We start from the raw sequence: 288,358 nt of genomic DNA, 5'->3' as shown, positions 1-288,358 counted from the left end.
ATTGTTAATAAGACTCAAGATATTAGTTTGAGAATACTGGCTTGTGGCTAAGGATTTGTATTTCTTACAAGCTACAGTCTCTGGACTTCACTGCAGGTACCAAGATCCTCTTTACTCCAGAGAATTTGATGAAGAAAAATAAAGAAAATTAACTTGAGGTGACAAACAAAAATGAAAACACCTACAATATACATTTTATTTCAGAGCATTTTATTAATACTTAAAGAAATCCATCCAAAAATAACATTATAATGGTTTTTGATAACAAACTGCAAAAAGTTAAGAAAATAATCGCCCTTAACCAAGTGAAGAGAACTTCCACTGAAATTCTTCAGACATTTTCCAAAATCATAAAGAGGCCTTTTGCCCAGTTACCCATATTTTAGTCATTCACTCATCCACACGGATGAATTTCATAGCTTTCTACTGACATTATAACACAGTTTCTTTGTATTCCACTTCTTACATAGCTAACTTACAAAGGACTACCTATGATAATTTCGTAAGGTCCATTTTAAATACAACATAAATTTACAAAACGTCAAGGCAGTGTTTGTCCCCCAGTCCCCAGTCATGTCTGGAGTTCCAGAATCTGCACAGGCAAGTGCAGATTCACCAGACTCAGGGATGCCTACATCTTCCCAACTCTCCGCCACTCAGTCTCATCCCAATCTCGCGAGACTTGAAGATGAGCCTCCCTCCACGGGAGCGAGGGGGAGGGTCACACGGTCACTCAGGGGAGAAAGAGACGAGGACACACCTGTCCTTCAGATTCCTCGCTGCTGTGAGGGTTCTGACCAACGAGTGTAGACTTCTTGAGAGGAGGAAGCACCTGAGATTGGAGCATGGCCTGCCCTCAACCCATCTTATACAGACAGTTCTGTATGGCTGACCAGAAACACTCATGGTGGGACTGGAGACACTCCAGATCTTTTTTTTTTTTTTTAATTTAGTTTTAACTGGAGGATAATTCCTTTACAAGGCTGTGTTGATTTCTGCCACACAACAGTCAGCCATAAGTCTACATATGTACCTTGCCTCTAGAAACTCCCTCCCACCTCCCCACCCCACCCCACCCCTCTAGGGTATGACAGAGCACTGGGTTGAGCTCCCTGTGTTCTACACCAACTTCCCACTAGCTATCTATTTTATACATGGTAATATACATGTTTCAGTGCTACTACTCAGTTCGTCCTCCTGTCTCCTTCCCTCCACTGGGGATACTGCAGATCTTGACAGGGCTCAGCCAAACTGAGTTGGGTGGAGCCTGCAGGTATAAAGGGGCTTTCCTGGGGGCATCCAGTGGTTAAGACTCCACTCTCCTAATGCAGGGGGTGAGGGTTCGTTCCCAGTTAGGGAACTAAGATCTCACATGCCGCAGAGTACAGCCAGGAAAAAGTTGGGCGTCACGGCTGGTGTCTTCCTGGTCATGTGGGTCCTTGTTAGGATCCAAGTCCAGGTGTACTGAGGGGACATGGGAGAGCTTGGCAGCCCCAGAGCAGGTGCTGAGAATGGGGCTGGAAGCTGTAAGATAGGCCAAGTCTTGCTTTTTTGGTGAGAGATTCTGGCAAGTCTGCACAGGGATCTAGGAAGCCCTCTCAAGTCATGCCTGGAAGCTGCACTGAGTTCTGGGCACGCTGTTGTGCAGCACGTTGGGGGCTGGGCTTTGAGCCCACATCAGGACATTAGCTTTGTGCCCAGAGGTCACAGACACAACCCAGGGCAAGCCGGGTGGAATGGAATATCCCACGGGTACCATCAGGCCCACTGGCTGTCGACTCGGCCATGAGAGGGGCCTCCAGGCAGAAGGTCTGCACAGCTGGGTGAGGCATTAGCGTCCATCTCGTGTCTTGTGTCCACAAGCACTCAGTTCAAGGGCAAAGTCATCTCTTCTTGGGGATCTGGGCCAGTGGCTGACCCATGAGGACAGGGCCTAGGACAGGTCTCCTCTTGGACGTTTGGACAGGCATCGGCCGGGTGGGTTGCTGTGGGAGAGGGAACCTCATTAGATACCTCGGGAGTCAGAATTATCTAACTGAATGCAATACGGCACTGATCGTTTCAACAATATAGTAATAGAAAACAGGAACATCATAAGCAATTTGGGACAAATGATGTATTAGCTGGCAGACTAATACAATATAATTATATATATGTAATATACATATAATAAAATAAAATGAAATACAATAGACAGAAAATAAATATATGCTAGGAGTTTTTTCTACAACAGGAAGAGAAACAACCCAATTAGACACAGACAACACATGCAAAATTAAATTTCACAGAAAAGACATGCAAATAAATGGTCATTACACATTTGCAGAGAAATCCATCTCAGAGATGGTCAAGGGGAAAAATTACTATACCAATCTGAGACTTATGCCCATCAGTTATGGCCATGAAAACTTCCCTATATTGTCTATTGTTAAGGTCAATGGTAGAAACATTTTCCTATGCAATGTGGAGAATGTCAATAGCAACTATCTTTTTGAGGACAACTGGGAGTAATTGCAAGTTAAAAGATGCCTCATCTGGACTTGAAGTCAGAGAAGGCATCTGATAAAACACTTTGTATGCTAAAATCATCCCTGAATATTCATTGGAAGGACTGATCCTGAAGCTGAAGCTCCAATAAGTTGGCCACCTGATGTGAAGAGCCAACTCATTGGGAAAGACCCTGATGCTGGGAAAGATTAAGGGCAGGAGGAGAAGGAGCAACAGAAGATGAGATGGTTGGATAGAATTACCAACTCAATGGACCTGAATATGAGCAAACTTCAGGAGATGGTGAAGGACAGGGAAGCCTGGCATGCTACAGTCCATGGGGTGGCAAAGAATCAGACACGACTGAGCCACTGAACAATAAAAATGCTGAAATGCCTTCACTAGCTTTTGCTGGCCTACTTGCACAAAAAATTAAAATAGTGGGACCAGAATTTTGGATTCCCCAACCCATAGTGTAAAAAAAAAAAAAAAATGGAACCTGAAAAATATAGAAAATGAAAACAAGAAACAGGACACCTAGCGGCCAGCCTGGGTTTAACATGACCTTGCACACATGAGAGGCGTGAAGTGAAGTCGCTCAGTCGTGTCTGATTCTTGGCGACCCTGTGGACTGTTGCCTACCAGGCTCCTCCATCCATGGGATTTTCCAAGCAAGAGTACTATATCACACAGAAGCACAAAGGGGATGGAAGGGAGGGACGGAGCAGGGGGGCTTGGGCAAGACTCACCCTCATGAAGGCATGCAAATCCTCAGGCTCCTGTCTCTGCCTCTTCCCTTGCCAACTCACGGGGTGGGTCTGGGGAACAGCATTTCTCTGCTGCACCTCTTGCCTGCAGAACAGTTCATGTTAAGTGTCTGGATGCCCCCACCTTTCTGTCTTCACCACTGACCAGGAGCCAAGAGCAGCCCTGGAGCCTGGTCCTAGCCCCTGTTTGGGGTGAGGAAGGCGGCCAAGGTTCTGAGACTTTTGCAAAGGCAAGTCCTTCCACCATTTCAGAGGCAGCTTCCTCTCCCGGGAAGTGCCTCTTCCTCTCCTGAGGTCTCATCCTTGAACACTCTCAGGTGGTTCTCTCCATCTTTTCAAGAGAGCTGCTGGCCCTTCTCCCATCATGATTCTCAGGACTAGAATAAGCTCTGAGGGTGTTCCCCGCCCCACCACAAATCATTCTGAATTCCAGGATTCCTCACCTTGGTTCTGGTTCCTGCTCTCTGACAGCCTCATTAAAGAACGTTGGAGTCTGGATCTCCTGGGGTCTCCTCGGTTCCAGATTCTCCTTCTTCTTGGAGCCCAAAGGCTGTGGAGCAACGGCCCCAGCCCAGGACTTCATGGGGCACCACTTGCTGGTGGCCAGGTGTCCAAAAGCACCACAGTTTCTGCACTTCACCTGGGGGTGGGGGAGGAGTGTGAAGTTAACAGGTATCACAGGCAATCTTTTATCAAAGATTAATTTATTTTATAGTTTTTTTCAACTTCTTTAAACCCATACCATGTAGCATGTGGGATCTTCGTTCCCTGACCAGGGATCAAACCCATGCCCCCCGCATTGGAAGCATGGAGTCTTAACCACTGGACTGCCAGGGAAGTCCCCACAGGCAAATTTCAAAGGTTAATACAGTTGACTCTTCGAGACATGGGTTGAACGGGGCAGATCCATTTACACTCAGGTATTTTTCATACATACGTACGTACTGTAGGATGACCACATCCAAAGTTGGTTGAATTCTCAGATGGGAAACCACTTGCAAGTATAATGGACTACAGGGCTGGCTCTAAAGTCATAGTTGGATTTTCCACTGACTAAGGTTTGCTGCTCCTAACTCTTGCATTGTTTCAGGATCAGCTGCATAAGGACAGATTTTTGAAGTTGCATATTGATTTGGGATAGAAGACATGGACCAGAGCTGCCAGGAAATTTGAGATACTATGATGCAAGGAGATCCAATGAGTCCATCCTAAAGGAAATCAGTCCTGATTTTTCATTGGAAGGACTGATGCTGAAGCCGAAACTCCCAATACTTTGGCCACTTGATGAGAAAAACTGACTCATTGGAAAAGACCCTGATGCTGGGAAAGATTGAAGGTGAGAGAAGGGGACAACAGAGGATGATATGGTTGGATGGCATCACCGACTCAATGGACATGAGTTTGAGTAAATTCTGGGAGTTGGTGATAGACAGGGAGGCCAGGCGTGCTGCAGTCCATGGGGTCGGAGAGAGTCAGACACGACTGAGTGACTGAACTGAACTGAACTGAACTGATGGTGCTGTCCACAGAGCATTTTAGAGAGAGAGATCAAGGAGAAAAGAATCTAGTGTCTAAAGGTAATAAATATGAACCAGGTTTGTGCATTGGAAAAACACCCAGCTTGACATGACACTAAACATTGAATAAAGTTTCTCCTCAGAGGAGCTGATGGGTCAATTGCCCTGGTGAAGATACTACAAACCAAGCCAGCCTTAGATAAGTAAGAACATCTGAGTCATAAGACACAGATGTTTCTGAGTTCTTTGGTGGTCCAGTGGTTAGGACTCAGCACATTCATTGCCCCAAGCAGGGGTTCAATGCTTACTTGGAGAACTAAGACCCTGCAAATATTTCCACAGTAAAATCCACTCTCTGGGATGCATGCATACACCCTGGTTCTTGAAACATCCAAGTTCCACCTACCTTGTTATTCTCGTCTGAGAAAGTAGTCCTCCGCTCCACAGGTCCCCTCAGTAGCTTCTTCACATTCTGAGCCATAGTGGGTCTCTGGGGCAGTTGGTGAATGTAGTGACTTTTTATCTGCCTCACCTCCTGGGGCTTCTGGGCATTCTTCCTTGGGAGTTGACTACTGGATTTTCTAGTCACAAGAAAAAAAATAAAGGTAAACACAGAGACCCTGATGGAAAAGACACTGATGCTGGAAAAGACTGAGGGAAGGAGGAGAAGGGGATGACAGGATGAGACGGTTGATGGCATCATCGACTCAATGGACATGAGTTTGAGCACACTCTGGGAGCTGGTGAAGGACAGGGAAGCCTGGTGTGCTGCAGTCCATGGGGTCGCAAAGAGTCGGACACGACTGAGTGACTGAACAACAATGAACATAAAGACAGAAGCCCATCATACCCCTACTTCTGAATGAATGAGGGGCTCAGTGATCACTAGGGCACACCCTCTGTGAGTTGGTCTACTCATGAACTCATGTCCCATTCTGTGAAATGTGTCATCTTTTTCCGTCATTACTTAGTTCCAGAGTGGGACATTGCCTGAGATGAATCCTCTTATTAACAAACAGGGAAATTAGATTTGCAACCTTGAATGCCTGGTTTTGATGACTTGGCTATGATCAGGGCTACTTCTAATATTTCTCCCTGAGAATTTCAACATAAACTTGGGCCTGAATTTTGGATTTTTAGCCAGGTACTCCATCCAACATTTAAGCATCTACCAATATTTATTAAAGCTAAAACGGAGGCAGCCAACAAGTATGGAATTTTCCCCACATACTTTCAGAAAACTCACAATTTTCACATAACAACTTCTTACTGAGAAAACCTGCCAGTTCTTCTGACAAAGCATTGCAAAGATGTGACATGTAAATTAATGAACACCTGTGAAATTTCAGACATGACCCCAACCCCATAGGTCAATGTTCAATAGAGGCTTTTGCACAAAGCCGCAGATGAACAAGCAGTCTGAGGGTCCTTGTACAAGCTCACATATATGTACAAACTCACACCAGGCTGAGGCTGTGCTGTGTTGAGGGACACATAAGTCAAAAGTCTATGGTTGGGGGAGGGTCTTCCTGGTGGCTCAGTGGTGAAAAATTCACCTCTCAAGGCAGGAGACACGGGTTCAGTCCCTGTTCCTGGATGATCCCACATGCTGTGGAGCAGCAAAGCCTGTGTACCACAACTATTGTGCCTAAAGCCCTTGTGCCTAAACTAAAGCTATTGTGCCTAAACAACTATTGTGCCTAGAGCCCGAGAGCTGCAACTGTTGAAGCCGGAGTGCCCTAGAACCTGTGCTCTGCCATAGAGAAGCCCACACACCACAACTAGAAAGACTACCCCCCCACACACAATGCTCACTACACCTACAGAAAAGCCTGTGCAGCATCAAAGACCCAGTATAGTCAATAACTAAATAAATAATTGTTTTAAAGTCTATTGGAGGGAGGAATTGGGATTGACACATATACACTATTGATACTATGTATAAAATAAATAACTAATGAGAACCTACTGTATAACATCGGAGACTCTACTCAAAGCTCTGTGGTGACCTAAATGGGAAGGAAACCCAAGGAATAGGGGATATATGTATACATGTGCCTGATTCACTTTGCTGTACAGCAGAAACTGACTTATTGTAAAGCAACTATACTCCAGAAAAAAAAAAAAAAACTTTTTTTAATCTATGCAAGCAGAAATCTACAGCTACATCTGTGCCTTTGGGGATCCCTCCAGGCTCTACCCACATCACTGTCTGACGTCTGACCTACCTCTCCTCTTGGACTCCAGGTCTCTGTGGAGCTCCATGAGGCTTGTGCACTAGAGGCTGACATTTCTTATCGGGGACACAGCGGGCAGTTGGGTCCTCTCCTGGCAACAGAGGGAACCGTAGCAGAACCTCCACAGAAGCATCAACTACCCATTTCTCTGTCATCAAGTCGAGCTGATGGAGACAAAAGAGAACCAACATACAATCTGAGTTTTGCACCCAGGAAGAAGCCTTGGGATTACAGAAGATGAAAAAGACTCCCAGTTTCATAAGGTCTTTAATGTAACGATAGTCTGAGTGTAAAGGTTCTTTCCTCCAACCCCATAATGAGTTTTCTCGTTATCTTCAAGGAGCAGGCAGCAGGGGGTGAACGTGGGGTGTTAAGGGAATAATGGGAATCCCTAAGTGAAAACTGAAGAGCCAGAGCCGTAGCATGTTGGTTCTCTTTTGTCTCCATTAGATTGAAACTCGATTTTTGATTGAGTTCGATTGATTGAATTATTGGTCATATGATTGAACTCAATCTCCAAGCACCCTTTCCTATGTACACCCACATTGTTCATCATTGAATTTCACCCCTGTGCACAGGAAAGCCTGCCTTAGCACTGACACCAGAGCGGAAGTCCACCTTATTCCTCAACATCTTACTTGCCCGACCGAAAACCTCGAGTACTTACATCTCTTTGTGGGATCCCGATCTCCTGTAAGAATGCTTTACCCTGTTCCATAGAAAGTTTGCTGGGGTCCATCGCTGGGGTTTTACCCCAGAGATTCTCTTTCTCTGTGGAGGAAAGAAAATGAAATTTTATTTTAGACATTGAATTTTAGGCCATTGAATTTTAGACATTCTTAGAACCTCCCACCTACAGAACAGTCAAGTCCCATCCCTCTTCTCTGCCTACCATCTCACCTGCTACTTTTTATTCAAAGTATATGTACATATTCTTCTACTAGGAACAGAGTACCAATTAATGAAAAATAAGGTGATACTATTTACAATAGCCAAGACATGGAAACAACCTAAATGCTCATCCACAGATGAATGGATACAGAAGATGTGGTAAATATGAGTATTGCTGCTGCTGCTGCTAAGTCGCTTCAGTGGTGTCCAACTCTGTGCGACCCCAGAGATGGCAGCCCACCAGGCTCCCCCATCCCTGGGATTCTCCAGGCAAGAACACTGGAATGGGTTGCCATTTCCTTCTCCAATGCATGAAAGTGAAAAGTGAAAGTGAAGTCGCTCAGTCGTGTCCGACTCCCAGTGACTCCATGGACTGCAGCCTACCAGGCTCCTCCGTCTGTGGGATTTTCCAGGCAAGAGTACTGGAGTGGGGTGCCATTGCCTTCTCCAAATATGAGTATTACTCAGGCATAAAAAAGAATGAAATAATGCCATTTGCAGCAATATGGATGGACCTAGAGGTACTATACAAGTGAAGTAAGTCAGAAAGACAAATATCTTATGATTTCACTTATACGTGGAATCTAAAATATGACATAAGTGAACTTATCTATGAAACAGACTCACAGACATAGAGAACAGATTGTGGTTGCCAAGGGTGACGAGGGGTGAGGGAGGGATGAAGTGAGAGATTGGGATTAGCAGATGCAAACTATTATATATAAAATGGATAAACAAGAAGGTCCTACTGTATGGTACAGGAAACTATATTCAATATCCTATTACAAATCATAATGGAAAGGAATATGAAAAAAGAATACATATAAATTTATATAAATGAAACATTGTACTGTATACAAGACATTAACCTTCATGTAAAAATTAACACTTCGGAAGTACTTTGTGAATCAGCGCTGTGCTAGAAATTCTAGCAAAGAATTAACTAATCCTTACCTCAATGCCTGAAAATGGACCGCTGCAGAGTTTTCCCAATCTCCTAGTTTGCTGAGGACAAACTGAGGCCCCTAAAGAGAAAAGAATTCAACCGTGCTTTTGCCGTCTGTCCAGAGCCACTCAGATATGTGGACACTGGGCAAAACCGCTGGAGACAGAGCAGTTACCTGGATGAAGAGAGAAGAGACCACTGACCAGAATGCCTTCTGCTGGCCTTTATACTGTCTTAGGACCCCCTTGGCCACGCCCTTCCAATATCCCCATCTCCTTTACCTAATCACGGGACAAAGCCCCGCCAACCTAACCTGATGGGATAGAATGTTGTATTGAGTTTTCACCATTCTTTTACACTCCCACTTTATTTCGAAGTATAAACCTGAAAAAATAGTCTAATTTGGTCTTTGCCATTCCCTAAGACTTTAGAAAAATACATGTATAACTACTTCATTTAAAGGATACAGTGAAAGCATTAGTCCCTCAGTGCTCACGGACACTTCTGACCCATGGACTGTAGCCAGTGAGGCTCCTCTGTCCATGGGTTTCTCCAGGGGCGAATACTGGAGAGGGTTGCCAATTCCTCCTTCAGGGGATCTTCCCAACCCAGGGATCAAACCCATGTCTCCTGCATTGCAGGTGTATTCTTTACCCTTGAATCTCCTGGGAAGCCCCTCACTCAGGGAACTTCTTTGAAAAGATGGAATGGGTTGACTAAACAATTAATAGGATCTAATGGAAATACAAATAGATTGCAGTGGGAAAATATCCTATTCCACAAGCTGTCATAAGAAGTAAATAAAATTTACCATAATGGATTATATTAAGAAAAAGAAAAGACAGTTCTGCCAGGGACAGGAAAGAAAGGGTCAGCACATGGTATATCTGATCATGGGACTGGCATATTTGATGGTCTACAATAAAGTGTGTTTTCCTCTTCATATTTTCAATGACCAATTTCAAGTACTGAGGAAGCACTTCCCAAACACAAATTAAGTTAGAATAACTCATCTCTGGGACTTCCTAGCAGTCCAGTGGTTAAAACTCTGCACTTCCATGGGAGGAGGCCAAAAAATAAAAATATAAAATAAAATTTCTAAAAAGAAAATGTAATTCTGGTTTCCACATAGCTCTTACAGGTTTATGGTCAGGGTCCTAAATTCCAACCAGCTCCAAATATGTTCTGCTAAACACACTGGGATAAAAATAAATGAGTAACTCGTTATTTTATATTTTTATTTTTTTGCCTTCTCCCATGGAAGTGCAGAGTCTTAACCATTGGACCTGCTGGCCACACCCTCAGGTAACTCCATCATCCTAATCTAATCACATGGTAACAGAGCCCCGCCCACATCCCCTGATTGGATGGAATGTTCTAGTGGTTGTTAACCATTCTGTCACACTCCAAATTATATCCAGTGTGTAGAAATAAAGAAATATAATATAATTTGGTCTTTGGCATTCCATATGATCTTAGAAAGATATGACCGTACAACTTTGCAATTATATACTATGTTTAAAATATACTTAAGCCTATGCTGCCAGTGGGAGAGGATCTGCATGAGTTGGGGAGGGGGTACATGGAAATATTTGAGCTTTCTGCTCATTTTTGCTGTGAGCTAAAAACTGCTATAAAAATAGACCCTATTTAGAAAAAAAAAAAACCCTCATGCATTAAAAATATTCAGGGTCCTGAATTTAAATCAGCTACAAACTAATTTTCCTGAGTACACCAGGATAAAGAGAAGTTAATAACTCACAACTTTTAAATGCCCTTGCTCAAAGACAACAGGGCTCCATAACTGATAATCCAACCCCTCACCCCACACACACATAACTCAGTCTCCGAGTAACCATTATTTAAAAAGTCGACTTTCATCTAAAAATTGACATTTTAGAAGTGTTTTGTGAATCAGGCACGGTGCCAAGAAATGCTATTTAACAATTAACTAATCCTCACCTCAACACTCAAATTGGTCCTCAATAGATTTGTCCCACTCAGCAATTTCTCTGAGGGATTCCTTGAGTTCTCAAGGAGAAATCAGAACTAAGCTGTGTCCTTGCCCTCTGTCCTGAGCCGATCAAATACGTGGACACTGCACAAAACCACTGGAGACATAATGTTCACCAAGATGACTGCAGAAGCAACTGCAGACTAGAATTCCTTCTTCTGCTTGGCTTTATACTGTCTCAGGACCCGCTGGCTATGCCCTCCAGATAATCCCATCATCCTAACCTAATCACCGATCTCGTCCCCCTGATTGGATGGAATGTTTTATAGGTGTTTACCATTACTTTATACGTTCCACTTTTTTCTCAAATGTATACATCTGAAACAACGTGCTACAATTAGGTTTTGCCAATTTCTATAGTATTTTAAACCATAGCTTCCCTGGTGGCACTAGTGGTACAGAACCTGACTGCCAATGCCGGAGACCTAAGAGCCGAGGGTTCGATCCCTGGGTCGGGAAGATTCCAGGGAGTAGGAAATGGCTGCCGCCGCCGCTGCTAAGTCGCTTCAGTCGTGTCTGACAGTACAACCACAAATAAGGCTCCTAATCTCACGAGAAGACGGCATAATCCAATCAGCCAATAGGAACAAGCCACGCCCCCTGAGGTTCTAATAAAAGGCCGGTTCACCTCTCCAGTGAACACGTCTCACTCCGAACCTCTCTGAGAGCCCGCTCTTCGTTTGGAGCTCCAGATGGAATCCGGCACAGAAGACCGTCACCCCCACAGCCCTTCCATGGAACAACCCACTGACCAGACCCCATCTCAACAAGACTCCTTTGAAGAAAAGAGCTCTGATGTGGAGGAGAAACTCTCTGAAGGGAAAGGCGAAATAGTCTCTTCCCAACTCCAACAGAACTCCGTGGAAGAAAGGGGCTCAGATGGGGAGGAGAAACGATCCAAAGAAAAAGGCAAGACCTTCTCTTGCCACTTAGATAGCCACGTCCAGAGGCCAGATAGGAACCTGAGCTGTTGGTCTGGGGTGGAAAGGAGGAATGGAATCAGGGACATCTAATTTGTGGGTATTTTATTTGGAGATTGGTGATAGGAGCCGAACCCCAGTCCTAGAGGGCTCTGAGTACTGTGGTGATGATCCCCAAGAACCGTATGGCTCTAGTTCACATAGGATGCATCTGCAGGGCCTCAATTGAGAGATTTGCCCAAAAATACGGGCGAGGGATGGACTAAACACTTCAGTGTCCCTCAAGGAGGGCAGTCATTTAATTCCCCCTTTTTTCCAGGGTCGGAGCCCGAGATGGATGAGAAAGATAATTCGAAGGAAAACGAGACCCAAGACAGAAACAGACACACTGCTCCTTCAGGTAAGACTTCATTTTTCTGGAGAAGAGGGACAGGACAGGGGGTACCCCAGTCTCCCTGAGCAGGGAACTAGGTGAGCTTTGGCTGCCAGGCCTTGCCCATCCTGAACTCTAGGATGCGGGCAAACCAAAAGCGGGCAAACCAGCTTTTGTTGCGCTCTTGGCTTCTTGTGCGTCGGGGATCAGCTAGGTTGCCAAGGCAGAGGTTGCAAGCAGTCACTCAAAACTCTCACCTGATCCACAGATTCAGAACGTGGTTCCAGTTCCGAGAGTTCCAGAAAGCGGAAGATGGATTCCAGGAACCAAACCTGCGATGGAACAGGTAGGATCTTGCTTTTGGGTCTCGAGGTGTGTGAAGAGAAAGCAGGTGACCTGTCCAGTACGTGGGCACAAAGGGGGTTGTCCAATGGCTGAAGGCATTTAGAAACTCTGGGATCCCTGGAACATTTGAACGCCCAAGATGGGTGTAGCATCACCTCGTTCTAGAGCTGAGGGTGTGGCGCAGGAGAGGTGGGGTGTACCTGAAGGTGCGTGGTGAGATCCCTGGAATGGGGGGTCCTTGGGAATTGATGTGGCAGGTCTCTCACCCGCATGCTTTGTCCGTAGGGGCCTCTCCCGATGAACCCAGTGTGACTTCGGAAAACAAGAAACGGAAGGTGCTTGAGTCTGGCCGCAGCAGCTCCAGCGAAAAGACCCGGGCTCCTCGCTCCAGAAGACCCCACCCGACGCGCCCTGGGCGCAGTCGGCGGCCCAGATCCAGGTCCCCGGAAGACCAGTTGCCTCCACTCCGAAAAAGCCTCGTGACCTCCCTGCGCTATATGTCCGAGGCCATTTATCAGAGCATAGTCCACATGCACAAGCAGCCGGGATATTCCCCGCAGTGCTGGCAGCAGCTGGCCCAGCTCCGGGGGCCTCTGTGGGCCGCAGCGCAGACCGTGTACACCATGGCCAACCAGGCGGCCTATGCCTTCCCGGCTGAGGGCTGGCTCTCTCCGGCTCCAGCGCAGGGTACCCTGGGGCCAACCAAGGACGGAGTAGAAGGGCCGAGCTCCGAGGCCAGTCCACCTCTTCTCTAGACGTCAGAGCATCAGAAGAAGCTTGATTTGAGCCAGGGGGACCCAAGCCTACTCAGCAGAGACCACAGCTCTGACAGTGAGAGCCAAACCTTGAAACCCCCTAGATTCTCCAAAATGACCAGCAGGGCCGATGTTCGTCACAAACCTGGGGTGCTGATAGGAGAGGAACTTGAGAAATGGACTCAGAATGTGAAATCTGGGTTTCCTTGAGGACTCAGATTACAGAGTTTAAAATTCATGCTAGACAATGCATGCACTTTGAGTATCTTGGAAACCAAGTTGGTGTATTAATAACCACCACCTTTCCCGCCTAACTACCCGCCCCTCTCCCCCTGCCCCCCCACCCCACCCTGACAACTCCCAGGCCCCTTGCCTCTCTGGATGGCTAAAGTTGATGTGCATGTACCACACTGGCATTATTTTATAATGAGAGCAAGTATCAGGATGTAATTCACATGTATTTGCACACTTTGAAGTGTAGAACTGAAAACATATTCATATCCTTTTTTTTTTTTTTTTTTTCTGAAAAAGCACTAGATCTTTCCTCATTCATCTCCAGGCCATGGAGGCAGATATTCACAAAGCTTTAATAAGAATCTGTCTTGGGAAATGTTTACAGTTTTCAGTTTGATGAAAGATGGTGATGCCACCATGTGGCATATTTTTGTTTAATTTAGATATTAAACATATTTTTGTTTAGATAAAACCTAAGTCAAGATATATGAAAAGGTTTCTTGACCTTGTGTATTTATTCTTATGTACCTACTTTTATTTTTTTTATTTTTTTTTTAAATTTTATTTTATTTTTAAACTTTACATAACTGTATTAGTTTTGCCAAATATCAAAATGAATCCGCCACAGGTATACATGTGTTCCCCATCCTGAACCCTCCTCCCTCCTCCCTCCCCATTCCATCCCTCGTCCCAGTGCACCAGCCCCAAGCATCCAGTATCTTGCATCGAACCTGGACTGGCAACTCGTTTCATACATGATATTTTACATGTTTCAATGCCATTCTCCCAAATCTTCCCACCCTCTCCCTCTCCCACAGAGTCCATAAGACTGTTCTATACATCAGTGTCTCTTTTGCTGTCTCGTACACAGGGTTATTGTTACCATCTTTCTAAATTCCATATATATGCGTTAGTATACTGTATTGGTGTTTTTCTTTCTGGCTTACTTCACTCTGTATAATAGCCTCCAGTTTCATCCACCTCATTAGAACTGATTCAAATGTATTCTTTTTTTTTTTTTAATTTTATTTTATTTTTAAACTTTACATAACTGTATTAGTTTTGCCAAATATCAAAATGAATCCACCACAGGTATACATGTGTTCCCCATCCTGAACCCTCCTCCCTCCTCCCTCCCCATTCCTTCCCTCTGGGTCATCCCAGTGCACCAGCCCCAAGCATCCAGTATCGTGCATCGAACCTGGACTGGCAACTCATTTCATACATGATATTTCACATGTTTCAATGCCATTCTCCCAAATCTTCCCACCCTCTCCCTCTCCCACAGAGTCCATAAGACTGTTCTACTCCATTGTGTATATGTACCACAGCTTTCTGATCCATTCATCTGCTGATGGACATCTAGGTTGCTTCCATGTCCTGGCTATTATAAACAGTGCTGCGATGAACATTGGGGTACACATGTCTCTTTCCCTTCTGGTTTCCTCAGTGTGTATGCCCAGCAGTGGGATTGCTGGGTCATTATGTACCTACTTTTAGATTTCTCCTGCTTCATAGATTTCAATTTGCCATGGTTTCATAGAGGATATTAAATCTCATATATATATTGTTGTTGGCTTTATATATTATTGTATTTAATTCCATATAGTTTTGATTTGCATTTTACACTGGGATCATATAGTCTCAGCATATAAATGTATATAATTTTTATGTAACAAAAATGAAATTAAAGTTTCAGAAATCTATTTTAGCCTTTGTCGTCTTATTTCCGTATCACTTAGTAACAAAGTAAACAGTAATGTTTTGGGGGAAGGAAATGGCAACCTACTCAAGTACTCTTGCCTGGGAAATCCCATGGACAGAGGAGCCTGAGGACTGCAAGAGTCAGACACAACTTAGCGACTAAACCATCGGAAGTTAACTATAAGTATAATGGTAATAAAAAAAATAGTGATAACACAGAGACACGCACACACATTCACAGAGCTCAAATATATCCACATTGTTAGGCAACAGAGCTCTAGAACTTTCTTCACCTTGAAAAATTGAAACTCTGTACCCATTAAATTACTCTCTGGGTCTCCCTCCCCTCAGTCCCCAGTAACTACCATCCTACTATTTCTGTAACTATGAATTTGACTACTCTAGATATTTCAGTAAGTGAAATCATATGATACTTGTGTTATTGTGACTGGCATAGTTTGCTATGGTTTATGTCCTCAAGGTGCATCCATTCTGTAGCATGTGACAAGATTTCCTTTCTTTCTAAGGCTGAATACTATCCGTTTGTATGTTTCTGTCACTCAGCGTAATGCCTTTGGTATTCAGTCATGTTTTTGCACAGAGTAAGAGTTTATTATTTTTCATTGCTGACTGCCATTCAGTTTTACAGATTGACTAGTGGTTGTTTATCTATCCACCATTTGTTGGACATTTGGGTTCCTTCCAGTTTTGGGGCATGCATGTGCGATAAGTTGCTTCAGCCGACTCTGACTCTCTGTGACCCTGTGGTCTGTAGCCTGCCAGGCTCCTCTGTCCATGGGCTTCTGCAGGCAAGAAACCTGGAATGGTTTGCCCTGCTCTCTTCCAGGGGATCTTCCTAACCCAGGGATCAAACCCGCGTCTCTTGCATCTCCTGCATTGGCAAGCAGGTTCTTTACCACCAGGGAAGCCCTCTCTTTTAGAGACAACATAATTCTATAAACATGCCATGTAGGTCTGTTTTTGGTGATGTAAAGTTTTTTATTTTCATGGGTAATATTTGAGATATTCTGCAAACTGTACCATTTATAGCATTCATTCTTTAGATTAAAATTTTAGATTCCATCTGAAATGAGGTCACAGTTTCACAAGCCATGGAGTGCTCACAAAACTTTTGAGCACTACCAATATACCATGAAACCCAAAATTTTCATGAAAGTTGCATCAGTAAACATCTGTCAAAACAGGAGAACAGAGATGCTACTGAATTAGTTCCATTGTGAACAAATGGATGCTTTATCTGTTCCCTCTCCTATGTGATGATCCTAGAAGAGACAGAACCCATTCATAAATTTTAGGAAAATTTATTCTGCTTCCAAGCATTTACCCAGATAGCCTAGGTTAACTGTAGAGTTGTCAGAATGGCTCTGGGGTAGTGTGGAGGGCAGCTGTGAAATTTCATCTTATCACTGTCGCCCTGATCTAGATCAGGCTCTTGGAGTCAGTCACCCCACAATAAACTGATTCATTGATTACCTAAAGATCCTTGCCTCCCTGCTTTGGTTTCAAGATGCCTTCTTGTTTCATTGGGCTTTTCATTCCCTCTGATATCCAATATAATGCAATCACATGAGATCTAATCATGGGTGTCCATGGGAATTGACCTGGCAGGTCTCATCCACAAGACCGGAAGAGAAATTTATTTCCTGTTTACTTTGCATTTTCATTTGATCACATATGTATCTGATACACAACTATAACTTGATCTTTGTCTTTCCCAAGCGTTTTTAGAAATTCTAACACATACATACTTTTAACTCTAAATATTATTTTCTGTGAGTGCAAAATGTTTATATACATGTCTTTATGCTATCTAATTTTGTATCATGACTTTTCTCCCAATTGTTTTCAAGAAGATTTTCTTCTTACATATATACCTCTAGTTCATTGAGCTTCACCACTGTGTAATATTACAATTCTCTCATAACCTGGTTGGTTTTTCTGGGGTCCAAGCTCCTATTCCAAAATTTTGTATGGAATCCCCACTCAAAGTTGCCTTATTAACATAATAACAAAAACACGTCTGTCATTCAGGAAACTCCAATCGTGTTTTTTATTTTTAATTGAAGGGTAGTTGATTTACAATGTTGTATCAGTTTCTGCTGTAGAGCACAGTGTTCAGTTAGTGGAAATTCCAAAGGTTTTTGGAGTTTTCCACCAGAGCCTTGGACAAAGGAGGTATGTTTATTCTCAACTGATAAATCATTCAGAAATATGCCAAAGTGCATAAGAAAAGTTAATAAGCAGCAAAACTACAGTGAAGATAACATTAACAGTTGATATTTGGGAAGTGGAAATTTCTATCGAAATGGTCTTATTCTTTAAATCCACTAGCCTGATACAAGTCAAAGAAAAAAAATTTATACTGCATATATATATATATATATATATATATAGTTGAATTCCTTCCTAAAGCTTCTTTCTCAAGTGCCTGACTGTAGCCTACTCCTTGTGCACAATCTCCAAAGGCGTCCTTTGGACAATGACATATTTAGGGTTGAAATTTTTCCTCACTTAGTTTCTGATGCCTCCAAGTGAATGGGAAACAGAAGTTTAAATTATACTCTGGAGGGAAAGTGAAGTGAAAGTCGTTCAGTTGTGTTGGACTCTTTTCGACCCCATGGACTATAAAGTCCATGGAATTCTCCAGGCCAGAATACTGGAGTGGGTAGCCTTTCCCTTCTCCAGGGGATCTTCCCAACCCAGGGATCGAACCCAGGTCTCCTACATTGCAGGCGGATTCTTTACCAGCTGAGCCACAAGGGAAGCCCAGGAGGGAAGTGAGTATAAAATTGCACATTTTCCACATGCACAATTCTGCATTTCCTGTCACACTACCAGTGTCCATCACCTGCTCTAAAATCCAAGCTTTTGGTTAAGTAAATAAAAAGCTGTGGGACTTCCTTGGTGGTCCAGTGGTTAAGAATCTGCCTTCCCATGCAGGGGAGAAGGGTTCAATCCCTGACCAGGGAGGATTCCACATGCCACAGGGCACCTAAGCCCCTGCACCACCACTACTAAAGCCAGAAAGGTTTAGATTTCAGGCTTGGCAACAACAGAAGCCACTGCAAGGAGAAGCCCACACAAGGAAACTACAGAAAAGCCCAAGGAGCCAGGAAGACCTAGCACAGTCAAAAATAAATACATAAATTTAAAATAAATAATCCTGGTGGCTCAGAGGGTAAAGAGTCTGCCTGCAATGCAGGGCACCCTGGTTCGATCCCCGGGTCCGGAAGATCCCCTGGAGAAGGAAATGGCAATCCCCTCCAGTATCCTTGCCTGGAGAATCCCCATGGGCAGCGGAACCTGGCCGGCTACAGTCCTTGGCATCGCAGAGTCGGAGACGACTGAGCAACTTCACTTTCACTTTCGAAAACGTGTAACTGCCTGAGGTCTCAAGTTCCGGGATCCAACTCCGCCCACAGCGCCAAGCCCCGCCCTAGGTCCAGGGCTCCTGCATCCTCGCTGCTCAGAGGATCCAGTTTCTTCATCTGCTGGCTCTTTCCACGTAAGTGGGTGCGGGGGTGGGGGAGACTGAAAGTGTTAGTCGCTCAGTAGTGTCCGACTCTGCGACCCCATGGACTGCAGCCCACCACGTTTTTCTGTTTCTCAACTTTCAGCTTCTAATAGAAGTGGACTGTGCATCTCTAATTCTGCACCGAGGCCTGGCTTCAAAGGACAGCAGACAAGTGCAGAGGATCCAAAGTACAGAAACCTGTCCAGAAGAAAGAGGAGCAGACCAGAAACTCCCAGGGGCCGGTCCGAGGACCAGACCGAGGACCACAGGCGGAGGCCCCCTCCATCCACCCGAAAGCCACAGCCCCGCCCCGCCCCGCCCCAGTGAGCACGCGCAGTTCCCTGAAGAGCCGGAAGTGATTTCCGCGGAACAACGGGTACACTCGGAAGAGAAAGTCTTGGTTTCGTTGGTGACCGCGCTATGCGTTCTTCGGGCATCGCGGCCCCAGACCGGGGTTTCGGAGCGGCTCCCAGTAAGTTAAAACCCCTGAACGCGGCCGTCGCTCTCGCTCTGAGTCCTTTCATTTCGCCTGTTGCGGCGTCACCTGAAAACTCTTTCGGTCCCGGCAGTCTGGGCCCGGTTCCTGTTAAAATCGCTCTAAGGCAGGCACCGGCCCCAACTTTCTGCCTTCGGTCCGTATAGACGCTGACCTCCTGCAGCGCTGTTTTCCTGCTCTGACTCCCTTTCTAATTTCTATCCGATTCCCGGCTCCCCTGCCCGACCTCACCCTCCTCGGCCCGATTTCGTTCTGACAAGTCCTCACTCCTGGAGGATGGATCATCCTTGACCTCCCTCTAAGGAGAGCGGAAAGGGAATACTGAGGCAGAAGTTTCTGCAACTAGTGAGGCATCAGAAATACTGTGCAGGAAGAACGTCAGGTATTGCAACAGGGCGAGGCCAATCTGTGGGAGGAGGAATAGAAAAAGAAGGAAACAAAATGATGCACAGAAAAGAGAGAAAGAAACGCAGAAATGGGCAAAGGAGAAGAGAAACAGAAGGATCCAGGGAGATATACAGAGGGAAAAAAGCACATAGTATTAGAGAAAGCGGGGGTACCCAAACCTAGGTGAGTATTGAGTAGATTGGGTATGGAGTGTTAAGTTCTGAAGTAGTGAATTTGTGGCTCTACAACCTAATTTTTATAAAATGTGTTGACTTGTCTAAATTATGCAGAAGAGATGAGAGTTGCAAAACCAGGTGTTGGAATCAGATAATAATTCTATTTGCAGTCCGTATTCAACCAGAAGGCAGAGGCTTAACTCAGTCACTTCTAGGTCCTCCTCCGAGAAATGGAAGACGAATTTCTTTCAACACATGGTGCTTTTGTTTAAATGACTATTTTAAAAATTAACTTATTTATTTTTGTTTTTGGCTGTGCTGGGTCTTCCTTGGTTGCAAGGGCTTTCTCTAGTTTTGGCAAGCAGGGGCTACTCTTACTCATGGTGCACTGGACTTCTCATTGCAGTGGCTTTTCTTGTTGCAGAGCACAGGCTTTAGAGCTTGCGGGCTTCAGTAGTTGTGTGCACCAGCTTAGGTGCCCTGAGACATGTGGGATCCTCCTGGACCATAGATTAAACCCATATCCCCAGCACTGGCAGGCAGACTCCCAAACACTAGACCACCAAGGAAGCCTGCTAAAATGGCCATTGTTAACGGTACTGCTTTCCTCTCCTTTAAATTTACAGATTATTTTCCCTCTTAATTTGATTGCTCACATTATGATGTTTATGTGCTTTATATCCTAACTTGGAGCTCTTCTTTGATGTCTGGTAAATAACTTTACAGTATTTCACTAGGCCTGTGATTATGAATGTTGATAATCTTTTAAAACTCAAAACCTAGATTCACCAGTTACTTTGGTATTTAACAACTTTATTCTTCCCTTAAAAGATCTGCTAAGTTAGTGAGCTCTGAGCTGAAGTCTCCAGCTAAGAATTGAATAGATGTTCCTTGCTCATCCCCTTCATCCTTTTTCTGCAGATGTTGAAGGATGGGCTGGATTGATGTGGCTTGCATTTTTTATTCTGTTTTTTTCTACAGTAGAGGAATAAAATGTTTGTCTTTCATTAAACCCTGAAAAAGAAGCCTCTCTCGCTCAGAAATAAATAAGGTAATCTGCAAATAGGATAAACTCTTCCTACTTAAACCTATAAAAGTGTAAGGCTACCACTTACACTCAGTTCTGCTCACTCAACTCAGACTTCTTCAAAGTAACTTGGTAAATCCCTTCCCCTGTGAGACGCATGCACCACCTGTAACATGGAGAAGTAAAGTAGACCCGGTTTTCTGAGTCTGAGCAAATGAGATCCTCTGAGAGAAATAATTTACAAAGTTGGTCTTGTTTTTGCATCTGGTGGTTTTCTGGGATGAGTGGCCAGTTACAATGAGAATTTGAAATGTGCTGCAGTCCTCCAACAATTATGAAAAACTTAAGGGCAGAGGGCATAGGCCCAGAGATAAAGACGTAACTTTTCTCTTAGCTTGTGTCTATCTCTGTATCATAACATGAAGTCTTTTTCTTAAGACTTATTGTGATCATTTAATAATGTTCGAAAATGTCAAATCACTCTGTAGTATACTCAAAACTAACATAGTATTGTACATCAATTATATTTCAACAAAATAGAAAAAAAAAAGTTAAAGTGACTTTGTTGTTGTTCTTCAGTTGCTCAGTCATGTCTGACTCTTTGCGACCCCAAGGACGGTAGCCCAGCAGGCTCCTCTGTCCATGGGATTCTCCAGGCAAGAATGCTGGACTGGGATGCCATTTCCTTCTCCAGAGGATCTTCTGACCGAGGGATGGAACCCACTTCTCCTGCACTGGCAGGCAGATTCTTTACCACTGAGCCATCAGGGAAGCCCTAGTGTGGCTTTAGAATAATTGTTGAATTACAGTCTTCACATAAACATTGGAGCACAGTAACTAAGTGCAAAAAACAGTATTTATTGGTTTATGACATTTGTCGTAAAAAAATATAAAGTATATTTTACTGAAGGCAGAGATTATGAACAAAAAATTAAGCAGGCAAGAATACTGGAGTGGGTTGCCATGCCCTCCTCCAGGGGGTCTTCCTGACCCAGGGATCGAACCTGGGTCTCCTGTATTGCAGGCAGATTCTTTAATGTCTGAGTCACCAAGGAAACCCAGATTGTTGGATGGATAAGCATCTTATCCTGCATCAGCCAGTCCTTGGATGCTGGCTGCCCAGGGAGGAGCCAGGAACCGGGAGGAGACAGTTTCCTTTGGCTGAATGTCATATGGACAAAGGACGGTGCAGTTGCAGCAGAGTGAGGGTTCCAGCAGGAGAAAGGGTTGAAGAAAGGGGTGAAAACTCACATATTGGTCTCCTGATAGGAGTTCATTGTCTCCGATCCCTCCAGTCACTGGGGACCTTCTTTCCCCCAGAGGAAGTTTCTTTCTGTGTGGATACTTGTGGCAGGGGAGGGAGGTTTGTTGATCCTAAACATTAAAAGATGTGTTTGTTTGTTTTTTTTGTCACACAGAATAATCTTACCTGAGAAAGAAGCTCAGAGGAAGAGGAAAGAAAGGAGAAGGGATGGCCCTTTCCCAGGTAAAAGTCATATTCTTTGTTGATGTTAACTCTTTCCTAAAATGACATGAATTGGACTTGTTAAACTTCTCTATGAAGTTTCCTGCCTCAAATATTTAATCACACACAGGGCATTCCCTGAATCTCCTCTCATCTCCCTGCAGATTTCCTCCTCAGTGTGACTTAGTGACCTTGCATTTGGGAAGAGGGTCCTTTTAGGCGATCCTCCTGTGAAAGGTTTTGTACTCAGACGTGGATTGGAGGTAGGAGTAGGCTCTGTGGTGTCAGTGAGGTAGGCCAGTAAGGATTGTTCAGAGAACCCTTCTGCAAGCCCTTTCAGCTCCATGTAAACCAGGGTCAAAGAGACTACATATGATAAGTGATGTTCCAATGCTCACAATACCTGAAGTCTGAAAGGAAGACTTATATGGGGAAACATGCTTTTGAAGGCATTTGAAGTTGAGTGAATCATTGTGTTTCTGACTCTAAAATATCAGTACTTTAAAATGGGAAGTTCCAAAATGGAAACAGGATGTAGAAGAGGGTGTTTTAGTACATGTGCTGTGCTAAGTTGCTTCAGTTGTGTCCGACTCTTTGCGATCCCATGGACTGTAGCTGCCAGGCTCCTCTGTCCATGTCCTCCAGGCAAAAATACCAGAGTGGGTTGCCATTTCCTTCTCCAGGGGATCTTCCCAATCCAGGGATTGAACCCGAGTCTCTTATGTCTCCTGCATTGGCAGGTGGATTCTTTACCACTAGTGCCACCTGGGAAGTCATGTTTTAGTACATAATTAGTTGTAAAAAATGGAATTAACTTAATTGCCTAACAGGAAAAGCTCTCTATATAATTCATACCACATTCATGGCTGAAAGACCCAGGTATTCCAGTAGGGACTCTCATGTAGCAGGTGTTTTCGATTAAAATGGTTATAATTCAGCCAAGACATAGGAGCAGAACTTTCTGCCATCAGAAAGCCTGGAGCCATGATCTGATTCTACCATTATAGTTGTTCAGTGTTGTATATTGCTAAAAAAAGAATGCTAACCATCATCTGAGCCTTCAGCAAGTTATAGTCATAACATCAGACATCACAGATCACCATAACAAATAGTGTTATTTTTTTTTGTATTAAACATCTCATGTATATACACTTATGATTCAACTCCACATAGTGATGCAGATTAGAGGCTTAAGTAAAATATCCCTTTCTCTGTCACATCTTCCAGCATCACTTAATGTCTCCATCAGGAACAACTCTTTGTTCTCAACCCAAATCTTAATAAAAATGCATCTTATATTGTAATGTGATTTTAGAAAATATTTTTCGGTAAATGTTTTCTTATGGTATTTATTGTGCAAGTTTAAATTTTCACAAGCCATACATGTTGGAGTTATTTTCACTTTAGTAAACATAGAGGTGATTTTCCTTTTTACATCCTCATTGGATCATTCTCTTCATGAAGACACAAGGGTTTCACATTTGTGACTGTTACAAAAGATTTCACAGTGGCTGCTTTTGAGCAGGCCAGCTTCAGTACAGATGCCTAAGGATTTCTCCAGATTGAGCAGCTTAAGCATGTTATTGTTGTTGTAGTTGTTTAGTCACTAAGTTGTGTTCAACTCTTTTGCGATTCTGTGGACTGTAGCCTGCCAGGCTTCTCTGTCCATGGGATTCTCCAGGCAAGAATACTGGAGCAGGTTGCCATTTCTTTCACCAGAGCTTAAGCATGATTACTGCGTTAATGATGGTGTTTGTAAAGAGGAACAGAATTTGCAAGTTCTAAGTAAAGATTTTAAATCAAGCATCTTAAACATCCTTAGAGAGCTACGGGAAGCCACAAAGAACTAAAGGAAAGTGGGAGAACTGTGTTTAAACAAATAAAAAATATTAAAGGGTCTTCCTTGGTGGTCCAGTGGTTAAGACTCTGCACTTCCCTGTAGGGGGCACAGGTTCAATCTCTGGTTGGGGAACTAAAATTTAAGATCCCACATGCCACAAGGTGCAGGCAAAAAAAAAAAGGTTGAAAATAGGTATTTGCACATATACTTGTACATGAAAGTTCCAGCAGAACTGTTAAAATTAGGAAAGAAGTGGTAACAAACTAAATGGCCATCGGGATGAGTGGATATATAAAATGTGTTGTAGTCATAGAATTAAATTATTATTCAGCCCTGAAAAAGGAATACTTTAGGAATGTAGTACTGATGCCATATCATGGATAAATTGAAAAAACCATTGTAAGTGGAAGAAGCCACACAGAAAAGCTCACATTTCGTACCATTGCATTTATATGAAAATATCACAAGTAGGTAAATGCATAATGACAGTAAGCATTATGGTATACAGGGTTGGGGGGCAAAGAGGAACGGGAAGAGATTGTTAAATGGGTAAATTTCCTTTAACAATGATAAGATGTTTTTGAACTAAATAGGCAAGTGTTTGTTCAACATTGTGAGGGTACTAAATGCCACTCACTGAATGGTACCTTACAATAGCTACCTTTATGTTACATGAATTTCACCTCAGTTTAAAAAAATTTGAGAAAAGTAACTTGCTCAAAATTATCTTACAAATCGGTCAGGACATTCGCTCCAGCCAAGTCAATCCTTACACCTGTTTGTTTCTGTAATTTTGTCAGACTCAGAGCTTGCTCCTTGTCCACTTGGTCAAATGTGCTTTCCTTTCAGGGACTATTTACATTCAAGGATGTGGCCATTGAATTTTCTCAGGAGGAGTGGAAATGCCTGGCCCCTTCTCAGAGGGCCCTCTACAGGGACGTGATGCTGGAGACCTACAGGAACCTGGTCTCCCTGGGTGATGATAACTTCTCTCCGGAAGTTGGTAACTAGTTCTATGTATCTTTTGAGTTTTCCCTTCTGAGTCTCAAACTTGGAATCCCCTGGCATGCTTGTTAAAGTTTCAAATCCCTGTTCTTAAGAGAGTGATTGAAGCTGTTTGGATTCAGAATGAAAAGGCTTCATGACATGGCTTATCACTCTATAACTTCTCATTTTGTCAGAAGTTGGGCATTCATGCTTGATCAATGGTGGTTGCAGAATATTAGTAGTCAGAAAGCGTTACAGCACATTTTTTAAAAAATCTCATTCTGTGCTTCCACCCTTGTGTTTTTGATTCAGTAGTTCTTAAAAGTTAATTAGATAATTTGCACAGCATGCTGTGGTGTGCTTAGTGGCTCAGTTGTGTCTGACTCTTTGCGACCCCATGGGATTTTCCAGGCAAGAATACTGAAGTGGGTTGCTATCCCTTTCAGGGGATCTCCCCAACCCAGGGATCAAATCCAGGTCTCCCACATTGCAGGCAGATTCTTTACTGTCTGAGCCACCAGGGAAGCCCATGAATACCGGAGTTGGTAGCCTATCCCTTCTGCAGTGGATTTTCCTGACCCTACTTAATCTAAAACTTCAGGAGGCAGTCAGTTGACTAATTTTTATGATGCATTTCTAGACCCATCTATAATTTTCTTTCTTAGCTGAACAAAGAGCTGGGCATGTGTTCTGTAATAGCCTAGCATGTCATGTCCCATTTTACTTTATGAATTGAAATCTCTTATAAGCTGAAAGTTATCTTCATCTTAGAGCAAGGGAAAGAGCCCTGGACTTTGGAAGGCAAAGTGAAAATCGGGGAAAATCAGACAAGTATGAATAGATTGAGATGTGAATACAGATAGGAGCTCAAGTGGGCACAGAGTAAACTGCTGCATTAAATATTGCTTGGGAAATTCTCCTTAAGTGGGAATTATCTGTAGAAAAATAACAGTTTGTTTCTTAGCGGATCTCAAAGGAGATCCATCCCATACACTCAAACTTGTCACTCTTTTGTTCAAATATATAAAAGTTTAAACTCCATTCCACCGTGATGCTGTGGCTCATTCAGAGCTGAGGAAGGGCTTTGTTGTGACCTACAACATTCTGTTTTCTATTTTATAATGGGACACTGCTGACCATTTTGATGCTTTAGTTGGAGAGGGACTGAGATGGCTCTCTCAAGAGTCATCTTTCCCCTTGATCTCTCTTGGTTTTCAATTAATACATATCAAGTTCTCTGTTGTCCTGACCTTAGGACTGTTTTGTTTGTTCCCTTTCACATTTTATATCCTTGAGAGAACTTCTCAGAAGATAGACAAACTTCAGTAATTCTCAAAATATATTTCACTTTTCCTATAATATATTCCTTCTGGAATATATATTCTTTCTTCTGTTTTTATGGAAGACCCTTTAGAATGCCAGAAACTGTTATTTGGCATAATTGTGGTTATTTATTAACTTAACCTGCTAGATTTATCATGGGTTGCATGCATGCATGCCTGCTAAGTTGCATCAGTTGTGTCTGACTCTTTGCAACTTTATGAACTGTAGCCCACCGGGCTCCTCTGCCCATGGGGTTCTCCAGGCACGCATACTGGAGTGAGTTGCCAAGCCCTTCTCCAGGGGATCTTCCTGACCCAGTAATCAAACCCACATCACTTATGTCTCCTGCATTGGCGTGTGGGTTCTTTACCACTAGCGCCACCTGGGAAACCCATTGTGATATATAGACTTTTTAAAATATTTTTTTTCTTATATCGCCACATGCTATTAAACACATTTTTTGTATAATTATGTAATTCAATATATTTATTTTCCAGATTATCTTATAGGAATCCTTTCTGCTGGATTTGCAATTAACAAATTATCACCAAGAGAGAACATTAATTTAGTAGAATTATATGGAAATGAAAACCATGGCATCAAGGATTTTGACCTCAAGGAAGTCTGTGAAAATATGCAGAAGAGTGAGAGTGAGTGGGGATATGATGCAAGAAATGACAAAAAAGTGCTTTTGACCCATAACAAAAATCTCAGTCAGAGAGATCAGGATAATAAATCCTTAATTAATTTTCCTCAGAGTGTTTCTGTAAGAAGTAATACATATGAATATTTCATGCATGACAAGCCATTCATAAGAAGTTGGTTAACAGTGAAAAATAACATGAGCATTGATGGAAGCAAAGATATAAAGTATTTGGACAGTAGAACTGGAGCAAGGCTGCAGGCGCAGGTGGCTGAACTGCAGAGATTTCCAACTGAGGAGAAAATGTATAGAGGCCCTCAAGTTGAGAAGTCAGTTAACAGTGGTTCCTCAGTTTCCCCACTTCATAGAATTCCTCCTACTGTGGAACCTACTGTGTTACCCACACAACACAGGAGAACACACACTGAAGAAAAATCTTACAACTGTAATGACTGTGGGAAGGCTTTTAGCAAAAGCTCAAACCTCAGAAATCACAAGAGAATCCATTCTGGACAGAAACCTTACAAATGTAATGTGTGTGGCAAAGCCTTTAACCAGGGTTCTAATCTCACTACACATCAGAGAGTGCACACAGGAGAGAAACCATATAAATGTGATGTCTGTGGCAAGGTCTTTAGTAGAAACTCACACCTTGAAAATCATCAGAGGATGCACACTGGAGAGAAACCTTACACATGTAGTGAATGTGGTAAGGCCTTTATCCAGCATTCACTCCTTTGGAGTCATGAGAAAATGCACAGTGGTGAGAAACCTTACAAATGTAATGAATGTGGCAAAGCATTTGCCGAGCGGTCAAGCCTTAACAAACACAAGAAAATCCATACCGGAGAGAAACCATACAAGTGTACTGTGTGTGGCAAAGCCTTTACCATGAGATCAAATCTTACTCAGCACGAGACAATCCATACTGGAGAGAAACCTTACAAATGTAGTGAGTGTGGCAGAGCTTTTACCCAATTGTCACGCCTTACTCGACATCAGAAAATGCACACTGGAGAGAAACCACACAAGTGTAATGTGTGTGGTAAGGCCTTTATTGAACTTTCACAACTTTGGGGTCATGAGAGAATTCATACTGGAGAGAAACCACACAAATGTAATGTGTGTGGCAAAAGGTTTACCCAGCGTTCAAGCCTTATGGCACATCAGAGAATTCATACAGGAGAAAAATCTTATAAATGTAAAGACTGTGATAAGGCCTTTATCCAACGTTCCCAACTTTGGGGTCATGAGAGAACTCACACTGGAGAGAAACCTTACAAATGTAATGAGTGTGGCAAAGCTTTCACAATGCGTTCATACCTTACTCAACATAAAACCATCCATACTGGAGAGAAACCTTACAAATGTCATGAATGTGGCAAAGCTTATACCCAATTTGCAAGCCTTACTAGGCATCAAAAAAGGCATACTGAAAACAGACATAAATCCAACACATGTGGCACTGCTTTTATTCAGAACTTGAGCTTTGGGGATCATCCAACAATTCATAGTAGAAAGAAACCTTAAAATGTAATGCCTGACACAAAACTTGTGCAAGTATTCAAGCCCTACTCAGGTTGAGAGACTCCATCATGGAGGAGGAGACTTACAGATGGCCAAAAGGTACATGATACAGTGCACAGCATCACTAATCATCGGGGAAATTCAAGTCAAAACCACAATGAGATACCACCTCACACCTGTCAGAATGGGCTGGCATCGAAAGGACAAGTCACAGTGTTGGTGAAGATGAGGAGAAAAGGGAACCCTCAAGCACTTTTGGTAGGATTGTAAATTGGTAGCTACTATGGCAAACTATGGCCACTCCTCAAAAAATTAAAAATAGAGCTGCCATATAATCTGGCAATTGCACATCTGGGCATTTACCTAGAGAAAACAAAAATGCTCATTCAAAATATATATGCACTTTGTCATTCATTGTACCATTATTTATAATAGCCAAGGTAAGGGACTTACCTGGTAGTCTAGTGGCTTAGAATCCGCAATTCCATTGCAGGAGGTATGGGTTCAATTCCTGGTCAGGGAGGTAATCCCACATGCCTTGAGGCCAAAAGAACAAAACATAAAACAGAACATTGTGACAAATTCAATAAAGACTTTAAAAATGTTCCACATTAAAAAAAAATGTTTTTTAAAGTAGCCAAGGTAAGAAACCTACCAAAAGTCCACCAGTAGATGAATCAATAAAGAAAATAGATAAAGGGAAAAAAATATATATACATATACACACACATCCACATATATACACATATATAGTGGAATATTAGTTGTGAAGAAAAACCAAAATCTTAACATTTCCAGTAACATACACAATTCTAGAGGGTATTTGACTGGGTGCAATAAGTCAGAGAATGACACAGCACGTAATTTCACTTATATGTGGAATTTAGAAAACAAAAGGAAAATAGTCTCATACATAGAACAAATAGACAGTTGCCAGAAGGGCAGGTGTGTGTGAAGTGAAATAAAGTGAAAAAGTGAAAGTAAAAGTCGCTCAGGCGTGTCCAACTTTTTGCAACTCCATGGACTGTAGCACACCAGGCTCCTCCATCTGTGGAGGAGCAAGGATACTGGAATGGGTTGCCATTTCCTTTTTCAGGGGATCTTCCCAACCCAGGGTTGGAACCCCGGCCTCCTGCACTTCAGGCCGACTCTACTGTCTGAGCCACCAGGGAGGCCCTTGTGTGTGAAGTAGGAAAGGTTTAAGAGGTACAGGTCTACAGTTACATAATGAAGTGTAGGGTGTAATATACAAAATAAGGAGTATAGTCAGTGATAATAACTTTGTACTGGGACAGATGGCTACTAGATTTACTGGGGTGATTAGTTCATCCTGTATGCAGTTGATAAAATAGTTATGTGGTACACCTGGAACATAATATTGCATTGTCTACTGCATGTGTGCATGCTAAGTAACTTCAGGGATGGCATATGTGGGAGAAAAAAAATGGAGATGGAACAATGGTCTCCCTGTGTTGAAGGGGAATAGCTACTGTATATATAAAATATTCAAAATTAGTCTCATTTTTGGAAACTGAAGGGACAGTGTTACAGAGGACAGTCATCAAAAGAATCAGTAGTGTATCTGTGAAGGCTGCGGATTTGGCCTCTAGAATTGCATTTTGATACCATTTTGTTTATTAGAATGTATCATACTTCTCATATCCAAATGAATAAAGTAATTTTTTTTTTTACAGTGTTAGTTTCTCAGTCGTGTCTGATTCTTTGTGACCCCATGGACTATAGCCCACCAGGCTCCTCTGTCCATGGGATTTTCCAGGCAAGGCTATTGGAGGGGGTAGCCATTCCCTTCTCCAGGGGACCTTTCCAACCCAGGGATTGAACCCAGGTCTCCTGCAGTGTGAGGCAGATTCTTTACCACCTGAGCCAGTAAGGAAACCCAATCTTCTTTGTAATCCTTAGTGAATCATGTGCCTTCTATTAATGCAAGCATATCCCACTGCATTGGGGGCTTCATAATAATGACCCTTAAGTATACATCATCATGTTCTCTAGGTTGAATGGCATCTGTGACAATTTCTTTTCAAATTAGATTTAAACAACTTAAAGTATTTGAAATAGATATATATTCACAATTTACACTGGAGTTAAAAACTCCATAGTGTAACCCAGATTATTTCTGTAGCTATAATGAAAATACTGTAGCAGTACAATTTCAGACTCAGTCCCCTGAAATCTGCCTCCTTGGTTGTAAATCTACACCGTATGATTATATTCCTACATACATTTGTGTATGTGTGTGCACTTGAAGCTTTACATGAAGTGATGACATATGGTGAACATACAAAAAATACTAGGAGATAAAATTTCAGAAATAAGATAAAATAATCTTGTGTGTGTGTGCTTGGAGTTCATATTTTAATAAAATTTATATTTCAAGGCAAGACAAGAAAGAAACACATTTCTGTTTGCTTGGGCTTCCTCCCTCCCTCCCTAATGTGCAGTGTACCTGTGCGTTACACATAAACCACAGCTCCTCAAAGGTGGGAGTGCCTCCTCGACCATAAAGGTCAACTTTCTTTTTTATTTCTGACACTAGTGATCTAACTTATTAAAAGTGTTCTGGGATCTTCCCTAGTGGTCCAGTGGCTAAGACTTAGAACTCCCAATGCAGGGGGTCTGGGTTTGATCCCTGGTCAGGGAACTAGATCCCCCATGCTGCAACTAAGACCTGGCCAAATAAATATTAGATATTTTTTAAGAGTAGTGTTCTTTCTCAACTCGGTGAAAGGTCATGGTGACTTACTGCTTACTTTGTACATGGTTACCTGGACTGTATGTCCTTGGTGAAGTTTATGAAAAATGATCAACATGTCATATTGATGAACTATCCCTTATCTTGAAAATGTGTATACAACTGTGCCTTCAACTTCTAACAGGCAGAACAGTTCTCAGAGCTTTATGAGAGCCTTCCAAGTTATAATCCTCAGCTTGGCTCAAATAAAATTCCCTTTTTCCTTCTTGATTGTTAATGGAATTTTGTTGACATTTTCTTGTAGTCAGTAGGCTATCAGGGACACCTACTGGAGGACCCTGGAGTCCGTCCTAAACCCATGCTTGGTACCAGCGTGGGTCCTTTGAGCCCTGCCCACTTCTTCAGTGTTTCTTGGGTACTTTAGTGATTTCTCCTGATATTCAGGCATCATTGCTTTAAATGATGTCCTGAGTTTTATTCGAGCTGTTTTTTCTCAGGACTTGGAGTCCTCAGAGGGAGTATGGTTTAACATTCCCTAGGCAGGGGACTTCCCTGGTGGCCCAGTGGTTAATAATCTGCCTTGCAATTCAGGGGATGCAGGTCAGGGAACTAAAATCCCACATGCCATGGAGCAACTAAGCCTGAACACTGCAGCTACTGAGCACGCACGCTCTGGAGCCCATGTGCCACGATGAAAGATCCTGCACGATGCAATGAAAATCCCACATGCCACAACTAAGACCCAATGCAGCCAAATAAATGTTTAAAAAAAAAAAATTCCCTAGGCAGGGAACTTGAGGGAACTTTGTAATGAACTGGGTTGGCTGGTCTTTTTTTTTTTTTAATTTGGCTTAAATTGAAAAGATTATATATGACCTGAACAAACTTTGATAGTAAAATGAGACTGATCCTGGGTTTACTGAAATAAAAGTAGTATATCTCTTTGAGATGTTCATGTTATCTCTGTCACAATGTTTGTCCACAAGAAAATTAATGGTACAAACAAAATAGCATGACAATTTTATCAGAAATGTTCAGAATGTTAGGTTGTATGGTATGGGAGTAAAGAATCGGATGCTGTTACCAAAATGTATGTATAGGGGGTCTGGCTGCTCACCTCTCAAAAGCCAGTAAATGGGCCAGGTTGGGGAAAAGGAAAGTTTCTTTCAGTTGCTGGCAACTGTGGGGGAGGGGTGGTGGACATCTGTTCAAAGGCTAACTCCCCACCCTGGCCCCGACAAGCAGGGCGTGAGAGCTTTTATAGACAGTGTGTGTGGGGCTGGGGGGTGGGGAGCAGATTACATGCAGAAATAGCACAGTCATCAGTCATCTTCATATTGGTTATCAGTGGTGTGACTAGCAGTAGCATCTTGGTTGTTTTAGGTACAGTTAATCTTTAGTTCTGGGGTGCACTTGTTCCCATTTCTTTGTGGTAAATTCTTGGAATTGTGGCAGCTCAAGTCCTGGGTACAGTCTGGCCATCTTGTAGTTAACTTCTCCACCTGGGGTTTTGGTATCTATAGGACAGCTCACAGGATATGGTTCAGAATATTATTTACATCCCTTAAGAAAGAACTAAAGGTCCTTGATTATGCTTAATGGCTACATTATTATTATTTAGTCTCCCTCCTTTGTTTAAGCATTTCTCACTTTTCTGATTAAAATTATTCTTTGACATTCAACAGGCAAAAGGCAGGCAGAAGACATGGTGGGGCGCGGGGCAAGGATCATAGAGTCCAGCTCCGTTTCAATGCCACAAATATAATTTGAGGTTTACCAGATGATAACCCACTGATCTGTAAACCTATGCATTGCAGCAGCTTTCTTCTTTGTAATGATAAAATGCATTCACTCATTCTATCAATGAGGAACAATTCTAATCACTCATGATACAGCAGGGAATCAATGACCATCTTCAAATAGCTTATATTCTGTAAGGGAAGTCAGCAATAATAAAACAGGATGCTGATAAATACAATGAAGGTTTGCATGTATAATGATAGAGTGAGAGTCCTGATTTAAACAGTGTGTTCAGAGAATGCTGTATGATAAGGTGATATTTGAGAAGAATCACTCGTTAATTGAAGAGTGTCATGCAAATGGAGAAAGGCCATTGGGTGGACAAACTAGGAGAAAATTGCCAGGACAGGAACATTTACAATGACTGAGGACTAGTTACAACTGATGTGTGGCTTGGTGGGGTGTGATACTAAGTTTCCACTGGAGACATTTAAAATTTGGGACTTCCAGTTAGATTTTTTTTTTTTCCCCAGGACTTAGAAGCAGCACTATATAAACCAGCTGTGTGTATACTTTTGTATGAACCAAAAAAGGGTTTGGAAACTCTAATCTAAAGTCAGCTGGTCAGAAGCAGAGGTGACAACCTGGACTTTTTACTGGCATCTGAAGTGTATTGTGGGGGGAGTGGAGTGGGGACAGGGGAGTGGCAGATTTGTGGGATGTGTGGGATCTGATGCTATATCGGATAAATGCCGAGGTTGAGTTGAATTGTAGGACACCCAGCTGGTGTCACATGCAATTGCTTGTGGAAAAAACACCCATATATTTGCTGATCAGAAGTGTCAGAAAGTGGAGTGTTCTCTGTCAGTGTGGTAGTAGTTTAAGGGTAAAGGAGACAGAGGGAAGAAACACACAGGTAGGAGGAACTGGACTTTTCCCTCCACAGGAAAAAGGACACAAACAGGCTATCAGCATAAAATTCAGGTTAACTGAAGTCAGAATGACTTGCCTACTTATCAATATGTGAAAAATTCTTTGATCAGTCCTGTCGCTATAAGTCTCTGGAACAGAGCACAATGCCAAGTTGGCCTCCTGCGAGAACGGGGAATAGAAGCCAAAATGCTGTTCTGTAGAATGTCAGTGTAAAATAGCTACTTCTACGCATGCAGAGCTTGTATTTCACATTCTAGTTTGTATGGAACAACTGCAGACTGCTTAAATTAAATCCAACCGCAGGAAATGTTTCCGGATCTAACCACCACCACATACAGATCCTTCTTCGAGATCCCAGACCGCTGAATTGCTTCAGTCTCACAGGAGTGGGTGCAACCTACTGACTGGCACAAACAAGCTTTTGACTTAAGCCATTTTCATTGTAAGAGGAAAACATCTTCAGTTCAGTTCAGTGGCTTAGTCATGTCCGACTCTTGGCGACCCCATGGACTGCAGCACGCCAGACCTCCCTGTCCATTACCAACTCCCTGAGTTTACTCAAACTCATGTCCATTGAGTTGGTGATGCCATCCACCATCTCACCCTCTGTCGCCTCCTTCTCCTTCCGCCTTCAATTTTTCCCAGCATCAGGGTCTTTTCCAATGAGTCAGGTCTTCACATTAGGTGGTCTAAGTATTGGAGTTGCAGCTTCAGCCTCAGTCCTTCCAATGAATATTCAGGAGTGATTTCCTTTAGATGGAGAGACAGTAACTTAATCTCTTAGCAGGGAGCAACGATGCATCAAGAGACGCAAAAGATTCTCAAACATTTCTAACCCAGAGAGCTACGCCTTCGCAGCGACGCGGAGGAACGCGCAGGCCCCGCCCCTTCCCCGCCTTCTCGCCCGCCCCGCGCGGACCTGAGTCCCACGCCCCGCCCCTCTCCGGCCGCGCTCCGCCCTGGCTCCGCCCCCGCCGCCGTGCCTCCGAGTCCGCGCGTGCGCAGCTGGCAACGGACCCGGAAGCGAAGATCGCGGAGCGGAGGTCATATTGCGGCACATTGTTTCTTGTTTTTCGTGCAAATTTGCGCTTCATAGCCGCGCGCCCAACCCTTCTTCAGGGTGTGGGAGTCACTAGGGACCTGAAAATCACCGCACCTACTCCTCCGTGCTCCGTAAGTCCAGACGTCGCCGTCACAGGGGGCGTTTCCCTCTGCGTTTCAAATCTCTCAGGCTAGTTCGGTGCCTTGGCTTTTTTTTTCCCCCCTTTGGTTTTCTTCTTCGCTCTATGTTCCTGCTTAAAATCCGTTACTGATCGCCGCCCCCGATGACCCGCGTAAAGCCCTCTTCCCCGACATGAATTCGCTCTCACCTCCTCCTCCCCTTCCTCGTCCCCCATAACCTCGCCCTAGAGGCCGCGCCGGCCCCCGCTCCCGGAGAGGCCGCGCCCGTCCTCTCCCCGGTCCTGGGGTTCTGGGGAGCCCTCGCGGCTCCTGAGACCCCCTCCCTCCCAGCCCCTCTGTCCTCGCGTCCGGCCGGTCCTTCTGCCGCACAGGCCTCTTCATAGTGACGTTTCCCCGTCCGCGTGTGGGGGGAGATGACATGGTCACCCCCGTGACACCCAGCTTTCTCGCTGGAAAATGCTGTCTTCCGCTAGGCGAGCATCTTATTCGGTCGACATCCCTGTAAATATGTGGGCGAGGGGGATCAGGAGAAGCCAAGACAGAGCGGTTCACAAAGTAGGAAAACTAAGGTGGAAATAAGAATGAGTGAGGACAGATGGCCTTGTAGAGGACGGGTGAGGGCCTGTTTCAATGAGTACTTGGTAAGGATGTCAGTGATTTTTTTTAGCAGTTGAAGCCTAGTTTAACTGCTAGGTTTAATATAGTCTAATATTCCGTTGTCTTCCATTTTATGCGATCTGTTAAAATAGTGAGGTACTAAGTGGATGTTCCCCTCAGGTCTTTCTTCTGTGTTCTCTGCCGGTGATACAGAATGGGCTGATTGACCTCAAACCTGCCAACAGAGCCCCTCTATTCTTGATGAGCACATTCTCGCAGAGCTTATTTCCAAGCTAACCCCTTCATTATTTTCCCAGAAGGGTCAGCTTCTTGGTCTCCATTCCTGGACACCCAGAGTCCTTGGATTTGCAGCTTCTGTGCGTTTCTCTTACAGTGCCGGTGCCCCGAGGTCTCTGTGCCTTTCAGCTCTGTTTGTTCATGCCTGCATGGAGGAGAGGAGGAAAAATGGAGAAAATGGAGGGGAGCCTGTCGGGGTCTGCAGGAGAGTTGTGGGAGCAAGTGTGGGCCTCTGGATGAGCCCAGTGAATTTTGTGTGTGTGTGTGTGTGTGTGTGTGTGTGTCCCAGGCATAGTTGTAGGATCATGGGGTGTACGGAACTGTTGGCAAAGGATGTTGCTGTTCTGGCTGGAGCATCTGCAAGTGGGTTTATGGATGGTATGGGCTGCGTGAAATGGTGTGGGTACCATAGCATCTTAGCTCAGGTTTCCTGGGACACACAGATGCTGAGGCTGAGATGTGCATGCATGGGTTGAATTGAGTAACATGATCTCACCTGTGGAAGAATGAAGGCAGTGGATTTGGCAGAGGGAAATGTATTCCTGTGACGTTGTTAAAACAGGTTCTGGGCTTAGCCCGTGGGAGCGCTGTGTGCAGGAAGATGGGTGTGTTAGTCCTGGCGGGTGCCTACACGCACCTCTTGTGACAGTGGGCAGCAGAGGACTGTCTCTTCCATATGGTGAGGTCTTCCCTGTGTGTGTGGTTGTGGCACAGGAAAGGGGATGTTGATTCTAAGCCTTAAACAGCCTGTTTTCAACTTTCAGGATTGACCTCGAAAGATTCACCTCTGAGGAAGAAATCCAGAGGAGGCAGAAGAGGAAAGAAAAGAGGTCAAGAATGGCTCTTTCTCAGGTGAAGTCAGATTTTCAGTTAATTGTTTTGTCGGTCCTTCCAAAATGCCCTGCTTCAGAATTACTAGTCTTCTCTGATGGTTAAGTATGTTCTTGCTCAATAAAAGTTTTTTTTTTTTTTTTTTCAATTTTTATTTCAAAAACTTTTCAACCCTGGTGGCTCAGACGGTAAAGCAACTGTCTACAATATAGGAGACCTGGGTTTGAGCCCTGGGTCGGGAAGATCCCCTGGAGAAGGAAATGGCAATCCACTCCAGTACTATTGCCTGGAAAATCCCATGGACAGAGGAGCCTGGTAGGCTACAGTCTATGGGGTTGCAAAGAGTCAGACAGGACTGAGCAACTTCACTTTCACAATGGTGGTTTAGTCGCCAAGTCATGTCTGACTCTTGCACTCTTGCAACCCCATTGACTAGCCTGCCAGGCTCCTCTGTCTATGGGATTCTCTAGGCAAAACTACTGGAGTGGGTAGCCATTTCCTTCTCCAGGGGATCTTCCCAACCCAGGGATCGAACCCGGGTCTCCTGCATTGCAGGCAGATTCTTTACCAACTAAGCTATGAGGGAAGGCCCTGTATACCACTAATATCCTTTCCAGTTTTGAATCAATATTTTATTAGTGGAATAAACAAAATCTGGCTTTTGTTAATAGTTACTTATCTGGATTTAAATGGATAAAATTATATTTGCATTTTGAGTTATATGTATTTTACAGAGATTGAAGTATTATATATTTGTTCATGCTTGTACTGGTTCTTTGCTAACCTACTGAAGAATAATGTTGACAAACTAAATTATGTAAGATTAGAACATTTTCCTTGTCCCAGAGATGCTGAACTACATTAAGTAAAAATGATAATTTAAAAACTTACCCAAAATACGTTGAAACAGCTACTCTTATTTAGTGAATTGGATATTTACATGTGTGTGTACATGCATGCATGTGCAAGTTCTTGGCTTATATAAAAGACATCATTTTATAGTAAGTTTTTTATTTTTTAGCAATTGAGATTATATCTTAATTTTTTTACACTGTCACATTAATAATTTAAATAGGAGTAAAAATGTAAACATATGTGGATGTGTACACACATTATGCATTTGCACATGTTCACTTGTACTCGTTTCAGCTTTCTCAGGGAACCCTCTATGTTACTACATGTAGTAACTGTCAATACACTTAAAGCATTAAGAGTAATGCTTAGCACATAGGAAGTATCGAAACGTTTTTCATCATTTCTCTTGTTATCCTCATCTCAATGTTAAGATCCTGATCTTTTTGTAAAGCTACTGTGGACTTGTTCGTCTCTCAGGACACCACTCACTAGCTCATCTGCATATTGAATCCCACTCAGTGTGTACAACAGAATATCTGACTCTCCTGTGTAGCCAACCTGTGTTTCATTTTTGCTTGTATATTTCATGTATCATCCACAGAAATCAGTCATCCACACTGATTTGGAGGATATCATATTCTCTTACAGAAGCAAAGAAATTAAAATTCAAGGCACATAACTTGCTCAAAATGCCTGTACTGGAATCTGTCAAAACCCATTCTCCAACCCAATTGATCCTCTCTCTTCTTCTCATTTTGTGTGAAGATAAGAACTCTCCTCGTAGTCCCTCAGTGAGATATATTTTTTATTTCAGGGACATTTGACCTTTAAGGATGTGGCCATCGAATTCTCTCAGGAGGAGTGGGAATGCCTGCACCCTGCTCAGAGGGCCCTGTATAGGGACGTGATGCTGGAGACCTACAGGAACCTGCTCTCTGTGGGTGAGGATCACTTTCCTCTAGAAGTTGGGATCTGCCCTGGGGTATCTCTGCATTTTCCCTCTGTGCCTCTTGGGAGCCCCTCTTTTGCTTGACTGAGCTCGAAGCCTTGTTGACTCAGACATGCAAAGCTTCGTGATTGGCATCAGGAGTTGAACCGTTTCTTCAGAAATATGCACATTTCATGATACACTAGGAGTTGTTCCAGAGCTTAAGTATTTAAAAAGTGTAATGGCAAACTTGTAAAATACCGAATTCCCTGTTTTCTCTCCCTCTGCTTTTGATTCAGTAGTTCTAGGAAGAGAGCTTGAGACCTGCATATTAGGCTGTTCCCTCCGCATTCAGAAGGAGGCAGTAGATGAATGTGTGAAGTATTTTCCCAGACCTCCCCCTTGTAATGTCCTCACTGCTCGTGAGGAGCTGGGAGTTCTTTTCTTTTCTTCTAAATTATTTATTTATTTTTGGCTGCACTAGGTCTTCACTGCTTTGCTCCGGCTTTCTCTAGTTGTCACGAGCAGGGGCTACTCTTCTTGTGCTGTGCAGGTTTCTCATTGAAATGGCTTCTCTCCCTCTCTTTTTTCCCCTCTTAAGGGGAAGTTTATTTCCCAGTCAGAAAAGAAGAATCAGGGACAGGACCCTGTGCATTCTAGGCCCGGGCCTGACCGACGAAGGGTGGGGTAGGGTGGGGTGCGGGCAGAGGGGACGGCTCCAGCTGTGCAAGCTTGGTCCCATGGTTGTCCTGGGTGGTCCAGGGAGGGCCTGCTGGGGATTGGTGGCACCAAGCATGGGGGCAGAGGCGGCAGGCCAGCGGGCCCAGAGGACAGCACATATGGAGGCAATAAATACTGACAGGCCAGGGCACACGACCCCAGGCCGGCAGGCCAGGAGGGACAGGTAAGGCTCGGCCACTGGCTTTGTCTGCCAAGAGCTCTCTTGGGGGCCGTGGGCTCTAGGCACTGCCCACTGGGACAGAGAAGCCAGAGGCGTGAGGACACCCAGCCTCCCAGATGGGAAGGAGGCTGCTTTGAGTCTTGACAGTTTGGCTTTCCCAAGCCCCGAAGCCATCCCTGCGGGCCTGGGCAGACTGGGGACCAGCACATCCCCAGAAAGAAATGGCTTCTCTTATTGCAAAGCACAAGCTCTAGGGCAAGTGGGCTTCAGTAGTGGCGGCTCATGGGCTCTAGATCTCGGGTTCGATAGTTGTGGCGCAAGGGCGCAGTTGCTCCAAGGAATGTAGGATCTTCCTGGACCAGGGATTCAACCTGTGTCCCCTGCATCGGCAGGCAGATTCTTATTCACTGCACCACCCAGGGAAGGCTGTTCTTATCTTTTTGTTAAGTATGAATTTCTGTTTCTGAACGTTATCTCCATCTTAGAGCAAGGGAAAGAACTCTAGATTCTAGAGAATGAAGTGAAAATAGAAAAAAAAAAAAGTAAACAAATGGGAATGTATCAAAGTTGCCAACACAGGTCAGAGCTCAGAAGGGCAGTGAGGAAACCGCACCATTAATAGTGTTTGGGAAACTCTCCCTAAGTGGGAGATGTCTATGGGAAAACAGAAGTTTATTTCTTGTGAATTTTCAGAGAAAATTTTTCTTCTCCCTGACTTGTTCTGTCCTGCAATATGTAAAGTTTATCTTTTCACACTTAGTGGTGCTACAACAGCTCCCACACAGACCAAGGCAAAGTGTTCATCGCCATCTACACTCCGTCACCTGGCTCCTGAGAATTCTTTGCTTCCTTGACTTTGAGGAGAATAGGATAGTCTTTTTCCATTGGTCTCCCTTTCTTGATTCCATCAGATGCATTGCCAGGTGGGTTCTCTTACCACTAGTGCCACCTTAGAAGCCCAGAATTGCCCACAGTATTCTCTCATAATCCTTTTGATTTCTGTAGAATCAGTTGTGATCAGTTGTAATGTTCCCTCTTTCATTTCCAACTTCAGCTATTTGAGTCTTCTGATTTTTTTTCTTTATCTTGCTGAGTGTAAATTTTGTCTTTCTTTTCAAAGAACCAACTTTGAGTTTTGTGGTTGTAGTTTTTTTATTCTCTAATTCCTTTAATCTTTTTCTTCCTTCCTTCTCTAGCTTTGGCTCTATTTTGTTCTTCTGAGATATTTTTTTTTTCCCAATCTTTTCTTCCTTTCTCTCTCTCTCTCTTTTTTTTTTAAATTCTTATTCATGGTCAGCCAGGATTTCTTTTGTGCACTTCTTTGTATTTTCTTTTTTCCCAGATTTATTGACATGTAATCCACATAACATATGTGTTATGTGGACACAGACCATAGCATGAGTTCTGATAGCTCAGCTGGTAAAGAATCCACCTGCAATGCAGGAGACCCCGGTTCGATTCCTGGGTTGGAAAGATCCGCCGGAGAAGGGATAGGCTATCCACTCCAGTATTTTGGGGCTTCCCTTGTGGCTCAGCTGCTAAACACTGTTCCTGTAATGCAGGAGACCTGGGTTTGATCCCTAGGTTGGGAAGATCCCCTGGAGAAGGGAAAAGCTACCCACTCCAGTATTCTGGCCTGGAGATTCCATGGACTATAGTTCATGGTTTTGCAAAGAGTCGGACATGACTGAGTAACTTTCACTTCACTTCAATCCACATAACATGGTATAAATGTAAACTGTACAGTGATGATATGATATATATATATTACTAAATAATTACCAGAGCACACTTAACACATCCATCAAGTCACATAATTACAATTTGTGTTTGTGTGTGTGTGTGTGGTGAGAACATTTAATGTCTACTGTCTAGTCAAGTTTGATTATATAAGACAGTTTTGTTAACAGTAGTCACCATGCTGTATATTAGATCTCCTGAACATATTCACCTTATAACTGAAACTGCCAATATAACTGAAACTGTAATAATATTTCCCTGTATGTAATAATATTCCCCTGTATGTATAATATTCCATTGTGTGTAATAATATTCCATTGTATGTAATGATATTCCCCTGCCCCTGCAATCACTCTTCTACTCTCTTTTTCTAATCATTTGGCTTTTGTTTTTAAGATTCCATATATATGTGATATAAGTGAGGTCATAACTGTATTTGTATTTCTCTCCTGACTTACTTCACTTAGCATAATGCCCTGAAGGTCTGTATCGGTACAGATAGCAGGATTTACTTTTTTTTTTTGGCTGAATAATATTCCATTGTATATGTAACATTTTAAAATTTCTTTACACACTGTTGGACACTTAGCTTTTTTTTATGTCTTCGCTATTGTAAATAATGCTGCAACAACAGAGCAGTGCAAATATCTCTGTAAGAGAGTGCTTTCATTTCCTTTCAGTGTATTCCCAGAAGTGAGACTGCTATATCTTATGGTCGTCCTTCTTTTTTTTTTTTTTTTTTAATATTTTGAGGAATTCTACATACTCTTTTTCTATGGTGGCTGCACCAATTTACATTTCCACCAGTATTGCAGTGAGTTGCCTTTTCTCCATATCTTCACCTCCACTTTCTATCTCTTGACTTTTTTATGATGGCCATTCTACTAGGTGTGAGGTGGTATGTCACTGTAGTTTTGCTTTGCATTTCCTCCTAAGGGCAGCTCTGGGTATTGGGAGGGTTTGAGTTCAGTCTCAGAGCCTGCCAGTTCTTTTCTTCCAAGGTCAGTATTCTAGTCACCCTTGTGCAGTTCTGTGGAAGCCCAGGTGGCACAGTGATAAAAAAATCCACCTGCCAATGCAGGAGAGATGTGGGTTTGAACCCTGGGTTGGGAAGATCCCCTGGAAAAGGAAAATGGTAACCCACTTCAGTTTTTTTCTGGGAAGTCCCATGGACAGAGGAGACTGCCGGGCTATAGTCCATGGCGGCAGTCACAAAGAGTTGGACATGACTGAGCACATATGTACGCATGTTCATACACTGAACAACTTTCTCCCGACAGAAGCTAAATCAGTATGTACAGGGCTGATGACTCAAAAGCCAATTCCAGGAGGGATAGCCAAGTCTGACTGTTAGAGCTCTTATTATCTCCCATGAATTATTTCTTTCTCAGATCCTGGTATTCATTGTAGTATTTTATAATGTGGGCTGCCTGAATAACCAGTTGTGCTCAAGAACATGTTTTCTGATTCTGTAGGTACAGGTTCAGATTGTCTTTCTCTCACTTGCTGTGTACATTGGTGTCAGGTACATAAATCCTGTGAGTCTGCTGTCCTTATTTTTAAAATAGTGGTTGTAGGGTGCTTGGGCTTCAGAAGTTGTAGCTTTTGGACTCTAGAGCTAGGGTTCAGTATTTGTGGTGCATGGGCTTAGTTGCTCCATGGCATGTAGGATTTTCCCAGGGATCAAACTGGTGTCCCTTGAATTGCAGGTGGATTCTTAACCACTGGACCGCCAGGGAAGCTCCTGTGTATGTTTCATTTTCCAATATGTTCTCAACAGTATTGTCTCTGACCTTCGTTAATAAATTCTCAAAGCATATGCAATGTATCACATATGATTTGGGGCCAGTGACCAGGATTACTAAAGGGCAGTGCATAGACAGGGAATTTCTCTATTAGTTGACTGTGATGTAGCTGCAGTCATGAAATTGTAATAGTGACTTCTGACTTCTTTTTCCAGCTTTTTTTAATAATGTTATGTATTTTCCTGACATGATAGTTCATAAGTCAGTGATTTCTATATAACTCCCAGCTCTCATATTGTGTGCTCCTTCTAGAATATAAGTTCTTTATTCTTAAGGGGGAATGTCTAGAGTTCTACAGAGTAAAAATTTTCTGTAATATGGTGACTTATTATCTATGCTGACTTTATCATGGTTTACTGGAATAATTTTCAATTTATATTGTGATTTATAGATGATCTTTCAGCATGCATTATGCAATATATCTGACACACAGCATCTCTTAATATTGTAAAATGCTTTCTCTCAGTGGGTACATGTGGATATATAATGTGTATTAAGATAAATATTTTGTTTTCTTATAAATTGTTTTATTTTCTCAGTTCTACAATGGTTTTGCAATTCTAAACTATAAGTTATTTAGATTATTTATTAGATAAGCTTGTTTTGGATTATTTAGCATTACAATCAGAGAAGGCAACGGCACCCCACTCCAGTCCTCTTGCCTGGAAAATTCCATGGACGGAGGAGCCTGGTAGGCTGCAGTCCATGGGGGAGCTAAGAGTCGGACACGACTGACCGAATTCACTCTGATTTTTCACTTTCATGCATTGGAGAAGGAAATGGCAACTCACTCCAGTATTCTTGCCTGGAGAATCCCAGGGACAGAGGAGCCTAGTGGGCTGCCGTCTATGAGGTCGCACAGAGTCGGACACGACTAAAGCGACTTAGCAGCAGCAGCAGCATTACAATACATTGACTATTCTTTAGTACTTATATATGTATAGTAATTATACATAAAATATGTATAATAGTTTTTTCTCCTCAGTTATGAGACAGCAATATGTTTACTGCCAAAAGGTATGTGATCTTTGAGGTCAAGGTGGAAAATACCCTTTCTTTGAGAGCTAGCGTAAGTTTGCACAATGTGAGTGATTTTGTCATTGAGTGACTAGGCTACCCTAAAATTAACTTGAATTACATGTGATTATTCTTTCTTTAATAAAAGATCCCATTTCTGTAGTTGTGTCTACCTTGAAGGTCATGGTTGGGAAGTTTAGTAACTGTTCAGGATTGGTAATGCCTTTTGTGTAATATCACCTTTTCAACATGAAACATTTATTTACCATCTGTAATTAATAGGATACCTATGGTTCTTTATATCTTGTAGCTGTCTCTCATATACATGTGATCAAGAAATTGAAACCAAAAGCAAACAGTGATACAGGAGTATTCCAGAGAGTGATGTTGGGAAGATATGAAAGTCAGGAAGTCCGAGATTTTTACTTCACGGAAATCCAGGAAAATATGCATGTCTTTGAGTGTCAGTGGACAGATGATGAAGGAAATGACAAAGGAATGCCTGTTAACAATAATGAAAATCTCACTGATGGAAAAAATCAACATGGTAGAAGGGATCCAGGAATCAAACCTATTGAAAATAAGCTTGCATTAAGCTTTCAGGATGAATGGTGTATATTTAAAAGTGAAGAGAAAATTGATGAATTTAATGAAGCTGACAAGAGTAGCAACAGTAGCACCTCATTTTTACCATTGCAGACAATTTCTCCTATTGTCCAAACCAACATTTCTAATCCGTATGGGAATGATTTTATTCACCCTTCAATACTGACACAAGACCAGAAAGCATACAAGGAAAAACCTTATAAATGTAATGAGTGTGACAAAACCTTTCCTTACAGCTCAAACCTCAGCAGACATCAGTTAATCCATACAGGAGAGAAACGTTATAATTGTGATGTATGTGGTAAGGTGTTTAGTCGAAATTCACACCTCGCGTGTCATCAGAGAATTCATACAGGAGAGAAACCTTACAAATGTAAAGAGTGTGGCAAAACCTTTAATCAGTGCTCAAACCTCACTAGACATCAGTTGATCCATACAACAAAGAAAGCCTATGAATGTGATGTCTGTGGCAAGGTCTTCAGTCGAAAATCAGTTCTTGTAAGTCATCAGACAGCGCACTTTGGAGAGAAATCTTACAAATGTAATGAATGTGGCAAAGCCTTTAGGAAGCGCTCAAGCCTTACTCAGCATAAGAGAATCCATACAGGAGAGAAACCTTACAGATGTAATGAGTGTGGGAAGGCCTTTAGGAAGCATTCAAACCTTACTCAACATAAGGTAGTCCATACTGGAGAGAAACCTTACAGATGTAATGAGTGTGGCAAAGCATTTAGTGTTCACTCAGCCCTAAGGAACCATCAGATAATCCATACAGGAGAAAAACCATACAAATGTGATGTCTGTGGCAAGGTCTTCAGTCGAAATTCAATCCTTGCAAGTCATCAGAGGCTGCACACTGGGGAGAAACCTTATAAGTGTAAAGAATGTGGTAAGTCATTTATGCAACGTTCACTCCTTTGGATTCATGAGAAAATCCATACTGGTGAGAAACCTTACAAATGTAATGAATGCGGCAAAGCCTTTCCCGTGCGGTCAATCCTTACTCAACATATGAGAATCCATACTGGGGAGAAACCTTATATATGTACTGAGTGTGGCAAAGCCTTTACGAAACATTCAAATCTTACTCAACATAAGACCACCCACACTGGAGAGAAACCTTACAAATGTGATGAGTGTGACAAAGCTTTTACCCAAGTTTCAAGTCTTAGTAGGCATCAGAGAATGCACAGTGGAAAGAAACCGAGTAAATGCAATGTGTGTGTTAAGCCTTTGATCCAACATTCGCAGCTTTGGGATCTTGAGAGAACTCATACTGGAGAGAAACCTTACAAATATGATGTGTGCTGTAAGGCGTTGGTCCAGCATTCACAACTTTGCAGTCATGGGAAAACTCTCACTGGAGAACTCAAATGCAGTTTATGTGGCAAGGCTTTTATCCAGCATTCAAGCCTTGTGGCACATCAGAGAATTCATACAGGAGAAAGACCTTATAAATGTAATAAATGTGATAAGGCTTTTACCCAAAATTCACAACTTTGGCGTCACGAGAGAACTCATATTGGAGAGAAGCCTTATCAATGTAACGAGTGTGGCAAAGCCTTTACAGATGGTTCACATCTCAATCGACATAAGATCATTCATACTGGCGAGAAACCTTACAAATGTCATGAGTGTGGCAGAGCTTTTACTCAGTTTACAAACCTGGGTAGGCATCAGAAAATACATACTGAAAAGAAACATAAACCTAGTCTATGTGGCAGTGCTTTTATTAAAAGCTGAAGCTTTGGGCATCATTGAAAAATTAATAATAGAAATCTTACAAATATAATGATTGAGATAAAATGTATGTAGGTAGTCAGACCTTAAAATCAGAGACCCCCTCAAGGAGAGAAATCATTTAAAACATACGTATGTGGCAAAGCCTGTAACTGTGCCTAACATTTATTTGGTGGCAGAATGTACATCTTTAAGAAAAACCACACAAAATTTTGGCAAAGTTTAAGCCTTCTGGAATGTAACAAAATTCTTACTAGAGAGAAACTATATAAATATGATGCCTGTGATTAGTGTCAAAAATGTATACTTTTGTGGTTGTGCTCAGTCGCTCAGTTGTGTCCAACTATTTGCAGCCCCGTGGACTGTAGACCGCCAGGCTCTTTTGGATTCCCCAGGCAAGAATACTGGAGTGGGTTGCCATACACTCCTCTAGGGGATCTTCCCAACCTAGGGGTTGAATCCAGGTCTCCTGCATTGCAGGCCCATTCTTTACCATCGGAGACACCAGGGAAGCCCTTTTAAAGATGGTAGAGTGCATAAAAAGGTTTAGAAGGTCTGTGTGTGTGTGTGTGTGTGTGTGTAGCAGAGGAGGAAGAATGCCATGCTGTCCTGACACAGAGTGGAGTTGGCATAAAGGCACGATTGCAGGATCACCAACAGCCAGAGGTGGGTTCAGGCTATTCACAGTCAATACTGAGGGGTCTTTGAAAAAAAAAAAAAGATGGGAGAGGTAGAGGTGGACTTTTGAGGAGCTCCACAGGAAAGGTATGGAGCAGACACAGGGAATGTGAGGGAACAGCCAGGAATCTGAATCAAGAACAGTCAATTCGGGGCTGTTTTTCTCTCCAGCTGTGATGAGCCACACGGGGACAAGGTAGAGCTGGTGTGATGGGGGCGTCCACATACCAGGCCTTTGCTTTGGGGCATTTGACTTGCATGTAAGTGACAGAGGACGGTGTTTGTCTCCATGATTTAAAAATAACCTGGATGAGGTGGTAGAGTGTATTCCATTGGCTTACCATTTTATTCTTGATGCAGACAAGCCTAGACTGTAGTTACATACTCCGCACATGGTCAGCAAATTAATGAGAAGAACACAAAATGAAACTAGTACACCCTCTGGTATGGCCTTCACTTTAGGGGGTGATGTGTGCAGGGGTCCTTTGACCTCGAAGAGTGGGAAGGGATCTATCTGGCCAGGAACAGCAGAGGAGGGCAGAGGCAGGGCCCTCCACCCGGACAGTCCTCCTCACCCTCACCAAGCACAAAGGGCGAGTGTAAATTCAACTGGGACCGCAGTAAGCTCATCCAAGGGGTAGCTACTTGAGGCTGAGTAGACCCACTTCGGAAATTAAAAGAGCCTAAAATCAGGAGAGAAAAGGACGAAGCCTCCTGGCTGCCTAGACCCTTCCATGGAGAAAAATTCTGAAACAAAACGCTGTTCTGTAGCGTTTAATATTATATCGTCCGTTCTACCCATTGGGAATTTTGTATTTCATATTCTAACTTGTAATCCCTACACAGATAAGTCCTGTTCTTTTTAATTTAAATTGCTTAAATTAATTGATTGCAGGCAATGTTTCTGGATCCAACTACCGCCCCACAGCTACTCCTCACTGAGATCGCAGTTTTCTCAGTTCAGGACCAACGGTCGGTCAACCGCTGGCAAAAATAGCTTTTGACTTAAACTGTTTTCAACTTGTTAAAAAGAAATTTACAAAATAAGTGGCCCACACAACTGTAAGCATTTAATTTAAAACTTGTTAAGAGAGTAACTTAAAGCTAAGCAGGAAGCCATCCTATCATAAGATACAAAGACCCTCAAGCATGTCTAAACCTAGAAAAGGTAAACTTGGGAGGGAATCCAAGGGACGCACACACCACACCTCTACCGGCTCTCGTCCCTCCCTCTCAGTCGTAGCGCAAGCCCGGGTTCTTTACGCCCCGCTTCTTGCTGGTCGTGCTCTGCTCAGGCCCCGCCCACAGTCCTTAAGCGCACGCGCAGTTTCTTCAAGACCGGGAAGCTGATAGTGCAGAGCACAAGTCACAATGAGCAGCAAGAGTTAACACTTTTCTAGCTTGGACCTGCGCCTCACAGTCCTCTTTCCAGACAGACGGTTAAAATTAGCAATTTCAAGGTACGGGAAAGCACCTCCCGTTCCCAGCCGCCCGGGGCTCCCTCCTCGCCCCGCCCCTCGCCGGTAGCACTCCGCTCAGGCCCCGCCCTGGAGGCCACACCACAACGCCGCCCACGCAGCTCCTTGCGGAACCGGAGAATGCGAAGTCGGGTACGCTGTACCAAGCCTCTCGTTTCTTGTGTAAATCGGTGCTGCGCGGTACCCCTGACTTCACTTTCAGGACCTTAAATCCTAGCATCCGGCCCTCTGCCCCCAGTAAATCCAGACGTCGGCCTTTCAAGTCGACTGTTTTCCTTTCGGTTAAAATCACCCTGAGGCGGGTCCCTGAGCCCTTGGCTTTTTTGCCCTTGACCCACGTAAACACCGCCTTTCGAGACATTTTCCTGCTTTAAATCCTTTACCACCTGCGCCTCCAACGTCCTCTGCTAAGAGAACAAAGTGAATTCGATGACGGCATCACTCGTCTCGCCCTGTCAGGCCCTGGAGGTAGAGCCGGGGCGCCCCGTTCCTGGAGAGGCAGTGTCCTCTCCGGGGGCCTGGGATCCTGGAGGGGCGACCTCAGTCCTGAGACCCCCCCCCCCTCCCTCCCAGCCCCTCTGTCCTTGCCGGTCCTTCGGCTCCACAGGCCTCCCCTTCCTGTCAGCCCGTCCCATCACCCTACGGCAGGGTGCTACCATGACCTGCCCGTGTGACACCAGTGTTCCGTGTCAAATTCAACTCAGTTGGAAAACGGTCCCTTTGGGTCCCAGGGCATCTTATTCAGTCGCCACCCCTGAAAATTTGGGGGCAAAGGAAATCAAGAGAAGCAGTACAGAGCGACTGAGAAAGAGAAAAGCATGAGGGAGAACCTATGAGAACATAGAAGATGGCTCAGGGACTTGTAAAGAAAGAGAAGATAAAGTGAAAGCAGTTAAGTCCTGATTGAATGTAGCAGGTAAATGAAACAGAAATAAAGAGCCCGATCTCCAGAGGTTAGAGAGCAGCAGTGACGAGGAACTTCACACAGGGAGTCGGGAGAGAAGATAAGAGTCGGAACCGTGGCCTTCAGAATCTCCTGGTGCTGGGAGAGAAAGAGGAAGTGGCAAGAAGCGCTGAGGAAGAGCAGGAAAGACGTATCACCCTGGGGTGCCAGAGTGAGGAGGGAGTGTTAGGGAGAAAAGCGAAACCCCACTCCTCCAGTTCGGACTGGAATCCAGGGTCTTAATATTTCACACCTGGTCTCAGGACTTAATGATGCTCAGGTTCTTTACATCGCAGTGCGGACGGAATTCAGCAAGAGGCAAAGTGATAGGTAAGTAGTAGATTTATTGAGAGAGAAACACATTCCACAGGGCCTCCCAGGAGGCACTTCCTTAGGAGACGTGGATTCAGTCCCTGGGTCGGAAAGATCCCCTAGAGGAAGGCATGGCAACCCACTCCAGTATTCTTGCCCGGATAGTCCCATGGAGCCTGGCTGCCTACAAGTCCATGGGGGTCGCAAAAGAGTCGGACAGTACTGAGCCAATGCGCGTGCCCGCACACATTCCATAGCTAGAAAGTAGGTCATCTCAGAAGATGAGAGGCCCTGTGATAATGCAAGTTCCATAGGCAGACTGCAGTCAGTCTCAGAAGGTGAAAGCGACCCTGAAATACAAGGTGGTTAGTTTTTAGGGGCTGAGTAATTTCACAGTCTAGAGAGTGGAGTAATTATTTAAGCTATTTCAGGGAGAGATGGAGACTTCTGGGAATTGGGCCACCCCGCACTTTCTGGCCTTTGACAGTTGGCGTCAGAACTGTCATAGCACCTATGAGCATGTCATTTAACTAATATATCACGACGAGCATAGAATGAGGTTCAAGGTTTGTTGGCAGTCAAATCTTCCGCCATCTTGGGTCTAACTAGTTATAACTGGATTTTGTCATAGGTTTAATGACTAGGTCATTCTTTTAAGGGTTGTGCCCTGTTCCCTTCCCTCCTGTGTCAGGTGTAGGAGAGTTAGGGGAAGAAATGACCAGAAATAATGGAGATTGAGGGCAGTCAGGTTGGGGAAAAAGAGTGCAAGAGGGGAGGGGAGTAAGTTGAAGAGTGGGGCAGGACAGGTGTGAGGGAAGAAAATAGGAGGGGAGAAACAGCAGGAGGGTAGACAGGAGCAAAAAGAGACACAGGGATAGAATAGGGAGACAGATATGGTGAATGAAATGGAATAACCTGGTAGTGCAGGTAGAGGGAGTGGGTAGCTGGCTCCAGCTGTTTGGATATGGATAATTGTGATGTAGGAGTTGTGTTTTTAGAATCTAGTACATTTAAAATTTGTTTAAATCATACAGATGAGGGTGAGAATTGTAAAACACGTGTCTATAGGTCTTGTGCATCTTGTAATTATTTGAGAAGATAACTTCCATTTGCAGTTTTTATTCAGTGGGGGGCAGTGACTTGTTTCACTCAGTTGCAGGTCGCCCCTTCCTTTCCTTTTACTGGCATGGAGTAGAGGTCAGAGAAGAGGGCACCTGGAACAAGAAATGACTGAGCTTATTTCTAAGTTGACCCCTTTACAGTGTTTTCCACATCAGCAGCTATGTTTGTGCAACTCTGGATTTTTAAAATATTTCACTGAGATTCTCTCTCCACTTGTGCACTGCAGCTAGCGAGTAGCTCCCGCCACCCACTGCAACTAGAGAAAAGCCAAGCAGTAAAGAAGACCCAGGATGCAGCCAAAAATAACTAAATAAAATATATTTAAAAGTTTTTTTAAAGTACCAAGAAACCATAAGCTATTAAAAATAACTGCTTATGTGCACAGCTGTGACAAATTATGAATAACATACAAAAAGACCAAAACCCAACTGCAACTGCCACTTCTGAGGTGAGGAGAACAAAAGCAGGGTACTGAACATGGTCCCCCGCCCACAGCACCACCAAGGGGTTGGGCAGACCAGCTAGGGGGACCCACCCAATCTGCTCCTACTCTGCCCCCACCTTCACCCAGTTTAAGAGACCAGCTCACCCAGCCTCAGGGAGCGAGTAAGTCACCTGTTTCTTGTTCTCACCTGTGCTCCAGTTCAGTTCAGTTGCTCAGTCGTGTCCAACTCTGCGACCCCATGGACTGCAGCACGCCAGGCTTCCCTGTCCATCACCAACTCCCAGAATTTACTCAGACTCGTGTCCATCAAGTTGGTGATGCCATCCAAACATCTCATCCTCTGTCATCCCCTTCCCCTCCTGCCTTCAATCTTTCCCAACATCAGGGTCTTTTCCAATGAGTCAGTTCTTTGCATTAGGTAGCCAAAGTATTGGAGCTTTGGCCTCAGCATCAGTCCTTCCAGTGAATATTCAGGACTGATTTCCTTTAGGATTGACTGGTTGAATCTCCTTGCAGTCCAAGGGAGTTCCAATAAAGCTCTGCCTGAATTCTTTGCCTGGCCTGTTACCAATTTCTACTGATTAAACAGTCCAAGAACCCAGGTCGGTAACAAATACAGTCTATCCTTTAACAACTGTGCAGAGACAACCTGAGGGGACGGTCAACTTATAGGGTTTAATATATATACACAGGTCAAATGAGATCACTGTATTGTCACATTTTTGATTACTAGTAATTTACATTTGTTTCTTAATATTACAGGAGACGTTTTAAAATCTATTGCCATTGAGGAAATATCCTTTTCTTGTGAATATGCCCATTTTGCTGCCTTTAAATTATTAAAACAAAACTCATCAGGAACAAAATGGACTCATGTATGCCTATAGTCAGTTTCTCCTATTGATCTGTGTTTGCTGAAAAGTTCCACTATCAACTCCATGCTGAAATATCTTTCTTGTCACCATGACTAGCTACCAATATTGCATAATACAGAGTAAACTACCTTATAAAGATCTCAAAATCTATCCTACTCATTAGATCTTTTACAAATGTAAGGATGTATCTTCTATTCATGTGTGCCATGCTAAGACATTTTGCTTATTTGTATGTGAAAATATTTGAATATGCTAATTACCCTATCCAAACATTACCATATTTCAAATGATTACCAATTCCTGCATATGATATCTTTCACACGTAAGGATGTTAGAACATATACTTTGCAATAGATGTTAAGAAACAGATATTGCCACAAAAGTTAGTGAGTGTAGGAATGACATTATTTGATAGTTGATAATCTAGCTTTACTTAATATACAATTCATATTAAAGAGAATATACATCCTACAAAATGCCCTAAGAAATACTGCAAACATGGTAATACTTCAGGTAAAAGTTAAATCCCAATGTCTTCATGTCTTACAGGCTTTGTTACCCACATTTGACAAAACATTCCAAGATAAAGAACACAGAAAAGAGCTAAGCTATAATTTTAAAATTAAACTGTCTACCCTCAAAATGAATGTATAGATAATCTGAAATTACATTTAGACATTACTGATTTGAGTTTATGATATAAACAAGTTTTTCTCAAAGGTATTTGAAGGTAATTCATCAAGAGTGTGGAATAAAGTATTTTAAACAATACAGTTCTCATTAAAAGGAAAAAAATTATTTTTCTCATTTTATTGTACCTATATGAGATGATGGATGCTAAGTAAACCTAATGATTTCATAATACATGTAAATCAGACCATTCTGCTGTACAGTTTAAAGTTGATATATGTCAATTATAAAACTGGGATGAGGGAATGATAGTTTTAAAAAGGTAAATAAACACCTTAGCAAAAAATAAAGAATGATGTCATCTATTAAAAAAATTTTTTTAAACACTGCTCTTTTTAGAGCAATGGTTAGTGACCTAAAGCATCATATACAGTAGTCCTCCAATCCTCAAACCCCAAATCTTGTCCTTAAGAGTCTCTGAAACTGATGATGAACAGAATGAACAGAAACAGAAAGGCTGTTCTGACGGGTATCCGAATGACATTGCTCATTATAATCAAGGAGAGTCTTGTATTTCATACTGTAGTATGTAATCCCTCCACAGATAAAAATTACACATTAATTCTGTAATTCAAAGTATTCATTTAAATTATCTGTTTCACATGTGTGATTTAGGGTAGGTTCTTCCCTGGTGGCTCAGATGGTAAAGCACCTGCCTACAATGTGGGAAGATCCCCTGGAGAAGGAAATGGCAGCCCATTCCAGTACTCTTGCCTGGAAAATCCCATGGATGGAGAAGCTGGTAGGCTACAGTCCATGGGGTCGCAGAGAGTTGGACACGACTGAGTGACTTCACTTTCACTTTTCATCTTTACCATTTCACATATGTTTTCAAGTATATATGTGTAGAGTATTTGTAACAGTCCCTTATTGTCCTTTTGATGTCTGCAGATTTAGTATAAATAACAAAAATTCAATCAAGTAAATATTAAAAATCATATACATTAGTTTTGTATGGTTTCTAAGGTTGAATCTCTTTTATTGAAATATAATTGATTATAACTGTTCATTTTGCTTGTACTACACACATGAGGCAACATTTGCTTTATAAAAACAATTACAATGATGTGTGTAGCCATCTATCCTCTATGTCATCACAATATTTTTAAACATCTTCCTTACACAGGATGTAACAGTCCCATGGCATATATAAATACCTAAGAGTTCGTATGGCTTGGTCCTCTTCATATCTTTTACCTGGAACCACACCACCCTTCCTTCTGGCAACAACCAGGCATTTGTTCTTCATTATCTATAAAGCTGTTTTCACTGTGTTTTGTTTCTTATATTCCACATATAAGGAGATCATGCAGTATTTGTCTTTCTACATCTGACTTCTTCCACTTAGTATAATCCTCTAGATCCATCCATGTTGTTGCAAATGGCTAGACTTCTTTATTTATGGCTAATATTCCTGCGTGTGTGTGTGCGCCTTGCACACATATCCTCTAATTTTTCATCTATTAATGGATATTTAGGTTGCTTCCATATCTTGGCTATTGGAAATAATGCTACAGTGAATATTAAGAATGCCTATATCTTCTCAAATTAGTGTTTTTCTGTTCTGCCAGTAAATGGCCAGAAGTGCGAAACCTGGCTCACATAACAGGTGTTTTGTTTTTTAATTTCTGAGACTCTTTCATACTGTTTTGCATAAATGATGCACCAATTTACAATACCAGCACCAAGGCCCAAGAGTACCCTTTTCTCTACAGCACTGCTAATGCTTGTTATTTATTGTCTTTCTGATAATAACTATAATGTGGTATCTCATTGTGTTTTGCATTTCCCTGATGATTAATGATGCTGAGCATCTTTTCATGTGTCTGCTGGGCATCTGTATGTGTTCTTCCACCCTGATAGAGTCCCATTAGCTGAGTAAGGCTGGAATACATGCAGAAATTTTGTCTGAATTGTTTTAACTTTGAGCTTTGAATAAAAGCGTTTCCATATGTGTGAAGCATATGTTTGTTTTCAGTGTGTATTTTCAGATGCCTCGTGAGGCTTGCAAACTGGGTATAAGCTTTGCCACACTCATTACATTTGTAAGGTTTTTCTCCAGTGTGGATGGTTTTATGTTGCATAAGATATGAATGTCTTGTAAGGGCTTTTCCACACTCATCACATTTGTAAAGTTTCTCTCCAGTATGAGTTCTCTCGTGACCCCAAAGCTGTGACCGTTCAATAAAAGCCTTATCACATTTATTACATTTAAAAGGTTTTTCTCCTGTATGAATTCTCTGGTGTGCCATAAGGTTTGAACGCTGGGTAAAATGCTTGCCACACTCATTACATTTGTGTGGTTTCTCTCCAGCATGCATCTTCTGATGTCTGCTAAGGTGTGAAAATTGGGTAAAAGCTTTGCCACATTCTTCACATTTGTAGGGTTTCTCTCCAGTGTGCATCCTCTGATGATTTGCAAGATGTGAATTTCGACTAAAGACCTTGCCACAGACACCACATGTATATGCTTTCTCTTCTGCATGCACTCTCTGATGTGCTATAAGGTGGGACTGGCGGTTAAAGGCTTTGCCACAGTCACTACATCTGTAAGGTTTCTGTCCAGAGTGAATTCTCTTGTGATTTGTGAGGTTTGATTTTTTGCTAAAGGCCTTCCCACAGTCATTACAGTTGTAAGATTTTTCTCGAGTGTGTGTTTTCCTGTGTTGTGCAGATAACACAGTGGTTTCCACACTAGGAGGAATTTGGTGAAGTGGGGAAACTGAGGAACCATTGCTGACTGACTTCTCAAGTTGAGTGCCTCCATACATTTTCTCCGCAGTTGTAAATCTCTGCAGTTCAGCCACCTGTGCCTGCAGTCTTGCTCCAGTTCTACTGTCCAAACACTTTATATTGTTTCCGGCGATGATTATGTTATCTTTCATTGTTAACAAATTTCTTATGAATGGCCTGTTGTGCGTGAAATATTCATATGTATTACTTCTTACAGAAACACTCTGAGGAAAATTAATTAAGGATTTATTATCCTGATCTTCCCTCTGACTGAGATTTTTGTTGTGGGTCAAAAGCACTTCTTTGTCGTTTCTTGCATCATATCCCCACTCACTCTCACTCTCCTGCATATTTTCACAGATTTCCTTGAGGTCAAAATCCTTGATGCCATAAGTTTCATTTTTCTCTAATGTCATTAGGTGGCATAATTCTCCTTTACTGATGTCCTCTTTTGGGGATGATAATTCCTTGACTGCAAATGTGGCAGAATAGCTTCCTATTACACAGAGTTGGAAAATATTTCATGTTGAATTAGACACTTACACAAAAATAATACAACAATCACAAAAGTTCTTCAATCATGGTCTTCAAACACTATGATAGTTCTTTTAGTTTTCTTTTTATACTTTTTCCAACATTAATGTTTTCTCTTATCTCAGATAATAAAATTTCAAGTACATACAATGTACAACACACACTTTTTTGCCATATAACTTGGATAATTAAATGATACTCCATAAGTAGAAAGTCTATCTACGTACTGGCTTACAGAACTGGAGGCATGAAATCATAATTGAGATTCGAGACTGTCTTCCCTAATCCCTAATCTTTATAATACTGTTTAATCACATGTGAACATGATGCAAGAAAAAATATTTTTACAAATCTATACATCACAATAAGTGATACATTTTCATAAATCATGATAAATCTAGCAAGTAAGTTAATAAATAACCACAATTATACAAAATAATAGTCTCTGGAATTCTAAAAGACTCTTGAGTAAGTACAAAAAAATTTTTTTTCATTCCAGAAGGAACACTTGATAGGCAAAGTAAAAAGTATCTTGAGAAGCACTGACTTTTGAAATATCAGGCTCAGATCAACACACACATGTATAAAGTTTAAGAATTAAGGAAAACCGTCTGAAATCTCAACTATGGGATTTCATGGAGTACAATTATATGGCAAAAATATACATATATAGTGTACAGTAAATGTTCTGGAAATTTGTTACCTAAGGTTGGAGAGAACATTCGTATGGGAAAAAATTACAAACAGAGACGTTTTCCTCACCCAGGGAGAGCAGGTTCCTGTAGGTCTCCAGCATCACATCCCTGTACAAGGCCCTCTGAATAGGATCCAGGCATTCCCACTCTTCCTGAGTGAATTCTACAGCCACATCCTTGAATGTAAACAGTCCCTGAAAGGAAACATTTCACCAAATGAATAGGGAGAGAGTTCTGAAAATCAGTCTTATAGAATCAGATGTGTAAGGATTGGCTTGGCTGGAATGAATGTTCTGAGTGATCTATGTAAGATAATTCTGAGCAAGTTACAATCCTCCAATTTTTTTTTAACTGAGGTGAAATTCATATTAACAAAGTTAGCCACTTTTAAAGGAGAGTGAAAAAGTTGGCTTAAAGCTCAATATTCAGAAAACGAAGATCATGGCATCTGGTCCCATCATTTCATGGGAAATAGATGGGGAAACAGTGGAAACAGTATCAGACTTTATTTTTTTGGGCTCCAAAATCACTGCAGATGGTGACTGTAGCCATGAAATTAAAAAACGCTTACTCCTTGGAAGGAAAGTTATGACCAACTTAGATAGCATATTCAAAAGCAGAGACATTACTTTGCCAACAAAGGTCCGTCTAGTCAAGGCTATGGTTTTTCCAGTAGTCATGTATGGATATGAGAGTTGGACTGTGAAGAAAGCTGAGCGCAGAAGAATTGATGCTTTTGAACTGTGGTGTTGGAGAAGACTCTTGAGAGTCCCTTGGACTGCAAGGAGATCCAACCAGTCCATTCTGAAGGATATCAGCCCTGGGTGTTCTTTGGAAGGAATGATGCTAAAGCTGAAACTCCAGTACTTTGGCCACTTCATGTGAGGAGTTGACTCACTGGAAAAGACTCTGATGCTGGGAGGGATTGGGGGCAGGAGGAGAAGGGGACGACAGAGGATGAGATGGCTAGATGGCATTACTGACTGGATGGACGTGAGTTTGAGTGAACTCCGGGAGTTGGTGATGGACAGGGAGGCCTGGCGTGCTGCGATTCATGGGGTCGCAAAGAGTCGGACACAACTGAGCAACTGAACTGAAAGGACCATTCAGTGACATTTAGTACATTTACAATGTTGAACATCACCTCTTTCTCATTCAAAAATATTTCAATCATCCCCAAAGGAAATCTTTTACCCATTCAGCAGTTGTTTCTTTCTTCCCCATTTGCTATCAGTCCCTGGACACCACTAATGCTTTATCTCAATAGATGTACCTCTTTGGGATATTTGCATATAAGTAGAATAGTATAAAATATAACCTTTTGTCTGATTTCTCTTGTGAATATGCACATACATTTTAGGATTATTTGTTCTACTTTTGTGAAAAATATCATGGGTAATGTGATATGGATCACATTAAATGTGTAGATGTATTTGAGTAGTTTGGCCATTTAAACCATATTCATTCTTCCAATCCAGGAGAAAATGTAGATTTGTTAATTTTTTTTAACAAAAAGAGTGTTTAAGCCTATATGACTATCAGCCTAAAGAAAGTAGATAGAGGAAGAGGTTAACATACTTGAAAAACAGGATAACCATAAATCAAAAACTATTTCATAAAAACCAAAAGGAACAGAACACAAGCATAATATAATAGGAAATCATCAAACTGCAAAAGGAGAAACAGGAAAAAAAAAAAAAAAGAAATACAGAATCAACTGGAAAACAAGGTTTAAATTGGCAGTATATACCTATCTATTAATAATTACCTGTAATGTCAATGGACTTGAATGCTCCAATAAAAGACACAGAGTGACAGACTGGATTGAAAAACTTGAGCATACCATATGCTGCCTACAAGAGACCCACTTTAGATGTGAAAAGGAATGCAATATTGATACATACTATAACATGGCTGAACCAAAAAAATTATTTTTCTTAGGTCTGCCTCCCAAAGCGATAGAAATAAAAATGAACATAAACAGATGGGACCAATCAAACTTATGAGGTTTTGTATAACAAAAGGAACCATCAATGAAAGAGAAAAGACAACCTACACACCAAGAGAAAATACCTGCAAATGATGCAACCAACAAGTACTTAATTTCCAAAATATACAGATATCTCACACAATTCAAAAACAAAAAAAACAACCCAATCGAAAAATGGGCAGAAGATCTAAACAGACATTTCATGAAAGAAGACATACAGATGGGCAAAAGGCACTTGAAAAGACACTGCTAAGTCACTTCAGTCGTGTCCGACTCTGTGTGACCCCATAGACGGCAGCCCACCAGGCTCCCCCGTCCCTGGGATTCTCCAGGCAAGAACACTGGAGTAGGTTGCCATTTCCTTCTCCAATGCATGAAAGTGAAAGGTGAAAGTGAAGTCGCTCAGTCATGTCCGATTCTTAGCGACCCCATGGACTACAGCCAACCAGGCTCCTCCGTCCATGGGATCTTCCAGGCAAGAGTGCTGGAGTGGGGTGCCATTGCCTTCTCCAGAAAAGACACTCAACATCATTAATTATCAAAAAAATACAAACCAAAACTAAAAATGAGGTACCTCACTTCACACTGATCAGAATGGTCATTGTTAAAAAATCTACAAATGACAAATGTTGGAGAGAGTGTGGAGAAAAGGGAACCCTCCTACACTGTTGGTAGGAATGTAAGCTGACAAAGCCACTATGGAAAAACAGTATGAAGGTTCTTCAAAAAATTAAAAATAGAGTTGCCATATGATCCAGCAATCCCACTCCCTGGAAATATATGTGGACAAAACTATAATTCAAAAAGATACATGTACCCCTATGTTCAAAGCAGCACTATTCACAATAGCCACGACATGCAAACAACATAAATGTCCACTGATAGATGAATAGCTAAACAAGATGTCATGCATACATACAATGGAATACTATGCAGCCATAAAAAGAATGAAGCCATTTTAGTTGTAAGACCATGGATGCATCTAGAGATTATCATACTAAATAAATCAGAGAAAGACAAATACCATATGATATCACTTATATGTGGATTCTAAAATATAATACAAATGAACCTATCTATCAAACTGATACAAATTCGCCAACGGAGAACAGACTTGTGGTCGCCAGGGGGGAGGTGAGATGGGGAGAATGGATTGAAAGTTTGGAATTAGCAGATGCAAACCATTCTATAGAGAATGGATAAATAACAAGGTCATGCTGTACAGCACAGAGAACTATCATCAATATCTTATAATAAACCATAATGGAAAAGAATATAAAAAATAATGTGTGTGTGTTATCTATGTGTGTGTGTGTATATAATATATATATATATAAATGAATCACTTTAATGTACACCAGACATTGACAAATCATTGTGAATCTACACTTGTGAAGTCTACTACGCTTCAATTTTTTTAAAGAGACTACTCTTTTAAGAAAAAAAAAAAAAAAAGATACTCTTTTTCTGTGAATGTTTCTGGCATTCTTTCAAAAAGAGGAATAGACTGGGACTTCCCTGGGAGTCCAGTGGTTAAGAATCCACCTTCCAATGCAGGGGACTGGGGTTCAATCCCTGGTAAGGGAAGTAAGTATGGTTTGATGCTGTCCTCCAACTCTGTTCTTTTTCACATTTATTTTGGCTATCTGGGATCCACACTTATTCAAAATGAATTTTAGGACCAGGGTCACATTTGTACAAAACTGACTGGTGGGATTCTGACAGGGATTGTTCTGAATCTTTCTAACACTCTGGCAAGTACTGCCATCTTAACTACTCTAAGTCTTTGAATCAGCAATCACAGAATATCTTGACATTTATTTTTCTTTCAACTCTTTCATCAATACTTGTAGTTTTCATTGTATGAATATTCCAGTTCCTTAAATAAATTCTTACTCTTTCTGATGGTCTTGTGAATGCAATTGTTTTACTTACTTTCAAGTTGTTTATTGCTAGTGTACAGAAATATTTTAGAGCCAGAAACATACTGATTCACTTTTGTAACTTTTAAAATCTCGAAAAACATGTTTCCCCATCAGTCTTTCATTCTACACCTCCTCGGGTATTTACCCACATTAGTATTCCGTTGGCCAAAAAGTTCATTTGAGTTTTTCTAATCTGAACGAACTTTTTGGCCAACCAATACATTGCTTATATGTAGCCTCTTTGGTTTACATGGAGCTGAAAGGGCATGCAGAAGGGTTTTCTGAACAATCCTTACTACCGTACCTCACTGACACCACAGAGCCTACTCTCACCTCCAATCCACGCCTGAGAACAAAACCTTTCACAGGAGGATCACCTAAAAGGACCCTCTTCCCAAGTTCTAGGTCACTGGGTCACAGTGAAGATCAATCTGCAGGGAGATGAGAGGAGATTCAGGGAAGGCCCTGTGTGTGATTAAATATTTTAGGCAGGAAACTTCATGGACAGAGAAGTTTAACAAGTCCAAATCTTGTCTTTTTAGGAAAGAGTTAACAGATCAACAAAGACTATGATTTTTACCTGGGAAAGCTCCATTCTTCCTTCTTTCCTCTTTTTCTTCTTAGATTCTTCAGGTAAGATTATTCTGTATGAGGAAAATATGTTGTTTAATGCTTACAATCAACATACCCCCCTGCTCTGCCACAAAGATACCAGAAGGAGAACCTTAATGTGGGGAAAGATGGTCCTTTGCTGCTAATTGTAACAGGAAGGATCCAGAGGCAATAAATTTCTACAGGAAGACCAATTAGTAAGTTGTTCACCCACTTCAGGAAGCCCCTCCCTGCTGCGGAAACCCACACTCTGCTGCAATTACATCACCCTTCATCCATTTGGCACTCAGCCCAAAGAAACTGCCTCCTCTAAGTTCTCTCTTGCAGGTGGCCAGCATCCAATGACTGGTTGATGCAGGATATGGAAGCTGCCCCTTATGTTAATTGGAAGCAACTCTGGAGGGTCACCCCAGTTCTAGAGCTCCCTGTGAGCTATAATGAACAACTGAGATTTTTGTCCTGATGGTTATGGGAAACCGTAAAAGGATTTAATGCCAAGGATGACACAATCAAATTTATGATTTACCCCTGATTCAGAGATAGAGAAAGACAAGCTGAGAAAAAGATATGCCTCTATCTCTGGGCCTATGCCTCTGTTTCTTTCTTAAGTGTTTTTTGTAACTGTTGCAGGACTGGAACACATTTGAAGTTTTAACTATACAGGCAAATTGGTCTACTGTGGGTTACAGGTGAGTATACTGAGGCTCAGAGCAGGAGTAATTTTACAAAGTTACCCTGAAAAAGTCTGAGTTGAGTAAGCAGAACTGGGTTGAAGTGGCAGTCTGGACAGACTTAAGTAGAAAGGGTTTGTCCTAATTCCAGATTAACTTTCATGTTCCTGAGCAAGAGAAACTTCTTTTTCATGGGTTTGAGTGGGTGAAGTCGCTCAGTCGTGTCTGACTCTTTGAGACCCCATGGACTGTAGCCTACCAGGCTCCTTGGTCCATGGATTTCTCCAGGCAAGAATACTGAAGTGGGTTGCCATTTCCTTCGCCAGGGCATCTTCCCAACCCAGGGATCGAACTCGGGTCTCCAGCATTGTAGGCAGACGCTTTACCATCTGAGCTATTTCAAACATTTAATTCCTCTTTTCAAAAAAACATTATAATCAAAAAATATAAAATGAAAAATAGTTATTACTCCAGAAACACAAGAAAGAAGGTCACCCACAGAGATGTGCTCTGAACAATTTCTTCATCATGAACTGGGCTCTATTGGAACAAAGTTTCACATCAATCTGAGAAAGGCTGGAACATGGGACCCCCCTATAGCACTGCTCTGTACCTGAACAAATGCATACTGAGCACAGAATACAAAAAAAAAAAAATAAAGAATTAAAAATAACTGCATACATGCACAGCTGGGGCAAATTATGAAGAGTAAGATACTGCTCCCCCAAAAAAGGTGACAAATAGATTCAAGGGATTAGATCTGATAAACAGAGTGCCTGAAGAACTATGGATGGAGGTTCATGACACTATACAGGAAGCAGTGATCAAGATCATCCCCAAGAAAAAGAAATGCAAAAACAAAATGGTTGTCTGAGGAGCCCTTACAAATAGCTGAGAAAAGAAGAGAAGTGAAAGGCAAAGGAAAACAGGAAAGACATACCCATTTAAATGCAGAGTTTTAAAGACTAGAAAGAGAAATAAGAAAGCTTTCCTCAGTGATCAATGCAAAGAAATAGAGGAAAACAATAGAACAAGAAAGACTAGAGATCTCTTCAAGAAAATTAGAGATATCAATGGAAATTTTCATGCAAAGATGGGCACAATAAAGGACAGAAATGGTATGGACCTAACAGAAGCAGAAGATATTAAGAAGTGGTGGCAAGAATACACATAAGAACTGTACAAAAGAATATCTTCATGACCCAGATAACCACCATGGTGTGATCACTCACCTAGAGCCAGACATCCTGGAATGTGAAGTGAAGTGAGACTTAGGAAGCATCACTAGGAACAAAGCTAGTGGAGGTGATGGTATTCCAGTTGAGCTATTTCAAATCCTAAAAGATGATGCTGTGAAAGTGCTTCACTCAATATGCCAGCAAATTTGGAAAACTCAGCAGTGGCCACAGGACTGCAAAAAATCAGTTTTCACTCCAATCCCAAAGAAAGGCAGTGCCAAAGAATGTTCAAACTACTCCACAACTGCATTCATCTCACACGCTAGCAGAATGATGCTCAAAATTCTTCAAGCTGGGCTTCACAGTACATGAGCTGCGAACTTCCAGATGTTCAATCTGCATTGTGAAAAGGCAGAGAAATGAGAGATCAAATTGCCAACATCTGCTGGATCACAGAAAAAGCAAGAGAGTTCCAGAAAAACATCTACTTCTGCTTTATTGACTACACCAAAGCCTTTGACTATGTGGATCACAACAAACTGTGAGAAATCCTTAAAGAGATGGGAATACCAGACCACCTGACCTATCTCCTGAGAAATCTGTATGCAGGTCAAAAAGCAACAGTTAGAACTGGACATGGAACAACAGACTGGTTCCAAATCAGGAAAGGAGTACGTCAAGGCTGTATATTGTCACCCTGCTTATTTAACTTAAATGCAGAGTACATTATGCAAAATGCCAGGCTGGATGAAACACAAGCTGGAATCAAGATTGCCAAGAGAAATACCAATAGCCTCAGATACACAGATGATACCACCCTTATGGCAGAAAGCGAAGAAGAACTAAAGAGTCTCTTGATAAAAGTTAAAGAGGAGAGTGAAAAAGTTGGCTTAAAACTCAACATTCAAAAAACTAAGATCATGGCATCTGGCCCCATCACTTCATGGCAAATAGATGGGGAAACGGTGGAACAGTGAAGGGGGCTCCAAAATCAGTGTAGATGGTAACTGCAGCCATGAAATTAAAAGACACTTGTTCCTTGGAAGAAAAACTATGACCAACCTAGACTGCATATTAAAAAGCAGAGACACTATTTTGCCAACAAAGGTCCATCTAATCAAAACAATGTTTTTTCCAGTAGTCATGTATGGATGTGAGATTTGGACTATAAAGAAAGCTGAGTGCCAAGGAATTGACGTTTTTGAACTGTGGTGCTGGAGAAGACTCTTGAGAGTCCCTTGGACTGCAAGGCGATCCAGTGAGTCAATCCTAAAGGAAATCAGTCCTAAACACTCATTGGAAGGACTGATGCTGAAGCTGAAACACCAATATTTTGGCCACCTGATGCAAAGAACTGACTCATTTGAAAAGACCTTGATGCTGGGAAAGATTGAGGGCAGGAGAAGAAGGGGATGACAGAGAACGAGATGGTTGGATGGCATCACTGACTTGATGGACATGGGTTTGGGCAAGCTCCGGGAGTTGGTGATGGACAGGGAAGCCTGGCGTGCTGCAGTCCTTGGGTTGCAAAGAGTCAACTGAGCGACTGAACTGAAGACACAAAAAGGCCAAAACCCAAATGCCACTTCTGAGGTGCTCAGAACAAAAGCAGTATACTGCACGGGATCTCTGTACACAGCATCACCAAACAGGTGGGCAGACCATCTAAGCCACACCTCCAGTCAGATCTACTTATCCTCCCCCACTCCCACCCCATTTAAGGAACCAGCCCCGCCTCCCATCAGGGAACAAGCAAGGGCAAATGTTTCTTATTCTTGTTCACTTGTCTTGCAGGACAAGTCCCAGTAAAGCTTTGCCTGAATTCCTCACCTGGCCTGTTATCAGTTCCTATTGAGTAGAGCCCAAGAACTCAGATCGGTAACAAATCCAGCCCATCCTTTAACATCTGCGTAGAGGAAACAATCGTTTTATTTGGACAATTCAGTTCAGAGCTCACCAATTGAGCTGATCAGTTAAGCCAAGAAAGAAGCTACTGAATATTAAACTGGTTAAACTAGGTTTTGAGTGTTAAAAGGTGATCAACATCCTTTCCACATGCACAGTAAAGTTATCTACCAGACAACAAATAGAGTTGATGTCTATTCAGAATAGTTCCAATACAGTATACAGTAGAAAGCATATTAACCTGGTAATCTGAGCAATAAAATTTACAGTAAAAATATTATAACATATCCAATGGTTCCTGAGATTAAAGCTAAAACAAGTGTGAGGATACATCAAACTTAGAAAAGATTGACATGAGCCATAGAACAAAGGGGGTGATTGCAACAGTACTGGTAATAATGGCCATTTTCAAAAGAACTCTGTGGTAACACAGATTCTGTCCCCATTTCTTAGAAGGGAAGAGAACAACCTGGAACTAAGTCTCTTCTGTCCCCATTTCTTAGAAGGGAAGAGAACAACCTGGAACTAAGTCTCTGCCCTCTGGAAGGCCTGGGATTGCAAATGGAGTCATCTGAAGCAAAAATTAGAAAATGCAGATGCCTCAAACACCTGCTTTTGCAACTATCACTCTCCTCTGCATAATTTAAACATGTCAACAAACTTTAAACAAATATAGCTTATTAGAGACACTACTTAGTACTTCATAACTTAATATTCCACATTTAATCAACTCAATATTCAGCTGGGTTTGGGTTTTCCGCTTTCGCCACCACTGTTTGCTTTGTTCTCTATGTGTCTCCCTGGGTCCTTCTACTTCTCTCCTTTTGTGTCCTTTTCTGTGTTTCCTCCTCTGATTATAGGCATCATTTTGTTTCCCACCCTCTCTGTTCCTCCTCCCACAGACTGTTAGGCCTCACTCTGTTGCAATCTCTGTTCAATCCCTGTAATTCTTTCTCCTCAAACGTTATGTATGATGCCTCGCTAACTGCATATACTTCTGCTTCACTATTCCCTCTCCACTCTCCAAGGAGGGAGGTCAAAGGCGCTCAACCTCCAGAGTGAGGACTTGCTATAACGGAATAGGGCGGAAGAGGGCGGGGGTAGAGGGGAAGGAGTCGGGTGTCCGCCAAAGGGTTGAAAGAGGTAAAGAGCTGCAGGCGTTTAGCGTCTATATGGACCGAACGCAGAAAGCTTGGGCCGGTACCTGAGTCGGAGCGATTTTAACCGGAACCGGGCCCGGACTCCCGGGACCGAACCGAGGCTTGTGGCGACGCCACCACAGGCGGTAGGGCTGGTCTCAGAGGGAGAGCAACAACCGGGTTCAGAGGTTTACTTTACTGGGAGACGCCCGAAACCCAGCTGTGGAGGAGGGGGCCTGAACTCCACAGAGCGCAGTAACGATCTAAGCAATCAAGTCACTCACCCGAGCGCGTCAGTCTTTCCTCGGGATCCGCTTCCGTGTCTGGAGGAAATTGCGCATGCGCACCGTTGGGCCGGGGACGGGACCGCTGAGAGGCGTCAGAATGGAAGGAGGCTGTGTCCCTGGAGGGGCGGAGCCTGCAGACGTGGTCTCGTCTTGGCAGATAATCTTCTCTCCTCTCCGAACGGGTTCTGCGTTTCTACTTTGGATCCTTTGAACGTGTCCGGTGTCTTTTGGAGCCAGGCTCTGTGCGGAATTAGAGAGCCGGGACACCTTCTGTTGACAAGGGTTTATGTGAAAACACGAGCGGATGGACACAGAGACTCTGAACACCCAAGCGCCCGAACGCCGAGACGTGGGGGCGGGGCTTGGAACTGTGGGCGGAGCTTGGATTTTGGCCCTTCTGAGACTCCAGGCAGTTATAGCTTCTTTACTTAGTAAGCATCGGCATGAGTTTTAGAGCGGGTGATGGAAACTAGGAGTAACTGGAAATGCAAAATTGTGCCTATGTGGAATGTGAAATTTTATACTCACTTCCCTTCGGAGCGTTACTTTTTCGTTTCCCATTCACTTGGAGCCATCAAAAATAATAAGAATTTGAGGCGGGAGGGTGCAGTTCCTGGTGATCTATAGGTTAGGGTTCCAGGTTTTCAATGCCTTCCGTGAACAGATCCCACAATCCAGGCGACAAAAAAAAAAAAGGAAAAATTTCCACCCCAAACATGTCTGGCTGAGGGACTCCTTTGGAGACTGTGAGCAAGTAATTGGCTACAGTCAGGTACTTGAGAACAAAGCCTTAGTAAATAATTCAACCATATTTTAATTATCTTTTCAAGAATGCACAAACTACTGCACAATTGCACGCATCTCACACGCTAGCAAAGTAATGCTCAAAATTCTGCAAGCCAGGCTTCAGCAATTCGTGAACCATGAACTTCCAGATGCTCAAGCTGGTTTTAGAAACGGCAGAGGAACCAGAGATCAAACTGCCAACATCTGTTGGATCACTGAAAAAGCAAGAGAATTCCAGAGAAACATCTACTTCTGCTTTATTGACTATGCCAAAACCTTTGACTGTGTGGATCACAACAAACTGGAAAATTCTTCAAGAGATGGGAATACCAGACTATCTGACCTGCCTCCTGAGAAATCTGTATGGAGGTCAAGAAGCAACAGTTAGAACTGGACACGAACAACAGACTGGTTAGAAATTGGGAAAGGAGTACGTCAAGGCTGTATACTGTTGTCAAGGCTGTATACTGTCACCCTGCTTATTTAACTTAAATGCAGAGTACATCATGTGAAATGCCAGGCTGGATGAAACACAAGCTGGAATCAAGATTGCCAGGAGAAATATCAATAACCTCAGATATGCAGATGACCACCCTTTTCTGCCACCCTTATGGGAGAAAGCAAAGAAGAACTAAAGAGCCTCTTGATGAAAGCAAAAGTGAGTGAAAAAGTTGGCTTAAAACTCCACATTCAGAAAACTAAGAACATGGCATTCAGTCCCATCACTTCATGGCAAACAGATGGGGAAATAGTGGAAACAGTGTGAGACTATTTTGGGGGGGCTCCAAAATCACTGCAGATGGTGACTGCAGCCATGAAATTAGAAGACACTTGTTCCTTGGAAGAAAAGCTATGACCAACCTCAGTTCAGTTCAGTTCAATTCAGTCCCTCAGTCATGTCCGACTCTTTGCGATCCCATGAACCACAGCACGCCAGGCCTCCCTGTCCACTTACCAACGTCCAGAGTCTACCCAAACCCATGTCCATCGAGTCGGTGATGCCATCCAACTATCTCATCCTCTGTCGCCCCCTTCTCCTCCTGCCCTCAATCTTTGCCAGCATCAGGGTCTTTTCAAATGAGTCAGCTCTTCGCATCAGGTGGCCAAAGTATTGCTGAGTTTCAGCTTCAACATCAGTCCTTCCAATGAACACGCAGGACTGATCTCCTTCAGGATGGACTGGTTGGATCTCCTTGCAGTCCAAGGGACTCTCAAGAGTCTTCTTCTCCAACACCACAGTTCAAAAGCATCAATTCTTCGATGCTCAGCCTTCTTCACAGTCCAAGTCTCACATCGATACATGACTATTGGAAAAACCATAGCCTTGGCTAGATGGACCTTTGTTGGCAAAGTAATGTCTCTGCTTTTAAAAACATGCTGTCTAGGTCAGTCATAACTTTCTTTCCAAGGAGTAAGCGTCTTTTAATTTCATGGCTGCAATCACCATCTGCAGTGATTTTGGAGCCCCCCAAAATAAAGTCTGACACTGTTTCCACTGTTTCCCCATCTATTTCCCATGAAGTGATGGGATCAGATGTCATGATCTTAGTTTTCTGAATGTTGAGCTTTAAGCCAATGTTTTCACCTCCTCTTTCACTTTCACCAAGAGGCTTTTTAGTTCCTCTTCACTTTCTGTCATAAGGGTGCTGTCATCTACATATCTGAAGTTATTGATATTTCTCCTGGCAATCTTGATTCCAGCTTGTGCTTCTTCCAGCCCAGCGTTTCTCATGATGTACTCTGCACATAAGTTAAATAAGCAGGGTGACAATATACAGCCTTGACGTACTCCTTTTCTTATTTGGGACCAGTCTGTTGTTCCATGTCCAGTTCGAACTGTTGCTTCCTGACCTGCATACAGTTTTCTCAAGAGCAGGTCAGGTGGTCTGGTATTCCCATCTCTTTCAGAATTTTCCACAGTTTATTGTGATCCACACAGTCAAAGGCTTTGGCATAGTCAATAAAGCAGAAATAGATGTTTTTCTGGAACTCTCTTTTTTTTTTTTGATGATTTGCAGATGTTGGCAATTTGATCTCTGGTTCCTCTGCCTTTTCTAAAACCAGCTTGAACATCTGGAAGTTCATGGTTCACGTATTGCTGAAGCCTGGTTTGGACAGCATATTAGAAAGCAGAGACACTACTTTGCCAACAAAGGTCCATCTAGTCAAGGCTATGGTTTTTCCAGTAGTCATGTATGGATATGAGAGTTGGATTATAAAGAAAGCTGAGCACCGAAGAATTGATGCTTTTGAATTGTGGTGTTGGAGAAAACTCTTGAGAGTTCTTTGGACTGCAAGGAGATCCACCAGTCAATCCTAAAGGAAATCAGTCCTAAACACTCATTGGAAGGACTAATGCTGACGTTGAAACTCCAATACTTTGGCCACCTGATTCAAGGAACTGACTCATTGGAAAAGATTCTGATGCTGGGAAAGATTGAAGGCAGGAGGAGAAGGGGATGACAAAGGATGAGATGGTTGGATGGCATCACTGACTCTATGGACATAAGTTTGAGTAAGCTCCCGGAGTTGGTGATGGACAGGGAGGCTTGGTGTGCTGCAGTACATGGCGTCGCAAAGAGTCAGACATGACTGAGTGACTGAACTGAACTATCTTTTACCCTTTGACCTTTATCTGGCTGTGTGTGTGCACATGCTCAGTCATGTCTGATTCTTTGTGACCTCACTGACTGTAGCCTGCCATGCTCCTCTATCCATGGGATTCTCCAGGCAAGTGTACCGGTATGCATTGCCATCTCCTTCTCCAGGGGATCTTCCCAACCCAGGGATCCAACACCAGTCTCCTGCATTGTCAGGTGGATTCTTTACCATTGAGCTACCTGGGAAGCCCTTATCTGGCTATTGAAGTGAAAGTGTTAGTTGCTCAATCGCATCTACTCTTTGAGCCTGGAGTGTCCTCCAGGCTCCTTTATCCATGGAATTCTTCAGGCCAAGAATACTGGAGTGGCTTACCATTCCCTTCTCGAGAGGATTTTCCAGACCCAGGGATTGAAGCCGGGTCTCTTGCACTGCAGGTAGATTCTTTACCATCTGAGCCAGGTGTGACAAATAAGACTATTTCTTGTCATACCAACCATATAAAGGGAAATCTCTGGTGAGAGAGTACAAAACACGTATATGCAAAATGCCTCAACACCTTAATGTGAAGCCTGGGTTGAGCCCCACTCAGAGAAGACAAACCCAGCACACCTCCCACTTTTCTTTTCTAGCTTCACTGACATATATTTGATAAGTAGCAATGATGTACATATGAGGCATAGAATATGATTATCTGACAGATGTATACACTTTGTACTAATTATCACAATAATTTACACTTCCATCAACTCACAATTACCAGTGTGTGTCTGTGTTGTGAGAACATTTAAGTTTTACTTTCTCAGCAAATCCCAAATATACAGTATTAAGTACAGTCAGCATACTGTACCTTAGATGTACATGTTGTACTTATTCATTTAACAACTGAACAGTTTGTAACTGAACAGTTTGTAACTTTTGGCCAGTATCTCTCCAACTACTTCACCACCCACGTCCTCAAAAACCTTTATATTCTGTGGCTCTATGAGTTTGACATTTCAACCTTCCATATAGGTGTGTCTTTTTCAACCACAGTTATGTCAGAAATAGTAACAGTGTTATAGCCACTTAGGAAGCAAACTCACTCAAAAGGACAGTGGGAATAGTGGAGTGCAGTTTTACACCAGTGGGTCCGAGGCAGAGTTTCCTCCTTAGCCAAGGACCCCGACCGCTTTTTGGGGCAATCCTTTATACCCAAAGTGTACATGTCCAAGACCACATGCCCAAATTCTCTAAAGTCCACTCTGAACAATGTTAGTAAGAGATGCAATCAGGTTATAGCCATAAATTTACATTCTAAAGCTATCTGAACATACGATTTAGTGTACATCAGCTAGCATTATTAAGATTACATTGTGGATACTGCATTCCTTCTGGCTCTGGGAGGTCTTGTGACGGGGTCTGCCCGGTCTGGTTTTTATCCGCCCGGGAGGCCTGCTCAGCTGTTGCTATTTTTTCTCTATGGCCTTCCAGGTATGCAGTCCAAAGTTCACCAGGAGTGTAACATGGAGTTCTTTTTCCTTTAAAAATGGAGTCAGTTCAGTCAGGGCAACCTGCTCCTTTCCTTGAACAGCAATGTCAGAATGCTATAATAATAATTTATGGCTGGCACAAATCTCTATATACATTCATTTGTCAACAGACATTCTGGTTGTTTCTACATCTGGGTTGTTGAAAACAATGCAATAATGTGCTGCTGCTGCTGCTGCTAAGTCGCTTCAGTCGTGTCCGACTCTGTGCGACCCAACAGACGGAAGCCCACCAGGCTCCCCTGTCCCTGGGATTCTCCAGGCAAGAACACTGGAGTGGGTTGCCATTTCCTTCTCCAATGCATCAAAGTGAAAAGTGAAAGGGAAGTCGCTCAGTCAAGTCGGACTCTTAGCGACCCCATGGACTACAGCCTACCAGGCTCCTCCATCCATGGGATTTTCCAGGCAAGAGTACTGGAGTGGGGTGCCATTGCCTTCTCCGCAATAATGTTCACTGGAGTGCAAATATTTCCCTCACTAGAATGACTGTTTCCTTTGGGTATCTAGTCTCAGATGGGTTTCATAGATTGTGGGCCCGTTCTTTATTTAATTTATAGAGTAGACTCCATATCATTTTGCTAAGAGCTGAATCAATTACATTCCCACCAACAGAGCCTGGTGGCGATTCGAGGGAAGTCGAAATTGAATGCACCAAGATTTATTCCAAGCCTCAAAAAGAATTAAATGCAAAAAAAAAAAAAAAAGAGAGAGAGCAAAGTGAATCCATTAGGGGGAAAAAAAAAAAAAACACTTTTAATGTTCCTTCAAAGAGGCACCATGCAGTGACAGAGTCAATCATTTCTTGCCCCACTTCTCTTCCCTGTCCTGTGTCTCAAGCCAGAAAAGGAAAGGGAGTGACCCACAGCTGGGAGGAAGAGGCGGCCTCTCCAGGGGGCCGAGAGGGCAATGCTGCGGAGGCGGGAAACCACCTCGCAGAAGAGGACTTTACAGGGGGTTGGGGGGGGCGGGTAGGGGACGGAGAGAGTAAAGGGAGTGAAGGGGATTTTAAAAGTGAAGCAAAAGAGGCAAAGGCGGTGTCTACGTGGACCAAAGGCAGAAAAGCCAAGGGCTCCGGAACCCACCTCACGGCGATTTCAACCCCAAAGGACAACACCACACCTTTGAAAGCAACCTCTGGATATACTCGGGGTGTTTTAGGTCCGTCGATATTCTCAAGAAGCCGAAGGTAGTGTAAGGTGGACAAAGAAGTTTAAATTTACAGCACAAAGGAAAAACACGCCCCAGGCACCTCAAACTCCACACCGAGTTCTCCAATTTAGATTCTTGCATAAACTGCGCAGGCGCGAAGTTAGAGATCTTGCTTCCGGGGGCGGGACCAGGGCGGAGCGCTATCGGGGATGGGCGGGGCGAGTGAGCTCTCTTCCTCGCAGAGTTCGCCGGGATGAGGTGTATGGATTGGGGAGGAGATAAGTGAACTCCCGGCGCTTTGAAACTGCTGATATTAAGTTACTATCTAGAACAGTTTTGTGGTAAAAGCTTGGAGATGTGTGGGCCCCTAACGTCGGAAACGATCTTTTCTGCTAACAAGTTGAAAACGGTTTCAGTAAAAAGCTATTTTTTTACAGCAGTTTTCCCCCGTGCCACTCCTGCGTGTGTGCTACTGCGTTTCAGTCGTTGTGGGACTCTTTGCGACCCCGTGGACTGTAGCCCTCCAGGCTCCTCTGTCCATGGGATTCTCCACCAAGTACTAGAGTGAGTTGCCATGCCCTTCTCCAGGGTTCCTCCTGAGGCTCAAGCAATTAAGAGGTTGAAACGTGAGTTTCCAAGCATTTGCTGCGTGGCAGTGGTTGGATCGGGAACATTAACTGCAGTTAGAATCAATTTAAACAGTTTGAGGAAACAAGATCTGGTCTTCCCTAGTACAAACTAGAATGGGAAATACAAAATTCTCCCTAGGCATTTCGTACTGACATCCTGCAGAACAGCTCTTTCGTTTCTATTCCCCAGTTAGCCAGCAGACCAAACTCAACACTCTGCTCAGTTCCAGAGACTCAGGGACAAAACCTGGTGTCTGAGACTGGAGAACTACGGCATGTTATAATGTCCCTCATTAACAACATTTTGTTGTTGTTATAAATTGCGTTGTTCTTTCTTTGGGCTAGAGTGTTTTGTCTGTTAAAACCAACTTGCTCCTACCCAGTTTTATATACTTTACATCTATGTATAAGTAAGTTGTTCAGCATAATGTGCTAATTTATGTATATTGAAATAATTACCACAACTTTAGTATCCATCATCTCATACATACATTTCTTTTTAGGAGAATTACATTATTCATTAAAATGTCTGCTCTACTCTACTTTTTAAAAATTTTGGCTGCATCCTGCGACTTACGCGATGTTAGTTCCCCAACAAGGGACCTGCATCCCTTGCACTAGAAGGCAGATTTTAAACTTATTTTTTTAAGTGAAGGATAATTGCTTTACAGAATTTTGTTGTTTTCTGCCAAATATCAACATGAATCAGGCACAGTTGTACATGTCCCCACCCTCTTGAATCTCCCTCCTATCTCTCCCCTCTGGGTTGATACAGAGCCTGTTTGAGTTCCCTGAGACACACAGCAAATTCCCATTGTCCCTTACATATGGTAATGTAAGTTTCCATGTTACGCTCTCCATCTCACCCTCTGCTCACCTCTCCCTGTGTCCCTAAGTTTGTTCTCTATGTCTGTTTCCCCATTGCTACCTTGCAAATAAATTTATCAATACCATCTTCCTAGATCCCATATATATGCATTCAGTTCAGTTGCTCAGTCGTGTCCAACTGTTTGCAACCCCATGAACCACAGCACGTCAGGCCTCCCTGTCGATCACCAACTCCCGGAGTTTACCCAAACTTATGTCCATTGAGTCGGTGATGCCATCCAACTATCTCATCCTCTGTCGTCCCCTTCTCCTGCTCCCAATCCCTCCCAGCATCAGGGTATTTTCAAATGAGTCAGTTCTTCGCATCAAGTGGCCAAAGTATTGGAGTTTCAGCTTCAACATCAGTCCTTCCAATGAACACGCAGGACTGATCTCCTTTAGGATGGACTGGTTGGATTTCTCTGCAGTCCAAGGAACTCTCAAGAGTCTTCTCCAACACCACAGTTCAAAAGCATCAATTCTTTGGTGCTCAGCTTTCTTCACAGTCCAATTCTCACATCCATACATGACTACCAGAAAAACCATAGCCTTGACTAGATGGACCTTTGCTGACAAAGTAATGTCTCTGCTTTTTAATATGCTGTCTAGGTTGGTCATAACTGTCCTCCCAAGGAGTAAGTGTCTTTTAATTTCATGGCTGCAATCACCATCTGCAGTGATCTTGGAGCCTCCAAAAATAAAGTCAGCCACTGTTTCCCATCTATTTGCCATAAAGTGATGGAACCGGATGCCATGATCTTAGTTTTCTGAATGTTGAACTTTAAGCCAACTTTTTCACTCTCCTCTTTCACTTTCATCAAGAGGCTCTTTAGTTCTTCATTTTCTGCCATTAGGGTGGTCATCTGCATATCTGAGGTTATTGGTATTTCTCCCGGCAATCTTGATTCCAGCTTGTGCTTCTTCCAACCCAGCGTTTCTCATGATGTACTCTGCATATAAGTTAAATAAGCAGGGTGACAATTTACAGCCTTGATGGACTCCTTTCCCAATATGGAACCAGTCTGTTGTTCCATGTTCAGTTCTAACTGTTGATTCCTGATCTGCATACAGGTTTCTCAAGAGGCAGGTCAGGTGGTCTGGTATTCCCATCTCTCAGAATTTTCCAGTTTATTGTGATCCACACAGTCAAAGGCTTTGTCATAAAGCAGAAATAGATGTTTTTCTGGAACTCTCTTGGTTTTTTGATGATCCAGTAGATGTTGGCAATTTGATCTCTGGTTCCTCTGCCTTTTCTAAAACCAGCTTGAACATCTGGAAGTTCACGGTTCACATATTGCTGAAGCCTGGCTTGGAGAATTTTGAGAATTACTTTACTAGCATGTGAGATGAGTGCAATTGTGTGGTAGTTTGAGCATATATGCATTAGTATATGCTATTTATCTTTCTCTTTCTGACTTACATCACTGTATAATAGGCTCTAGGTTCATCCACCTCATTAGAACTGACTCAAATTGCATTCCTTTTTATGGCTGGAATTCTCTGGTGGCTCAGATGGTAAAGTCTGCCTGCAATGTGGGAGGCCCGAGTTCGATTCCTGGCTCAGGAAGATCTCCTGAAGAAGAAAATGGCAACCCACTCCAGTATTCTTGCCTGGAAAACTCCATGGACAGAGGAGCCTGGTGGGCTCCAGTCCATAGCATTGCAAAGAGTTGGACACGACTGAATGACTTTAGTTTCTTTATGGTTGAGTAATATTCCAATTTGTGTATGTACAACTTCTTTATCCATTCATCCATTGATGGACATCTAGGTTGCTTCCATGTTCTAGCTATTGTAAATAGTGCTGCAATGAATATTGGGGTATATCTTTTCAATTTTGGTTTCCTCAGGGTATATGCCTAACAGTGGGATTGCTGGGTCATATGGTGGTGGAAGGCAAATTCTTAACCACTGGTCCACCAGGAAGTCCCTCTTTCTCTTTTTGTTCCCCTCTACTGGTGTTCCTGCCCTATTTCAAACCTCACATGGGTCCTACTTACTCTACTCATTTCCCCTCTTACTGCATTTTCCCCTCAACCTTTGACTGCCCTATCTTGTTTTTGCCTTTCTTTCCCAACTCTGCTCCCTCTCTGCTTTTGGGGGTACACCTCACCTATCCATGTTATGCTCACTTCCACCTCATTCTCTGGCACCCCCAGGTGACTATGCATCAAATTTCCTGCTTTCTTTCTTCCTCTGCTCCTCCAATTGCTAGTTTTCTCTCCTGGGGTCCCAATGCTCTGAATGCCAAGTTTCCAACTCCTTAATCCTCACCACTGTTGCTCTCCCTCCTATCACTGACTCAGGACTCCTCTCCCTCTCCCTACATTGTTCTCCTACCCCTGCAGATCCTGTTTTCATTACTACTTTTATAAAACTGACTTTCAAGGCTCAATTTCTTTTATGTTACTGTCTCTTTGCAAGATCCCCAGCCATCACCATCTGTATTATCATTGGTTCCCTTCATTCTTTTCAGCTGTTTTTCTGTGTCCTTTTGTCTCTGCTTCTTCTACACCCTCTTGCCCACATATTTCCAGAGATGTGACTGAATAACATGCCTGCCTACAAGAACATTTTCCTATTGAGTTGAATTGGACACAGGAAAACAATGACTGTCACATGGCTGGCCTGGGACACCTCCACAGGGAGATGAAAGGAAGGGCTGACCATACAGAGAGGCCTGAGAGGAAGGACTGCTCTGAGGAGACGCAAGGAAGAGGGGCTGGGAAGGAGGGGGGCCTTAGGGGCAGGCTCTCCAGGATCCCAGGACCAGGGAGAGAACGTGGCCATCTCCTGCCACCCTCCAAGGGTGGATAGGGTGAGGCTGGGGGATTGTTCCCAAAAGTTCTCCAATGCTGAATAGAAATACGATGACAGAGTTTTGGAGTAGAAAAAAGTAGCTTTATTACTTTGCCAGGTAAAGGGAGAACACAGTAGGCCAGTGTGTCAAAAACTGTGCCCCTGCTTCCTGGGAAGTTGGAAGAGGTCTTAAGGTTTTCAGGTTTTGTTTTTTTTTTTTCCCCAGGTGGAAAATGGGGCTGAAAAAAAGAATGAGGGCTGGTGTGGTCTCGCATTCTTCTCCCCTTCCTGGGTGAATTGAGATCATCACAGCTGGCATCAGGCGATTCAAGAACAGGTTCTGGTGGTCTCTGAGGTCATCGTCCCATGACATTCTTTCTGGAATGAAGAATGCTCCGAGAGGAAAGGAATGTTTTCTTGGAAGGATAAACGCCAAGTGTAGCTAGAGGGCAATCATTTTCAGATTGCAAATAAGCAAGAAAGAGAGGGAGAACAAACATCTCCCTCTCTTAAGGGATGAAGAGAAAAAGGACTGTATATGGGCTAACATAATGGGGTGCCTCATTTAGTTTCTGCTACAGCAGGAGCAGAGGTAGTACACAGTTTGAAGAAGCAAAATGTTTGAAAGGCACCTATGTGGAAGAAAAGCCAAGGGCAGGGACCAGCCCCAGAATGAATTTAAATCCAAAGGAAAACAAGTCTTCTTTTCTCTGTAACATGCTCTGCCTTTGTATGTCAGTACATCACTGGGAAATGGCAGGATGACTCCCAGGCATTTGTCAATGGAGATTGTCTCCTTACAAATTCACCATTATGAATTATCCGAAGACTTAAAAGAGTGGAACTTTGACTAAAGATGTTGCCACACTCACTTATCAGGTTTCTCTCTAGTATGAATTCAGTTGATGCTTTGCAAGGGCTGGCAACTCATGAAAGATTTTGCATAACTCAATACATTTGTAAAGTTTTTCTCCAGCATGAATTCTCTGGTAAACTGTAAGGTTTCCCTTGTGATTAAAGACCTTGCCACACTCACTGCATTTGGAAGGCTTTTCTGTCATATGAATTTGTTGATAGTAAAACTAGTAAAAAAGGGTTATCTTCTCAAGAAAGACCCTGTCACACTCATATTACGTTTTTAAGGTTTCTATTATGAATTCTTGGGTGACTCACAAGGTTTGTTTTGACAAAAGATACTTATTACATTTGTAAGGTTTCTCTCTAGTATGAATTTCCTGATGAAGTCCAAGGGCTTCAGTGAAAGACTCTGCCACATACATGATATTTATATGGCTCTGCCTCCTGCATGGATTATCTCATGTCTGCTGATACCTGAGGAAGAATGAAAGGCTTTCCCACAGACACTACATTTTTAAGGGTTCTCTCCAGTATGAATGCTCCCATGAATTACAAGGTCTGGATTTCAGGTAAACATCTTAGCATACATACCACATTTCTGTAATTTCTCTCCTGTATGGATTATTTGATGTCGACTGAGGGTTGAGCTCTGACTAAATGTTTTGCCACAGTCATTACATCTGTAAGGTTTCTCTCCAGTATGAATTCTATGATGAATTGAAAGCTTTCTTTTTTGACTAAAGACCTTGTCACACTCATTGCATTTGTAAGGTTTCTCTCCAGTATGAATTCTTTGATGAATTACAAGGTCAGAATTTTGGCTAAAGACCTTGCCACATACATCACATTGATGTAATTTCTTTCCTGTATGGATTATCCTATGTCGACTGAGGATTGAGCTCTGATTAAAGGTTTTACCACACTCATTACATTTGTAAGGTTTCTCTCCAGTGTGAATTCTTTGATGAACTGAAAGCTTTCCTTTTGTACTAAAGAACTTGCCACACTCATTACATTTGTAAGGTTTCTCTCCAGTATGAATTCTTTGATGAATGACAAGATCTGAATTTCGGCTAAAGACCTTGCCACATACATCACATATATGTAATTTCTCTCCTGTATGGATTCTCAGATGACTCCTGAAATTTGAGCCCTGATGAAGCTTTTTGCCACATTCATAAAATTTGTAAGGTCTTACCCTGTGTGGGATCTGGTTTTGCATCAGTATGGAAGGATACATAAAGTCACTCCCATATATATTATAAATATTGGTTTGGAGAGTAGGAGAAACTATTTGAAGAGGTGAAAATGAGGAGCTACTGTTGACATACTTATCAGCTTGATTAAATGCAATTTTCTGTTGATGTTTAAACATATGTAGTTCATCTTGAAGGCTTAACACAAGTCTATTTCCAGTATGGTTGTTTACTGCATCCCTTTTACCATGTTGACTTCTACTATCAATGACATCTTGGTTAAGGGATGTACGGATATTTTTGTAATTTCTTTCATCATCTCTCCACTGAAACCTGAAGTCATTCATGTTCTCCTGAATTTCTGGGAGGTTAAAATGTTTGATTTCCGGGATTTCATTTCTTCCCCAAATCACTGTTCGGCATACTCCTCCTCTATCAGTGTGTGATTTTAGTTGTAATTTCCAGATGTGTATATGAGAAATATCTATAAGATATAAAGAACCATAGATATCCTATTCATTACACTGCATGAATATAAGTTTCAGGTTGAATATAAGATATTAAATAAAAGTAATACTTCAAACAGTTATGAAACTTCTCAACCATGTTAAATTTTTGAGGAACAATAAATAGGATTCTCCACTACACTTCTGGTGTATTATGAAGTGGCCAGGCCAAATCATCTGAAGAAAGGGCATGTTTAAATTCCTGAGGCTACATCATGAAGCTTTTCATGCCTGAGTCAACATGGCTTTGAGCTCCGTTAAGCAAGGTAGGGGATTTCAAAAGGCAAACAAGGGTAAATCCAAAGATACCTTCCCAACTTTTAGAGGGAAGTTATCCTCACCCACAGAGAGCAGGTTCCTGAAGGTCTCCAACATCACATCCACGTATAAGGCCCTCTGGGCAGGGTCTAGGCATTCCCACTCTTCTGGAGAGAATTGGATGGCCACATCATTCAATGTCAACTGTGACTTAAAGTTAAAAAAAAAAAATTTCACCAAGGCCATGAGGAGAGTTCCTATTTCCATACAAAATGAATAGAGGTAAAAGATCAATTAAGTTGAAGAATATATTCTGACAGAGCCATGGAAAGGCATTTAGAGCTACCTGTATGTCTAATTTTAATTTCCTGTGCTTTGTCATTGAGATTAAGATAGCTTCCAAATAGAAGTAGATTTCTCATTTTTGTGGGCAATACATGAAATACATACAAATAATAATTCAACACCAGGTTGTCTATGTGGAAGGGCTAGATATGTTGGACACACTGAGAATGATCAAACTTGGATATAAAGGAATATGAGTGGTGTTTTCAGTGATGACAAAGTCCACAGTAGTTTTAAAGAAAGCTCAAAACCTCCAAAGATGATGCTGATGAGGACAGCAGCAAAGACAAACAACATTTGAATACTTCCTGTATACTCTGCGTTACTCTAAATGTTTAACATTTCTAACTTGTTAGCAACATCACAGCTCACTAAAGAGTTTTTTACCATCTTACAGAGGAGAAAACTGTCAGAGACACTGAAAAACTCGACTCAGGTCAAGAACCTAATGAATCATCTAGTAAGCACCTGAACTACCATGTTTGGGTTCTAGAACTGAAGCTGAAAAATCAAAAGTAATGAGCATTAAAAGTTCATTGACAGATGACTCCCTGAGAAAATTTGAAAGAAGTTCAAGCTGAACAACATGGATTAGCCTAAGAGGTCATTATACAAGTGTGCACACACGCACACATACACAAAATGTTAGCGATCCTATTATTATTTAAACTGTGAACATGGTAGTATAGGAAAAAAAATCAAGGCCAGAGAACATGTTAAAAATACACTGTCAACTGCAAAACAATGAACATGTTAAAAATACACTGTTGACTGCAAAACGAACATGTTAAAAATACACTGTCGACTGCAAAACGATGAACATGTTAAAAATACACTGTCGACTGCAAAACGACGAACATGTTAAAAACACACTGTTGACTGCAAAACGATGAACATACTAAGAACATACTAAAAATACACTGTCGACTGCAAAACGATGAACATACTAAAAATACACTGTCGACTGCAAAACGAACATACTAAAAATACACTATTGACTGCAAAACGATGAACATATTAAAAATACACTATCAACTGCAAAACGATATGATAGTTTTAAAATCATGATCTCTTTTTTTTTTAAATCATGAAAAGTGAAAGTCACTCAGTCATGTCCTACTCTTTGTGACCCCATGGACTGTAGCCTGCCAGGCTCCTCTGTCCATGGAATTCTCCAGGTCAGAATACTGGAGTGGGTAGCTGTTCCCTTCTCCAGGGGATCTTCCGAACCTAGGGATTGAGCCCAGGTATCCCACATTGCAGGTGGATTCTTCACCATCTGAGCCACCAGGGAAGCCCCAAATCATGACATCGTTTATCTAAACCATGGACATGCACATCCATACACCTATGCATACAGGTCAACACTAAAATAACTGAGTAGTCTCCTGACAGTTTTTCAGTCTATTTTTTCAGTATTGGTTTTATTCACATGCATTCTAAGATCCTTCAGACAATGAAAATGTACAAATTGTACTCAATTGAGTTTCCCAAAAAGATTCTACACTAGGATACTAAAAAAAACTAGTACATACATAACACTGATTCAAAATTTTAAAAGTTATTACTGTTATACATTATTTTAAGATAACAAATAAAATCACAATAATAAACTTAAGAGATTCTTGAAGCATTAAAAAAAAGACAGAAATAATATTGAAAAATACATTATTATTAAAAAAGAACATTTTACCAAATGTCACGATTAAAAGGAAACTCCAAATGCACTCCTTTGAAGTTCCAGTGGAGAGAAGTGGGTTGGCCAGAGCTCCTGCCTTTCACCACTGTACAGGGTGCCTGAGCGGAGACCATGAGAGGAAGTGACCAGAAGAAAACAGACAGCTAGAGCGACAGAGTAATCTAAAGACAAGAAAGGCAAAAAGTGAAAAGAAGGAAAAAGATATTCTATCCTATAGAGAGCAGGAGTGACTGCACAGTATCAGAAAAATAAACAGAAAAACCGACACAAGAGACAAAGGACATCACATAATCATAAAAGGGTAGATTCCACAAGAAGATGCAACAATTAATAAATATGTACTGAGGGAAGGCACTAGGTAAGGATGAACGTACAGGTGTCAAGAAAGAACACCTCAGAATCAGAAAGAAATCCAAAGAGAGGCATTTCAAGAAGGACAGACTGAAGAATCAACTGAGACTAGGACTTCACCTGAGAAACAGCCATCCTTTACTGTCCTCTTCCTCCTCTTCTTATGGGCTTCTTACTCAGACACCTTGCATCTTTAGAGGTCAAGCTTCAAAGCTGAAAACAGGCTGTTTAATGGTTAGAATAAACATACTCCCTCTTCCTCCGCTGCAACCACACACACAGGGAAGATCTCACCATGTGGATTAAGAGTCCTGTGCTCCCCACTGTCACAGGAGGGACTCAGGACAGTAAACTCCCCCACAGAGACCAACCAGTCACTTTTCCCACACTTTTCATCAGATCTCCCCACCCTCCTATGAGGCTGCTATGCCACACAGTAGCAGTGGGCACCTGAGCTGACCTGACAACCCCCTTCAGGTCACAGACCAGGCCCTGGTCCATCCCCACGCAGAACAGAACACCTCCTCCTCAGGCTAGATCTCAGTCCTCAGAAACAGGAGGACTCACAGTCCTGATGTTCAGTGACAAGTCCGGACTGGAATCACAGGGGCAATTAAATATTATTGAAATCTCGCCACATACCCAAGATCTTAAGAATTTGTGGTCAAAGTATATAAAATATGTCTATACAAATGACTCATTGATCTACTATGAAGCCTGGATTGAGTACCACTAACAGAAGATTAAGCCCAACACATCTCCCACTTTTTCTTTTTCTTCTCCAGCTTTATTGAGATATAAAAGATGAATGAAAATGGAACAAGTGATTCTCTGACAAACATATACACTGTGAATAATTATCACAATCAAGTAATCCATACTTCCATCAACCCAAAATTACCATTCTGTGAGACTATGTAGTGAGAACATGTAATTCTTTCTAAGAAAATTTCAAGTATATAGAAACGCACTGTTGATGAGAATTCAAGTTGGTGCAGCCACTGTACAAAGTTCCTCAGAAAACTGAAAACAGAATTACCATACAATTTAGCAATCCCGCTCCAAGGCATATAAACCGCACCAAATTATACCTCAAAAAGATTCACGCACCCCTATGTTTATAGCAGCAATATTTATAATACCCAAGACAAGGAAAAACTAAATGTCCAACAGATGTGTAAATAAAGAAGATATGGTACATATATACAATGAAATATTACTCAGCCATATAAAGAATGAAAGAATGCCATCTGCCACAATATAGATGGACCTAGAGATTATACATATATATGTACAACTAAATCACTTTGCTGTACACCTAAAACTAACAAAACCTTGTAAATCAACTATACTCAAATAGGAAAAGAAAGAAAGAAAGAAATCAGTTGTGAGCAAATTTCTTCATTATGGATGGGCTCTGTTGCAAAAACTCTCCAAGTTAATCCAGCCCATGTTTCAGAGAACTTGCAGAAAATAGCCAAGAGGGACCTGAGGGAAACACCTTCATATCACCTCAGAGTTCACAATTTTACTAGCTCACAGGAAGAGGAAGAAAACAATACAAGGCTAACCCGTAAAACTAGATTTTGACTGTTAGTACAGAAGATCATTGACATTTCTGCCAACTACCCATCAACATATTTTAAAATTAGGTGCCTGCCTGCATCCTAAATAGCTCCGGTTGTGTCCAACTCTTTGAGACCCTATAGACCGTAGCCTCCCAAGGCTCTTTTGTGCATGGGATTTCTCCAGGCAAGAATACTGGAGTGGGTTGCCAGGCCCTTCTCCTAAAATTATGTACTACTTACCAAAGAAACTTTACATATATAAGAAGAGAAGAAGCCATTCATGCCAGGAAAAAAATTTGAAACAAATTTTAAAAGCCATAATTGGACACATATCAATGTTACAACTCAATGATCCATATCAAAACAACCCATCACCCATTTGGATCCAGTTTTCCCCCCACCTGCACTACTAGGTGTTTCCATTTTACTCTGTTTACCTGCCTCCCTGTTTCATTGGTCGCGTGTATTTTTTGCTCTCCTCTGCTCTCCTGCTGTTTCTGGCCTCCTCTTTGTTTCTTCCCTCACACCTGTCCTGCCCCTCTGTGCAAGCTGTTCTGCCTCTTGAGGCTTTCTCCCACCCTTTCTGACTGTCATAAAATTTCTGTGTTTCTGCCTCTTTCTTCCCCCATCTCCGCTCCTTCTCAGCCCTCCGGATACACTCCCTTCCTCCTCAGAGACCCCAGGTGGCGATGCTTCCTTCCAGCTCCTTCTTTCCCTCTGCTCTTCTTGTCACCCTCTGTCCACTTTTTCTCCCAGCACCACATGGCTCTGAAGGCCAAGGTTCCAACTCTTCTAACATTTCCTATTACTCTCTTCATGAAATGACCGTCCTCTGGGATCCCGCCTTCTCACGCTGATCCGGGTTGCCTTCCTTATGCTGCCCTGCAATCTTGCAGATGCGACGTCCCACTTTCAGGTTACTGCTTCTTCGCCTGTCTCTCAGCGACCCTCTACGTTCCCACTCGTTTTCCCTCACTCTTTTTCCCTTCAGGTTTTCTACTTCTCCCTCGGTCTCTCCTTTTCCAGATACTCCCTCACCCAAGTACAAAATGCCCGCCTTCCGGAAAGGACCACTTTCTAACGAGGGGTGGAGAGATCCTGGGGACCGAAGAGCAAGGGTATCACACGACCCGCCCAGCTCACCTTCCCCCAGGCGAAGGCGGAAGACGCGGCCTCTGCGGCAGCAGAGCGGCCGGCGCTGCCTCCAGCGACCGAGAGTTCAAGGTTGGGGGGCGCAAATCCACCCCTCGGATGAGTATTTTACATGGGGTGAGGGTGGGGCGCGGGGGTCAGTAGAGGATTTTATGAGGAAAGAGTCTTGAAAGGCAGTGTCTACGTGGGACGAAAGCAGAAAAGTCAAGGGCAAGGACCGGCCCAGAGCGACTTCAAACCAAAAAGAAGATACCGGACCCGAAACGGCGAAGTCCAGATTTTCTGGGGCGGAGGGCCGGGTCCTGGCATGTTAGATCCCTAGCGACTCCCACACCTTGAGGACTAGGGGTACCGCAAGTTCACGGTAGAAAGAAACTTACCTCAGGACCGTGACCTTGGCTGCGAGCTCTCCACCTTCCGGGTCATTAGGCTGGGCTCCTCGGGTTAGAGGCCGGGTTTTCGAGGCGGGGCCTACCGGCAAGGGGCGGAGCGAGGAAAAAGCTTAGCCTTGCGCCCTGTAAACTGGAGGGACTGGGAGAAGGGAGGGGTTGGCTGTCTCAAGTTGTATACAGAGCTACTGCGAATCTGCATTAAAAATCTTTTTTCCTACTTCCGTGACGCCCCCCCCGCCCCGTTCTTGTTTCTATGGAACATGTGAATAATAAAAATTGTTGACAAAAACAAACATTTTTAAAGCACCCACACACATGCGTGCACACGTACACTCCTTGGTCTCATCATTCAGGTCCGAGTCAGGATTGCCCTGGGGTGCCCCCTCCCTGAACTCCGCAGGTGAGCCTTTACAGCTCGACTTTGCTTCCCATAACAGGCCCGTGGCCGGTGCCTCCCGCAGCAGAGGCTTCCAAGATCCTACTCCCCATAGGTGCTGAAGAGATGGAGTCTGGTTTCCAAAAGCGTAGGCACGAACACCTGTTTATCCTTTATGTCCATCTTCTAGTCTTTTTATTCTCTCTTGATTTCTATAACAGAATTTCCATATGACAATACTGGCTCTAATTAACACGTGTGGTCAATTCTCAGTATGAGTCCAGCTTACCCTTGGTACCCTTTATAGGTAGTGGAAAACTTTGCTTCAGTACTTCATTGAAACTAAGCAATAAATAATACTATGATAAAAATAGTTCCTGAGTAGACTGTACATACTTTGTTACATAATCAGCATGGAGCCCTATACCAAGGTCACAGGACAAAAATCTCTGGAACTAAGTCCCATAGCAAGTGTCATGAATCTCCAGGTCTAATCCAGCCAGTTCTGTGACCCCCATATTAAGTAAAACACTTACCCTATTACTCATCCTATAGAATCCTAATCAATCACCTAATGCCACCCCTTCCAGTAAGAATTTTGTCTGGAGGCTATAAAAATTGGCCACTAGCCCAACAAAGAGGTCAGCTCTCCCTTGAACCATCCTGCTATTCTAACAGTCTCCCACTCTATTCTCCTTTCATTCCACCTCATGTCTGGAAATGCTTTTCCAACCTGCTCACAGACCAGGACAATCTGGAAGTTCACAAAAGATTAAATTAACTGTGAACCCAAATGTAAAGATAAGCCGATTCTGTCTATGTATTGTCTGCATAATAAAGATATGAACACAGCTCTTGCTAGCTTCTTCATATGTCATCTACAAAGTAAAAGTTACATTTGCTACCTAATCTAAAATGGCTGTATGGTAAAAATCTAAAAAATATGTAAGGTCCATTCTTTAAACATGTTTGCAAGCAAATGTAAAATGAGGAAGAGGAAAAAGGAGGTCCTTATTAGAGTTGCACATTATTGTCAGGACTTCCTGTCTTCATCTTCCACATGTGTGAGTGTCTCTGCAGGGGGTGCCATGCTCAGTGATTGTTCCTATGAGTTGGTGCCCTTGACCTTGCTTCAGGAAGAGGGTGGGAAAGATGGGGGCGAGGCAGGCTGTGGGTGCATAGGTCCCATCCAACTGAGTTTCTCTTCCCCAGCTCCTGGCTTGTCTCTCACCCAAGAGGTATCTGGGTCCACAGAGACTAGGCTATGCAAGAGTTGACCAGGTCCAAGAGATTTTCATAGACTTTTAATAATCCTTTCAGTCCAAATTTGATTAGAAGCTGATATTTAACACTTGGTATTTCTAATCTCTTCATGCTGCAAAGTAAAGCATTTCTTGCTAGTAAAAGTATATAGTTAAGGTCAGTCATTAAAATACAACAACTGCTTGAACTTAGGTATCCTTCTTTCAAAATGGTATCTGGAGAGCTAGGTTGCAATCTGTAATGCATCCTGTCATGATGATTTTAGACACACAGTAAAATCCTTTTCTCTGTTATGGTTCATCATTAAAATATTACACAAGGATAATTACAATAAAGGTATGAAAGGCTCCAGGCTCCACTCCACTCTCTCCCTGTCTGTCTCAGAGGGAGTTCTGAGGAAAGCGAACCCATGAAGAGGGCCAGAGGGCAAGGACCTAGGCCCTCGCCACCAGCTAGGAGAGGGAGTTTAAAAGCCTGCCAATCCAGCCCTGAAGGAGCCTTCCTGTGGCTTCAACCTCAAGAGGCCCTGAGCCACACCTACGCCACTAAGATGCTCCCACATGCACAGAAACTGTGGACTATCATCAAATGCTCACTGTGAAGCCTCTAAGCTTCATACTGATTGGCTACATAGCAGTAGATAACCAATGTACTCCTGCATGCTCAGTCACTCAATCCTGACTGACTCTTTGCAACCCCATGGACTGTAGCCATCCAGGTTCCACTGTTCATGGGATTTTCCAGGCAACAATGTTGGAGTGGGTTACCATTTCCTTCTCCAGGGGGTCTTCCTGAATCAGGGACCCAACCTGCATTGGAAGACTTTTTTTTTTTAACCACTTAACTACCTGGGAAGCCTGATTCAAGCCTGATTCTGGCCAGCTACAGAAATGGATATAAAATATATATGCCATGAAAAAGATGAAAATATGAAGGCACTTAAAATTCAAAATGAAATTCTCACAGTAAGATGAATATGCACATTCACCTAATCTTAATGACTTCAAAACCGTGCTACTTAGGGAATTTTCCAGTGGTCCAGTGGTTAGGACTCCATAGTTCCACTCTAGGGGCCCAAGTTCGATTCCTGGTTGGGGAATTAAGATCCATAAGCCCTGTGGCAGTGAAAAGAAGGAAAGATTTATTTCCTACAATGACATGGTAAATTAAGTAAGACACCTGGGCATGAGTGAGTGGAGACAGGTACACTGGCAGTGAAAGATCGGCAACTTAGCCATTGGATGGAGTCTAAGGTGCTCTGTGAAGGGTCAATGGAGGTGTTGACTACCCCCAGAACTGGCCATTTAGTTAAGCAAAGACAGGACTGTCTTTGTAGGCAATGGAAATTAACAAGTAAAATGCAAAATTCTGTTCATGCTGATTGTGCATTTTCATTCCAATGGTATCAAGAACTTCATTTCCATTTAGAGTACACTAAAATCTGGGAGACAGAGATCAACTGTAGTCCAGCAAGTGTAGGGCAAAAGCAATCTGAGGAATCTCATATGAATTACAAAGCTCCAAAGTGGTCCAAGAATGAACATACTTGGGAGAGGAGAAAATCTTTTTTTTAATTGGAGGCTAATTACAATACTGTAGTGGTTTTTGCCATACATTGACGTGAATCAGCCATGGGTGTCCATGTGTTCCCCATCCTGAACCCTCCTCCTACATCCCTCCCCATCCCATCCCTCAGGGTCATCCCAGTGCACCAGCCCTGAGCACCCTGTTTAATGCATCGAACCTGGACTGGTGATCTATTTCACATATGATAATATATATGCTTCAATGCTATTCTCTCAAATCATCCCACCCTCACCTTAAATCATGTCAACAAGCAGGGTCCCCCTGCAGGGTCCTTTGATACCATTAAACGCTGAGGTTCTTGGGCATATTTGTTATCATTATTACATTTTTGATTACTCCATTATTCATATATATGTGTACATTTTAGTCTTTGAATTTCACTTGATGTCACATTACATCCTGACAATGTGAGACTTTACTCCAACCCCGTAACTCTGGAAAATAGCCAACATAAAAGAACTCCTTTTCTTTTCTCTGGAAGGAGACCCCTTACTTGCTAAGAACTACGCTTCCTCTTTAACTTCAGTAAGACTCAGGATAGCCCATTTGTTTACTTCAGAAACAGCAAGAAAGAAATCTTCCAACTCCCCCTCCATTACCTTATAAATGATTACTGTTCCTCTTTTAGGTCTGTGGATGAAAGGCTTGTTCACATGATTTCATCAAAATTTTACTTAAGCTTTTCTCCTCTCCCAAGTATGTTAACTCTTGGACCACTCTGGAGCTTTGTAATTCATATGGGACTTTGCCTAACTTGTTATACCTAACTTGTTTATATCCCTGGGTACAAAAGCTAAGTTTTCAATTTGACTTTTGAGGTTTTACAACTTTGGTTGCCACCATTCCATTTGAAGAATATTTCTTTTTTTTTGACTACCCACCAGGCAGCATGGCTCGTGGGATCTTAGTTCCCCTTCCCAGCCCAGGGACTGAACCTGCACTGTCTGCACTGGACATGCAGAGTCTTAACCACTAGATTGCCAGGGAAGTCCTGCTAGTCACAGTATTGTGCAGTAATTTCAGAAACTGGTATTGCTCTACATTTCTTCCTGCCTAAAGGGAAATGTTTTTTATCTATCATAATCGTGACCTATTTTTTTCAGTAAACACAACTTCATCTTGGATAATCTTTCTTGTAGAATTATGTGGTCATCAGTGAACCTGCATCTAATGAATTTAAATATTCATTCTTTGGTAATATTGACCTATGAGATAAAGGTACAAGCATACTTTGGAAATACTGCAAATGCAGTTCCAGAGAATGACAATAAAGTGAATCACACAATAAAGTAGGTCACTCAAATTTTTTATATTCACACTACATATAAAAGTTCTTCTTTGGACTATAAAGTATGCAATAGAAATGTCTAAAACAACTTTTCAAATTTATCAACCAATTCATTTCCCGCACTGGGTCCAAACCACTGATGGTGTAGCAAGAAATAAAATACCCTGCCTTCAGGAGATTATATTCTATTAGGGAATGTCAGCAATCATTAAGTAAGATATGACCCTAGTAATGAATTAATACAATGACAGAAAGAGAGGCTGACCTAATTTAAACAATGTGTTGAGGAAGTGCTCATATGATAAGAGGACGTCTGAACAAAATCATTGATTAAAGGGCCTGTGATGCAAAACCACATGAAGACCATGAGAAAAAGGATGAAAATGATGTTGGAAATTCATAAAAGCAAGAAAACAAACTGACCTGGAGTACCCAAAAGAGCACAGAGCTTTGGATCCATTTACAATTCTTGAATGGAAACAGAAGAGAATAAATCTATTTATTTAAGGCACTCAGTTTGTAGTAATTGGCACAGCAGAAATGAAAAATTTAGTATGGGGTATGTAGAAAAGCAAAACAGTTTTCCATGAAACATTCTCATCTCAAGTGTCTATGGTCCTTGCACTACAGTTGATGTGATGCTGCAGTTCTACAAAGTACACTAATAAAGCTGACGATGGACACCTGTAAAAGCCTTGACACTTCACCACACTGTTCAATGTTCAAGATCATGGAACACCTGTAGGGACGTTTTAGGCTTAAAGGCACACCGAAGAAATTGCCACTCATTACGTTTGAAAGGTTTCTCTCCAGTATGAATTATCTGGCATACTATATATAAGGTACGAATTTTGACTAAACATAGAGACGGTCATTAAACTTGTAAGGTTTCTTCCCATTACAGATTATCTGGTGGTGAGTGCAAAAAAACTTTACAACACTCATGATATTTGTACAGTTTCTTCCCGCTATGAATTCTCCAACAAATTGTAAGCTGTGAATTTTCAGATCTGAATTTTTTCTGAAGTTTGAATTTTGAAGACCTTCCCACATATAGCACAACTTTATTGTGTTTCTTTTTTCCTTTTTTTTTTTTTTTTTTTTAATATGGTGTTTCTCAAGCTGGATTTTCTGATGTGTGGTAGGGTTGAGATCTGAGTAAAGGCTTTTCCACACAACAAATCTGCAATGTTTCTATTCATTATGTGGACTTCCCTGGTGGCTCATTAGGTAAAGTGAGATCCCCTAGAGATGGAAAAGTCTACCCATTCCAGTATTCTTGCCTGGAGATCCCATGGACAAAGGAGCCTGACAGGCTACATTAATGTAGCGACTATCACTTTCACTTCCACTTATTCATTATGCAATCTGTGATGAATTCGAAGACATTGTTTGTAACCAAAGCCTTTACCACACTGATCACATTTGTAAGGTTTCTCTCCAGTATGAATGAACTGATGACTGATGAGGGTTGGTCTACTGCTGAACATCTTACCACACTCATTACATTTGTAAGGTTTCTCTCCAGTATGAATTCTCTGATGAACTACGAGGTTTGAATTTCTATTAAAGACTTTGCCACACTCACTACATTTGTAAGGTTTCTCTCCAGTATGAATCCTCTGATGAGCTGCAAGGCTTCCTTTCAGACTAAACAGCTGGCCACAATGATTACATTTGTAAGGTCTGTCACCATTATGAATCGTTTGATGACGCACCAGATTGGATTTCTGATTAAAGAACTTGCCACACTCATTACATTTGTATGGTTTGTCTCCAGTATGGACATATTGATGCCGTATAAGGGTTACCTTCTGACGAAAGAATTTGCCACATTCATTACACTTGTAAGGTTTCTGTCCAGTATGGACATGTTGATGCCGTATAAGGGTAGTCTGGTGATGAAAGTACTTGCCACATGCATTACATTTGTATGCTGTTACTGCAGTTTGAATTTGTTGATGCCTTTTAACAGTTTCCTTATCACAAAAGACCTTGACACATTCAATAAATTTGTGAGGTTTCACTCCAGTATGAGTACTCAGATGAGTTTTAAGATGTGCTTTTTGACCAAAGACTTTGCCACATTCATTACATTTGTAAGGTTTCTCTCCAGTATGAATTCTGTGATGAACTGCAAGGTCTTTATTTTGATTAAAGACTCTGCCACATACATCACATTTAAATGGTTTTCTTCCAGTATGTTTTATCACATGTCTCCAGAGGCCAGAGGGATACCGAAAGGTTTTCCCACAGACATTGCATTTGTAAGGTGTCTCTCCAGTATGAATTCTCTTATGACATGTGAGATATGAATTACGATTAAAACTCTTGCCACACACATTACATTTATAAGGTTTCTCTCCAGTATGAGTTCTCCGATGAACTTCAAGGTGTGAATTTCGACTAAAGATCTTTCCACAAAAGTCACATTTGCGCAATTCTTTTCCTGCATGGATTATCTGATGTCTACTGAAGTCTGAGCACTTAGGAAAGATTTTGCCACCCTCATTACATTTGTAAGGTCTTTCCCCGTGTGCTTTCTGGTCTTGTGTCAATATTGAAGGATGCATAAAATCACCCCCATATATATTAGAAATTTTGGATTGGCCAGAAGGAGAAACTTCCTGAGATGGTGAAAATGACATACTCCTGTTCATGTTGTCATCAGCTTGATGAAATGTATCAATTGTCTGTCTACTCTGAAGCATGCACAGTGCATCCCAAGAGCTTAATGCAACTATATTTGCAATCAGCTTCTTTTCTGTATCCTTTCCACTGGGTTGAATTCTTCCATAAGTGACACCTTCCTTATGGGATGTAGGGATATTTTTATAATTTCTTTCATCATCTCTCCACTGACACCCGAGGTCACACATATTTTCCTGTAATTCTTGATGGTAAAAATGCTTGATTTCATGGCTTTCATGGTTTCCCAACATCACTGTTTGGAATCTTTCTCCTGTATCAATGTTTGATTTTAGTTGTGATTTCTTGATCATGTGTATATGAGAGAGAGCTACAAAATATAAAGAATCACAGATATATTACTACAGTGTATGAATAAATATTTTTTCAACCACGATGTTAAAAATTTTTAGGAAAACTAGAGAATAAGATTCTTCACTATAGAAACAGTGGTTACCCATAATTCAAATCAAGCTTAGGATAGTCTATTTTCAAACACACAATGACATAACATTCAAATTGGAAAAACTTATATTAGCTCTCAAAAATAAAGGTACTTTTCCACCATAACCACAAAACCCAAAGAAATTAAAGACTAAACATACAAACACTAGGGAGTTTAGAAAGGAAATCATAGGTGATGCAAGAAGCAGTGAGCTGGTAACTAACATTGTTATTCAGGGATCCCTCTTCAAAATGGTTTCTGAGTCATCACAGCTGCACATAGTAAGTTGTATGCTGAGAAAGTTGTGCAAGGGAGGAAACGAAATCATTTTTACAGTGTGAGTAATAAGAAAGGTGGAGTGATGGGTGAAGGAATACTTGGAAACTGGGGAGATCAGGAGAACCATTAAAATATATGAGTAAAGGTTAGTGTTTCTATCTGCATCAAGGGAACATGAAAAACAGAGTAAGACAGATAAAGGGTCTGAGTAGATTTCAGGGAATAATAAACAGAGGATATCATGGCTTATGACTGTATATATGTGTGAAAAAAACTAAGTACAGGCAACTAAAAATACTGAGGTTAAAAGGAAAAAAGAATTGGTTTAGCTATTCCATTTTTAACTATGGAAATTATACTATGGGTATGTAGCCAAAATGAAAGAGATTTCAAAAGAGAAGAGAATGGGATATTTCAGATATAAAGCAGGTGTACATCTGTTACATTATTTGCTAGGTAGGTTATCAAATTCAATATTTCACAAGCCCCATTTCCATGCATATTTTCACTAAGAACAGATATTATGTTGTGCGAGATGTGTAAGAATGATCTTTGTTGAAACCTGAAGGAAACACTAGAAAAAGACCATCAAAAGGAAATGGATGTGTTTTTTTCTGTACACAAAGATACAGATAGAAAGAAGTCAAAAAGTATAAAAGTTCCCCAAAATCTTGCAAAAAGAACAAAACTATCATATAATGGAGCATGTTAAGATTTTGGGACTATATCAAACAAAATTAAATCACTATGTTAAAAGATATCTGCACTGCCATGCTCATTAAAGCAAGAACCACAAATGCCACAACATCAGAACAACTGTATAATCCAACAAATGAATGGGGAAAAAATCTGGGAGAGATACACAGTATGTACCCATAAAGAATAAAAATATCCTGGGTGTTTTCAACAACACAGATGGACCATGAAGGTGTATGCTCCGTAAAAATAATTCAGAGGAAGAAAAGTACAGAGTTATTCCATGTATGTATAAAATAAAGTTAATTTAGGAAAAACACACAAAAAAACAAGAGGCAAACTAAGAGCGACATAGAATAGTTGTTAACAAACTCAGAGGGTTAGTAGAACGGGGGATATTACTAAAAGGAATAAATTTACAGTTCTTAGTTAAAGACTTCTACAAATCTAATGTACAGCATGATAACGATAGCTATCACTACTACATTACATGCTTAAAAGTTAATAAGACACTAGGCCTTAAACAGCTCACCACTATTCAGAAAAAAAGGGGAATTATGTCACAGATGAATACATTAAGTAACCTACTAAGGTAATTACAACAGAACTATCAAATCATTACACTATAGATCTTAAACTAACACAATGATAAACATTAATTAAATTTCAATAAACCAGAGAAAGAGAAAAAATGAGCACATAGACAAAACAGTCCTGGTTTATCAGCTGAACAGAAATAAATTGAAGGAAAAAATGATAATAAAAATTCAACCCAAATAAAAACTGTTAGGCATACACAATACACCTAAGCTAACAGAAGGTAGAAGAAAAAACTGGATTAGAGATCAATGAAATAGCGAATAGTAACTACATAAAATTGTAACACCACAAGTTGGTTCTTTGAAAAGAATAACAAAACTGACAAACCCTTATGTAAAATAACTTACAAAAGGAACGAAGACTCAAATTACTGAAATTAGACATGAGAAAGACATTACAAATGATTCAACCGAAATCAAGAAAATTAGAAGGAAACACTAAGAAAATTCTATGTGTAGGTAATGGATAAAGTAGAACAAACAAATGAATAAATTTCTAGAGAATAACAACCTACCAATATATTTTATTAGAACCAGGAAGAAATTAATATCGGTACAAACTAGTCATGGAAAGGAGATGGAACTGTTAATCAAAAACCATTGTGAGGCAAGTCACATACATTCACTGCACAATTGCAGACAACACTTCAAAACAGTTAAGGTCAATCTTCCTTCAACTTTTTTGGAAAACACAGAAGAAAAAGGAAAAGTTCCAAACTCTATGAAGCGGGAATTCCTCTAATACCGATGCCAGTCAAAGAAAACCACAGATCAAAATTTCTAAAATGAAGCAAAATCACAATAAATGTAAACTAAAATTAACACCACTCTAAAAGGATTATATGCAACCATAAGGTGATATAGTCTTGAAATCTAAGAATGGTTCAAAATATGCAAACTAAAGTATATTAATGGAGTGAAACAAAAAATAAAATGATTATCTGAACTAATGCAGTAAAAAGCATTTGACACAAGTCAACAGCTTTTCATAATAAAACACTTGATAAACAAGGAATTTAAAAAGCTATGGCAACACGTTATACGAGAACAGAAAGATGTGTACACTGCAAACTAAAAACATGGCTAAAAAACATTAGAAAAGACACAGTTGACACAAAGACATCCTAAACTCAAGGATTTGAAGTCAATATTGTCAAGATGTCAGTATTAACCAAAGCAATCAACAGATTCAACCCACTGCTTAGTAAAATCAATAGTACTTCTTGAAGAAATGATAAACACATCTTACAAATTCATTTGGAATCTCAAAAGATGCTGAAGAGCAAAGCACACTTAAAAAGAACAAAGCCAGAGGTCTCGCAGGTCTTTATTTCAAAAGTTACTCCAAACCTGTACTAATAAAACGATGTGGTACAAAGATAAAGACAGAGCAACTGGTGGAATAGTACAGGGACATTAAAAAAAAAAATCTTTCATATATGGTCCAATGTTCTAGAAGGGGGTCAAGACAACTCAATGGAGGAAGGGCAGTCTATTAAAAAAAAGAAAATGTGGAGAAAACCAGTTCTCCAAATACACAACAATTTAGCTGGACCATTAACTGACATAATATACAAAACCAATAAAAGACCTAACCAAGCCCCAAATGCATAAAACTGCTAGAAATAAGCATGCAGGAAAAGCTTTATGACACAGCAGTCACCAATGATTTATTATGCATAACATGAAAAGCACCAGAGACAAACCTAAAACAGAAATATGAACTACCTGGAAATTATAAACTACTGTGCATTAGATCACACCTAGTAGAGAGAAAAATAATCTATGCTATGGCAGAAAATATTTGCAAATGATTTATGTCATAATAAAATATCAAGAATATGTAAACAACTCTAAAAACAACTAATCACTGGAATTTCCTGGTGATCCAATGGTTAAGATTCCACACTTCCAGTGTGGTGGGCATGGGTTCAATCCCTGGTCAGGGAACTACCATCCCGCATGCCACATGGTGAGGCCAAAAAATAAACCAATAAGACAAAAATTTTAAAAATAAATAAAAATTTAAAAAGAACTAATCACCAATTCTACCTGGACGGGGCTGGCTCGCCTCCCATCAACCAACCCACATACTGAAAACAGAAAACAAGCACTATAAGTAACATGAAATACATAAACCTGATGGTTAAAGAAATAAAATCGAGACCATTATTATGCATAGAAATGTACAAAATGAAAGCAGCAGTGCCAAAAACAAATGATGGTCATCACTGAAGGTATCACTCCACCTCATACACTGTCTCAGTGTTTGGAGAAGAGGAGGGTTCCACACCATGGTTTGTGGGATCTTAGTTCGCTGACCAGGGATGGAACCTGCACCTAACCACTGGACCGAGAGGGAATTCTCAAGCTCTCTCATTAAGATGCTTCAAGCTTAAGTGTGGACGTAGAATGGTGCATCCAGGCATCAAAAATATGGCATCAACAGTTTAGTCAATACCCTTGCATGAGGATGTGGACTTGGACGATGTTATCTCTAGAAAAAATTCTCAAACCATTTCTTGAGGATCAAAGCAGGTGGTCACTAGGGGCTTCCCTGGTGGCTCAGTGGCAAAGAATCCATGTGCCAAAGCAGGAGATACAGGTTCAAACTCTGATCCAAGAAGATCTCACATGACAGGGAGAAAATAAGGCCCTGAGCCACAACTATGGAGCCTGTGCTCTCAAGTCCAGGAGCCAAAACCATGAAGCCCTGACAGTTTAGAGCCCATGCTCCGTAAAAAGAGAAGATTGCACATCACAACTAGAGTAGGCCCCACTTGCTGCATCCAGAGAAAAGCCCACACAGCAATGAAGATCCAACAAAATAAAAAATAAATAAATTAATTAATTTTTAAAAGACAAAAATGAGGCACAGAAAGTCAACTGCTGTGTTTTTTCCAGAATTTCAACTCTGTGTTCACATGAGAGTGAGGACATTACAGGTGGCTCTGGAAAAATGTTTCACAAAATCAACTGCCTGCCGTGTTTTTGATTCAGAGGGGAACAACGTAATATGCAGGTATCATCCAACACTCTTTAAATAAGTACTGAGTCAAAAGCACAGAAGTAGAATATAGAGAATTAAAATATTTTAAAAGTTTCCAGATGGGGGTTAGACATTGAGCGCTGGAAAAACTCCTAACGTGAAGTGGCCAGATCATCTGAAGGAAGGACATGTTTAAACCCCTGAACCTACATCATGAAGGTTTTCATGCCTGAGTCAACATGGCTTTGAGCTCCATTAAGCAAGATAGGGAGTTCCAGAAGGCCAAGAGCAGTAAATGCAAAAATACCCTCCCAACTTTTGGAAGGAAATTATCCTCACCCACAGAGAGCAGGTTCCTGAGGGTCTCCACCATCACGTCCCTGTACAAGGTCCTCTGAGCAGGGTCCAGACATTCCCACTCTTCTGGAGAGAATTCAATGGCCACATCCTTGAGGGTCAATTGTGCCTTAAGTTTGAAACAAAAAACACTTAACCAGGGGAACATGAGTAGAGTTCTTACTTGCATATAAAATGAGTAGAGGTGAAAAGATCAAGTTGAAGTAGGTATTGTGACAGAGCCATGTAAAGGTATTTGATGCTGCCTCTGTCTAATTTAATTTCTTATGCTTTATCATAAAGATTACAATATCCTCCAAATAGATACAGGTTTTTCATTTTCTTATGAAATACATGGAATAGATACAAATAAAAATTCAAAGCTGGACTGTCTATATGAAAGTCTTAGTATGTTCCATCACTGAGGGATGATCAAAGCTGGATGTGGAGGAGCTGACTGATCTTCAGTGATGACAAAGTCTATAGTGTGTTTAAGGAAAACTCAAAATTTTTAATCGTGATGATGACAGGAGCAGCAAAGATGAACACTGTTTGAACTTCCTGTCTGAAATGCATTACTCTGTTTTACATGTATTAACTTGTTGTCAGCACCACAACTCATTAGAGAAAGACCTATTCTGATCTTGCAGATGAGACCTGTGTCAAAGACACAAGGAGAAACTCCAATCAGGTCTAGAAGTTAAGGAATCACAGAGCAAGCAACTGAACTCCTAAGGCTGGACTTTAGAACTGAAGTTTAAAATGAAAGAGTTAAGTAACACAGAGAACATTAAAAGTACACTGCCAGAATGTTTCATGGAGAAAACATGAAAGAAGTTCAAAGTGCACAACATAGATTGGCCTAAAAGGTCTTTATACATGTGTGTGCATACACATGCACAAGAAATGTTAGTAATTAGAATATGTTAGAAATATAATTGCTATAACAAAAAGATATATAGTTTAAAATCATGACTTTTACATAAAGCATGGAACTGCATAGCCATGAATTCATGTACTAAAATGAATGTACTTAAAATACTTAAAATTCAACATTCAAAAAACTAGGATCATGGTATCTGGACCCATTCAGTTCAGTTCAGTTCAGTCGCTCAGTCCTGTCCAACTCTTTGTGACCCCATGAATCGCAGCACACCAGGCCTCCCTGTCCATCACCAACACCCGGAGTTCACTCAGACTCATGTCCATCCAGTCAGTGATGCCATCCAGCCATCTCCTCCTCTGTCGTCCCCTTCCCCTCCTGTCCCCAATCCCTTCCAGCATCAGAGTCTTTTCCAATGAGTCAACTCTTTGCATGAGGTGGCCAGAGTACTGGAGTTTCAGCTTTAGCATCATCCCTTTCAAAGAAATCCCAGGGCTGATCTCCTTCAGAATGGACTGGTTGGATCTCCTTGCAGTCCAAGAGACTCTCAAGAGTCTTCTCCAACACCACAGTTCAAAAGCATCGCTCGGCTTTCTTCACAGTCCAACTCTCACATCCATACATGACCACTGGGAAAATCCATAGCCTTGACTATGTTGACCATCTTGGACTTTTGTTGGCAAAGTAATGTCTCTGCTTTTCAATATGCTATCTAGGTTGGTCATAACTTTCCTTACAAGGAGTAAGCCTCTTTTAATTTCATGGCTGCAGTCACCATCTGCAGTGATTTTGGAGCCCCCAAAAATATAGTCTGACACTGTTTCCAGTTTCCCCATCTATTTCCCATGAAGTGATGGGACCAGATGCCATCGTTTTCCAAATGTTGAGCGTTAAGCCAACTTTTTCACTCTCCACTTTCACTTTCATCAAGAGGCTTTTTAGTTCCTCTTGGAAACAATGGAAACAGTGAGAGACTTTATTTTCTTGCGATTCAAAATCACTGCAGATGGTGACTGCAGCCATGAAATTAAAAAACGCTTGCTCCTTGGAAGGAAAACTATGACAACCCTAGACAACATATTAAAAAGCAGAGACATTACTTTGCCAACAAAAGTCTGTCTAGTCAAAGCTATGGTTTTTCCAGTAGTCATGTATGGATGTGAGATTTGGACTATAAAGAAAGCTGAGCAGAATTGATGCTTTTGAACTGTGGTGTTGGAGAAGACTCTTGAGAGTCCCCTGGACTGCAAGGAGATCCAACCAGTCAATCTTAAAAGAAATCAGTGCTGAATATTCACTGGAAGGACTGATGCTGAAGCTCCAATACTTTGGCCACCTGATGCAAAGAACTGACTCATTGGAAAAGACTCTGATGCTGGGAAAGAGTGAAGGCAGGAGAAGAGGATGACAGAGGAGATGGTTGGATGGCATCACTGACTCAATGGACATGAGTGTGAGCAAGCTCGGGAAGTTGGTGATGGACAGGGAGGCCTGGCGTGCTGTAGTCCCTGGGGCCACAAAGAGTCTGAGAGACTGAGCGACTGAACTGAACTGAATATATGTATACACATCAACACTAAATTAACAAAAATGAGAGGAATATATTCTAGACAGATTTTTCATATGTTTTCCTCATCACTTTTATTCATGTGCATTCAGGATCTTCCAGACAATGAAAATGACTGAAAGATCAACTGTACTGAAATGCATTTGTCAACATGATTTTATAATAGGCTACTGAAAAACAGTGCAGACATTTAAAAAAGTAGAGTATTTTAATTCCAACCTCAACAAAATAACTGTATTAAAAATATAATTTTGTCCATTTAAACTTACACAGGAAGGCATTGTTGTTGTCTTTCAGTCGCTAAGTCCTCTCCCACTCTTTGTACCCACATGAACTGCAGCACTCCAGCCTTCTCTGCCCATCACAATCACCCTGAGTTTGCTCACTCATGTCCATTGAGTCAATGCTGCCACCAACCATCTCGTCTTCTGTCCCCCTTTCTCCTCCTGCCCTCAGTTTTTCCCAGCTCAGGGTCTTTTCCATGAGTCAGTTCTTTGATTCAGGTGGCCAAAGTATTGGAGTTTCAGCTTCAGCATCAGTCCTTCCAATGAATATTCAGGGTTGATTTCCTTTAGGATTGACTGGTTTGATTGTCTTGCTGTCCAAGGGACTCTCTAGAGTCTTCTCCAGCACCACAGTTCAAAAGCATCAATTTTTCGGATGCTCAGCCTTCTTCATGGTCCAACTCTTACATCCATACATAACTACTAGAAAAAACACACCTTTGACTATATGGACCTTTGCTGGCAAAGTGTTGTCTCTGATTTTTAAAACACTGTCTAGGTTTGACACAGCTATTCTCTTCCAAGGAGCAAGCATGTTTTAATTTTGTGGCCACAGTCACTGTCTGCAGTGATTTTGAAGCCCAAGAAAATGAAATCTGACATTTCCCCCATCTATTTGTCATGAAGGGATAGGATTGGATACCATGATTTTCGTTTTTGAATGCTGACTTTTAAGCCAGCTTTTTCACTCTTTGCTTTCACCTTCAACAAGAGGCTCTTTGGTTCCTCTTCACTTTCTGCCATTAAAGTGGTACTATTTGCATATCTGAGGTTGTTGATATTTTTCCTAGTAATCTTGATTCCAGTTTGTAATTCATCTAGCCTGGCATTTCTCATGATGTACACTGCATATAAGTTAAATAAGCAGGGTGACAATATACAGTCGTGACATACTTCTTTCCCAGTTTGAACCAGTCCATTGTTCCATGTCTCATTCGAAGTGCTGCTTCTTGTCCTGCATACAGGTTTCTCAGGAGGCAGGTAAGGTGGTCTGGTACTCCTATCTCTTTAGGAATATTCCAGTTTGTTATGATCCACACAAAGGCTTTAGTATAGTCAGTGAAGCAGAAGTAGATGTTTTCTGGGAATGTCCATGCTTTTCTGTGACCCAGCATACATTGGCAATTTGATCTCTAGGTCCACTGCCTTTTCTCAATCCAGCTTATATGAAATGTTCCCTTGGTAACTCCAATTTTCTTAAAAAAATCACTAGTCTTTCCATTCTATTATTTTCCTTTATTTTTTTGCATTTGTCACTGAAGAAGGCTTTCTTTATTCTCCTTGCTATTCTCTAGAACTCTGCATTCAAGTGAGTATATCTTTCCCTTTCTCGCTTCTCTTCTTTTCTCAGCTCTTTGTAAGGCCTCCTCAGGCAACCAATTTGCCTTCTTGCATTTCTTTTTCTTGGGGATGGTTTTGGTCATCACCTCCCGTACAATATTATGTACCTCCACCCACAGTTCTTCAGGCAATCTGTCTACCAAATCTAATCACTTGAATCTATTCATCACCTCCACTGTATAATATGGGATTTGACTTAGGTCATACTTGAATGGCCTACAGGTTTTCCCTACTCTCTTCAATATAAGTCTGAACTTTGCAATAAGGAGCTCACGATCTGACCACAGTCAGCTTCAGGTCTTTTTACTGCTGACTGTATAGAGCTTCTCCATCTTTGGCTGCAAAGAATATAATCAATCTGATTTTAGTATTGGCCATCTGGTGATGTTCATGTGTAGAATCGTCTCTTGTGGTGTTGTTCAGCTCAGCCTCTTCTTTCTTTTGCTATTTCTCTACTTTACCCCAGTAGAATATGGGCACCTACCAACCTGGAGGGTTCATCTTTCAGTGTCGTATCTTATCGCCTTTTTATACTATTCATGAAGTTCTCAAGGCAAGAATACTGAAGTGGTTTGCCATTCCTTTCTCCAGTGGATGTTTTGTCAGGCCCTAACTAGCAAGGACATGCCCTTCAGCCGCTCAGTGTAGCTGGATGACATGCCTGGTGCTCTGACAGTCCCAATGCTGGTCCCCGTTGAGCATTTAAACATTCATTGGCTGTGGAGTCTCTCAACGTGCGACCAGGGGTTGAGGCAAAGGCCCTGCTGGAGTGGCGGGGAAGGTGGTCTAGGAAGGGCTGCAGCTGACATTGGATGATGCCCAGAAGTGCAGGGAACCCTGGCCTCACTGCTGCCATTGGCTATCCCGCAGCCATCCACTGCCCAGGAGTGGCTGGCCTACCTGGGGTCCATCCACAGACTGGGAGTCACTGTCCACTGTAGAGATGATCTGCTGCCCTCCACTGTCTGCCAGTGGAGCTGATCAGCTGCATGCGTGTCGACCATACCCAGGCTTTTCTGCTGCCACTGGTGGACCTAGGGCCAATCTGCTGCCACTGCAGGTTCCATGCTTGGAAATGGGAGCGCTGGTCACTATCCTGCTCCAGCCTCTGTCTCTGGGGTGATCTTTGTGAAGCCCATGGCCGTGGCCATGTTATCCCACAGTCGTCTTAACCAAAAGACATTAATAAAGGCCAACGAGTTTGTTTTTGGCAGTAATTAACTTTGATTCAAATTTGGAAAAGTTATTATTATTACACATTATTTGTAGATTAATAACAAAATTAGCACCATAGTAAAATAAAAAACTTGTTGGACAATTTAAAATCATGACAAAAAGAAAAAAAAAACAACATGGAAAAAAATATATTGTTATCAACCAAGAATATTTCACCAAACATCATGATCAGAAGGAAATACTTGATGAATTCTCGCTGAAGTGACACCGGAGTGAAGGGGGCTGGCCAGAGGTCCTGCCTGCCTTTCACCATGGTACAGTGTGCCCCAGCAGGGACCACTGGAGAAAGTGACAGGAGGAAAACAGAGTGGGAGCAAGACACACAGAGAGCATGTCAGGGCTGGAACGGTGAACATTCACAAGTCTAAGGTGAAAAGTGAAAGGATGGAAAAAGATATTCAGTCTTTAAGAGAGCAGGGGTTACTGCACAATATCAGACAAAAGACAAAACAGTCTAAGGAAAAACCTAACAAAAGACACAAAATATATTATGAAATGGGAAAAGGTATATTTACGAAGAAAATATAACAATTACAAATATGTATATATCTAACATCAGAGTTCCCCTGAAAATGAAGAAGATCTTAACAGAAGTAAAAACGGAAATAGATAACAGCACAACATTAGTATCAGACTTCACTACCTGAGTTTTACCAGCGCATGGAAACCAAAAGATCAACAAGGAAACTGAGCACTTGTACAACACTGTAGAATCACTGTACCTAACAAACATGTAGGAGAAGCCAATGGCAACCCACTCCAGTACTCTTGCCTGGCAAATCCCACGGACAGAGGAGCCTGGTGGGCTGCCGTCTATGGGGTCGCACAAAGTTGGACACGACTGAAGTGACTTGGCAGCAGCAGCAGCAGCAACAAATGTGTACAGAACATTCCACTCAACAACAGAAAGAATCACATCCTTCTCCAGCACATGTCTTGAAACCTTCTCCATTTCACAGACCCACATGCTAGACCATAAAACAAAGCTCAATATATGAAGGCTGAGAACATAAAAAGTATCTTCTAAAAAAGAGAAGAGTATCTCCTTTAACCACAGTAAAATGATACTAGAAATAAACAGCAGAAGAAAAACAGGAAAAGCTTCCAAAAGTGGAAAGTAAGCAGTTTATTGTTTAAGAAGGGATGAGTCAAAGAAGAAATCACAGGGAAAATTGTAAAGCATGTGAATGAAAATAAAAACACAGCATATCAAATTAATTAACAGGTAGTCAAAGATGCAGTAGTAGGGAAGTCCACACTGCTAAATCCTTACAACCACAAAGAGAAAGATGCACACTCTGTATTACTCTTCAAGAAACTACTGAACAACCTAGCCAGAGCAATTGGAAAAGGGAAAAAAAAAAAAAAAATCCAAGTTATCTAAACTGAAAAGAAAGCAAAATTACCTTTTATTTTGTAGGTGACAAGATTTTATATATAGAACCCAGAAGAGATTGTAGAAGAAAACTGACTACTCTTAAAAACACTAAGGACTTTCCCAGTGGTCCAGTGGTAAAGAATCCACCTGCTAGTCCCTGGTCCAGCAAGATCCCATATGCAGTGGGGCAACTAACTAGTGAAACCTGCCCACCTAGAGCCTGTGCTCTGCAACAAGAGAAGCAACTGTAATGAAAAGCGCATGTACCAAAACTAGCAAGTAGCCTCCAACTGACACAACCGGACAAAGCCCACTCGCAGCAACAAAGAACTAACACAGCCCAAAATAAATAAACAAAAATTTAGAAAAACCTTAGAAGAGTTGCAGCATAAAATATCTGCACACCAAAATCAGTTGCACTTCGATACACAATGAACAATGTCAACAGAAAATCAGAGACCAATCCCATAGAATCCTTAGGGAAAATATCAGCCAACTAGGTGCAAGACCTCTAAACTGAAGAGTAGGAAACTCTTTAAGAAGTCCCTGGAGATATATATGAAAGAAACACACCCTCTAATCATGCAGTGGGAACTTTATGTTTTTAAAATGACCAAATTTGGGTGGAAGAGAAGCTCAAGAAGTAGTGGATATATGTATATCCATGGCTGATTCATGTTGTTGTATGGCAGAAACCAACACAACATTGTAAAGCAACTATCCTCCAATTAAAAATAAAATTTAAAGAATAGGAAAAAAAAAAAAAAGAAATTCCTTCACTTGCAACCCAGCAGATAAGACCTAGCATACACCCCCAAATTTTTCAATGGAAATTAAGAGGCCAGTCAAACTGATTAAAAATAGTTAACACTTCCTTTGCTTAAAAGTAGCAAACTATAAAAATCAAGTCAATAAAGTTTCATTGCAAAATTTTCTTTACAAAAAATCACCAAATTAGGGACTTCGCAAATTAGGGTCCAGTGGTTAGGACTCCACGCTTCCCCTGTAGGGGGTGTGGTCTACAGATATAAAGAATCCTTATCAAAATTTCAAAGGCAATTTTTGCACCTATAGAAAAACAATCATTCATAAATTCATAGGGAATCTCAAGAGCCAGCAAACAGCCAAAAAACGAAGGTCATTTCAAGAAGGACAGACTGAAAAACAACTAAGAATATGACTTACCTGAGAAAAAGCCATTTCTGACTTCTCTTCCTTTTGTTTCCTCCTCTTCCTCCTAGCAGGACACACAAGAAGGGAGAAAACAAAATATTAGACTAACTGGTAAAACTAGGATTTGTCTGTTAATATAAAAGACCACTGATAACTTGACCAAGTACCCAGCAAAACTGTCTAAAATTATTTATTACATACCAAAGAGCTTTTCCAATACAAAAGAGAAAGAGGAGAAAGCAGGCAGGCCTCCAAGGTATCTGAAACACATTTTAAAAAGAAACAATTTGTGAATTTTTATCACCTAGTAATTGTGGGTCAACACTTTACAAATTTCACAGTGTATTAACGTTTAGAAAAGAATTACTTGATTATATAAGACCACCAAAGCTTGTTACAGAAGTTAATGTTCCTCTTCTAGGGAAGTAGAAAGTGAACGAACTAAATTGTTTTTCCATGCTACAAAACAAATAATATGTAAAGATATAAAAAGAAAAAAGTAAGCCCATCACAGAAAAGAACTCTCAATGTTCCTTTCAAGACACGATGCAATGACAGATTCAATCACTTCTTGCCCCCTTTATCCTCTCCCTGCTCTTCTGCCCCATGTCAGGAAAAGGGAAGGGGACGACTCACAACTGAGTGAGTCAAATCACTGTCCTGGAGAAATAGCATTTGCAAATGGAAGTTATCGTCTGATACAAAGAATTACAGAATGCACAAGACACAAGTTCTGCTATTCTCATCCTCATCTGTACAGAGACATTTTATTACATTCTTAAAATAAGAAATCATGTATCACAACTTATCCACAACCAAACAACTCACCATCCATCTGCATCCAGTTCCCACTACCCACCTGCTCTACTGTTTCCATTTTAGTCGGTTTATCTGTCTCTTTTCTTCCCCTTGGCACTCTGTGCCATTCCTGTTTCTTCCCTCACACCTGTCCTGCCCACTCTGTAAACTGTTCCCCTCAAAATGCTTGGTCTCTGCATCCTTTCTGATGGTCCTCCCTCTGTGTTTCTGCCTCTTTCTTGCCCCTCCCTGCTCCCTCTGCCCTCCAGTTACACCCCTTCTCTCCCTCTTCCACTCCCCTTCTCCCCCTTCTCTGACACCCCAGGTGGTCATGCATCCTTCCTGCTCTCGCTTCCTCTTGTGGTCACACTTGATCCTCCTTCTCTCCCAGCGCCATGCAGCTCTGCAGCCCAAGTGTCCAGCTCTTTCATCCTCTCACCCCACTCTGTGTGAAGTGCCTCTCCTTTAGTGGCCCTGCCCTACTGCTGATCCAAGGCCCCTCTATGTTACTCTCTGTCAGCTACAAACTGGCACTTGCCATCTACCTACATGCCAGTAGTCATGTACAGAAGTGTGAGCTGGATCATAAAGAAGGCTGAGGGCCAAAGAATTGATGCTTTTGAACTGTGATGTTGGAGAAGACTCTTGAGAGTCCCCTGGATTGCAAGGAGATCAAATCAGTCAATCCAAAGGGAAATCAACCCTGAATATTCACTGGTAGGACTGATACTGAAGCTCCAGTACTTTGGCCAGCTAATGCGAAAGCCAACTCACTGGAAAAGACTGTGATGCTGGGAAAGATTGAAGGTAAGAGGATAAGGAGGTGGCAGAGGATGAGACAATTAGACAGCGTCACTGACTCAATGGACATGAGTTTGGCAAGATGGTGGACAACCGGGAGCCTGATGTACTGCAGTCCATGGACTCAAAAAGTCATACACAACTTAGGGACTGAAGAACAATCTACCTATCTACTTCTACAAGGATTAAATCATGTGCTTTTGCAGGTGTTGATCTTCAATACCCTCTGAAAGGACTTTAGGGTGGAGAACAGAAATGAGGTACTCTGTGCTCAGGAAAAACTGAAAGCCCAGGTCTTCAGACAGATATTTTTAGGAGCCAATTTTATGAGCCCAATTCTTATATCTCCCCATATCTAGAAAAGCACTAAAATCCTTCATGGTGATGACTGTTCCTTGTGATTAGCAAAGCTTCACAAAAGTAGAAATCTTCTGGAAAAAATATGTGCTTGATTACATGTATTCCCCCTTCACCAAAATCACATATATACTGACCTTTCCCCCTGCTTCTTTGTAGCAGTTTCTCAGAGCTGTGTGAAGTGCTGTCTCCTGGACTGCAGTCCTCATTTTGCCCCAAATAAAAGTTTACTTGCAAACCTCACATTGTGCTTTTTTTTTTTTTTTATTGACAGATCCTATCAGTGGAGAATCATCTTTTTAAAATTTTACTTATTTTATTCACCTGGTATTTTCAATGCTTAACCGCTTTCATTTTACTCTTTTAACAAGTCCCTCAGCCACCCTTTCTATTCCTAGCTATTTTCCCTCATTCTTTTCTTGTTCCCAGTTTTTCTAGTTACCTCAGTTGCTCATTTCTCTGCTTTTCCTGGTCCCCTACATATTTACAGGGATGGCAATTGAATAGGATGCCTGCCTACAGGAAAAGGCTTTCCACCGGGTGGAATTTGTAACACATAGAAGAACACTATGTGTCACATGGCTGCCCCAGGTCACCTCTGCCTGGGTGGGGAAAGGCTCCCAATGAAGGGGAGGCCTGAGTGGCTGACAGACCAACCTGAGAAGGGAGGACAGTGGGGCTGGGAGGGAGGGAGCTCTCAGGAGAGGGGTGGGGTCTCCAGAAGACCAGAGATAGAGACAGAGTAAAGGGATAAAGCAGGTTAATCCTGGGACTTCCCTGGTGGTCCAGTGGCTAGCGCTCTGCACTCCCAATGTAGGGAACCTGGATTTGATTCCTGGTCACAGAGAAGGCAATGGCACCCCACTCCAGTACTCTTGCCTGGAAAATCCTATGGACAGAGGAGCCTGGTAGGCTGCAGTCGATGGGGTCACTAAGAGTCGGACACCACTGAGTGACTTCACTTTCACTTTTCACTTTCGTGCACTGGAGAAGGAAATGGCAACCCACTCCATTGTTCTTGCCTGGAGAATCCCAGGGACGGGGGAGCCTGGTGGGCTGCCATCTGTGGGGTCGCACAGAGTCAGACACAACTGAAGCGACTTAGCAGCAGCAGCAGCAGCAGGGAGCTAGATACCACATGCCACAAATAAGACCCACCACAGCCAAATAAATAAACTTAGAAAAGAAAAGTTTATCCTACTAAGGGCATTGCCAGTAGAAAAAATAAGGGAGATGCCTGTAAGTCAATGATTACACAAGACATCAGATTTGCTTAACCACAAAACCTAGCAGGGTTACATAGCAATAAACCCATACAACAGAGCATAAGATGAGCCACAAAACAATAAAACAATGGTGGCATGAAACCCACATTGTGCCCAGTGAGCTCATTACGTTAGGACACTCTCTTCGCACACATAAAAAGCAGTAATTTGTGGATCTAACTTGATCTTGCAGGAACAAGAAAACTCCATTGCCTAACCTGGAGGAGGGGCTGAAGACGGAAGCAAAAGGTCTACTCAAGAAAGACAAGAAAGGTCTTCTCGTCCCCACTTTTCCCTTTTCAAACTGTAGCCCAGTAAGTCCTCAGGCCATGGCACCCTCTTGCCCGCCCACTTGTTAGCCTCACAAGGGGTCCTATTCTAGTATCACTTATCTACCACTTTGCCTGTCGAAAAAGATGAGATATAAAGGACTCTGGCACGGAGCTCTTCAGCACCCCTTCGCGGGAAAAGACACAAACGGTTTCACCAAGTCCAGGTTGAGGTTGACAAGCTAGCTGGCCTCTCCCCGGGTGGGGTGGCCAGCGCTGCCGTCCAGGGGCGAAAGGGCTAAGCTAGGAGGTGAGGGGCGTAAAAGGACCTCGCAAAAGAGGACTTTACATGAGATCCAACCAGTCCATTCTGAAGGAGATCAGCCCTGGGATTTCTTTGGAAGGAATGATGCTAAAGCTGAAACTCCAGTACTTTGGCCACCTCATTCGAAGAGTTGACTCATTGGAAAAGACTCTGATGCTGGAAGGGATTGGGGGCAGGAGGAGAAGGGGACGACAGAGGATGAGATGGCTGGATGGCATCACTGACTCGATGGACTTGAGTCTCAGTGAACTCGGGGAGTTGGTGATGGACAGGGAGGCCTGGCGTGCTGCGATTCAAGGGGTCGCAAAGAGTCGGACACGACTGAGCGACTGATCTGATCTGATCTGAGATAGTAAAGAGATTTAAGCAGGATAATGTAGCGAAGGGAGGCATTCACGTGCACCGAAGGCAGAAAGGCAAGATTAGGGACAAACCTCGAAACTAATTTAAACCCAAAGTACCCGATCAGTAAGGGGACTACTCGTTTTACTTAGGGCGGAGGACCGGGTGCTGAAATTTCAGATCCCTAGTCATTCCGAAGACACTGAGGTTTGACTAAAGTCGGGGAGCCTCGCAGCCCAAATCTACACAAGAAAGGAAACGCTTACCAGCACCGCCCGACATTCACGCTGGGCTCCGCACTTCCGTTTCCGTAAGAAACTGCGCAAGCGCAAATTTAGAAGCCCGGCTTCCGGAGGCGGGACCTTGGCAGTGCGTTACCGGCGAGGGGCGTGACGAAAATGGCGGCAGTTCTATGCAGCCCCCAAAGAGGCGGTGGAGAGATGATTCCTCCTCATATCCTCAAAGTGCTCTGTTAACTTATTGTCTTGAACCTTTTGGAGTAAGAGCTTACTGTTGTGTGGATTACTTAGGTGGGAAGCTAATATATATCTCCCTAACAAGTTGAAAATGGCTTCAATAAAACATACTGGCAATAGGTTTGTTCCCAAGGCTCAAGGAATTTAGTGGTTGGAAAAGTGGGTCTCCAGTCGGGCAGTTAGAAATCATTTCAGTAGTTTAAGGAAACAAGAGCCGGACATGCTCTGTTTTACACACTAGAATGATTAATGAAAAATTTCCCTAGTATAAAGTGGGTCATTTCTCACTGATACCTTACAGAATAGCTTTTCTTTTCCATTCTTATTTCAGCCAGGAGGACAAATTCAACACTCTCCTGGTTCTAGAGCCTCAGGACAGAACCTAGCATCTGAGACTGGAGCACTAAATCATGTGATAATTTCTGTCACTAACCATTGCTTTTAAAAATGCAAATCATTAAAAATAAGTTCTTATAAATTGCATTCTTCCTAAGTGTTTTGCCTTTTAAAAGCACATTACACTTCCCACCTCTCACCCCTGGTTTTATTGATATATATCCGACTTACATGACTGTGAGTTTAAGTTGTACAGCATGGTATTCTTACATAGACTGAAATAATTACTGCAGTTAAGTTTATTAAGCATGTATCTTTTAAAATTATACTCTCAGGATAAAGAACAAACTATTGACATACTCCAGCCCTAACATATTTTCCCTTTATTTTTCATGTTCTTTAGGTGGAAATATGAAATTCAAAAATTCACATTTATTAAAACTATGATGGCCACTTAATTAGTAGCTAATATTTGGAAAAAACATAAGACTAATGTTTTGCTGAAAATCAAAAATCTAGAAATGAAGAGGGTTTTGGTCTCAACCTTCACCTTTCTTAGTTATTCACCAGTCATGCTACTACAAAGTAAAGACTAAGTGCTCATAGATTTCAGAAGGAGCAGAGGAACCATCAAATCACATACTTCACCCTCTGGACATTCTCTTTCTGTATCTGTCTTTATTCACCTGTTTCTAAAATCCTATCCTGTCATTCAGCATAAAATTTCAGTCTATCGAAGACCATTCTTGCAGTGTAGAGAAGACAGGGTTACAAGAATCAAAAGCTTTGAAAGCTTCCATTTAAACTTGAAACATGCCTCTCCACTCATACTAGATTGGCCCAGGAACTCAAAAAGACAAGCTTGCATGAAATGGGCAAAGAAGTGCAATTCTCTCAAGTGAAAGGGAGGGTTGCCTTAGTCTAGTAGCCAAGCTTGGTATCAGAGGGCAGACATGATCTCACAGAAGGTTGATAAATGGCTGTATGTAATATTATTACTTTGGACTGCAAGGAGATCCAACCAGTCCATCCTAAAAGAGATCAGTCCTGAGTATTCATTGGAAGGACTAATGCTGAAACTGAAACTCCAATACTTGGGCCACCTAATGCAAAAAAAATGACTCATTTGAAAAGACCCTGATGCAGGGAAAGATTGAAGGCAGGAGGAGAAGGGGACGACAGAGGATGAGATGGTTGGATGGCATCACCGACCCAATGGACTCCGGGAGTTGGTGATGGACAGGGAGGCCTGGCATGCTGCAGTCCACGCATGAGGTCGCAAAGAGTCAGACACAACTGAGCAACTGAACTGAATATTACTATATATGATAACTTCAGCTTCTATTAGGACTTCTCCCTCCTTTGTTTACACTAAATAAAATCACTGATACTAGATAAAATAGGGGCTATTACTACAGAACACACAGAAATGAAAAGGATAGAAAGGAACTCTTACAAAAAGTTTACATGATTTAAGATGAAATGCACCAATTCCATGAAACCCATAACCTACAACAAATCACCTATGTGAAACATATTTGGGTAATTGCTTTGAATTGCAATATAAATTTGTAATTTCAAAATGCCCACCGTCTAAGAAACCTAAAAGCAGAGACAGTGCTTGTGAAAGCTTAAACTCCTCCATCATATGAGTGCTGATGTATTTGGTGTAGCCTACTGTTCTGCCAGCTTCCCTGGGAGCTTAGACAGTAAAGAATCCACTTGCAATGCAGGAGACCTGGGTTCAATCCCTGGGTTGGAATGATTCCCTGAAAGAGGGCATGGCAACCCGCTCCAGTATTCTCGCCTGAAGAATTCCCATGGACAGAGCAGCCTGGGGGCTACAGTCCCTGGGGTCACAAAGAGTCGACCCGACTGAGTGACTAACCACAAGTGCCCTGCAGGGGTCTTGAACTGACATTGCCCTTTCCCTGGACAGTACATCCTAAGTAACAGCAGACACAGGATATGACTCCCCATCACCATCTGCCTGCCCCTTCTTGTTCTTTGGATATGACTCTCCTCCCCTGACTGAAGCTTAGCAATTCCTACTCTTTTGAGTTTGAATTGATCAATCCAACTCAAACAACCCATCTATGGATCCTAATAAAGGTATATGTCCCATGCTCTGCAAGACCCTGCAGGACTTCTTACATGTTCCCTCTAACAATACCATGAATCTCCACCAGAATCTGAGTAATAAATGTCTCCACTTCACTTTCCCTCGCAGTCTCAGGGGCTTTCCTTTACAAACAGTAATTTTAAAAAGTTGCAACAATGGCATTTGACAATTCTATCAAATTTTTAAAAAAGAATTACCAGTAATTCTATGATTTATTTTTAAGAAAAGGAGAAAGCACTTGTCAACTCGATTTATAAGGCCAGAATTAGTGGGAAACAAAACTAGAAAAATAGAAAAAAGTAAAATGATCAATCCGTGTGAAGATTAAAAAATTCATCATAAAATATTAGTAATAGAAATGAATCAAGAATTCTTATCAAAGGTAATATAAATCAGGGAATTCCCTGGTGGTCCAGTGGTTATGACTCATCTCTTTTATTGGCAGGGCCCAGGTTCAATCCCTCGTTGGGGAACTAAGATCCTGCAAGCAATGAAGCTCAACTAAAAATACAAATCAAAATCAAGATTATTATTCTTGGTTACAAACAAATTCTATGTGGAGGATACTGGATGGCCCACAAAAAGATTTCATGTCACTCTTTTGCCATGTCAGTTCTTTCACTGAACTATAGCCCCAAAGTAACTGTTTTTCATGTTCACACTGCATTTACTTTGTACCTGTCATGGCCTTATAGGCATTATCATGTCACAGGAGTCCCAAAACAACCCAGTAATCCCTTGTGATAAAATAGGACAAATACACGTGGTAGAAAAAATATTGCTAAGGAAAACTGAAAACACTCTTTATTACGCTAGAAAAGTAAACAATGTAACACATTGCATATTAGCCTAATTTGAAACTGAAATTTTAAAAACACTTGGAAAATTGCTGGAATAAACTACTTCATTATACTAGCTAATAAACATTTCCAAAGATTTTACTAAACTAGGGTAAAAATATCTCCAACAGATTAGTTTTACAAGCATCTTCAAGAATCATATTAAACAACAGAATATATGTGTGCTGTGGAAAAGAAATGTTAATAAATTATTAGCATGAACATAAATGTGCTTTTCCAAGTCAGAAAGCCAGGAATTTCAGAAATAAGCATTCAGTTGTGTGTGTGTGTTTTTTTTCCCCTTCTTTTTGAATGAAGTAGAAAGGAATAGCTTTATTGCTTTGCCAAGCAAAGGCGCCACAGTAGGCTAATGCCTTCAAAACTGTGTGTCTCAAACAAGAAGGGGTAGAGAGGAGTTATATAGTAATGGCTCAAAGTGGGTGTGGTCAGCTCATGAACTCTTCTTTGATTGGCTGATGGTGAGGTAAGTGGCAGTCAGCATCATAAACCTTCTGGCTCCAACTGCTCTGGGTTCTACATGCTGGTGGGCAGCAGGCTTAGTGTCCCCCACTTGGTGGGGGTTTCAGTCTCTGGAGCCTGGACTTACTAAGGCTCAGGTTCTTTGTGTCTCAGCACAGAAGGAATTCAGCAAGAAGCAAAGTGACCGGCAAGAAGTAGACTTATTAATATAGGACACTTGTGAGGGACATAAGTTGGTAGGCAAGAGGGCTCTGCCTCAGTGTTTTATGAAGTCTGACTCCATTAAAATTTTTTTTCTGGGATTACGGGATCTTAGATTCCTGACCACGGACTGAACCTGTGAGCTTGGCAGTGAAAGTACTGTCCTAACAACTGAACCGCCAAGGAATTCCCAACTCCTTTTTTTTTTTTTTTTTTTTGCTATTTGATTATTGAAACCTTTTAATGCTCAGGAAAAACCTCTTCCTCTTCAGCCTATCTGGACAAACTTTTTTCTTTAAAGCCTGAGGGCGCCTTCCTTTGAGACAAACTGGAAGTTCAAACTGTAAGCTTCACCCAATAATTAAATTTTTCCTCTCAGGTAAATTGCTCTCCCTTCAATTCCTAAGAATAAGACTAATATCTTATTAAACACAGATGCAGGAACTTCCTTGCCAGTCCAGTAGCTAAGATTCTGTGTGCCCACTCTAGGCGGCACTGGCTTGATTCCTGGGCAGGGAACTGAGATCATGCATGCCACATGGTGTGGCCAAAACAAAACACATAGATGCAAATAACACTTATTTCCCATGCAATGGAGAAAACAACCAACTTGTTCTGGGCACTGTTCCTACCACATAATCCATCCCTAGTAACCTGTCCCTCTCCTCTCATGAATAGTCAAGCCCCTTAATGTCCTTACTGCTTTGCTCACAGTCACCTAGTAGAGGATTCTGTCCACTGTGGTCAATCCATGGACCATGAACATAACAAGCACAAGAGCAACAGCAATTTTACACTATTCTCTAGAGCCCCTTCCTGATGCTAACTGACACACTACTGATTTTGGTAATTCAGGGTCCTTGTTTTTCCAGGGAACATGGATTGTGAATGAACCACACCTAATGAAGCCGCCTCCTTTCACCTTACTGACTCCTTTCCAGAGACCATCATCAAAGGCCTATAATGAAGGTGTAAGATCAACAGACTTCAAAATTAAGGTTGGTCTTCAAGAAAGCTCAATAGAACATTTACACAGATACTTGGCCATTTACACATATGTTTTTCTGTATGTCATATACATGTCATTTCCTAAGTTTTAACATTCTGTGACTTCTAATGACTCTGAAGTGCATAATAATCTCATATTACTCTTGGGAGAACTAAAGCCTTAACTTATTCCTATTATGGATTCTCTGATATGTAGGCTAATTTAAGAATTGTGTGAAAAAGTCACCAAATTCATTACATTTGTAAGGATTATCCCCAATAGCATGAGCTTGGTGATGAAACCTCAGGATGCATCATTTCATCAAATTCTTTCCACATTTAGTAAATTGCTATAGTTTCTAACCTGTATGAATTCTATCATTACATCAAAAGTGGAGCTACTTGACAAAAACTTTTCACAACACTTATTACATGTGAAATGTTGCTTTCCAAACTAAATCCTGTTTCAGAGGTTTCATCTTCAGGTACAAGCCTTGGCACACATATTAGTTTGTGTGGTTTCTCTCAGAAGACATATATGAGAAGTCTGGTGAATTGTGCAGTTAGGATAAAGCTTCTGCTCATATGTCTGTAGGGTTTCTCTTCAATGGACTCTCCATTGTTGCCTCATACTTGAACTCAAGGTAAAGATTTTGCCACACTTGTTGCATTTAAGGGACTCCAGTATCTTCCCCATCTTATCTTTGGATAAAATCCTTGCCACATATATTATATTTGTGTGGTTTCTCTCTAGGATAAATATTCTAATATAGGTCATGAGTGAGCACTAATTTGGAACTTTGCCCTATTCATTACATATGTAATGTTCTATCCAGCACAGATTATTTGATGATGGGTAGAATGTGAGCCCCAAGTAAAGGTTTTGCCCATTCCTGGCATTTGTGAGGTAATAATCTCCAGAAAGAAATCTTTGGTGAATGAATTCCTTGTCTAAGGGCTGGTCAACTAAACATACTTATCTGATTTCTCTCTCCAAGATGATATTTTCAATGAAGTCTAAGATGGCAACATCAGATAAATTAAAACACATCCTTAATGTTCATCATCAATGTGGATTACCTGATGGAAAGGTAGGTTTCAAAGTACACTGATGGATTTCTGAAATTCATCATAATATTTGTCAGGTTTCTCTCCAACATGAAACTTCAGTTCATGTTAAGGTTGGAGACTTTGTGGACTGGAGACTTTGAGACATTCAACATATTTCTGGAGTTTCGGCCTAGTACAGATTATGTAATGGCAAGGCTTTGCCTCTATCATGACGTGCAAATTTCAATCCACTATGAATTTCCCAAGAATATACAGTGTCAATTTTGAATGAATGAAGACAGTCCCACATATATCACGTTAAATGATTTCCCCATTGTATTTATTACCTGGTGTGGAGCAATAGTTGAGATCTAATAAAAGGTTTTCAACAGTCTTTGTTTTTGAAAGGTTTCCCTTTTGTATGAACACTCTGATGCTTTGCCAGGTACGCCTTTCGACTAAAGCAGCTGCCACACTCATTACATTTGTAAGGTTTAACTCCAGTATGAATTCTCTGATGAATTGCAAGACTTGAATTCCGATTGAAGACCTTGCCACACTCATTACATTTGTAAGGTTTCTCTCCAGTATGAGTCCTTCGGTGCCTTGCAAGATATGAATTAAAACTGAAGACTCTGCCACATATATCACATTTACATAATTTCTGTCCTGTATGGATTATTTGATGTCTCTTGAAGTTCGAGCTGTGATTAAAGATTTTGCCACAGTCTTTACACTTGTAAGGTTTTTCCCCAGTATGAATTCTCCGATGAACTGCAAGGTATGAATTTTGACCAAAAACTTTCCCACAGACATCACATTTATATGGTTTATCTCCTGAATGGATGATTTGATGTTGTTTGAGGTGTGAGCCAAAATAAAAGGTTTTGCTGCACTCATTACATTTGTAATGTTTCTCTCCAGTATGAATGACTTGATGACTGACGAGGGTTGATCTACTACTGAACATCTTACCACACTCATTACATTGGTAAGGTTTCTCTCCAGTATGAATTCTCTGATGACTTGCAAGGTTTCCTTTCTGACTAAAAGCTCTGCCACATTCATTACACTTGTAAGGTTTCTCTCCAGTATGAAGTCTCTGATGACTTGCAAGGTTGGCCTTGTGATGAAAGACCTTGCCACACTCATTACATTTATAAGGTTTCTCTCCAGTATGAATTCTGCGATGTTTTGCAAGGTATGAATTCTGACTAAACACCTTGCCACATTCATTACATTTGTATGGTTTCTCTCCAGTATGTATTCTCTGATGAACTGTAAGGTATGAACTTTGAGTAAACACTTTTTCACATATATCACATTTATATAAGTTCTCTTTTGTATGGATTATCTTATGTCCAGTGAGGTGCAAGCCATGGTAAAGGGTTTTGCCACACTTGTTATACTTGTAAGATTTCTCTGCAGTATGAATTGTTTGATGAATAGCAAGGTCTGAATGTCGACTAAAGACTTTGCAACACACATCACAATTAAACATGTTCTCTTCTGTATGGATAAACTGATGTTGGGTAAGGTTCAAGCCCTGATGAAAGGTTTCGCCACTCTGATTACATTTGTAAGGGCATTCCATGTGTGTGCTCTGGTCTTGTGTAAGTATTGAAGGATGCATAAAATCATTCCCATATGAATTAGAAATGTTGGTTTGGACAAGGAGAGAAATTCCTTGAAGTAGTGAAAATGAAGCACTAATACTGATACTCTTGTCAGCTTGATTAAATTCATCAATCTTGTCTTCACTTTTGTAAACATGCAGGTCATCCCAAAAGCTTAATGCAAGCCTGTTTTCAATAGGCTTGATTCCTGCAATACTTCTACCGTGTCCCTCTCTCTCATTGGTGAGATTTTTGTCATGTGTTATAGGCTTTACTTTGTAATTTCTTGCCTCATCTCTTGGCTGAGACTCAAAGTCATATATATTTTCCTGGATTTCCCTGAGGTAAAAATCTTTGATTTTATTCCTTTCGTGTCTTCCCAATATCACTGTTTGGAATTCTTCTCTTCTATCAGTTTTTTCATTTAGTTGTAATTTCTCGATCACAAGTATATGAGAGATATCTACAAGATACAAAAAACTGTAAGTATCTCACTTATTATAACTCATAAATAAATATTTCATGTTAAACATGATATTACACCAAACTAGTACTTACACAGAAAGGAGTTATGAAAATTGCCAACCATGATATAAAAACCTTTCAAACACAAATGGAATGATTCTTTACTAAAGGTAAACTGATCTGTGATAATAGTACTTAATTTTAGGGCACCTAAATTTCCAAGTTTGGCCACTTGATGGGAAGAGCCAACTCATTGGAGAAGACCCTGATGCTGGGTAAGACTGAAGGGAAAAGGAGAAAACGGTGGCAGAGGATGAGATGGTTAGCTAGTATCACTGACTCAATGGACATGAATTTGAGCAAACTCCGGGAAACAGTGAAGGACAAGGAAGCCTGGTGTGCTGCATTCCCAGGGTCTCACAGAGACAGAACCGACTTAGCTACTCAACAACAACAAATTTTCAAACAACCTATAATAAGAACACTCACATTGGAAAAACTTTTGTTACCAATCCAAGAAAGTGTAATTTTCAACCATGACACCAAAGCACATACCAATTAGCAGTAAACATACCTACTGGTGGCTCAAAACTGAGAGGAAAAGAATTATTATACATATATTGGGCATACTTGTTTAATACAAATGAATGCTAAAAACCAGACAAAATCTACTGTAACAGTAAATAATACAAAAATAACTTATTCAATGAATAATTTCAATGAGTGATAGTTTCAACTTGGGAAACAAAGAATAGAGAAAATGGTGCATACGATAAAAAAGTTTTTTTAAAAACAAATGTTCTTCTAAGTACCTCCTGTAAAACTATGTACCCATGAAGCAGCATAAACATTCAGAAAGGCCACCTTCTGTAAATCAAAATTAAAGATTAGTAAATGAAATATTCTCCATTTATATTGACAGCCATTAAATAGAGCAATTCCCTAATTCTGCAGTGCCCTAAAATATCCAGTTCTTTGGCTCCAAAATGTATGTAATATAGAGTGAGCAATCTGTGAATTTACTTTAACTAGGTTGATACACCATATTGCTGAGAACAAATTGAAAAAAAAAAAAAGCATACAATTTATAATGCAAAAAAGGGATAGCATAATAAACATGCTAGACTATTCATCCATCTTTTTACACAAAAGACATTTTGACTTAATATAAAAACTGCACTATTTCTGGGAATTTAAGAGTAGTCCAGTGGTTAGAACTCAGTCCTTTCATTGCCATGGACCAAAGTTACATTCCTTGAAGGAAGATCCCACAAGCAGCATGGTGGGGCCAAAAAAACAAACACAAAAACCTAAAGACAAAAAAAATACTATTTCTTTTTAAAGGCTTGAGGATAATTATCACAATTTTTCAAATAAGGAAAGTGGAATTACAGATTTATATACCTGACCCCAACTGACACAGAAAGTAGTGAGAACCATGATGAAAACTGGGACCTAGAGACCTAGAGACAATATATTCTTAAACATGACCCTCACCCAAGCAGTATATTACAAAATACTGCAACAAATACTGGGAGCTTAGAAGAAAACTTCAAGGGAGCTGCAAGCAGTGGGCTGTGTAACTACTAAGGGGATTCAGCCGCCCCTCCTGGAAATGGTTTCCGAGTTGTCACAGCTGCACACAGTGATTCAGGCTGGGTCATGAGAAAGTTGGTCAATATACAGAGGTGGTATTTTTACAGTGTGAGTAATGTGGAAGGTGGAGGGGTGGGTGAAAGAGTGCAGTGGAAACTGGGAAGTTCAGGAGAATAACTTAAACATGCTAGGAAATAACAACCTTTTCATCCACTCCAAGGGACCATATAAAGAAAGGTCAGAACTGAGAAAGGGACTGAGTGGAGCTCAGGGTATATGCATATGTAGGAGCACATCTGTGTGATTATAACTGTGTGAGGACAATTAAAATATTGACCTTAAAAGAACTGGCTTAGCAATAGTATACTACTGGTCCATTTTTAACTAGGGGAATTATAGTATGAGTATGGGAAAGAACCACATGAGATTTAAACACTGCAGAAGGAAATTAACTTTCAATCTACTATACTATTTGCTATGCATACTGAATATTCCAATGACTGTATTTCCATGCATATGTTCAATAAACACATACAAAATATTTCAGGAGACTGTGCAATAATGATCTTAGCAGAAAGCAGAAGTGAAAACCAGGAGAAGACTATCAGAAGGAGATGAATCAGTTCATTCTGTGCACACAAAAACAGGGCAAAGTAAAGGAGGGAGATCATGATTTTGGAATGAAGATCTCTTGGCTAGGCAAGAACACTTTGTATGGGGAAAAAAAGATAGCAGAAAGTGTTTGCCGAAGCCTGAGCAATTTCAGGATATGATCACAATAGTTAAGTAAGTAAAGAAAAAAAAATGTTACTAACTAAAATATTAATTACATAACATACTTTGGTTATATAAAATATTTACATCAACATCCCTTGTTATTAAACACGACAGTAGTTCTTTTAGCTAGCCCATCTAAATACTGGAAGTTGTAACATTAAATTTCTTAACACAAACTCTGCAAAGAAAAACAAAACCATGAGGGAGTGATGTCAGCAGGACAGTAAACCATAGGCACCCATTACCCATGAGGGAACCAAGTTAAAAACAATAAACGAAAAGCAATTGGGGAAAATTCAACAAACCAATCAAGAAGAGGCAGCACCCAAGCAAATGCTTGTCCTAAAACACTAGACGGAAAAACATAGGAAAGTTCATGACAATTTCCTGGCCTTCAACTTCCCTCCTCCTTCTTACACTGCATTGAGAGTTAACTGGCACAAGTCTCCCCATTCCCAGAGGTTCCCTCAGGCAGAAATGCTAAAAACATGATAGAAACACTCAGTAAACACTAGAAATAGAAAAAAGTGACCTAAACACAATAAAGGACATGTAATAAAAGCCCACAGCTAACATCATAATCAATGGGGAAAGACTTAAACCTTTTCCTCTAAGACCAGGAATGTAACAAAGATGTTTGCACTACTTCTAAAAGAAAAACTACAGAAATTCCTACCAAGAACATGGAGATAGAAGAAAAACACATATAACCAATCCCAACAGCAAATGAAGCAAATCCATCTCTTCTGAAAAATGAAATGTTCAAATACGTAAAACACCCCAGGAAATTCCTGTAGTGCAGTGGTTAGGACTCCACACTTCTACTGTCAGGGGCCCAAGTTCAATCCCTGTTGGGAGAACAAGGATCCCACAAGCCACATGGTAAGGCAAAAACACACACACACACACACACACACACACACACCTTGAATAGTTGGCAAAAAAAAAAAAAAGAAATAATGAACTCAGAAAAACAATATACAAAACCAACAAACAAAAGTCAATACTGTTTCTATATATTAACAATAAAAAAATCATGAAGGAAATTCAGAAAACTCCATTTAAAATATTATTAAAAAACTAAAGTACTTGGCAAAACTTTACAGAACAAAGCAAAGATATATGCTCTATGAACTAAAAACAGCTGAAAAATAACCCAAAGGACACAAATTAATGCAGACATCTCACGTTTATGGACTAGAAGTAAACATGGTCAGGGTGTAAATACTACTACTCTAAGTAATCAACAGTCTAAGGCCATACCACCCTGAACAACCCCGATCTCCTCTAAGTAATCAACAGATTTAACCCAATCCCTAATAAAACTCCGATAGTGTGTCTTAAATAGATAAATCCATCGTTTAGATTCAAATGCAACCTCAAAAGACTTTCCTGGTGGTCCAGTGGCTAAGACTCCATACTCCCAATGCAAGAGACCTAGGTTCCATCCCTGGTCTGGGAACTAGATCCCACATGCTGCAACTAACACTTGGTGCAGCCAAATAAAATTTTTTTTTAGAGAGACACTCAACAAAAAAACCAAGGTTAAAAAGAACAAAGTTGGAGGTTTCACAATTACTTTTAAAAGTCTCAGAAACCTAAACTAATCCAAGCAGTGTGGTATTAGCACAAAGACCAGTGACATACAACAGTGGCACGAGAAATAAATTCTTGTGTATGTGGTCCAAGGGGATCCCAATGTTCCACAAGAGGATGTGGACCACCCAGTGGGGGAAGGACAGGCTACTGAACAAAAAATGAATTATGGTTCCTATTGAAAGTATCATTCCACTTCATAAGTTCTCTTTAGAGAACATTTAGATGTTTTAAACTTAGCTGTTGATGTAAAAGAACAATGGCACACAGGTGACCAAAAGATGGCATCAGTAACTGTTTACAAAACAGCTTCACAAACAAGAATGGGAACTTGGACAGCGTTATCCTGAAGAGAAATCCCTATACTGCTTGCTGAGAATGTAAGGGGATGGTTATTGCACATGGGAACATCACTGTCACGATGCCATTGAGACAGGCTTTTGTGACATTGCTCAAAACCACAAAAACACCCAGAAAGATTTATCAGCCAGGCTCTGGAGATATTTCTTATTTCGTATCATAGAATATGCAGACCATATCAATATAGAATGAAGTGGTTATTTTCTATATAGCGGAAAAAGATTACAATATATGATGAATAGTTCAGTTCAGTCGCTCAGTCATGTCTGATTCTTTGCGACCCCATGAACCTCAGCACACCAGGCTCCCTGTCCATCACCAACTCCCGGAGTCCACCCAAACAAACCCATGTCCATTGAGTCGGTGATGCCACCCAACCATCCCATCCTCCGTCGTCCCCTTCTCCTCCTGCCCTCAATCTTTCCCAGCATCAGGGTCTTTTCCAATGAGTCAGCTCTTCGCATCAGGTGGCCAAAGTATTGGAGTTTCAGCTTCAACATCAGTCCTTCCAACCAACACCCAGGACTGATCTCTTTTAGGATGGACTGGTTGGATCTTCTTGAAGTCCAAGGGACTCTCAAGAGTCTTTCCAAACACCACAGTTCAAAAGCATCAATTCTTCGGTGCTCAGCTTTCTTTATAGTCCAACTCTCACATCCATACATGACCATTGGAAAAACCATAGCCTTGACTAAACAGATCTTTGTTGACAAAGTAATGTCTCTGCTTTTTTTTTCAAAATAATCTGTCAACCAGTACCCACTCCATAGATAAGTTACACAGAAGAAAAATTTCCTCTGAGAGTTCAAATAAGAAGTAAATGTTAAAAAAAAAAAAAAGAAGTAAATGTTTGTACTTTCCATAGAATTCTCTGACGAGGGGAAAGTCTGCACACACTATCAATAATGAAGCTTCCCCTCGGCCCTTCCAAGATATGACCTGTTATACCCTCAAAGGCATGTACCTTACTCCACAGACCAGGACTCTTTTTTGTCTCGTTACAAGGGTAAAATATTCAGATAAGAAACAAATACCTCCACATAAGAGGAAAAACACATGACTTGCTGTGGCTTTGCCAGAATCCTAGTCCCTTGCTCAACTGAGGATTGATGGGAATACAGAGAGGAACAGAAAAATATTTCCAAAATTTACGGGCTGTTATCTCCTTCTGAATACAAAGGGAACAGTATAATGCACAGAAACATAGCTCTTTTCCTAAGACTTCTAAATCAAAAGCACATAGGTAGGAAACAGGAAAAGGTGTGTGTTAAAAGTTTTCCATTGAACTTTATCACTACAAAAGCTCTGGAACAACTCCTGATGTATCATGAAGTGGGCAGATCGTCAGAGGAAAAGGTAGATTTAAACTCCTGAGGCTGCGTCCTGAAGCTTTTCATGTCTGAATCAACAGGGATTTCAGATCAGCCAAGTAAAACCGGGGCTCCCAAGAGGCACACAGTGGGAAATGCAGATACCCCAGGGTAGATCCCAACTTCAAAGGGAAGTGATCCTCACCCAAGGAGACTAGGTTCCTGAGGGTCTCCACCATCACGTCCCTGTACAAGGCCCTCTGAGCAGGGTCTAGGCATTCCCACTCCTCCTGAGTGAACTCTATGGCCACATCCTTGAAGGTCAGCTGTGCCTGAAACGAAAACACATTTCACCAAGGGGCCATGAGGAGAGCTCTTATTTTCACACAAAAGGAGAAGAGGAGAGAGGGCTAAGGATGAACTCAGTTGAAGTAATATTCTGACAGATCCATGGAAAGCTATTTGGAGGAAATTATGGGCCTTTAATTTTAATTCCTTATGCTTTTTCCCAGAGATTATGATAACCTCTAACCAATGTGGAGGATGATTAATGTCCAATGTGGAGGTAAATCAATGTCCATTTTTGTGGACACTACATGAAATACATGTAAATAAGATTTAATAATGAGTAGTTTCTCCAGAAGTGTTAGAGTATGTGTTTGTTACACACTGCTATTCAACATCTATATGAGCTACACTATGAGTGATGGCATCAGAAATGACAGTCAACAGTGCTTTAAAAAAAAGGTCAAAATCTTAAACCATGATTACACTGACTAAAGGTGTTTGAATACTTCAAAGATGCTAAGCAATACTCTAAATGCTTTATGGCTATCAACTTTTTTTTAATCAACATCATAGCTCAGTAGAAAAAGAAGTATGCCATCCTACAGAGACAAAAGTGTCAGAGACATTTGGAGAAACTCTACTTAGTTCAAGAAGCTAAGTAATCATACAGCAATAATCTCAATTAAGGAGCATGAGGTCTTGAACTCAAGATAAAGAAGCAAAAACTCAAGTAAGAGAAGAGCATTAGAAAAAAAAATAAAGAAGAGCACTAGAAGCATACTGATAGAGGGTTCCCTGAGAAAACTTGAAATAAGGTCAAAGCGAACAACACAGAAGGCAATAAAAGATCATTACAGATGTGGGTGCACAAACACATACATATAACATGTTAGTAATCTTACTGTTATCTGAACCTTGAACAGGAGAGTGTAGGAAAAAATTCAAGGCCACAGAATATATTTATGATATAATTTCAGCTACAAAAAAATGCAGTACATAGTTTTAAAATTATGATGTCTTATCAAAACCGTGGACTTGCAGATCCATGAACTAACTTATGGACACACATGAATTACAAATGCAGAACTAACTGAAATGAGAGATGTTGTCTAGGGACATTTTTTTTTTCAAGTGCAAATAATTTGAGAGATCATTCCAGAAATATCCAGCAGCATCATTCCAAAAAGGAACATTCCAGAAAGTTCCAGTGAGGAAGAGAAAGTTGCAGCCATGGGCAACTGGAGCTCCATGTGAATGGACATGCTCTGAGAGTCTGTGAAACAACCTCAGAACTGCCCCCACAGAGGAGTAAGGGAGCTTGGGTGTTTATCTACTTACTCCCACCCAGCCCTCATTTTTCTTTTTTTGGCCTCACGGCATGGCATGCAGGATCTTAGCTCCCCCAACCAGGGATGAAACTCTTGCCCCCCTGCAGCAGAAGTGCAGAGTCTTAACCACTGGACCATCAGGGAAGCCCCCATCCCTCATTTTTGGGGGTTGTTCCTGGCCCACACAGGAGAGTTCAGTGTTTGCAGTCAGTTGCCATCAAGAAGGTACTGGAATGGTAAGACCCAAATGAACAAGGAGGGACAGGACACCCTTATGTATTCCCTAACTAGCCTGAAATTCCTTAAGAGAAAGGAGTGAGTTCATAGAATTCACTATTCTACTCCCAACAGTCTGTGCAGGATTTGGTATGCAATAAGTAAACAATAAGGATAGAGAGGATAAATCAATCAACATAAAGAAAATTTGAGACAACAGTTAAGGAGACTTCCAGGAGGTTGGGAATAAATATACACGCTTGCTGCTATATATAAAATAGAGGGAACTACCTGGCCATCCCCTCTGGACATATTTTTGCATGATTTTTCATCATCAGTTTTATATATGTGAATTTCAGCATTTTTTGGAACAACAAAAGAGTTACCTGTGCTAAATGGTACCAACAGGAAAAAAGCAGGAAACGTTAACTACAGCTTCTACGGAATACCTATATATAAATACAATTTAAAAACACAGTATTTATTTCTGTAAACACTGACTCCTAAAACATTGACTCAAACTTAGAAAAGTTACGGAAAAAATATATTGTAATTAAGAAAGAGTATTTCTCCAAATATCATGATCAGAAGGAAACACTTGATGAATTCGTACCGAATTGACAGTGGAGTTAAGGGGGCTGGCTAGGGGTCCTGCCTTTCACCTCAGTACAGCGTGCCTGAGCAGGGACCAACAGAGGAAGTAACGAGAGGAAAACAGAGTGGGAGCAAGACACACAGCATGTCAGAGCTGGAACTGTGAACATTCACAAATCTAAATCAAAAAGTAGAAGGATGGAAAAAGACATCAGGAATTACTGCACAATATCAGACAAAATAATCTAAGGAAAAAAACTAACACAAGACACAAAATACATCGTGAAATGAGAAAAGGGTAAATTTGCCAAGAAGCTATAATAATTATAAATATGTACACATCTAACATCAACCCAGGAGGATCTGATGAAGGGTTTTATAACAGTGATTCAAATGTGGAGTCTCTGATAAAACTAGGGTGTGAGGAGGGCTTGTGTTCCCTAAATCTTGTTTCCCCCAGGTTGGAAGGTGTTCAATATGCTACTGGGGAAGAGTGGATGACAACTACTAATAAATATAGAAAAAACGAAACAGCTGGGACAAAAGAGAAATGATGCTCAGTTGTGGATGTGTCTAGTGGTGAAAGTATGTCCGAGGCTAATAAGGAATGATACTGCATGGGAACCTAGAATGTTAGGTCCATGAATCAAGGTAAATTGGACATGGTCAAGCAGGAGATGGCAAAGTGAACTAAAATGGACAGAACAGGTGAATTTAAATCAGATGACCATTATATCTACTATCATGGGCAAGAATCCCTTAGAAGAAATGGAGCAGCCCACATAGCCAACAGAAGAATCTGAAACGCAGCACTTGGGTGCAATCTCAAAAAGGACAGAATGATCTCTGTTCACTTCCAACACAAACCATTCAATATCACAGTAATCCAAGTCTATGCCCCAACCACTAATGCTGAAGAAGCTGAAGTAAAACCGGTCTCATGAAGACCTACAAGGCATCCTAGAACCAAAAAAAGATGTCCTTTCCTCACAGAGGACTAGAATGCAAAAAGTAGGAAGTCAAGAGATACCTGGAGTACCAGGCAAGTTTGGCCTTGGAGTACAAAATGAAGCAGGGCAAAGGCTAACAGTTTTGTCAAGAGAATGCACTGGTCATAGCAAACACTCGCTTCCAACAAGACAAGAGACAACTCTACACATGGACATCACCAGATAGACGATTCTGAAATCAGACTGATTATATTCTTTGCAGCCAAAGATGGAGAAACTCTATACAGTCAGCAAAAACAAGACAGGGAGCTGATTGTCACTCAGATCAAGAGCTACTTATTGCAAAATTCAGACTTAAATTGAAGAAAGTAGGGAAAACCACTCGCCATTCAGGTATGACCTAAAGCAAATCCCTTAATGATTATATAATGGAGGTGATGAATAGATTCAATGGATCAGATCTGGTAAATAAGAGTGCCTGAAGAACTATGGACAGAGGTTTGTAACTGTATAGGAAGCAGTGACCAAAAACATCCCAAAGAAAAAGAAATGCAAGAAGGCAAAGTGGTTGTCCGAGAAGGCCTTACAAAGAGCTCAGAAAAGAAGAGAACCAAAAAGCAAAGGAGAAAGGGGAAGATACATCCAACTGAATGCAGAGTTCCAGAGAACAGCAAGCAGAGATATGAAAGCCTTCTTAAGTGAACAATGCAAAGAAATAGAGGAAAAGAAGAGAATGGGAAAGACTAGAGATTTCTTCAAGAAAATTGGAGATAGAATATTTCATGTAAGGATGAACACAACAAAAGGATAGAAATGGCAATGACTAAGAGAAACAGAAGAGATTAAGGTGGCAAGCATACACAGAAGAACTATACAAAAAAGGTCTTAACAACCTGGATAACCACAATGGTGTGGTCAGTCACCTAGAGCCAGACATTCTGGAATGTGAAGTCAAGTGGGCCTCAGAAAGCATCACTACAAACAAAGCTAATGGAAGTGATGGAATTCCAGCTGAGTTATTTCAAACCCTAAAAGATGATGCTGTGAAAGTGTTGCACTCAATATGCCAGCAAATTTGGAACACTCGACAGTGGCCAAAGGACCGGAAAAGGTCAGCTTTAATTCCAATCCCAAAGGACAGTGCCAAAGAATGTACAAACTACCGTACGACTGCACTCATTTCACATGCTAACAAGGTAATGCTCAAATGTGCTCCATAATAAGAGAAGCCACCGCCTTGTGAAGCCTGAGAACTGCAACTAAAGAACAGGCTCTGCACCACCCGAACTAGAGAAAGCCTGGTTGCAGCAACAAAAACACAGTGTAGACAAGGAAACCCAGCACAGTCCAAAATAAATAAATAACAAAATAAAATTTTTGAAAAAATTTAGAAAGTTGCAGCATAAAATATCCGCACATGAAAATCAACTGCATTTCTATCTACACACAATGAACCATTTCTACAGAAAATGAGAGAACAATCCTATAGAAAACTTAGGAAAAAGATCAGACAAGTAGGTGTAAGACCTCTACACTGAAAAGTACTAAACTTTAACACAAAAGTCCCTGGAGATATATATAAATAGAAACACACCCTGGAGTGGGAACTTTATGCTTTTAAAATGACCAAATTAGGGTGGGAGGGAGGCTCCCAAGGGAGGGGATATATGTATACCCATGGCTGATTCACATTCTTGTATGGCAGAAGCCAACCTAACATTGCAAAGCAACTATCCTCCAATTAAAAATAAATTTAAAAAAATGTACGGGACTTCCCTGATGGTCCACTGGCTAAGACCCCATGTTCCCAATGCAGGTGGTCCAGGTTCCATCCCTGATCAGGGAACTAGATCCCACACGCTGCAACGAAGAGTTCGCATGTTGCAACTAAAGAACCTGAATGCTGCAACAAAAACTGAAGATCCTGCAATGCCGAAACTAAGACCCAGTGCAGCCAAATAAATAAATATTTTAAAATGCAAATAATAATATATGATTAAAAAAATTCCTTCATTTGCAACCTAGCAAGACCTGGTATACCCCTATAATTTTTCAATGGAAATTAAGAGGCAGTTGAGCTGATTAAAAACAGATAACATTTTCTTTCCTTAGAAATAGCAAACTACAAAAATCAAGCCAATAAGATTTCACTGTAAAATTTTCTTAAAAAAAAAAAAAAAAAAAAGACCCAAAGAGAGACTTCCCTGGTGGTCCAGTGGTTAGGACTCCAGGCTTCCACTGCAGGAGGCACAGTATACAGATTTAAGGAATTCCTATGCCATTTTTTGCAGTTAAAGAAAAAAGAAAATCATTCCTAAATTCATAGGGAATCTCAAGAACCAGCAAACAGCTAAAATATTCTTGAAAAAGAGGATGAATGTACAAGTGTCAGGCAGGATACTTTGGAGCCAGGGAAGAATAGAGAATCCAAAAAAGGACATTTGAAGGACAGGCTGAGAATATGACTTTACCTGAGAAATAGGCATTCCTGACTCCTGTTCTGTTTCCTCCTCTTCCTCTTAGCAGGACACACAAAAAGGGAGAAAACAAAATATTAGACTAACTGGTAAAACTAGGATTTGTCTGTTAATATAAAAGATCATTGACAACTTTACCAAGTACCAACCAAAAAGGTCTAAAATTATTTATTACATACCAAAGAGCTTTTCCAGTACAAAGGGAAAAGAGGACAAAGCAAGCAGGCCTCCAAGAAACCTGAAACACATTTTCAAAAGAATGAATTTTTATCATCTAATATTTGTGGTGTCAGTGTTTTAAAAATTTCACAATGTATTATATTACTATTTAAAGAATGATTTGATTATAGAAAAGCACCAAAGCTTATTAACAAAAGTTAATGATCATTTCCAGGGAACAGAAACTGAATAAACTAAAATTTTTTCCAAGCTACAAAAACAATTATATGTAAAGGTATAAGAAAGAAAAGTAGGTTCATCACAAAAAGGAGCATTCTCAATGTTCTTTTTTTTTTAATTGACTTTTTATTTACTTATTTTTTGGCCACGCTGGGTCTTTGTTGCTGTGATCGGGCTTTCTCTAGTTGTGGTGTGCGGGCTTCTCATCGTGGTGGCTTCTCTTGTTTCAGCACACGGGCTTAGTTGCCCCAAGGCATGTGGGATCTTCCCAGACCAGGGATCGAACCTGTGTCCCCTGCCTTGGCAGGCAGATCTTTTACCACTGGACCACCAGCAAAGTCCTCAATGTTCCTTTTAAAAGGCACCATGCAGTGACAGATTCAATCATTTCTTGCCCCACTTGTTGTCTCCTACTCCTGTGCCCCATGTCAAGCAAAGGGAAGGGGGCGACTCACAACTGAGTAAATCAAATCACTGGGTGCGCTAGTGGTAAAGAACCTGCCTGCCAATGCTGAAGACATAAGAGATGCAGGTTCCATCCCTGGGTCGGAAGACCCCCTGGAGGAGGGCCTGGCAACTCACTCTGGTATTCTTGAGAATCCCATGGATAGAGGAGCCTGGCGGGCTACAGTCCATGGAGTCGAGAAGGGCTGGACACAACTGAAGTGACTTAGCAGCAGCAGCCCCCTGGCTAAACAGGGCTTGCAAATACAAGTTATCCTCTGATATGAAGAATTACAGAATGCACAAGACACAAGTTCTGCTATTCTCATCCTCATCTGTACAATTAGAGACATCTTATTACATTCTAAAATAAGAAATCATATATCACAACTTATCCCCAACCAAACAACTCACCATCCATCTGCATCCAGTTCCCACTACCCACCTGCTCTACTGTTTTCATTTTAGTTGGTTAATCTGTCTCTTTTCTTCCCCTCTGCTCTCCTGCTCTTCCTGTTTCTTCCCTCACACCTGTCCTGCCCACTCTGTAAACTGTTCCCCTCGAGATGCTTGGTCTCTGCATCCTTTCTGATGGTCCTCCATCTGTGTTTCTGCCTCTTTCTTGCCCCTCCCTGCTCCCTCTCTGCCCTCCAGTTACACCCCTTCTCTCCCTCTTCCACTCCCCTTCTCCCCCTTCTCTGACACCCCAGGTGGTCATGCATCCTTCCTGCTCTCGCTTCCTCTTGTGGTCACACTTGATCCTCCTTCTCTCCCAGCGCCATGCAGCTCTGCAGCCCAAGTGTCCAGCTCTTTCATCCTCTCACCCCACTCTGTGTGAAGTGCCTCTCCTTTGGTGGCCCTGCCCCACCGCTGATCCAAGACCCCTCTATGTTACTCTCTGTCAGCTACAAACTGGCACTTGCCATCTACCCACATGCCAGTAGTCATGTTTGGATGTGAGAGCTGGACCATTAAGAAGATTGAGCACCGAAGAATTGATGCTTTTGTACTGTGGTCTTGGAGATGGCTCTTGAGAGTCCCTTGGACTGCAAGGAGATCACACCAGTCAATCTTAAAGGAAGTCAACCAAGAATATTCACTGGAAGGACAGATGCTGAAGCTGAAGTTCCAATACTTTGGCCACCTGATGGCAAGAGCCAACTCATCAGCAAAGACCCTGATGCAGCAGAAAATGAGAAGGTTGCATACCGTCACCGACTCAATGAGTTTGAGCAAACTTCGGGAGATAGTGGAGGACAGAAGAGCCTGGTATGCTGCAGTCCTGGGGGCGACACAGAATCAAACAGAACTTAGCAACTAAACAATAATAATCTACCTGTCTACCTCTACAAGGGTTAATTCATGTGCTGCTGCAGCTGCTGACCTTCAATACCTTCTGAAAGGAGTTCACAGTGGAGAGCAGAAATGAAGCATCTGTGATTGGGGGAGAAACTGGCAGATCAGGTCTTCAGATGGATATTTTCAGGAGCCAATTTTATGAGCCCAATTCTTATTATCTCCCCATATCTAGAAAAGCACTAAAGTCCTCCATGGTAATGACTGTTCCTTGTGATTAGCAAAACTTCACAAAAGTAGTAGAAAACGTCTGGAAAAAAATATGTGCTTGATTGCATGTAATCCCCCTTCACCAAACTCTATATACTGACCTTTCCCCCTGCCTCTTTGCAGCAGCTTCTCAGAGCTATGTGAAGTGCTGTTTCCTGGACTGCAGTCCTCATTTTGCCCCAAACAAAACTTTACTTGCAAACCTCACATTGTGCATTTTTTTAAACTTGACATCTCCCATCCCCAGAGATCCAACTTTGTAAAAAATCTGTATCTTTATTCACCTGCTATTTTCAATGCTTAATCTTTCATTTCACTCTGTTTACAAGTCCCTCAGCCACAGTCTCTATCCCTATGGATTCTCCCTCATCCTCTTCTCATTCTCAGTTTTTCTCTCAGTTGCTCATCATCTGCTTCTCCTGAGCTCTCTGACCCACGTATTTACAGGGCTGAGTAAGACATCTGCCTACAGGGAAAAAAAAAAAAAAAAATTTTTTTTCCATCATGTGGAATTTGGAACAGAAGACCACTGTTTCACAAGGCTAGCTCAGGTCACCTTCCATTACAAGGGGAGGTTTGCTGGGCAGAAGGACTGGCCTCAGGAGATGGGAGGACCGATGTGATGGCAGGGAGGAGGGGGTCTTAGGAGAGGGGAAGGCTGTCCTGAATCCCAGAGTTAGGAACGGGAGTGAGGGGACAAACTAGGTGATTAAATAGTTAATCCAACTAGGGGATTGTCAGTAGAATAACAGACTTGTCAGACTCCTGCAAGTTAATGATTACTCAAGAAAGCAGGCTTGCTTAGCAACAAAGCTATTCAACAGATGCTCAAGAGGACCCTGAAACAACCCCGCTCAGTGAGCTCAGTAAATTACCACACGCTCTGTGCACACATAAAAAGCACTAATTTGTGAAGCTAGCTTGACCAGGTAGGAAAAACAACAAAAAACTCCCCTGCCCAACCTGTTGGTGGGACTGATGCAGGAAGGCTGACACCTACTCAAGAAAGACGAGGAAAGTCTTCCCACCTCACCCCCCACGCCACTTTCCCTCTGATGATAAAGCTGTAGCCCAGCAAGTTCTCTGGGCTTTGCATCCTCTCGGCTGCCCACTTCTAAGACTCACAAACTTCCTATTCTAATAAATCACTTATCTATCACTTTGCCTCTCACTGATTTTTTTTTTTTTTTTTTTGCACTGAGACTGAAAGGACTGTGGTGTGGAAGCTCGGCGGCGACCCCTTCCACCGCCACCAACGACACAAAAGAGCTTCACTAGGTCCCGCCAGGAGGACGGGGCCTCTCCCTGGGCGGGAAGGCCAGCGCTGCCCTCCAGGGCTCCAGAAAGCGGGCTGGGAGGAGAGGGGCGCGAATCCGCCTGGCAGAAGAGGGCTTAACTGGGGAGCGGAGGGACTAACGGGTTTTTCAGCCAGAAAATGTAGCGAAAGGCGGCGTCTACGTTGACTGAAGGTAGAAGAGCCGAGGCACCGACCTCCGGATGAATCTAAACCCCAAACACCCGACCTGCACGAGGACTTCTGGATTTACCTGGGGGTGGAAGGGCCAGGTGCTGAGATGTCAGGTATCTAGTCACTCCAAAGCTCCCGAGGTTTGAGTGACGGAGGAGGCGCAGCAGGAATTTACACAGAAAGCTGACGCTTAACCCGCGGCGGTTCAACGTTCTTTCCGCGCTCCGCGCTTCCCTTTCCGTAACCAACTGCGCACGCGCGGACTTGGACGCAGGGCCTCCGGGGGCGCTGGGCGGGGCGTCGGGCCCAGGGCGGGTGCGGGCCGCGAGTGAACCCAGACCTGGGAGAGCAGGCGGGACCCGGCGCCTCCCAGGATCCCCGAATGTGCTGTTACCTTACTGTCTTGAATAATTTGGGAGTAAAAGCGTACAGCCGTGTGGGCTACCTTGGTGGGAAGCTAATCTGTTTCCTCCTAACAAGTGGAGAATGGTTACGAGAAAACCTGCTTTTGCCAGCAGGTTGCTCGCACTCTGGCTGGTCTCGAGAAGCAAACGCTTCGGTGGTTGGGAAAGTGCGACCAAGAGTGGTTGCTGTGCCAGTGAAGTTGCTCAGTCGTGTCCGACTCTGTGCGGCAATTACAATTCACTTGAGCAATTGGGACGACAGGGGATGAGATGGTTGGACGGCATCACCGACTCAATGGACGTGAGTTTGAGTAAACGCCCGGAGTTGGTGATGGACAGGGAGGCCTGGTGTGCTGCAGGCTATGGGATCACAAAGAGTCGGGCACGACTGAGCGACTGAACTGAACTGAACAGTTTAGGGAAACAAGAACTTGACATGCCCTTCTGTATTACCAAACTAGAATGAGTGATGAAAGTCTCCCATTGAAGAATGGGCCATTTCACACCGACATCTTACAGAATACTTTTCCCTTTCTATAATCCTCATTCTGGTAGGACTAACTCAACGCCTTCGTTCCAGAGCCTCAGGGACATAACCTAGCATCTGAGACTGGAGCACCATGGCATGTAGTAATTTCTGTCACTAATCACTGCAATACATTTTAAAAATGCAATATTAAAAAAAAATTCTTATAAATTGCATTCTTTTTGTTCATGTGTTTTACTTGCCTTTTAAAATCACATCCGCTCCCACCTCCAGTTTGAGATATACCTGACTTACATGACTGTGAGTTTAATTTGCACAGCATGATATTCTTACAGAGACTGAAATAATTATCGCAGTAAATTTAATAAGCATTTCTCATCGCATGTTATACTCAGGATAAATAACAAACTGCAGACATGTTCTCTCCCTCATATCTTTTCACCTTTTCTCTGTTCTTTAGGTGGAAATGGGATATTGCAGAAATTAATTTTTCTTATTAAAACTATGATGGCCATTTAACTAGTAGCTAATATTAGGGAAAATATGAGACAGACATTTGCTGAAAATCAGACAAAATCTAAAAATGAAAAGGGTTTTACTTGAAACCTTCACCATCCTTGGCCACTCAGCAGTCATACTGCTACAAGGACAGTAAAGACTAAGTGGTCATAGATTTAGAAGGGGCAGAGGATGCATCAAATCACACAGCTCACCCTCCAGACTTCCTCTTACCATATCTATCATTATTCACTTCTTGTATCTAAAATTCTGTCATTCGGCATAAAATTTCAGTCTATCCAAGGCCATTCTTGAAGTAGAAGACAGGGTTCAGTCATTCATGTCTGACTCTTTGTAACCCCATGGACTGCAGCACACCAGGCTTCCCTGTCCATCACCAACTCCCGGAGCTTGCTCAAGCTCATGTCCATTGAGTCAAGTGATGCCATCCAACCATCCCATCCTCTGTTGTCCCCTTTTCCTTTTGCCTTCCATCTTTCCAGCACCAGGGTCTTTTCCAATGATAGTTCTTTGCATCAGGTGGCCAAAATATTGGAGTTTCAGTTTCAGCATCAGTCCTTCCAATGAATATTCAGGACTGATTTCCTTTAGGATTGACTGGTTTGATGTTACAGTCCAAGGGACTCTCAAGAGTCTTCTCCAACACCACAGTTCAAAAGCACCAATTCTTCTGCACTCAGCCTTCTTTATGGTACAACTCTCACATCCACACATGACTACTGGAAAAACCTTAGCTCTGACTAGATGAACCTTTGTCCGAAAAGTAATGTCTATGCTTTTTAATATGTTATCTAGGTTTGTCATAGCTTTTCTTCCAAGGAGCTAGAGCCATTTAATTTCATGGCTGCAGTCACCATCTGCAGTGATTTTAGAGCCCAAGAAAATAAAGACAGGGTTACATGAAGCAAATAAAAGCTTTGAAAGCTTCCGTTTAAACTTGAAACATGCCTCTCCACGCATACCAAATTGGCCCAGGAACTCAAAAAGACAAGCTTACATGAAATGGGCAAAAAAAGTGCAAATCCTCTCAAGTGAAAGGGAGGGTTGCCTTAGTCTAGTGACCAAACTTGATATCAAAGGGCAGACACACATGATCTCACAGAAGGTTGATAAATGGCTGTACATAATATTTCTATATATATGAATAACTGCAGCATCTATCAGAAGTGACTTTTCCCTTTGTTTACACTAAATAAAATTACTGATATTAGATAAAACAGGGAATATCACTATAGACCATGCAGGCATGAAAAGGATAGAAAGGAACTCTTACAAAAACTCTACAAGATTATAAGATGAAATGTACTAATTCCATGAAACCCATAACCTACAACAAATCACCAATATTAAACATTATTTGAATAACTGCCTTGAACTGCAATACAGATTTATAATTTCAAAATGCCCACCACCTAAGAAAGAAACTCAAAAGCAGAGACAGTGACTGTGAGAGCTTAAACTCCTCCATCATGCTCTGCATAGACCCTGCCTGGACTTGCTACATGTTCCCTCCAGATGTACCTTGTAGCTCCTCAAGATTCTGTGTAATAAACGTCTCCACTTCACTCTCCCTTGCAGTCTTTGGCAGGACTGTTGCCTAACATTCAACACTCAGGGGCTCTACTTTACAAAAGGTAATTTAACAAAGTTGCAACAATGGCATTTTACAATTCTATCAAATTTAAAAAGAATTACCCGCAATTCTATGTGATTTATTTTCAAGAAAAGAAACAGAGGAAGCACCTGTCAACTCAATTTATGAGGCCAGAACTACTAGGAAACAAAACTAGACAAATAGAAAAAGAGAAAGTAAATAATTAAATCCCCCATGAAGATTCAAAAATCCATCATAAAATACTAGTAACAGAAATGTAACATAAAGATTTCATATTAAAGATAACATAAATCAAGGAATTCCCTCGTGGTCCAGGGTTAGCACTCATTGCTTTTACTTGTGGGGCCCAGGTTCAATCCCTGGTCAAGGAGCTAAGATCCTGCAAGCTATGCAGCTCACCAAATATGATAATATAAATACAAATCAAGATCACTTAGCAAAGATAAATACATTATTCTTGGTTGTGAACAAATTCTATGTGGAGGATATTCAGTGTCCCACAAAAAAGATTTCCTGTCACCCTTTTGCCATCTCAGTTCTTTCACTGAATTAAACCCCCAAACTAATTGGTTTTATGTTTATACTGCATCTACTTTGTACCCATCATTGCCTTTTGAGCATCATTGCATCCTACGAGTCCCAAAACAACCCAGTAACCCCCTGCTATAAAACAGAACAAACACATCTGTCAGGAAAAAAAAATTCTGCTAAAGAAATGATTGAAAGTATTTTTTATTACAGCATAAAAGCAAACAACAAAACATATTAGGTAATAGCCTAATCTGAAACTGAAATTTAACAGCATTTGGAAAATCGAGTAAATTGTTTCATTATATTATCTAGTCAACATTTCCAAAAATTAATTAAAACTAGAGTAAAAATATCCCCATAAGTTTATTTAAATAGTATCTTACAAGTATTTTCCAGAACCATATTGAACGTGTGCTGTGGAAAACAAATGTAATAAATTATTAGCAAGACAAAAAGTGTAATTTTCCAAGCCAATTAAGTCAGGAGGTTCAGGAGTAAGCAAATCGGTGTTTTCCTTTTTTTTTTTCCCCCAAAGTAGATAAGTTTAGCTTTATTGCTTTACCAAGCAAAGGGGCCACAGTGGGCTAATGCCTTCAACACTGTGTCTTTCAAACAAGAGGGGGTAGGGAGGAGTTTTATAATAATAGCTAAAAGTGGGTGTGGTCAGCTCGTGGACACTTCTTTGATTGGCTGGTGCTGAGGTAAACGGAAGTGAGCATCATTAACCTTCTGGCTCCAACTGCTCTGGGTTCTACATGCTGGTTGGGCAGCAGGCTTAGTGTCTCCCACCTGGTGTGGGTTTCAGTACCTGGAGCCTGGACTTACTGAGGCTCAGGTTCTTTGTGTCTCAGCGCAAAAGGAATTCAGCAAAGTGACAGACAGGCAAGGAAGGAACAGACTTACTAATATAGGATATTTGTGAGGCACACTAGTTGGCAGGTGAGAGGGGTCTGCTTCAGTGAAGTTTTATGAAGTCTAATCCCATTAAAATTTTTTTTTTTTTGGCTTATGGGCTCTTAGTTTCTTAACCATGGATTGGACCTGTCAGCTTGGCAGTGCGAGTACTGAGTCCCAACCACTGAACTACCCGGGAATTTCCCCTGATTTAATTTTTGATGTTTGACTATTGACACTTTTTAATGTTCAGGAAGAACTTTTTCTTTTTCAGCCTATTGGAACAAACTAATTAAAGGAAAAAAAAGCCTGAGTGCTCCTTTGAGACAAACTGGAAGTCCAAACTGTAAGCTTGCCCTCCATGAAGGCTCATCACAGTAATTAAATTTTCCTCTCATCTTAACTGCTCTCCCTACAATTCCCAAGATTAAGACTCATGTCTCATTAAACACAGAGGCAGGGACTTCCCTGGCAGTCCAGGGGTTAAGACTCTGTGCTTCCACTCCAGTGGGCACAGGTTTGATCCCTGGTTAACTAAGATCACATATGCCACATGGTACAGCAAAAAAAAAAAATAATAAAAACAACACACAGATGTAAACAACACCTATTCCCATGCAATGGAGAAAGTAACCAACGTTTTCTGGGCACTGTTCCTACCACATAATCCGTCCCTAGTAACCTGTCCCTCTCCTCTCATGAATAGTCCAATCCCTTAATGTCCTTACTGCTCCGCTCATGGTCACCCAGCAGAGGATTATGTTCTCTAACTCACTGTGATCTATCCATGGATTCTGAACATAACAAGCACGATGGGCAACAGCAATTTTACACTATTCTCTGCCCCTCCCTGATGCTAATTAATACACTACTGAATTTGGTTAATTCGGGGTCCTTGTTTTACCAGGGAACGTGGATGTGAATCAACCAAATCTAATGAAGTCAGCTCCTTCATTGACTCCTTACTGACTCCTTCCCAGAGACCATCATCAAAAACCTGTAATGAAGATTAAAGTCAACAGACTTCAAACTTCAGGTTGAATGGCATAAATTGTAATGTGGCCTCTTCAAGAAAACACAATTAATAGAATATTTACAGAGTGAAGACAATTGCCAATTTATACATGTTTTCATGTCATATACAAATCATTCCATAAGTTTTAACTTATTGTGACTTGTAATGATTCTGAAGAACATAATGATCTCCCATTAATCTTAAGAGAACTGCAGACTTATTCCTTTTATGGATTGGCTGACACACGGGCTAATTTAAGAATTGTGCAAAAACTTTACCTACTTCGTTACATTTGTAAGGATCATCCCCAATATGAGGCGTTTTGTGATGAAACCTCAGGAAGCATTGTTTCATCAAATTCTTTCCACATTTAGTAAATCTCTTTAGTTTCTGACCTGTATGAATTGAACTATTACACCAAAGTTGGAGATACCTGATGAAAACTTTTATAACATTATATTTGAAACACTGTTCTCCAGATTAAATCTATTTCAGTGATTTTATCTTCAGGTACAAGCCTTAGCACACATACTAGTTTGTGTGGTTTCTTTCAAAGGTATGTACTGAGAAGTCTGGTGAATTGTGCAGCCTGGATAAAACCTCCGCTCGTAACTCAGTAGGGTTTCTCTTAAATGGACTCTCCCCTGTTGCCTCATACTTGAACTCAAAGTAAAGATTTTGCCGCAGTTGTTACATTTGTAAGGGATAATTCCAGTAACTCCCCCATCTTATGATCTTTGGGTAAAATCCTTGCCACACATATTATATTCGTGTGGTTTCTCCCCAGGATAAATATTCCAATATCGAGTGATGAGTGAGCATTAATTTGGAACCTGGCCCCATTCATTACCTATGTTATGTTCTGTCCAGCACAGATTATTTGATGACTGGTAGAATGTGAGGCCCGAGTAAAGGTTTTGCCCATTCCTAGCATTTGTGAGGTAATAATCTCCAGAAAGAAATCTCTGGTGAATGAATTCTTTGTCTAAAGGGCTGGTCAGACTAAACATACTTACCTGATTTCTCTCCAGAATATTTTCAATGAAGCCTAAGATAGCAACACTTGCTAAAAATACTTCCTTAAAGTTTGTCATCAATGTGGGTTATCTGACGGTAAGGTAGGCTTCACAATACACTGACAAATTTATCAGTCATTATATTTGTCAGGTTTCTCTCCAACATGAAACATCGGTTTACCTTAAGGTTTGAATTTTGACTCAAAATTCATTGAGCCTCGAGCTCAATACATGCCTAGAGCTTCTGTCCAGTTCGAGTAGGTGAAATCACCCCTGAATATTCATTGGAAAGACTGATGTTGAAGCTGAAGCTCCAGTACCCTGGCTACTGATGCGAAAAGTTGACTGATTAGAAAAAGCCCGTGATGCTGGGAAAGACTGAAGGCAAAAGCAGAAGAGGGAAACAGAGGATGAGATAGTTAGACAGCATCCCTGACTCAATGGACATGAGTTTGCACAAACCCCAGAAGACAGTGAAGGACAGGGAAGCCTGGTGTGCTGCAGCCCATGGATTTGCAAGGAGTCAGACATGACTTCGCAACTGAACCACAACAAATGTAGTGACGGCTGAGATTTAAGAAAAGGCTTTTCAACAGTCTTTACTTTTGTAAGGTTCCCCTTTCGTATGAACACTTTGATGCTTTGCCAGGTATGCCTTTCGACTGAAGCAGCTGCCACACTCATTACATTTGTAAGGTTTCTCTCCAGTATGAATTCTCTGATGAATTGCAAGATTTGAATTCCGATTGAAGACCTTGCCACACTCGTTACATTTGTAAGGTTTCTCTCCAGTATGAGTTCTCCGGTGAATTTCAAGGTATGAATTATAACTGAAGACTCTACCACATATATCACATTTACATAATTTCTGTCCTGTATGGATTATCTGATGTCTCTTGAGGTTTGAGCTGTGATTAAAGATTTTGCCACAGTCTTTACATTCGTAAGGTTTTTCCCCAGTATGAATTCTCCGATGAACTGCAAGGTATGAATTTTGACCAAAGACTTTCCCACAGATGTCACATTTATATGGTTTATCTCCTGAATGGATGATTTGATGTTGTATAAGGTGTGAGCCAAAATAAAAAGTTTTGCCACACTCATTACATTTGTAATGTTTCTCTCCAGTATGAATGATCTGATGACTGACGAGGGTTGATCTAATACTGAACATCTTACCACATTCGTTACATTTATAAGGTTTCTCTCCAGTATGAATTCTCTGATGACTTGCAAGGTTTCCTTTTTGACTGAAAGCTTTGCCACATTCATTACATTTGTAAGGTTTCTCTCCAGTATGAATTCTGCGATGTTTTGCAAGGTATGAATTCTGACTAAACACCTTGCCACATTCATTACATTTGTATGGTTTCTCTCCAGTATGTATTCTCTGATGAACTGTAAGGTATGAACTTTGAGTAAACACTTTTTCACATATATCACATTTATATAAGTTCTCTTTTGTATGGATTATCTGATGTCCAGTGAGGTGCAATCCATAGTTAAGGGTTTTGCCACACTCATTATATTTGTAAGATTTCTCTGAAGTATGAATTGTTCTATGAATAGCAAGGTCTGAATGTTGACTAAAGACTTTGCGACATACATCACAATTAAATATTTTCTCTTCCGTATGGATCAACTGATGTTGAGTGAGGTTTAAGTGCTGATGAAAGGTTTGACCACTCTGATTACAATTGTAAGGGCTGTCCTTGTGTGCCCTCTGGTCTTGTGTCAGTACTGAAGGATGCATAAAATCATTCACACATGGATTACCAAGGTTGGACTGGATAGTAGAAGAAATTCCTTGAAGTGGTAAAAATGAGGCATTAATGTTGATACTCCTGTGAGCTTCATTAAATTCATCAATTTTCTCTTCACTTTTATAAAGCTGCAGTTCATTCCCAAAGCTTAATGGAAGTCTGTTTTCAATAGGCTGAATTCCTGTAATGCTTCTACCACATCGCTGTCTCTTACAGGGGAGATTTTTGCCATGGGATACAGGCTTTCCTTTGTAATTTCTTTCCTCATCTCTTGGCTTAAACTCAAAGTCACATATATTTTCCTGGATTTTCCTGAGGTAAAAATCTTCAATTTTATTCCTTTTGTGTCTTCCCAGTATAACTATTTGGAATCCTTCTCCTCCATAAATGTTTGCATTTAGTTGTAACTTCTTGATCACATGCATATGAGAGATATCTACAAGATATAAAGAACCATAAGTAATCCCTTTTAAGTAATCCTATTTTTTCCATAAGTAATCCTATTCATTATAATTCATAAGTAAATACTTCATGTTAAATACATGATATTATACCAAACTAGTACTGACATAAAAAGGAGTTATGAAAATCCCCAGTCATGATATTAAAACCTTTGCAAACACAAAATGAATGATTCTTTAGTAAAGTGATCTGAGGTAATTCCACTTAATTTTAGGGCACCCAACAACCTACGTAAAAACACTCATTGTAAAAACTTCTGTTGACTATCAAAAGTGTATATTTCAACCATGACACCAAAGCGCATACCAATTAGCAGTAAACATACTTACTGGTGCCTCATAACTGAGGAGAAAAGAATATTATTATACTATGCATATATTATACATACTTGTTAAATATAAATGAATGCTTAAAAATCTGACAAAATATATTACAACAATAAATAATCCAAAACGAACTTATTTAATGAATAATCACAATGAGCGGCAGTTTCGAATTCGGAAACAAATGTAACAGAGATGGAGAAGGAAATGGCAACCCACTCCAGTATCCTTGCTTGGGAAATCCCATAGGGAGTCTAGTGTGCAACCGTCCATGGAGTACAACAGGGCTGGACACGGCTTAGCGACTAACAACAACAAATGGCAGTTCTAGCCAATGTGTGAGAACAAAGACTTGTAAGGAATTGGGGGATGGGGCTGAAACCAACATCCTATTGTTTACAGATGTGAATGTCTATTTAGAAAAACCAAAATAAATTGCAAGCAAATATTTAAACTAAAAAAAAAAAAAAAAAAAAAAAAAAAAAAACAAATATAACAGAGAAAAAATAGCAAATGTGATAAAAGTTTTTTAAAAAACAAAATGTTCTTTGAAATATCTCCTGTAAAACTATGTACCCATGAAGCACCATAAAAATTCTAAAAGACCACCTTCTATAAATAAAATTTAAATATTAATAAATGAAATATTCTCCATTTACATTAACAGCTATTACACAGAGCAACTCCCTACTTGTGCAGTGCCCTAAAATATCCAGGTCATTGCCTCCAAAATGCATATTGCAAATTTATTTATTTGACTATGGTCATAGACAATATGGTTGAGAACAAATTGCAAGAAAAAGGAATACAATATATAATAAACAAAATGGATATAATAAACATATCTGAATATTATCTTTTTATACAAAAGCCACTTTTGATTTGTTAGTATAAAAATGCACTATTTCTGGAGTGGGAAACGGCAACCCACTCTAGTACTCTTGCCTGGAAAATTTCATGAGCAGAGGAGACTGGTGGGCTACAGTCCAAGGGGTCACAAAAGAGTTGGACATGACTTAATGACTGAGCCTGCACACACACAATGTATAATATATAATTTTTACTGTTGTAAAAATTTACTGCTATAAAAATTTTAAAGCAAATAAAGATCTTTCTCAAAAGAAAAAAAAAGCACTATTTCTGAGAATTCCCTGGCAGTTCAGTGGTTAAAACTCAGCACTTTCACTGCCCTGGGTCCAGGTTCCATTCCTGGTTGGGAAACTAAGATCCCACAGGCAGCATGGTGTGCCAAAAAAAAAAAGGACATTTCATGTCATCTAACATTACCAATTTCTTTTGAAAGTCTTGAGGAAAATAATCACAATTTTTCAAGTAAGGAAAGTGGAATCACAGATTTATGCACATGACCCCAATTGACACAGAACATAAAGTGAGAACCACAGTATGAATTTTGATCTACAGTCTGAGACAACATATACTTAAACATGACTGCCCACCCAAGCAGTCTAGATTACAAAATACTACAACAAATATCAGGAGTTAAGAAAGAAAACATCAAGGAAAACACAAGAAGTGAGCTGTGTAACTACTAAGGGGATTCAGCCACCCCTTTTGAAACTGGTTTCTGAGTTATCACAGCTGCACACAGTGATTTAGGTTGTGTCAGGAGAAAGCTGTTCAGTACACAGAGGTGTTATTTTTACAGTGCAAGTAAAGTGGAGGGTGGAGGGATGGTGCAAGAGTGCTGTGGAAATTAAGAAGTTTAGGATAATAACTTAAATATACTAGAAAATAAGAATCTTTCATCCACATCATGGTTTCATGTAAAGAAAGATCAGAACTGAGAAATGGCTTGGGTGGAGCATAGAGTACCTAATCTACAAAGCTTTTGACTGTGAATACCACTGTACAAGGGCAACTAAAATACTGACCTTAAGACAAAAGAAGAATTGGTTTAGCAATAGAATAGTTCGGTACCATTTTTAACTAGGTGAATTATACTATGAGTATGGGAAAGAACCAAATGAAAAAAAAAAAAAAAAAAAAGAACCAAATGAGATTTAAACACTGTAGAAAGAAATTAACTCTCAATCTATTACACTATTTGCTATGCAATGTATCCAACTGAGTATTTTAGTGACTGTATTTCCACATATATGCTCAATATAAACATACACAGAATTCCAGGAGACTGTGCAATAATGTACTCAGCAAAAAGCAGAAGAAAAAACCAGGAGAAGACCATTACAAGGAGTCTAATCTGTATACACAAATGCAGAGCAAAGTAATAGGCTCAACAGTATTGTAAAGGAGGGAGATCATGATTTCAGAATGAATGTCTCCTAGTTGGGTGAGCAGAGTTTATATGAGGAAACAAACTGAAAGTGCTTGACAAAGCCTGAAGATACAATCAGGATATAATATATTCCAGGATATAATCAAAACAGGTAAGTAAGTTAAAAATGAAAAAAGTAACTAAACTATTAATTACATAATATCCTTTTGCATATAAAATTTTTATGCTAGCTCTCCTTATTATTAAACATAACAGTGTTTTTTTAGCTGGCCCCTCTAAAAACTGGAAATCATATTAAATTCTTAACACAAACTCTCAAAGAAAAATCCATGAGGAGTTATGTCAGCAGGCCAGTAAACCACAGGCACTCATTACCCATGAGGAACCAAGTTAAAACAAAGCAGGGAAAAAAAAGCAGAAAACAATTTGGGAAAACTCACCCAACCGGTAAAGAAGCAGCAGCACTCAAACAGATGCCTGTCCAGAAAACACGAAACTGAAAAATGTAGGAAAGTTCATGACAATTTCCTGGCCCTTGACTCCCCTCCTCCTCCTTACACTACGTTGAGAACGAACTGGCACAAGCCTCCCCATTCCCAGAGGTTCCCTCAGGTGAAAATGCTAAAAATATGACAGAAACATTCAGTAAACTAGAAACAGAAAAAAATGACCTCAACACAATAAAGGACATGTATTAAGAGCCCATAGCTAACATCATACTCAATGTGTAATGACTTAAAACTTTTTCCCTAACATCAAGAACTAGACAAGGATACTTGCACTATCTCTAAAAAAAGAAATTACTAGAATTTCTGGCAAGAACACAAGTGTAACAAAAACACATAAAACAATCCCAATAGAAAAAAGAAGCAAAACATCTCTGTTGACAAATGAAATATAAGAAACCCTGGAGAATTCCCTGGCGGTCCAGATATGGTTAGGACTCCAGGCTACCAATGCCAGGATCGATCCCTGGTGGGGAATCTAGAATCCCACATGGTGTGTGTTGTGGCAAAAATAAAATAAATAGAAATTTTAGCTCTGAAGATTCTGGAAAAAAAAACTGATAAAAACAATGAACTCAGAAAAATGAAAATATACAAAAATCAATACTATTTCCCTACATTAACAATAAGAAAATCAAGAATTAAATTCAGAAAATTCTATTTACGATACCATCAAAAAAATAGAGTGTTCAGCAAAACCATAGAGAGGAAGGGAAAGATATATGCACTATGAACTGAATACACAGCTGAAAAATATCTGAAAAGTCAAATTAATACAGACATCCCAAGTTCAATGGATTAGAAGTAAATATGATCAGGGTGTAAATACTACCCTGAAGTGATCAAGAGAGTCAACCCAATCCCCAATAAAATCCCAACAGTGTGTCTTGAAGACAAAGATACATCCTAAGAGTCAAATGCAATCTCAAAAGACACTCAATAGCAAAACCAAGATTGAAAAGAAGAAAGTTGGAAGTTTCACAATTATTTCAAAATTCTTAGAAACCTAAACTAATCCAAGCAGTGTGGTATGAGCATAAAGAGAGAGAGACCAGTAGTATATAACACAGAGACATGAGAAATAAACTCTAGTATATGTGGTCCAATGACGTTCCACAGGGGGTGGGTGAGGACCACTCAATGGGGACCAGACAGTCTATTAAACAAAAAAACAAATTACAGTTCAGATTGAAAGTATCACTCCACTTTATAAGTTCTCTGATTTAGATGTTTCAAAATTAGCTGTTGATATACAAAGAACAATGGCACACAGGTGAACAAAAGACGGCATTAACAACAGTTTACACAATAGCCTCAAAATATAAGGAAGTGAACTTGGACAATGTTATCCTGAGAAAAAATTCCTATACCATTTACTGAGAATGAAAGGGGATGGTCACAGCACATGTGAACATCACTGTCACAATGCCACTGAGACAAGCTTTTGTGATATTGCTCAAAACCAGAAAAACACCCAGAAAGATTTATCAGTCAGGTTCTGGTGATATTTCCTATTTTGTATCACAGAATACGCAGACCACTTTACTAGAGGGTGGTGAATTTCTATATAGCAGGAAAATATTACAATGCATGAAGGATAGTATTCTCCATCAAATTTATCTGTTACCCAGTAACAGAGAGTCCACCAGAAAGTACTGATTAACTGAGGGTGAATTATCACAGCAGAATCTGGATATACTTTCAAAGCATAGGACTATGTATTTCACAAATAAATTTTAGAAGCAAAATCACACACAAAGTTACAAGAGCATGATATGAGGAAGAGAATACAGTCCCAGACTAGATAGAACACTACAGGAGTGAAAAATACATGAGACATGTGTGTCATACATCACAGGATCTTCAGATGGAACAATGTGCTCCTGCCATCGACACCAAACTAAGAGCCGGAAAGACACACAAACGCTTATTAGGACTGGGGATCAAAGAGAGCATGACTGTGTCTACTGTCTTTAGTTTTCCTGCAAAATAATTACAGGAAACAGAATGCATCACCCTGTTACACACAAGCCTGAAGAGTGTGGCCAAGGCAGAAGAGAAAGAATAGAAGGGGGATCCAAACAAGCAGACAGGACCAGAGACAGCTGCATGCAGATTCTGGGGTGCCAAATGCAATCAGAGAGCAGCCAGTGCTTTCCCCCTTCTGATGAAGTCTTCTAAAAACATCAAATGGAGATGGAATGAGCAAGGGTTCAGGGACTGTTGTCTGCAGGTATCGGCTCTTATCTCTATGGACTGGGAACGTCTGGACTGCCAATGGAGTGAAGTTGAGGAGAGATGAGGGACTAAGATGTCCCTTTAAAAGTCCACCTCATGCTCCTCTAAGGCAAGCAACAGGAGTTCACAGGAGTCAGATGGCAGAGTGCTGCAGATCATGATAGAAGCTCTGCCTTTGTCCCTGGTGGGGATGTGGCACCACTAGAGGTGAAAGAATACATTTTACATGTGGAAAGACAAAGAGGGATAGGTTATAGAGAAGAAAAATTTCCTCTGAGAGCTCACATAGTAAGTAAATGTTTGTACTTCCTATAGAATTCTCTGACAAGGGGAAAGTCTGTAAACACTATTAATAGTGAGGCTCCCCCGGACCCTTCTGAGATCTGAACTGTGTTCACCCTTTGATACACTGCCAAAGGCATTCACCTCACTGTCCATTGACCAGGGCTCTTTGTCTTGTTACAAAGTGGGTAAAATATTCAGGTAAGAAACATAAATACCTCCACATAAGAGGAAAGACACATTATTTGCTGTGGCTTTGCCAGAATCCTAGTCCCTTGTTCAACTGAGGATTGATGGGAAAACAGAGAGGAATAGAAAAATATTTTCAAAATTCACCTGCTGTTTACCTCCTTCTGAATATAGAGATAATAGTATAATGTGAAGAAACATAGCTCTTTTCCTAAAACTTCTGAATCAAAAGCACATGGGTAGGAAACAGGAAAATGAGTATGTTAAAAGTTTTCCATTGAGCTTTACAACTACAAAAACTCTGGAACAACTCCTAATGTATCATGAAGTGGGCAGATCGTCAGAGGAAAAGGTAGATTTAAACTCCTGAGGCTGCGTCCTAAAGCTCTTCATGTCTGAATCAACAGGGATTTCAGATCAGTCAAGTAAAACCGGGGCTCCCAAGAGGCACACAGTGGGAAATGCAGAGATACCCCAGGGCAGATCCCAACTTCAAAGGGAAGTGATCCTCACCCAAGGAGACTAGGTTCCTGAGGGTCTCCACCATCACGTCCCTGTACAAGGCCCTCTGAGCAGGGTCCAGGCATTCCCACTCCTCCTGAGTGAACTCTATGGCCACATCCTTGAAGGTCAACTGTGCCTGAAATGAAAACACATTTCACCAAGGGGCCATGAGGAGAGTTCTTATTTTCACAAAAAAGGTGAAGAGAAGGGAAAGGATCAAGTTGAAGTATGTTTTCCGACAGATCCAAGTAAAGCTATTTGGAGGAAATTATGGGTCTCTTAATTTTAATTCCTTTTGCTTTTATACAAAGATTATGATAACCTGTAATCAACATGGATTTTTCATTTTTGTGGACAATACATGAAATACATGTAAGTAAGATTCAACAATGTGTTGTTCCTCCAGAAGTGTTAGACTATGTTTTACACACTGACTGCTATTCAATATCTAGATGAGCTACACTATGAGTGGTGGCATCAGAAATGACAAAGTCAACAGCGCCATAAAAAAAGGTCAAAATCTTAAATTATTATCATAAGAACAACAGCAATGACTACAAGTGTTCAAATCCTTTAAAGATGCTATGCAATATTCTAAATGCTTCACGGCTATGGAATTTTTTAATCAACATCATAGCTCAGTAGAGAAAGACACATGCTGTTCTACAAAGACAAGTACCAGAGACATTTGGAGAAACTCAACTTAGTTTAAGAAGCTAAGAAATGATACAGCAAGAACCTCAATTAAAGAGAATGCAGTCTTAAACTGAAGATAAAGAAGCAAAAACTGAAGTAACAGAAGAGCATTAAGGCTAAAAAAAAATAATAGCATTAGAAGCACATTGACAGAGGGTTCCCTGAGACTACTTGAAATAAGTTCAAAGTGAACAACACAGAAGGCAATAAAAGATCATTACAGATATGGGCACACAAACACATACACATAACATGTTAGTAATCTTACTACTATTTGAACCATGAACAAGAGAGTGTAGAAATAATGCAGGGTCACGGAATATATTTATATTTTCAACTATAATACAGTACACAGTTATAAAATCATGATTTTTTTTATGAAAACCGTGGACTTCTAGATTCATGAACTCATGGACACACATGTAAATGCAGAAATAACTGAAATGAGAGAAGGTGTCTCTGGACATATTTGTGTATGATTTTTTTCACCATTGTTTTCATTCATTTAAATTTCAGCATTTTTGGAAGAATGAAATAGCATCAATTGTACCAAATAGTAGTAACATGAAAAAAAAATAGGATCCCTTGACTGCAATCTCTATGAAATATCTATATATAAAGACAATGAAAACCACAACATTGACAAAGATAGGTATTAACAAATGCAAAGCAGAGTTTATTTCTGTATTCCACTCATAAAAAACACTGAGTCAAATTAGAAAAGCTGTTACTATTATACATTAAGAGATGAAAAAATGATCACAAAGCAAAGTTAAAAACTACTTAAAGAATTAAATATCACAACTATAAAGAAAATGGAAAAAAATACATTATAATTAAGAAAGACTATTTCACCAAATCTCATGATCAAAAGGAAACTCTGAATGCATTCCCTCTGAAGTTACAGTGACTGTGCAGGGGATGACAGAGGATGAGATGGTTGGATGGTATCACCAACTGGATGGACATGAGTTTGAGCAAGCTCTGGGAGTTGATGATGGACAGGGAAGCCTGGCGTGCTGCAGTCCACGGGGGTCAAAGAGTCCGACACGACTGAGCTACAGAACTGAACTGAACTGAAAGCATGAGATAGAAGAGGAAAAAACTGCCCAAGGAAGTAAAAGATTTGCTCACTGAAAATTATTAAACTTTACTAAGAGAAATCTGAAGACATAAGTAAATAAAAAGACACTCTGTACTCATGAATTGGAAGATTTAATATTCTTAAAATGACTTTATTACTGAAAGTGTTAGATTCTAATGGAATCCCTGTCAAAATTTCAAAGGCAATTTTTGCCGTTAAAAAAAAAAAATTACAATTCACAGGGAACCTCAAGGGACCCCCAAACAGCCAAAATATTCTTGAAACAGAAGATGGAGGCTGTCATTTTCAAAATTTAAAACATATTACAAAGTAATCAAGGTGATGTTGTAATGGTTTAAGCCCAGATACATAATCCACTGGAACAGATTCAGTTCAGTTCAGTTCAGTCACTCAGTAGTGTCCACTCTTTGTGACCCCATGAATCGTAGCACATCAGGCCTCCCTGTCCATCACCAACTCCCAGAGTCCACCCAAACTCATGTCCATCAAGTCAGTGATGCCATCCAGCCATCTCATCCTCTGTCGTCCCCTTCTCCTCCTTCCCCCAATCCCTCACAGCATCAGGGTCTTTTCTAATGAGTCAACTCTTCGCATGAGGTGACCAAAGTATTGGAGTTTCAGCTTTAGCATCAGTCCTTCCAATGAACACCCAGGACTGATCTCCTTTAGGATGCACCGGTTGGATCTCCTTGCAGTCCAAGGGACTCTAAAGAGTTTTCTCCAACACCACAGTTCAAAAGCATCAATTCTTCAGCACTCAGCTTTCTTCACAGTCCAACTCACATCCATACATGACCACTGGAAAAACCACAGCCCTGACTAGACGGACCTTTGTTGGCAAAGTAATGTCTCTGCTTTTTAATATGCTGTCTAGGTTAGTCATAACTTTCCTTCCAAGAAGTAAGCGTCTTTTAATCACATGGCTGCAATCCCCATCTGCAGTGATTTTGGAGCCCCCCAAAATAAATTCCGACACTGTTTCCAGTGTTTCCCATCTATTTCCCATGAAGTGATGGGACCAGATGCCATGATCTTAGTTTTCTGAATGTTGAGCTTTAAGCCAACTTTTTCACTCTCCACTTTCACTTTCATCAAGAGGCTTTTTAGTTCCTCTTCACTTTCTGTCATAAGGGTGCTGTCATCTACGTATCTGAGGTTATTGATATTTCTCCTGCCAATCTTGATTCCAGCTTGTGCTTCTTCCAGCCCAGCGTTTCTCATGATGTACTCTGCATATAAGTTAAATAAGCAGGGTGACAGTATACAGCCTTGACGTACTCCTTTTTCTATTTGGAACCAGTCTGTTGTTCCATGTCCAGTGGAACAGAATAGAGTATCAGAAATACTTCAGTGAATATGATATAAAATGTACAGACAAGGGTGCAAAGACTGCACAAAGGGCAAAGGACAGTCTTGATAATAAATGATACAGAGCAACTATGTGCAACCCAGCAAAAGAATGAAGATGGAACCTTACTTGTAACAAAGGTAAAATCTTCTATATCACAGGGTATAATCCACCAAGTGCAGAGACAACCTCTGAGGAATGGAGGTGACAAAAGTGATTTAAAGAATGTCCAGTTGTCAGAGATTTTGATTGATTTCATAGGTCAAATTCAAAAATGGAATAAAACATTCCCTGGCAGTCCAGTGGTTAGGACTTGTGCTTTCACTGTCATGGATTTAGGTTCAAACCCTGGTTGGGGAACTAAGATAGTACAAGCCGACATGTGGCACAGTCAAAAAAAAAAAGGAATCAATCTCCTTATATCACTGATGTCTGTTTCTGAACTTTCCCTTCCATTTGCAACTACTAAGATTTGAAGTCAATAGAGAACAAATGTATGGTTCCCGAGGGGGAAGAACGGGGAAGGGATAGTCAGGGAGTTTGGGATGGACATGTACACACTGCTATATTTAAAATAAATAACCAACAAGGTCCTCGTATAGCACATGGAACTCTGCCCAATATTATATGAGAGTCTGAATGGGAGGAGAGTTTGGGGGAGAATGGATACATGTGTATGTATGGTTGAGTCCCTTTTCCTTCCACCTAAAACTATCACAACCCTGTCAATCAGCTCTACTCCAATATAAAATAGCATTAAAAAAAAATAAAAAAGACTTGAAGTCAATGACTCATTCATTTAGCTTCAAATGCCTTAGAAAAAGATTACTCCCTCAGTGGTCAGTTTTCCAGATTTTATCAGATACTATGCATACTAATGTTCAACTTCTTTATCCTGGTTGACAGAGAGCAGATAGCGCATCCAGATGGGCCCTAAGCAATCCCTGCTGCCCAAGAGCACTGAGACCCCGTCTCCAACCCATGGGTAAGAAGTCCTGCCCAGGATGATGCCCAAGGGAGCTTCCTCACAAGGACCAGGTCACCGGGTCATGGGGAGACGGGATCTAAGTGGAGAGGACAGGCCCTGAGGGAAGGCCCCAGGTGAGTGTGCGTGTACAGGAGTCAGACAGGACACTCCAGAGTCTGACACGATTAGCAAGTCCAGAGAAGGGCAATTCAGGAAGAACAGACTGAGAATCCACTGAGGATATGACTTTACCTGAGAAAGAGCCATGCCTGACTCCAGTTCTTTCCTCTTCCTCCTCTTCTATGCTCTTCCTTGGGCAAAGTAAGTCTTTTGAAGTCAACCTTGAAAGTTGCAAAACTGCTGTTAGAATCCATATCTTCTCTCTCTGTGCCCCAACCACACACATACACAAAGAAGATCTCATCAGGTGGAAAAGTGTCTTTGGCTGCCCACTGTCACAGGAGAGACCAGAGACCAACAAGGGACTTTCCCACACTTGCCCTCGGATCACACTCCCCTCCTGGTGAGGCCTCATGTACACAGCAGCAGGGGGCACCTCCACTGATCCCACGATCCCCTTCAGGTCACACAGCAGGCCCCGGTCCAGCCTCACTCAGAGCAGAGCCCCTCCCCTGAGCCCAGATCTCAGCCCTCAAGACTGGGAGGATGGAGAGTCCTGATGCTCAATGCTAGATGTACTGGGGCCCCTTAAACACTATTGAGGTTGGACCCCACACTGACAATATAAAAAGGAATATCTGGTCAGGGGGTAAAAAACATGCATACCCAGAAGTTTTCATCGATCTAAGGCAAGCCTGAGTTGACCAGCACCCAGAGGAGGCAAGTCCGGCCCACCCCTCACATTCTATTCTCCAGCTTGACTGAGGCTAACAGATGAAGAACAAGTATGTACATATAAGGCATCCAGTGTGACTATTTGATGAAGTAATTTACACTTCTGTCAACTCACAACTAGCATTTTCCTTCTGTGTGGCAAGAATATTGAAGTGTTACTCTCTCAGCAAATACCAAGTATATAGAAACACAGTATGATTAACCATAGTCAACATTAGATGCATTGCTGCAAATATTGACCTAAATATAGTGATTTCATTTCCTCTGGATAGCTAGACAGGGGAATCTCTAAGTCATTTTCTGTAATAGCCATACCATTTACATTTCCACTAAGAGTACACAAGAGTTCCCTATTCTGTGTGTGTGTATGTGTGTGCACACACATGTTTTGGGACAGGGTGGGAGAGGACAGGAGAGAAACTAGCACTGGCTTGGCAGCAAGAAAGTAGCAGCAAAAAAAAAAAAGAAAGAAAGTAGCAGCTACACCTTCCCAAGGATGTCCCGCTGTACTACCGTTCACTTGGTGAGCCAGTCCTCTTGATTCCTGGAACAATCTCTCCCTACACTGAAGAACTTAATGGCCGCTCTCAAGTTCTGTCCACAGAAGCATACCTAGCAAAACCTCTCTAATGAAAACTTTCTGCCATTTGAAACTTAGTACTCATCATTTCCTTCCCTTTTCGACTCAGATGAACTTACAAACTCTCATGGGGTCCATCACAGTCTCTATAAAACCCATAATGATCCACTCATCCTGCTATAAAAAACCACACACACACACAAAATCCCAAACTCTAATAAGTCATGCCAGAGAGAAAAGTACATATGAAGACATCCAAAGATACACTGGATGCAAAACACCATGTTTTCATTCACTGTAACCTCAGCCCAAAGATTGTCGTCTTTGAAAACTACATATAAAAGATGTTTTCAGCAATGCACAAGCCCTAGCGAGACCCAAACATCCCAAAGAAACACCTCAAATCCCCCTGTTGTAGCTTTCACAGTGCAACTGAAAATTTGTGACACAAAATACTAAAGAGTACTAAAGGTAAACAACAAAATGACCTCTGAAACTTTTCTTATATTACTCTAAAAACTGTAGAAAGATTCCTTTCTCTCTCTCTCTTTTCCCCTGGAGCAGGAAGGATTTACTACTTGCAAGAAGTAATGGAGAGCAGTGTCCCTACACAATGATTCTTGACACCTCCCCAAAGACCCAACACAAGTCACCTGTAGAGTGGATGCTGAAGGGCACCCTTCAGCTCCATCTCCTGAACACAAGGCACCCATCCTCCTGCACCCAAGGATCCCTGTGTGCTCAGCTCAGGCTGTACTTCTAACATTGGAGGAAAATAATTTTCTGAGCCTGAAACCACTGCCTTCATGGAAGCCAAAACATGGAAGCAACCCAAATCTCCATTAACAGAGGAATGGATAAAGAAAATGTAGTACTTATATATAATGAAATACTACTCAGCCATTAAACAGAATGAAAAAAAAAAAAAAATGCCATTTGCAGCAACACAGATGGATCCAGAAATCGCCATATGAAGTGAAGTAAGAGGAGAAATATCTTATGACATCCCTTAGATGTGGAATCTAAAAAGAAATTATACAAATGAACTTACAAAACAGAAAGAGACTCACAGACTTAGAGAACGATTGTGGCAGGGGGTGGCAGTGAAGGGATAAATAGGGAGTGTGGGATGGACATGTACACACTGCTATATTTTAAATGGATAACCAACAAGAACCTACTGTATAGGAACTCAATGTTATGTGGTAGTCTGGATGGGAGGGGAGTTTGGGAGAGAATGGATACATGAATATGTATGCCTGAGTCCCCTCACAGGTCACCTGAAACTATCACAGCATTGTCAATCAGCTATACCCCTATACAAAACTAAAAGTTAAAAAAAGAAATCCACAAATTTACATTTAATGCTGAGAAATATTTCTACTATGGTCACTTCTACTCAGAGCCTGTGTTCCTGTCTCCAAGCCAGCATTTTTGTTTTTCATTCTGGGAAGACAGGGACCCATATACAATTCTACAAAAGTAGATACTCTCTCCAAAAAGAACTGCCATGCAGAGACATACCCAGTTTGGCCAATCACTTCAGGGTCAGCGTTGCTCTGACTGAGTTTCTGGTCTAGTCTCTCATCTGCATGTTATAAGTGGGCTCCCTGAGGCCCAGAAGGGAGACATTTTTTGAAAAAGTCTTGGTGGAGTGAACAGAATAGCGGTGTTTCCGAAATGAGATCCCGCAAGGTCAGGGGGCAGAGTTTGTCCTTATCACCTGTTCCATTTAAAACACCATCTATCAGGTACCTGATCAAAGGAAACTTCTCTTTCAAGATCTGATCACACAGACACCAAACAGGTAATTCTTCTTTTCCAGAAAAATCAAAGTAAAATAATTTAAACAGTCGCAGAAGCACAGCTGCTGGTGCAGAAAACATTGTAAGGGTTTAACTTAGAAATAAGCTCTGAGCAAACTTCATCATGAACAGAAGAATACAAGAGGCAAAAAGAATATAAGGGATTCAAATCCCTTATATAAACTGGCATAGTATTTGCATATAACCTACACACACCTTCCTATATGCTGTAAATCATCTCGAGGTTACTTATAATACCAAATAAAATGTGAATGCTATGTTAAAAAAAAAAATTAGACTAACTTGTTAAACCAGGTTTTGATCATTAATATAAAAGACATTTCTACCAAGTACTCATCAAAAGAATCTAAACGTATTTACTAGTTATGAAAGAACTTTTCCAATATATTAAGATAAAGCAGGGAAAGCACTTTGGTGTCAAGAATATCTGAATCAATAAAAGGAAATAATCTTGCTGTCAATGCTTTTAAAAAATTGAGGACATATCATATTTAGAAAAGAACCACATGAGTAGAATACATAATTCCCCAAGCTTATTTCACAAGTTAACAGTTATTTGCTGGGAGTTAGACATTTAATGCAGTAGTATATATGTAAAGTTAACAACAAAAGAAATGTAAAGGAAACAGAAAAAAGTAAATCCATTATAGAAAAACTGCACTTTTAATGTTTCTTTAAAGAGGTACTATGTGGTGACAGAACCAGTCCTTTCTTTTCCCACTAGTGCCCCCTCCATCCCATGCCAGGAAATGGAAGGGGGTGACCCACACCTGTCTAGAGTCAAGTCACTGCTCCTTGGCTCAAGAGGGACTGTAAAGGGACGTTATCTTGTCATACAATTACAAAATGTACAAACTTTCCAGCTTTGCAATATGAATCTTCATCTGTATAATTTAAGCAAACAAAATTTAAATTTATTAGATTCTAAAGCCAGAAAACAGTGCATCATAACTTTGTCCAAATTCAATTAACTCACCTCTCCCACCTGGACCCAGTTTCCCCTCTACCTGCACTATATATTTTTTTTTTTACCTGCACTATATATATATATATATATATATATTTTTTTTTTTTTTACCTGCACTATTATGCGTTTCCATTTAATTGTCTATCTCCATTTCCTCCCCGCCCCCACCCCGTTTCTATCTCCTTTTTAATCTTTTCTATTCTGCTAGTGCCCCTGCTGGTCTATTTCTCTCTGCTCTCCTGCCACATTTTGCAACTTGTTTCTCCTCTTGTTGCCCTTTCCCCTCCGTATCCTTACATTTCTGCCTCTTTCTTCCCCCAGCTCAACTCCCTCTGCCCTCTGGTTACAAACCTTCTCTGCCTCTTACAGTCCCTTCCTCCCTACTCTCAGGCACCCCACGTGGCTAGGCTTCCTTTCTGCTCTGCTAGTCACACGCTGTCATCTGTTCCTCTCCCAGGACCACGATGTTCTGAAGTCCACGGCTCCACCTTTTATCCTCTCGCAGAATCTCGGTGAAGCGCCTCACCGCTGCTGCTCCCCTTACTACTAGTGATCGAGACCCCCCCCCCCCCCCACCCCCGCCTCTCCCCATGTTGCTGCCCAATCTCTGGAGATCCGGCTTTTAAAAATTCTCAATTTTATTCACCTGCCATTTTCAAGGCTAAATCTATTTCATCTTACGGTCTCTTTACAAGCCCCTCAGCCATCCTGTCTCCTTCCGTTTTCCCTTATTCTTTCCACCTCATCAGTTTTCCTCTCTCTCAGGTTTCTTTTCTCTGAGGCTGCCGATCCCATTGCCCACCTATTTATGCCAAAGGAGACGCAGTAAGAGGGCCGCCTAGGGGAAGAAACCGTTTTCCAACCGAGGGAAGAATTGGGGACTGAAGAACGTTGGCCGGGATCACCTGTCCCTACGCGGGGTGAGGGGACGGGCTGACAGGGAGTGAAGGCCCGCGGGGCGGAAGGAGCGGCCTGAGGAGACGCGAGGCCAGGGGGGCCGGGGTCTCAGGAGCGGGGCGGGCTCTCCCGAATCCCGGGACCGGGGAGGGGGCGCGGCCTCCAGGGGCCGAGAAGGCGAGGCTGAGGGGCGCGAATCCACCTCGCGAACGAGGGCTTTACATGAGGCGAGGGGCAGAAGTAGGAAAGGGTTTTAAGCAGGAAAATGTGCGAAAAGCGGTGTCTACTGAGACCAAAGGCGGAAAAGCCAAAGGCAGGCACCGGCCTCTGAGATTTCAACCCAGAGGAAAATACACCCAGTCCGTAACAGCTACGTCTGGATTGACTGGGGGCGGAGAGGCGGGTGCTGGGATTTTAGGCCCGTGCCAACCCCCATGTCGTGAGGATGGAGTTGGAAGGGGGACCCCCACCGCCACCGCCGCACAGTTACACTACCGACGAGGAACTTACTCTCAGCGGGATGACCGTCTCTCCTCGGAGTCCGCTTCCGGTTTCGTAAAGGACGGCGCCAGAGGGGCCAGAGAGGGGTTTCCGGGGGTGGGGCCTTGGCGGAGCGCTAGGTGCCTGGAGAGACCCCCGGAGCCCGCAGGGAGTGCTGGGAGGCAGGGCAGGCGCAGTGCAGGGGGCGGGGAGTGGGAGGCTGATCCTATTAATTTGAAATTGCTTTTTTACAATGTATTGTCCCACTTTGGGGGTTGGGGGTCCGGTGCTGGGTGCTCCTTGCTGCCTGGGCGCTTCTCTTAACTGCAGTGAGCAGAGGACTACTCTAGTCGTGTGTGGGCTTCTCATTGCGGTGGCGTCTCTTGCCAAGAGCACAGGCTCTGGGGCACACAGGCTTCAGAAGTTGCAGCTCCCTGGCTCCAGAGCACGGCAGTAGTTGTGGCCCACGGACTTCGTTGTCCCAAGGCACGTGGGATCTTCCCGACTAGGGATGAACCCACGTCTCCCGCAGTGGCCGACGGATTCTTTACCACTGAGCCACCGGGGAAGGCTCACTGTCACAGTTTCAAGGTGAAAGCTGGGCCAGTTGCCTGGGCCAGTTATACTGAAACTAAGATGTATTCTAACAAGTTGAAAACGGTTACAGTAAAAAGTGTGTTTTCCAGCAGTTTGCTTACATGTCCAATTAACTGAATGTGTAGGAGATAAAAGGTTCCAGGTAAATTTTTAAATATCTTTCCCCAACTCGTTGACAACAGGAAACCTTACATGTTTGATAAATTATATGTAGTTTATAAATATCTAGATCATTCCCAAATAAGATAAACGAGTAAAATACTACTAAAAATAGTATTTTGCCTTACAACTCTATAACCATTTGTTTTTGTCTTTGAAATCTTTGGGACTCAGGACAGTAAACTACACAGAGAACAACACAGCATTTTCCCACACTTTCCATCCGATCTTACTCCCCTTCCTGGTGAGGCCCTCACATACACAGCAGCAGTGGGCACCTCAAAAGACGTGACAATCCCCTTCAGGTCACAGACCAGGCCCTGGTCCATCCCTACCCAGAGTAGAACGCCCCGCTCAGCCCAGATCTCAGCCCTCAGGAATAGAAGGACTCAGAGTCCTGAAGCTCAATGAAGGATTCAGATTGGAATCACCTGGGGAACCTTAAATATAATTAACGTTGGTTCTCACCCCATTTATTTGAAAGGGACTCTGGTCAGGGCACAAACATGTATTTACAAAGTGCTTCTTTGATCTAATGTGAAGACTGGGTTGAGCATCAAGGATGAATGAATGGATAGTGAAAATGTGTGTGTGTGTATATATATAGAATGGACTATCACTCAGGCATAAAATCTTTTTTTTGGCTGCACTGTGCAGCCTGGGGCATCTTAGTTCGCCGACCAGGGATTGAACCCAGGCCCTGGCAGTGCAAGCACTGAGTATCAGCCACTGGACTGCCAGGGAATTCCCTAAAATAAAGAAATATTTCCATTTGTAACAACATGGAAGGTACTAAGCTAAGTGAAAAGAAAGTCAAAGACAAATACCACATGGTTTTACTTATCTATAGAATCTAAAAGAGAAAAAATTGCAAAATACAGTGAAAACAGACACAGAAAAAATATGTGATTTCCAGAATGGGGTAGAGGAGTGAATTATGTGAAGGAGTTTAAAATGGGCACATTGACAATTACACAATAAATAAGTCAGGAGCATGTATAATATACAGCATAAATAATAGGGTCAATAATATGGTGAGAATTTTGTTTGGGCACAGATGTAGTCTAGATGGCTACTAGACTTACTGTGGTGGTCATTTCATAATGTATGCAAAAATTAAACATTAAACATTACACCTGAAACAAAAATTGTACAGCAATATGTTTCAACTAAAATTAAAAAGATGTTCCATTGTGGAGAGACACCATACTAAACTAATTAATATAGGTGGCAAGGCCCATAACCAGAGCAGTCACCTCACTTGATATCAGAATAAAGACTTTTGAGGAAAACCACACAAATGCATAACAAAGCTGATCCAAATTTTAAGCCTGGTAGAACATAACACAATTCTTTCTAGGGAGAAACTTGACAAACGTACTGAATGTGATCAACTTTATAAAAATATATATGCCTTTGTGGTCTTGAAAGAATTAATATAATATAGAAACCATACAAGAATGTTAAGATTCTACAGCAATTACTCAGGATACTTCACAAGGAATTCACACTAGACAGAAACATGACAAATGTAATGGGGAGATAAATCTTCACACAATCCTCTCAATGGACTTACAAATAAGAAAACTTACAGTGGGAGGAAACTCAGTCTATTAGGTTTGAAATAACCAATCTCAGATGTTAAATTCTACAGAGAATTAAAAGTTAAATTTTTTTAAAATCCATGAGTTGATACCTGTCAAAGGATCAGACATCTGTGGAAAGATCTAATTATCTGCAGATGGTACATTGTTTACTCAATTATCTGAGGTCTCATGAAAAGGGTCCATTGTTAATGACCTACAACTTGAAGTTTGAAATCTGTTGATGCTATTGTTCCATTATCTGCCTTTCATTTGTTACCATGATAGTCTCAGGAAAAGACGGGTAAGATGAAACCCCACCTATTTCATTAGGTGGGGTTTATTCATATCCATGAGACCAGGAAAAACTAGGACACTGATTTTAAGAAGATGGTATAAATTTGAAAGCATGGGGACAGCCAGAGTACATATGTAAAAATATTATCTAAAATATGCTTTGGGGACCTCCCTGATGTGCTTCCCTGGCTCAAATGGTAAAGAATCTGCCTGTAATGTGGGAGACCTGGAGAAGGGAATGGCAACCTACTCCCGTCTTCTTGTCTGGAGAATCCCACGGACAGAGAAGCCTGATGGGCTGCAATCCATGGGGTTGGAAAGATTCGGATATGACTGAACGACTAACACACAACACACACACCTGGTGGTACAGTGGCTAAAACTCAACCCTTAGTGCAGAAGGCCAGAGTTCGATCCCTGGTCAGGGCACTAGATCCTAAATGCCAAAACTAAAAGATCCCATGTGCTGCAACTAAGACCCGATGTGGACAAATTAATTTAAAATAAAATAGCATGTTTTTGGTGGCCATGACACCTTCTCTAGATATGTTGTTACGAATGAGGGCCATCATTGATGATTATATGAAAGATTATTCTAGCAGATGGTCAAGAAAGAGAGTAGCTTGACACTGTGAAAGTGAGGTTTTCATATGTGTTTCATGATGGGCTACATGTGGAAGAAAAAAAAAAGGCAGGGGAACAATGGGTTTTTTTTTGTTATTTGGTTTTTAGCCGCACATCATGGCATGTGGGATCTTAATTCCCTGACCGGGAATTGAGCCTGTACCACTGGCATTCGAAGGCAAAGTCTGAACCACTGGACCATAGGAGAAGATCCTCTCCCCCTTTTAAAAGGGAATAGCTGTTATCTACCATGGTGGTGGTGATGGTGGTTTAGTCATTAAGTCATGTCCTACTCCTGTGACCCCATGGACTGAGACTCACCAGGCTCCTTTGTCCTTGGGATTTCTCAGGCAAGAACTAGAGTGAGTTGCCATTTCCTTCTCCAGGGAATCTTTCTGACCCAGGGATTGAACTCGCATCTCCTGCACTGGCAGGTGGATTCTTTACCAGTGAGCCACCAAGGAAGCCCTTTGTTGTCTACCATAGATTATGGAAAATTCGTTTTATTTCAGAACACTGCAGACAGAGTATTACTGAAGTTAATTCAATGAAAAGAACAAGAGTAGAGAGTGCTTGACAGGGATTCAAATATGCACACTGTTTTTACATTTTGATACTATTTTGTTTTGAATGTATCACTTTCCATATCCAAATTAAGGAATGAATGAAACTTCCCTGGTGGTCCAGTGGCTAAGACACTACATTCTCAATGCAGCTGGCCCAGATTCAATTCCTGGTTAGGCAACTAGGCCCCACAAGCCACAACTAAGACCCACCAGAGCCAAATAAATAAATAAAAATAAATATTAAAATAATTAATACCTGCCTGCAATGCATTAGACCCAGTTCTCCTGTTTCCTGCATTGGCAGGCAAATCCTTTGCCACTGAGACACCTGGGAAGCTCCATAGCAGTTACATTACTATATAATTAATATGAGTCTAATCTTAAAATATATTTGGAAGTGATGTTAGAATATTTCCCAATTACAAGCCTCCTGTATATTTCTCACATTCAGGTACGGTTAAAAAGCATTTCAAAATGGATTCTTTGATTCCTCGCCCTGATACTGGAATCAGAATAACTATATCAAAATTGGCAGTCCAGTGATTAGGAATTGGCACTTTAACTGCTGAGAGTGCAGGTTCAATCCCAGGTCAGGGAACTAGGATCCTGCAAGCCACATAGAATAGCAACCCCCCTCCCCCCCGAAAATATGGTGAATTATTTAAGTGTATTTAGAATCAGATAGAGCAGAAAGGAAATAAATCTATGATTCATAAAACATAAGGGCTCTAAAAAGTTTTGCTTTGCATTTCAAACATGAGGCAAAGTCACCATATGTTATGTGGAATATTATACTCTTGGGATAAAGAACAAAGTCTTTTGATATAATCTCTCCCTAACACTTTTTCCCCCTTTGTTTTTCTTTGTTCAAGAGAGAAATATTAAATTAGAAATTTCACATCTATTATTAAAATTATGGTGTCCATTTAATGCAAATGGCTAATAATATCAGAAAATAATGACTAGGATTATTGTTTCATGAAAATGAGACCAAATCTATAATCGAAAAGTGTTTTGCCTCTCAACCTTCACTCTTCTTGGTCTTTCAGCAGCCATATTGCTGTGAGGACACTGAAGACTAAGTGCTTATGGAGGCTGAAGGGGCAGAGCACTCATCACATCCCACATGGCATCTTCTGGAGCTTCCTGTTTGGTGAGAATGATAAACCTAATTGTTTCAGTTACTATTTGCCAAGTGGCCTCTCACCCACGAATAAAAACTATCCTACCCGAGAAAAAGAATTACTACTTTGTCATGGGTATAGAATGGAGCATTACTGAAAGAATCCTAAATTGAAAATGTGTATTATAGCGGGGGAAGGAGAGAACGGAATGAATTGAGAGAGTAGCATTGAAACATATACATTAACATGTGTAAAACAGACAGTTAATTGGAAGTTGCTGTATAACACAGGGAGCTCAAACCCAGTGCTCTGTGACAACCTAGAGGGGTGGGATGGGGTAGGGGGTAGGAGGGAGGTTCAAGAAGGAGGGGGCACATGTAAACTTATGGCCGATTCACGTTGTTGTATGGGAGAAACCAACACACCACTGTAAAGCAATTATCCTCCAAATAAAAATAAATTAAAAAAAAAAGAAAATGTTGTGGATTAAAAAAACTTCATGAAGACATTTCTTCACTGATGAGTTAGATCTGTTTAGCACATGTTGGAGAAAATTCACAATGTGTGAATAAATCACACTGTGAGAATTTATGACAAACATTCAAAATGCTTGGGTGTAATGTAACAGAGTAAGGAATTTGGTGCCACAAATACAATATGATTACATGTTTATTAGACTATTTGACTTACTGCTCTATGAGCCTACCTATTACAGAACCCTTTGCACTGATAAAGTGCATTCACACACCTGTCAGTTGAAAATGGTTTCAATCACTGGATATCAAGCAGGAAATAAAATCAATACCCTGCCTTCAAGGAGCATATTCTATAGGGGAAAGTCACCAATAATTAAATCATATATGATGCTGTTAAGTACTATTAAGGTGTACATGTACAAAGATGGAGTGACAGGGTACCCTAAATTAAACAATGTGTTCAGAAAATGCTCATGTAACAAGAAGACATCTGAATAAAATCATTCATTATTTCAAAGTGTGTGCCATCCAGATACAAATGGGGACCCATGAAACAAAGGATCTAAGTGGCTTCTGGCATCCTGGAACATAGGACTTTGGCTCATTTTCCATTTCTGACCTCCAGAACCATAAGAGAATAAACTTCAAGTTTATTGAAGTTTATTCCTTCAAGTCTCTCAGTTTGTGCTAACTTGTTAAAAGTAGAAACAGGAAATTTAAGGAAATAATGCACATAGAGAATCAAAAGAATCTATACAAATTTCTAGAAAAAAGTATAATTTGCAAGGTGTCAGGACATAACGTGCAAAAATCTATCATAATTTTATATGCATGCAATTTACAAATGGAAACTGAAATTAAATATAGAATACGATGTTTGCTCAAAAAGAAGAAAAATGTGTAAATCTAACAAAATAAAGACTTTTATGCTTAAAACCTATAATGGGAAGGAATGAAATCAAAGACGATCTTCTATTTAGGTCACCTGAGAGAAACACAGGATATTCACTGAACTGTTAATAAAACATACCAAATTAACTGACTGGAAGATACAACATAAGAAGTGATATTAAAATATCCCAAGTGACATACAAGTTTAATGCATTTTCCATCAAGATTTTTGTAGATTCAAACAAGATTATTCTAAAAATAACAGAGAGGCGAAAGAACTAGAAGAGCTAAAACACCTGAAAAATATTGCAGTGGTTGGAATCGCCCCACATGATCTCAAGATTTCTAATACAGTGACAGGAATCAAGACTGTGTGGGATTTGTGGAATAACAGACGCAAAGACCAATGGAGCAGAATGAGGAGACAAGAAATAGCCCTCCATCACTACAGTTTTTCCCAGATGGCACAGGGGTAAAGAATCCATCCACCAATGTAGGAGATGCAAGAGATGCAGTTTCAATCCCTGGGTGGGGAAGATGCCCTGGAGGAGGAAATGGCAACCCGCTCTAGTATTCTTGCCTGGGAAACCCAATGGACAGAGGAGCCTGGTGGGCTACAGTCCATGGGGTCACAAAGAGTTAGACACGACTGAGCACACTGCACAGGACATTAACCCTTGAACAACACAGGTTTCAGCTGTGTGGATTCAATTATATGGGCATTTTTTCCTAATAAACACTACTACAGTGTAGGATCTGAGGTCGGTTGAATCTGAGGATGCAGAACCACGGATATAGCCGGATAGCATTAAATTATACATGGATTTAGAACTGCTCAGGAGACTAAACCCTAACTCCCTGCCTTGTTCAAGGGTCAAGTGTACTTCCCATTACTTTTTGACAAAGGTACCCAGGCAACTCAATGAAGGAAGGCCAGTCCCATACATGTGCTTGTCAATGAAATATTCATAGTACAAAAGAAAATTTCTCCATTTAAACTTTACATCTGTCAAACATCAGCAAAAAGTTAATCAATGCTCTAAAACAAATTATGGAACTTTACACTATAAGAGATTTAGCAAAAATGCTATAGAACAAAAACTTCAGAAAATGGAACTTGATGCAGAGTCCTTAGACATGTCACAAGAGCGTGACCCAGGGAGAATATACAAAAACCTTAGAGTGAAAAGGGTTTTTGCCCTTAACCTTCAGCCTTCTCAGTCATAGAGCAGTCATGTTACTATAAGGTGAAGATTAAGTACTCATGGAGGTTGCAGAGGCAGAGGACCCCATCACACCCCACATGGCAGCCTCTGGACTTCCTGTTAGATGAGAATGATAAACCTCTTACTACTTTCAGTCCCTGTTCTCCAGGTGGTCTGTCACTCACAAATAAAAACTGTCCTACCTGAGCAATAAGATTACTATTTCACATCCATGGCATTTGTGAGATAATCTTGAGAATGAGTTAATTAATAAATTCCTCCTCTTAAGGCCTGACCACAATAAAATACATTTATCTGGTTTCTATCCAGAATGAATTTTCCAATGAAGCCTAAGATGTAGATACCTGCTAAAAGCCTTGTCGTATCACTGTATTATTAAAGTCTCTCACCAGGATGGGTCACCTGATGGTAACTCGGGCTTGACACTGAAGGATTTGCCACACTCATTATATTTGAAAGGTTTCTCTCCAGTATAAATTATCTGGCAGATCTCAAGGTATGAACTTGGGCTGAAGACTTTGAGATACTTAGTACATTTATAAGGTTTCTCTGCACTATAGATTATCTGATAGAAAATGAGGCTTGCAGGCACAAAATCTTTGGCATATTCATGACATTTGCTTAGTTTCTCCCTACTCTGAAATCTCCAGTGAATTGTACGCTGTAAATTTTGAATGAAGACTTCCCACATATGTCACACTTACATAGTTTCTTTCATGTATAAATTATCTGATACTTAGTGAGGGTTGAGAACTCAGTAAAGGCATTTCAAGTTCATTACAGCTGAAAGCCTTCTCTACGTTATGTATTCTCTGATGAACTGCAAAAAGTGAATTTCGACTGAAGACCTCCCCACACTCACGACATTTGTAAGGTTTCTCTCCTGTGTGAATTCTCTGATGCTTTCCAAGGTTTGGTTTTTGAGAAAACAACCTGCCACACTCATTACATTTGAAAGGTTTCTCTCCAGTATGAATTCTTTGATGACTTTCAAGATTTGAATTTCGACTGAAGACCTTCCCACACTCATTACATTTGTAAGACTTTTCTTCAATATGAACTCTCTGATGCTTTGTAAGGTATGCTCTTTGATTAAAAAATTTGCCACACTCATTACATTTGTAAGGTTTTTCACCAGTATGAATTCTCTGATGACTTACAAGATTTGAATTTTGACTGAAGACCTTGCCACACACATTACAGTTATAAGGTTTCTCTCCAGTATGAATTCTTTGATGACTTGCAAGATTTGAATACTGATTAAAGACCTTGCCACAATCATCACATTTGTAAGGTTTCTCCCCAGTATGAATTCTCTGATGTCTTCCAAGATGTGAATTTTGACGGAAGACCTTACCACACTCATTACATTTGTAAGGTTTCTCTCCGTTGTGAATTCTCCGATGAATCCTAAGGCATGAATTTTGACTAAAGACTTTGCCACATACATCACACTTACATAATTTCATGCCTGTATGGATTACCTCATGTGTGGAGAGGTGAGAGCCACGATTAAAGGTTTTGCCACACTTATTGCATCGGTAAGGTCTCTCTCCGGTATGAATTCTTTGATGACGTTTAAGGGAGGAATTCTGACTACAGACTTTGCTACATACATCACATTTATACACTTTCTCTCCTGTATGCCTTATCTGATGTCTACGGAGGGATGAGCCATGATTAAAGGTTTTACCACACTCATCACATTTGTAAGTTTTCACACGAGTGTGAGTTGTCCAATGACTTACAAGGTGTGACTTTAGACGAAAAACATTGCCACATACACCACACTTATATAATTTCTCTCCTGTATGGATTAGAAGGTGTCTACTGAGGGAGGAGCCATAATTAAAGGATTTACCACACTCGTGACATTTGTAAATATTTTTTTTAAATATATGCAGTTCATCCTGAAAGCTTAACACAAGTCTATTTTTAATTGGCTTCTTTCCTGCATTCCACCTACCTTGTCTATCTCTTCTGTGAGTTACATTTTCCTTATATATTACAGGCATTCCTTTGTAATTTCTTTCATCATTCTTCCACTGACACCCAAAGTCATCTTCCTGGATTTCCGTGAAGCAAAAATATTTCATTTCAGGGCTTTCTTGTCTTTCCAATGTCACTGTTTGGAATGCATCTCCTCTATCACTACTTGCTATTGGTTGTAATTTCTTGACCACATGTATATGAGAGATATCTACAAGATACAAAGAACCATAAGGTGTTTTACTCAGTACAACTCATGAATAAAAGTGTAATGTTGAATATATGACATTAAACCAAAGGTAGGGAACTGCCTGGCAGTCCAGTGGTTAGGGCTCTGTGCTCCCACTGCAAGGGTGATGGGTTCTATCCCCAGTCAGGGAACTAAGATGTTGCACAGCATGGTCAAAATAAAATAAAACAAACCAAAAGTACTACTTATGCCCAATAAGGTTATGAAACTTCCAAATCATGACCTTAAAAATTTTAGGAACACTAAAGGAATAGGACTCTTTACTAAAGAAAGAGTGATTATATGTAAGGTGAGAGTATGACATGGTTGGATACCATCACCGATTCAATGGACATGAACTTGGGCAAACTCCAAGAGATAGTGAGGGACAGGAAGGCCTGGCATGCTGCAGTCCATAGGGTTGCAAAGAGTCAGAGCACAACTTAGAGACAGAACAATAACAATAATGACAGCTGAGTTCTAACACCCTGTGACAAAAACATTCACACTAGACAAATGTAGGTTAACTCTCAAAGAAAGAATATTTTGTCACTATGACACCAAAGCATATACCAACTAACAATACATATACTGTGGTCTCACTATTAAGGAGACAAAAGATATTGTACTGTACATATATTCTGTATTCTATGTCATACAAATAAATGCTAAAGACCACACAATCCACTGTAATGTACATAATCCAAAACAAACTTATCTAATGAATAACTAACTGGTAGTATGGAATTACAAAATACAGCATACAAAAATGGAAGAATTTGTTAACACAATTTTTCACAAAAAATTTTTCTGAATATCTGCTATAGAGCTATGTACCCATAAAGAATATGCATTTTACAACATTAACAAATGGTACATGTCAGTTGTACTCTATAATAAAAGCTGAAAAACCATCATATATTAATTACAATTGAGTTAACCAATAAAATATTCTAGAGTTATGTAATCTAACAGCAAATAAATAAAGTCATTCCCAGCCTTCACTGAACACTTAAAATTCTCCAGTTCATTGGCTCTAAAAAGATATGTAATAAAGAGCAATTTGTAAATTTATCAACTAGGGTCAGACACAATGTTGATTAGCACAAACTGGAGATGAAAAGCATACAAGATGTGATGCAAAATAGTATTATAATAAACATGACAGAATATTAATATAACTATTTATAAAAAGTAACTTTTCAGGCTTCCGTGGTGGCTCAGTGGTGGACAATCCGCCTGCCAATGCAGGAGATGTGGGTCTCACCCCTGATCCAGGAAGATTCCACATTCCTCAGAGCAACTAGTCCGTGTGCCACAACTATTGAATCTGTGCTCTAGAGCCTGGAAGCTACAACTACCAAAGCTTGCACACCTTAGAGCCCTGCTCCACAACAAGAGAAGCCACAACATGAGAAGGCCGCACACAGCAGCTAGAGAGTGGCCCCTGCCCTCCACAACTAAAGAAAAAGCACAGGAAGCAATGAACAGTCAGCACAGCCAAAAATAAATACATAATTTTTTTTAAAAGCAACTTTTCAATCATGATTATAAAACATGCAAGAGTCTAAGCCATCAAAGAACACTAATTTGTTTCAAAAGGCTTGTTTTTAAAGGTTTAAAAGGCATGAGGTAAATCAACACAAGTTTTCAAATCACAGGTTTGACTCACAGATTTCTATGCATCACCACAAATGATACAGAAAGTACTGAGAGACACAGGATTTGAACCGGAACTAAACCTAAAGGATGACTGCTCACCCCAGCAGTACAGATTACAAAATATTAAAAACAAATACCAGGAGTTTAAAAAGAGTATTCCAAGGGAGACACAAAAGAAGTCAGCCATGTAACTAATAATGTTATTTAGCCACCCTTCTTGAAAATGGTTTTTCTAAGTCTTCACAGCTGCACATAGTGATTTTGGTCATGTCATGAGAAAGTTGTACAACAGAAAAAGAGGGACCATTTTTATACTCAGTGATGTGGAAAGTGGGGCAATGAGTGAAGGAGTGCTGGGGAAACTGGGATGAAAATAATGATTTAAATATGCGAGCAAATGACAGTCTTCCCACATAAAAGTACCATGTGAAGAAAGGTCCAGAATGAGAAATGGCATGAGTGGAGCACAAGGTATATGCATATGTGGGAGCACAGCTAGTGATTGTATATCTAGGTGAATATAACTGTACCAGAGAGCAGACAAGATGGCGGGGCAGACGTATCCTATGCTCACTTCCTCTCATGAGCACAATCATCTCACTTTCTTTCCCAAGCACCAAAATCACAATAATCTGCATTATGACCATCACTGACAAAGACTAAAATCTACCAGAAAATATCTGCTACAACTAAAGCCATAAAGAAAGAACCCCAACAACACAGGAGGGATGGGGCGGACCCATGATACAATCAAATCTCATACTCTGGGTGGGTGACAGACAAACTGGAGAATAATTACATAACGCAGTTTCTCCCACAGAAGTCCCACATCAGACCCTCCAAACCAGGGGTCCAACATCAGGAAGAGGAGAATGTGAATATAGTTTTCCTAGAATAAACTCCTACATCATTTCCTCTGGCTCATAGAGGATGGTCATTAGTATCTGGAAACAAGATTGACACCATGTCCTTGAGATGGGCTTTCATGACAGTCCTCAAAGCCAAGAAAAGAAAAAAAACAATGGGGAAAGACTCATCAGTGAGGCTCTCATGATACTTTCTATCTCGTATCTTACAACATGCTGACCAATCTACTAAGTAGCTTCAAGTGGTGACTTAGTACATAGCAGGAAAATATTAAAACACTTAAGGAAAAGCATTCTCCATCAAAAACTTTCTGTTAGTAAATTCACCCCAGAGAGAGTCCATCCTGAGCTGTCTACTACAAGTGGATTATCACAGTAACGAAACTGGATAAAATTATAGACCCTAGGAATATCTACTTCAAAAGCCAAGTTTCACACTCAAGATTATAAACTTTTCTACTTGAAGGCAAAAATGTGCTAGTTACTTTTATATTTCTCCCAGAGCCTAATGAAAGCCAATACAATAATTAATCTATTTATTTATTATTTAATCACACATACACACAAAATCCCTCAAGTTTCAAAAGGTAAAAATCATGCAAAGGTAGAAGAATATGGAATCAGGAGAGTATACTGATTAGGTACAGCCATAGAAGAGCCATAAAAGAGTGGGAAAAATACAAAATTTGGTGAAGAGATGAAACCATGCACTCAACTCAAGATGCCACACCAATAGCTTGAAAGATACACGTATTTCCCCCATGAGGAACTAGGAAATAAAAAAAGAGGATCTCTTTGTCCACTGTCTTTGTAGTTTTGCCATGTAAAATTAAGCGAGACCCAATCTACCTCCCTGTTTCACACATCCCTGAAGTGTGTGGCAAAAATCAGAACAGAAGAAATGGCTGTGAAATCTAAACAAGGGGAGAGGGCTTGAGACAACAGCTCCCTGAAGGTGCCACATGGAATCAAAAAGCATGTGCTTTTGATTTTGATCAATGCCTTCCCATCTTCTGATTAGATCTTTTAAGAACACAAATGGGGATGAAAAAGAGAAAAGCTGAGGAAGTGAGTCTGGAAGCATCAACTCTTATTTATATAGACTGAAAACTGAGCAACCAATGAAATTGAGTCCAGAGAGAGAAGTGAAAGGGGGTAAAAGACCCTTTTAAAGCAACCCTCTTCATGGTGCTCAAAGTCAACCAACAACTAGTTCACAGGGACCAGATGGCAGGGTGTAGATCATGATGAAGACTTTGCTTTTGTTTCTGGTGGGGCTCCACTAGAGGGTGAAAGAATACATTCTACATGTTGAAGAACAGAATGATAACCCAGGAGTAAGAAAATGTGCTCTCAGCATTCACAATAAATAAACTTCTGTTTTCTGAAAAGAAATCTCCCACGTGGGTAGAGTTATCCAAAGACCAGTAATACTGCCACTTCCTCTCTGCCCTTCTGAGATCTAACCTGTGTTCACACTTTTGATACATTTCTATCCTCTTGGTGGTTTGCTCTTTTCATGTCACTCTTCACAGGCTAGAGCTGTTCCTCTTGTTCCAAGATGGAAATAATATTCTGATCAGAAATAGAAATTTCTGCTTCTCAAAAGAATGAAATGTGAAGAGCTGGGGCTTTTCTAGCTCTTTGTTCAGGTGAGGAGTGAGGACATTGAACGTGGGTCTGAAAAACTCTATCACAGGTTGGTCTACCACTTGCCTCCTACTAAATGCAGAGGCAACAGTGTAATATTCAGATAATGAGCTCTCTTTCAAGAAGTAGTGGAGCAAAAGCACAGGGGCAGAAAAAAAGAGAATCTGATATTTTAAAAGTTTGCCCTCAGCCTTATAAATACTTAAGCTCTGGAACAATGCCTGATGTATCATGAAATGAATTAATCATCTGCAGAAAAGCTAAGCTTAAACTCATGATACCACATCATGACATTTTTCATGTCTGAATCAACAAGGATTTCAGATCAATCAAGCAAAACAGGGGCTCCCAAGGGGCACAGAAGGGAAATGCAATGATACCCAAGGACAGATTCCAATTTCTGAAGCGAAGTGATCCTCACCCACAGAGATCAGGTTCCTGAGGGTCTCCACCATCACATCCATGTAAAAGGCCCTCTGAGCAGGGTCCAGGCATTCCCACTCCTCCTGAGAGAATTCTACAGCAACATCCTTGAAGGTCAACTGTTCCTGAAACAAAAACATCTCATCAAAGGGCCATGAAGAGAGTTATTTTTGCACAAAATGAGAAGAGGAGAGAGGAGTAAGGATCCATTTAATTGAAGTATGTATTCTGACAGATCCAGGTAAAGGTATCTGGAGCAAATTATGCATCCGTAATTTTAATTTCTTATCCCTTTTCATAGAGATTATGATATCCTATATACAATGTAGGTTTTTCACTTTTTCTGGACAACACACAAACAACCTAGAAATAAAATTCAATAGCAGGTGGTCTATGCAGAAATGTTACTTATTATGTTTTACACACCATGTGATATTCAATATCTAGATGAGCTACAGCACCAGTGGGATCTTCAGAGATGACCAAGTCCACAGTGGCTTTACAGAAAGGTCAAAATCTGCAATTATGACAATTACAAGAGCAATGACTCGAAGTGCTGGAACACTTTCTATATGCCAAATTTCATAATAAATTTTTTACATGTATGAAATTGCTATAAACATAACAGCTCATTAGAGATGATCTCTTCCCATCTTACAGAGGAGAATACTGTGCCAGACACACTTGGAGACACTTGACTCAGGTCATGAAACTAAACAGCAATATCAGAACTCAGAGGGTTGGCCTCTGGAATTGAAGCTAAAGAATCAAACAGTTGAATAAGAGAAAAAACAGTATTAAAGGCACACTGACAGAGGGTTCACTGAGAAAATCTGAAAGAAGTTCATGGTGAACAACATGGAAGAGCATAAAAGATCATCCTATATGTGGGCTCACACACAGACACATAAGATGTTAATAATCTTATTGCTATTTAAACCATTAACATGATACTCCAAAAAATTTTTTTGAGGTCAAGGATTATATTTAAGATATAATTTCAAGTGTAAAGATAGGTTTGAAATATGATGTTTTTATCAAAACCATGGACTTGTACTTCCATGTACTCACACACACACATGTAAACACACAATTACTTGAAAAGACAGGAGTTCCCTGATGGTCCAGTGGTTAGGATTCAGTGATTTCACTGCTGTGGCCCTGGATTCAATCTCTCGTCAGCAAACTAAAATCATACAAGTGGCTTGGCTTGGTCAAAATTAAAAAAAAAAAAAAGATTTAAACATTCAACTGGAAGGCTTTTCTTTTCGGATCAGGAAGAAGGCAAGGATACACACTTCTGCACTACTGTCCACCAAAGTACAGAAAGCCCTTATCAGAGAAATTAGACAAGAAAAAGAAATCAAACTTATCCAAACTGCAAAAAGTAAAATTATCTTTTTTTTTTGTAGATGACAACTTTTATGTGTAAAAATAGTAAAGATTTCACAAAGAAATTGCTACATCAAAAAATAACTCTAGAAAAGTTGCAGGATACAAAAGTCCATATGCAAAAATCAGGTAAATTTCTATACATAATGGTAGTGGTGGTTTAGATGTCTGTATGTTCAGTCCCTCAGTTGTGTCTGAGTCTTGTGACCCCATGAACTATAGCCCACCAGGTTCCTCTGTCCATGAGATTTCCCAGGCAAGAATACTGGAGTGGGTTGCCATTTCCTTCTCCAGAGGATCTTCCCAAACCAGGGATAAAATCCAGGTCTCCCACATTGCAGGAAGATTCTTTACTGACTACGGTACCAGGGAAGCATATACACAGTGAACAATGTCAAAAGAAAATTTTAAAAGAATCCTATTTCTAAAGCACCATAAGGATACAACACTTCATGAGAAATCCAACAAAGAGGTGAAAAACTTGTATACTGAAAACTATTAAACATTGCTAAAAGTTATACAAGGAGATACAAATGAACTGACATCCTACACTCTTGGATTGAAAGACTAAATATTCTTAAAATGAAATTACCCAAAGTGTTTTATAGATTCAATCTAATCCCTGCTGCTGCTGCTGCTGCGTTGCTTCAGTCGTGTCAGACTCTGTGCGACCCCAGAGACGGCAGCCCACCAGGCTCTCCTGTCCCTGGGATTCTCCAGGCAAGAACACTGGAGTGGGTTGCCATTTCCTTCTCCAATGCATGAAAGTGAAAAGTGAAAGTGAAGTCGCTCAGTCGTGTCCAACTCTTAGCGACCCCATGGACTGCAGTCTAATAGGCTCCTCGGTCCATGGGATTTTCCAGGCAAGAGTACTGGAGTGGGGTGCCATCGCCTTCTCCGATCTAATCCCTATCAAAAGTCAAATGGCAATTTTGGTAGAAAATGTAAGTTATTACACTAAAATTCATAAGGAATCTCCAAGAATCCCAAATTGCCAAAGAAGAAAGGAAGGAACCCTTATAGATTTCAAAACATATTACAAAGTAATCAAGATGGTGTGGTACTGGCATAAACACAGATATATAGAGCAGTGCAAGAGAACTGAATGCTCAGAATTGATTTTGCATATACGCAAAATGCATTTTCAGTGGTGCCAGGACCATAGAATAGAAGGAAGACAGTCTCAGTAATAAATGGTGCTGGGAAACTGGGTATCTACCAATAAAAGTATAAAGCTGGAACCTCACCTGTATCAAAATGAGAAACTTCTATGTGTCAAAGGAGGCAATCAACGCACTGAAAAGGTAACCTCCAAGGAATGGAGATGATGAAAATGGATTAAGAATCTCCATGTTTCAGAGATTGATTTCATAGTTTAAAATCAAAGGAATGAAACACTCTGTATCACTGATATCTCTGAACTTTTCATTCCATTCCCAATCATCATGATTTTTAAATCATCAGTATACCCATTTAGCTTCTGCCCAGTCACTTCAGTTGTGTCTGACTCTTTGCAACCCTACGGACTGTAGCCTGCCAGGCTCCTCTGTCCATGGGATTCTCCAGCCAAGAATACTGGAGTGGGTGGCCATTTCCTTCTCCAGGGGATCTTCCTAACCCAGGGATCAAACTTGTGTCTGCCTGCATCTCCTGCATTGCAGGCAGATTCTTTACCCACTGAGCCACCTGCATTAGCTTCTAATACAGTATAAAAAGCCAGAACAAATTTGCCGTAATTAGTCTGTTTTCAAAAATGCACCAGGCGAAAATGCGTATTAACACCTGACTTCCATGTGCAGCTTCTTTACCCTGGTTGATGGAGAACAGACAGGGCATCCAGATGGACCCTTAAGCAATCCCTGTTGCCCAACAGCACTGAGACCCTGTCTCCAACCCATGGGTGAGAAGCCCTGCCCAGGACGGTGCCCAGGGGAGCCTCCTCACAAGGGCCAGGTCACCAGGTCATGGGGAGACGGGATCTAAGTGGAGAGGACAGGCCCTGAGGGAAGGCCCTGGGTGAGTGTGCATGTACAGGAGTCAGACAGGACACTTCAGAGTTGGACACGATTAGCAAGTCCAGAGAAGGTCATTTCAGGAAGGACAGACTGAGAATCAATTGAGAATATGAACTTACCTGAGAAATAGCCATTCCTGACTCCTTTTCTTTGCTCTTCCAGGCTTCTTCCTCAGTCTGAGTCTTTGGAAGTCAATCTTGAAAGGTGAAAATAGGCAGTTAAATGCTTAAAATCAACACACCCCCTTCCTATGCCCCAAACACATACATACATACATACACACACGCACACACACACACACAGAAGATCCCACTATGTGGAACAGACAGTCTTCTGCTGCACACTGTCTCAGGAGGGACTCAGAACAGTCAACTCCTACAGAGAGATCAACAAGTCAGTTCCTACATATTTTTTCAGTGCTTGATAGATCTTTGAAGATCAAATAGTGTAGGGTATCCTTTTTTTCACCAAATATATATTTTTTCAGATTATTTTCCACTAGAGGTTATTATAAGATATTGAATATAGTTCCCTGCACTATACAGTAGGTCTTGTTTAATTATTCTATATATAGTAGTGTGTATCTGTTCATCCCAAACTTCTGATTTATCCCTCCTTCTCCTTCCATGTTTGGGAACCACAAGTTTGTTTTCAGTGTCTGTGAATCTAGTTCTGCTTTGTAAATAAGTTCATTTGTACCATTTTTTTTAGATTCCACATATGAATGAACTCCGGGAGTTGGTGATGGTTAGGGAGGCCTGGCGTGCTGTGCTTCATGGGGTCACAAAGAGTCAGACACAACTGAGCGACTGAACTGAAATGATAAAGTGATATCATGTGTGTCTGTCTGATTTACTTCATTTAGTGTGACAATTGTCTACCTACACCATGTGTTTCCACATATTATTATCCTGTCTCCCTATTTCTGTATCTTTGTCTTTTTGTTCCCCTCTACTTTTCTGCTGTTCCTGGCCCCCTGTTTTCTCACACCTGTCTCACTCCACTCTGCAAATCATTCCCTCTCTTAATGCTCCTTCTCTCTAACCTTTCTGACTGCCCTATATCTCTATGTATTTCTGCCTCTTTCTTCCCCCTTCTCTGCTTCCTCTGTGCCCTTCAGTTCCCTTCTCTGTTACACTCCTTTCCTCCCCACTCTCGGGCACCCCAGGTGGTGATGCTTCCTTCCTGCTCTCTCTCCCTTCACTCTTGCAGTCAATAATTTTCCTCCCTTCTCCCAATCACCATGATGCTCTGAAGGCTATGGTTCCACCTTTTATCCTCTCTCAAACTGTGTGAAGGGCCTCATCATTGCTGCCACCCTCCTACCAGTAGATCCAGAGCCCCTCTCCCTATGTCACTATCCAATTCCTGGAGATCTGGCATTTTTAACTTAGTTCTCGATTTTATTCACTTTCTACCTTCAAGGCGTAATCACTTTCACTTTACTATTTACAAGTCCCTGTCTGTTCCCACTGGTTCTCCCTCAATCTTTATCCTTCTCAATTTTTCTGTCTCAGTCGCTCTCTCGGTCTGCTTCTCCTGATCCTCCTCGCCCCTGCATTTACGAGGATGACGACTGAATAAGACGCCCGCGGACTGAAAAAGACCGTTTGGAACTCTGGACCGAAGAACACTGGGCGTCACAGAGATGGCCCACGTCACCACCTCTACCCTGGGTTAGGGCGGACCAGGAAGGGGGCCTTGACGAGCAGAAGGACGGGCCTGAGGAGACGCGAGGACTGAGGGGCTGCGAGCGAGGGGGTCTTAGGAACGGGGCTGACTCTCCAGAATCCCGGCACCGGGAAAGGACGCGGCCTCTCCGGGAGCGGGGCGGCCGGCGCGGCCTCCAGGGGCCGAGAGGGCGAGGCTGGGGGGGGGGGGGAGGGCGCGAGTCCACCTCAAGGACGAAGACTTTACATGAGGCGGAAGGCAGAGATAGTAAAGGGTTTTAAGCAGGAAAATGTGGCAAAAGGCAGTGTTTACGTGGACCGAAAGCACAAAAGCCAAGGGCTTCGGTACTGGCCCCAGAGAAATTGAAAACCCAAAGGGAAACGGTCTGCAAACTCTTAACACACGTCTCGGTTTACATGGCAAGTAGGGGCGTGAGAGGAAATTTAAAGACCGCAGTGACTCCAAGACCCTGAAGATGGAGTCAAAGAACCGCAAAGCACAGATTTAAGCTAGAGAAGAGAAACTTACGCTCTGCAGAGTGACCTTCGTCCCAAGCATTCCGTTTCCGGGTCTGCAGAGAACTGCGCGTGCGCGAGGCGAAGAGGCGGGGCTTCCTGGGCGGGGCCTGGGGGGAGCTCTAGCGACGGGGCAGTGGGCGGGGAGTCCAGGTCTGAGCCTGGACCACCCGAGGGCGGAAAAAGGGGTGGTGGGAAAGAGGGTGGGTCTCAAGGTCCCTTCCTTGACCGGCTTATTTGAAGTTGCAGAGAGTAACAACTTTAAGGTAAAGTTTGCATTTCTGTGGGCCAGTTATGTCCAAAGGTGACATAACTTTCAACTTGTTCCCTTTGAACAAGTTGAAAACGGTTTAAATAAAAGGTATTGTTTTTGCAAGCAAGCTGCTCTCCTGCCCTGCCAGTGAGGCCTTAAAGACAATTCAGGATTCTGGAAATGTGGGTCTCCTAGAGTAGTTGACATAGAACAGTAGCTGGATGCGGGAGCATTTTATGCAATTAGAATTAATTTAAGCAGTTCAAGGAAACAAGAACTGCACTTGTCTCTGTATTACACACTAGAATGAGAAATACAAAACTTTCCCTACGTTGTATGGTCTATTTCATAATGCAGAACAGCTTCTCTACTCCTATCTCTCACTGCAGAGGCCAAACTAAACACTGTTCAGTTCCAGAGACAAGGAGAAGATCTGGGATCTGATACTGGAGTACTAAGGGAAGTGATAATTTAGATTATTAACCATGGCTTTAAAAAGAGCAATATTCTTTTGAAATTGTTTTAAATTTTATTGTTTCTCTTTTTGCTAATGTGTTTTAATTATTTCCCTCTTTAAAACCAACTCTACAGTGACATATAAGAGCTATATAAACAGCTCTTCATGCAATCACATACATGACTATAAGTTTAAGGTATACAGCAAAATAGTCTGATTTCCCTATATTGTGAAAAGATTACCACAATATGTTTAACTAGCATCCATCATTTAAGATATATAAGATAAACAGAGAAATGGAAATAAGGGAAATTTTTTTTCTTTTGCTGAGAACTGCTTTATTTGGCAAAATAATTATTCTGTTCCACACTCAAATGCTTTTGAGAAAAGCTTGTTTACATCATAATATAATTAAGCCAATCATAAGTAAATATAATGCAATATCAATTTCATTATATGTTCACTCTGAGAGTAATTAATATTTACCTTTTCTTCTTAAGCCGTAATGTATTTTACATCTTGGTGTTCTATTGCTGAGAGTTCTATCAAATCTGGTTAACAGAGCCTGTAAAATATACAGTATTCAGAAGACATTGGGATTTATTTTCATCTAAAGAATATTAACTTTGCTGTATTTCTGAGGGCATTTATTGGGGAAGTATATTCTGTTTAATATAAACCCTAAAGAAAGCAAAACTAGATTATCAACCATCTGATAACTTCATATCTACCCTCAATATTTTGATGGCAACATGTCATTAAACATCTACTTACAAAGATTTTTCCACATCCCTACAGGTGGAAGGTTTCATCCATAGAAAAAATGGCAATCAATTGACATGATGTTTACATAGAGATATTAGCATTTGGGGGCTTCCCAGGTGGCACTAGTGGTAAAGAATATGCCTAATAATGCAGTGGGTGTAAGAGACTTGGGTTTGATACCTGGGTGGGAAAAATCCCCTGGAAAAAGAAATGACAACCCAATCCAGTATTCTTGCCTCAGCACTCCCATGGACAGAGGAGCTTGGGGGGCTACAGTCCATGGGGTTGCAAAGAGCTGGACGCAAATTAGCAACTAAACAACAACGAAATTTCAATGCATTTTGTATATTGTTTTTGTGTTCTGACACCTTGAAAATCATACCTTCCCTTGAATATTTTGTATCAAAATCCTTTTGATTTTCTACATACACCATTTCATTAAATTTCCTATTGGTATTGTAACAAATTACCACAAACTGACTGCTTGAAAACAAAACAGATTTATTCTCTTGAATTCTGGAGTCCAGAATTATAAAACAATTTAAAGCACTACCCAGGTAAGAATTGTTTTGTTTTGTTTTGTTTACTTTCATGGGTTTCAGAGGTCATGCCATCCTTTGGCTCATGACTCTTTCAGTTAACGATTTTGTTCAAATATCTCCTTATCATATCAGCATTTCGTAAACAAATTTTTTAAATTACAACACGCTCTTGTTCCATCACTGTACCCATACACTTTGATGGTACAAATCACCATCTTAGCTTTTTCTAAGACAATTTTTAATGTTTATTTTTGACCCCTCTGAGGCATGTGGCAATCTTAGTTCCCCAACAAAGAATGGAAGCTATGTCCCCTGCATTGGAAGTGCAGAGTCTTAACCACTGGACCACCACAGGGAAGTCCCACCATCTTATCACATTTAATTATTGTGACCTACCAATATAAAATATGAGCTACATAAAGGCAGTGCATTGATTTTGCTTCCTGATAGATCATCCATGGTTGAAATCATTCTAAACTGACAATAAATGAGTGCACTCTATCAGTGCAAAGACGGTTCTCATAAGTCAGGATATCAAATTCTCAAGTAAACCTATAATATCTGGGACTTCTGAGGTGGTCCAGTAGATAAGAATCCACACTTTCAATGCAGAGGGTGTAGGTTGGATGGTCAGATCCCTGGTCAGGGAAGTAAGATACCTTTGGGCATGACCAAACGAAAACAACAACAACAACAAAATCTGAAACATGTAATATTTGTGGCAGCTGATTCCTTACCCTGGTAACATTTCATCCATTTTTCTGAACATTTGTCATACATTCTCCTGCTTTACTTTGTTCACACATTGTGATTTTTAGGCAACGTGTGGTCGACATCTAACTCATCAACAAAGGTATGTTTTCATGAAGCTTTCGCAGGCCACAAATTTTTAAGTTCTGGTTCTGAAAGGCTCCATTTCTCCATTATACTCCTATCAAAAAATAAAACCAGGGCTTCCTGGGTGGCTTAGCTGGTGAAGAATACGCCTGCAATGCAGGAGGCTTGGGTTGGGAAGGTCCCCTGGAGAAGGGAAAGGCTACCCACTCCAGTATTAATTTTTTAGGGACTTCCCTGGTGACTCAGACGGTAAAGAGTTTGCCTGCAGTGCAGGAGGCTTGGGTTTGATCCCTGGGTCAGGAAGATCCCCTGGAGAAGGAAATGTCAACCCACTCCAGTATTCTTGCCTGGAAAATCCCATGGATGGAGGAGCCTGGCAGGCTATAGTCCATGGGGTCACAAAGAGCCGGACACACTGAGTGACTTCACTAAATGAAGTAGGTTTATCATTCTCACTTAAAAAGAAGTCCAGAATGTGCTGGGTGGTGGGGGTTGGATCCTCTGTCCTTTCTACCTCTGTGAGCATGAGCACTTAGTCTTCACGTTTCTTGTAGCAACATGACTTTTCTATGACTAAGAAGGGTGAATGCTAAGAGGAAAAACCCTTTTAATTTTCAGATTTTGTCTAATTTTTATGGAAATGAAAATCTCACGTTTTTTCCAAATATAAGCTAGTTGTCTTAAATGATCATAATTTTAATAAGAAATGAGAATTTCTGAATTTCATATTTCTACCTCAAGAACAGAGAAAGGTAATGGGAAAAGACGTTAGGAACAGATTTGTCAACTTTCTCTGATGTTTATCTTGAGAGTATAATATTCCATGTGCCACATGGCCACTTTGCCCAATGATGCAAATGAGAGGCTAAAATTAGTACCTCAGGGCTTTTCAACTTATAGATTTATTTCCTTTCTGCTCTGTCTTTGATAAGAAGTCCATGAAATTCTCCAGGCCAGAATACTGGAGTGGAATTCCACTCCTCTCACATGCTAACAAAGTAATGCTCAAAATTCTCCAAGCCAGGCTTCAACAGGATGTGAACCATGAACTTCCAGATGTTCAGGCTGGATTTAGAAAAAGAGGAACCAGAGATCAAATTGCCAACATCCGTTGGATCACTGAAAAAGCTAGAGTTCCAGAAAAACATCTACATCTGCTTTATTGACTATGCCAAAGCCTTTGTCTGTGTGGATCACAACAAACTGTAGAAAATTCTTCAAGAGATGGGAATACCAGACCACCTGACCTGCCTCCTGAGACATCTGTATGCAGGTCAAGAGCAACAGTTAGAACTGGATGTGGAACAACAGACTGGTTCCAAATCGGGAAAGCAGTACATCAAGCCTGTATATTGTCACCCTGCTTATTTAACTTATATGCAGAGTACATCATGAGAAATGCTGGACTGGATGAAGCACAAGCTGGAATCAAGATTGGTGGGAGAAATATCAATAATCTCAGATATGCAGATGACACCACCCTTATGGCAGAAAGTGAAGAACTAAAGAGCCTCTTGATGAAAGAGGAGAGTGAAAAATTTGGCTTAAAACTCAACATTCAGAAAACTAAGATCATGGCATCCGGTCCCATCACTTCATGGCAAATACATGGGGAAACAGTGACAGACTTTATTTTTCTGGGCTCCAAAATCACTGCAGATGGTGACTGCTGTCATGAAATTAAAAGATGCTTGCTCCTTGGAAAAAAGTTATGACTAACCTAGACAGCATATTAAAAAGCATAGACATGACTTTGCCAACAAAAGTCCATCTAGTCAAAGCTATGGTTTTTCCAGTGGTCATGTATGGATGTGAGAGTTGGACTATAAAGAAAGCTGAATGATGAAGAATTGATGCTTTTGAGCTGTGGTGTTGGAGAAGACTCTTGAGAGTCCCTTGGACTGCAAGGAGATCCAGGCAGTTCATCCTAAAGGAAATAAGTCCTGAATATTCATTGAAAGGTCTGATGCTGAAGCTGAAACTCCAATACTTTTGGCCACCTGTTGAGAAGAACTGACTCATTTGAAAAGACCCTGATGCAGGGAAAGATTGAAGGCGGGAGGAGAAGGGGACAACAGAGGATGAGATGGTTGGATGGCATCACCAACTCAATGGACGTGAGTTTGAGTAAACTCTGGGTGTTGGTGATGGGCCTGGCGTCCTGCAGTCCATTGAGTCGCAAAGAGTCAGAAACAACTGAGTGACTTAACTGAACTGAACATGCACCTGTATACTGCTACTACTGCTAAGTCACTTCAGTCGTGTCCGACTCTGTGCAACCCCATACATAGACGGCAGCCCACCAAGCTCCCCCGTCCCTGGGATTCTCCAGGCAAGGACACTGAAATGGGTTGCCATTTCCTTTTCTAATGCATGAAAGTGAAAAGTGAAAGTGAAGTCGCTCAGTTGTGTCTGGCTCTTAGCGACCCCATGGACTGCAGCCTACCAGGCTCCTCCATCCATGGGATTTTCCAGGCAAGAGTACTGGAGCGGGGTGCCATTGCCTTCTCCAATGCACCTGTATGTCCTCCCCTAATTTCTCAGTTTCTGCATCAAGGCTAGACCATGAGAACAATTTTGCTAAATATCTTTACATGGAAGTAGTTCATTGCTCATCTGAATAGCAAAATCCACAATTCTTACCCATCACTATGTCACACCCAGCATTTCCACTTTTACAAATACCCTGAAGACATTTGAAGCAATTTACCCACATAAACATCTTGTAAGAAATTTTTGATAGAAGTATTTTTTATGATAGCCAAAATGCGGAAAGAACCCAAAACTCCATCAAATGATGACAAGGTAAACAAAACTGTGGAATGTTGCTACTTCTCAATAGAAACGTATGAGGCACTGATAAAAATTCCAACATGGATGGCACTATGAAAACATTATGTTAAGCAAAACAAGGGAGAAATAAGACTTTTTTTTTTTTTGGCCACACAGTGCAGCATTTTGGGATCTTAGTTCCCAGACCGAGGGTGGAACCCATTCCCCATCAGTGGAAGCCAGAATCTTAACTACTAGACAGCCAGGGAAGTCCAAGGCCACATATTATATGACTTAATTTATATGAAACGTCCAGAATAGCCATATCTATAGAGACAGAAAGTAATGTTTGCTTGTGACTACAGATAGAATGCAGAATAACTGCTGACAGACAAAGGGGTTTCGTTTTTGTTTTTAGGGGGAGGCCTGGCATGCTGCGGTTCATGGGGTCTCAAAGAGTCTGACATGACTGAGCAACTGAACTGAACTGATGTATGATGACATTATTGTGGTTGGACAATATTGGAAACATACTAAATCCTACTGTATGGTACTCTGGATAAAAGTGCATTTTATTGTATGCAAATTATGCAGGTAAAAACTCTCAGCTGATATCTCCATAATCTCCCCTCACCTTCCCCCAGGCAAAGGCAGTTTAGTGCGTTTATTCTCAGCTCCAACAGCTCCAAAGAGTACGTTGTCAGGACACAGCCTTTTGACACGGAAAACTGGGTGCAGTCGTGTCCCACACCTACTTCCCCAATCACACACCCAGGAGTGCCAGGGTAGCCCCCGGTCGCATAGTCCGCCCACACTGTGGTACACAGGCCACTGGGCTCACAATATCACACCAGCTCACTGACATGAGTTGCCTGACATGAGTTGTCAGACAAAATGTGCTGTAACCAATATGCATGCTCTTTACTTTTCTTGAAATGAGATCCCTACTTTCACAGAGGCATTTATCCATATGCCACAAGAGTTGTTTGCTATTGCACCGGATGCCTCCTTGCTAAGCTGGAAAGGGCCATGTGATGACACTAAAAGTTCTTTGGCCAATGAGTTAAATGATCATCGTGAAGCTGAAATTTCTTTGAAACGAGGAAAGATTCCTAATCACTTGTTTTCTAGCTCTGCCTCCAATCCATGGGCATAAAACTGTCCTTACAAAGGCAAAATCAGAATGATGTATGTCTCCTCTGAATTCTTGTAAGGCAACGCTTCAGTGAAACAGACTGATGACAGTTCTTTTTGATTACTTAAAGCAAATAGGATAGTGCATACAGCAGTAGCACTCTTGTCTACATATTCTCCAGCTGTCAAGGCAATGAAGCTTTCCTCGTAGCTCAGATGGTAAAGAATCTGCCTGTAATGCAGGAGACCAGGGTTAGATCCCTGGGTGGAGGAGATCCCCTCAAGAAGGGAATGGCCAGCCTCTCCAGTATTCTTGCTTGGAGTATCCCACGGACAGAGGAGCCTTGTGAACTATAGTTCATGGGGTCGCGGAGTCCGACAAGACCCAATGACTAACACACACACATCGAGTCAATGAATTGTCCAGGCATAGAAGTCATTTCCAAAACTTACACACATGGAAGTGTAACCTGTAAGTCCCTCACATAAGTGACAGCACTATGGATTCATTCAGTTGCACAGAGCAACCTTTTTGGCACCAGGGACCTGTTTATTGGAAGACAATTTTTCCATGGTGGCGGGGATGGGGAAAGTGGTGGTGATGGCGGTATGGTTTGGGGATGCCTCAAGCACGTTACATTTATTGTGCACTGTATTTCTGGCCCACAGAGCTGTAAGCTGTTGTACCTTAAAACTGCTACAGGCAGTAACTTCTACTAAGCATTGTCAGCTTACTGAAAAGCACCTTCCGGACCGCCCCCTGCCCCGCCCTCTTTCCTGCGAACGCAGACCGGAGCACTCTCCTCGCCCCGCCCCTCGCCGGAAGCGCTCCGCCCAGCCCCCGACCCGGAAGTCCTGCTTCTGACCCCGCACTGGCATTTTTTGAAAGGACCTGGAAGTGGAGGGCGAGGAGTGAAGGTCGTACAAGGAAGGGTGACTGTCTCCTTTCTAGTGAACCGCTCTGCGAGACCTGTCTCACTTCCTCCTTAGGGTCTTCTGAGTGACTGCGGATCTAAACTCCCCACTGCCGTCCCAACCCCGAGTTCAGACCTGGCGGGACTGGTCGCGGATTCTTTCTCTCTCTCTCTCTCTCGATCATTTCTCTTTCGGTTTGTGAATTTCTCTGAAGCCAGTCGCTGTGACGCTGTTCGGTCCCATTTCTGGGCTCCAAAGAGCTCCGGTATCACATTCTTTTATGTCTCAGCGCAGGAAAAAAAAAATTAGCTAGAGACAAAGAGATGGTACGAAGTGATTTATTAGACGAGGATGCTTGTGAGGCTTACAAGGGCGCGGGAGAGGGGATGCCCCCCTGAGAATTTACTGCGCTACAGTTTTATAATCAAAAGAAAGATGAGGGGGGAAGACCTTCCTTGTCTTTTCTGAATAGACATCATGCTTCCATCATCAGCTCCTCCTCCGGGTTGAGCATGGGAGTTTTCTTGTTCCTACAAGGTAAAGCCAGATCCACAAATTACTGCTTTTTATGTGTGCACAGAGCATGTCCTAACTTATTGAGCTCCCTGGGCAGGATGTGAGTTTCGTGCCACCATTGTTTTACTGTTTGTTGGCATGTGTTGTGCTTCTATTGCATGATTTCGTTGCTAAGCAAGCCTGGTTGGTTTTGTGGTTAAGCGAACCTGCTTTCTTGTGTAATCATTAACTTATAGGAGCCTCCCATATTTCTTCTATTGCTTTCTTGGGTAATCATTAACTTATAGGAGCCTCCCATATTTCTTCTATTGACAGTCCTCTAGTGGGATTAACTATTTAATCATCTACTTTGTACCTTTACTCTGTCCCTGTCAGCTGCCCTTGGCTTTTTTGCCTACCCAACATTTTCCTGCTTAAAACCTTCTACTGTTTCCCACCTCCCTTGTAAAGTACTTGTCTGCAGGGGTGGGTTCCTGCCCCTCGCCCAGCCTCGCCCTCCCAGGCCCTCTTATTAGTTGCCGTATTTCTAAATATAGGGATGAAGGGAGGATCAGGAGAAGCAGAGACAGAGGGACTGAGAAAGGAATAGAAAAACTGAGCTGGAGAAAAGAATGAGGAAGACCAGATGGAACTAGAGGATGGCTGAGGGACATGCAAAGGGATTTTTTAAAAATGAAATAAAAAAAAAAAAATGAAATAGATTTAGCCTTGAAAGTAGCAGGTGAATAAAATAAGAGAAGTAAGTTAACAAGCCACTCTCCAGATGGGAAACGTGGGGAGAGGCTGCCGGATCAGCCATAGGACAGGGGGCATGAGTGGTGCTGCCCTTTGCACAGAGTCCCCCAGTGGTTAGAAAAGGTGGAAACTTGGCCTTCAGAGCAACTTACTGCTGGGAGGGAATGAGGACAGAGGGTGACAAGAAGAGCAGACGTAGAGAGAGAGCAGGAAAGAAGCATCGCCAGCCAAGGTGCCAGGGAGTGGAGAGGAAGGGAATTTAACTGCAATAGATGAGTTGTAACCCAGAGGGTAGAGGGGGAGCAGAGGTGGGGGAAGAAGGAGGGTCAAGAAGGGAAGCAAGTTGCAAAGTGGAGCAGGACAGGTGTAAGGGAAGTAGAGAAGAGGGGAGAAATAGCAGGAGAGCCGAGTGGAGCAAAATGAGGTGGACAGAGAAAGAAGAATCCCAGGGACGGGGAAGCCTGGTGGGCTGCTGTCTATGGGGTCACACAGAGTCGGACACAACTGAAGTGACTTAGCAGCAGCAGCAGATAAAGGGAATGAAATGGTAACACATGATAGTGCAGGTAGAGGGGGAAACTGGATCCAGATAGATGGTAAACTGTTTGGATATGGATGATTAAGTTAGGATATATTGATGTGTGACTTTTGTTGTTGTTCAGTTGCTCAGTCTTGTCTGACTCTTTGCGACCCCATGCACTGCAGCACACCAGGCTGCCCCGTCCTTTGCCATCTCCTGGAGCTTGCTCAAACTCATGTCCGTTGAGTCAGTGATGCTATCCAACCCTTTCATCCTCTGTCGTCCCCTTCTCCTTCTACCTTCAATCTTTCACATCATCATGGCCAAGACCTTGATGTGACTTTGGAATTTAGTAAATTTAAAATTTTTTAAATTATACAAATGAGGATGAGAATTGCAAAACTCCTGTCTACAAGGTTTGTGCAATTTTGTACTTATTTATATGAGAAGATGACTTCCATTTGCAGTCCTTATCCAGCCAGGGTCTTGATTCACTTTGTGGGTCACCCCTGGGGTAGGGGACTGGGGAGAGGACACCTGGGGTAAGAAATGACTGATTTCACTACATAGTGCCTTTTTAGTGGAACATTTATTTAAAGTATTCTTTTTATATAATGGAGTTACTTTTTCTTTTTTGACTATTAAAATTTTTTTCAAATTTATTTTTGACTTGCTGAACTTTATTTATTTAAAATTTATTTATTTTTTCCTTGCTGTGCACAGGCATTCTCTAGTTGTGGTGAGGGTGCTACTCTCTAGTTGCAGTGCCTGGGCTTCTGATTGTAGAGGTTTCTCTTGTTGCCCAGCACAGGTTCTAGGCGTGTGGACTCAGTAGTTGTGGTGCACGGGCTTAGTTGCCCCTTGGGATGTGGAGTCCTCCCAGACCAGGGATCAGACCCCTGTCCTCTGCATTGGAAGGTGGATTCTTAACCAGTGGACCACCAGGGAAGTCCTTGATTCTTTTTTCTTTTTTTGTAAATAAATAAATAAATGTCCCACTGGGACATGTACATTGTTGCACACATCTCTCTTTCAGTAGTCATTTTTGGAGATGACAGTGTTTGGTTTGGGTCACTGGATGTGAAAGTAGTGTGACTTGGAACCTAGTGGGCCCTTGGGTGTCTTCTCATGTATTTTTCTCTCAGGCATCAGTTATTAGGGCTTGGAATGTTTTCTGTTATTGTATTGCTTGTAAGTTTGTTTGCACCAGAAGGAAATTTATGAGTGCTAAGATTAAGATTACAGGCTTTTTTTTTTTTTTAATTAATTAATCACTCTTTATTCAAAATAAATAAGCCCTCTTACTTACAGGAAAATACAAAAGTAAACTTCTATCCTTCTGGCGTCTAAAAAACCACATTCAAGATTTTAGAATGTTTTCAGTAGGGGATATGTCCTGTTACATATGGGTCTGTGGACTGAAGCTGAGGGAGTTCTGCTCTGCATAGGGATGGACCAAGGCCTGGTGTGTGACCTGAAGGGGATTTTGGGGTCAGCGGAGGTGCCCACTGCTGCTGTGTGCATGAGGCCTCACCAGGAGGGGAGCGAGATCTTACGGAAAGTGTGAGGAAAAACACTGTGTTGGACTGCGTGTGGGAGTTGACTGTCATGAGTCCCTCCTGTTACAGTGGGCAGCAGAGGACTCTGTTCCGCCTGGTAAGCTTTCTCCTCTGTGGTTGTGACACAGAGAGGGGGGAATGTTCATTCTAAGCCTTAAACAGCATGTTTGTAACTTTTTAGATTGACCTCTAAAGTCTCATGTTGCCTGAGGAAGACACACAGAAGATGAGGAAGAGGAAAGAAAAGGAGTCAGGCATGGCTCTTTCTCAGGTAAGGTCATATTCTCAGTGATTCTTAGTCTGTCCTTTCTGAAATGCCCTTCTCTGGGCTCGCTGATCGTGTCTGACTCTGGACTATCCTGTCTGACTCCTGTACATGCACACTTACCCAGGGCCTTCCCTCAGGGTCTGTCGTCTCCACTTGGATCCCTTCTCCCCATGACCCGGTGACCTGGCCCTTGTGAGGAGGCTCCCCTGGGTGCCATCCTAGGCAGGGTTTCTCACCCATGGGTTGGAGACAGGGTCTCAGTGCTGTTGGGCAGCAGGGATTGCTTAGGGCCCATCTGGATGCCCTGTCTGCCCTCTGTCAACCAGGATGAAAGAAGCTACACGCAGAGGTTGAGTATTAATATGCACAAATGCCTGCTGAATTCTGAAAGAGACAAGTGAAGAGAAATTTTTTCTAATTTTTATAATATATTTGTAGGTAAATGAGTGGGTCACTGGCTTCAAAATCTTAATGATTGGGAATGGAATGGTTACTTGAGAAGCAGACATGAGTGACAGAAGTTGTTTTATTCCATCATTGATTTTAAAGTATGAAATCAACCTAAATCCATGAGAGTTGGAAATTCTTTGTATCACTTTATATGACGTCCCCTTAGAGGGGTTTTCTGTTGATTGTGTCCTTTGACATCACAATTTCTCTGATAGATGCAGGTTAAGTTCCAGCTTTATTGTGTTGTTGGTACTCAGTTTTTAGCACCATTTGTTATTAGGACTTTCCTTTTTTCCATTGTGTAGTCTCAGCACCCTCCTCAGTACATTTTACATACATGCAAAGGATTATTTCTGAGTACTCAGTTTTGCCTCCATTGGTTTATATATTTATGTTTATATAAGTACCCTTGGAGAAGGCAATGGCACCCCACTCCAGTACTCTTGCCTGGAAAATCCCATGGATGGAGGAGCCTGGTAGGCTGCAGTCCATGGGGTCACCAAGAGTCAGACGCAACTGAGCAACTTCACTTTCACTTTTCACTTTCATGCATTGGAGAAGGAAATGGCAACCCACTCCAGTGTTCTTGCCTGGAGAATCCCAGGGACGGGGGAGCCTGGTGGGCTGCCGTCTCTGGGGTTGCACAGAGTCGGACACAACCGAAGCGACTTAGCAGCAGCAGCAGCAGCAAGTACCCTACCATCTGGATTACTTAGTGGGTTTTTTGTTTGTTTGTTTTTTATTTTCATTTTTTGATGTGGACAGTTTTTAAAGTCTTTATTGAATTTGTTACAATATTGCTTCTGTTTTATGTTTTGGTTTTTTGGCTTCGAGGCATATGGGATCTTAACACCTTGACCAGGGATCGAACCTGCACCCCCTACATTGGAAGGCAAAGTCCTAACCACTGGATTGCCAGGGAAGTCCCCTAGATTACTTCATATTATGTTTTGAAATATAGAAAAGGAACACCTCCATCTTTCTTCTTTTTCAAGAGTCTTTTGACAGTTTGCTTGAGATTCTCTATGAATTTTAGCCTTTTTCTATTTCTGCCAAAATTGCCATGGGAACTTTGATAGGGATTCCAATGAATCCTAGAGTGGAATCCTAGATTCTGTTTTCCGTAAGTGGACTACTTATGTTTGTGGGCTTCCCTTGTGGTCAGTGGTCAGGAATCCACTTGCCAATACAGGAGACACAGGTTCGATCCCTGGGTCAGGCAGATCCCTTAGAGAAGGATGTGGCAACACACTCCAGTGTTCTTGCCTGGGAAATCCCTGGACAGAGGATCCTGGCAGGCTACAGTCCATGGGGTTAGAAAGAGTCAGACATGACTGAGTGAGTAAACAACACCAGCATTTATGGTTTGTACAGTTAAAACCTTGTTTTCTAGGAAAAAAGATAATTTTAATTATTTTTCAGTTTTGGATAATTTTTATTTCTTTTTCTTGTCTAATTGCTCTGGCTAGGAGATTCAGTAGTTTGTTGAGCAGTCGTGTGGAGTGTGTACATCTTTGTCCTCTTCTTGATTTGAGAAGAAAAACTTTCATTCTTTCACCTTTGAGTATGATGTTAGGGGTATTCCTTTCATGTATAGGGTTTATTATGTTGAGGTAGTTTACTGTTTTTGTTTTCTTGTGTGTTATATATGGGGAAATCGTTGAATTTTGCCACAGGAATTTTTTGCATCAACTGAGATGATGGTGTGCTTTTTTTCGCTTTATTCTGTTAAGTTGGTGCATCATATTAATTGATTTTTGTACCTTGAGTCATCCTTGCCTTATAGGAAGAAAATCCAGTTGGTCATGATGTCAGATATTCTCTGGGTTGGGTATCAAAATCATGCTGGCCACGTTGATTGAGTTTGGCAGTGCTTTCTCCTAACTCTCTGCAGGATATTTAGCAGGATTCAGTTTAGTTCAGTTGTTCAGTCGTGTCTGACTCTTTGTGACCCCATGGACTGCAACACACCAGGCTTCCCTGTCCATCGCCAACTCCTGGAGCTTACTCAGACTCATGTCCATCGAGTCAGTGATGCTGTCCAATTAGCAGGAGTAGTGGTAATCTTTTTTGTAAATGTTTGGTAGAATTATGCAGTATAGATACCTTTTCCTGAGTTTTTGAGATTTTTGATTACAACTTGAATCTCTAGTTATAATTCTGTTCAAATTTTTTATTTCTTAATATTTCCAACTTAGTAGGTTTAAGTTTCTACAAAATTACTCATATCTTATAGATTATGTAATTTGTGGGGTTTTTTCTTCATAGGACTCCCTTTTAATCCTTTAAAAAAATGTTTTTTGAGGCCAATTGGAATCACTCCTCATGATTTCAAGAGTATATATCTTTTACAGTTGAAATTATATCTTCAGTATATTCCCTGGCCTTGAGTTTTTCCTACACTATCATGTTAATGGTTTCAGTAGTGGGAAGATTACTAACATTTTATGTGTATGTGTGTGTTTGTGTAAGTCCACATATATAATGACCTTTCATGCCACTCTTTTTGAACTTCTTTCAAGTTTTCTCAGTGAGCCCTCTGTCAGTGTAATTGTAAACATATTTATTTATTTATTTGGCTGCACTGGGTGTTAGTTGCAGCATGTGTGTTCTAGGTCCTCTAGCAGGTATGGAACCCAGGCTCCCTGCATTGGGAGAGTAGAATCTTAGCCACTGGACCACCAGGGAAGTCCCTATCAATGTACTTTTAATGTTCTATAACTAAGCTACTTGGTTTTTTAGCTTCAGTTCGAGAGCCCAACCCTCAAAGGTTCAGGTGCTTGCTGTGTTATTTCTTAACTTCTTGACTTGGAGCCTCAGAGTGTCTCTAACATAGAATTCTCCTCTGTAAAATGGGAACAGGTCTTTTCCTAATGACCTAATATGTTGCTAACAAGTTCATGCTTGTAAAGTACTTATTTAGAGTTACGTTCAAATCCTGGAAGTGTTCAAATACTTTTAGTCATTGCTATTCTGAAGAACTGTACAAAAAAGATCTTCACGACCCAGATAATCACGATGGTGTGATCACTGACCTAGAGCCAGACATCCTGGAATGTGAAGTCAAGTGGGCCTTAGAAAGCATCACTACAAACAAAGCTAGTGGAGGTGATGGAATTCCAGTTGAGCTATTCCAAATCCTGAAAGATGATGCTGTGAAAGTGCTGCACTCAATATGCCAGCACATTTGGAAAACTCAGCAGTGGCCACAGGACTGGAAAAGCTCAGTTTTCATCCCAATCCCAAAGAAAGGCAATGCCAAAGAATGCTCAAACTACTGCACAATTGCACTCATCTCACATGCTAGTAAAGTAATGCTCAAAATTCTCCAAGCCAGGCTTCAGCAATATGTGAACCGTGAACTTCCTGATGTTCAAGCTGGTTTTAGAAAAGGCAGAGGAACCAGAGATCAAATTGCCAACATCTCCTGGATCATAGAAAAAGCAAGAGAGTTCCAGAAAAACATCTATTTCTGCTTTATTGACTCTGCCAAAGTCTTTGACTGTGTGGATCACAATAAACTGTGGAAAATTCTGAAAGAGATGGGAATACCAGACCACCTGACCTGCCTCTTGAGAAATCTGTATGCAGGTCAGGAAGCAACAGTTAGAACTGGACATGGAACAACAGACTGGTTCCAAATAGGAGAAGGAGATCGTCAAGGCTGTATATTGTCACCCTGTTTATTTAACTTATATGCAGAGTACATCATGAGAAATGCTGGACTGGAAGAAACACAAACTGGAATCAAGATTGCTGGGAGAAATATCAATAACCTCAGATATGCAGATGACACCACCCTTATGCAGAAAGTGAAGAGGAACTCAGAAGCCTCTTGATGAAAGTGAAAGTAGAGAGTGAAAAAGTTGGCTTAAAGCTCAACATTCAGAAAACGAAGATCATGGCATCCGGTCCCACCACTTCATGGGAAATAGATGGGGAAACAGTGGAAACAGTGTCAGACTTTATTTTTTTGGGCTCCAAAATCACTACAGATGGTGACTGCAGCCATGAAATTAAAAGACGCTTACTCCTTGGAAGGAAAGTTATGACCAACTAGATAGCATATTCAAAAGCAGAGACATTACTTTGCCAACAAAGGTTCGTCTAGTCAGGGCTATGGTTTTTCCAGTGGTCATGTATGGATGTGAGAGTTGGACTGTGAAGAAGGCTGAGTGCCGAAGAATTGATGCTTTTGAACTGTGGTGCTGGAGAAGACTGTTGAGAGTCCCTTGGACTGCAAGGAGATCCAGCCAGTCCATTCTGAAGGAGATCAGCCCTGGGATTTCTTTGGAAGGAATGATGCTAAAGCTGAAACTCCAGTACTTTGGCCACCTCATGTGAAGAGTTGACTCATTGGCAAAGACTCTGATGCTGGGAGGGATTGGGAGCAGGAGGAGAAGGGGACGACAGAGGATGAGATGGCTGGATGGCATCACTGACTCAATAGACGTGAGTCTGAGTGAACTCCGGGAGTTGGTGATGGACAGGGAGGCCTGGTGTGCTGCAGTCTATGGGGTCGCAAAGAGTCGGACACGACTGAGCGACTGATCTGATCTGATCTGATTCTTATTATTATCATAATTGAAGGTTTTGACTTTTCTTTAATACCACAATGGACTTCACCATGTCTAAAGACAGGCTTCCTACAGGAGCTCATCTAGATATTGAGTAGCCCTCAATGTTTGTTTATTTTTGGCTGCACTGGGTCTTCATTTGTGTGCATGTGCTTTTCTCTAGTTGCGGTGAATGGGGGCTGGTCTCTAATTGCAGTGCTTGAGCCTCTCATCATGGTGGCTTCTCTTGTTGCAGAGCACGGGCTTTAGAGCACAGGCTCAACGGGCTTCATTGCTGCTTGACATATGGGATCTTCCTGGACCAGGGATTGAACCCATGTCCCCTGCATTGGCAGGTAGATTCTTAGCCGCTGGACCACCAGGGAAGTCCTCAACTCAGTGTTTAGAACGTAATATCTAACGCTTCTCCATAGACAACCCATTCTTGAATTTTATTTCTGTGTGTTTTCTAATTGTCCACAAAGATGAAAAATCTGTATTAATTGGAGGATATCATAATCTGTTAGAACAAGCATAAGAAATTATAATTAGAGACCACATAATTTGCTCCTTAACATGGATCTTATATTTACTTCAATAGAATCAGTCCTTACACTTAGCTCTTCTTTTCATTTTTTAAAAGATGAGAAATATCCTCATGGCCACTTGGGTAGATATTTTTTTTGTTGTTATTGAGGTGTAGTTAATTGACAATGTTGTATTAGTTTTAAGTGTACAGCAAACTGATTCAACTGTATGTGTATTTCAAGTGTGAAGCAAAATGACTCAGCTGTATATATATTCTTTTTTAGATTCTTTTCCATTACAGGTTATTTCAAGATATTGAGTATAGTTCCTTGTACAATTCAGTAGGCCCTTGTTTATCTGTTTTATATATATTAATAGTAGCATGTGTATGTTAATCCCAAACTCCTAATTTATCTGAGCTTCCTCCCCAACCACCGTGATCTAAAATTTTTTGTTTCAGGAACAGTTGACTTTCGAGGATGTGGCCATTGACTTCTCTCTGGAAGAGTGGGAATGCCTGGACCCTGCTCAGAGGGCCTTGTACAGGGACGTGATGGTGGAGACCTATAGGAACCTGTTCTTCCTGGGTGAGGATGAATTCTGTGTAGAAGTTGGTATCTGCCCTTTTGTGTTGTGTGTTTTCCCCTGTGGACCTCTTGGACTCAGACATGGTGGAGCATCACGAGTTTAAACTGACCCTCTTTTCAGATGATGATATCCATTTCATGTTACATCAGAGGTTGAGGTTGTTCCAGAGCTTAATTATGTATAAAGCCCAATGGCAAATTTTAAAAAAATGTCTGATTTCCTGCTTTCTACCCTTTGCTTCTAATTCAGTATTTATTGGAAGAGTGTTAGATATGTATAGTACACTGTTCCCTATGCATTTATAATTTTGGCGATGCTGGGTCTTTGTTGCTGCCCAGCTTTTCTCTAGTGGAGGGGCATAGGCCTCTCATTGTGGTGGCTTCTCTTGTTGCTGAGCTCAGGCTCTAGTGCATGGGCTTCAGTAGTTGCCATTGCCAGGCTCTAGAGCACAGGCTCAGTAGTTGTGGCATTCAGGCTTAGCTGCTGCTCAGCCTATGGCATCATTCCAGACCAGGAATCCTGCCCACGTCTCCTGCATTAGCAGGTGGATTCTTTACCACTGAGCCACCAGGGAATTTGTGAAATATTTTTCCAGACCCAGCTGTCATGCCCTCATTACTCAGCTGAACAAAGAACAAACACAGCACTTTATGTTTCTTAGTTTTTGATAAAGCAGTAATTTCTGTTTATGATCTGAACATTATCTCCATGTTAGAGCTAGAGAAAGAGCCCAGGATTGTGATAACTGGTGTGAAAATAGCAAAAAACCAAGTGGGTGGAATGTATGAAAAGTACAAATTAGAGACATGTTCTCAGGGCTGAGAGGAAGCTACAACCTTTATAGAGTCTGGGAACCTCTTGTCAGAGTAGAGAGTTCTTTGGGAAAACCAAAGTGTATTTTTTGAAAACTCTCAGAGGAAATTTTTCTTCTCCCCTACTTAGCACTTGATGTCATTCATCATGTAAAATGTATTCTTTTACCCCCCAGTGGTGCCACAGTTCCCACAGAGAGAGAGCAAGGTCTTTGTCAAGATCCACAACAGTCACCATCTGGCTCCTGTGAACTGGTCTTTGCTTGAGTTTGAGGAGCATAATGTGGGTTGTGTTATCAAGGATCTCTTGCCCCTTCATCTCTTCTTCTGGTCTTAATTCCCCTGGATGCCCAGTTCTTAGTCCATATGGATCAGAGCTGATCCCTCCACTGAGCTTCTGAGTTTGATCAGAGTTGCTGTACTTGGAAGATGTAATCAAAACATGGGATGGGGAAGGAGGTGGCAACCCACTCCAGTATTCTTGCCTGGGAAATCCCATGGACAGCGGAGCTTACCAGGCTATAGTCCATGGGGTCGCAAAAGAGTCAGACACAACTGAGCAACTAAACAACAGTATCATGGATTTGTCAGTCTCTGTTATGTGAGTACTTTAAGAAGCTAGCTAATTAAAAGCATTATTTGTGATTAAAAAAAAAAATGGGAAAACATTGGCTGTCATTTGACTCCATCTGGTACCTCAGAGTCTCTGTGGAGCTGTCCCCATCCCTGTCTGCTTATTTAGATCCCTCAGCCATTTCTTGTGCTCTGCTTCTGCCATGCCCTTCAGGGTTGTGTGTATCAGGGAGATGGATTGGGTCTTCTCTATTGTTTCTTAAGAAAACGAAGGTAATGGACAGAGAGATCCTCTTTTTGATCCCCAGTTCTGCATGGGGAACATGTATGAATCTTTCTGGCTCTTAGCATCTGTGGGTCAAGCAGATGGTTCCATCTCAATGTCGTAGGGTATCTGACTACCATATCTTGTAAATTTTTGGCTCTTGTACTGCATTGCCTAGTCTGGGAATGTGTACTCTTCCTGATTTTTTATTTTCTTAAGTTTGTACGATTTTGCTTCTTAAATGTGCTTTTGAATTATGTAGACCCAAAGACTAAAGGTTTTTCCAGTTTCTTTGCTGTGATAATCCTCCTGTAGTTTACAGACAATGTTTGGTAGACTCTCTGTGGACTGGGTTCACTGGGTAACACTATTTGCTGCCCTTGCCCTGTACAGTGATCCTGAGACCATTGTGGAACTTCAGTAGGCTGTATGCGCTGTGCTCAGTCCTCAGTCCTGTCCGACTCTTCGTGACCTCATGGATTGTAGCCCGCCAGGCTCTTCTGTCCACAGGGATTCTACAGGCAAGAATACTGGAGTGAGTTGCTATGCCCTCCTCCAGGGGATCTTCCCAACCCAGGAATCGAACCCAGGTTCCCCACATTGCTGGCGGATTCTTTACACAAAAGTTTTTTGTTTTGTTTTTTTTTCCTGTTGGCTCTATCGTGTGTCAGTGGTCTCTGGAAATTGGAGTAAGTCTTGAAGTGTCAAACTGCTGACTTTGTTCTTTTCAAGCTTGTTTTTGCTGTTGTTTGCTGAGAATAGTAGCATGGACAATCCATCTATTTCTTTAAGAAATGAATGCCATTGGGATTTAACTAGGGATTATTTTGAATCTGTTGATCTCTTTGGCTAGTATTGGCATCTTGACAATGTTGATCTCCAATCCATGGGCTTGGGATATCTTTGCATTTATTGTGTCTTTTTTTTTTTTTTTTTGGCATTTTCTACATAATCAGATTGTGCTTAGTGGTAAAGAATCAGCCTGCCAATGCAGGAGACATAAGAGACACGAGGGGAAGATCTCCTGGAATAAGGCATGGCAACCCACTCCAGTATTCTTGCCTGGAGAATCCCATGGACAGAGGAGCCTGGCAGGCTATAGTCCATAGGGTCACACAGAGTTGGACATGACTGAAGTGACTTAGCAGGCAGGCTCATACGCACATAATTAGATCATGTCAATTGTCAATAGATAATTACGCTTCCTTTTGCTCTTAGGAGACCTATTATCTCTTTTCATGCCTATGTATTCTTGCCAGAGCTTTCAGGTATATGTTTTTAGAAATATTGAGAGACTGTGTCCTTGTTCCTTATCTTAGCAGAAAAGCTTTCAGTCTTTTCCATTGAGTCTGATGAGCGATCTGAGCAAATGCTCTGTAGAAGCCTGGCTTTCAGCACCATCTTGTACCTTCTCCTAACAAAGAACATACATCAGACCTAATGAGGCTGAGCCCAAGTACATGTGCCGCCACTCGGTGAGACCAAACAAACTGAAACCTTGGAGTCTGGAGCAGAGAAAGGTTTATTAGTTGATGTAGGACCAAGCAGGAAAATAGGAGACCCAGGCCTCTCTCAAATCCACCTTGCTGGCTGGCCAGGGTGTAAGATTTTCAAAAGAGAGAGGGAAGTGGAGTGTCTGTGATCCCAGCTTCCCCATAAGATCTCAGCTGCTGACTTCGGCAGCATGTTGTGAGTTTCTTTAGGATTATTCTATGTGTGCCTGTAAGAAAAGTTCCTAAATCTCGGTCTTGTGATTCCTTCTAAGAGGGAGATGTATCATTATTTGCTTAGAGTCAGTGGTTAAAAAATTCAGTTCTTGGGACTTCCCTGGTGGTTCAGTGTTTGGGAATCTGCCTTCCAATGCAGGAGACTTGGGTTCGATCCCTGGTTGGAGCACCAAGATCCCACATGCCTTGAGGCAACAAAGCCACAGTCCACAACTAGAGAGCCAGAAATTGAGAGCCTACACACCGCAAACTAAGATCCGATAAAACCAAAAATAAATATGAAAATAATCATTAAAAAAAAAGAATTTCAGTTCTCAGTTGACCTTATGGGTGTCATCAGTTTTTAAGTCATTTTGGATTCAGCTGTTTGAAGCCACAGCTAGGGGTTGTAAATCAAGGTATCAGTTTAAGCTATCCATCATGGAAAAGATTATGCTGGACTTGATTTTCCTTTGTCTTTGCCCTCCCTCACTTCCCTAATAGTTACTGCTTGAATCTCCTCTTTGGATCTCAGGTAAAGTCTAGGTGACTAAGCCTTTTTCTATGAACCAGAAACTGTGTACCTGGTAGGGCCCCCCAGGGCCTTGCTCAGTTTCAGTCCCCTCCCTTTTTTGATTCTCCTCAATCTTAAGGGGAACTGGTGTGAAAAAGAAAGAGAATAACATATTCTATAAACAGGTTAATCAAACTCAACAAGAGAACTCAAATATAGGGGGACTTAGTTTCAAAATGACAGTCTTTTTCCTACTCTACTGTTGATGTGATTTCTTTGTATCTGCGTATCTGTGTACAGAAGAAATGCATCCATCTCCTTTTTTAAAAACTTAAATATTGATTGCCTTGGATCCAACTAATTATTTGTTAGTTGCTGGCAGAGAAGGGGCTTCTCTTTGTTGTGGTGCACGGTCTTCTCATTGCCATGGCTTCTCTTATCGGGAAGCATGGACCCTACGTGCTTGGCTTCAGTAATTGTGGTACGTGGGCCCAGTAGTTGTGGTGCAGGAACTTGGTTGTTCCATGGCATGTAGATTCTTCCCAAACCAGGGATCGAACTCGTGTCCCCTGCATTGGCAGCCATATTCTTATCCACTGCATCACGAGGGAAGCCCCTGTTGCAGGTTGTTGATATCCCTTTGTCTTTATTATGTTTTGTGTGCTTTTCTTTTGCAATTTTTCTCAGCATTTTGTCTGAACCTGGTTTAAAAGTTTACAAAATGTTCAGTCCTTATTATGTACATTTGGAGTGAACAACATAAATAATTTGAAGGATACTGCCAAGTAGGGCATCCTCTATTTATTGGTTGTTTGATATCTGGACAATATTTTTTATATTAATTCTTAGTTGTGATATCCAGATGATGGTCTTTTGGCATGTCTAATGCAATACAACTGACATGCATTATTTGTTCATGTTGTAAAATGCCTTTTATTTATGGGTACATAGCTTTATAGTAAATGTTTAGAAAAATATTTTTTCTTAAAAATAGTTTTGTTATACTCTTTATTTTCTCTATCATGTATTCATTTTTCAATTCTAAAGAGCCCATTAAATTATTAGATCACCTTGAGTGGACTATTTAGCATTACAGTGTATTATCCATTTTTTAGCATTTTTCTATAGTAAGTATGCAGAGTATATCTGTAATATAATTTTTTTTCTCCTCAATTATGGAACAGCAGTATGTTTAATGTTAATTGGTATGTACTTTGGGGTCATGGTGAAAAAATACCCTTTCTTTGATAGCTGATTTCCAATGTGAGTGTTTCTGACATGGGGTTTGTAAAGCAAGGCTACCTTAAAATTAACTTGAATTATATGTTATTTAGTAAATAATTCTATTCCTGTAGTGTTTCTAAAAGTTTTAAGATCATTGTTAGGAACTTTCATAACTCTGTTGGATATCAGTATTACTTTTGGTGTAACACATACTCAACATAAAAGATTTACTTATGGATTCTAATGAATAGGATACTGTGGTTCTTTATATATTGTAGACATCTCGCCCATACGTGTGATTAAGCAATTACAGCTAAAATCGAACAGTGACATAAGAAAAACACTTCAAACAGTGATGTTGAGAAGACCCAAAAGTCTTGAAATCAAACATTTTTACCTCAGGGAAATGCAGGAAAATATGAACTCAAATATGAGACTCAAATATGACTTTGAGTCTCAGCAGAGATGTAAAGAAAGATATGATAAAGAAATGCTTGTGACCAATAACAAAAATCTCACTGATGGAAGACACTGCTGTTGTCAAAAGGATGTCAGAATCAAGCCTGTTGAAAATCGGCTTGATTTAAACTTTCAGGATGAACTCCACATAATAAGAAGTGAAGGGGAAATGTATGGATTTGATGACCCTGACAAGAAAATCAACAGTAGTGTCCCATTTTCATCACTTCATATAATTTCTCCTAAAGTTCAAACCAGTATTTCTAACACTCATGAAAATGACTTTACGCATTCCTCAGTCCTGACACAGGACCAGAAAGCACACAGCAAAAGACCTTACAAACGTAGCAAGTGTAACAAAACCTTCCTCCATAGCTCAAACCTCACCAGACATCAGACAGTCCACACAGGAGCGAAAATATTTAAATGTGATTTATGTGACAAAGTCTTTAGTTGAAATTCAAGACTTGTAAATCGTTGGAAAATTCACAGTGGAGAGAAACCTTACAAATGGAATGAATGTGGAAAAACCTTTAATCACTACTCAAACCTCACTAGACATCAGAAAAGTCATACAGGAAAGAAGTTCTGTGTATGTGATCTCTGCAACAAAGTCTTCAGTAATAATTCAAGCCTTGGAAAAAAAAAAAAAATTCAAGCCTTGCAACTCATCAGAGGGTTCATACTGGGGAGAAACCTTATAGATGTAGTGAGTGTGGCAAAGCTTTTAGTCTATATGCAACCCTTGCATTGCATCATAGAGTTCATACTGGGGAGAAACCTTACCAGTGTAATGAGTGTGGAAAAACCTTTAGTCACCACTCTAACCTCATCAGACATCAGAAAATTCATACCGGAAAGAAGTTATATGAATGTGATATGTGTAGCAAGGTCTTCAGTCGAAATAAAAACCTTGCAATTTATCGGAAGGTTCATACTGGAGAGGAACCCTATAAATGTAATGAGTGTGACAGGAGGTTTGGCAAAAATTCACATCTTGCAAGTCATCAGAGAACTCACATTGGAGAGAAACCTTACAAATGTAATGAGTGTGGCAAAGTTTTCACTATACGTACAACTCTTGGAAGGCATCAGAGAGTTCATACTGCAAAGAAACGTAACAAATGTAATGAATGTGGCCAGGTCTTTACTCAAAAATCAAGCTTTACACGTCATCAGCAAATTCATTCTGGAATGAAACCTTTCAAATGTACTGATTGTGGCAAAGCCTTCTGTCAAAATTCACACCTTACAGGTCACTGGAGAGTACATTTTGTAAAGAAACCTTTCAACTACATTGAGTGTGCAAAATCTTTTATTCAGGTCTCAGCCCTTACTCAGTTCAGTTCAGTCACTCAGTCCTGTCCGACTCTTTGCGACCCCATGAATCGCAGCACGCCAGACCTCCCTGTCCATCACCAACTCCCGGAGTTCACCCAGACTCACGTCCATCAAGTCAGTGATGCCATCCAGCCATCTCATCCTCTGTCGTCCCCTTCTCCTCCTGCCCCCAATCCCTCCCAGCATCAGAGTCTTTATCAATGAGTCAACTCTTCGCATGAGGTGGCCAAAGTACTGGAGTTTCAGCTTTAGCATCATTCCTTCCAAAGAAATCCCAGGGCTGATCTCCTTCAGAATGGACTGGCTGGATCTCCTTGCAGTCCAAGGGACTCTCAAGAGTCTTCTCCAGCACCACAGTTCAAAAGCATCAATTCTTTGGCACTCAGCCTTCTTCACAGTCCAACTCTCACATCCATACATGACCACAGGAAAAACAATAGCCTTGACTAGACGGACCTTTGTTGGCAAAGTAATGTCCCTGCTTTTGAATATGCTATCTAGGTTGGTCATAACTTTCCTTCCAAGGAATAAACGTCTTTTAATTTCATGGCTGCGGTCACCATTCGCGGTGATTTTGGAGCCCAAAAAAATAAAGTCTGACACTGTTTCCACTGTTTCCCCATCTATTTCCCATGAAGTGGTGGGACCGGATGCCATGATCTTCGTTTTCTGAATGTTGAGCTTTAAGCCAACTTTTTCACTCTCCACTTTCACCTTCATCAAGAGGCTTTTGAGTTCTTCACTTTCTGCCATAAGGGTGGTATCATCTGCATATCTGAGGTTATTGATATTTCTCCCGGCAATCTTGATTCCAGCTTGTGCTTCTTCCAGTCCAGCATTTCTCATGATGTACTCTGCATAGAAGTTAAGTAAGCAGGGTGACAATATACAGCCTTGACGTACTCTTTTTCCTATTTGGAACCAGTCTGTTCCATGTCCAGTTCTTGTAGGGAGCCGCATTAGGCATTACTGACAAAATAGAGGCATGGTCCTAAACTCCCTCCCTTTGTTCCGTAGGCACAGACCCAGAATGAAGGAGTTAGGCTTTGTGATTCTGACTTGTTTTTCCCTTTCCTCAGCTGAGTTGACTGAAGAGAATATTATGGTGCTTATTGTTTTTGAGAGGAGCATGAGAAGGCATAAAGCCTTCTGCAGCTGTGCTCAAAGAATAATTCATAAAGTTAATCACTGACATTTGTTCAAGGACTTTTACGAAAAAGTGTTCTAGGGTGAGCACACAGGCTGCAGCTTGAGGCCATGGGAGGGATTGCTCTCTGAAGCCCATTTGTGAGAAAAGTTTATGGCAAAGGAGTTTGCTGAATTTAGGGCTTATGAATAATTAAAATAGTTACAAGCTAAAGATTTAAGGATTGCTGTAATGTTAGCATAGTCTACTATAGCTTATAGAAATTAGGGACTTTAGAGATATTATTAGGTAGAAGCCCTTTCGAAGAAATAGTGAGCTTAGGATACTAGGAGCAAACAGGATTTAGAAAGATAAGAATTAAACTGAGGAATGTGGTATGCAGCCCAGACATTAGCATGAGTTACAGTGTATTGACAAGGACACATGAGAAAAAGTAGATAAGAGAATTGCTGAGGAAGGAGCTCCTTTTGAGGGGCAACAATGATTTTTGGAGAAAAATAAATCTGGGTCCATGGGAACTAAAAATATCAAACCTCTGACCTAATGCTTTTGTAAAAGTATAAAATAGAATCATAAGCTTGAAATAAACAGGCAGTCCAAGTAAAATAAGAGTCTGCCTCAGTTTTTCTTGGCAACACCACTCACCCCTTCAGGTTGAATCCCTGGTTGCTGGAGCTGGACTCCGGCAAGTTCTAACTGTTGCTTCCTGACCTGCATACAGATTTCTCAAGAGGCAGGTCAGGTGGTCTGGTATTCTCATCTCTTTCAGAATTTTCCACAGTTTATTGTGATCCACACAGTCAAAGGCTTTGGCAGAGGCAATAAAGCAGAAATGGATGTTTTTCTGGAACTCTCTTGCTTTTTCCATGATCCAGCAGATGTTCGCGAATTGGTCTCTGGTTCCTCTGCCTTTTCTAAAACAAGCTTGAACATCTGGAAGTTCATGCTTCACCTATTGCTGAAGCCTGGCTTGGAGAATTTTGAGCATTACTTTACTAGCATGTGAGATGAGTGCAATTGTGCGGTAGTTTGAGCATTCTTTGGCATTGCCTTTCTTTGGCATTGGAATGAAAACTGACCTTTTCCAGTCCTGTGGCCACTGCTGAGTTTTCCAAATGTGCTGGCATATTGAGTGCAGCACTTTCACAGCATCATCTTTCAGGATTTGGAATAGCTCAACTGGAATTCCATCACCTCCACTAGCTTTGTTTGTAGTGATGCTTTCTGGAAGATCCCCTGGAGAAGGAAATGGCAATCCACTCCAGTACTATTGCCTGGAAAATCCCATGGACAGAGGAGCCTGGTAGGCTACAGTCTATGGGGTTGCAAAGAGTCAGACAGGACTGAGCAACTTCACTTTCACAAATGTCATAATGGAAGGAAATGTCATAATGGAAGGAAATGTCATAATGGAAGAAAACCTTACAAATGTTATGACTGTCTCAGTGTGTTTAGTCAAAGTTTATACCTCATGACCCACGAAATTACTCATACTGCAGAGAAACTTTATAAATGTAATGAAAGGTTTTCAGTGTGGCAAGTTTTTCAGTGTGCTTTCAAGCCTAACTCATGAGATGGTCCATACTGATGAGAGACGTTGAGAATACAGTGATGTGGCAGTGCATTTAGCATGTGTTCACATCTTAAAGTTCATGAGAGAATTCATACTGGATAGAAACTAGGTAGATGTACTTAGTGTAGTCAGGCCTTTAGAAAATGAATTTGTTCTGGAAAGAATCCTCACAAGTATCATGAATGTGAGAAATGTATACCCAGGGCTCATATCTCACCAGAATTTAGGTAATAATCAGTGGACAGAACATGAAAGAAAGGAATAAATTTTGCAAATCTTTTAGGTTGTACCCTAAACTCAGGGTCACCAAATACCTCAAGCTTAAAAATTCAGTGAGAAGACTTAACCTAACAGTACAGTGGTTAAGACTCCATGGTTCCACTGTGAGGGGGTGGGGAGGTAGAGCGCGAGTTTGATCCCATGTTGGAGAACTCACATCCCACATGCCTCAGGGTGCAGCCAAGAAATAAATTTTTTAAATTTAATTTTTAAAAATTCCAAAAATAAAATTGCAGTGAATATGGCAAAGTTTCAAGTTATTGTTCCTTTGTCACTAGATATCAGAATCTTTATCCTGGAGAAAAACAACACAAATGTATGTGGCAGAGGTTTTACCCAAAGATCACAAATAAGGGGACATACTGAAGTGTTTGCTCACAAATTCTGTGGGTCTAGTAAAACCTTGACCTTTAGTTCAAATATTAGGCAATAGCAGAGATTCTGTCATGAAGAGAAGACAGGTAAATGTAGACCAGGAGCTTTATCCAGGCCTCACAGTGCACTAAGCTTCAGAACACATGTTTCTGAGAGAAACTATACCAAATAATGTGTGTACTAATTCTTATAATTGAAGATCCCAACTGTGGAACATAGAGGTATTATGTTGGAGAAGATGCTTTCCAGTGTTGTGAATCTGTAAAGATTTTCATCACGTGCCCTCGCCTTTGGTGTAATGAGATAATTCATATAAGTCAAAGTATACAGACATTCTGAACATGGAACTGCTTTTAAGAAACAGTGCATTCTCAGGGAACATCATAAGATTCATATTTGGGAAATATGCAATAAATTTGGGGAACTTTTTGAGCACTTCTTACAATAGACCACACATCAAATAATACATACTAGGAATAAATAACCCTAATAAATAAGGACAACTATAGTCCATATTAATCTGAGATATTACATACTACAGAATTATTACAAGTCACAGCATCTTAAAATTTAATGACATAATGTATACATGAGAGTAAGGACATATGTGGAAATGGCCCATTATCTTCAGTGTGGTGGTAGTTTAAGTCGTGTTTGACTCTTGTAACTCCATGGACTATAGCCTACTGGACTCCTCTGTCCATGGAATTCTCCAGGCAAGAATACTGGGGTGGGTAGCCATTTTCTTCTCCAGGGGATCTTTCTGACCCAGGAATCGAACCCAGGTCTCCTGCATTGCAGGCAGATTCTTTGCCGACTGAGCTACAAGGGAGGCCCTATCCTCAGTGTATACATATTCGTTTTGAGTTTTCTTGAAAAGGCTACATCACAGTGTATGCCATTCAACATGAAGTTTGAAGTCTGTTGATCTTACACCTTCAATATAGACCTTTGAAGATGGTCCCTGGAGAGGAGTCAGTAAGATGAAGGGGCAGACTCCATTAGGTGTGGTTCCTTCAGCTTCATGTTACCTGGAAAAATGAGGACCCTGAATTATACAATAGTGTGTGAATTATGCTTAGCAGCAGATAATAATGTAAGACTAGGGCATGATTACTCATCATGCTTATTGCGTTCAGGGTGCCTTTCTGTAGATGGTTCATAGTGGGTTATGGGACAGAATCCTCCACCTACTGGCCTTGAACAGAGCACGCAGGACATTAAGGGACTGGGCTCTTCATGAGGGAAAATCCCTGTCACTAGGGACTGATTATCTGGTAGAAATAATGCAGAGGAAAACTTCGTCACTTTTTCCATTGGATGGTTATAACTGTTGTATATATGTATGTTTAATGAGTTATTTTTGGAAATTGAACAGCAGTTATCTTCAGAGGAAAATATATTCATATGCATTAGAATATTGCATGTATGAGTATGATTCACATTTAACTGCTGCAGTTACATTTGCTGCTGTTTTATTTGAAGTGTTTCATACATCTCCTATTGTAATTAATTGTTACTTTGTCAACCCTAGATTAATCTTGTTGCTTCCACCAACACTTTTTTTTTTGTCCTGTCTCTAACTTTACAAGTAGAGAAGCTAGCAATGCGCCATTAGATTCTCAGGATGGAAAGACTCTGTAGTAATTTCTTTCAAATATGGAATCAAACAGGATACCATTTGAGGATTAAATACTCAATTTGTACTTGCATTATTCTTTCCACTCTCTGTTCCAGACTATTCACATGGGCATAATGAAAACATCATAACTGTATATTTCAGACTCTGACTTCTATTAATGTACAAAAATTCAACAGTAAATTTAAAAAATTGATTTTATTGAATGATTTATCAGTTTGGCAGCCTCCGTTATAGTAAATTAAGAGATTCTCTAAGGAGCTGCATCCCGCTTCACCAAAACAACGGTTGTACAGACTTTCTGCCTCTACCTCTTCAGAACAGTTCCTGGAAGCTGTTTCTAAGACCTTGTTCCCTTGGCTGTAGTCCTCCTTATGCCCGAAATGGAACAACTCACGACTCTTGGTTTGTGCGTTTTTTAAGTCGACAGTATCATAAACAGAAAAAAAATTTTTTTTTTTTAACTGAATCTATATGGGATGATGGATGCTTACTAACTCAATAACTATTTCAATGTATGAAAGAACATTATGCTGTACACCTAAATCTCATACAGTGATGTATGTCAAGTTCATCTCAATAACACTGGGAGGAAACGTTTTCAAAGGCAAAACACTTTGGAGAAAAAAGAATGAACAGTGCAATTTAGAGCAGTTTTTTGTTGTTGTTGTTGTTTTTTAGCGTGTCTTACTCTCTTTAAAGCAATGGTTAGTGTCGGAAATTATCACACGGCTTAGTCCTTCACTCAGACTCCAGGATTAGTTCCTGAGTGCCTGGAACTGACAGTGTGTTTGTTGTCATTCAGCCTCATTCATCCTGACTGAATGAGGAATAGAAAGGAAAAACTGTTCTGTAGGGTAGAATTCTACCCAGGGAGCAGTTTGTATTTCTCATTCTAGTTTTTATTATCGAGGCAAATCCAGTTTTTCGTTCCTTGAACTGCCTAAGTTGATTCTACTTGCAGGAAAGTTCCAGGAACCAGCTAGCATCCCACAGCAACCACTTGGAGACCACTGTTCGCAACCATTGAATAAAGCGCCTGAGTCTCAAGAGAGGGACCTGGGAGAAACCTGCTGGCAAAAACAGCTTTTTATTAACACCGTTTTAGACTTGTCAGGAGGAAACCTCCTACTTTCAGACACGAATACAAGGGGTTAAACCTGTTTCACACAGGATCTTAAAATGAGCGTTTTCACGGTACTAGAAGGTCCCCTGCCCCGCCTCCAGGCGGTGCTGAGTGAATCAGGGTTCATCGTGCCTCGCCCCTCCCGGTAGCGTTCCGCCCATGCGCTGCAACCGGAAGTTCCGCCTCTAACTTCGTGAGAGAGCAGTTTGTAACCCGGAAACGTTCTCCGAGGGACGGTCGCACTGGAGAGCGTAAACTTCTGATTTCTGGGGTAGCTCTGTGGTAGGCGGTCTCCCTTGTTCCACTGTCAGGGTCTCGGAGCTACCAAGGGCCTAGAATCCCAGCATCGGGCCCTCCCCCGCAAGCAGAGTCAGACGGCGCCAATACTTGTCGGGTATGTTTTCCTTTGTGTTTGAATTCGCTCTGAGGCTGGTCCGTTCCCTTGGCTTCAGTCCAGGTAGACACCGCCTTTCTCTTCTTTTCCCGCCTAAGACTGTTTAGTACCTCTTTCCCCATCTCTCAAGTAAAGTCTTCTGGCGCGAAATGGATTCCCGCCGCCCCCTAGCCTCGCCTTCGCCCTCTTGGCCCCCTGGAGGCCGCGCCGGCCGCCTGGCTCCCAGAGAGGCCATGCCCTCTCCCCGGTCCTGGAATTCAGGAGAGTCCGCCCCGGTCCTGAGACCCCCTCCTTCCCAGCCCCTCTGTCCTCGTGTCTCCTCCGACCGGTCCTTCTGCCCTGCAGACCTCCCCTTCCCGTCAGCCCTTCCTCTCACCCCCCGTAGAGGGAGGTGACCTCGGCCAGCCCTGTAACACCCAGTGTTCTTCGGTGCCAAATTTTACCCTATGGCAAATGGTCTCTTGCTGTAGGCGGGCATCTTATTCGCTCGCCATCCTTGTAAATTCGTGGGCCAGGCAGTCAGGCGAAGCAGAGTCAGAGAGCCGGACAGAAAGATAGGAAAACTTAAGGCAACAGAATGAAGGAGATAGGAACATAGAAGATGGCTGCTGCTGCTGCTAAGTCTCTTCAGTCGTGTCCGACTGTATGCGACCCCATGGACAGCAGCCCACCAGGCTCCCCCGTCCTTGGGATTCTCCGGGCAAGAACACGAATGGGTTGCCATTTCCTTCTCCAATGCATGAAAGTGAAAAGTGAAAGTAAAATAAAAGGAAAGTGACAGTAAAAGGAAAGCGATTACACCTTGAAAGGAGCAGATGAATCAAACAGAGAAATAAATAAAATCCTGGATCTCCAGGGGTTGGAGAGCACCGGGGGCGGGGGGGGGGGGGGGGGCTGGATCATCAATCAGTAGGGGACAGGTAACAGTGGTGAGGCCCTTCACACAAAGAGTCTGCAATAGGGTGAAAGGTGGGACAGTGGCCTTCAGAGCATCGTGGTCCTGGGAGAGGAACAGTATAAAGGGTGACAAGGAGAGCCGAGAAAGAGGGAGGGCAGAGAGGGAGCAGAGGTGGGGGACGAAAGAGGCAGAAATACTTAGAGATGTAGGGCAATGGAGAAGGCTGGGGGCAGAGAGCCTCAAGAGAGGGAACAGGTTGCAGTTTGCAGCCAAGAGCAGGAGAGGTGTGAAGGAAGAAAGAGAGAGGAAGGCAGGAGCAGGGTAAAGAGGAGACCCTGAAGTAGAGAGAAAATAGGAAAACAGATAAAGAGAATAAAGTGGAAACACCTAGACGTGTAGGTAGGGGGGGAACTGGATCCAGTTGGGTGCTGAGGTCTTTGGATGTGGCTGATTAATTTCAGATGTAGCTTTTGTGGCTTTAGAATGTAGTAAATTCAAAAGTTGCTCAAATCATACAGATGAGAAGTGCAAAACCCTTCTATAACGCCTGTGCACATTTTGTGAATGTTTGTGTATTTTAGGTGCCCCAGGTGATTTCAGTCTGTATCCCTCACTGAGCATCAGGACTCTTGTCTCCACTGAGTGGTGCTCAGTCCAAGCTTCAGGTTTCATTAATTAGGCATTTTGCATACCCATGTTTTATACCCTCTAACCAGAGATTCCCCTTCAGGTAGTTTGTGTTGGTCCACAGCTTGATAGTGTTTAAGGTGCCCCACGTGATTGCAGTCTGGATCCTTCAGGAGCATCAGGACCCTTGAGTCCTCCCATTCCTGAGGGCTGAGATCTGGGTTGACGAGGGGGTGCTCTGCCCTGAGTGGGGATGGACCAGGGCCTGGAGTGTGACCTGAAGGGGATCATGGTGTCAGCTGAGGTGCCCCCTGCTGCTGTGTACATGAGACCTCAACCAGGAGGGGAGTGTGATCCAAGGGAAAGTGTGAGAAAGTGCCCGTATTGGACTCTGTTCGGGAGTTGACTGTCCTGAGTCCATCCTGAGACAGTGGCCACAGAGAAAAGTCTGTTCCCCATGGTGAGGGCTTCCCCGTGTGTGGGGTTGTGGCACAGGAAAGGGATGTGTTGACTTTAAGCATTAAACAGCATGTTTTCACCTTTCATGGTAGGCCTCTGAAGACTTGTGTTGCCTGAGGAAGAAGCCCTGAAGTTGAAGAAGGGGAAGGAAAAGGAGTCAGGAATGGCTTTTGCTCAGGTAAAGTCATATTCTCAGTTGATTCTCAGTCTGTCCTTCCTGAAATGCCCTTCTCTGGACTCGCTAATCTTCTCTGACTCTGGAGTATTCTGACTCCTGTACATGCACACGCACCTGGGGCCTTCCCTCAGGGCCTGTTGTCTCCACTTAGATCCCATCTCCCCATGACCCGGTGACCTGGCCCTTGTGAGGAGGCTCCCCTGGGCACCGTCCTGGGTAGGGTTTCACATGCACGGGTTGGAGACGGGGTCTCGGTGCTGTTGGGCAGCAGGGATTGCTTAGGGCCCATCTGGATGTGCTGTCTGCTCTCTGTCAACCAGGGTAAAGAAGCTGCATGTGGAAATCAGGTATTATATGCAGAATATCTGGTAAAATCTGGAAATCAGTTCAATAAGGGGAAATTTGTTCTGATTTTTTTCTAATGCCACTGAATGTAAATGAATGAGTCACTTTCTTCAAAATCTTAATGATTGAGAGTGGAATGACAATTCAGAAACAGACTTCTGTGATAGTGGGTGCTTTATTGCATTATTGAATTTACTCTATGAAAACAACTTAAATAGTTGGAAATTCAGTAAATCATTAAATTCATTAAAAAATTAAATCATTTTTATCACCTCCATCACTCAGAAGTTGTGTTTCTACTCCGTGAGTTGTATTGGGTGACACACTGAAGTTTTTATCTTTGATAAAAATAGGTTTTATCTTTGATAAAAGCAGGTAAGGTTTCAGCTTCATTCTTTTGCTAGAAGATACCTACATTCTCAGCACCATTCATTATTATTTTTTTTAAATTTTCTTTTAACAACAAAAACATTTTGTATAGGGGGTATAGCCGACTAACAGTGTTGTGATAGTTTCAGGTAAACAGTGAAGGGACTCAGCCATAAATGTTCATTTATCCATTCCCCCCCCAAACCCCACTCCCATCCAGGCTGGCACATAACATTGAGCAGAGTTTCATGTGCTATACAATAGGTTCCTATTGGTTATCCACTCTAAACATAGCAGTGTGTACATGACTTCCTAACGTCCCCAACCATCCCTTCCCCTTGGCAACCATGAGTTCATTTTCTAAGTCTGTGAGTCTCTTTCTGTTTTGCAAGTATGTTCTTTTGTATCATTTCTTTTTAGATTCCACATATAAAGGATGTCATATGATATTTCTCCTTCTCCCTCTGACTCTTTCAGTCAGTATGACACTCTCTGGGTCTGTCCATGTTGCTGCAAATGGCCTTGTTTCATGCTTTTTAATGGCTGAGTAATATTCCATTGTGTAATTTGTACCACATCTTCTTTATCTACTCCTCTGTTGATGCATATTTAGGTTGTTTCCACGTCTTGGCCATTGTAAACAGTGCTGCAGTAAACAGGGGGTGCATGTATGTTTTCGGGTCATGTTTTTCTCTGGATATATATATGCCCAGGAGTGGGATTGCAGGGTCATATGGTAGCTCTGTTTTTAGTTTTTTAAGAACTCCATACTGTTTTCCATAGTGGCTGAAGCAATTTTAAATTCCCACCCACAGTGCAGAAGGGTTCCCTTTTCTCCATACCCTCTCCAGGATTTGTTGTTTGTGGATTTTTTTGACCAGTGTGAGATGATATCTCATTGTAGTTTTGATTTGTATTTCTCTTGTAACTAGCGATTTTGAACATCTTTTCATATGCCTATTGGCCATCTATCTGCGCTCTTTAGAGAAGAAATATCTATTCAGGTCTTCTGCTGCCCACTTTTTGAGTGGGTTATTTGTTTTGATGCTATTAAGTGTCATAAGCTGTTGTAAATTTTGGAGACTAATTCCTTATCAATCACATCATTTGCAAATATTTTCTCCCAGTCTGTGGGTTGTCTTTTTGTTTTGTTTATTGTTTCCTATGCCGTCAGCACCATGCATTATTGAGACAGACCTTCCTTCTTTGTGTAGTCTTGGCATCCATGTCAATATATTTTTCATATTTTTCGAGAATTATTTCTGGTTTTCTTTTTTTTTCTTTTTTCTGCTGCACCTCTTAGCTTGCAAGATCTTTGTTCCTTGACCAGACACCAAATCCAGGCCCTCAGCACCGAGAATGGGGAGTTCTAACCACTGGGCCGCCATAATATTTCCTATTTCTGGTACTCTAATCTGCTTCATTGGCTGATGTATCTTTGATTATGCCAATACCACATCATCTTGATTACTTTGTAATATGTCTTGAAATCTCACAACAATGGCCTCCATCTTCTTTTTCAAGAGTATTTTGGCCCTTTGGGGTCCCTTGAGATTCCCTGGTGGCTCAGATGGTAAAGTGTCTGCCTACAGTGCGGGAGACCTGGGTTCGATCCCTGGGTCAGAAAGATCCTCTGGAGAAGGAAGTGGCAACCCACTCCAGTACTCATGCCTGGAAAATCCCATGGACAGAGGAGCGTAGTAGGCTACAGTCCATGGGGTCGCAGAGTCGGACACAACTGAGCGACTTCACTTCACTTCACTTGAGATTCCCTATGAACTTTAGCATGATTTTTGTTTTCTATTACTGCAAAAATTGCCATGGAAATTTTGATATAGATTCCATTGAATCTCTAGAACACTTTGGTAATGTGGTCATTTTAAGAATATTACATCTTTGAATCCATGAGTATGGCTGTCTTTTTATTTATTTCTATCTCCGTGGACTTCTTTCAGAACATTTACTAGTTTTCAATGTACAAGTCTTTCACCTCCTTGATTCATTTGTTCCAAAGTATTCTACCCCTTTTTCTGCTATAGTAAATAGGAACTTAAAGTGAAGTGAAAGTTGCTTAGTTGTGTCTGACTCTTTGCAACCCCATGGACTATACAGTCCATGGAATTCTCCAGGCCAGAATACTGGAGTGGGTAGCCTTTCCCTTCTCCAGGGGATCGTCCCAACCCAGGGATTGAATCCAGGTCTCCCTCATTGCAGGCAGATTCTTTACCAGCTGAGCCACAAGGGAAGCCCAAGAACACTGGAGTGGGTAGCCTGTCCCTTCTCCAGCAGATCTTCTGGACCCAGGAATCAAACCGGGGTCTTCTGCATTGCAGGCAGATTCTTTACCAACTGAGCTATCCCTGAGCTATCAGGGAAGCCCATAGTAAATAGGATTGTTCTCTAATTTTCTGTTGGCATTGTTCATTGTGTATAGAAACGCAATTGATTTTTGTGTGGTTTTTTTTTTGGCTGCAACTTTTCTAAAGTTGTTTTTTAAGGTAGTAGTTTAACTTGGAATCTTTTGGGTTTCTACATGTAAACCCTTGTCACCTACAAAAACAGGTAATTTTACTCTTGACTTTGTACAGGGATAACTTTGAATTTTTTCTTGTCTAATGTCTCTGGTGGAGATGTTCATTAGTGTCTTGAACAGTAGTGTCAAGTTGCCTCTTTCTACTACTTGTAAGCTTTTAGCAATGTGGACTTCCCCTTTAGTACAGCTCTGAGTGCATATCATAAATTTTGGTATGTTGTGTTTTTATTTTCATTCAGATGCTATATAACACTTCAGCCTAGACCACCCATGGCTGGCTTTTATTTGTGTGTATTTCATGTATTGTCTACAAGTATGAAAAATCCACATTGATTGGAGGACATTATAATTATGTGAAAAAGTATGAGGAATTAAAATTAGAGACACACATTTTGCTCCAAATCCCTTCGCATAGATCTGTCAGAATACATACTGCAACTGAATTGATCCTTATCCCTCTCTCCTCTTCTCATTTTCCATGAGAATAAGAACTCTCCTCAGAGCCCTTTGGTGAAATATATTTTCATTTCAGGGATCATTGACATTCGCTGATGTGTACATAGAGTTCTCTCAGGAGGAGTGGGAATGCCTGGACCCTGCTCAGAGGACTTTGTACAGGGATGTGATGCTGGAGACCTACAGGAACCTGCTCTCTGTGGGTGAGGATCACTTCCCTTTGAAGTGGGGATCTGCTCTAGGGTATCTCTGCCTTTCCCCTCTTTGCCTCCTGGGAACCCCTGCCTTGCTTGACTGACTCAAAGCCCTGTTGGCTCAGACATGAAAAACTTCAGGATGTGGCATCAGGAACTTCAACCTAATTTCCTCAAAAAATCTACCCACTTCGTGATACAGTTATTTCAGAACTCACTCTATATTTAGAGCTCAATGACAAACTAACTGTCCCAGTGTCATGTTTTCTACTCATGTGCGTTTTGAGTTAGCCATTCTAGAAAGTAAGCTACGTTTCTGCATTGTATACTGTTCCCTGTGTATTCTGAAGGAGGCCAGCAGAAGGTAAGTTTCTGAAATGTTTTCCTCTACCCCTCCGTTGTGTCCTCAGTCCTTAGCAAGATAAAGAACGATGATTCTGGAAAAGCCACAGCAAATCACATTTCTTTCTTCTTATGTGTAGAAATTTCTGTTGATCATATTGTAGCAAGAGGCAGAGCATGGTGCTGTGGGGACTGACATGAAATCATAGATAAATTTACCATCAGATTAAATGCTATATAGATAAATCCACAACCACCATCAGTGAGCATACATGAAATTATAGTAGTAGTTGTGAGGGGTTATTGTGGTGTTCAGGACATGTAGCTTCCCTGCACAGTCTCTGTCCAGTTTTCAGAATCATTCCTCCTTGTCTTTGCCAGTGGGTTGGTCTTGATCCAGGAGACATGCATGTTTGAGATGTGAGCATTTACTCATTTTTCCCCTTACAGACTCTCTTGCTTCAGTAAAGTACTTATCTGATGCCTTCCTGCTACTGGAACTGTTGGCTGGGAGGGAGCTAGCCTGTCTCTGAGATACGTTTTGTGATTTTGTTATACCATCTCCTGAAAATGTAATATCAGTTCAGCTCTAGTGCAGTGACAGCGCACACTTGGTGCGCTGAGAATGGTTTTGAAAAACTTTGTTCCCAGTTGCCACTTTCCACAATTACAAGTTCATAATGATCATCTCCAGTGGGTAGTAGAGACTCTTAGTTTTCTATGAACTCTGAAGGTAGTAGGGGGTGTACATGGAAGAAACAGAAAATGTGAAGGTCCCACACTTGCTGGTTAGTGATGTTGAAAATATTTTCTTTTTCCTACTTTTACTCTATATTCCAGCTTTAGTGAAGAGTCTTTATCATTTTGCCCATTTTCTAATTCCTTTTTTTTTTTTTTGCCGTTGTGGTTCTAGAATTCTTTATGCACCCGTAGCCATGGGTTCCCCTAATTTCTCAGTCTCCTTCCATCAAGTCAAGGCCTTAATGAAGATGAGTTTAGCCAAAGAAGGTGTGAGTGGAATTAATGAATTTCTCATCTGAATGACCACATCCCTGTTTCTTATAGATGACAATATCACACCCAACAGTGTTGCTTTTACAGGTATACCCAAGAGATTTGAAAACATTTATCTGTATAAACATCTTGTACAAAATGTGCAATAGAAGATTTTTCATAATAGCCAAAACTTTTAAATTGGAGCTAGTATTTTTACACATGTAAAGTTCAGATGGAGATCCTTTTATTTTCCCACTGTGAATATTCTTTTGATAGGCACCAGTTTTTCAAAATCCGTTCTTCACTGAATTGCCTTGATACCTTAGTCTGGTGGACTACTCGAATGTGGAGTCATGCTAATAATATGTTGTCTTGGGAATTCCCTGGCAGTCCAGTGGTAAGAATTCTGCAATTTGCCCGCTGACGTCCCTGGTTCAATCCCTGGTTGGGGAACTAAGATCCTGGAAGTCGTGTGGTGCAGCCTTAAAGAATATTTTGTCTGTAGGTTCAGATTCACACCTTTTTCTCTAACTATTCGTCAACTGAGGTCATGTATGTAAAGCCCTGAATCTACTTCCCTTACTTGAAGAATTGTGATTATCTTCTGCACGCTTTTAACAATGAATAAGTAGAGTTAGATGGCAGAGAATAGTGTGTTTTTAAAGACTCGATGGACATGAGTTTGAGTAAACTCCAGGAGTTGGTGATGGACAGGGAGGCCTGGCGTGCTGTGATTCATGGGGTCGCAAAGAGTCAGACACGACTGAGCAACTGAACTGAACTGAACTGAAAGACTTAAAAGTTACTTTTATATGAAAAAAAAATAAGTATCCTGTTACATTTATTATAGTACCACTTTGTCTGCATTATGTCTTGTATCTCTTTCTTTTGCCCTTTGTTTGTAGCAGTATTGTGCATGCATGTTCAGTTCCTCAATCATGTCCCTGTCTTTGTGACTCCCTGGACTGTATCCCACTAGGCTCCTATATCCATGGGATTCTCTAGCCAAGGATACTGGAGTGGGTTGCCATTTCCTCCTCCAGGAGATCTTCCCAACCCAGCAGTCAAACCCATGTCTCCTGTTTCTTCTGCACTGGCAGGCAAATTCTTTGCCACTGAGCCATCTGGGAAACTTTTTAACAATATTATGTCTGAACCTAATTAAATAAATTTATATGTTGCTCACTCTTCATTACATATAATTTGGAGCCAATAAACTGTATATTTAAAGTTCCTACGTATGTGTGGAATTGCTCTATTTACTGGCTCTTCATATAACTAAAGAATGTTTCATTTGTTCATATTTAATTTATTTAATTTTTATTTACAGATGATGGTTTTCAGAATGTTTTATGCTACTTCATGGGTATACAGCTATAGGCAAGGTACTTAGAAAAATATTTAGCCTTTTCAAAAACTATTTTATCAAATTCTTCATTTTCACAGTGCTGTATTTCTTTCTCAATTCTGAACCACCACTCATTTAGGGCATTTATTAGATAATCTAGTTTTGGATTATTTAGTTTTAGAATATATTTTATGTTCTTTTTCATTTATTCATGTGTAATAATTAGGCAGAATATATGTGTGTGTGTGTGTGTGTGTGTGTGTGTATATATATGGTTTAATATTCTTTTCGCTTCACTTAAAGAAGACCATAATATTTACATATAATTGGTATGCGCTTTGGTGTTAGTGGTTGAAAAGTACACTTTCTTTAATAGATAATGGAAGTTTTTCCAATATGCCTGTTTTTGTGATAGGTCATTTGAAACTAGGGTGCCCTAAAATTATTAGAATTACCTTTGATCCCTTTCATTGTAGTAAAGAACATTACTTTCTTATTACTACAAATTCTATGATCATGGTTGGGTAGCTTCATAACTGCTTGACCTAAGTATTACTTTTGGTATATTACTGTGCATTTAACAAACATTTATTTACAAATTTAAATGAATGTATATGGTTTGTTATATCTTGTAGATATCTCCTACGTGCCTGTGGTCAAGAAATTACAACTGAAGACAAACTCTGATAGAGGAGAGGTATTCCAGTCATGGATACTGGGAAGACCTGAAAGGAATGAAATGGACCTTTTTTACCTTAGGGTCATTCAGGAAAATATATACAACTTCCAGTCTAAGCAGAAAGATGAAGAAGAAAATTACAAAGGAATGCTTATAACCCATAATGAAAATCTCACTGGTAATAAAGATCAACCTGATGAAAGTGTTGCCAGAATCAAGCCTATTGAAAATTGGCTTGCCTTAAGCTTTCAGGATGAACTGTATATTTTTAAAAGTGAAGACAAAGCTGATGAATTCATTCAAGCTGACAAGATTCTCAGTAGTTGTGCCCCATTTTCACTGCCTCAGAGAATTTCTTCTAGTGTAGAAATGAACATTTCACATATATATGGGAGTAATTACATACATCCTTTAATAGTGACACAAAACCAGGAAGCACAGAGGGAAAGACTTTACAAATGTGTTGAGGATGGCAAAATCTTTCTTCAGAGATCAAAGCTCAGTAGACATCAGGTCATCCATACAGAGGAGAAGTTACATGAATGTGATGTATGTGAAAAAGTCTTTAGTCGAAATTCACACCTTGCAAATCATCAGAGAATTCATACTGGAGAAAAACTTCACAGATGTAATGAGTGTGGCAAGCTCTTTGGTCAAAAAACAGACCTTACAAATCACTTGAAAATTCACACTAGAGAGAAACCTTACAAATGCAATGAGTGTGGCCAGGTCTTTAGTCAAAAAGCAACCCTTACACGTCATCAGAGAATTCATTCTGGAGAGAAACCCTACAGATGTAATGAGTGTGGCAAGGTCTTTAGGGAAAAGGCAATCCTTGTGTTTCATCAGAGAAATCATACTGAAGAGAAATCTTATAAATGTAATGAGTGTGGAAAGTCCTTCCATTACAGCACAAAATTTCGTAGACATCAGTTAATCCACATGGAAGGGAAATTATATAAATGTGATATATGTGGCAAAATGTTCCGTCATGATTCCAGCATTCCAAGACATAAGAGAATTCATACTGGAGAGAAACCTTACAAATGTGATGAATGTGGCAAGGCCTTCAATCAAAAATCAAACCTTGGAATTCATCAGAGAATTCATACTGGAGAGAAACCTTACAAATGTAACGAGTGTGACAAAAGCTTTAATAGGAACTCAGCCCTCACTCAGCATAAATTAGTCCATAGGGAATAGAAATCATATAAGTGTGATGTATGTCACAGATTCTTTCATTGTCATTCAAACTATGCAAGACATCAGAGTCCATACTGGAGAGAAACCTTACAAATGCAATGATTGTGACAAGGTCTTTAGTCAGAAAATACACCTTAGATGTCATCGGAAAATTCATACAGGAGAGCAGTCTTAGAAATGTAGTTAAGTGTGGCAAAATTTTTCATCACAGGTCAACCCTCACTCAACATCTGAGACATGAGACTGGAGAAGAATTATAGTATTGTTAGGAATGTGATGAAGTCAATAGTCAAAATTCAGACCTTTCAGTTCATCAGAGAATTCATAATGGAGAAAAACCTTCCAAAGGCCGTGAGTAATGAAAAGCCTTTACTCAGATCTCAACCCTTACTACGCATCAGGAAATCAATACAGATAGTAAACCAAGTTAATGGATATATGTGGGAAGATCTTCATTTAATACTGACATTTTAAAGTCATGGGAAATTCATGGTGGGGAGAAACTTGTGCACATTCATGAGTGGCATGGCTTCATTTACTGTAAGAAAATCTGTACTGGATAGAAATTGTAGAAATTTTATAACTTTCTCAGAATCTTAAGTCAAAATTTGTACTTTAAAGTCCACCAAAGAATCATAGTGGAGACAAACTTTATTAATAAAATGAGTGTGACAAATCCTTTGGTGTACTCAAGTCTAACTTACTGTTAGGTAATCTGTGTTTGTGAGGAAATTTAAGAAATGGTTTTAGCAGGTGTCCACCTCTTAACTTCATTTGAAAGGTCCTTTTGGAGGGAAATGTGATAAATGTGTTTTAGACAAGGAATTCAATCACCAAAGAATTCATTCTCAAAATTACCTCACAGTTGCAGTGAACGCTGCTGCTAAGTCACTTCAGTCGTGTCCGACTCTGTGCGACCCCATAGATGGCAGCCCACCAGGCTCCCTTGTCCCTGGGATTCTCCAGGCAAAAACACTGGAGTGGGTTGCCATTTCCTTCTCCAATGCGTGAAAGTGAAGTCTCTCAGTCGTGTTAGACTCCTAGCGGCCCCGTGGACTGCAGCCTACCAGGTTCCTCTGTCCATGGGGTTTTCCAGGCAAGAGTACTGGAGTGGGGTGCCATTGCCTTCTCCGGGATGAACCCTAGAAAAACTCTTACTTGGGTCTCACTTTTCACCAATAATCAAGTAATCTGCACTGCACAGAACATTACAAGTGTATTGAATTTTGCAAAGCTTTTAGGTTGTTTCTTATAAGACCAGGATCACCAAATACATCATCCTTTAAAAATACAATGCCTGTGGCAAAGTTTCATATTATTACTCCTTCGTCACTAGATACCAGTGTATTTATCCTGGAGAGAAGACACAGAAATGTAACATGTGTGGCAAAGATTTTACCCAAAGGTCAGACAGTGGGACACGGGGCTTCCCTAGTGGCTCAGTGGTAATGAATATGCCTGTCAATGCAGTAGACATGGGTTTGATCCCTGATCAGGAAGATCCCACATGCCTCAGAGCAACTAAGCCCATGGGCTACAACTGTTGAGCCTGTGCACCGCGACTACCAAAGCCCGCACACCCTAGAGCCTGTGCTCCTCCCAACATAAGAGAGGCCTGCATACTGCAGGCTACTGAGGGTAGCCCCAACTTGCTGCAACTAAAGAAAAGCCCGTGCAGCCCCAAAGATTCAGCACAGCCAAAAATAAAAAGTTTAAATTTTTTTTTAATTAAAAAAAAAAGACATAGTGGAGTGACACCTTGTAAATGCAATGAGGGTGACAAAATCTTTATGTAGAATTCAAGAATTAGGCAAGATCAGACAGTCCATTAAGGAGAAACACTTCAAATCCATGAGGAGAGGCCCTATGCAGGTCTCATAATGCACTAGACATCTCAATATACATCTTTCATAGAAACCACACAAAGCAATACCTGTGCTAAGGCTTGTACCAGAAGATAGACACTCTGAAACACAGGACTTATTCTGGAGAGGAATGTAATGAGTACTGTAAAAATTTCCATCGGGTATCCACACCTTTTGTGTAATAAGTGCACCTATACAGCTCAGAAACTAGAAATTTACCTACTGTGGAAACCAGTGCATCCTCAGCATTCACTGAAGAACTTAATATTGCCGAGAATCCTTTCAAGTGTGATGATGTTGGTAAATTTTTTGAGCAATTCTCTCAGCAGAGTACACATTGGAAAATTTAATACTAGGAGTAAATAAGTTATTTCTCCAAGATTGTGGTGGTAGTGGTTTAATCACTGAGTTGTGTCTTGACTCTTGTGACCCCTTGTACCCTCCAGGCTCCTCTTTCCATGGGATTTCCCAGGCAAGAACACTGGAGTGGGTTACCATTTTCTCTTCCAGGGGGTCTTCCTGACCCAGGTATTGCACCTGCGTCTCTTGGCGTTGCAGGCAGATTCTCTACTACTGAGCTGTGAGGAAGAGCCCATTTCTCCGAGATAAGTCTGAGATTATTACAGTGCAGAATCATTACAAGTGACAATATGTTAAAAATAATGACATATTTGCTATATGAGAGAAAGAAGGACATATGTGGAAATGGCCCATTATCTGTATAAATATGTAATTACCAGAGGCTTTTTGAACTGTTGATACCTTTCTACCTGAAGTTTGAAGACTGTTGATCTTATGCATTCATTACAGCTTTTTTATGATAGTCTGAGAAGAAATCAATAAAATGAGGGGGCTGACTTCATTTAGTGTGGGTGATGCATATCCTTATTTCCTAAAAAAGAAAGGATCTTAAATTATCCAATTGAATATTGTGTGAATTAGCATCAGAGAGGGACAAAAAGTAATATAAAAATATGACATGATTAGCCATGCTTATTATTCAAGGGTGCCCTTTGGAGATAGGTCACAATGAATCATTAGAAGCATCTGCCAATCACTATGAACAGATCAGCAGGACCTTAATGGACTGGACTTCACATGGGAAGAAAGTGAAAAGCTAATAGTGATTATCTGGTAGCAACAATACACATGGAAAGTTGGTAACATTCTGCATTGCTTAGGAATAGCTGTTCTATACATGTGATTAATGAAAAATTAGTCTTGCTCTTTGAAATTAAAAAGAGGGCAGTTTTTGATTGTGAAAGAAAAATGTAATCCAAAGTGCCAGAATCCTGTATGTATGTGTTCAGTTCAGTCGCTCAGTCATGTCTAACTTTGCAACCCCACGAACTGCAGCACGCCAGGCCTCCCTGTCCATCACCAACTCCCGGAGTCCACCCAAATTCGTCCATTGAGTCGGTGATGCCATCCAACCATCTCATCCTCTGTCGTCCCCTTCTCCTGCCCCCAATCTTTCCCAGCATTAGAGTCTTTTCCAATGAGTCAGCTCTTTGCATCAGGTGGCCAAAGTATTGGAGTTTCAGCTTCAACATCAGTCCTTCCAATGAACACCCAGGACTGATCTCCTTTAGGATGGACTGGTTGGATCTCCTTGCAGTCCAAGGGACTCGCAAGAGTCTTCTCCAACACCACAGTTCAAAAGCATCACTTCTTCGGCACTCAGCTTTCTTTATAGTCCAACTCCTACATGCATACATGACTGCTGGAAAAACTATAGCCTTGAGTAGACGGACCTTTTTTGGCAAAGTAATGTCTCTGCTTCTTAATATGCTGTCTAGGTTGGCCATAACTTTCCTTCCAAGGAGTCAGCGTCTTAATTTCATGGCTGCAGTCATCATCTGCAGTGATATATGTGTATGATTGACATTTAATGGCTGCCATTACCTTTTGCTATCTTTTTATTCCTGTTTTAATTAAAATTTAATTATTCTTCATAACCTTGAATGAATCATGTTCATTTCATCAACACACATTTATTCCACCTGGGTACTTTTATTACAGAAGCAAAGTGCACCATCAAGTTCTTAGGATTGAAAGATGGTGTACAGAAATAGTTTTAATGTGAAAACTTGGCCTGTGTGCACTGGTGCTAAATGGAATGTTTAAAACAGAGTTTTTGATGAAGTATTAATAAAAAGGCCTTCCCTGGTGGCTCAGTCAGTAAAGAATCCACCTGCAATGTGGGAGACCTGGGTTTGATCCTTGGGTTGGGAAGATCCCCTGGAGGAGGGCATGGCAACCCACTCCAGTATTCTTCCTTGGAGAATCCCCATGGACAGAGGAGCCTGGCAGGCTGTAGTCCATGGGGTCTCAAAGAGTGGGACACGACTGAGTGACTAAGCACAGCACATTAATAGAAAAGAACAGTTTTATTGCTTTTATTGAAATTGTTTTCAGCTTGTTAAGAGGAAATATCAGTTTCAGATGTAAGCGGCCCATGCAAATACAAGCTTTTATCTTAAAGCTGTTTCAGACAAGAACTTAAACTGAACACTTTCAAGGTACTGGAAAGCACTATTCCCTGTTCCACGTATGGGGCATCATCTTTTGGGATTTGAAATAGCTCAGCTGTAATTCAATTACTTCAGATTGTCATGAGGCCAGCAAAGTGTCATGAACTTTTCCTACACTTGTTGGCTTAATGTTTTCTGGACAGGTAGTGAGGCTTTACTCGTTTGTAGAGTTTTCCCAAAGGCTTTTCTGTTTGTTTATTGTATATTGAGTTCCTCATGGGTTAATGAGTGCCTGTTACTTTTCTGCTATCCTTCTGACATCATTCTTCATTGGTTTAATTTTTTTCTTTGCAGCCAAATGTAATACGATTTTAGAAGGTAGATGTGCATGGAATGTTAGCATGACTTTTGATATACCAAAACTTTTGATATTCTGGACCACCAGGGTAGACCCTGTGTTGACATTCTTAATTAATATAATCATATCGTTAAAATGCCGAGACTTTGGCTGTTATTTGGAGAACATTTCATTTATTATTTCATTTATTAATACTTAATTTTGATGTATAGATGATGTAACACTTCATTATGCTTCTTCATGACTACATAGTTTTACAGGAGATATTTAGGAAAAATATTTTCATTATGCCATAGACATTTTATAGCAATTACTCTATTACCATGAAAGTAATCTCAAACTTCTTTCGTGTTTGGCAAATAAGATTTAAAATTATATATAAATTTAGTATCATATTATGCGGGATATATTGAGTTTGCCAGAAAGTTCATTTGGATTATTTTATATTAGCTTTTAGAAAACCCAAATGAACTTTTTTTGCCACTCCAAAAGATAAAAATATCTACAAACACCATCAGTGAGCATTATGTTAAATTATAGTACTACCAGGCAGGAATTATTGTGGTCTTCAGGAACTAGGTTTTTGCCTCAAGCTTCATTCAATTTTCAGAATTATTTTTCCTTCCCCTCTCTCTTTGCCACTGGCTTCGTTTGGACCCTAGATAAATGTGTGTGTGAGATGTGAACTCCCTTTTTCCCCTTACAGACTCTCTGGTGTCAGCAAAGTACTTAGCTAATGTTTTCCTGCTGCCAGAACTACTGTGGACTCAGTGTTGCCTGGGAGGTAGACAGCCAGTCTCTGAGATGTGTTTTGTGACTTTGATATACCATCTCCTGGAAATATAATAGTTCAAATGTAGTGCAATGATTGTGCACACTTGATAAGCTGAGGTGGTTTCTGAAAAACTGTTGCCACTTGCCAATTCCCACAAACAATGACAAGTTCCTAAAGTATATCACCCAAGTGGAGTAGAAACTCTCCCTTTTTATGAGCCCTGAAGGCCTCCAGGGGTGCCAATGGAAGAAACAAAAAGCACAGAGGTTTCAGGCTTGCTGGTTAGTGATGTTAAATATATTTTCTTTTTCCTACTTTTACTCTGTATATTGATTTTCATGAAATATCTCTTCTTCTTTTTCCCCATTATCTAACTTCACAGTCTGCTTCCATCAAGGCAAGATAGGAGACCAGCTTTGGCGAATAAGTTGTGAGACATACTAATGAATTTCTCATCTGAATGACAAAGTCTGTATTTCTTATAAACCACAATGTCAAATCTAAGAATTCAGTTTTACAGATATACTAAGGATGTTTGTGAAGATTTATGTAAACATTTATTATTAATTTATACACATTAACATGCTGTAATTGTCAGTGTGTGTGTGCTTAAACTAAGATCATGGCTTCCGGTCCCATCACTTTATGGGAAATAGATGGGGAAACAGTGTAAACAGTGTCAGACTTTATTTTTGGGGGCTCCAAAATCACTGCAGATGGTGACTGTAGCCATGAAATTAAAAGACGCTTACTCCTTGGAAGGAAAGGACCAACCTAGATAGCATATTAAAAAGCAGAGATATTACTTTGCCAACAAAGTTTCATCTAGTCAAAGCTATGGTTTTTCCAGTGGTCATGTATGGACTATGAAGAAAGCTGAGCGCCAAAGAATTGATGCTTTTCAACTGTGGTGTTGGAGAAGACTCTTGAGAGTCCCTTGGACTGCCAGGAGATCCAGCCAGTCCATCCTAAAGGAGACCAGTCCTGGGTGTTCATTGGAAGGACTGATGCTGAGGCTGAAACTCCAATATTTGGCCACCTTGTGCGAAGAATTGACTCATTGGAAAAGACCCTGATGCTGGGAGGGATTAGGGGCAGGAGGAGAGGGGACGACAGAGGATGAGATGGCTGGATGGCATCACTGACTCGATGCATATGAGTTTGGGTGAACTCCAGGAGTTGGTGATGGACAGGGAGGTCTGGCATGCTGCGATTCATGGGGTCGCAAAGAGTCGGACACGACTGAGTGACTGAACTGAACTGATGTGCTTAATCACTCAGTCATGTCCAACTCTTTGTGACCCTTTGGACTGTAGCCCACCAGGCTCCTATGTCCATGGGATTTTTCAGGCAAGAATACTGGAGTGAGTTGCCATTTCCTCATCCAGGGAATCTTCTGACTCAGGAATGGAACCCATGTCTCCTCAGTCTCTTGCATGGCAGGAGGATTCTTTACCCACTGAACCATCACAGAAGCCCCAGAAATTGTGAATAGAAGCTTTAATTCCAACAGCCAAAACTTTTAACTTCAAATTGTTCATTTTCTCAGTGCTATATTTGTCTCCCAGTTCTAAAGTGGTACTCATTTAAATTATTCATTAGATAAGCTGGTTTTGTCTTTTCTTTTACATCTTAGGTTCTTTACCACTCATTCATGTAAAATAAGTATGCAGTATATATAGTTTAATATCCTTTGCTCATCCTTTAATTGTAGCCATTACGTTTCCTGACGATTGGTACATGCTTTGCCATCATTTTGAAACTCACCCTTTCTTTGATCAGTTCAGTTCAGTTCAGTCGCTCAGTCATGTCTGACTCTTCGCGACCCCATGAATTGTAGCACGCCAGGCCTCCCTGTCCATTACCAACTCCCGGAGTTCACTCAGACTCATGTCCATCGAGTCAGTGATGCCATCCAGCCATCTCATCCTCTGTCGTCCCCTTCTCCTCCTGCCCCCAATCCCTCCCAGCATCAGAGTCTTTTCCAATGAGTCAACTCTTCGCATGAGGTGGCCAAAGTACTGGAGTTTCAGCTTTAGCATCATTCCTTCCAAAGAAATCCCAGGGCTGATCTCCTTCAGAATGGATTGGTTGGATCTCGTTGCAGTCCAAGGGACTCTCAAGAGTCTTCTCCAGCACCATAGTTCAAAAGCATCAATTCTTTGGCACTCAGCTTTCTTCACAGTCCAACTCTCACATCCATACATGACCACAGGAAAAACCATAGCCTTGAGTAGATGGGCCTTTGTTGGCAAAGTAATGTCTCTGCTTTTCAATATGCTATCTAGGTTGGTCATAACTTTTCTTCCAAGGAGTAAGCATCTTTTAATTTCATGGCTGCAATCACCATCCTCAGTGATTTTGGAGCCCCCCAAAAATAAAGTCTGACACTGTTTCCCCTGTTTCCCCATCTATTTCCCATGAAGTGATGGGACCAGATGCCATGATCTTCATTTTCTGAATGTTGAGTTTTAAGCCAACTTTTTCACTCCTCTTTCAGCCCATTTATGCCTCTCATTTTCAATGAATTAGTAATGTTGTTCAAATATCTTATTATATGGGCAATTCCTAAATACCTTGTTTCTATTAGGACACCTCATAACTCTATTATTATAGTTATACAATGGCATCGTACTTAACGTTGTCATATCTTATTTAATTATTGCTGACTCACACTTAACAGAATATAAGTGACTTGAAGACAAGGTATTGATTTCATTTCCTGTTAGATGATCAGTGATTGGAATCATCCTGACTGACAGAATGAGTGTGTGCACTTTATAAGTGCTAACAAGGTAGGTAGAGTGGTTAATGAGACATGTAATTATGTTTGTTTACCATAAATTATTTCTTCTCATAACTTTAAAATGTAATGTTCTGAATATTTAAATTAGTTCTCACTCTGTATTTTGTGCACATGTGAATTTTACACAGCATGTGCTAAACATTTAACTCATCAAAGAAGGGATGTTTTCAGGAAGATTTTTTTTTCTAGTTTTTTAAACCTCAGAATTTTCTTTTTTTTAGTCTTTTATTTTGCAATTAGGGATTGAATGTGTCACTCCTGCATTGGATACACTAAATCTAAAGCACTGCACCATCTGGGAAGTCCCTTAAGCCATAAAAATTTCAAATCAAGGTGGATTCTGATGGGAGTTCCCTGGCAGTCCAGTGCTTAGGACTCGGGGTTTCATTGCGGTTGGCCATGGTTTGATCCCTCCTCTGGTACAATCCATAGACCTCACTATGGATTTTTTTTTTTTTTTTTTGGCTACACAGTATGGCATGTGGGATCTTAGTTCCTGGACCAGGGATCGAGCCCTTGCCCCCAGCAATAGAAGAGCAGAGCCCTAATCACTGGGCCATCAGGGAAGTCCCTCAATCCCTCATCTGGGAGCTAAGATCCCAAAAGCCACACAGATGGCCTAAATTTTTTTTTCCCCTGAAATCCTCCATTCTGCTTCTGTCACTAAATAATAATCTTTTTCTGAGAGAGGATAGTTTTCTGATTTTGTTTTTTTCTTTTATCTAAGTGTGGTTGATTTACAACCTAGTGTTGATTTCTGCTTGCTGTACAGCAGTTAACAGTATGTATTATATAATATACGTATTAAATATGTTAGTTCAGTTCAGTTCAGTCGCTCAGTCGTGTCTGACTCTTTGCGACCCCATGAATCGCACCATGCCAGGCCTCCCTGTCTATCACCAACTCCTGGAGTTCACTCAAACTCATGTCCATCGAGTCGGTGATGCCATCCAGCCATCTCATCCTCTGTCATCCCCTTCTCCTCTTGCCCCCAATCCCTCCCAGCATCAGGGTCTTTTCCAATGAGTCAACTCTTTGCATGAGGTGGCCAAAGTATTGGAGTTTCAGCCTCAGCATCAGTCCTTCCAATGAACACCCAAGACTGATCTCCTTTTAGGATGGACTGATTGGACCTCCCTGCAGTCCAAGGGACTCAAGAGTCTTCTCCAACACCACAGTTCAAAAGCATCAATTCTTTGGTGCTCAGCTTTCTTTATAGTCCAACTCTCATATCCATACAGAACTACTGGAAAAACCATAGCTTTGACTAGATAGACCTTTGTTGGCAAAGTAATGTCTTTGCTTTTTCATATGCTGTCTAGGTTGGTCATAGTTTTTTTTCCCAAGGAGCAAGTGTCTTTTAATTTCATGTCTGCAGTCACATCTGCAGTGATTTTGGAGCCCAAAAAAATAAAGTCTCTGTTTCCATCTATTTGCCATGAAGTGATGGGACCGGATGCCATGATCTTAGTTTTCTGAATGTTGAGCTTTAAGCCAACTTTTCCATATATTCTAAGGGTTATTTCTGTGCTTTCTGATTTGCTCCACTGGCTTCTGTATATTTGTTTATGCCTGTACCACATCCCAGATGATTTCAGCATTTTTCACATCTAAAAGTGTTGGCCTCCAATTCCTTTTGGAAGACTGTTTTGGCTATTTAGGGGTCTCTTGAGATTCTATAGGAATTTTCACATGATTTGTTCTATTACTACAAACATTGCCATTCAAATTTTAATAGGTATTTCATTGTGTCTGTAGAAAACTTTAGGGCTTCCCAGGTAGTGCTAGTGGTAAAGAACCTACCTGCCAGTGCAGGCAGAGACACAAGATATGTGGGTTTGATCTCTGGATTGGGAAGATCCCCTGGAGGAGGGCATGGCAAACCACTCCAGTATTCTTGCCTGGAGAATCCCATGGACAGAGGAGCCTGGCAGGCTATAGTCAACAGGTTCACAAAGAGTAGAACATTACTGAATTGACTGATCACACACACACAGAAAATTTTGAGTATTGTGATCATTTTAAGAATCCTGTCAGTTCCTGAATACAGAGTTTCTTTTATGTGTGTTTCCATGGACTTCTTTTAGCAATGTTTGGCAGTATTCAGTGTATAAGTCTTTTACCTTCTTTGCTAATATTTTTGCCAATATTTCATAAATATTCTACCTCTTGATGTTATAATAAATAGAATTTTTCTCTAATTTCCAGTTGACATTGTTAATTGTGTATACAATTGCAACTGATTTTTTCAGTGTTGATTTCTTATGCTACAGCTTTCCTAAAGTTTCTTTTTTTAAAAAAAAAAAAGTATTTATTTATGCATTTGGCTGTGCCGCTTAGTTGCAAGATCCATCTTCATTATGGCTTGTGGGTTCTTTTAATTGGCATGTGGAATGTAGTTCCCTGACCAGGGATGGGACCTGGGCTCCGTGCATTGGGAGCTCAGAGTCTTAGCCACTGGACCTGCAGGGACGTCCCTAAAATTGTTTTTTGGAGTAGTAGTTTTCTTATGGAATCGTTTTTCTTTGTACATGCTGACAAAAAAAACAAAACATAGAATGGAAGTAATATAATAGTAAATTCAATAAAGACTTTGAAAATGGTCCACATGCAAAAAATCTTACATATGAAGCATTTAGAGTAATGCTTAATATCTAGAAAGTATTTGGACACCTTAAGTTATTGCTATTCTTATCATCTTTGTCACTTAATATTTACACTTTGTAAAAATTCTACTGTGGACCTTGTCATCTCTCTCTATTTAAATTTTTGGCCATGCCATGCAGCATGTGGCATCTTAGTTCCCCAAAGGAGTATTGAATCTGTGTCCCCTACAGTGAAATGTGGAGTCTTAACCACCTGACCACCAGGGATGTCTCAATTTTGTCCTCTCTTAAGATGCCAATTATAGCCTTCCTCGCGGCCGTGGAGCTCTGTCTGGTCGGTCCCCCTCCTCCTCCGCCTAACACTCTTTCCCTCCTTCCCTCAGAGGATGTCCTCCTTCCAGCTCAACCTCAACCCGCTCAAGGAGCCTCTCGGCTTCATCAAAGTCCTCGAGTGGATTGCTTCTATCTTTGCTTTTGCTACCTGTGGAGGTTTTAAGGGCAAAACAGAAATTCAAGTGTCTTGTGCTACAGGTCCTGAGAATAAAACGATTAGAGCTGCTTTTGGTTATCCATTCAGGTTGAATGAAGCATCATTTCAGGCACCTCAAGGTGGAAATGTCTGTGGTGTAGATTGGAAAAATTATGTCCTTATTGGAGATTACTCCTCTTCTGCGCAGTTCTATGTTACTTTTGCAGTCTTTGTCTTCCTGTACTGCATTGCTGCTCTTCTGCTGTATGTTGGTTTCACAAACCTGTATCGTGATAGTCGAAAGCTTACCATGACTGACTTTGTAATTACTATTGTTGTGACTTTTTTGTGGTTGGTGAGCACTTCAGCCTGGGCTAAAGCTCTTACAGACATTAAAGCAGCTACCGGTTCCAGTATTGTCCAGGAACTTAAGACTTGTAATGTTCAAGGAGTGATGTGCCAGTTTGTCTCTGTGACTAGTATGGGATCCCTAAACGTGTCTGTGATCTTTGGCTTTCTGAATATGATACTTTGGGGAGGAAATGCATGGTTTGTGTACAAGGAGACCAGCTTTCACAGTCCATCAAACACTTCTACTTCTCAAGGAGGTATTCCTCCTCCAACTGGAATATAATTGAAGGGAGAAGTACACTGTATGAAATAAATGTCTGTACTATGACCTGTGGCCAACACCTTGAGAAGCATTTTTTGTTTCTAATAAAAGTAATGGCTTTTTCAGTAAATTGGTGGGTTTAAAATTTTGCTGCTTTTTTACATAAAGCTGGTGCCTTTCCTAGGAATTTAAGATGTAAAGGTATTCTCACATGTGAATTTGAAAATTCAGGGGCCTATTATGAGATGATACACATTTTTAAATGAACGGTAATTTCTTCACTAAGTTGTTTTCCTTCCAAAGTGTTTACACCTTAAGGCTTAACGTATATCTTCACTCAGAAAAGAGTTTTATTGTCATATCATAATAAGAAGAAAATCTCTTTTGGAATATTACACTACTGTAAGTTTGTACAGATCATATTCCTAAGACGTGTCTTTGTTTAAGAAAGTCTTGATTACATAAATCATATTTAGAAAAAACATTTAGTTAACAGTTTATATCTGAACACTGTTTATATGTTATGAAAAATGCTTAATTACAAAGGCTGACGTATTATTTCTGTTTTTCTAAATGACCTACAGTACTTGGTAGGTGTACTAAAATTGTTTGGGGAGTGGGGTTTAGAGATTTCTAATAGATGTATAGTTAATTTGGTAATTCTCTCGCATGAGGTGTAAGCTTCCATATGCTGGTTATTTAATAGATTTGCTACATAAGTAAAACATGGTTCACCTAGATAGTTCGATATGTATGGGCATTACTCCTAGTAGTATTTGTTTGTTGTCTTTTGTTGCTTATGCTCCTTCCGTGCAGGCTGAGACCTAATCTCCTGCAAGTACAGTAAAATAATCTACCTTTTTTTGCAGACCCTATTCATAGGATAAAAAAAAAAATTAAGATTGCCTTTTACTTTTGAAACATTTATATTCAATGAAGTTGCTGTCTTGAGTTTAGTATTGATATTGTGAAAATGAATGCAATTTGGATTTCACATTTCTTAATGTTTGTTCTTATTTCACAAATGGATAATTAAGGAATTATGCGTCATAAAGAAGGAACCTAAGTGAGCTATATTATGGGTGTGCTGTCTTTGCTCACACATTTGGGTAGCTTCTGGAATTATTCGACTTACTCACGTTTTGCTTCCTAATCTTTCTGTTGTACAGGGCCAGATCTCCTCTTAGCCACTTGATTGTTTTTATGCGAAGCACATCTTACTATCGCCTTATTTTGGTTGCTTTTGTTCACAAGAATTGTTAATATGAGAATGTGTATCCACCTTAATAAAGAAGTTAAAATAAAAATAAAATAAAATAAAAAAGATGCCAATTATACTGTAAGTCATTTAGATAAGGAATATCACTTATTATGTAAAACATAATAGATAACACTTCTGCTTAGATAAACCTTTGTTGAATTTTTTTCTGTGTGTTTCATATATTGCCCACAAATATGAAAAATCTGCTTTAACTGGAGGATATCATAATTTTATGAAAAAGCATGAGGAATTAAAATTAGGTACCCATAATTTGCTCCAGATACATATGTCAATCTGTCAGAGAACATACTTCAACTGAAATGATTCTCACCCCTCCCTCCTCCTCAGTTTTTTGTGACAATAAGAACTCTTCTCATGACCCCTTTCTGAAATGTGTTTCCTTATTGGAACAGTTGACATTCAAGGATGTGGCCATCGAATTCACTCAGGAGGAATGGGAATGCCTGGACCCTGCTCAGAGGGCCCTGTATAGGGATATGATGTGGGAGATCTATAGGAACCTGGTCTCTGTGGGTGAGGATCACTTATTATAATTATATATCAGAGTGTTGATAAGTATATTCACCATACTATAATTTGATTCTTATAACTCCTTCCAGTTACAACTAGAAATATATTCTTTTGACTAATATCTCCTCATTCTACAAACCATGATACCTACTTTGTTTCTGTTAGTTTGACTCTTTTTTTTTTCTTTTTAATACTGTGTTTTACTGAGGTCTTTATTTAAGTGAGGGTCTTTATTTCTGAATAATGTACTGAGCAAATATTTGCAGTATCCAAATATGTTGGTATAGTTGCTAGATTTTGTCCTTTTTCAGATTTTATCTGTTGTCTGTTGGACACTTAGATTGTTTTCATGTCTTGGCTATTGTAAGTAGTTCAGTAATGAACATGGGAGTGCAGGTATCTTTCTAAGACAATGATTTCATAATGGAAATGATGCATTATATGATATATATATTTAGCTATGCTATACAGCGAGCCAGATCTTAGTTTCTGACCAGGAATTGAACCCATACCACATGCATTGGAAGCTCAAGTCTTAACCACGTAAAAATATATTTTTAGGAACCTTAAACTATTTCTCAAAGTTGGTACACCAATTCACATGCTGCAGTATAATTATTAGAGTTCCATTTCCTCCACATTCATGATAACACTTGTCATCTCTTGTCTTTGTGTATGTGTGTGTGCGTATGCATGGGTGCACGCACCTTAGAAGTTTGATTCCGGGAATCTCTGGATTTTTTGATTGGAGAATGATTGCTTTACAGTGTTGTATTGGTTTCTGCCATAAAACAGTTTGATTCAGCCATAAGTAGACATATATCCCCTCCATCCTGGTGACAGCTGTTCCAGTAGGACTGAGGTAATATCTCAGTGTGATTTTGTTTTGCATTTCCTTTGGAGGGTACACACGGGAATTGGGAGTCTTCTATTCCTCAGTCTCAATGAGCTGTGGTGTCAAAGGCCAGGAAATTGTCATAAACTCCTACACTCTTCATTTCAGTATTTTCAGGATAGGCAATGTCTTAGGTCTGTGGCAATTTCGCACTGAATAATTCTCACAAACACACAGGAATATGAGAGACAATGCAGGGAGAGCTCACAGAAGAGCAACTTTGAGAAAATGCTGAGCACATATTTATTGATAATTTATCTTACTATCTTTTAACTACGAGCAGTAAAGCCAGAGACCAGAACTCTGGGATTAAGGAAGCTTCCTTGTGGAGGTCTGGAGGTAATCACAGGAGAGTTGTAAAGAAATGTCTTTGAAGATAAGGTGGTTTGTTTTGCATGCAGAACTGCACCTAGCTAATGCTGATGTGTCAACCAGAACGTCTAATTGAAGGACTGGAGTAGGGGAACAAGCAAGGAAGAGGGAATGAGTAAGATTAAATTCCTGGAGATATTTCTGAGAAAGCAGTAAAATATGGTTCCCACATAGGTCCTCCAGCTTCTCTACTGGTTTGTAGAGTTTTCCCAGTGTCCTTCTCCCCCCTCCCCCTGCAAAGTCTTTCTTGTTCATTGTTTTTAACTTGTTTCCCTCTTGCGTTAACGAGTACTTGTCATTTATAGTTCTATCATCTTCCTTATTATGTTTTTATTTTATTTTTTAACTAGGCTGGGTCTTTGTTGCTGCTTGCGGGCTTTATCTGGTTGCGGTGTGTGGGCTTCTCATTACAGTGGATTCTTTCATTATGGAATGAGGGCTCACTAGTTGTGGTACCCCGGGGCTTAAAGTGCTCAGACTCTGGCAAACACCTGCCAGCCTCACTTCCCTATGACGATTCTGCTCATCCAGTCAGGAACTTCAATTGGAAATCCTGGTCTCCCTACTTTATGATACTGTGGATTCTTTAGGTGCACACTATGTTTGCGCAGAATTAACTCACCTCCATTGGTTGGACTGTTCTTGTTTCTTCATTCTAGTTTCTGCTAAGGAAATGCTTGCCCAGTCACCTCGAATATTGTGTATGTTTTTATCGAACATATGCATGGAAATGGAACTTACAGAATATGCAGTATGATACATGACATAATGAATAGTGTAATAGATGTAAACTTCTCTTCCTTTAATATCGCAATCTCTTCTTTTAAAATCTTTCAATCACTAAGATAATAAATTTTCTAGACTTCTGGCAGTAATACTTGATGCCAAAATACACAGCACTATATCAACGTTTTAGTCTTTGGGACTAGTTTGTAGTCTATGGGAATTGCGTGATTTTTATCCTACTGTTGTGTGAAAATTGTATAAATCTTAATTATGATGAATCGATTTCTCATGCTCTTCATGTCTACTGTGTCCTACTACTATGTTTATTCATTCTGTTAATTTTTGAGAGCTTGATATTGTAACTCCAACTAAAAATCTTAAGTTATCTACTTGAAAAACAATTGTAATATATAGTGGCATTCTATGTAACCTTGTTCTGTATTTTCCAAGTCTCCTATAAATGTGTTATCATACTTTCATAATTTAAAAAATAGAAAAAAGTTTTTTAATTCTTTCATTTCAGGGCCTTCCCTCATTGTCCAGTGGTTAAGAATCTGCCTTGTAGTGTAGGGGGTCACAGGTTTGATACATGGTGAGGGATCAAATTCTTTTAAAAGATTGTTAGATGGCTTAAAATAGTGCATGTCTTATGTTAAAGGCTCAAAAGTTACTTTTGTATAAAAAGACACATTAATATTCTGTAATACTTATTATGACATCCTTTGCATTATATTTTGAGTGCTCTCCTATCACACTTTATTCTCAACAATGTGGTTCTTGACCCTTTTAATAAAGTTACATACTGCTCTCTCTTTATTTCATGTGACTTGGAGCCAGTAAACTGGATATTTAATGGCACTGCATAGGTAGTAAATTGAACCATTTATTCATTTTTATATGCAGGTCAGCAAGCAACAGTTAGAACTGGACATGGTACAACAGACTGGTTCCAAATAGGAAAAGGAGTACATCAAGGCTGTATATTGTCACCCTGCTTATTTAACTTATGTGCAGAGTACATCATGAGAAACGCTGGGCTGGAAAAAGCACAAGCTGGAATCAAGATTGCCACGAGAAACATCAATAACCTCAGATATGCAGATGACACCACCCTTATGGCAGAAAGTGAAGAGGAACTAAAAAGCCTCTTGATGAAAGTGAAAGTGGAGAGTGAAAAAGTTGGCTTAAAGCTCAACATTCAGAAAACTAAGATCATGGCATCTGGTCCCATCACTTCATGGGAAATAGATGGGGAAACAGTGGAAACAGTGTCAGACTTTATTTTTCTGGGCTCCAAAATCACGGCAGATGGTGATTGCAGCCATGAAATTAAAAGACGCTTACTCCTTGGAAGGAAAGCTATGTCCAACCTAGATAGCATATTCAAAAGCAGAGACATTACTTTGCCAACAAAGGTCTGTCTAGTCAAGGCTATGGTTTTTCCAGTGGTCATGTATGGATGTGAGAGTTGGACTGTGAAGAATGAAGAAAGCTGAGTGCTGAAGAATTGATGCTTTTGAACTGTGGTACTGGAGAAGACTCTTGAGAGTCCCTTGGACTGCAAGGAGATCCAACAAGTCCATTCTGAAGGAGATCAGCCCTGGGATTTCTTTGGAAGGAATGATGCTAAAGCTGAAACTCCAGTACTTTGGCCACCTCATGTGAAGAGTTGACTCATTGGCAAAGACTCTGATGCTGGGAGGGATTGGGGGCAGGGGGAGAAGGGGACCACAGAGGATGAGATGGCTGGATGGCATCACTGACTCAATGGACGTGAGTCTGAGTGAACTCCGGGAGTTGGTGATGGACAGGGAGGCCTGGCGTGCTGCGATTCATGGGGTTGCAAAGAGTCGGACACGACTGAGCGACTGAACTGAACTGAACTGAACTGATAGAGTATTTCATTTATATACATTTAAGTTTGATTTTTTATTATTGAATTCACATTCTACTTTTTCTTAATATATATGTTTTATTGAAGTATAATTGACTTACAGTATTTCAGGTACACAACAAGGTGACTCAGTTATACATATATATTATTTTTCAGATAGATTATTTTCCATTATATTGACTGTAGGTCCTGTGCTATACAGGAAATCTTTGTTGCTTGTTGTATATCTACTTTTTAATTAGGAATCTGTCATTCTATTCATACTAAATCAAACAAGTGAAATGTCATAAATTTTTTAGTTAACCAAAAATTCATTAGTTTTCTAAAATATATATATTATACATACTATTTGTATATATGTATACAAAAGCTTTTATATATACACTTGATAAAGGCTTGAGAAAGAACATTAAAAAAAGGATGGAGAAATTGGAAAACACAAGCTAAATGAAATGGGAGTACTGACTATGAAATAGAAAAAGTGTAACAAACTAGATCAAAGTAAAAGATCATCATGTACTCCAGTTGTTTATGGCTGCTCATTGGAAATATATCTGGAGCTTTGTAGGAAAAAAGCAATACCTGGGCATTTGTATTTTTCAAAAAATTCCAAGATAATTCTGATATGCATCTGGATTTTAAAATGTGATTAAAACTTTTTCTATTATGTGGTAGTTTTGGTGATATAGAATTCTACTGTTTTTCTGTTGACCAATAATGGTATAGTTCCATAGTCACAACAGTTACATATGTGTAATGTGTAATATGTAATATTACATAGTCACAATAGGTACATAGTCACAATAGTAAAGATGTTTATCAGTTTTCATGATTAATATCCAGAAAAAAAATTAGAGATCATTAAAATTGAAAGCCATAAAGGGAATGTGATTAAGCTAACAATATAAAATAATTGCATTCAATTTGTAGGTTCAAGCAGGGTATTGTGGTAATTGGAATTGCATACATTCACATGTTTCATTTGCCCAATCAGTCTATGCCTTTTGGTTGGTGCATTTAATCCATTTATATTTAAGGTGATTATCCATGTATGTGCTCCAGTTACCATTTTCTTAATTGTTGTGGATTTATTTTCTATAGGTCTTTTCCTTCTCTTGTGTTTTCCTGCCTAGAGAACTTCCTTGAGCATTAGTTGTAAAACTGGCTTGGTGGTGCTGAATTCTCTTTAAGTTTTGCTTATCTGGACAGCTTTTGAATTATTTGTGAAATGTGAGTGAGAGTCTTGCTGGGTAGAGTATTCTTGGTTGTAGTTTCTTCCCTTTCATCACTTTAAATATATGGGGTCCTTCCTTTCTGGCTTGTTGAGTTTCTGTTGAGAAATCAGCTGATAACCTTTCATGTTGTGTGATTTTTTTTTTTTCCCTTGTTGCTTTTAATATTTTATCTTGTCTGTAAGTTTTGTCCGTTTGATTACTGTGTGGCTTGTTGTGTTTTTCCTTGGGTTTGTCCTGCCAGGAACTCCCTCTACTTCCTGGACTTGGTTGAGTATTTCCTTTCCCATGTTAGGGAAGTTTTCAGCTATTATCTCTTCAAACATTTTCTCAGGTTCTTTCTTTCTTCTCCTTTCCTCTGGGTCTTGGTGTGTGCAAGATTTTGTGTGTGGCCTCCAAGAATGGAGTCTCTGCCCAAGTCCTTTGGAAGTCCTGTAATCAAATACCATTGGACTTCAAGGTCAGATTCACTGGGGATTCTCAGTGCCTTTATCAGATTCCCAGGTTGGGAAGCCTGATGTGGGATTCAGAACCTTCACAACAGTGGGATAGCTTCTTTGGTATTGTTTGTTGTCCTCCAGTTTGTGGGTCACTCACCAGCGGGTAGGGGATTTGATTTTATTGTGATTACATGCCTCCTACTGTCTTGCCTCAGCGTCTTCTTTGTCTTTGGACATGGGGCATCTTTTTTCCTTGGGTTCCATTGTCCTCCTGTTGATGGTTGTTCAACACCTAGTTGTGATTTTGGTGCACTCAGAGGAGGAGAGGAGCATACGTCCTTCTACTCTGCCATCTTGAACCGGAAGGAAATTCTTCACTTTCTTTATACTATTTTTGTCTAATTGGTAACTTCCACTTATATAGGTTACTAATTAGATAAGCTAATTTTGATTTGGTTAGTTTTACACTATATTGTGTATTCTTTATCATATTTATCATTCTTTATCATTACTTATTTATAGTGTGAATGCAGAATATGGGACCTCTCAGGTTGCACCAGGCATAAAGAATCTGCCTGCCAGTGTAAAAGATTCAGGATATGCAGGTTCAATCCCTGGATCAGAAAGATCTCCTGGAGTAGGAATTGGGAACCCACTCCAGTGTTCTTTTCTGGAAGATTCCCTGGGGAGGCTGGCGGGCCACAGTCCATGGGATCACAAAGAGTTGGACATAACAGCACACAGGCACATGCAGAATATATGTAAATTATGATTTTTTTCTCCTTGGTATTGAGGCAGCAGTGTTTCATTACTTGATCCATAGATTGTGGGCATAGTGGAAATACACAATTTCTTTGATTCCCAAAAGGAGTTTGTTTAGGTTGAATGTTTTTGTCACCACTTGTTTAAAACTGCAGTGCTCTTAAAAAATTAGAATTATCTCTGATCAGTTTTTTTCTTAGAAACTAATCCTATTCCTTTGTGTTCCTAAATTTTATAAGCTCATCATAGGTGATTCTAGGTATTTACTTTGCTTTGTTTGGTATAAGTGGTTTTTTAGTGTAGTAGCATATATTTAATGTGAGACATTTATTTATGAATTGTAATATACAGGATAATTGTGGTTTTCTATATTTTAGCTATGTCTCATGTGCATGTGATCAAGAAATTACAACTAAAAGCAGACACTGATAAAAGACAAGTGGTCTTCAGTAAGAATTCACTACTGATAATTCATAACAGAATCCACAATGAAGAAAAACCTGACAAATTTAAAGAGTGTGGCAAGGACTTTAGTCAAAGAAGAACCCGTGAATGTCCTCAGAGAATTCACACTGGAGAGAAACCTTGCAAATGTAATGAGTATGGCAAGGTCTTTACTCAAAAAGGAAACCATATATGTTATCATCAAATAATTCATGTAGGAGATAAACTTTACAAATGTAATGAATATGGGAAGCTCTTCAGTAGAAAGATAAACCTTAAGATTCATAATAGAATTCATACTGGAGGGAAACTTTATAAATTTAATGAATGTGGCAGGGTCTTTTGGCATAGAGCCACCTTTTCATTTCATCAGCATATTCATGCTGGAGAGAGACCTTACAAACATAATGAGTGTGGCAAGGACTTTAGTCAAAAAGAAAGCCTTGCAATTCATCATCAAAGAAGTCAGTCTGGGGAGAAACCTTACAAATGTGATGAGTGTGGCAAGGCCTTCAGTAGAAAGAATTTCCTTCCAATTCATAATAGAATTCACACTGGAGAGAAACCTTACCAATGTAATGATTGTGGCAAGCTTTTTCAGCATAAAAACAGCCTTGCAAGCCATCTGAGTATTCATACTGGAGAGAAACCTTACAAATGTAATGAGTGTGGGAAGGCTTTTAGTAGAAAGTTAGCCCTCACAATTCATAATAGAAATCTTGGTAGAGAGAAACCTTACAAATGTAATGAGTGTGGGAAGATCTTCAGCAGCAAGAGATACCTTACACTTCATAATACAATTCATACTGAAGAGAAACCTTACAAATGTAAAGAGTGTGGCAAGATGTTTGGGCGAACATCCACCCTTTCAGTTCATAAGCACATTCATAGCTGAGAGAAATGTTCTTCCAAGGAGCAAGTGTCTTTTAATTTTATGAGTGCAGTCACAGTCCATAGTGATTTTGGAGCCCAAGAAAATGATATTTAACACAGTTTTTGCTTTTTCCCCATCTGTTTGCCATAAAGTGATGGGACCAGATGCCATAATCTTTTTTTTTTCTTTTTTTGATGAGTTTTAAGCTAGCTTTTTCACTCTCCTCTTGAACCTTCATCAAGAGGCTTTTTAGTGCCTTTTCACTTTCTGCCATTAAAGTGGTATCATCTGCATATCTGAGGTAGTTGATATTTCTCCCAACTGTTTTGATTTCCATACATGTATACTGTCCATGTAAAACATTGTTGAGAAGCATTGTGTCCTCAGATGTCACCAAGAACTCTTTTCAAATGTCATGGGTTTGGTGAATTTTGTGAGCAATACTTAAAAGAGAGCCCACAGCAGGGAATAGATAACTGAATGAATGAGTCTTTAGTTCTCTAAGGTAATAAAAGCTGTAGAGTCATTACAGGCCACACCATATTATGTTAAAACTTATAATATGGGGGCTTCAATGGTTGCTTCAGGTAAAGAATCCTTAGCAAATGCAGGAGACATGGGCTCCATCACTGGTCCAGGAAGATCCTACATGCCATGAAGCAATGAAATCCATGGTCCATAACTGTTGTCCTGTGTTCTAGCACCTGGGAGCTGCAACTACTGAAGCCTACAGTGCTATCCAACAAGAGAACCCACAGCAATGAAAAGTCCATACACTGCAAATTGAGAGTAGCCCTTGCTTACTGTAACTAGAGAAAAAGCCTGCACCATAACAAAGACCCAGCACAGCAAAAAATAAAAAATAAAACTTGTGGTGGGTTAATCTCCCAGTCGTCTCAGACTCTGTGATCCCATGGACTGTACCCCACAAGGGTCCTCTGTCCATGGGATTTTCCAGGCAAGAATACTGGAGAGGGTAGCATTTCCTTCTCCAGGGGATCTTCCCAACCCAGGGATAGAACCTGTGTCTCCCATATGTCCTGTTTGGCAGGCTGGTTCTAACCATTGAGCCACGTGAGAAGCCCAGAAACTTATGACATTACGTTTATATGAGAGGTTGAAGAAGGTATGTTGAAATGGCCAGTTACCTTCTTTGTATGAATAGTCAGTGATTTTGAGTACGTTACTTTTTGTGTCTTTCAACAGGAAGTCTGTTGATCTTACACTATTATAGGCCTTTCACGATATTCCCTGGAACAGAGTAAGATGAAGGACCAACTTCATTAGATACCCTTTCTTCACTTCCAGCTGAAATTGTCAAATTGAATAGTGTGTGAATTAGGGCCAGGTAGAAACAGAATAATGTAAAACTAGGTCATGGCTCATCATACTCATTATGTTCAGGGCGCACTTCTATAGATAGGCCACAAGGAGTGTGGGACAGAATCCTCCACCAACTGAAATCTTTGAAATCTTGATATCATATGGAGTGATCCCAATCACTTCAGTGCTTTCAGATGTTTTAGCTCTCATTATTTTTCCCTTTCTTATTATTAGAATAATTTTATTTGAATGTACAAATGTGTTGACTGGAAATGGATTAAAACGAATTATACATTGAGATGAGGTGATATTTCTTGTTCTTCCCAATCAATGAATATGGTATATTTGCCTTGCAATTCAACGACTATGGTTTGTTTCTCAAAAATGCCCTAAATAAAAGATTTTTAACTTTTACTACCATACTATTTTTTAGCATAAAACCCCATGTTTTGCTAGATTAAGTTTTTCTTTTACTTTTTGCATACAAACATGTATGTTCAAAATTTCAATTCCAGTTTGTAAATAGCAGTTATAAAAGAATTGCATTCAGTTTTTTCATGTGGTTCCTATCTTTGCAAATTATACTTTTTCTAGATATTTTTATAGACTTGCTTTTCTACATACACCATATTAACTTTTCTGTGTTTTCTATTACAAATTGCCACAAATTTGAGTACCTTAAACCAACACAGATTTATTCTCTTGTTTTTTGGAGGCCAGAAATATCCAGTATATCCAACGAACCCACTGTGCTCCTGCTGGATTCTCCTGATCACAATTCATTTTCTTGCCTGTTCCCAATTCTAGAGGACATGGTTAAATTACTTCCTTTGGCTAATGGTCCCCATGTGTATTTGCATAACACATTCTCAGTTAATTATTGGGTTTGTTCAAATATCTTCCCATCATCTAGGTATTTCCTGAATCTATTATTAAACCAGGACTTCCTGTCACTATCATTGTTCATATACAATTTCATTATACTTACCTTCATCATGATCTTGGTGAAATTCCCTTATGTAAGCTACGTGAAGTCAGGGTATTCATTTTGTTTCTTGCTACATATTTAGAAATTGGAATCATTCCCCACTTAGACAGTGAATGAATGCCCTTTATGAATAGAGGTGATTGAGGTAAAAAATAGGCACCCTCAGTCACACGGTGAAATAAACATGCTTATGACCACAGATTTCTTTTTTCTTTTTGGTTAGAACATTTTTTTTTTAATTTTTAAATTGAAGGATAATTGCTTTACCAAATTTTGTGGTTTTCTAACATACATCAACAAGAATACAGCCATGCCCCTCCCTCCTGAACTTCCCTCCCATCTCCCTCACCATCCCACCCTTCAGCCTGTTACAAAGCCCCTGTTTGAGTTCCCTGAATCATAGAAATTCCCACTGGCTCTGTATTTTATATATGATACTCTAAATTTTCATGCTACTCTTTGCATATAACTCACTTTCACCCTCCTCCCTTCCCCCATGTCCATAGGTCTGTTTCTACATTACTGCCCTGAAAATAAATTCATCAGTACCATCTTTTTAGATTCCCATATATATGTATCAGTGTACGATATTTGTATTTCTCTTTCTGACTTACTTCACTCTGTATAATAGGCTCTAGGTTGAACTGACTCAAATGCATTCCTTTTTATGGCTGAATAGTATTCCATTGTATATATGTACCACAGCTTCTTTAACCATCTATCAAAGGACATCTAGGTTTCTTCCATGTTCTAGCTATTGTAAATAGTACTGCAATTAACATTGGGGTACATGTGTCTTTAATTTTGGTTTCCTCAGGGTATATGCCTAGGAGTGGGATTGCTGGGTCATATGATGGCTTTATTCCTAGTTTCTTAAGGAGTCTCCATACCATCTTCCATAATGGTTGTATCAGTTTGCATTCCCACCAACAGTGCAAGAGTGTTCTCTTTTCTCCACACGCTCTCCAGCACTTATTGTTTATAGACTTTTTTATGATGGCCATTCTGACTGATGTGAGGTGGTATCTCATTGTAGTTTTGATTTGCATTTCTCTAATAATGAGTGATGTTGAGCATCTTTTCATGTTCTTGTTAGCCATCTGTGTGTCTTTGGAAAAATGTCTTTTCAGGTCTTTTTCCCACTTTTTGATTGACTTGTTTGTTTTTGTGGTATTGAGTTGTGAAAGAAAGTGAAAGTTGCTTATTTGTATCCGACTCTTTGTGACCCCATGGACTATAAAATCCATGGAATTCTCCAGGCCAGAATACTGGAGTGGGTAGCCTTTCCCTTCTCCAGGGGATCTTCCCAACCCAGGGATTGAACCTAGGTCTTACAGCATTGTAGGTGGATTATTTACCAGCTGAGCCACAAGGGAAGCACTCATTGAGTTGTATGAGCTGCTTGTATATTTTGTAAATTAATTCTTTGTCAGTTGTTTCCTTTGCTATCATCTTCTCCCATTCTGATGGTTGTCTTTTCACCTTGTCTGGTCTTACATTTAGATCTTTAATCCATTTTTAGTTTGTCTTTCTGTATGGTGTTAGGAAGTGTTCTAATTTCATCCTTTTGCACATAGCTGTCCAGTTTTCCCAGCACCACTTATTGAAGAGGCTATCTTTGTCCCATAGTATACTCTTGCCTCCTTTGTCAAAAAGAAGGTACCCCTAGGTATGTGGGTTTGTCTCTCGATTCTCTATCTTGTTCCATTTGTCTATATTTCTATTTTTGTGCCAGTACCATATACTGTCTTGATGACTGTAGCTTTGTAGTATAGTCTAAAGTCAGGAAGGTTGATTCCTCCAGCTCCATTCTTCTTTGTCGAGACTGCTTTGGCTATTTGGAATCTTTTGTGTTTCCATGTGAATTGTGAAATTTTTTGTTGTAGTTCTGTAAAAATGCCATTGGTAATTTGATAGGCATCACAGTGAATCTGTAGATTGCATTTGGTAGTAGAGTCATCTTCAAAATATCAATTCTTCCCACCCAGGGTCATGAAATATCTCTCCATCTCCTTATGTCTTCTGATTTCTTTCATCAGTGTCTTATAATTTTCCTTATATAGGTCTTTTGTCTCCTTGGGTAGGTTTATTCTTAGCTATTTCATTCTTTTTGTTGCTGAATTGGATTGATTCCTTAATTTCTCTTTCTGCTTTTTCATTGTTAGTATATATGAATGCAAGTGATTTCTGTGTATTAACCTTGTATCCCATGACTTTGCTGGATTCACTGGGCTAAACAGATCCAACTCTTTCCCAAAGGGTTAGCTTAAATTTTTTCAAGCCACAACATTTTAAATTCAAGGTTCTGAAATGTTCTGTTCTATACCCATCAAAAAATAATGATCCTGTTTTTCAGGTGGGATAGTTTTTATTTGTGAGTGACACAGCACCTGGAGAACAGTGATTGAATGAAGCTGGAAGACTCCCATTCTCACATAATAGGACTTCCAGAGGTACCACATGGGATGTGGTACGTCTTGTCTCCCTTATATCTCCATGAATACTTAGTCTTCAGTGTTGTTATACCAACATGGATCTTGGATGACTAAGAAGAGTGAGCCCTTTTCAATTTTAGATTTTGTCTTCTTTTCATTAAAACATTAATTTGAGACTTTCTACAAATATGCTAACCATTTGTGTTAAATACCCACCATAATTTATATATATATCAGTTCAGTTCAGTCTCTCAGTCGTGTCCGACTGTTTCTGACCCCATGAATTGCAGCACGCCAGGCCTCCCTGTCCATCACCAACTCCCGGAGTTCACCCAAACTCATGTCCATAGAGTCGATGATGCCATCCAGCCATCTCATCCTCTGTCGTCCCCTTCTCTTCCTGCCCCCAATCCCTCCCAGCATCAGAGTCTTTGCCAATGAATCAACTCTTCACATGAGGTGGCCAAAGTATTGGAGTTTCAGCTTTAGCATCAGTCCTTTCAATGAACACCCAGGACTGATCTTTAGAATGGACTGGTTGGATCTCCTTGCAGTCCAAGGGACTCTCAAGAGTCTTCTCCAACACCACAGTTCAAAGGCATCAATTCTTCGGCTCTCAGCTTTCTTCACAGTCCAACTCTCACATCCATACATGACCACTGGAAAAACCATAGCCTTGACTAGACAGACCTTTGTTGGCAAAGTAATGTCTCTGCTTTTGAATATGCTATCTATTGGTCATAACTTTCCTTCCAAGGTGTAAGCATCTTTTAATTTCATGGCTGCAATCACCATCTGCAGTGATTTTGGAGCCCAGAAAAATAAAGTCTGACACTGTTTCCACTGTTTCCCCATCCATTTCCCATGAAGTGATGGGACCAGATGCCATGATCTTAGTTTTCTGAATGTTGAGCTTTAAGCCAACTTTTTCACTCTCCTCTTTCACTTTCATCAAGAGGCTCTTTAGTTCCTCTTCTCTTTCTGCCATAAGAGTGGTGTTATCTGCATATCTGAGGTTATTGATATTTCTCCTGGCAATCTTGATTCCAGCTTGTACTTCTTCCAGCCCAGCATTTCTCATTTCTCATGATGTACTCTGCATATAAGTCATATATATATATATTGACTCTGCCACATAACTGAGATCTTAGTTCCTTGACCTTGTATTGAATGCTGGCCACCCTTATGAAAGTGCAGAGTCCTAACCATGGGACCTCCAGGGAATTCCAGGCTCTAGATGATATCTTGGTCACACAGTTTATTCACAAGATTTCTTAGGGGAGTAGGGAAGTGATCATCACCTGTTAATAACTTCATGTCTACTGCTTTGATCTATGGATAAAACAGACAAGTTAGAAAAGAAATTTTGTGATTAAAATGTTTGAAAGATGTGCTAGGACTCAGGATGAGTAGATTGTAGGGCTGCCTGGTTTAACATTAGTGAGAAGACAACAGAGTGCCTCCTGCACAGAATTATTTCTGGCCAAAAGCTGCCTACAAATCCCCATTTGTCAGAACATCATTCTATTTTTTTTTTTAATTTTTACTTATTTATTTTTCATCATTCCATTTCTATGGGCTCATAGGTGAAGGACCATCTTCTGTAACTTTTTATTCATGACATAGAAGGTCATACTCTTAACAGTGGAACATATTCATGTGGGTCTGTAGCATTTTTTTTTTCTTTTGTCTTTATTGGAGGATAATTGCTTTACAACCTTGTGGTCTCTGCCTTATATCAACTCGAGTCAGTCATAAATATATATGTATCCCCTCCCTCTTTGGCATCCCTCCCCCACCTCCCCCATTCTACCCTTTTAGGTCATCACAGAGTGACTGACTGGGCTCCATGTATTATATAGCAGTTTCCCATTAACTAGCTATTTTACACATGGTGGTGTGTATTTCTCATTGCTACTTTCTCAATTGTCCTAGCCTCTCCTTCTGCCACTGTGTCCACAAGCTCATTCTCTCTGTCTGCCTCTCCATTTCTTCCCTACAAATAGGTTCATGAGTACTACTTTTCTAGATTCCATATATATATGTTGCTGCTACTGCTGCTAAGTCACTTCAGTCGTGTCCAACTCTGTGCGACCCCATGACGGCAGCCCACCAGGCTCCCTCATCCCTGGGACTCTCCAGGCAAGAACACTGGAGTGGGTTGCCATTTCCTTCTCCAATGCATGAAAGTGAAAAGTGAAAGTGAAGTCGCTCAGTCGTGTCCGACTCTTAGCGACCCCATGAACTGGAGCCCACCAGGCTCCTCCATCCATGGGATTTTCCAGGCAAGAGTACTGGAGTGGGGTGCCATTGCTTTCTCCGATATATATATGTTATGTGTTATGTACGATATTTGTTTCTCTGACTTAATTCTGTAACAGGCTCTAGGTTCATCACCTCACTACAGCTCATCCTTTGTTCCTTTTTATGACTAATAGTCCATTGTATTTACATGTTTTCTTTATCTATTCATTTGTTGATGGACATCTAGTTTGCTTCCACGTCCTGACCATTGTGTAGCATCTCTGTACGGCCAGTTGTACGTGCCTATTTACATACACAGGCAGAACAAGCTACAGTTATTCTGATGCCCCCAGAGATATAGATTACTATGAGCAATACTGTTAATCCAGTTCTCCTAAGGCCAGTTCTTGAAACTGCCCTAGGCATACACTTGGCACTGAATCAAAATGAAGCAGTTTATGGCATGGGTGCAGTCGGCTCATTAGGCAGTTAGCATTTTTCCTCTGGTAGCAATTACCATATCTGTAAAACTCAGAAATGTGGAACTTCCCTTGTGATCCAGTGGTTAGGAATTTGCCTTCCAATGCTGGGGACATGGGTTCTGTCTGTGGTTGGGAAAGTGAGATTCCACGTGGCACATGGCATAGAACAATTAAGCTGATGTGAAAGACCCCACGTGCCAATAGTAACAACCAATGTAGTCAAATAAATATAAATATTTTAAAAAGAACTCAGAAATGTGCATCAGACAGTGAGTCTGGTTCTTGTGTCCTAACCTTTGGATGCTTGAGTCTTTCTCTTGTGTCTGGGAGGTCTGGAAGACGTCAGCTTTTCTATCCACAAGAGACAAAAGAGAAAGACAAATACATATGGTATCACTGTAACTGTGGAATCTAAACAAAAGGTAAAAATGAGCTTCTCTTCAAAACAGGAATAGAGGTACTGACCTACAAAATATGGTAATCAGGGGCTGAGAAGTGGAGAGAGATGAGGATCAACGTATACCTACTGCTATATATAAAGTAGATAACTAATAAGGACCTAACATAAAGCATAGAATTCTACTGAATTCTACTCTGTAATGAGCTATAATGGGAAAAGAATCTAAAAAAGTACATATATGTGTATGTATAACTGATTACATTTTCTGTACGCCTGAAACTAACACCATGTTGTGAATCAACTATACTCCAATAAAGTGTTAAAAGGAAAAAACAGTGAAGACATGGCAGGGGAAGAGGCGCTTTGTACTTGGGGGTGGTGTGGGGATGAATGTAGAGTATTGCTGGGTTCCAAGAGGATTCAGGTCTTTTAAGGGGTCAGGATAAATGACAAGTTGAGGGACTCAGCCAGTTATATGTATGTATCCACTCTCCCCTCAAACTTCTGTCCCATCCAGGCTGTCACATGATATTGAGCAGAGTTCCCTGTGCTATACAGTAGGATGTTTCTGTTTTATAAATGGGTTTTCTGGTATCATTTTTTTCAGATTCCACATATAAGTGATATTTAATCTGTCTTTATCTGACTTATTCACCTAGTATGATAATCTCCAGGCTCATTCATTTTTATCTTTAATTTTATTTTCCCAATAGGGTTCAGTATTTCTTGGATAAATCACTTGAATTTGTGTTTACTAGTTCAGATGTGCTAAATCCTCCACAGATCTACTCTTGGAATTTCCTTAAGACTTTCCCCCAGGTGTCTGGGCCAAACAGTATTAAGTTAATACCTAGTTAATCCACATCTGTGTACACTGACTCCATGCCCAACATGAAGGACAATTCACATACAGCTTGCTTTCTCAGATCACAGAAAGCAACTGACACTTTTTTCACTTTATTAATCAAGAAAGCCATATTCTCACCAGATTATTTCTTCAGCAGGGCTCAGCTGGTAAAAGAGGAGATAAGTGGATAATTTAGTTACATCAGTATGATATTTCACTACTGTCTATAATCATGAACATAAAATCCACGATGCTGTGCAAAATTTTTTTTCATGATCACCAGAGAAATGGCAAAATGTAAAATATTTTCTTAGCACTGATGTCACAACCCATTTCCTATAGGCAAGACTAGCCTGCATGACCTTATGTGAGTTCCAAAGGGCAGAACAGTTGCTTATCAAAGAAGGATACTTATGCCGGGTCAATCCTGTCTACTTTTGTCTGACTCTTTGAGATCCCATGGACTGTAGTCCACCAGCCTCCTCTGTCCATGGGGTTTCCCAGATAAGAATACTGGAGTGGGTTGCCATTTCCTACTCCAGGGGATCTTCCCAGCCAAGGATTCAACCCAAGTCTCCTGCACTGGCAGGTGGATTCTTTACCACTGCACTGATTAGGACACCAGATCACCTGAGACCCTGCAGACACCCTAATCTTGTCAGCAAACCCATCCTTTTGCAATTTTATAATATCTTGAGTAAAGAAGAATACAATACTGCGACTGCCTTGATCCTTAGCAGACAATATAACCTCTCCCTACTCACCAGTGAGGGGGCCTAATGTGTTTCCTCCTAGCCTGGCAAATATATAAAGCCACTCTTTCTCCTCCATAACTCTTTGTATTTCAAGTTATTTGGTTTGGCATTGGTGCACAGAGAGTCAAGATTTTGCCATTAATATAACCTCTGGGATCTTGTTCAATTTAACATCAACCCAGACCTCTGACTTCAAGATTCAGAGGAACATCTTTTAACACCTAATGATGTTTTTACGATGTGACAGGACCAGACACAATACATCCCCAAAGGAACACACAGGGCCCTTCACTGACATTCTAAGGTACATACACCGAGGTTCTTGGGTGTTTGTTGTTGTTTTTATGATTATTGGTTTAATATTCCTAATGTTCCATTTTTCAACTATAACATGTATTCATCATTTTTTAATTTTTCTTGTTGTTAAGGTTTATGGTGACAGAGTTGAGCTTACTTCAGACCCTGTATTGTGTAAAGTAGCAATGATTAAAGAATTCTCCCACTGAACTTCTAGAAAGCGCCACGTGAGTTTCTGTCTTTCTAGTCGGACCTTCGCGTCACAGTCTAGTTTTCTGTGTATCCGGGGTCTGAGATTCGCTACTGACTCTAAAGACTCTATATCCCCACGCCCACCCCACCACCCCAGCAAACTGAGAGACGTCTCTGTGAGCGAAGAAGAGACTCCTCAGTTTTGAAGTCGCTCTGAAGCCGGTTCCTGCTTTTGGTCCACTGAGATGTTGCGTTTGGCACCTCTTTCCTGCTTAAAACCACTAACTGACCTCACTGAACCCTTTGCTCTTCCTGCACCTCATAAAACTTTGTTCCGCGAGCTGGCTTATTCGTTCTGCCGCTTCGGCCTACTGGCCCCCGCTCCCGGGGAGGCCGCGTCCTCTCCCCAACCGTGGGATTCGGGAGAGCCCACGCCGCCCCTGATACCCTCTCCCTCCCAGCCCGTCTGTCCTCGCGTCTCCTCAGGCCGATCCTTGTGTCCCGCAAACCTTCCGTTCATAGTGACCCTGTGTGGGGGCAGGTGACCTGAGCCAGCCACATGTCACCCATGGTTCTTGCGTCCCAAATTCCACCCGTTGGAATTTGGCTCTTGAGGGAGGGGGGCTTCTTATTTAGTTACCATCCCTGTAAATAGTGGGCGAGGGGGGTCATGAAAAGCAGAGACAGCGACTCCGAGAGAAATAGAAAATAGGGAAAAGCATGAGGGAGAAGCGATGGCAATGAAGAGGATTGGTGGGGAACTTGGAAGAGACACCTTCATGAAGGAGAATAAGCATTCGGTAGCGGGTGGGGAAAGGAGAGAAGTTTAGAGAAAAGCACGATCTCCGGAGTTAAAGGTGAGCAAAATAAGTAGGTGTTCTTAAGTCTGAGTCTTTGCGACCCCTGTATCTCCCAGAGTTTGAAGTTCTTGACCGTTGAGTCCAGGGATGGTATCTAACCATCTCATCCTCTGCCGCCCTCTTCTATAGCCTTCAAGGGAGAGGGACTGTAAATCAGGGGTCCCAAAGGGGGCGACAGTGGAGAGGCGGTTCACACAGAGAGCCCGCAAAGGAGATACAAGAGCTGGGGCCTTGGCTTACAGACAATATCCTGCTGGGAGAGAAAGGGGACTCTTAGCGATTGGAGGAGCTGAGAAAGGAAACTGAGAGGAAGCGTAGCCACTTGGGGGTGCCAGAGAGTTGGGTGGAATGGAGGGCAGAGATGGAGGAAGAAAGGCTGAAATATGAAGATTGAGGCTCACCAGAGAGGTTGGAGAGAAAGCATCTTGACGGGGAACAGATGGCAGAGAGAAGCCGGATGGGAGTCAGGGAAGAAGTAGAGGAGGACAAGCACAGCAGGAGAGCAGAGGGGAAGAGGAAAGGAGACGGAGAAAGAAGTAGGGAAACAGATAAACCAAATGAAGTGGAAACAACTAGTGTGCAGGTGGGGGAGGGGACTAGATCCAGACGAGTGCTGAATTGGTTGGATAAGGATTATGAACATAGTACATTGATTTTTGGCGTTAGAATCTAATAAATTTTAAACTTGTTTGTACAAATGCGAATGAGAGTTGCAAAACTTCTGTCTGTAAGGCTTCTGAATTTTGTAATTATTTGTATGAAAAGATAGCGTCCATGTGCAGAGCCTGTAGCCGTGGGGGCTGCAGCAGTGACCTAACTCCCAAAGGTGGGTCAGCCCCTTCCCTTTTCCTGGTGTGGAGTAAAAGTTATGGAGAGAAGTGCGGCAGGAAGTGACTGACTGACTACATAGTGCCTTATGAAGAAACATTAAGCGTGTTCTTTGTGATAGTTTTCCTTTTTTCCTTTCTCCTTTCTTTATATTTCATTTTTTTTTTTTTGTAGCTTGGGATAAAGATTGGTTTATTCAATAGCAGCTTTCTTGTAAAAAATCATTCACTTCTGAAATAGGAATTGATGGCCTCCTGTAATTAATTCATGTCATTCTTTTCTAAATATGCTGTATTCTCAACTCTTTCTTTTTATACTTTGCATCATTGTCATTCAGTGAAAAAATTTAACAAGCTGATTCACTTAAGGTTTCTTTCACATTTAGTTGAGGCCCGTTTGCTGTTTCCTTTTAACATCATATCTTCACAACATTTTTTTGGTAACTGGTAAATAGTTATAGGCTATTATGATGAATACTTAATAAGGATGTCAGTGATCTTTTATATTAACAGTCAAGACCTAATTTAAGCAGTTAGTGTGATATTCCATTTTCTTCTCTTATGGGATCTGGTAACTAGTGAGTGAGCTATGAGCTGATCTGATGATGCTTCCCTCAGGTCCAGAACCTGAGCAACATTGATCCCTGAAATGATTGGCCAAATTGGATGTGTGACTGTGTGTGGCATTTCTTGGAGGGAGTGCCCAGTTGTAGTTAGAGTTTGAAATGGATCCCAGTTTTGCAAAATGAAAAAGAAGAACAGTAATGGAGGCAGGAACATAGGCTGAGAGTCTGAGAGGCAATCATGAGCCGTATTCTATGAATAAAGGTCAGTGCTTAAACTGAGATACATTATCAGCAGATGTCTTCTATGTATAAGGGTCAATCTGTAGGGAGGCCTCCCACCTCCACTGGCTTCCCCATGTCCTCAGGGCAGCATCCTGACTCCTCAGGTGGCTCCACAGCCCTTTGTCATCCTCAGGTCTCCGCCAGTGTCTCCAGCCTCATCTGGGAACTGACCCTGTTCTCATGGTCAGTCTGCCCTGGTCACGTTCACTTAGTCCTTGTTCATAAACACCAAAACCTCTGTCTCCGATCTTAGTTTCTATGCCTGCCTTTGGTCATTAATCACCGTGGCTCTTGCTCTTTCTGTTCCTTCAGGTCTAGTCCAGCGAGGTCTCCCCATCTCCTTCCCATATTCTCTGTTATGTTAATCAGATTTACTGCCTCTATATTAATCACCCTCATCAGAAATGCCCTTGTCCTTTGATTATTTGGAGTCTTTCCTCTTTTCCCTTCATTGAATGATGCTTCAGTGACTCAAGTTCCTCTTCCTTGCAGTGAGATGGGTATCTCACTTGGGGTGAGGACTAGGACTATGAGTTGGGCTGAAGAATTCTCAGAGGAGACAGAGGGGACAGGGTAGGTGATGATGGTTCCCATATCTATTCTTGACATTTCAACTCTAATTGATCCTTACCCCATGTGGACACTTCATTACTCAAAAGCAAAAAGATGCGGGGAGTCCTAATGAGCCGGATAGATCTAGTGTCTTGAGGTGTCCCCATGTTTTAGTCCACTGTGTCACTGCTCACTGCAGCCCCCAGGTCTTCTAAGTTCTGTCCACCCAGGGACCAGCTGCCATCTTGGACAGCAGCTCTGCCTTCCAGCGGTTTATCTGCTCAGAGCACGGGATGCTGAGTTTACTGTGGTTGGAGTGGCCAGAAGGTTTGGAATCCAAGGGGATATGGAGGAGTCCCCCTCCTTAAAGATCTGGGGTATCTTCCAGTTAGCTCTCAGTGGAGAGAACAGGGTTCACTGAGATTGGAGTCTATCTTTGTGACCTCTTTACTGAGCTCAATCCAACCAAATCTCAAATACCTTTAAAATTTTGTAATGTCCCCAATCTCTGACAGGTTTACCCGGGAGGGCCAGCTTCTTGGTCTCTGTACTGGGTGCTGAGTGTCCTTGGATTTGCAGCTTGTGGCGACTCTATTGCAATGCCCATGCCTGTGGTCACTGCTCTTTAGCCTCTTATTCAACTATGCCGGGAGAAGAGGTAGGAAATGGGAGGAAGTGAAGGGGAGCTTGTCGGGGTCTCTCAGAGGGTTGTGGGAGCAAGAGTGGGTCTCTGGATGAACCCAGTGAATGGTGTGTGTGTGTTTGAGAGACAGGCATGCTTGTGTGATCATGGGGTGTGTGAAACTGTTGACAAGGGCAGTCTCAGTTCTGGCTGGAGGACCTCCATGTAGGCTTATGTTAATTGTCAGCTTTTGGAATGGTGGGCATGCCAGTGTCTTAGCTCAGTTTCCCTGGACACAGATGCTGTGACTGAGGTTTGCGTGCCTGGGTTAATCGGGAAATGCGATCACACCTGTGGAGGAAGGAAGGACGTGGGATTGGGAAGAAGAATGTTATCCTGCAGTGTGTTAGAAAAAAGGCCTGAACTCAGCCCACAGGGAGGTCTGGGTGCAGGAGGATGGGCACAGTGGACCCAGAGAAGGGGGGCGGGATCCAGGAGGTGCCCCACAGCACCCCCTCCACACAGTGGATATTTGTGGTCTTTATGGAGGGCGAGAATCAGTCTGCAACCCACAGAATAACTGTTGGTAAAATGCTGGAGAAAAGTTCATGGGTTACCTTTAGTTTTTCTGTTATTTTCAGTTGCTACTGAAGAAGGTTTCAGATGGAAGGTTAAAAAAAGAGAACTTGGAGTGTTTCCTTGGAAGATGTTGAAGTTGCACTGGGGAATGCGCACCAGCCTACACATCTGTCTTGTTTTTTTTTTTGTTTGTTTGTTTGTTTTGATTTTTAGTATGAGATTTTTACTGGCAGAATTATTATCTCAAATGAAGTCTTACTCAAAATCCCAATATGTAAAATAGTTATAAGGAATATTTTTATATGGATATATGCTTTTTTTTTAAATTTTATTTTATTTTTAAACTTTACATAATTGTATTAGTTTTGCCAAATATCAAAATGAATCCGCCACAGATATACATGTGTTCCCCATCCTGAACCCTCATCCCTCCTCCCTCCCCATTCCATCCCTCTGGGTTGTCCCAGTGCACCAGCCCCAAGCATCCAGTATCGTGCATCGAACCTGGACTGGCAACTCGTTTCATACATGATATTTTACATGCTTCAATGCCATTCTCCCAAATCTTCCCACCCTCTCCCTCTCTCTCAGAGTCCATAAGACTGTTCTATACATCAGTGTCTCTTTTGCTGTCTCGTACACAGGGTTATTGTTACCATCTTTCTAAATTCCATATATATGCGTTAGTATACTGTATTGGTGTTTTTCTTTCTGGCTTACTTCACTCTGTATAATAGGCTCCAGTTTCATCCACCTCATTAGAACTGATTCAAATGTATTCTTTTTAATGGCTGAGTACACACTGAGGAAACCAGAAGGGAAAGAGACACGTGTACCCCAATGTTCATCACAGCACTGTTTATAATAGCCAGGACATGGAAGCAACCTAGATGTCCATCAGCAGATGAATGGATAAGAAAGCTGTGGTACATATACACAATGGAGTATTACATATCTGTCTTGTATTATTAGAGTTTGGAGATAACAATTTGGGGGCTGCTGGGGTCACTGTGACTGATAAGAAGATGTCTTGAATCTGGTTGGTGTTTGGGCGTCTTCATGTGTATTATTCCATCATTAACGCAAGAGCTGTTAAGGCTTTGAACCTTCTGGGGATTGCATAGCAGGGTGGGTGGATTATTACTGGGTTTCTAGGGAGTGTGTTGGCCCAGATGCAGGTTTGGAAGTTTCTTTCAGCCTTGAAGGGAAATAGTTGGCCCTCGGCTTTGATGGCAGAAGAATTTCGTCAGGGAGGGCCCTTAAAATCACATGATGTCAGGAAGGATCGTTCCTAGAATCCAAGAGTCGTCAGCTCCACAACGGCCTTATAGTACAGAGGCTTCTTCTGGACTTGATGCAGCTGCTACATGTTGCTGCCAGTGCAGTGGATTCCTCTACTGTTCTCTCTTTGTTTTTACAGATCACGTGTGTGTGCCATGTATGGGTATGATACAGATAACAGTTGTGAACGGTTGATAGGAATATAAATGTTACCTGGAAAATTGTACGGAGTTTCCCCAACATGCACAGGGTCTCGCAATCTCACTCAGAAATTTTTAAAAATGTTCTATATATTTGGCTTTGCCTGAGTCCTGCAGGATCTTTGGTTTTGGTGCACAGACTCCCTGGTTGTGGTGCTCGGGCTTAGTTGCTCTGCTGCATGTGGAATCTTAGTTCCCCCACCAGGGACTGAATGCACATCCCCCACAGAGCTCAGTAGGTTCTTAACCACTGGACCACCAGGGAAGTCCTGTGCAAAACCAATGTTATGAAGGAGTTACCTGCACTGTTGTAACCAATACTGCATGATTCACAACAGCCATTTGTTGTAGAAACAACTTGAATGGCTGTTGTCGGCTGAGTGGATAATGAAACCATGAGTATATGAAACAGGCTGGGTCCTGGGACCTTTTACAGTTCTTGCACCTGGATGAACGTCTCCTGGGGCAACAGACCACAAAGAAAGTGTAAGAGACAAAGAAACTATAACCACATTCATGTGCAGTCAGCAGTTCTGAACAATAAGAGAAAAAAGGGCCACAAACCAGCTGTTAGTTCTAAGGCTCCAGAAGCAAGGCAGGTCACAGCCCTGATCCTTGCTCACAGCACTGGGGGTGCTAAGGAGGGCAGATCACCTCAGGTTCCTTCCAGCCTTAACCATCAATCCACACCTACCTGCACCCCCAGTTAAGGGACCACATCACCCCCTTTCTTGGCAAGAGCAAGGGCACCGATTCTTATTCTCGCTTACCTTTAATGCAGCAGGCATCCCAATAAAGCCTTCCCTGAATTTCTTCTCTGCTTTAGTTAACTATTTCTGTTGATTAAAGAACCCAAGGATCCAGGTTGGTAACAAGGAAGTAGAAGTGTTAGTCACTCATTCATGTCAGACCCTTTGCGACCCCAGGGACTGTACCCTGTCAGGCTCCTCTGTCCATGGAATTCTCCAGGCAAGAATACTGGAGTGGGTTGCCATTTCAGTCTCCAAGGGATCTATCCAACCAAGGGATCAAATCTGGGTCTCCTGCATTGCCGGCAGATTCTTTACCCTCTGAGCCCCCAGGGAAGTCGTGGTTGGTAACATACACCAAGGCAAACCCACACACAGATATGTAATGACATATTATGTACCCATAAAGATGGAGATTTTTGTCACTTGGGACAACTTGGATGAATGTAGAGAATATTATGCTAAGTGAATCAAAACAGACAGGGAAAGATGTGGTTCTATTATGTAGAATGTAAAAAAGTGAAACTCACTAGTACCAGACAGTGGGATGGTGGTCATCTGGGGCTGGGAGGTGGGGAAGATGGGGAGATGTTGGTCAAAAGGTACAGACTTTGAGTTGTGAAATGAGTGCGTCCTGGGGAGGTGCGTGCAGCACGCTGACCGTGGTTAATCCCGTTCTGTTACTGCCTGCTGGGAATGTGTCAGGAGAGTAGTCATGAGTGTTGTCACCACACACAGAACATGGGGATTTGGAGGTGATGGACGTGTTGCTTCATGGATTGTGATAAATATTTCACAGTGTACATGTGTTACATGGTCACGTTTTATGGTATGTATACACATAATCCTTTCAGTAGTTGGTTCTCCCCCATCAGACACATGCCTCAGGTTCTTGTGTGGGGCCTCACCCCAGGAATGTGCACAGGCCACAGATGATTCCAATCTGGATCCTGCATTGAGCACCAGGGCTCTTAGCCTCCACTTCCGAGACTGAGGTCAGGCCCTGGGGGAGGGAAGGGTGCTCTGCTCTGAGTGGGGCTGGACCAGGGCCTGCTGTGTGACCTGAAGGGGATCATGGGGTCAGCAGAGGTGCCCCTTGCTGTGTACATGAGGCCTCACCAGGAGGGGAGTGTGATCCGAGGGAAAGTGTGGGAAAGTCCCGTGTTGGTCTCTCTGCGGGAGTTGACTGTTCTGAGGCCCTCCCGAGACAGTGGCCACAGAGGACTGTCTGTTCCACATGGTGAGGGCTTCCCTGGGTGTGGGGTTGTGGTGCTGGAAAGGGTTGTGTTGACTCTAAGCATTAAATAGCATGTTTTCAACTTTCATGGTAGCACTGTGAAGACTCATGGACAAAGAGGCCCAGAAGAGGAAAGAACAGGAGTCAGGCATGGCTCTTTCTCAGGTAGGGTCATATTCTCAGTGGATTCTCACACTGCCTTCCTGAAATGCCCTTCTCTGGATTCGCTAATCGTGTCTGACTCTGGAGTATCCTGTCTGACTCCTGTAAATGTACAATCACCTGGGGCCTTCCCTCAGGGCTTGTCATCTCCACTTAGATCCCGTCTCCCTATGACCCGGTGACCTGGCCCTTATAAGGAGGCTCCCCAGGGCACTGTCCTAGGCAGGGTTTCTCACCCACGAGTTGGAGATGGGGTCTCAGTGCTGTTGGGTAGCAGGGACTGTTTAGGGCCCATCTGGATGCGCTATCTGCTCTCTGTCAACCAGGGTAAAGAAGCTGCACCTGGAGTCAGGTATTAACATGTATAGTATGTGGTAAAATCTGCAAAAGAGGCCAATTAGGGAAAATGAGTTCTCACTTTTTATAGTACTTTTAAAACTAAATGAGGACCTCCTTGAAAACTTAAGTGTTTGGGGATGGAATGGAAAGTTCAGAAACAGATGTCAGTGCTACGCAGTGTTTCATTACACCATCTAAAGTATGAAATCAGGTTTACTAATTTATTTTTTTCTTTCTTTTTTTGGCTGCACAATACAGCTTGCAGGGTCTTAGTTTCCTGAGTAGAGACTGAACCTGAAACCCTGCAGTGGAAGTGCAGAATCTTAACCACTGAACCATGAGGGAATTTCCCAACTTTACTAATCTTGGTTCAGTATTTTCTTAATGGAATAAAATAATAAATTTTGGAGTTTGTTAATAAGTATGTACCTAAAATTAAGGATAAAAATCACAGTATTATTTATAAAATATATTTATTTCCTGTACTCTGACTTCATTGCTTCAGCATCTTTTCCCTAGTTCTGGCGAGTGGTGGCCACTCTCTAGTTGCGGCGCGCCTGCTTCTTATTGTGTTGGCTTCTCTTGTCTTGCAGCCCAGGCTCTAGAGCGTGCCGGCTTCAGTAGTTTCACCTCCTGGGCTCTATAGCTCTGGCTCACAGGCTTACTTGCCCCTCAGCATGTGGGATCTCAGACCAGGCAACAACCCGTGTCTCTTGCATTGCCCAGTGGATTCTTTATGAGTTACTAGTAGGGAGGCCCTCATATTATTTTTAATATAGGTATTTTGTAGAGATTGGAAGAAATCTTCTGTGTGTTATTTTCTGCTTGTATTACTTTTTATTTTTTTTGAACTAGAATAAGATAATAGTGAGGACTTCCCTGGTGGTACAGTGGCTAAGAATGTGCTTGCCAGTGTAGGGTGCATGGGTTCCACCCCAGGTCCAGGAAAATGCCTCAGAGCAACTAAGCCCATGGGCCACAACAACTGAGCCTGTGCCCTAGAGCCCGGGAGCCATAACTATGGATGCCCACACTGTCTAGAGCCTGTGCTCCAAAACGAGAGAAGCCACTGCAAGGAGAAGCCCAGGTACTGCAGCTGCAACTAGAGAAAGCCCACTCACAGCAATGAAGAACCAACATAAGCAAAATAAATAAGCTTTGAAAAAGAAATAGAATGTTGACAAAGTTACTGAATGAAGAAGTAAAATGAAAGAAGAGAATGGGAACCCACTCCATATTATTGCCTGGAGAATTCCATGGATAGAGGAGCTGGTGGGCTGCAGACCATGGGGTTGCAAAGAGTCAGACATAACTGAGTGACTAACACAAAGTTACTGAAGTACAGTTAATTCATTTTTAATGTCCCAAAGATGCCAAAATACGCATGAATAAAAGGAAAATGTGAGTATCATCCCAGGATGAGTCAAAGGGCAACTCTTTAAAGAAGGGAATGGCCACCCACTCCAGTGTTCTTGCCTGAAGTATCCCATGGGCAGTGGAGCTGGTGGGCTGCCATCAGTGGGTTTGCAAAGAGTTTGGCATGAGTAAGCAGGTAAACAACAACTTCCACACACAGCAGATTGAGCTCTGAAAAAGAAATCTAGCATCTGACTTTCCTCCTGAAGATTCTTCAGTGACTTCCGGTAGCTTTTGGATTAAAGTCTTAAATCCAAAGACCTTGTAGAAAGCAGCCTCTACCTGGCATCACCCCGCTTTGTTCCCTGTGTCCCAGTCACAGTGACTGGCTTTCTGTTTAATAAATATCTTCCTGCCTCAGAGCCGGCACTCAGGCTGTCCTTTGTCCTTGCAACACTCTTCCATTTCCCACCTTGCCAATCCTAAGTGTTTCTTCCTCACAGAGACTTTGTCTGATTTGTCTATGTAGGTCAAGACTTTCTGTTGAATCTTCCCTTAGCACCAGGCCTGTTTCAGAGCACATATGACAATACTAATGCTAAAATTACGGATGAAATTGGCCGGCTGGCTGCTTGAATGGAAGCTCCATCACGTTCACTACTGTATGCTCAATTTGAGGCACAGAGTTGACGCTGAGTAAATTTTGATTGAATGAGAGAAAAAAATAAAGGCAACTCTTGTTTAAATCAATTGTTTGTTTACACATGCATGCATGAGCGCATGGATATGTAACTCCATGGTTTTATTAGAAGACATTATCTCATAAATATGTTTTATGCTTCGAAGCAGTTGCAACTCTATCTTAAGTGTATTCCATGGCCTTAAGCTTTTTCTGCCTCATCATAAGAATGACATTTACATTGTGTGGGCTGATGGGGAGAGGATGTGACCCTGCATAGTGACCATTTATGCTGTTCCATTGTATTTCAGATTCCTTGAATTTGTTTACATATTCTCAGGGAACTCTGTGGATGGTCTTTATGCTCTGTTACTTAACTCTTTGATTCCTTAGGTTCAGTTGTCACTCCCAACCACCTGAACTCAGATGCTGTTGCCTCATTGCTTAAGCATTTGATCAGAGCAATTTCTTAAAGTGAAAAAGTTTTCTCCCCAGTAAGATGGACACAGATCTTTCTCTAACGTGCTATTATGTTGGTGACAAGTTCATCCATGTGAAGTCTTTAGAGTAATGCTTAGTGTATAGGAAGTGCTGAAACACCTATCATTAGTGTGATGATGTCGTCATCACAATGTGTGTCCTTTTAAAGCCACTGTGGACTTTGTAGTCTCTGAAGATACCAGTCTTGCTATAATTCATCTACATAGTGAATGTCACTCAGTGTAGAGTGTAACACTTCTGCATAGACAACCCATTGATTGAATTTTTTTTGTATGTTCTTCATGGAGAATTCATACTGGACAGAAACCTTACATATGTAATGAGTGTGGCAAAGCTTTTAGTGCATATTCAGACTTAACTAGACATCAAGCAGTTCATACAGGAGAGAAACCGTATAAATGTGACGTATGTGGAAAATCTTTTAGTCGAAACGCAACACTTACAGTTCATCAGAGAATTCATACTGGAGAGAAACCATATAAATGTGATATATGTGGCCAGTGCTTTATTTGAAATGCACACCTTGGGATTCATCAGAGAATTCATACTGGAGAGAAATTGTATAAATGTGCTGAGTGTGGAAAAGCTTTTAGTGCACATTCAGACTTAAGTAAACATCAAGCACTTCATACAGTAGGGAAACCATATACATGTAATTTATGTGGCAAAGCCTTCAGTCTCAGGTCTTATTTTATGTTCCATTGGAGAATTCATACTGGAGAGAAACCATATCAGTGTGATGCATGGGGCCAGTGCTTTAGTTGAAATTCATACCTTAGGAATCATCGGAGAACTCATACTGGAGAGAAACCTTACAAATGTAATGAGTGTAGCAAAGCCTTCAGTCCGAGTTCAGCCCTTATAACTCTTCAGAGAATTAATACTTTAGAGAAAACGTATAAATGTGATGAGTGTGGCAAAACTTTTAGTGCACATCCAGACTTAACTAAACATCAAGCAGTTCACACAGGAGAGAATCCATATAAATGTAATTTGTGTGGCACAGCTTTCAGGTACACGACCGACTTTTCGGTTCATCAAATAATTCATAATGGAGAGTAACCTTACAAATGTCCTGAGTGTGGCAGAGATTTTAGTCAGAGTTTAGTCCTTACAGTCAATCAGAGAGTTCATACAAAAGAGAAACCATGTAAATATGATATGTGTGGTCGGTGCCTTACTCAAATTGCACACCTTGGAATTAATTGGAGAATTCATACTGGAGAAGAATCTCACAAATGTAATGAGTGGCAAAGCCTTTAGTGCATGTTCAGCCTTAACTGACCATTAGGCATTTCATACAGTAGAGAAACCATAGACATGTAATTTACATGCAAAGCCTTCAGTCACAGGAATCACTTTTCAGATCTTCTGAGAATCCATACTTCAGTGAAAACTTACAAATGTGATGAATGCAGTAAAGCATATCATCTGTTTGACCCTCAGAAAAGTCACACTGGAGGAAAACCACACAAATGTGTTGTATGTGGCAAAGCTTTGATTCTGTGTTCAGACTTAAGTAACCATCAGGTAATTGATTCTGAATTGAGATCTTACCCACATCGTGAATGTGGCAGGTGTTTTGGAAGGCATTCATTTCTTATAAAGCAGGAGAAAATTCATGCTGGTGAGAAGCCATACATTTAGAGTGCAGTCAATCTTAAGTGACCATAAGGTAACTCTTATGGAGGGAACCATATACATGTAATGTGTGGCCGGGTCTTGAGTAACAGGTCTTGTCATTCACGTCGTCAGAGAATTCATAATGCAGAGACACCTTACAAACGTAAGGTGGGGAACATACTGGAACAGTACTTTACAAATGCATTGGGGGTGGAAAAAGTTTCATCTTGAGTTGGATGCATTTGACAACAAGAGTCCATATTGAAGAGGAGTCATGGAAATGTGTGGGCAAGGGCTTTCTCCAGGCTCCAAGTGCACTAGACCTCAAATTACACGTCTTTCAGAGAAACTACACAGATATAATGTGCACGCTAAAACTTTAACCCAGAGTTCAAATCTGTGAAACATGAAAGAATTTATATTGGAGAGCAAGCTTGTACAGGTAATGAATGTTGTATAGTTTTTTTCATCAGATATTCACGCCTTGGGCATAATGAGGTAATTTATGCAGATCAGAAACTGAACAGATATACTGAATATGTAAACACTTCTAAGAAAGCCAGTATGTCTTCAAGATTCACTAAGAAATTCATATTGGGGAGACTCCTTATAGATGTAATGAATTTGCTAAGTTTTTAGACCAGTTCTTACAGCAGGCCACACGTCAGACAATGCATATTAGGAAAAATAAATCTTTAGTTTTCCAACATTAACCTCCAATACTATTACAGAATAATTATATTAAATATGTTGAAACTTATGGCATGAGGTGTATATTAAATATGTTGAAACTGAAGGACATGTAGGAGGATAGCCCAGTATCTTCAGTGTGTAAAGTATTTAATTAGTGGAGTTTTCTTGAGAAGGCCATAATACTATTGAGAGGGTAACAGGCAGGAAGGCCAGTGGTCTCCAAATGGAGGAAATAGGCTGAAAGTGTCAGACATTTTTTCTCTCTTAAGCGGCAGGAGGAAACAAACAGGCGATATTTTTTTCCTTCTCTATACAAATTTAGAAGGAGGTTTCTCTTAAAACACTGTGTTGCCATAATGACACCTGGTTTCACCTGAAGTTAACTATTCTCAAACCTTGAGTTAACCAATGCATTTTTCTTATGGAAATGTTTGTCTTAAGCTATGTTAATGTACTGTGCATTTACCCCAGACTCTGTCTTCAAACCAGTATGTTATACTCAGACATTGTTCCTCTAATCTATGTAAACAAAACTATTTGTATGGCAATCTGCCCTTCTGCAAGATTCAAGTCAATCGTTTTATGGCCTGGGATGACTTGTCTGGTGCCAAGATTATCCTAAAATACATTTTATGGATGATGGGCCTGGTGCCATTCTGAGTTTTAAGACATTTTCTTTCTTTTGTTAACAGACTGCTAGTGACTATATAACATCCAGCTGAAGACTAGCAGGGGGGTACTCTTTCTACCCCCTTCTGATGGCTATGTCAAAAGATTTCTCTATCTCCTTTATACTTTAATAAAACTTTATTACACAAAAGCTCTGAGCAGTCAAGCCTCATCTCTGGCCCCGGATTGAATTCTTCTCCTCCGGAGGCCAATAATCCCAGTGTCTTTTCGTGGTTCAGCAACAACCTTTCACTATGACTTTTCTGCAGTAGTTTGAAAACCTTCTGCAGCTGTCTTACAGGCCTTTTATAATGGTGGCTGCAGAGGAATTAGTAAGATGAAGAGGCTAAGCTGATTAAGTGTGGTTCATTCATATCCATCTTTCCTGAAAAAACAGAAACACTGAATTATTCAGTTTACTGGTGTGTGAATTGGCATCAGGTAAGGGCAGAGAATAATGTAAAACTGTGCCATAACTTATTATGCTTCTTATGTTCAGGGCACCCTTCCATACACAGAACACAGCGTGTTGTAGGACTGAGTGCTATACCATTTGACCATCAAGACAGCAGTTATCTGAGTGGAATTTAATTAAAAAAAATCAAATAGTATGTATACGTGTATGATTGACATTTAACTGCTGCTATTACCATTTGCCACTGTTTTATTCAGAATGTATCATGGATGTCCTCTTTTGATTCATACAATATAATCACTTTCTCCACAACCCTGGATGAATCATGTTCTTCCCACCAACAGGGTTTTATCTGACCTCAGTATTTTGTAACTGATGTTAACAATGCAATGTTAGGCTCTCGGGGCTGAAACAATCTAAGAGAATTGCTTTCCACAATGGAACCAAAGATGATGCAATTTGGGAATTACATATTCACAATTTGCACTTGAGTTACTCTGCTTCAGAACATTCAGACAGCTGTAATTAAAATACCATAGCAGTGCATTTTCAGACTCAAAATATATTTAAATAGAAAAGTTGAGTTCCCCAGCAGTCCAGTGGTTCAAACTCCACACTTGACTGCAGAGGGCACAGGTTTAATTCATGATCAGGGAAGTAAGATTCTGCAAGACACCAGGCAGGCCCCCTCCTCCAAAAAAAAAGGTACAAAAATTTAAACTTAGAAATTTTAAAGATCTAATCGAAGTTGAATGATTCATGAATCAGGCGGCACCCTATCTAGTTCATTCAGAGGTGCTCAAAGGAACTGTACAACATGGAAGGCTTCTGTAGGTAGAAACTAGATAGGACAAGAAAGTTATTCACAAACACATTGCTTCAGGTCTGGTCTTCTATGCAGGGGTGTGTGCAGGAGGAGGGTGTAGCTAGCTTCTTGCCCTGCAGATTACTGCACTATTGTCCTGAAAATTCCAGTCAGTGACTCCTGATCCCGTTTTTAAGCAGGCAGACACCACAGTGAAGTGTTGGTTTGCCCTCCTGGAGGCAGTGGCTCCACCTTGGGTCTATCTCTTCTTTTTAACACGACCTGAACCTTGCCATGCGTCAATGAGTGTGCCCTGTATGAATAGGTGTCTTCATGTTCTTTCTGTATTGCTTGACATGAAGAGAAAATAAGCATACAGTTGTTTAGTCATGAAATCGTGTCCAACTCTGCGACCCATAGACTGTAGCCTGCCAGTCTCCTCTGTGGAATTTCCCAGGCAAGAGTACTGGAGTGGGTTGCCATTTCCTCCTCCAGAGGATCTTCTTGACCCAGGGATCAAACCTTCATCTCCTGGATTGACAGGCAGACTGTTTACTGCTGAGCCAGCTGGGAAGCCCCAAATAACAAGGTGAGTCTTTAAATTTTAATGATAGATATTCTAATTCTAGCATCAAAGCAGGGAAATGAAAAATACCCATTTTTGAAATGTCATTTGTACCACCCTACCTGAAAGTGAGAGATAAAGGCTTGTAGTTGGGAAATTATTTAAAATTTTTATTATGTAAACTTTTTAGGTTTGTTTTGAAAGACATGAAACAGTTTTTTCTTACAATCTTCAATTTTCTTCTTTTCTATTTCCGTATATAAATTTTCAGTAAAGTTCACTCCAATATAATGACTTCTTTCACTCTTTTGATAACTTCACAAACATAGCCATGTATATTCTTAATTTCTCAGCCACTGTGCAGCAAGACAAGGCCATGAGACCAGTTTTACCAAATACAGTGTGAGTGCAAGTGATGCATTACTCATCTGAATGATGTTATAAATAAATCGCCCAGGGAACTCCCTGGTGAACCAATTTGATTTCTGTGCTTTCACTGTCCGGAGGGCCTGAGTTCAAGCTCTGGTCAGGGAACTAACATTCTGCAAACTGCATGGCATGTAAAAAAAAAAAATCACCAAGACCCTTTGTCAATCTCCAACTTGATTAATTGACCCAAATGTGGCCTAGCTATTGCTCCAAGCAATTACTGATGCAATATCAGTATAGTTTTCTACCAGCCTGTAATTGTTTTTTTAACTAAAGTTCTGTTTAATGTGGGGATGATTCATTTGTTTATTTTTGGCTGTGCTGGGTCTTATTTGTTGGGCTCAGGGCTGCTCTCTAGTGGTGCTCGGGCCTCTCATTGTGGTGACTTTTCTTGTTGCAGAGCACGGATCTAGGTCATGTGGGCTCAGTAGTTGTGATGCTTGGACTTAGCTGCCCTGTGATATATGATGTCTTCCTGTACCAGGGAGCTAACCCATGTTCCCTGGCAGGTGGGTTCCTAACCACTGGACCTACAGTGAAGTCTCTCATCTAATGTTTGTATAAGCACCTGTGAGATCCACTGAGGGGAAGCTGAAACCACAAATAAATTCTCCCAGACTGAATTTTTTGCTTGTTTGTTTCGTTGGTTGTTTTAAATTATGGGGGTTCTTAAGGTTAACCATTATATGTCTTTATATTCACCTTTTAATTTGATATTTTCAGAGATACAAATAAAACTATAAGAAAGCTTTTTCTGTGTGTGTGTGTGTGTGTGTGTGTGTGTGTGCACGCACGTGGGCTAGGTCACTTCAGTCCTGTCTTACTCTTTGCGACCCTAAGGACTGTAGCCTCCCAGGCTCCTCTGCCCTTTTGTCTCCTGCACTGGCAGGCAGATTCTTTACTACTAGTGCCTCCTGGGAAGTCGAAAGCTGTTGCTAATGAGTTCTAAAAATAATGCAGTTTAGAAGTTTCTCTTATTTAAAGGCTCCACCATCTGGCTATTGAGTAGTAATAGCCTAACAGCCCCTCAAGTCAATAAGACACAAGACAAGTCACTACAAGAGGGTGCAAAGAATGCAGTCTTCAAAATAGTCTAAGAAAGTGAAAGCCCTTGTAACAAGCAGACAAAAGGAAGGTTAAAATAATGGCAGGGACCATTAATGGCTGGGACCCCTTATGACAAATTCCCATTAGAGCTGGTCCAGTCTATTTGACTGGCTGCCAAATGTAACCCTGTGTGTACCTTCCAGACCAAGTTCTCAAAACAGAAAAAAAAAAATGCCTAAAAAGATCAGGTAGAACATTGATATCACAAAGGTACAAGGAGAGAAATTCAGGTTCCTCTTAGGACTTTATCCTTTAGGGTTGGAATTCTGAAAAGATGTTTTACAAACCTGGCTTTCTCTAGCCAATTTTGGAATGTCAAAAAGAGTTCCCATGTTGGCCATTTTTAAAGCAGAATTTCCTTAGTACCCAGTCAAGTACCCCCAAGTATAAATTCCATACCTACATAAAGCTGGCTCAGGTTTGGTTGGAGGTTGGAGTCCTGATGCTTCTTCTCTTGGTCAGTCCAGATCACTCAGTGTTTGCTTGTTTTTCTGCTGTGCTGGATCTTTTGCCTTGCATGGGCTTTCTCTAGTTTCAGCAAATGGGGGCTACTCTGTAGTTGCTGTATGCAGGCTTCTCATAGCTTTGGCAGTGAGCCTACTGTAGCCCACTAGGTACTAGGAGAAATAGTGAAGGTCACTCAGTCGTGTCCGACTCTTTGTGACCCCATGGACTATAGCCGTCAGAGGAGCCTGGTGGGGTCACAAAAAATCGGACACGACTGAGTGACACTTTCACTTTTTCTCCTAGTTTTCAGATCTCCCAGTTATTGGTTGATCACCCTGAATTTTACTTGGCAGTGTATTAACGGACTTAGTTCAAACACACTGAGTGGACTCTCAAACTTATCTGGACTTGCTGAGGAGGTGGATGGCCCCATAAGGCGCTTACTGATGTGTCAAGGTCAGTATTTCCAAAGCACAGACCGGTGCCTGTCTTTCTCCATCCTGAATTCGCTTTAGGGTGCACTGCCACTGGGGCACTGTAGTGTCTAACGAACTTGATCCTTGAAGAACTGGGATGTCAAGACACTTTTCTCCTTACAGGTGTTAGTAGGAAGTAGCCGGTTGTAAGAGTTGTGTGTTTCACATGCTAGCTTGTCATCCCTACACAAATCCAGTTGTTTACTTAAACTGCTTAAATTAATTCTAATTGCAGGAATATCTGGGTTTCTGGGTCCAGCCACCACCCTACATTAAACCGGAGCCCCACCACCACACCAGGTTTCAGTTCCCAGACCTCTGAATATCTTCAGCCTCATCAGCAGGACTCCTGTTAAGAATAAACCTTACTTTACAGCGTAATGATCCCACAGAATTTTAAGTTTTTACTTTAAAACTGTTCTGTGACAGTTACCTAAACTAGGGAGGAATCAATGGTGCAACATAAGACACGGAAGACCCTAAAGTATTTCTAAACCCAGACAAGCTATGTCGGGAACCAAACGGAAGAACGTGCACCCACTCGGCCCCCCACCCCGCCCCACCCCTCCCGGCAGGAAGCTGGCGAGTGCCCTACGGCCCGCCCTTCTCAGTGGGGTCTGCTCAGGCTCCGCCCCTCTGCTCAGGCCCAGCCCCCAGCTCTTCCCTCTTTACCCAGGTCCACGAGTTTCCAGCAAGTTCCAAAACCATGACTGTGGAGCTGAGATCACAGTCAGGAACATGAGGTACCTTTCCCCCCCCCAAACTGCACCTGGGTGTCCCCTCTCCTCCATTTGCAAGGTCTTCGGACTGTCAAATTACCCTCACTTGCTCCTCCACACCCGAGTAATTTCAGTTTTGACCCTCAGAGGCCGGACTCCTGTATGGACGTGAGTATGGATGTGAGAGTTGTGCTACAAAGAAAGCTGAGCACCGAAGAACTGATGCTTTTGAACTGTGGTGTTGGAGAAGACTCTCAAGAGTCCCTTGGACTCTAAGGAGGTCCAACCAGTCCGTCCTAAAGGAAATCAGGCCTGAATATTCATTGGAAGGACTGATGCTGAAGCTGAAACTCCCAATACTTTGGCTACCTCATGCGAAGAGCTGACTCATTGGAAAAGACCCTGATGCTGGGAAAGATTCAAGGTGGGAGAAGAAGGGGATGACAGTTGATGAGATGGTTGGATGGCATCACTGACTCAATGGACATGAGTTTGAGTAAACTCCAGGAGTTGGTGATGGACAGGGAGGCCTGGCCTGCTGCAGTCCATGAGGTCGCAAAGAGTCGGACACAACTGAGCGACTGAACTGAACTGAGTTCTTAAACATTTTGTAACTGTTTGGGTAATTTTCTTCTTTTCTGTGAAAGGATAAACGCAGATAAGGATTACTGCTACAGCTCTTCTGCTAGAGTGGAGTAGGGCTGAGATGGCAGCAGGACCCTCTGTCGCTGAGAAAAGTCATGGGTGGAGGCCAGTCTGGGTGGATTTTCCAGTTGCGTACAATACAAGTCCTGTCAGGGTTAGATTTAGTGATTCAGGTTAAGCATAAAGATTTGTTGTGGGTCGCATGGGTTTAAGCTGAATAGAGATTATGCTGTTAATGTGATGAATCCAGAGCCTCCACTATGATTGTATAAAATTGTTGAAGAGCAGCTGTATTTGTATCTGCTCGGCCATGTCATCACCCAATAAATAGAAAAGACATAATTCTGACCCCTTTCCCATCCTGTGAAAAGTTGGAAAAGAGTGTGGTAACAAGAATTAGTATTATTGTGGAAATTCCTTGATGATCTTGTTGCAGGGCTTCATGCTTTCACAGCCAAGGGCCTGGGTTTGACCCCTGGTTGGGGAAAAATAATTAGTATTGTGATAAAAAGCATGTGCTCTGTCGAGTCCAACTCTTTGATACCCCATGGACTGCAGCTCACTGCTGGGGTCCAGCCCCAGCTGCTCCAGGGAGTTCAAAGCGGGGATGGCGTCGGCGAGGATCAGGATACAATAGCTTCAATTGGATATTAATTAGAGGTGTAAAGAGTAATAGAATGAGGATAGCTCAGTAGGAAAATTCAGTGGAGAAAAGAGGCTGAGTAGCTTGGTTTACGCGGGAGACCAATAAAACTTCAAGACAAGAAGCTTGCACCACTTACGTAGGCCACAGGCGTCCTTCCGTTCTCCCGAAGGAGAGGAGACACTGAGGCCTCCCCTGTCGGATCTTAGAAGCCCAGGCAAAGTTAGTAAGCTTGGTGGGTTCCGCGCTCCAGACGGAGACTCAGCCAGAGTGAGCGAGTGCGCGACATGGGGAGACCAGTATTTCGAGAAACTGATCCCAATTCTTTGTTTTCCATGGTCTACTTTTATACACTGAGATGTTAAGCAAAAGTCACGTGGGGTCAGCAGTCCTGACTTTTATCAAAGTCAGGTGCTTCATACAAATGTATACAGAGGTCTTAGGGCTGTTACATCATCTTCTGGCCGGGGGGCCTGCTGACAATTTATGACCCTCTCCTTGTGACAGCGGTCAGTCAACCAGGACACTTATTTATAACTCCAGGGGTGATTATTCTTAAAACAGACGCCACCCAAATAAAGTTACATTCCTATAGGGTGAGGGTGTAGTGGGTTTTAGTTAAGGAAAGAATTTACTTAGCCTAAGGTCTAATGTGATTAATATCAAAGGTTAATACTTATTTCTTCTATATATTCATTAATGTGTGTAAGCGCAGGGGATATGGAGACTTAGCAGCAAACATTGGCTCAACAAATGAAAAACCCTTCACCAATACAATTTCTAATCAGCCCATTATACTTATACTAATAGTTTTCTAACTTTTCTAAGGAACCTGTTTTTAGAAGGTTTAAAGCATCTCGTGCCTCTCACAGTTGGGAGGCTGTGAGCAATCACATGTGGCCGGACAAGCCTGTCAGGCAGGCTAGAGAACCTTCAGAGGAGTTTGTAGGTTAAAACACTCTTGTCACGCCCAGGAGTTTTTATTAACTGGAGCTCTAGGTTAACTCCTTCTCCGAAAGAGGTGGTGGGGGACAGCCCCCCGTAAAGTCAGAGGTGTAGGTGGGAGCACAAAGTAGTAAAGCAGGCAGGCTCTGGTTATGGGGGTAGATGCTCGAGGATTTCCAGGGGGACTCCTGAGGCTCGATCCCGCCTTTGCGTATGTCAAGCCTCCTTCCTCATGACCTTTGCCATGGGCGGAGTGCCTCACTCTGGCCCCCAACAACTCACCAGGTTCCTCTGTCCTTGGGATTTCCAGCAAAGAATACTGGAGCAGGTTGCCGTTTCCTCCTCCAGGGTGTCTTCCTGGCCCAAGGAACGAACCCATGTCTCCTGCATTGGTGGACACATTCTTTACCAACTGTGCCACCTGGGAAGCCCAGATAAGAGGCAGGAGTAAATATCTTAAGAATTGATTAATATTAGAATTACAGTGTATGTATCATACTGTAAATTCTACAGTAGATCATGTGACAAATGGTACTACTGGTGCAAACATTGAGGAATAATCTATTTTTGCATTGAGGATAATCTTAAGTGATACTTTTAAGGTTTAGATTGTGATTCAGTGTTCATTTGAGCTGATTATTTCTTGTCTCTATGAATAAATATGGTTGAAATTAGACTGATGATAGACACATTTGAGACAATGGTTTTACATAGGAATGGATATATAATACTTCTATAACTGTTAGAGTTTGTTGTTGTACTTGGTATTGTTAATATGAATATTGTGAGAAGTGTAAAGGAGGTAAATAAGTTTATTACTTTTATTTGAGGTTGCACCTGTTTTTTAGTCCCTCAGACCAATGGAAAACTACAATCCTTTAAAAACTTGAAAAAAACCATCTTGTTAGGTATGGAACCATGAATTAGCAGTTCTTGCATATTATTTGTTCAATAAGATTTAGTCTTATGTTACTAGATTCATAATGTAGTATTTATGTTTTTTTAAAAAACATTTACAGTATAAGAATGGTAAAATGATTTGGAAATCCCATCACTTCACAGGAAAGAGATGGGAAACAGTGGAAACAGTGGCTGACTTTATTTTTCTGGGCTCCAAAATTACTGCAGATGGTGATTACAGCCATGAAATTAGAAGACGCTTACCCCTTGGAAGGAAAGTTATGACCAACCTAGACCTCATATTAAAAAGCAGAGACATTACTTTGCCAACAAAGGTCTGTCTAGTCAAGGCTATGGTTTTTCCAGTGGTCATGTATGGATGTAAGAGTTGGACTATAAAGAAGGCTGAGCACCGAAGAATTGATGCTTTTGAACTGTGGTGTTGGAGAAGACTCTTGAGAGTCCCTTGGACTGCAAGGAGATCCAACCGGTCCATCCTAAAGGAGATCAGTCCTGGATGTTCATTGAAAAGACTTATGTTGAAGCTGAAACTCCAATAATTTGGCCACGTGATTCTGGGAAGAGCTGACTCATTGGAAAAGACCCTGATGCTGGGAAAGATTGAGGGCAGGAGAAGAAGGGGACGACAGAGGATGAGATGGTTGGATGGCATCACCAACTCAGTGGACATAGGTTTGGGTGGATTCCAGGAATTGGTGATGGAAAGGGAGGCCTGGCGTGCTGAGGTCATGGGGTCACAAAGAGTCAGACAGGACTGAGCGAGTGAACTGAACTGTGTAAGTAGAGAATGTTTTGCTTAACTTTTTGTTATTTTGATGACTGTCTTTTTGTATTGCACAATATAGCTGACATGAACCACTTATTAATGTCATAAAATGCCTATATGTCTATCTAGTGATAGATTTCTAAGAGGTATTTAGAAAAGTGTTTTGTTTTTTGCTTTTCTTTTTTAATTAGGCAATTCCCTGACAGTCCAGTGGAGAGAATTCAGTAGTTTCACTGCAGTGAGCCTGGGTTTAATGCATGGTCAGGGAACTAAGATTTCCTAAGCACCATGGTCCAGGAAAAATATGTATTATATATGTATGTATGTATGTGTATACGTATGTGTAGGGCTGTGTGTATGTTTGTGTGTGTGTATGTGTGTGTATTTTTTTAAGGAATGAAGTATTTGTTGAACAGTTGTCAGCTAACACTTACTTTTTACATTATTCATTAGAATGCCTCTTTTGCATTAGTTACCATTCCAGTGTATTGCCTGTTTGATGCTTGCTTGCTCAATTACTCAGTCCTGTTTGTGATGTGGTGGACTGTAGCCTTCCAGGTTCCCCTGTCCCTGAAATTTTTTTCAGGTAAGAATAGTGCAGTGGGTTGTGATATCCTGCCTCAGGGGATCTTCCCAACCCAGGGATTGAACCCCCCTGTCCGGTGTCATCTGCATTGACATGTAGTTTTTTTTTATCACTGAGTCACTTACATAGCCTTGTACGTTCTTTACCATTTAAATATATATAAGTATGTATAAAGTGTGTACAATATATTATTTTTTGTCCTCAATTATGAGACAGCAGTGTGTTTAATACCAGGTAAAATGAACTTTGAGGTCATGGTGGGGAAATATACTTTTCCTTGAGAACTGACATGAGTTTGCATAAAATGAATGTTCACTGATTGTGTCTTTGAAACTACACTACCCTGAAATTAATTTGAATTACATGTGATCACTCTTCCTGTTTTAAAAAAATTCTATTCCTTTAGTGTTCTATAGTTTTAAGATCATCATTGTGAAGATTCATAATTCCTTTCAGGATGGGTATGACTTTTGGTATCATACCAAGTGTTTGACAAGAAACAGTTTATTTATAAATTATAATTAATACAATGCCTATGCTACTTTATATCTTGTAGATATGTCTCATAAACATATGATCAAGAAATTACAGGCAGAAGAATTCAGTGGTAAACGAGAAATTTTTCAGAGTGATCTTTGGAAGAGCCAAAAGTCATGAAATAAGAGATTTTTTTCCTCAGGAAGATCCAGGGAACTCTGTATCATTTTTAGTGTCTGTGGACAGATGATGAAAGAAATGACAAAGGAATGTCTATAACCCATAAGAAAAACCTGACTGATGAAAGAGATCATCATAGTAGAAGTGATGCAGGAAATAAGCCTGTTGATAGGCATGGATCAAGCTTTCAGGATGAATTAGAGATAGTTCAATCTGAAGGGACAATTTTTGAATGTAGTCAAGTTGTGACGAATATCAAAAGCAGTAACTCAGGTTTACCACCTCAGAGAACTTGTAGTGTCTGTAGAGGCATTTCTGATAAACATGAGAGTGTTGTTACATATCCTTCAGAACTGGCACCAGACCATGAAGCACACAAGAAAAAACTTTACAAATATAATGAGTGTGACATAACCTTTCTTCAGGACTCAGAACTCACTAGATATCAAGGAGTCCATACAGGAGGAAAACTGTATAAATGTGATATGTGTGGCAAGGCCTTTAATCAAACTGAAAAACTTGCATATCATCAGAGAATTCATACTAGAGAGAAACCCTGTAAATGTGATGTATGTGGCAAGGCCTTTAGTCGAACTGCAAGCCATCAGGCAGTTCGTACAAGAGAGAAAGCATATAAATTTATGTGGCAAAGTCTTCAGTTCCAGGTCTTTGCAGTTCATTGGTGAGCTCATATTGGAGAGAAAATACATAAATATGATGTATGTGGAAAGGCCTTTAGTCAAAGTGCAAAACTTGCAATTCATCAGAGAATTCACACCGGAGAGAAACCATATAAATGTGATGTATGTGGCAAAGCCTTTAGTCAAACTGCATACCTTGCAGTTCATTGCAGAATTCATACTGGAGAGAAACTATATAAATGTGATGTATGTGGCAAGCCCTTTATTCAAACTGCAAAACTTGCAATTCATCAGAGAATTAATACTGGAGAGAAGCCATATAAATGATGTATGTGGCAAAGCCTTTAGTCAAACTACACACCTTGCAGTTCATCAGAGAATTCATACTGGAGAGAAACCATATAAATGTGGTGTGTGTGGCCATGGCTATATTTGAAACACACAGCTTAGAAATCATTGGAGAGTTCATCCTGGAGAGAAACCATGTAAGTGTGATTTATGTGGCAAGGCCATTAGTGAACTTGCACTTCATCAGATAATTTATACTAAAGAGAAACCATATATATGTGATGTATGTGGCAAGGCCTTTACTGTAAATACATACATTGCTGTTCATTGGAGAATTCATACTGGAGAGAAACCATATAAATGTGATGTATGTGGGAAGGCCTTTAATCAAATTATAAATCATTCAGTTCATCAGAGAATTCATACTGGAGAGAAACCTTACAAATGTAACAATTGTGACAAACATTTTAGTGCACAGTCATCACTTCAGTCGTGTCCGACTCTGTGCGACCCCATAGACGGCAGCCCACTAGGCTCCTCTGTCCCTGGGATTCTCCAGGCAAGAACTCTGGAGTGGGTTGCCATTTCCTTCTCCAATGCATGAAAGGGAAAAAAAGTGAAGTCACTCAGTCGTGTCCGACTCCTAGCGACCTCATGGACTGCAGCCTACCAGGCTCCTCCATCCATGGGATTTTCCAGGCAAGAGTACTGGAATGGGGTGCCATTGCCTTCTCCGTAACTAGACATCAGGCAGTTCATATAGGAGAGAAAGCATAGAAATGTAACTTATGTGCAAAGTGTTCTGTCCCAGGTTTTATTTTGCAGTTCATTGGAGTAGTCATGTTGGAGAGAAACCATGCAAATGTGATGTATGTGGCCAAAGCCTTACTCTAAACATACAACTTAGAATTTATTGGAGAACTCATACTGGAGGAAAGCCATACAAATGTGATGTATGTGGCAAGGTTTTAGTCAAACTATAAACCTTGCAGTTCATTGGCGAATTCATACTGGAAACCTTAAAAATGTAAAAATTGTTATAAATGTTTAGGCACCATCAACCTTAACTCATCATCAGGCAGTTCATACAGGAGAGAAACCATATAAATATGATGTATGTGATCAGTGCTTTACTTGAAATGACCATCTTAGCAACCATTGGATAATTCATACTAGAGAGAAACATTAGAAATGGAACAGTTGTGAGTACATTATAGTGCAAATATAATGAGTGTGCTAAACCCTTTAGTCCAAGTTCAGGCCTTATCATTATTCAGAGAATTCACACTGTATAAAAACGAAAGAAGTGAAATGAATGTGGAAATTCTTCTAATGCATGTTCAGCCTTAACCATTAGGCAGTTCAAATAGGAGAGAAACCATGTGGCAAAGCCTTCAGTCAAAGGAATGACATTGCAGATCATTTGAGAATCCATACTGTAGTGAAAACTTACAAATACAGTGAATGCAGTAAAGTGTATAAACTTTTTGACCTTCAGAAAAGTCAAACTGGTGGGAAACCACACACATGTGGTAGGTGTGGCAAAGCTTGATTCTGTGCTCAGACCTCACTAACCATCAGGTAATTCATTTTGAATTGAAATCTTACCCATGTAGTGCATGTGGTACCAAGTGCCATGGAAGTGGTTCAGTTTTTACAAAACACGAGAAAATTCATACTGGCGAGAAGCCATACATTTAGAGCATGGTAAATCCCTCCTGTCTTAAGATTGGAGGGAAACATATAACTGTAATGTGTATAGACCTGGCTTCAATAACAGGTCTCATCATTCCCATCATCAGAGAATTCATAATGCAGAAACACCTTACAAATCTTAAGTGTGGCAAATCCTTCAGGTGGCATTCAGGCCTAAAAAGGCATCAGGTGATCCATATTTGAGAGACCTTCCAAATGTAATCAGTGTGGCCAGGCTTTTGTCAGGTGTATACATGTTAGGCTTCTTGAGAATATTCACACTAGATAGAACCTGTATCATAGTAATGAGCATGTCAAGGTTTTTGAATAACAATCTGAAGTCATGATTCAGTAAAGAAGTCATTCTGGAGAGAAAGCTTACAAGTGACATGGTTGTGTAAAACCTTAACTCGGGGCTCACATCTCACCAACCATCAGATGATCCATCCTGGAGAGAACCTTACAAGTGTAAGTAATGTGTCAAGGCTTTTAGGTACTGCCTTAAACTTAGGGTTCACCAAATACTTTACATTTAGAAATGCAATGACTATGGCAGTTTTCACAATTACTGCTCACACTTTAGGTATGTAAGAATATATATCCTGGAGTTAAATCACACAAGGCAGTTTTTGTCGGGAGGATTTTCACAAAACATCAAGTTGGGGAACATTCTGAGCAATGCTTTACAAATGCAATGGGAGTGGGAAAGTTTCAGCTTGAATTTAAGTATTAGACAACTAGAGTCCATAATGAAGAGGAGTCTTAGAAATGAATGAGCAAGGGCTTTCTGCAGGCTTCAGAGTACACTAGACTTTAGAATATATCTCTTTCAGAGAAACCACACAAAAATAATGTGTATGCTAAAGCTTTAACCCAAAGATCAAAACTGGAACATGAGAGGATTTATATGTAAAGCAAGCTAGCACAGGTAATGAATACTGTATTTTTTTTTTCATGAAATATTCACAGAGTTAACAGGTTACTGGAGAAGGCAATGGCAACCCACTCCAGTGCTCTTGCCTGGAAAATCCCATGGACGGAGGAGCCTGGTAGGCTGCAGTCCATGGGGTTGCTAAGAGTCGGGCATGACTGAGCGACTTCACTTTCACTTTTCACTTTCATGCATTGGAGAAGGAAATGAAAACCCACTCAGTATTCTTGCCTGGAGAATCCCAGGGACAGAGGAGCCTAGTGGGCTGCCGTCTATGGGGTCCCACAGAGTCGGACATGACTGAAGCGACTTAGCAGCAGCAGCAGCAGCAGCAGCAGCAGCAGCAGTAGTATCAGGGAAATGCTGGTCATTTTCTCCCTTAACTGGTAATTGCTGTTCATATAAATGATTAATGGAAACTTATTCTTCAAAATGGAAGAGAGCATTTTTCTTGAAGAAAATTTAATCAAAAGAACCAGAAAAGTATGTGCACATTTCTGCTTCAGAATTAATTGCTGCTGTTTACAGTCTGCTAATGTTTTATTCAGAATGTATCATAAGTCCTATGGTCTAATAAAATTGTTATCATTTTTATGTAACTCTGAATGGATCATGTTTCTTCCAATAGTTGTATGCTTCCCCAGTACTTCACAACAGAAACTAGCAATGCACCAAAAGCTCTGAAGTTTGAAAGAATCTGTAAGAATTTTACATGATGAAATCAAGAAATAGACAATTTGGGGATTATATACCAATATCTTCAGTTATCCTCTCCAACTCTGTCCATTAGTTCATTTCAGTCACTCAGTTGTGTCCTACCCTTTGCAACCCCATGGGCTGCAGCACACCAGGCTTCCCTGTCCATCACTGACTCCTGGAGCTTGCTCAAACTCATATTCATCTAGTCAGTGATGGCATCCAACAACCTATCTCATCATCTGTTGTCCCATTCTCCTGCCTTCAGTCTTTCCCTGCATCAGGGTCTTTTCCAGTGAGTCAGTTCTTTGTATCAGGTGGCCAAAGTATTGGAGTTTCAGCTTCAGCATCAGTCCTTCCAATGAATATTCAGGACTGACTTCCTTTAGGATGTACTGGTTTGATCTCCTTGCAGTCCAAGGGACTCTCAAGAGTCTTCTCCAACACCACAGTTCAAAGTATCATTTCCTCAGTGCTCAGCTTTCTTCATGGTCGAACTCTCAAATCCATACATGACTACTGGAAAAACCATAGCTTTGACTAGATGGGCCTTTGTTGACAAAGTAATGTCTGCTTTTTAATATGCCGTCTAGGTTGGTCTTAGCTTTTCTTCCAAGGAGCTAGCGTCTTAGTTTCATGGTTGCAGTCACCATCTGCAGTCATTCTGGAGCCCAAGAAAATGAAGTCTCTCACTGTTTCCATTGTTTCCTCATCTATCTGCCATGAGGTAATGAGACCAGATGCCATGATATTTGTTTTTTGAATGTTGAGTTTTAAGTCAGCTTTTCCACTATCCTTTTTCACCTTCATCAAAAGACTGCTTAGTTCTTCACTTTCTGCCATAAGGGTGGTGTCATCTGTGTATCTGAGGTTATTGATATTTCTTCCAGCAATCTTGATTCCAGCTTGTGCTTCATTCAGTCCAGCATTTTGCGTGATGTACTCTGCATATACGTTAAACAAGCAGAGTGACAATATACAGCCTTGACGGACTCCTTTCCCACTTTTGAACCAGTCCGTGGTTCCATGCCCGGTTCTAAGTGTTGCTTCTTGACGCATTCTTTGGCATCATAGCAGGGCAGTTATAGCCTCTGGTCCCCTAAAACCTTCCCCCTGTTTATGGATGTGTAGCATATTATAGGTGCACCATATGATATTTCCTAATGTTTTCTTTTGTGCCCAAATAAAACTAATAGTATGTGCCTGATTTACATGAAGTGAAGATAGGAATAATAAACATATGATAATTAAGAAATAAAACTTCAGAAATAAGGTTAAAAGTTATACCTCTTTTTGAGCTTGGAGCATCCTGAAATTATTATTTTTTTATTATTGGCTGAATAGTTGTGGCTCTTGGGTTTAGTAGCTCCACAGCATGTGGGAATATCCCGGACCAGGGATCAGTCTCTGTTGTTCTGCATTGGGAGGCAGATTCCCTACCAGTCAACCACAAGGGAAGCCACAGGAATAATTTAGAATGCACATTATATGAGTGCAATTTTTTTGCTTGATAAACTAGAAATTTCACATACTCAGTCCCCAACTTTTTTATTCTTGTTACTTTGCAGTCACCCACTAGAAGAAGACGGAACCAAGTTTGGTTTGAATGTTGAGACAGATGAAGCCATGTGCTAAAGTGTTTTGAGAAGGTTAACTGCTGAAGCTTTCTAGTCGGAGCAGGGTAGACTTCCATGCTGTTGGAAAGAAAAGCTTGACGAACATGGAATGGTGATTCTTGGAGTGTTAAGATGATTACTGGATGGCAAGGAGGGAAGAGTTCTTGCTTTGGTGAACTACTAGTTGGTATCAAAGGAAAGGGGCCTTAGTCTTTTTTTCTCAGCCTGCCCGGAGAGGAAGCACAGGAAGCGGTTGTTTTTAAAGTCTAAAGGAATCAGTAATCAAACATCAAAAAACCACAGTGAGACTGTTTATATTCTTAAACACTGAATGTTTACACATGCCATGAATTTATAACATTCCTTTATGGTACACATATGTTCCATTGTTCATATGGTTTTTGAAGACGGTAGTAGCTTACTATTTATCTATTTTACTAAACAAATTACTAATTATGATCTATTGCCTAAGACATTTTTACACTAGCCTAATGAACATTAATATTTAGACTTATTTATTAGGTAATAAATACTAAGAAGTTCATTTTCCAGAGGATATTAAAGTGTTGATGTCACATTATAGAATTAAGTAATATGGCTCCATGGTTCATTGTCAGGTGTAGTGGAATTTCTTTAGTTTTTTTTTGTTTACAATATTGTGATTTTTTTTTTACCGTACATCAGCATGAATCGGCCATAGGCATACATGTGTCCCCTCCCTCCTGAACCCACCTCCCTCCCCACCCCATCCCTCCAGGTCTTCACAGAGCAGTGGCTCTGGGTGCCCTGTGTCATTCATCAAACTCCCACTGGCTATCTATGTTACATAGGGTAATATATGTTTCAATGCTATTCTTGCCGATCATTCCATCCTATTTCTTTTTTTTTTTAATAGTTTTTCCTTGAAAGTGAAAGTCGCATCAGACTCTTTGCAACCCCATGGACTATACAGTCCAAGAAATTCTCCAGGCCAGAATACTGGAATGGGTAGCCTTTCCTTTCTCAAGGGGATCTTCCCAATGCAGGGATCAAACCCAGGTCTCCTGCATTTGCAGGCAGATTCTTGACCAGCTGAGCCACCAGGGAAGCCCAAGAGTACTAGAATGGGTAGCCTATCCCTCCCTCTGTGGACCTTCCTGATTCAGGAATCGAACCAGGGTCTCCTGCATTCCTGGTGGATTCTTTACCAACTGAGCTATCAGGGAAGCCCAGTTTTTGCTTTGTGTTACTTTTTCTATACACATGTTATGCAGATTTAATGTTTAATTTACATTTCTTCTGTGCCTTAACACTAACAAATATATAGTTATGGGTTATTTTGAGACTTTTGTAACATGAAAATGCACATAAGACAATGACAAGGTGTAAGGCAAGATTGGAGAAAAAGTGAGCCAGGCAGAGAAAGATTTGTTATAGGAAGAAAGAAAGTGTCTGGCTTTAGAGAAAAGCCAGTGTTCTCCCTTTACAGCCAACCCTTCTTATACCCTATTGATGGGAAGCTGTGCCCTGCAGGGAGAGGGCATTAGTTTTATCTTTATCCCGCAGCTGGGGTCTTGTGATCACATAGTCTGAGGAGTCTCACAGTCAGGTGGTCACGTAGTCTTGAGAAACTGGCCCAGCAGAGCAAAACAGGATCCCACCAGGGCAATGTGGTCACTGGACTTTATCCCTTGTTTGTCAGGTCACCACAATGGGACATTTTTCAACAGTACACTACGAGCCCCTTGTGGACCCTAACACAAGGGACATAGTAGGTGCCCTATAAATATGAAGAAAGACAGCTCCTTTAGTAGGACTTGAGTTCACTCAGTTTATACACATAGAAATATTTATAAATAGTGTAAAACTGATAATTTTGGTGAAAGTAAATCCTAATGTCTTCTCAAGACGTCATATTTTACAGTCTGCTTTGTTTTCCACAACTGACAGCTTTCAGAAACAAAGAAATGAGAGAAAATATATTACCATTGCTAAACAAAAAGTAAATGGTCTAATTACCATCAAATGATCATAGAGTAATTTGACATCCATTAAATTGAAGTATTGATTGAAGTATCATATATTATGATGTAAACAAGTTTTTCTCAAAAGTATTTGAAGCTACGTCATCACAAGCGTGGAACAGAAACACTGTTATAAAGAAGACTGCAGTTTTCATTAAAGGACATTTTTTTCTCTGTTAATGATTTTTTACATTTATTTTTGGCTGTGCTGGGTCTTCATTGTTGAACTGGCTTTTCTCTCCTTGCGGCAAGCAGGGGTATGAATTCTGTACACATAACATAAACCTGGCTGGGGTTTGCTTGGAGACTGGCGTTCTGCATCCCCTTGTTTTGGTCAGTCCAGAGCACTCAAAGTCTTTTTGTTCCCCACTGTGCTGAGCCTTTTTTGCTGCACGTGGACTTTCTCTAGTTGCAGCAAGCAGGAGCTACTCTCTAGTTGCTATGTGCAGTCTTCTCACTGCTGTAGCTACTCTTGTTGCAGAGCACAGGCTCAGTACTTGTGTTGCTCGGGCTTAGTTGCTCCAAGGCACGTGGTGTCCTCCCAGGCCAGGGATCAAACCGGTGTCCCATGCATTGGCAGGTGGATTCTTTATCACTGGACCACCAGGGAAGTGGCAGTGAGTGGCTTTCAACCGAGCAAATCCCAGTATCTTTCAACCAGGATCCTCCTGTATCTTTTAACTGTTCATACCCTGCCAAATAAAATGTGGGGTCATCACACAATAACTGGGAGATCTGAAAACCAGGGGAGGCTCCCCAAAACTTATCTGGACTTGCTGAGGAGGAGGATGGGCCCAAGCAGCCCTTCCTGAAATACCAAGGCCAGAATGTCCAAAGCACAAGAACTGTGCCTGCTTTTCTCTGTCCTGCATTCCCCTCAGGGTGCACTGTCGCTGGGCCACCGCAGTGACTAATAAGCTTGATCCTTGAAGAAGTGGAATGTCAAGACATTTTTCTTCTGACAGGTGTTACTGTGAGGTAGCCTGTTCTAAGAGTTGTGCGTTTCACATTCTAGCTTGTCATCCCTACACAAAGCCAGTTCTTGTTTACTTAAACTGTTTAAGTTAATTCTAACTGCAGTAATATTTCTGGGTCCAGCCACCACCCCACATCAACCCCCACCCACCCCTACCAACCTCCAGCCCCTCCGCCACACAAGGTTTCTGTTCCACAAGGCTGAACCGCTTCTGCCTCATCAGCAGGAATCCTGTTAAGAGGAAACCTTATTTCCAACGTAATTATTCCCACAGAATTTTACGCTTTTACTTTAAAACTGTTACTTTAATGACAGTTACTTTAATGAGGAATCAATGGTGCAACACAAGCCGTGAAAGACCCTCAAGTACTTTTGAGATACCTCGGGAACCAAACGGAGCCACGTGCAGGGGGGTCCTCTGAGCCTGGCTCGACCCCGGCCCTCACACGCCCAGACGCAGGCGCGGCACACGCCCCGCCCCTCGCTGTGGTATTCCTCGGACACCTACGGCGGAGGGGTCTTCCGTCGCCCTACTACGCAAGCGAGTTTACAGCCAATTCCGAAGCAGAGACTTGGTAGGTGCGGTCGACGGAAACGTGAGGTAGTGTTTTGGGTTCTTTTTTTCCTTGAAGCTGCGCCTGGGGGGCTCCCCTCTCCTCCCTCTCCGTGGTCTCGGATCATTTAGAACCTTCCTGTTCCCCCACCGGTACCACGTTGGGAATTGTTTTCTTTGACTTGCTTTTATTATTATAATCATACTCAGTGGCTTGCCTGGAGGATCCTGCCCCTCTGCTTCACTGTAAACTAAAGGGCCTTTGTTCAACTCCAGGAGACATCGTTTGTCTCTGCCCATCTGTGAACAGAACAGATTAACACACCCCTACTGAAGGCTGGACATTCCCTTGGAGATGTTTTACAAGACCGAAGACCTTTTTTCCCTTTACTTCCCCACTTCATTTCCCTCTCTCTTGTGCCTTTTGACTTTAGTTCCTCATTGCTTGTTCTCTCTGATCTATCAAAGAACCTGGATCCAGATCCCAATAAGATGCTTATTTTGAGGCGCTAGCCTGCCCTCTTCTCCATCTGCTGGCTCCCCCATTAAAGTACTTCCTTGCCTCAACACATTGTCGCTCGGATTTATGGGCCTATCCTTTGTCAAGCAGAGCGAGCTTGGTCTTGGTAACAGTAACCCATATAGTGCACGAAATGCATAGTAATTTATAGGGGAAAAGTCATTTTAATTAAGACATGGCACTCAACTTATAAATATCCCAAAACAGGTGTTCAGGAACTAGTTTAGAATATCAGCTTTGGGACTGCTGGTGTAGCTGCAGTTTTTTCTCCAGTGTGATGGAGGTGTATTACTTTCCTTTTCTGGTTTACATGAACAGGGTAGTAAATTGACTACAAAGAGTCTTCATTTTAGGAGATTATTTTCAGTGATGCTAGTGATAGGGCCCACATGGGTTCTCCTTGATAAGATGGCTTGTTATGTTGACCTTGCAAATGAAGAATAAAATCACAGTGCAGTGATCTGTGAGACTGATCAAATTGCCCAAATGGCATCCTGTTATCTCACTGGTGCTTGTCTTCTCAAAGCTGCGAGACAACCAGATTCCAGACCTCAGGCTACATGACCATCCCTTCAGAGAATTTTTCATTGGTGGGGTATAAGAAGGAGTCTGTCAGAAAGGGAGAAAGCTGGTTCTCCTTAAGGGCCAGTTATCCTCTTTTCCCTCTAATAAATTTCCTTTGCTTGCCTGACTGCCTGGCTCGCTCTCTTTTTCTCTGCACTTGCCTTACAGCTAGTTACTGGTATGAGCACTAGAATCAAAGAGAACTATAAAATGGTCACTGTGCTCAGTCGTGTCTGACTCTTTGAGACCCATGGAGTGTAGCTCCATGGGTTCCTCTGTCTATGGCATTTCCCAGGCAAGAATACTGGAGTGGGTTGTCATTTCCTAATCCTGGGGATCTTCTGACTCAGGGATCAAATACCCATCTCTTGCATTTCCTTCATTGGCAGGTGGATTCTTTACCACTGAGTCACTTGGGAAGCCCCTTTGGTCTGATAGTAGTGTATAAAATTTTATTTGAATTTAAAAAGTGGGTTTTGGTTGGATGCTTTCCAGTCAATGAAACCCAATGGGGATAATGCTGACTTGTGGATTGCTGAAGTTGCAGTGGAAAGTGATGTATAATAGTGGGAAAATATCCTAAGAGGCTGGAGAATATGAAGATATTTGAGGGCTAATTTTAGATTTTGTGCATTGAGGTTGACTGCCTGTGCTAGACTCAAGCCTGAGATGATTACGTATGGCGTGGAAGAGGGGGTGAGGAGCAGTTAGCTTCAACTAATGAGGCCCAGTTATTTGTGGGACTGTTGTAGGTGGAATATGGTCAGAGATAAGATATCAGTTGAAAATGCTTTCAGCTAATAGACCATTGATAGAGTTGAGTAGGAGTGGGTTGTCTTCATTGATTAATCAGAGAAAGGAGGTTGTCCTGGAATTGGGAAGACAATATTGAGTGCTGTACACAGCTGTGTGGGATGTAGAGACAGGCTTATTAATAGGCTCAGGTCTTGGTGTGCAACATGTCTTAAAGAGCTGGGGTATCTTCTAGTTAGCTCTGAGTGGGGAAGGACACTGGGCAGTGACACTGGGCCTTTCTCTCTTTGTGACTTCTTCACTGAGCTCAATTCAATCAAATCTCTGGGGACTTTAATACTTTGTGGTGTTCCCAGTTCCTTTTCCTGGGAGGGCCAGCTTCTTGGTCTCCATACTGAGTGCCCAGTGCCCTTGCATTTGCAGCTTGTGTGTTTTCTGTTGCGATGCCCATGCCCAGTGGTCTTAGCTGTTTTAGCACTGTTGCTCAGTCGTGCATAGAAAAGTGGTAAAAAAAAAAAGGGGGGGGGGGGGAAGTAAAGCCAAACCTGTTGGGGTCTGCAGGAGACTTGTGGGAGAGAGCAAGTTTAATGGTGTATACATGTGTTCCAAGTACAGTGGTGTGATTGAGCTCAAGGTCACTCTGCTTGTCTGCAAGATAGGCCAGTGCTTCAGAGAGAGGACTTGCTGAGGAAAACAATCCAACTTTATTTTGAAAGTCAACTAACCAAGAAGATGGCTGACTAATTTCTCAAAGTAACCAGGTTCCTTTATAAAAGGAGAGAAAGTAGCAATGAGGAAAGAGTCCAACGGAGAATACAAAGGGAGTAGCAATGAGGAAGTAAAGTAAAAAGGGCCATCAGTAAAGGGCCATCTGTCTTGCAATACTTCTCAGGGACAGCCAGCCTTCAGTGTTCATCTCTTCATCCCTGCAGCCATTCACAAGTGGGCAGGTCTGATTATCTTCCTGTGAGCTCAACAAAGGCCTCCTCTGAGACCAGCCATTATGGATTAGTATAATAACAGAAGCAGTGAAAAGCAAGGCAAAGAAACAGTTCCAACTTGGAATCAGAATTGGCTCTTCCCTGCAGCAGTTGTGGGATCATGAGTTGTGTGAAACTGTTGACAGGGGCGGTCTCAGTTATTGTAGGGAATATGCTATGCACAGGCTTGTACTATAATTAATGGGGCTTCAGAAAGGACGAGGTTATGCTTTTGTCATTTCAGATGATGGACAACACTGTTGGATACCAGGAAGGCATGTCAAAAAAAGAAGAGGACAAGGCTCGACATTGATCTTCCCGGAGAGCCGCCAATGATGTGGCTAACAAGACTGACGATCAGCAACTACCCCGAACCAGCTCCAAGGACCAACAAAGCCAAACCGCCCACTTGGGATCAATTGAAGAAATTGACCATTGAAGGGGAAAAATTGGTCAAAGAACAGGGACAGCCTTTGACCTCGGCTACCTTGTTTTTGGCTATGTTACCTGTGGTAACTACCACGGTAGGTGCCAATCATACTAAGAGGCATATGTGCCCAATCTTCCCCTATTAAGACCAATTACGTGGGAAGATTCTTCTGTTCCAGTTTTCATAAATGACTCTTCTTGGTTACCAGAACCTTTTGACCCAAGCTTTCCTTTATAACCAGCAGAAGAGGGCCAACAACTTTCAAATGTTAGTGTTAATTATACTGTGGGAACAGATCTTACACCTATATGTATGGGAGTGGAAACTCATTGTCTTAAAAGAGGATTACAACGTTGGCTATCTATAGTTAAAGAACCTCAAGGGAACAAAACTCATTTTTTCTTATTAGAGGCATTTTCATTTAATATCACAGGATAA

General features: G+C 41.2%; 11 protein-coding genes and 2 long non-coding RNA genes across 43 annotated transcripts in view; 7 read left to right on the top strand and 6 right to left on the bottom strand.

Annotated features, from left to right (window-relative positions):
- Positions 1-1,115: 1,115 nt before the first annotated feature.
- LOC102395057 (protein FAM90A27P) lies at positions 1,116-11,317 on the bottom strand. Its single transcript, XM_025270281.3, has 8 exons — positions 10,808-11,317; positions 8,854-8,924; positions 7,676-7,779; positions 7,000-7,172; positions 5,178-5,352; positions 3,698-3,894; positions 3,237-3,339; positions 1,116-1,985 (listed from the first exon to the last, which is right to left on the bottom strand). Exons 3-8 carry the CDS (start codon positions 7,745-7,747, stop codon positions 1,884-1,886), a joined length of 822 nt encoding a protein of 273 aa, XP_025126066.3. The 5' UTR covers positions 7,748-7,779; positions 8,854-8,924; positions 10,808-11,317; the 3' UTR covers positions 1,116-1,883.
- Positions 11,318-11,415: 98 nt separating this feature from the next.
- LOC102394731 (protein FRG2-like-2) lies at positions 11,416-13,980 on the top strand. The gene is made up of 4 exons (XM_025270282.3): positions 11,416-11,768; positions 12,099-12,179; positions 12,421-12,498; positions 12,783-13,980. Exons 1-4 carry the CDS (start codon positions 11,552-11,554, stop codon positions 13,250-13,252), a joined length of 846 nt encoding a protein of 281 aa, XP_025126067.3. The 5' UTR covers positions 11,416-11,551; the 3' UTR covers positions 13,253-13,980.
- Positions 13,981-18,621: 4,641 nt separating this feature from the next.
- On the top strand, positions 18,622-44,486 carry LOC102391712 (zinc finger protein 677). 3 transcript variants are annotated; one of them, XM_044931555.2, is made up of 7 exons: positions 18,622-18,716; positions 18,829-19,197; positions 22,230-22,297; positions 24,966-25,119; positions 36,823-36,910; positions 38,559-38,685; positions 44,446-44,486. In XM_044931555.2, exons 3-6 carry the CDS (start codon positions 22,283-22,285, stop codon positions 38,566-38,568), a joined length of 267 nt encoding a protein of 88 aa, XP_044787490.2. In that variant the 5' UTR covers positions 18,622-18,716; positions 18,829-19,197; positions 22,230-22,282; the 3' UTR covers positions 38,569-38,685; positions 44,446-44,486. The 3 variants fall into 3 exon arrangements, with proteins under 3 accessions (XP_044787490.2, XP_044787491.2, XP_045019276.1); XM_044931556.2 differs by lacking the exon at positions 44,446-44,486 and adding an exon at positions 43,023-43,132; XM_045163341.1 differs by lacking the exons at positions 18,622-18,716; positions 18,829-19,197; positions 36,823-36,910; positions 38,559-38,685; positions 44,446-44,486 and adding an exon at positions 26,924-32,256 and having other exon boundaries at positions 22,236-22,297.
- Positions 35,102-46,783, top strand: LOC102392263 (zinc finger protein 160). Of its 3 annotated transcripts, XM_006049377.4 has the most exons (4): positions 35,102-35,155; positions 36,823-36,910; positions 38,559-38,685; positions 44,446-46,783. In XM_006049377.4, exons 2-4 carry the CDS (start codon positions 36,896-36,898, stop codon positions 46,482-46,484), a joined length of 2,181 nt encoding a protein of 726 aa, XP_006049439.3. In that variant the 5' UTR covers positions 35,102-35,155; positions 36,823-36,895; the 3' UTR covers positions 46,485-46,783. The 3 variants fall into 3 exon arrangements, with proteins under 3 accessions (XP_006049439.3, XP_045019257.1, XP_045019258.1); XM_045163322.1 differs by lacking the exons at positions 35,102-35,155; positions 38,559-38,685 and having other exon boundaries at positions 36,840-36,910; XM_045163323.1 differs by lacking the exons at positions 35,102-35,155; positions 36,823-36,910; positions 38,559-38,685 and adding an exon at positions 40,401-40,496.
- Positions 46,784-49,904: 3,121 nt separating this feature from the next.
- LOC123330308 lies at positions 49,905-51,702 on the bottom strand. The gene is made up of 2 exons (XR_006546139.2): positions 51,647-51,702; positions 49,905-51,106 (listed from the first exon to the last, which is right to left on the bottom strand). It is a non-coding gene; the product is annotated as an uncharacterized LOC123330308 (long non-coding RNA).
- A 2,282-nt stretch (positions 51,703-53,984) lies between these two features.
- Positions 53,985-72,854, bottom strand: LOC102392581 (zinc finger protein 677). Of its 8 annotated transcripts, none has more exons than XM_044931585.2 (6): positions 72,689-72,854; positions 66,691-66,933; positions 65,193-65,268; positions 61,482-61,545; positions 57,054-57,180; positions 53,985-56,229 (listed from the first exon to the last, which is right to left on the bottom strand). In XM_044931585.2, exons 4-6 carry the CDS (start codon positions 61,494-61,496, stop codon positions 54,755-54,757), a joined length of 1,617 nt encoding a protein of 538 aa, XP_044787520.1. In that variant the 5' UTR covers positions 61,497-61,545; positions 65,193-65,268; positions 66,691-66,933; positions 72,689-72,854; the 3' UTR covers positions 53,985-54,754. The 8 variants fall into 8 exon arrangements, with proteins under 8 accessions (XP_044787520.1, XP_044787517.1, XP_044787518.1 ...); XM_044931582.2 differs by having other exon boundaries at positions 53,985-56,253; positions 72,689-72,849; XM_044931583.2 differs by lacking the exon at positions 65,193-65,268 and having other exon boundaries at positions 53,985-56,253; positions 72,689-72,850.
- A 4,276-nt stretch (positions 72,855-77,130) lies between these two features.
- On the bottom strand, positions 77,131-111,839 carry LOC102393230 (zinc finger protein 239). Of its 9 annotated transcripts, none has more exons than XR_006640201.1 (8): positions 110,207-111,839; positions 105,985-106,043; positions 105,796-105,846; positions 97,925-98,051; positions 85,364-85,454; positions 84,072-84,127; positions 82,384-82,487; positions 79,467-79,588 (listed from the first exon to the last, which is right to left on the bottom strand). XR_006640201.1 is itself a non-coding variant. In XM_044931547.2 (7 exons), the coding sequence occupies exons 1-6, from the start codon at positions 110,220-110,222 to the stop codon at positions 84,082-84,084; spliced, it is 390 nt and encodes a 129-aa protein (XP_044787482.2). In that variant the 5' UTR covers positions 110,223-111,839; the 3' UTR covers positions 83,029-83,286; positions 84,072-84,081. The 9 variants fall into 9 exon arrangements, 7 of the variants coding, with proteins under 7 accessions (XP_044787473.2, XP_044787476.2, XP_044787474.2 ...); XR_006640200.1 differs by having other exon boundaries at positions 82,384-82,476; XM_044931547.2 differs by lacking the exons at positions 79,467-79,588; positions 82,384-82,487 and adding an exon at positions 83,029-83,286.
- Positions 111,840-113,650: 1,811 nt separating this feature from the next.
- LOC102390265 (zinc finger protein 160) lies at positions 113,651-159,061 on the bottom strand. 4 transcript variants are annotated; one of them, XM_044931512.2, is made up of 6 exons: positions 158,638-159,061; positions 153,255-153,343; positions 130,184-130,242; positions 129,999-130,045; positions 124,357-124,483; positions 113,651-118,510 (listed from the first exon to the last, which is right to left on the bottom strand). In XM_044931512.2, exons 1-6 carry the CDS (start codon positions 158,974-158,976, stop codon positions 116,817-116,819), a joined length of 2,355 nt encoding a protein of 784 aa, XP_044787447.2. In that variant the 5' UTR covers positions 158,977-159,061; the 3' UTR covers positions 113,651-116,816. The 4 variants fall into 4 exon arrangements, with proteins under 4 accessions (XP_044787447.2, XP_044787448.2, XP_044787450.2 ...); XM_044931513.2 differs by lacking the exons at positions 153,255-153,343; positions 158,638-159,061 and adding exons at positions 132,057-132,129; positions 133,961-134,096; XM_044931515.2 differs by lacking the exons at positions 153,255-153,343; positions 158,638-159,061 and adding an exon at positions 133,961-134,268 and having other exon boundaries at positions 129,999-130,043.
- Positions 142,397-178,686, bottom strand: LOC102390601 (zinc finger protein 665-like). Of its 4 annotated transcripts, XM_045163347.1 has the most exons (6): positions 178,576-178,686; positions 176,496-176,572; positions 172,968-173,094; positions 168,117-168,350; positions 148,896-149,022; positions 142,397-142,561 (listed from the first exon to the last, which is right to left on the bottom strand). In XM_045163347.1, the coding sequence occupies exons 2-6, from the start codon at positions 176,508-176,510 to the stop codon at positions 142,459-142,461; spliced, it is 606 nt and encodes a 201-aa protein (XP_045019282.1). In that variant the 5' UTR covers positions 176,511-176,572; positions 178,576-178,686; the 3' UTR covers positions 142,397-142,458. The 4 variants fall into 4 exon arrangements, with proteins under 4 accessions (XP_045019282.1, XP_045019283.1, XP_045019284.1 ...); XM_045163348.1 differs by lacking the exons at positions 142,397-142,561; positions 148,896-149,022 and adding an exon at positions 160,177-163,579; XM_045163349.1 differs by lacking the exons at positions 142,397-142,561; positions 148,896-149,022 and adding an exon at positions 165,913-166,246.
- A 10,930-nt stretch (positions 178,687-189,616) lies between these two features.
- On the top strand, positions 189,617-211,506 carry LOC102409686 (zinc finger protein 480). 5 transcript variants are annotated; one of them, XM_044931499.2, is made up of 4 exons: positions 189,617-189,664; positions 189,749-189,838; positions 195,830-195,956; positions 211,461-211,506. In XM_044931499.2, the coding sequence occupies exons 2-4, from the start codon at positions 189,767-189,769 to the stop codon at positions 211,466-211,468; spliced, it is 207 nt and encodes a 68-aa protein (XP_044787434.1). In that variant the 5' UTR covers positions 189,617-189,664; positions 189,749-189,766; the 3' UTR covers positions 211,469-211,506. The 5 variants fall into 5 exon arrangements, with proteins under 5 accessions (XP_044787434.1, XP_044787431.1, XP_045019292.1 ...); XM_044931496.2 differs by lacking the exon at positions 211,461-211,506 and adding an exon at positions 208,829-209,060; XM_045163357.1 differs by lacking the exon at positions 211,461-211,506 and adding an exon at positions 201,330-202,962.
- The window catches only part of LOC123327520 (zinc finger protein 665), a 392,317-nt gene continuing 313,286 nt past the window's right edge, over positions 209,328-288,358 (top strand). Inside the window, exons 1-3 of the mRNA XM_045163294.1 lie at positions 209,328-209,384; positions 211,461-211,546; positions 215,326-215,452. Of these exons, the coding sequence (XP_045019229.1) occupies positions 211,532-211,546; positions 215,326-215,452 (142 nt within the window). The 5' untranslated portion in view covers positions 209,328-209,384; positions 211,461-211,531. The remainder of the gene's footprint in view (positions 209,385-211,460; positions 211,547-215,325; positions 215,453-288,358) is intronic.
- LOC102394431 (synaptophysin-like protein 1) lies at positions 231,207-233,301 on the top strand. Its single transcript, XM_006051837.4, has one exon. The coding sequence runs from the start codon at positions 231,282-231,284 to the stop codon at positions 231,996-231,998; it is 717 nt and encodes a 238-aa protein (XP_006051899.1). The 5' UTR covers positions 231,207-231,281; the 3' UTR covers positions 231,999-233,301.
- The window catches only part of LOC123465123, a 5,896-nt gene continuing 1,847 nt past the window's right edge, over positions 284,310-288,358 (top strand). The window contains exons 1-2 of one of the 2 annotated variants that reach the window (XR_006640210.1): positions 284,310-284,695; positions 287,735-288,358. The exon at positions 287,735-288,358 is cut by the window's right edge and continues 1,847 nt beyond it. This is a non-coding gene — a long non-coding RNA (uncharacterized LOC123465123). Of the gene's footprint in view, positions 284,722-287,734 lie in introns of both variants that reach the window. The other variant, XR_006640211.1, reaches the window with a different exon arrangement.

The sequence above is a fragment of the Bubalus bubalis genome, chromosome 18, assembly GCF_019923935.1.
Source record: "Bubalus bubalis isolate 160015118507 breed Murrah chromosome 18, NDDB_SH_1, whole genome shotgun sequence".
In the NCBI taxonomy this organism is placed as follows: domain Eukaryota; kingdom Metazoa; phylum Chordata; class Mammalia; order Artiodactyla; family Bovidae; genus Bubalus; species Bubalus bubalis.
Note: the sequence above shows the minus strand (reverse complement) of the source record. Positions and strands in the feature narration are given on the sequence as shown.

Excerpts from the sequence above, each read along its gene's own strand:
- LOC102395057 (XM_025270281.3), bottom strand. The coding sequence starts at position 7,747 with ATGGACCCCAGCAAACTTTCTATGGAACAGGGTAAAGCATTCTTACAG. Across the intron at positions 5,353-6,999 it reads CCTGGAGTCCAAGAGGAGAG|AAAATCCAGTAGTCAACTCC; the intron begins GTAGGTCAGACG and ends TCTTGTGACTAG. Across the intron at positions 3,895-5,177 it reads TCTCAGACGAGAATAACAAG|GTGAAGTGCAGAAACTGTGG; the intron begins GTAGGTGGAACT and ends CCCCACCCCCAG.
- LOC102394731 (XM_025270282.3), top strand. The coding sequence starts at position 11,552 with ATGGAATCCGGCACAGAAGACCGTCACCCCCACAGCCCTTCCATGGAA. Across the intron at positions 11,769-12,098 it reads GAAACGATCCAAAGAAAAAG|GGTCGGAGCCCGAGATGGAT; the intron begins GCAAGACCTTCT and ends CCTTTTTTCCAG. Across the intron at positions 12,180-12,420 it reads CAGACACACTGCTCCTTCAG|ATTCAGAACGTGGTTCCAGT; the intron begins GTAAGACTTCAT and ends CCTGATCCACAG.
- LOC102391712 (XM_045163341.1), top strand. Across the intron at positions 25,120-26,923 it reads TAACTTCTCTCCGGAAGTTG|ATTATCTTATAGGAATCCTT; the intron begins GTAACTAGTTCT and ends TTTATTTTCCAG.
- LOC102392263 (XM_006049377.4), top strand. Across the intron at positions 38,686-44,445 it reads CAGGAACCTGCTCTCTGTGG|CTGTCTCTCATATACATGTG; the intron begins GTGAGGATCACT and ends TATATCTTGTAG.
- LOC102392581 (XM_044931583.2), bottom strand. Across the intron at positions 56,254-57,053 it reads CAGGAACCTGCTCTCCCTGG|GAAGCTATTCTGCCACATTT; the intron begins GTGAGGAAAACG and ends TCTGTGTAATAG.
- LOC102393230 (XM_006049379.4), bottom strand. Across the intron at positions 98,052-105,795 it reads CAGAAATGGCTTTTTCTCAG|GCACAATTGACCCTCAAGGA; the intron begins GTAAGTCATATT and ends TTCAAACTTAAG. Across the intron at positions 92,909-97,924 it reads CAGGAACCTGCTCTCTGTGG|CTCTCTCTCATATACACATG; the intron begins GTGAGGATAATT and ends TATATTTTGTAG.
- LOC102390265 (XM_044931512.2), bottom strand. The coding sequence starts at position 158,976 with ATGAGAAGCCCACACACGACTAGAGTAGTCCTCTGCTCACTGCAGTTA. Across the intron at positions 153,344-158,637 it reads AGACGGTCATCCCGCTGAGA|GTTGACTTCAAAAGACTTAC; the intron begins GTAAGTTCCTCG and ends GCAACTTTCAAG. Across the intron at positions 118,511-124,356 it reads CAGGAACCTAGTCTCCTTGG|ATATCTCTCATATACTTGTG; the intron begins GTGAGGATCACT and ends TGTATCTTGTAG.
- LOC102390601 (XM_045163346.1), bottom strand. Across the intron at positions 168,351-172,967 it reads CAGGAACCTGATCTCTGTGG|ATATCTCTCATATACATGTG; the intron begins GTGAGGATCACT and ends TGTATCTTGTAG.
- LOC102409686 (XM_045163357.1), top strand. The coding sequence starts at position 189,767 with ATGTTGCCTGAGGAAGACACACAGAAGATGAGGAAGAGGAAAGAAAAG. Across the intron at positions 189,839-195,829 it reads CAGGCATGGCTCTTTCTCAG|GAACAGTTGACTTTCGAGGA; the intron begins GTAAGGTCATAT and ends TTTTTGTTTCAG. Across the intron at positions 195,957-201,329 it reads TAGGAACCTGTTCTTCCTGG|ACATCTCGCCCATACGTGTG; the intron begins GTGAGGATGAAT and ends TATATATTGTAG.
- LOC102394431 (XM_006051837.4), top strand. The coding sequence starts at position 231,282 with ATGTCCTCCTTCCAGCTCAACCTCAACCCGCTCAAGGAGCCTCTCGGC.